The 288,358-nt window shown below is 41.6% G+C and overlaps 4 protein-coding genes across 5 annotated transcripts; 2 read left to right on the top strand and 2 right to left on the bottom strand.

Moving 5' to 3' along the window:
* Positions 1 to 14,370: 14,370 nt before the first annotated feature.
* On the bottom strand, positions 14,371 to 78,916 carry ACVRL1 (activin A receptor like type 1). Its single transcript, XM_075265532.1, has 10 exons — positions 78,671 to 78,916; positions 58,337 to 58,442; positions 55,583 to 55,816; positions 51,849 to 52,045; positions 50,501 to 50,594; positions 47,603 to 47,749; positions 41,330 to 41,605; positions 39,838 to 40,035; positions 30,203 to 30,333; positions 14,371 to 21,050 (listed from the first exon to the last, which is right to left on the bottom strand). Exons 2-10 carry the CDS (start codon positions 58,389 to 58,391, stop codon positions 20,916 to 20,918), a joined length of 1,467 nt encoding a protein of 488 aa, XP_075121633.1. The 5' UTR covers positions 58,392 to 58,442; positions 78,671 to 78,916; the 3' UTR covers positions 14,371 to 20,915.
* Positions 78,917 to 98,761: 19,845 nt separating this feature from the next.
* RCBTB2 (RCC1 and BTB domain containing protein 2) lies at positions 98,762 to 131,341 on the top strand. Of its 2 annotated transcripts, none has more exons than XM_075265524.1 (13): positions 98,762 to 98,870; positions 103,152 to 103,232; positions 104,579 to 104,734; positions 107,308 to 107,458; positions 108,118 to 108,284; positions 110,011 to 110,169; positions 114,762 to 114,869; positions 115,747 to 115,889; positions 119,516 to 119,706; positions 120,141 to 120,267; positions 120,356 to 120,495; positions 123,419 to 123,490; positions 128,575 to 131,341. In XM_075265524.1, exons 3-13 carry the CDS (start codon positions 104,612 to 104,614, stop codon positions 128,646 to 128,648), a joined length of 1,455 nt encoding a protein of 484 aa, XP_075121625.1. In that variant the 5' UTR covers positions 98,762 to 98,870; positions 103,152 to 103,232; positions 104,579 to 104,611; the 3' UTR covers positions 128,649 to 131,341. The 2 variants fall into 2 exon arrangements, with proteins under 2 accessions (XP_075121625.1, XP_075121624.1); XM_075265523.1 differs by having other exon boundaries at positions 123,419 to 123,549.
* Positions 131,342 to 135,264: 3,923 nt separating this feature from the next.
* On the bottom strand, positions 135,265 to 280,951 carry RB1 (RB transcriptional corepressor 1). The gene is made up of 27 exons (XM_075265521.1): positions 280,826 to 280,951; positions 277,052 to 277,169; positions 274,369 to 274,481; positions 271,691 to 271,825; positions 268,513 to 268,551; positions 267,513 to 267,580; positions 264,916 to 265,026; positions 263,607 to 263,755; positions 262,384 to 262,461; positions 255,936 to 256,045; positions 255,187 to 255,261; positions 254,514 to 254,601; positions 251,389 to 251,505; positions 250,915 to 250,971; positions 249,069 to 249,100; positions 245,527 to 245,603; positions 243,449 to 243,648; positions 155,347 to 155,462; positions 150,193 to 150,329; positions 149,683 to 149,828; positions 147,475 to 147,579; positions 145,321 to 145,434; positions 144,545 to 144,711; positions 141,902 to 141,932; positions 139,829 to 139,962; positions 139,063 to 139,112; positions 135,265 to 135,535 (listed from the first exon to the last, which is right to left on the bottom strand). Exons 1-27 carry the CDS (start codon positions 280,894 to 280,896, stop codon positions 135,450 to 135,452), a joined length of 2,724 nt encoding a protein of 907 aa, XP_075121622.1. The 5' UTR covers positions 280,897 to 280,951; the 3' UTR covers positions 135,265 to 135,449.
* On the top strand, positions 213,490 to 215,751 carry LPAR6 (lysophosphatidic acid receptor 6). Its single transcript, XM_075265534.1, has one exon. It carries the CDS (start codon positions 214,009 to 214,011, stop codon positions 215,050 to 215,052), a length of 1,044 nt encoding a protein of 347 aa, XP_075121635.1. The 5' UTR covers positions 213,490 to 214,008; the 3' UTR covers positions 215,053 to 215,751.
* Positions 280,952 to 288,358: the final 7,407 nt, after the last annotated feature.

Below are 288,358 nucleotides of genomic sequence, written 5' to 3'. Positions count from 1 at the left end.
TCTGCTCTGGACCTTCTGTGAAAACTCCTCTATACTACTCCTCTGCCTCTCAAATAGTCTGTTTCTTATAGCCCCCTTATCACATATATTCCTCTTCCTCCTGGACTTCCTTTTCCAGCATATCCACAGAGGCGCAATCCGGATTGAGATTGTGGAATTTGGATACCATATCTACACCTTGGCTCTTTTTCATCTTCCTCGAACTAATTCTGAAAAGATATTGGAATGTGTCAGGTTGCTGCAACAAATGTTTCAGTTGGTGATGTAACATACAAATAAATGCCAGAACCAAAGTCTCTTAATATTGTCTGGAGCACACATGTCCAAAATCTGGCCCGGGAGAAAATTGCGGCCCCTATTCACATTTCCACCAGCCTACAGCCTCTGTCATAAAATCAATAATATGCCGCCTGCCAGCAATTTTGACAACAGTTGGCTCACTGGGGTACTGGTGAATACCCTGGTGGGCCCTGTATGTATGGTTGTTTTGCCAGACCCCCACTGCTTTTTTTTTTTTTTTTTTTTTAACTGTAATTTTTATTGAAAGGATTTTTGTAAAATACAATACAACACAAGAGGTGAAAACATAAAAAACATGAACGTGAAGCAATGTGTATAACGTCAAATAGACTGGGAATGTATATACATCACAAAAACCTGAGAGTGGAAATGGGGGAAGGAGTCAGAGACCATTCAAAATACAGTATGCGTCCCAAGATGACCATATAGCCTGGAACGCCTCAACAATATGGTTAAGTGTGGCTGTCAAGTTCTCCATGCTACGGACATCCTTAACTCGGGCTATAAGATCAGAGCCAGAGGGAGGAGAGGCACTCTTCCATCGGAGAGCGATGAGAGTTTTGGCTGCGGTACAGAGATAAAGAAACAATTTAGAGGTGTGCTTACCCAGATGAGTAGGGGGGAGATTGAGGAGATAGATGAGGGGGTCTAAAGGGACACCTTGAATAAATAGAACGACTGTAAGGGACTTGACCTCCAGCCAAAAAGGACGGATACCTGGACAGTCCCAAAAAATATGATAGAGAGTACCCACTCCTGCCCGGCAACGCCAACACTGGGAAGAGATGTTAGGATTAAGGGAGTGGAGCAAGGCTGGGGTATGATACCAGTGCATAAGTAGCTTGTACTGGGTCTCCCGGAACGTAACACACCCCACTGCTTTTTAATGGCCGCTATTAACTTATCTACCCTGCTCCTGCTTGCGTTCTCTTCCCTCTTTAGCCTCTGGGAGGCCTCCGTGGCTGCACATTACATCATCGTGCCCTTATGTCACTCAGGGCCCATTGAAGGCTGAAGAAAGAGGGGTCCATGAGCTGGAGCGAATTTAGCCAGGTCCACCCCAATTCTTCTGATCAGGTTGTTAAAATTGAATCTGCAGAACCAGGGAGAAGTGGCTCCAACCCAATTCTGCAGGCTTCCTACTCTACCACTCCCTGACTTGTAGGCCACTGGCTCATCAATACATTTTAGTACCAATACTTATCTTTATGTTCTCCGGCGCCTCCCGTTCCTTCCTGCTCTGGGCGCGCATTATGTCACAACATTGCACCCAGAGCAGAGACAAAGAGGGAATGGGGAGCAGACAGGAAAGTAATGACCTAATACTGCTATGGGGGGGAGGCAAGTGAAAAGGCCACTGTACCCCTTGACTTCCTCCTCATAGTGGCCATTTCACTGGTTTAGTGGACATGGCTCAGCATGGGACCCCTTTCCTATATCTTCCATAACAGTACAGCAGGTATTGGGTATTTAAATGTGAAGTGTGCATGAAAGCTGAGCAGGTGCCATAGCTGTGGATGTCCCCTCTGTTTTATACATCAGAGACCTGGTGGCAATATAGTAGTGATCGTACTAACCTGCAGAATATAGGTAACACCATAGAATATAGTCACAGCATGACGGAAGCTGTAAGAAAATGGAAGAATAGTATTTTTTTCCAGTTCTACCTTATTCTGATTTTTTTTCCAGCTTCCCAGTACATTCTACACAATTTAATATGGCTAAATGGTGATAATGTACAATTTGCCCTGGAAAAATATAACCATTATAGATTTTGGAAGTTGGGAAGTAAAGTACAAAAACTAAAAATGGCTGTTAAGTGTAAGGGCGAGTTCACACCTGTGCCTGGGCACTTTAGGCAATCCAGCTGGGTTTCCGGTTTTTTTTAACCGGACACAAAGTCGGACATGCAGGACTTTGTGTCCGGTTAAAAAAAAAACTTTCGCCGTGGACAGGTACAAAACGTTCATGGGCGCTCACTTTTCAAACCTATTCAATTGAACGGGTTTGAAAACTGACTGCCGTGTTTCCATCCCCTGTCCAGTTTCTCGGGGCAGAAAACAGAAACCCAGCTGGATTGCCTAAAGCGGAGACCGGGTGCAGGTGTGAACCCGCCCTAAGATGTCATTTCAAGTTATAAGTATATATAAGTTGAAGTGACTTTAAAGAGGACCTTTCATGGGTTTGGGCACAGGCAGTTTTATATACTGCTGGAAAGAGCTATCGGTCCCTGTACCATTGCTCTTTACAGTCAGAAGGGCGTTCCTGACAGTCTGTCAGGAACGTCCTTCTCCACAGCAGAACCTATAGCACTGTACAGTGTGAGCGGGGAGGAACGCCCCCCCCCTCTGATAATACTTGTCTATGGACGAGCACTGTGAGCAGAGGGAGGGGGCGTTCCTCCCCGCTCACACTGTACAGCGCCATAGGTGCTGCTGTGGAGAAGGAAGTACCTGACAGACTGTCAGGAACACCCTTCTGACTGTAAAGAGCTACATCACCGGGATGGATAGCTGTTTACCCGGGGCACAGATCTGGAAAGCCGATAGTGCGCTGAATTCAGCGCACTGTCGGCTTTCCGGCAGTATATAGAACTGCCTGTGCCCGAACCTGTGAAAGGTCCTCTTTAGAGATGAGCGAACAGTGTTCTATCGAACACATGTTCGATCGGATATCAGGGTGTTCGCTATGTTCGAATCGAATCGAACACCGCGTGGTAAAGTGCGCCAAAATTCGATTCCCCTCCCACCTTCCCTGGCGCCTTTTTTGCACCAATAACAGTGCAGGGGAGGTGGGACAGGAACTACGACACCGGGGGCATTGAAAAAAATTGGAAAAAGTCATTGGCTGCCGAAATCAGGTGACCTCCATTTTAGACGAATAGTGGATTTCAAATCCGGGTCATATGAGAATGTGAACTTTGTGACTATGAGACAGGGATAGCTGTACAGGCAGGGATAGCTAGGGATAACCTTTATTTAGGGGGGAATGTTATTAAAAATAACTTTTTGGGGCTCTATCGGGTGTGTAATTGTGATTTTTGTGAGATAAACTTTTTCCCATAGGGATGCATTGGCCAGCGCTGATTGGCCAGAGTACGGAACTCGACCAATCAGCGCTGGCTCTGCTGGAGGAGGCGGAGTCTAAGATCGCTCCACACCAGTCTCCATTCAGGTCCGACCTTAGACTCCGCCTCCTCCAGCAGAGCCAGCGCTGATTGGCCGAATTCCGTACTCTGGCCAATCAGCACTGGCTAATGCATTGTATTGGCGTGATGAAGCAGTGCTGAATGTGTGTGCTTAGCACACACATTCAGCTCTACTTCATCGGGCTAATAGAATGCATTGGCCAATCAGCGCTGGCCAATGCATTCTATTAGCTTGATGAAGCAGAGTGTGCACAAGGGTTCAAGCGCACCCTCGGCTCTGATGTAGCAGAGCCGAGGCTGCACAAGGGTTCAAGCGCACCCTCGGCTCTGATGTAGCAGAGCCGAGGGTGCACTTGAACCCTTGTGCAGCCTCGGCTCTGCTACATCAGAGCCGAGGGTGCGCTTGAACCCTTGTGCACCCTCGGCTCTGCTACATCAGAGCCGAGGGTGCGCTTGAACCCTTGTGCACACTCTGCTTCATCAAGCTAATAGAATGCATTGGCCAGCGCTGATTGGCCAATGCATTCTATTAGCCCGATGAAGTAGAGCTGAATGTGTGTGCTAAGCACACACATTCAGCACTGCTTCATCACGCCAATACAATGCATTAGCCAGTGCTGATTGGCCAGAGTACGGAATTCGGCCAATCAGCGCTGGCTCTGCTGGAGGAGGCGGAGTCTAAGGTCGGACCTGAATGGAGACTGGTGTGGAGCGATCTTAGACTCCGCCTCCTCCAGCAGAGCCAGCGCTGATTGGTCGAGTTCCGTACTCTGGCCAATCAGCGCTGGCCAATGCATTCTATTAGCCCGATGAAGTAGAGCTGAATGTGTGTGCTTAGCACACACATTCAGCTCTACTTCATCGGGCTAATAGAATGCATTGGCCAATCAGCGCTGGCCAATGCATTCTATTAGCGTGAACTGAGTTTGCACAGGGGTTCTAGTGCACCCTCGGCTCTGCTACATCAGATTGCTACATCTGATGTAGCAGTGCCGAGTGTGCATCAGATGTGTAGTTGAGCAAAACTGACTCAGCACTGCTAAGTCTCTGCATTCGCATAGGAATGCATTGGCCAGCCTTCGGCCAATCAGCGCTGGCTCTGCCGGAGGAGGCGGAGTCTAAGGTCGGACCTGAATGGAGACTGGTGTGGAGCGATCTTAGACTCCACCTCCTCCAGCAGAGCCAGCGCTGATTGGTCGAGTTCCGTACTCTGGCCAATCAGCACTGGCCAATGCATTTCTATGGGGAAAAGTTAGCTTGCGAAAATCGCAAACTGACAGGGATTTCCATGAAATAAAGTGACTTTTATGCCCCCAGACATGCTTCCCCTGCTGTCCCAGTGTCATTCCAGGGTGTTGGTATCATTTCCTGGGGTGTCATAGTGGACTTGGTGACCCTCCAGACACGAATTTGGGTTTCCCCCTTAACGAGTATATGTTCCCCATAGACTATAATGGGGTTCGAAACCCATTCGAACACTCGAACAGTGAGCGGCTGTTCGAATCGAATTTCGAACCTCGAACATTTTAGTGTTCGCTCATCTCTAGTCCTCTTTAAACATTTTGTAATATATTTTATTAGGGAATTGTACCAACTTTTATATAAATATAGGCTTTGATATTTTTCCTTAGAAATCCTAAATGTGCATTGCTAAGGAAAATCCGTCTATAACCATATAATATATATACAGTCCTATGAAAAAGTTTGGGCACCCCTATTAATCTTAATCATTTTTAGTTCTAAATATTTTGGTATTTGCAACAGCCATTTCAGTTTGATATATCTAATAACTGATGGACACAGTAATATTTCAGGATTGAAATGAGGTTTATTGTACTAACAGAAAATGCGCAATATGCATTAAACCAAAATTTGACCGGTGCAAAAGTATGGGCACCTCAACAGAAAAGTGACATTAATATTTAGTACATCCTCCTTTTGCAAAGATAACAGCCTCTAGTCGCTTCCTGTAGCTTTTAATCAGTTCCTGGATCCTGGATAAAGGTATTTTGGACAAACAATTCAAGTTCAGTTAAGTTAGATGGTCGCCGAGCATGGACAGCCCGCTTCAAATCATCCCACAGATGTTCAATGATATTCAGGTCTGGGGACTGGGATGGCCATTCCAGAACATTGTAATTGTTCCTCTGCATGAATGCCTGAGGATTTGGAGCGGTGTTTTGGATCATTGTCTTGCTGAAATATCCATCCCCGGCGTAACTTCAACTTCGTCACTGATTCTTGAACATTATTCTCAAGAATCTGCAGATACTGAGTGGAATCCATGCGACCCTCAACTTTAACAAGATTCCCGATGCCGGCATTGGCCACACAGCCCCAAAGCATGATGGAACCTCCACCAAATTTTACAGTGGGTAGCATGTGTTTTTCTTGGAATGCTGTTTCTTTTTGGACGCCATGCATAACGCCTTTTTTTATAACCAAACAACTCAATTTTTGTTTCCAAAATGAAGCTGCCTTGTCCAAATGTGCTTTTTCATACCTCAGGCAACTCTATTTGTGGCGTACGTGCAGAAACGGCTTCTTTCTCATCACTCTCCCATACAGCTTCTATTTGTGCAAAGTGCGCTGTATAGTTGACCGATGCACAGTGACACCATCTGCAGCAAGATGATGCTGCAGCTCTTTGGAGGTGGTCTGTGGATTGTCCTTGACTGTTCTCACCATTCTTCTTCTCTGCCTTTCTGATATTTTTCTTGGCCTGCCACTTCTGGGCTTAACAAGAACTGTCCCTGTGGTCTTCCATTTCCTTACTATGTTCCTCACAGTGGAAACTGACAGGTTAAATCTCTGAGACAACGTTTTGTATCCTTCCCCTGAACAACTATGTTGAACAATCTTTGTTTTCAGATCATTTGAGAGCGGGCTGTCCATGTTCGGCGACCATCAAACTTAACTGAACTTGAATTGTTTTGTAGAAAGAAATGGTCCAAAATACCTTCATCCAGGATCCAGGAACTGATTAAAAGCTACAGGAAGCGACTAGAGGCTGTTATCTTTGCAAAAGGAGGATGTACTAAATATTAATGTCACTTTTCTGTTGAGGTGCCCATATTTTTGCACCGGTCAAATTTTGGTTTAATGCATATTGCGCATTTTCTGTTAGTACAATAAACCTCATTTCAATCCTGAAATATTACTGTGTCCATCAGTTATTAGATATATCAAACTGAAATGGCTGTTGCAAACACCAAAATATTTAGAACTAAAAATGATTAAGATTAATAGGGGTGCCCAAACTTTTTCATAGGACTGTATATATATATATATATATATATATATATATATATATATATATATATATATGTAACTATTTCTATGACTTTATAGGGCCCTCTTCTGTAAATGTAATGTTTCTTCCTATCTTTCTCACTTTTACAGTAACTGTCAGTACTGCTGAAAACCAGATCTTCGCTGACAGTCAGTGTCTGGGTTCTGCTGCCGGCAGAATCAATACCTTTCATCCGATGGTAGCCTACATACCTAAGTAAGTCCTCTCTTACCACTTTGTAAGACACTTTACTGCATACTGGGAACACTCCACAAGACTCGCTATTTTGGAGATACACCGACCTATACTTGAATCATTACAATTTGGCCTTTGTGAGTTTTTCTCATGGAATGCTGTTTGAAGGTATATTGAAATTGGTACATGTCCGAATGCACAACTCATCTTTTCTTAGCAATAATGGGGTATAACAATAGAGGAACAATTTGAGTTCCATTGCTGTCTAAGGGAAACCAAAAGGCAAGGCTCCAGTGCACCATGATGAATGGAGAGTCAGAATTTGGCTGCAGAATGAATCGATGAACCCTTCCTCTCAGATGGCAACAGGCTGGTAGTGGTGGAGTAATGGTGTATGGTTCAATGTTTTCTGACACCTATGGATTATATATCTCTAATAAAGTGTCCATTTAGTGTATGTTGCACGTACAGGCAATGTAACTCACATTGACTAAAAGATAATGAAATCCTAAGGTGTCTGGGTAATAACTATACATCACATTTTTTCCTATACAGGTGAAAGGTCAGCCGCTGAAAACAAGCCTTTGTCCCATGATGTCAGTGTCATAACTCCTGTTCTCCACCAGCTGGGAGCCCTTCTTTTAAGAACCCTCATGCCTAGCAGCAGATGAGACTCATTATACAGCACCAACCATAGACTGAAAATGGAGTGGAGTCTTTACTTTCCACTTCAGCAATCCGGTCATAATAAAGACAGCCTGACTATATAGTGGAATGGTGGAAAAAATCTAACTATTGTCTTTAGAATTGTGGTAATAAGGTTAATGCAACAATTTTAGACATTAATGAATTTACTGGCAGTAAAGATTAAGGTCTGCTCAGTGTTAGTAAATGGTCTGGACTGTAGATTAACATGGACATTTGGAAAGGGTTACTTTGCAGGTCAGTTCTTAGTTCCTATTGCATCTTTATTGAATGTTTTCTTATTCTGTAGGCCAGTGTTAACAAACTGCAGGGACTCAAATTCTATGAGCTCTTCCTGGTAAGAGGCGGTAGCATCGTAGGTCACACAGCACCTTCTCTGTCTTAGCAGCCTCTTTCTCTCCCCTTCCCACATCACCCCTTTCACAAAGCCATGTACATAAACGGAGCCTCGGTCTCACCTGTAAGACTGTTATTGTATTGTATGGAGTGAGATTTGGAGTGATCATCCGGGGGCCTAATTCATAAAGGGGTCATCTGTGTTGAGGCTACCCCTTTAATGGAAATTTATTAAACATGAGCATATACGGTAAAACTACAAGTATTGGATGATCGAGGGTGAAGTGGATTACATTGTCAGTATTGTGTACATTGCACAGCGGTGACTTATCACAGGAGTGAGCCATCCCTCTAAATATTTTAAGTAGCTACATTCTTTATCTGTCACTATGCAATGACATAAACAGTAAAGTGTCATCCACCTTTTTACAATTTCAGACCCCTTACCTCTTTATGACCACAGACCGCTGTGAACATCTCATGACTGCTGATGCAAAGTGTTTTCTATAGATATTGCTAGTACTCTTAAATTTTCAATGACATTTTGACACACTAAAGTGAAAGTTAATGGTCCACAGTAAATATTTAGCTCACTGTAAGGGCCTTCTAGCCGTGCAGGCTACAGTTGGCAATTCTAAAAGTTGTGCTCATAAAGAGAGCTGCAAATATTGTTCCCAGGTCTGTGTTAATGTTTCTGGAGGTTCTCAAAGATAGAGACACTAAATAAATTAGTGATCATCATGTGGGGAAATGTGTTTCTGCACTTCCTGTAAGTAATTCCTTTGAAAAAAAAAAACACTTTAGCCATAACGTGTCACTTAAAGGGGTTTTAAAGTCCCCAGGTAGTTTTTTATGCTGCTGATCTGTTCACAGGATAGGTCATTATTAACTAGCTGGGGAGCCAGAAGCAGCTCTGCTCTTATTCCATTATTCATATAAATTTTATTCACACCATGTTATGTTTATGTGCATTGTGGGCTCATTTATACAGATTTGAAGCAAATCCAATTGTATTTGCCTTAAAAATCTGATTTTTCTCTTTTAATTAAAGGGGTTGTCTTTTAAGGACATTTCCTTTTGCAAATGAGACCAGCCTGACAATCAGCTGATCACCACAAATCTGTTTCAGAGATATCAGTCAATTGGTATTGTCAAAGGAAGCTGCGACCAGCCACTTATTTCCATGCAACAACTGCTAGAGGAGAAATGTAGTATTTCATGAGATGGGTCATACATGGATGGCCCACGTCCCCCAGAGTGAGAGTTATCTTTGCTAGTGGCTCTTAGCTGTGGTTCATAGAGAAGATCCCTGCTCTATGACATCTGTAGGTCTTATGGAATGAGGTTGTCTTGTGACAACCCCTTTCAAATAAAATGGACTGGGATAAGGTATGTTTCCAAAAGTGTTTTCTTTAGCTGTATGCTTTGGAACCTAGTGGACCATTTAGAGTATCTAGCAGTATGGATTGAGTTGCCTAGGGCTCACCGGTGTAATCCATTCAGCGGGCCTACTGCTATATGCAGTGCTGGATGGGGATGTCCAGGCTCCAATAGTGGAATTGTTTCTAGGGGCCCTGCCTACTGCTACTGGCATACAAGCCCTTAAAAAAGTCATGCCACTTTTCTGGTCTCATCAGATTTATTATTACTAAATGATGGCAGAATTCTACACCAGCAATTGTGGAGTTCTATTTAGGCACACAGACCCTGGGGAACGTGCCTAATTCCTCAGGATGCTTGCACTTCCTTCTAAATTGGGTGTAAACTCTGGCAGTTGGAAAACATTGTTCTTGTTAAACCTTATATTTTCTATATTGCTCGTAGGTAAATGAGACAGACTGTATCGACTGAAGAATCTGATGGGTAAAATGGCTGATATTGTTGTCTTTCCATTACAGCAGGCATTTCATTAGCATAATGATACAGTGGATGGAAAGTATAAAACTACAACTCTCAACAGGTCCTGAGGATCTGGGGGTTGTAAATTCTCAGAGTGTCAGGAAAAACTAATGGCCTGTTAAGACAATGGAAAATGAAGAGGAATTGAGGTGAACTTCTGCAAAAGATTCCTCTTCATTTTCCGGCTCCATCTCCTTGTAGCAGAAAGCCAAAGCAGTGGATCAGCCCTTTATTGGCCCTCACATGATATAACGCACCTTTTATAAGTCCACACACGGCATAACACTCCCTTTCCTGGCCCTCACACAGTATAAAACCCTCTTTCCTGGTCCCCACAAGGTATAAATCCACTGACGCTAATATGGTATAATTCTCCCATTACTTGTCCCCACATCGTATAATGCCACTTCTTCCTGATCCCCCACACAGTGTAACACATACTCATCTGTTCCTTGCATTCCACTGTCTGCCACCAGTGACCTATTAGTGACCTCAGTAGCCTCTGGTAAGGCACTGGTGATGTATATGAGTGATGTCACTAGTCCCTCTCCAGCAACCCCTGAGGCTGTTGACTGCTCTCAGTGGTCATATAGGTCGCAGAACTAGCAGCAATGAAGAGTCGTCAGGAGACTAGTAATGACCTATCAAAAAAGCAGTGGTGGGCCCAGGGGTGAACCTACCCCTTTCGCCGCCCGAGGTGAACTACAGGGGGAGGGGAGTGGGCGGAGCGTAGGGGCGTGGCAGAGTGAAGGGGGTGTGGTGGAGCGAGGGGTGGGGCTTAGTACTGTTCGCAGGCAGAGAGCAGGCACGGAGAAGACCTGCTCTCTGCCTGAGCGTGAGGGGAGGCTGCTGGAGCAGCGTTGCTTCAGTGGCCTCCCCAAACCACCGCTCGGTGCTAAGCCAGTCCAGGACAGCTTGTCCTGGACTGGCTTAGATAATCAAAAATGCTGCCCTCCCTGAGGTCCTGACATAGCGCCGCCTGAAGCGCTCGCTTCAGGTCGCCTCATGGGAGGTGCAGCGCTGGGTGGGCCAGTAGGGCCCCCTAAGTTCACCAATTCCCCTGTGGGTTAGTCCAAGCCTGGCTAGTTGTAAATAATTTTTTTCTGTAGTAGCCGGCTGCTTATTCCATGCCTTGGACTGTTTCTGTCCCAGGGGCACTGACAATAGCCTGCTGACTGGCACTTGTTTTGAACTAGGGACCTATTAGCTGTGACTTAAGAATACATACTCAGATAGCAGCAGGCATCAGGACGCAGCCAGGTAATGGGAGCTCCCTCAGTAGTGTTGAGGTCTGCCTCTGCCTTAGATGACATGTGTTTATATAATAATAAACTAGGGTGTCTGTGAAATAATCTACTTATTATATGGATGCATAGGCTAGTTGAGATGTTCTGTGCTATGTAGTACAGTGAATATTTAGTATTTATAGTGAGTGGTGACCGGGGGCCACTGGGAATTCATCTACTCCCCTAAATGGCAAACAAAACCTGGTATCTAAGGTACCATACATATGTCCTTATTTTAATAGGTTAGTCTTAGTGATAGAGTCTCTTTATGGAATCCTTCTTCAGGACACCATGCCAAAACTAGTATGATCATAATTTAAGAATTTATATTGTGTAATATCTGATGAAACTTCCTGAATATTCACTCAGAGACTATATTTCTGCTCAGTAATTTCCTATATGCCAGTAAATTGTATTCATAAAGTAAAATTACAGTCAGTAAAAAGTTACTTAACTTTGGTATGTATACCTTGGCACAAATTGTAAAATAAAAGGAATCTAAGTGCAGGTTATTGTCAGGATGCTGAACAGAGATATAGCAATAGTTTCATTTGACTTAATCTTACAAAACAAGGAATCCCTCCCTGCTACATTACTGTGGTGGTAGAATCCTGTACATTACACAAACTCAGTCTAACAATCCAACATATAGGCTGTAGATCATAAAATAGTTGTCAATATAGTTCTATGGAAAAAGAGCTAACAGTGAACTTTTGTTGTAGGAATGGCTGACTTGTACAATTTAAGAGCCGGTCTAATGTCTCAGAGTCACTTTAGCACAATCCTCAAAGGTACTATCAATATAACGTCTGAAGGTCTGATAAAGGGAAATTGAAAAAATAACCTTAAAATAAGAACAAGATTTGAAGACTGAAGAAATATCAGGTAAATAGTAGTAAATTAAAAGGTAAGGGCTGTGCCAAAGGGTTTGGGGGTTTTATTTTTAGATATTTTTTTTTTTAATTAATCAATTTCAAATAAAAATGATTTTTTTTTTAAAGTCACATGGGTTATAGATATTTAATTTTATAGTAAGCCAGAAAGTTTTTGCTATCTGAAAGAAAAAGCAGAATGGCAATGACCATTTCAGATGAGAGACTAGATTTCTTAAATTTGATAGCTGCCAATCCATTCCAACAAAATATAGGTTCAAAGAAAGTAGAAACTTTTTGGATTACAGAATAAACATGTCATGAGAATATGTAATTTAGATATATAACCTAGACATTAGAATTTTTTAGTGTCTGCACAGTTAAGCAGGTACCATGTTTATTCTTAACTATAAGAGCAGTGAGACTATGAAACTCACTGCAATAAAATATAATGGTCTCATGGATTTATTGTACAAGTCCAGGTGGGGCCTGGATGCCTAATGTTATGGTAGGAATGTTGATCCAAGGATTTATTCTCATTGCCATATTTTAAGTCAGGAAAGAATTTTCCCCTTATATGGGCTAATTGGTGTCCACTTCATAGGGGTTTTTGCCTGTATCAGGATTAGGCTGTATGACGTAAATACAATGTGGAAATAAACAAAGAAAATGACTAGATGGAAAAAGTGCAGGAGTAAAGTATATAAAAGAGAAATTGATAAAGAAAATGGAGTAAGTACTACAGTAATTCACTCTAATGTTAAGTTTTTACATTGTTTCAATTTGAATGTTTTTCATATGTTTATGATGTGATCACAATAATAGTAATGGAAAAAGTGTGTTCCAATTGGAGACCAAAATCAGAACAATGTAACCTGTGTATAGCAGTTCATGGAAGTATTACTGGCTGATTGCAATGAGTCACCGTCCCTGTACTGATAACTAGATTCTATGTGGAACACATTTTATTACCATATAAGTACACATAGATTATTACACAGACCCCCAAATATGTGTATCTATAGTTTCTTCATACTGAGAGTGTACTGCAGGTCATTGCTTACCAAACTTTGGGATGAACCTCATGAGTGTGGTCTCCCCTAGTGTTTAGGGAGGCACAGCTGGAGAGGATGTTTTGTATAAAGGTCATATAATACACAGACCTTCTATTCTATCTGCCATATACTTACCTGTCTACTTTCTCTCCAGTAGCTTCCTGTATGTGTTTGTTTACTGATAACTGCCAAATATTGGCAGAGTCCAACTAAGACCAGTGATTGACTACAGTGGTCAAATGACGTCATCACCACTACAGCCAGGCTATGACTGGCCCAAAGGTGAATCCACCGATGGGCCCCTGAGCCAGATGAAACCCCAGCTTACCCTGGCATGGCACGGTATACTCATTATGCTTCATATAGATAATCATTGCACAGCATCTGAACCAAGCCATGCGGCTGAGATGACATCTAGGTGCAGATTCAGGTAAACCATTTTCCTTTCTCCCTGGGCCCCAAATTCTCAATCACTTTAGGGGCACCATTGATCAATCGTCTTGCAGCATTTTGGTGCTGTCTGAGGTTTGCTACTATGTGAATACATATTTCAGGGTGACAGAGCTAAGAGGGTCCTAATTCAAGGCAAGAGGCAGCAAACAGACTGGTGACAGGACCCCAGGAAAGAAACAATCATAGGCAAGTGCCATAGCGAGCAAGTTACTACCAGAAAAGACCTATATGGTGGTGGCATTTTAGGTATTTGCGATGAGCGCCAGGTAATATTTGCATGCAGCCGTATAGTGGGCCGTTACAGTGAATTTTACTAGTGGGCCCTAGGCACCCCAGTCCAATGCTGACTATAGGTAAACAAACAGTGGCAGTGAGCTACAGCGAAGGATCAGTGGACAATTGAACAAGAATCTTTAATTGTATTATACAGTTTCGCTTAGTCTAGATTTTTTAAACTGGACATCCCCTTTAATATTTGAGTATGACTATACACATGCATGAAATATAATCATTAAAGTAATATGGTCCTATAAGTGTAGAAATTATTTAATATTAACAATATGTTAATTATGTCTTTCCTATTTTTTATTTGAGACCGTGTGATTTTTTTTTTAATGGAATGATATATTAAAAGTTAAATTTTAGACTTTTTGTTCGCTGATGCTGGAAGTCTTTTATCTGAGAATTCGGAACTACGTCTTATTCCAAAATCTATTTGTTCAGTACTTGGCATGATGTGATATTTCTATGCACAAAAAAATCAAACACTCAAAGTTGTATAGGTATATATGTAAATTTAATTTTAAAGATGTACAAACAATAGCAACAAAAATGATATAACAATCCTGATATATAAATAAGTTAAGCAATATTATTAACATAGTAAACAATGATTATATCTAGCCTATGTACAACCCATTAATACAAATATACAATCCATTATTTAAAATACAGCATCACAAGCATAAGGGTTGTTGTCAAAGCAGAGAAATTACCATGCCGTTGGTTTTATGCCCAAGTGATAGTATATGACCGTACATATCATGGTTAACATAGATGTGATCCATCAGGTCTAGGGACAAGGAATCAGGTAATGCAACTTACATATTCAGGTCACTAGTGGTAATCTGTCAACTACATCTCAACATAAGTAATGTTCAATATAGCACACAACTGGATGCTGCAGAGTGAGGCCAAAAAACATGAGTTCTGCCTTAGGACTCCTGCACATAACCTTATTATGGTTCTGAATAACTTCTAATTTCAGAGCAAATTGGAAACCCAATTTTTTTTCCAGATTTGTATTTAAAAAAGTGACTGCTAAATCAAATGCAATATTATGGAGGTATTTGTTCCAAGAAATATTGGGGCAGATTTTTTATGACATTGTTTCATACACTATTCTTAATAAAGGGCCAGACAAGCGCAAGCCACTCCTGATTTACCAATATTTCCTGCATAGCTTATACCTGCAAACTGGACTGAGTTATAATAAATATGTTCAGCTGAGGCATCCCCAACCCTGTCCCTACCCAAATTTGTGGATTACAGAGAGCGAGGTGCAGAACAGGGAATGTGTCACATATGTGTGGCCTTGCACTAAATTTGCACCACAATATCAAACATCTATGCCAGAAAATTAGTGTGGACATGTTGATAAATTCCCTCCATTATGTTCAATGTACAATATCCCCATAATACATAGCAGTACTGAGCCCAATATACTACTACATGGGGTACCTCAGTAGAGCAGGGTGACAATTGGGTTCTAGGAGCTAAGCTGCAGGTTTGCACTGTTTTTGGAAGACAGCAGCCATATTTCTGTGACCCTGGACAAAATCTTCAATTCCAGAGATTGTATGACATATTGCAGACTTACGGTCTAATATACCATTTCATGAAATGAATGCAAGAGCTTAGATAAGGACAAGGAGCAGTCAGTGTGTATGTGTGAGGGGAGCAGTGCTGACAGGTGTTGGGTGGGGAATCTTTATATTCGCATGATATTATTCAGCCTCTTGGAGACTCCATTTTTCCTACTACCTAGGATGCCAGAGCATGTTGTCCCCTCTTCACCATGGAGTGCCGAACATGCATTATATGTGACTGAGCTTACACAGAACATAGCACAGTATGCTTCATTGGTGATTTAGGTGAATAATTATTCCTTTATAGAATGCTCATAACCTTTTCAGGCTAATTTCTTTTTAATCAGTCTAGCTGATTACTAGAAAGACAAAGTAATAATGTTCCAACAGGGGAGTAAATGAGGTTTTCATAATACCTGCAAACTGCTGAGAAAAAGAGTCTCAGCTAGTGAAAAAATGCTAACTGGGAGAATTATACGACGACGGAGGCATGGTGGAATAAATCTCATTGGGATGTAACATATGGACAATAAATTCCCACTCCTGAGAGTCAGATTTTTAGTAGAACGAAAACAGCTATGAGCAAAATTCTCAGAAGACTGAATTGTGCAATAAGTATAAGCTGTACTCATAGTGAATGCTTCTAATAGTGGGCTGAAATGTCACAAAGTGGGATTCACAGCAAAACTGATATTTGCAAAAAGTGACATTTACCCACAATCTTAGATTTCTCAGATGTTTCAGTTAAAGGAGTAGCCCCGTCTTTTAATGTTATGGTATATTGCTAGAATATGCTGTACCATTATGATCATGGAGGTACAACCTAATCCCAAGAATTAAAGGGGTTGTCCAGCCAGTTAAAATGTGTTTGAAATGCAGATTACTAAAACTCTAATATACTATCACAATGAATAAGGAATTGAATGTGAGCAAAAACAGTAGCATGTGTCTTACCCCCAATTTTGTTTCTGGACAACACTTCCAATCCATAAATTTGATAATATATGGGTGCCCAATGTATCTCCGAGTCCACCCCTTCCATACTGAAAGCAATGCAGTCACTGGATCCTTAACATGCTACAGAACATTCAGTGAATGGTGTGCAGTGTGTGCTGGTGTAACAGGATCCTAGCCATAACAGTGTTTGTACTGAGCTGGTTGAACCAGAGAATAGGGTCTTTCACTTCCATTAAAGATTTTTTCCACTGATACTTATCCCCCAATCCTAAGAATAAGGAATAAAGTCCTGTTGGACCCCCAATGATCACAAGAACAGGGGACCGTGAATGATCCATGTGATTGAAGTGCAAATGTTTGGCCAGCACTACATTAACTTCGTTGGGACTTCCATGATGGAAATCTCATTGCATACCATAGAAGTGGATGGAGCACTGACTGTACATTTATATTTACTGCTATGTTCCTATGGAGCACTCAGAGGCCGTTAGAGATTAGACATTTATTGCCTATTCTGTGGACAGGAGATAAATGTCATTAGTAGGAAATGCCCCAGAAAGATGTTTTCATGTTCAGATTTCTATGCAGTTTTTGAAGCCAAAACCAAGTGTTGAAGGCAGAACTGTTATTGAGGACAGATGGTACTTCTCTTTATTTTAAAGGGTTTATGAAACAAAAAATATTTACCCCTGGCTATGGATAAAGGATGAATTGCTGATTGGTTGGAATCTGACTGCTGAGACCCCCATAGGTCCCAAGAATTGGGTGTGTTTTATCCCTATTGTGAATGTACACTATGTGATCAAAAGTATCCAGACACCCCCCAAAACATACGTTTTTCATATTAGGTGCATTGTGCTGCCACCTACTGGCAGGTACTCCATATCAGAGACCTCAGTAGACATTAGACATCGTGAGAGAGCAGAATGGGGCACTCTGCGGAACTCACGGACTTCGAACGTGGTCAGGTGATTGCGTGCCACACATCACGCAGGTCAATGCCAAACGACGCCTCGCTTGGTGTAAGGAACGTAAACATTGGATGATTGAACAGTGGAAAAACGTTGTGTGGAGTGACGAATCACAATACACAATGTGGCGATCCGATGGCAGGGAGTGGGTATGGCAGATGCCTGGTGAACGTCATCTGCCAGCGTGTATAGTGCCAACAGTAAAATTCGGAGGCGGTGGTGTTATGGTGTGGTAGTGTTTCTCATGGAGGGGGCTTGCACCCCTTGTTGTTTTGCGTGGCACTATCACAGCACAGGCCTACATTGATGTTTTAAACACCTTCTTGCTTCCCACTGTTGAAGAGCAATTCGGGGATGGCGATTGCATCTTACAACACGATCGAGCACCTGTTCATACTGCACGGTCTGTGGCTGAGTGGTTACACGACAATAACATCTCTGTAATGGACTGGCCTGCACAGAATCCTGACTGGACCCCTATAGAACACCTTTGGGATGTTTTGGAACGCCAACTTCGTGCCAGGCCTCACCGACCTACATCGATACCTCTCCTCAGTGCAGCACTCCGTGAAGAATGGGCTGCCATTCCCCAAGAAACCTTCCAGCACCTGATTGAACGTATGCCTGCGAGAGTGGAAGCTGTCATCAAGGCTAAGGGTGGGCCAACACCATATTGAATTCCAGCATTACCAATGGAGGGCGCCACGAACTTGTAAGTCATTTTCAGCCAGGTGTCCGGATACTTTTGATCACATAGTGTATCTGTGCACACAGAATGCTTGTACCCACTCCACTTACTTTAATGAGAGGGCTGGAAATAGTGGAAGTCCAGAACTTGGCTAGAAAGAGTGTATTCATTCTGTGGCCATCGCTGCATTCACAATGAGGGTAAAACACCCCTGTTCTCAGGATTAGAGGGGGGTCTGACCACTGAGCTGGATAGAGGATAAATACATTTTGCAGTATAACCCCTTTAATTCACATCTGGTTTTGGCTTCAAAAACTGTATTAAAAACCCGCACGTGTAAACCCAGCCTAAGGCTTGTATCTCTTTTCTTTTATTGAAACGAGGTTGAGAAAATATCAAGAACAATCCATAGCTGTACAAACACTATATGAATCAGAAGCCTTTTTGGTATCTCTTGGTAGAAATTCCAAAACAACATGGACTACAATAAAAGAGCAAACCGTTAAGGAGCTGAAATATTCTATTAAAACAACAGAACATTGATACATCAATAAATTAAGATATACATATATTTGGAGTATAAATAAAGCACATAAAAATATATTTGCACACAATACTGATAAAGCAGCTAATATTGTATTTCAGTGGCGCTGCCCCATGAGACAAGCCAGATGCTCGAGTGAACAGGAATCTTAGACAAGTGACTAGATATGTGTTTTTGTGGCAGCTTCTGTAAGGACAAAATGTAAATGTAAAAAATGTTGAGTTATAATTGATTTATCTATCCATTTTATTCTTGTTTGCCTGGAGCTAGTTTATTTATCTGTCTGCGTTTTAGTTGCCAAAATCAAATTTGATATACTTTTGAAGTGGGATCGATTGTGCCTACGGGATTAATGTGCGCCCCCAGACACAATGTCAACTTCATTGTAAAATGTGATTAACATGAACAATGTACAGGCCAGTCGTAGTAGAGAAAATCACTTCTATGTACTAAGATGGCAGAATTAATGATGACCATGTATCATCTTATTAAGGGACATTGTCCGTTTTAGATGTAAACCCTCCTCTCTTTGCTCAACATTTATCTTGACTAAACTGACAAATAAATAATAAATGCAAGTCATTGTAATAGAATTTCACTTTTAAATGAATATTTATGAAGAAGTCACTGGAATTGGCTTTAAGAGTAACACATTGTACATTTTATTAAACAAGTTGCTTTGATTTTCTGCACTATAGAAATGACATCATTTTGTTTGATTGTTGTTGTTTTGCATAGGCATGCAGAGCTTGCTTTTACTGTATTTGGGCTGCAAGTCATAGAAAGGGTATTCCCATCTTGCCACCACTTTAGAATGGTCCCACTACTAATGCATGGAATAAACATAGCCCCTTTATTGTTTTTTCATGCACAGTAGCATTTCAGGACACCCACAGGGAACTGCGCCCGGTCCTATGAGCAACAGATCCTAAAGTATAATAATCTATTCTGAAGGATCATAACAGATCCCATTGCTTATACTGCAATTGTCCTGTGCTCAGCTATCTCTCATGATATCCCCACATACATGCACACTGGACAGAGCAGAGCATGCATGTGTTCTAAATGGGGAAAGTGAGACAAACTCTTCCAGACAGCTATGGTGGTGACGTTTCCTGAGAACAAAGGGATTTACCGCATTGAAATCCAACAACTTGATCCTTCTTTCCTTGAATATCTTCTGTTAGGGGACAGTTTGGAGTCCCTTATTCATATCAGTCAGCTGGTCCTACTGAAATCAGCAGCTTTGACTGATATAAATCCTTCAGGGCAAATGAAAACATGATGGAACAGAACCTAAATGCCAGTGTGAACAGAGCATAATACAGTTCTAGGAAAGTAGTATACTTACCAATAAAGATATTTTATAATGCAAATAGCATTTTCCTAATCTATCTAAGCAAACAATGCCTTTATGTAAGTATTATCTCAGTATTTACCAGTGGTTACTGGACACTGCTTCTCTTCTAGGAAATCACTCTCAAGACTACTTTAAATAACTACAAGTAAAAATTAAATTATCCAACTTGTTGGGAATTTTCCCCGTGAGATTACAGCAAATATTTCTGAAGACCAGATGTCCAGATTAATCCGCCTCCCCCGGCTCCCATACACAAGCCCAGTTCTTGTTAGCTCACGTTCTCAAAGTGCTTGAATCGGGCTGTGTATGGCATTAGTTGGTAATGTATAGGAACAACATGACTGGCATAACCAACTATATCAATGGTTTGTAAGAAACTAAGAAGTACAAGCTGAACAAGATGCCCTACCTCCCTCGATATATTCTTATTGTATACATTCTTATTTATACTTGTCTTTAGGTAATACTTAACCTCCTCTCTAAACAGGTAAAACCTGGTGAAGCCTTCACGTATCTGCCATGCTTTGTGATTCCAGACTAGTGGTAGCCTGTATGTGAGGTACATAAGAACAGACCATGCTTTTTGTGAAGGAATATAGACTAGGCTTATTTTTTTTAAAAAGCGTCAATTAAGGGAATTTCTCCGATATTTCCCTCTGTGGATGATGCTCAGTAGTATACATACATTGGACATATAAAGAGTTTAATATATTTTCAGTATTGCTGAATATTTATACCCTACTATATATAGGAAGTATGGCTTACTAGTAGCCGGTAAAGGTGCTTGCTCTTGTGTTCTAGCATAGCTATGTATGCCAGGAGTAATGCTGGTGAAAGGCTGGTGCATTGCTTGGAATCCATATTATATGGTGCTGTGCTTTGGAACATATCACAGACTATATGGTCACGAAACACATTTTCTGCTTTGGTTTTGCTTTTCTCTTTAGATTTTACAATGTGCAAATCACAAAGTTGTTCCCTTTTCTTTAGCAGTCTTGTTTCCTTTGTTCCAGGGAATTCTTCAGCTTGTTTAAGGTTTTCTTGATCCTTAGAGCAGTAAGCCTCGCTGATGGACCCTGGTACCAACATTCTTTCATGATCTTCATAAGCGTTGATAATATCTAGTGGGTAGATGGGAAAGATGTTATGTTTTCTATACATCAATTATGTTTTCATTTCAGGAAAATATTTTAGATGTTTCCAGATAACAGCTTTAGTTCACACTAGCAGATATCAGTTTCTGACAGGTTTGTAAGAAAGAAAACTGCTTTCTGTGCTTTGGGCAAAACTGAAAACAGTCAAAACAAACAGCTTATAATATTCTATTGCTTCTCATGTACCTGTCACAGCGGAAATTAAAGTGGTGCTTGAAAACTACTCTGATAATAGAAAGATATTACTTTCCAAATATGACATGCATTTCTGCCTATATCTGATAATTAGTTTTAGTTCCATATATATATATTGGGGGAAATATCATAAAGAGAATGTTTAAAGTAAGTTCGGGTGAGACTTCATCGCAATGTCCGCCTGAAATTGGTGGACAAAAAAGTCCTGCATGAGTGGTTTTTTCGTCCACCAGTTTCAGTTTTAAAACATTGGACACCCGACAGACCATTATAGTTAATGGGGTTAGTTTGGCTCTGTGTGTAACTGCTATTTTAGTGTCTGTATATCCATTGTTCTGATCCTCTGAAGGGCCAGAACAACAGATAATCAACACTAATGTGAACTTAGCATCAGTAATACTTTTGCCATGAAATACTACTCCATTTCTAAGCCCACCCAACACTGAAAGTTAGATTGTGACATTTTTTGTCACCAGCCCAGGCAATACCCAAATTCTAAATAAAGATCATATAAGAATTCCTCATGAAAAAGGAAATGAATTATACCAAAACATCGAAAAATAGTACACAGTAAACCATAAACAATCGGCGCGCCCCCTTTCCCTCCACAGGACTACCCCCGGGAACTCCACACCAACATGCGCATACACTCATACCCATCCAAACAGGATCGCGGCAAGCACATGGACCCCATCATAGTCTATGGGGATCCATGTGCTTTCACTGCACGCCGCTTGCAAATACGTTCGGTAGTCCGTTCGGGGGGTCCCCATGTGGACTCCCCGAACGAATTACCAACGCAGATGTGAACGAGACCTGAGACGGTATGTGGGGAAGCTACCCATTTGTCCCAGGCACCGTGGAATTTAGACTCCTTATCCCTATGATTAAATATCCATTTTTTTTAAGAGGCAAAGAGACAATCACAGATCTGATCCTGTCACGCAGCACGGCGGGCCACAGTCTTATGAGCACAATACAGAGATTTATAAAGAAACATTCTCTCTGCAGTAGGACAGAAATGCTCTGGATCCACATAGAGGAGGCATAGTTTGGGGTCATCTGGGACAGATACCCCCATCTGGTCGTGCAAGAACTTTCTGACTTGCTCCCAGAAACCCTGTACTACAGGGCAGGACCAAAGAAGATGATAGAATGTACCTGGGGACTCCTCATACCTGGGGCAAAGGTCGCAAAAACCAGGCCGGAACCTGCTGACCCGAGCATTGCTCATATAAGCACGGTGCAGAATGTGAGATCCACCACCCAGAACCCACACAGACAAGAAGAAACAGCCAAGACAAAATTGTCAACAAGAGTGGGAGACAACTGCTGAACATGTGCCGAAGCCTAGGACTGTACATAATAAACGGACGTACCACAGGCGATCCCAGAGGACGCTTCACACTAAACTCTCAAGTGGGCAACAGCGTGGTGGACTATGCCATTACAGACGCAGACCTGTCAGACATTGAAGACTTCACAATCGCACCTGACTCCCATCTATCAGACCACAACCAGATCCTACTATACATGAGAACCAGGAACAAAACACCCACACATGAGCCCCAACAGTCCGGCCTCTACAACCTACCAAGACATTTCAAATGGGCCAACCACCAGGCCATAGAATATACCAACGCAACCAACCGACCCGAAATCAAGACACTGCTCACAAACTTCCATACAAACACCTATCAGCCAGACCAACAGGGAGTCACCAGAGCTGTGAAGGATCTCAAGTACATCCTACAGACCACAGCAGAACTAGCAGGCCTGAAACAAACCAAACCAATAAGACAAACCAACAAACAGTCCCACAAATGGTTCGACAGCGACTGCAGAGCACTACGCCATACCCTAAGAACAGCCTCCAACCAAAAACACAGGGACCCCAACAACAAGGAGGTGAGGGAAGCCTACAACAATCTATGCAAGCAATACAAGGGCACCCTCAGAGAGAAGAAACAGAGATACCTCTCCCACAAAATAGAACAACTAGAGGACTCCCTCCAGGACAGCTCATTCTGGGAGACCTGGCACCACATGGGCACAAAGCCCAAGAAAAACTCTCTCCACATCCAAAATGGCAATATCTGGCTCAACTACTTCAGAGGTCTCTACAAAAACATCCCAGAAGAAGACCTAACTCCAGAACAGCAACAGATAATCACCAAACTGAGGGACATGGAGAAAGTCATCAAAGACTTCCAGAACCCTCTGGACTCGCCAATCACCATAAAAGATATACAGGAAAGAATTGCCCTGCTGAAAGGCAAAAAGGCCAGTGGCCCTGACGGCATCCTACCAGAGATGATCAAATACAGCCCTCCAGCAATACACGCGGCACTGGCAAAGCTATTCACCCTCGTGCTCAATGCTGGACACTTCCCCGAAGACTGGAACAAAGGGCTCATAACCCCCATCTACAAGAATGGGGACCAATATGACCCCAACAACTACAGAGGGATCTGCGTCAGCAGCACGCTGGGGAAACTGTTCAACAGCATCATCAATAACAGAATCCTCACCTTCCTCACACAACACGGGGTCCTCAGCAAGAGCCAAGCAGGGTTCATGCCAAACCACCGCACCACAGACCATATCTACACCCTGCAAAGCCTCATCAAGACGCACGTCCAAAACACCAGAAGAGGCAAGATATTCGCCTGCTTCGTGGACTTTAAGAAGGCGTTTGATTCAGTATGGCACCCAGGCCTACTTCTAAAACTCCTAGAGAGTGGAATAGGAGGAAGAACGTACGACGTCATCAAGAGCTCCTACACCGGAAACCAGTGCAGTGTGAAGGTGAATGGGAAAAGGACCACATACTTCCAACAGGCCCGAGGGGTCAGACAAGGCTGTAGCCTGAGCCCAACGCTCTTCAACATCTATATCAATGAACTGGCTACAGCCCTGGAGGCCTCATCAACCCCAGGCCTCACCCTGAACAATCGAGAGGTGAAGGTCCTGCTATACGCCGATGACCTCCTACTCCTGGCCCCCACCGAGAAGGATCTCCAAGAAAGCCTGTCCGTGCTGGAAAAATTCAGCACCACATGGGCCCTACCCATCAACCAGAAGAAGACCAAAATCATAGTATTTCAGAAGAAGGGCCAAAACAAAGCCTCCACCACCCCACAATTCACACTGAATGGCTCCACACTGGAGAAAACCAACAGCTACACCTACCTGGGGCTGGAGCTCAGCCAATCAGGAAGCTTCAAAGCAGCAATAGAAACCCTGAAAGCAAAAGCCTGCAGAACCTTCTACGCCATCAGAAGACAACTGTACCACCTCAAACCACCGGTGAGGGTCTGGCTGAAGATATTTGACGAAGTCATCTCCCCGATCCTTCTCTATGGCAGTGAGGTCTGGGGCCCAGCCACCTACCCAGACCAGTTAAAGTGGGATTCCAGCCCAACAGAGAATTTCCACCTGGAGTTCTGCAAATACCTGCTCCATGTCCATCGCAACACCACCAACATAGCCTGCAGGGCAGAGCTAGGCAGACTCCCCCTATGTCTCACCATACAGAAGAGGGCGCTAGCTTTCCAGGCACACATCCAGGTGAGCAAGTCCGACTCCTACCACCACCAAGCATGGCTAAGCCACCTGAGCAAACCAGACATTCAACAACCAAACAACAGCCAACCACCAAACCAAAAACACCAACAGATGATAACCAAGGCCGAAATAAAGGCGACCACAGAGGCAAACAGAGAGCGGTACATTGAAGAATGGAGAAACGAAATAAATAACTCCAAGAAACTCACCGTGTACCAATCCCTACAAAGGGACTACACCATGGCCACCTACCTGGAGAGAATACGCCACCCCAAGCACAGACAGACCCTGAGCCGGTACAGACTGAGCGCCCACAACCTAGAGATAGAGACGGGGTGATACAGGCAGACGTACAAGCCACGGGAGAAGAGACTGTGCCAGCACTGTGACCAGGGGGCCCTAGAAGACGAGACCCACTTCCTGCTACACTGCACCAAATACTCAGCTGTGAGGGCCGTCTACTACCAAAGACTCTCTGCCCACATCCCAGACTTCATATCTGCAGACGAGAAGAGGAAACTCTACATCCTACTGGGAGAAGAAGAGGCCACTGTGGAGATCGCTGCCCAATACGTGTCCAGCTGTCACCAAACAAGAGGAAGATGAGACTCCACGGACTGTTATATTTATCCCAAAACACCCACCCCACCCCACCCCCACCCCCCCATATAGCAGTCACCAATGAAGAGGAACACGAGACTCCACGGACTGTTATACCCCAAACCAACTGCCCCGCCCCACCCCACCTCCAACCCCCCCCCCCATATAGCAGCCACCAACGAAGAGGAAGATGAGACTCCATGGACTGTTATAACCCAAACCCCCCCCCATACCCACCACCCACCCAACCCAACGCCCCCCACCCCCCACCCCCCCCCGCCCACTTTACTAGCTTTGGCAATGCCAAATAACTATTCGGACGTGCCAATAAAGCATTTTTGATTTGATTTGATATACTGTATATCTGGGACATCCAGTCCCCCAGGTTAGGAGATACGAGCTTTGGAGTCTCAACCACTAACTCCCACTCCTCGTTAGTTAAACGACTCACATCCCTCTCCCAGCAAGACCTAGACGGAATGGGAGACCCTCTTAAAGCTTGCGGACAAACTTATCGTGAAACCCAGTACAAAATTCTTCTACATTGGTACCACACCCCAGCCCTCCTCTATGTTAAACCCCAATATTCCCTCTAATTGCTGGAGATGCCTTTTGGGTCCAGGTGCTCTTTTTCATATTTGTTGGGACTGCCCTCTGATCCGTCTTTTTTGGCTGGAGGTGAAGTCCATGATGGATACAATCTTCCCTCACGCTGTCCCCCTGGACTCTCTGGTTTATCTCCTTAACTTACCTCCCAGGCCCCTGGGTAAACACCCTTCCTTGCTGTTTTTATATATTTGTACTGCAGCTAAGTCTCTTATAGCTCGCCACTGGAAAAGTACCCAACCCCCTTCGGCCCCCTTTCTACTTGCTTGTATCAAAGATGTTAAGTCCCTGGAGTTTCTTACTGCCACTCTAAATAATACAGTGGAGAAATTTCGGACCATCTGGGCACCTTGGGACGCGTACTGTTCTATACGTGGTTTCTGATCCCTCCCATCCCCCCCTCCCTTTCCTCCTTGTCTCCTGTCTCTAGTCCTGTGTCTCCCTGTCTCTCTCCGTTGCTTCTGTCAATTATTTTTGACCTTTTGCCCTACTGTAGCAGTGGTTTAATTGCATTATTGCTTATTTCGACTGTTTTTTGTTATTCTAGTGGTTGATTCTAGTATATGGTTATTTGTTCTCTTTTTTGAAAAAATTTAATAAAAATCACAATTGGAAAAAAAAATTCTGATATGTCACTAGGATATACCATAATATTCTGTCTGCTGAGGTGCAGCACAACTTGAATGGGCGCTTATCCTGACAGCAGTTTTCTGGCGTAGTGACATTCCCTGCTACGTCATATTCAGAGAATTGAAATACAACTCCTTTCCCTGCAATATTAAATCAATTCTTATGGTGGTAAAACACCTGCATGGCATGACTATATGTATACCATTTGTATAATTCTCTGTAAGTTCAATATATTGGGATGCACAAATTTTGGGTATCTGGAAAGTAAAGGAATAAAATGTCTTTCTGTTTTTAGCACTGGTACAGTTTCAAGATATGCTTCCTAAGCTGAGACATAATAACATACCGTATTTTGTAGCAATGTTCTCATATTCATTTGCACATTATTCCAGGATGTGTTGTTATCCTGATGTGCCTTTAGGAGGAGATGGTTTCTTTCCAACATGGGAAGTCACACCTTACAATTAGTTCCCATTTCCTCATACTGGACCACACCAAAGTTTTAATAACATGTCTTTAAAAATGCAAAACATTTAGCACCAGGCATTGGCCGTGTCTTATGGAATATTATTAGAATCAGGTTAATAAATAATGGAAAAATGAAAATATTATGACAACCTGTACCAGAAATACAAGCAAGATTGTTGTCAGATTATGGTGTACCTGCATTTTAGGCCAAATGCCGGAGCAGCAGTGTTGGGTATCAAGGCTTTATACACATAATAGAAGATTAGCCTATTCATTACCTTGCACAGTATAACACACAACGCCTCATCAATACATCAGTAGGTTTACAAAAACAGATGTCAGATGGATCCACATGGCAGCCCTCTGGTAAAATGTTACCCCTTATCAACCCAGGCCAATTTAGTTGCTTTGAAGTGAGAATGAAACAATAAGCGCTAGTTCACACGTAGTTATTTGGTCCAGATTTTGACACGGAATCCATGTCAAAATCCAGGTCAAAAAACCGCCTCCCATTGAATTCAATGGGAGCCAGTCATTTCCTTTCTTGACACCGCGTAAACCGCTGCAGTGTCTGCAGCAAGACAATCCCTCCGGACTAGGCCCATTCATTTGGGCCTAGTCCAGAGCGGAAAGCCGTGAGTGTCGGAAGCCGCAACAGTCGCAGCTAGCTGCGACAGGCACATTTTGGTCCAGATTCTGACGCGGCTTCCTGCATCAAAATCTGGACCAAATAACTAAGTGTGACCTAGCCCTAAGGTAGATTTATCAAGATAATATATGCTGGTTACTGTTTTATTCTTACTGGAAAGCAACTAAATTAACCCGGTTTGACAAGGGGTAACATTTTACCAGAGAGCCTCCATGTGTCATCTGTTTTTGTAAATCAATTGAGGTATTGATGGGACATTGTGTGTTATACTGTGCAAGGTAATGAATAGGCTAATCTTCTATTATGTGTATAATTATGTGTATACATCTCATGGTGTAATTCCACTGGAAAAATAATATTTAAGAGCACTGCCATGTCCATTTACTTCCTAGCCACTTTTCTGACACCTACTGTATTTTTAATATTGGCCTATAACTTTTACAGCAAGGTCTGTGTGATTAGTTTATCACATTTCAGGTTAGAAAGTTGTTGATGCAAGCTAGTGTAATCCTGTCTCGACCCTTATGCCGGACATACAGTACGTGTAAGATAATGACTGGCTGCAAAGTGTCAGGTTAGTCGTCCATGGGATAGTTGTGATCCAAATAGCACAAAGTGGCAAAAGTCTGGCTAAATTCATTTAATCATGACATGGCATGACATACACAAGTTGATGGTTGTTCAATATAGCCAAAATCAGACATTTGGACTGACTTCTCTCCCAGGTATAGGCTTTAGATGCCCAGATAGATGTATTTCTTGTTGGGGAATACACACAAGACTACTGTATTATTATATACTGGTGTACTGTTTGGAAATATGCCAGTATTACTCATTGTGCCCCAGAGCGTCACATCTGTGGTAGCTGTTAAAATTACAGGTTTTTCAAGAATGCATAATGGCCTGAAAATGGGTGTGTATATGGTTGACTATTAGTATGTTGTGAATGAGATGTGAGCAACTTCACCTATAAAACATGATTAATCTAAATCCTATTGGGAGTTAATGTAATAAATTTCATATATTATTTATTTTTAGGTTTACTGTTCATTTCATGGTGCTGACCATTTGAGGGTATACAATATAACATATAATATATAAAATACATAAAACAAGTACAATACGAACAGTGACCAACTGGCGCAGTGGTATAGAGGGTCCTGCCTGCAAGTGCTAACAATCTATGAGGGAAAGAGGATAGAGACAGAAGGATAGAAGATTTTCAGATGGTGCGGTGCGGTGTTTGATATGGAGGATGCACAGGATAAGTTTTGTAGACAGTTGTGTGATGAGCAGATAAGTGCAGAGTGCAGTAGGAGGTCTTGAGAGGATTGGAGGCTACATGTGGGTAAGTAAGGGGAGATTAGGTCAGAGATGTATGGAGGGGACAGGTTGGGGATGTCTCTGTATGTCAGCATTAACATATTAAACTTTATTCGCTGAGCGTTCGGGTTTCTGTTTGGGGAGTCCACTTGGGAATCCCCGAACAGAAACCTCATCCGCCTAAAAAAGTGGTTACCTTTGGAAACCCGTGGACCCTATAGACTATGATGGGTCCGCTGGGTTTCATCCTGAAAAGGGCACTTGCAGGACTTTTCTCTCTACATTTTTAAAGCGGAATGGGGAATGGATTTCCCAGGCAGAAACCGGGCACAGGTGTGAACCTAGCCTAAAATAGTAGTGATATTGGAAGTCCACTGGTATTAGTTTCTTAGGACATGTAGACTTCCACTGGAAAACCTTTATGGCTGACATGGGTATTTTCCCAATTAATGACTGGACATAGCTTAGAACTTACTACTGCTTTATTTATTTGATTACAAGTTCACTTCTTATGACCAGGCTCTGTTTTTTTCCCATATGTATGGATTTTAGTACTGTTACTGGGAGTATATGCGACTGTAAGATCAACAAGGCTAACCCATGAAGCAGAATTGTTTGCTACCATATTTTGTACACAGCTCTTATGGGATGCCTTTGCCTTCTCTCTGGAGTCTTCAGCTGTTGCTGACACCTGGGTCTCTTCCCTTGTGTCTGATCTTTCTTGTGCAGCCGCTAATTCTTTAGTGCCAAGACCAGATGTGAAAAGTTGTTGGCCAAAGTGAATAAAGAAGCAGGATGCATTTCTGATGGGTGATGGCGGACAGCTCTGACTATGCACATCTCAATCCAAATAAAAGCTAACAGATTACTGAACATGGAACAGATGACAGAATGTGCATGTTATGGCTCTATTTTCATTTTTCCATTTGCTTTTTTTTATGTTATTTGTGGTTTTTCTACTAAGTTATAAATGGATTAATTGGATCCAATGAAAAAGACCTGTGTTTTTTGTATGTAATGAAACCATTATGATACTATGTTAATCTATATACAACATGAAATGTGACATTGCTTGACTTACTTTATCTGAACTCCAAGTGTTAGGAATATTTGGCCTTTGTTGGTCAACACAAACAACTTTCTTCATGTCCTCGAAACTTGGATCATGTGGAACCATGTCATAGAATGGAGGCCTGTAGTCTTCAACCATACCTAAACCAGCCACAATCCAGGAACAAAGTGAAGAAACATTTATTATATATATGTTCTATAATGGGAATATTAGCAGGTACAGAACTACTGTTACTGTACTATCTGGTAAATGTGCCTAATAAATACACATTTGTCTGCACCATTTGCTAAGTGACGATATTGGGGTTGCTGTACGTACCCTATGGTCAACAACATTGGGTGCCATACTGAAAGGAAGTAAGATTAAATAAATTAATACATTAGGGTTGCAGCTAGAAATGGATTGGCCCCATAGCAAATGTTTAAAGGAGCCCTTCCCTAGCGGTCATGAAAACCAATCTGTTCACATTGATCAGATAGCAGGCACTGATGTGATACCTAAATGCTACAGTCATGACTGGTCATCTACATGAGCTTGTACTAGAATGGTAAACCCATTTCTAAAAGCAGCTTAATTCAGAGTGACAGAAACTGCTGATACGTGGACATAATAGCACAAAGAAAAGGTCACCTAATAGAGGGGGGTAACAAGGTGACGAGATAATTTTTTTTTTAACTACAACAGTTCTACTGCACCATCTTACTTCATTACTTTCAACAATATGATTTTACTTGCTATTTAGACATGTTACTATCTTCATCTACCGTATATACTCGAGTATAAGCCGAATTTTTCAGCACAGTTTTTGTGCTGAAAAAGCCCCCTTCGGCTTATACTCGAGTCAAGCAAAAAAAAAAAAATAAATAAATTGTTTTTTTTGAGGGGGGAGGGGGGGGGGGGTCTACGACCAGCCGCAATAGTAATGTATAGAATCTCCCATAAAATAGTGAAAAAAAAGCTTTAAAAAAAATATATAATAAAAAAATAAAGTAAATAAAAGTTCTAAAGCACTCCTTTCCCTAGAATACATACAAAAGTAGAAAATGACTGTGAAACACATACACATTAGGTATCCCTGTGTCTGAAAGTGCCCGGTCTACTGAATATAGGGTATCTGCAGTGCTCCTGTGCCGTCAAGAAGGGGTTAATAGGAGCACTGCAGATACCCTATATTCAGCCAGGCTGAATTCCAAGTGGGGAAAAAAAAAACAGTCCTCAAGCTCAGGGAAGGAGCAGACAGACAACCAAAACACCCCCTCCCCTTCCCCAGCACCCAGCAACTACTGCACCCAAAAACTCCGACCATTTTAATTTTAGAAATTTTCCAGTAGCTGCTGCATTTCCCCCCCCTCGGCTTATACTAGAGTCAATAAGTTTTCCCAGGTTTTTGTGGTAAAATTAGGGGCCTCAGCTTATATTCGGGTCGGCTTATACTCGAGTATATACTGTATTAATTTCAGGTAGCATTCAGGTAGGGTAAAGCACCATGGAATTAATGGTGCTATATAAATCCTACTAATAATATTATAAATGTGAAAGTTTGTGTGTTTGGATGTTTGTTCCTCAATCACGCAAAAATGGCTGAAATAGATAGGAACCCCGATTAAAACATAGGGTATTTTTATCCCGGTAAATGACGTCACTACACGATCGCAGTGATGGAATTTAGGTTCACACAACACTAAAGGACCTGTAATGATGTCATCACAGGTCCTTGAGCCATTCTCAGATAGTATCATGCTAGGTAGTGGGCGGAGCTACACACTATTTTGTGGGCGGAGCTATATAGGATGAAGCTGGACAGTGTGAAAGCTGAACAAAATGGAGTTTCAGGAGACTACAGAAAATGCAGGCTGTGTGTGGGCAAGAGGAATATATCGGGTGTAGAGTTTCAGTGAGTACTACCGGGAATGTGTTGTTCTGCCTCTGATTGGGGAGGGGGGAGAACTTTGGCACATTTCAGCAACATCCGTTCAGCCCTTTGTAACACAGAAGCTGCTCAGACAGTCACATAACCAAACCCCTGAAATCACAATTGCCCGATGTAGCAGAGTTTAGGCAGTGCTGTAGCACACCTCTATAGTCTCTCCATATGTAAACATGTACATACAGCTGGGTATCCTATGCATATGCAGCGATGTAGCAGAGGTGAGATGCGGGAGCAGGCTGATCGAACTGTGGCAAATTTCTGCAACATCTGTTCAGCTGTTTCCAAAACAGAAGCTGGTATGACACTGACATAAGAACACCCCTCTAATCCAAATGGCCAGATGTAGCAGAGCTTAAGATGCGTTGTAGCACAGCTCAGTACGCTCTCCATATGCAGAGATGTACATACAACTGAGTATACTGCGCATATGCAGCAATGTAGCAGAGCCGAGACGCGGGAGCAGGCTGATCATCCACAACAGCAATTGTCTAAATGTAAGCAGCTCAGCGCCAACACCAACCCGCAGACGAAGTCGCGGGCAGATGCTAGTTAACAATAATAATAATAGGGTTTCAGAAGAGTGCCATCTGTTGGTGATCTGTTGTTTCACAAGCAGTCTGAGGGCCCCTTCACACGGAGTAAACGTGCGTGTATTTTGGCAAGATACACGTGTAAAAATACACGTGTAAAAATAAGACTCCCATTGACTTCAATGACATTTTACACGTGTATTTTGATGTGTTATTTTTACACGTGTATTTTGCCAAAATACACGCGCATTTACTCCATGTGAAGGGGCCCTTTAAGTCTTTTTGATCATGTTATTTTATGCAGCTTTATTTTTCAATACCAGTTTCTATATCATTGTATATTTTAATGACAAACATACAATGAGAAACATATTTATTATCTTATCTATCCATTGTACTAAAACATTTATTTGTATTGAATATATCATCATTGGGAAGGCTCGGCAGAAGCAATCTCACTTCTGTATGGAAAAATTTACTGTTGTGAATTATTTACCTGCTAGACTTACCAGCAGAATGCCAGAATACCACTCCCCCATCTGAATGTAGGAAAGAGAGATGACACCATGAAGTGCCTTCAGAGTGCAGTGTGAATTAGTTTTGTATCTATTATGGGGTGCTCTGTTACCCCAGTAAGTGTGGTGGCTGTAGGGCCCTCCTATAGTACCGTAACTTAAATGAAATTATTTATTTTTTAATCAAGTTTTATTTTAAACATATTTTTAAAGGATTTTTGGTGATGTTTTTCAAATTTTTCATTTTATTATCTACATTAAAAAAATAAAAAAAAAGTCCTAAAAGTCATGCAGTTCTGACTCTGGCCACATAGCCAAATAATATACCGAGACTTCCTGTTTTCTGTAGGAGATTTCTTTGCAGCACAGCTATCATGTGTATGTTGATAAGACAAAATCCATCAGTTGGAATAAGTGATTTCACAGCTTATCTACTCCCCTCTGTGCAATGATCTGTGCAGAGGTCATCCAGCATGCATAGATAACACTACTATAGAAGTGAATAGGGTCTATTATAGACTAGAGATGAGCGAGTACTGTTCGGATCAGCCGATCCGAACAGCACGCTCGCATAGAAATGAATGGACGTAGCCGGCACGCGGGGGGTTAAGTGGCCGGCCGATTTCAAAGGGGAAGTACCAGGTGCATCCATTCATTTCTATGGAGCGTGCTCGCTCATCTCTATTATAGACCATTGTGTCTGTGGCCCATAGTCCATTTCAAGGAGACAGGAAGCCACAAACTATTTTAGGCTTAATGGCAAGAGCTGAAATTTAAAGAGTTTTAGGATTTTTTTTTAAAAAAATATAGGTAACGCTACAAAATTAAAAACAACATCACTTTAAATTCTTAAAAAATATGTTTCATTTAAAAATATGATTTAAACAATGGATGATTTCCTGACCACACTTTCCCTGTGTACCATAATGATGCCATCTGCTGGCTACTACAAGAGTTGTGCTCCAAGTCTCTACTCTACAATACCTATTTACAATGTGCTGAGAAGGTGAGCTGTATCTGTCACCTTTAGTGAGTGGTGTGATCATTTGTTATCTACAACCCTGATTCCAAACGAGTTGGCTCTCTGTGTAGAAGGTAAAGAAAACAAGAATGCAATGGTCTGAAAATCTGATATAACTGTGTGTTATACACAATAGAACACAGAACACGTATCACAAGTTGAGAGTTAGATGCTTTTCCATATCATTTGAAGAAATTGATATGACAAATTAATGGCAGCAACAAGTCTCAAAAATGTTGGGAAAGGGTCACATGATGGGTCACTGTGTATAAAAAGAGCATGTTAGAGAGGCAGAGTTTCTCAGAAGCAAATATGGTCACAGGGTCACCGATCTGTGAAATTCTGTGTCTAAAAATTAGGGAAAAATTTCAGAAAAATGTTTTTCAATGTAAAACTGCAAAGACTTTGATTGTTCCACCATCTAATATACAAAATAACATCAAAAGATTCAGAGAATCAGGAGATATCCATGTGCACAAAGGACAGCACCGATTGACTATTTGATGCTTATGATCTATGGGCCGGTGTACGGGAGGAACACGGATGACATTCGTGTATATCCTGTGCACCGATCGTGCGCAACCGGCTTTACTCTGTAATGTATCTTTTTGTCTGTACTTGAACCCTACAATTTGTAAAGCGCTGCGGAATATGTTGGCGCTATAGAAATAAAATATACTATTATTACTATAATTCCCATCTTGCAAGTTGTGATGCATTTGCTACTCACAAGCATCCACATGCACTCACTTCATTTGTTTGTTTTTTTATTATTATCATTATTCATCTCACTTTTTTTCTTCCTGCTATTAACACCCACCAGACATTCTAGCTTCATTATTGCTGGAGGAATTCTGTGGGTGAATGTCAGACTCTGTATCACTGTTGTGACTGAACTGCAAAGCTGGAATGTGTCAAATATGATCCCCTAGCAGGGTCTATTTTCCACATCACAACATGCACTCTCTACCGTGGTGCCACTCTTTTCTGGTGGAAATTGCCGTGCATTCAGATTTATGGCAAGAGGCTGCAGGAAGCATGGCAGCGCTCCAAGCTCCTGTGATGCTGCTAGTTTCCTAATCAGTGTTGAATAAACAGAGTGCTGATTGAATGTAATGGCTGCTTTAATCACGGACCCGGGCGCTGACACCAGATTACACTGTTTATAATTTACAGCTAATCCTTTGTGGAAAACGCAACCAGCCGAAATCAAAGGGCTGATTAGCAGGCCCGCCGTGTCCGTTTTGTTCCAATGGACGCCTCAAGTTCTGCTTTGTCGCATCTTTTTTTTAGCTGCGCAATTAATTGTCATGTGTAATGAGAAATAGTTCACTCGTGTGGAAGTGTAAAAGATATACAGGTCTGTGCAAGCTGCCACATATTTATAGCAGAGGATTAGTGGCACTGCTATGAATGTTTTACAAGATGTAGCAGATTTACGCCTAATACCCTATTAACACATTACAATTACAGATGAGCGAACTGATTCGGAATCTGGATTAGAGCAAAGTTTGCTGATTTGCACAATCCAGCCTGATCCACTAGCCAAATAATGCTAATCATCTGTATGATTGTTTCCAGTTTAATTAATAAATTACTGTCTACGGGGGATGGGGGGGCAGTACACAAAAGTAGGGGATTTACATATGGACTAGTTTACATATGGCCTAATATTGTCTGATAGTTGACTGCCTTAAGGCCCGGGTGATAGAATTGCAGTGGAGAAAAACGCGGCAATTTACAGTCCCTGCAAAGTGGATGGGATTCTAGTGAATCCCATCCACATATTGCGGAAAAATATGCACAGCGTATACACTGTGATCTCCAAAACCGAGGCAGTTTGGGAAATCGCAGCATGTCTGTTATACCTACGGAAACGCCGGCAGCTTTCCTAAAGGTATAATGGTAGCAGAAAGTCTGTGAAAATCACTACGGGAAAAACCATGATGTGTTCCCACCACAGTTTTTCTCGCAGCACTTTTTTTCTGTGGACTGCTACATGGGGTCTTAGCCTCAAGGCGTTTTCCAATGAATATAGCAATATTGAAATTTGTAGACAATTAAAAGTTATACATTTTTACAAACATATTTTTTTTTTCTTAAAAGTTTGCAGTCATGATAGGTTGCTAATAGATATTACTATGAATGCAGGAACTTTCTTAGGTCTGGCAGATATCAGAAACCCAGTCATGATTTCCTAAGGCTCCGTTCTCACAGAGTAACGCGCCACTCACGTGTCAGAGCGAGGCGCTTCAAATCAGATCCCATTGACTTCAATGGGTGCTGGCTTACTCGTGCTACACATTGAATTCAACGGGAGGCTTTATAACCCATTGATTTCAATGTGTAGCATACGTAGGCCGGCACCCATTGAAGTCAATGGGATCTGTTTTGAAGCGCCTCACTCTGACACGTGTTTACGTGTCTAAATGAGCGGCGCGTTACTCCGTGAGAATGGAGCCTTATTGTGACTGGGATATCAGGCATGGACACTACATGGACATGAAGATAACCCGGCCACAATAAGGAAATCATGACTGGGTTTCTGACAAGCCCGAGACCATAGAAAGTTCCTGCATTCATGGTTGTATCCATTGGCAATTGATCAAGACAACAGCCTTGTCATCACTAAGATAGTTAGAGAAAATCTTAAAAACTCTGTAAAAGCTTTTTTTATATTTGCAAAAACTTTGTCTACAAATTTAAATCTGGTTATGTTCATGGGAAAATCCTTTGTAAACATTTATCCCAGTGGCTGAGGCTGGATGATACATCTATAGATTGTCTTGCCAAAGTTTTTTAGGCCGGGGCCCCAACAAAGTAAAAACACTGCAATTCTGATGTGACATAAACGCCGCAGCAAACACTGCTGCATATTACAATAGCTGTAAAGTGGATGGGATTCTTGCTAATCCCATCCATACATTGCAGAAAAATATCAACAACGGACATAAGCGATTTAAAAAACCATCACATTATTGTAAATCGCAGCATGTCAATTATACCTACAGAAAAGCTGGCGTTTCCCATATAGGTATAATCGAAGCAGAAAATCCGCAGAGTAAATTCTGCAGACTTTCAAAAAAAGCTGCGTTTCCGTAACATTAGGCCTCATCCTAAAACAGCATATATACTGTATTGTGTAAAGTATATACCCCAATTTTTTAGTGCAAATTGTGCCACGGTTCTGTTGCATTTTCATTAGTAAATATGTGGCACTGTTTTCTAAGTGTATTGCAATTGTGATACTTTACCACATGCACAAGTTGCATGGCAACTATATCCTTCCTAATCAAATAAAGAAGTGAACATTATTAGCCCTGAGGAAGAGCTATAATACCAGACATAGCATAAGGTAAGCCTGCATTGGGTAAAAAGAGCATTCATGGCTTCATTTAAAAAAACTGCACTTAGTGTGGTCAGAAACAATATTTTAACAGTTTCCCATGCAATGTAACATTCGGCCCCCTAGTGGAATTAACTATAAATACAATTTGATGTTTTTCTATATACTACAAGTAAAGTAAAAAAAAATATATATTAAAATACATTTGAAACATATTGAGATGCAATTCTCACAGAGGTACTGGATCCTAGTCTTAGCTCTGAGCATAATGTAACAAACACTGCACTTCCTTAGGGTACATTCACACTGAGTATACGCTCAGCTCATTCTGAACGTAAAACACGTTCAGAATGAGCGCGTACAAAGCAGATCCCATTCATTTCTATGGGTGCCGGCATACGCACGTATCACATTGAAAGCAATAGGGAAAAAAGCAGCCCATTCATTTCAATGGGGAGCGCACGTATGCCGATTCCCATAGAAATGAATGGGATCTGCTTTGTACGCGCTCATTCTGAATGTGTTTTACGTTCAGAATGAGCTGAGCGTATACTCAGTGTGAATGCACCCTTACAGAGCTTACAGGTCCGCTCACATTTATAATCTGCACTGAAAAAGTTGTTTGTGATTGAGAAGATTTTCTTTAAAGGGATCCTATCATTAAGACTAAATGTTTTGTGACTAACACGTAGGAATAGCCTTAAGAAAGGCTATTCTTCTACCTACCTTTAGATGTCTTCTCTACACCGCCATTCGGTATAAATCCCGTTTTTTGTCGGTATGCAGCAACCATTTTCTTGTGGCCAGTGGGCATGTGCAGTCGGCTTTGCCCTGGGCCCAAGGCCTAGAAGCTTGAAGCCAACACCGGAAGAAGACACGTGAAGAGGAAGTTCCTGAAGAAGATGGAGGCGGCGCTGGAGAGTTCTCTCACAGCATTGGGGACGCCCCCAGTGTTGTTTGGGCACTGAGGCCCGTCCCCAGTGCTGCGAGAGAACTAATTTGCATACCGGTAAAAACCGGGATCTCTACCGAACGGTGACACGGAGAAGACATCTAAAGGTAGGTAGAAGAATAGCCTTTCTTAAGGCTATTCCTACGTGTTAGTCACAAAAAATTGAGTTTTAATGATAGGATCCCTTTAAGAAACAATCCTATTTTTATTGCAAAGGGTCGCAGTACATCTCATCTATAATGGGGTTTACCCTCTACTTCGATATAGATCTAAATTCATACAAGGACACATTGAGTTTTTTTGTCAGATGTCTTATGAATCCAACAGAAAAAAAATTGTCATTCTGCAGTGTTTCCATATGTTCTGTACATATGGCACATAATACAGCATTTTATGGCCTCTTGCAAATGTTTTACAGTATTTTACTTATCTGTGTCTTTCACAATTTGATATATGATTATTTTTAACATTCTGCATTTTTGCTCTCATCAGGTTACATCCCTCTTACCACCACCAAAGTCTGTTTTCCCTTATATTGTGAAGCAGGGCCATAACCTTAGGTAGTGCAGAGATTGTAGCTACTCCTGGGTCATGCTATCACTATGTGCATAATACTACAGGGGATCTGAAGGACAGAAACCCGAGCACTAGTGTGAACCTAACGGTAGCCATGTATTATGATGCTATGTCTATAGTCCTGGTATTAGGGTATCATTTATATTATTCTTATAGTGTGACATGGCAGAATGCAATAAGCCTCTCCTATGACTGTATTTACTATCCATGAGACATCTGTGTTACTTAGTGCGTTATTGTAGAACTGTGGCATTATTACTATTAGAATTATTACTGTGGCAGCATTATTTGTGTTACTTTATATTTGTCAGTAACCATGTATTTTGGCTTCAGTGGTTGATTATTAAAGAGTTTGTCCAAGCAAACCTTTTCTATTTTAAATAGGCCGGGGGGGGGGGGGGGGGTAATACTACCATTTGCTCTTCCTCTTCTACTCTGGATTTCAGTGAATGTGCAGGTGACTGAGTGAACTACAGTATCTGTATCCTTCTCTATACACTGTGTTCTCTGTCCCATCATTATTATTTTGGTACTGTATGAATTTTTTACTATCTGTTGCTATTTGTTCTGTTGAAGTCAATGAAGCCCATAGAGGTGTATGGATGTGGTTAAGCATTCTCAGAACGCTGCATGGTACTGGATGTGCTGGTACAATACATACAAGTACTGGAAGTAGGACTACTTCTCCTTAACCAAAGGTATTTCCTATTGATGCTAGAATCAAAGATGGTAGAATAACCATTAATAGGAGAGGAATAGATATACAGAACTCACCATTTATAATTGTTCTCCTGCATATTTCCCACAATACCAATCCATATGCCCACACATCTGTCCGTTTGTAAGACTCAAATGAATCTGTGCAGATTGTTTCATCCAGGACTTCTGGTGCCATGTATCGTTTTGTTCCAACCCTTGGATTGCTACCAATATCAAGGTAGTCACCATTCTGAGTGTGTATCACTGCAAGGCCTGAAAACAAGTTACAGTTTTTTATCTCATTGCTTTACATTTTAAGCTGTGTTCATATGGACTATATATGGACATATATGTGGACTAGGTGGAAAACAAGTGGATCTCATTATTATCTATGTAATGTGATTTGTCAGAAATGGCAAATAATGCTGGCTACAACCAGTGTTAAAGAGGATGTCCAGTTTCCACAAATAAATGTTATTGTTTGTAAATTGAAAAGTTATATGGTTTTCCACTACACTTTCTGTTTCAATTTCTCACAGTTTTCTTTTACATCTAATGGATAAAAATCATGCCAGGGTAACGTGATATACAGTCATGGTCATGTGATGGTCACACAGGTACACAACTTGTCACAAGACAGATGTCTGGTTACTGAGTGTGACTGTAACAAGCTCTGCCATTGCATGACCATGGACTGTACATCACATGACCATGGACTGTATATCACATGACCATGGACTGTATATCACATGACCATGGACTATATCACATGACCATGGACTATATCACATGACCATGGACTGTATATCACATGACCATGGACTGTATATCACATGATTATGGACTGTATATCACATGACTATAGACTGTATATCACATGACCATGGAATGATTTTATCCCCAGGAAGTAAACAAAGAATGACAGCAAGGAGAGATCTAGATACCGTGATGAACTGATACAGAAAGTACATTGAAAAATTGTATAACTTTTCATTATACAAAGATTAGCATTAATTTGTTGAAATTGAATAACCCCTAAGGCTAAGGCCCCATGGGACATCCCACAGCAATAAAGCGCTGCATGAAAAAAACGCGGTGGCAACGCATTGTCGTTCTTCCCGTAGCGCTTTAGACAAAAAGTTTGCGGATATTTCATCTGCGGACTTTCTGTTACAATTATATCTATGGGGAAATCGCCGGCGTTTCCATAGGTATAACAGACATTCTGCCATTTCCAAAACTGTGTTGGTTTTGGAAATCGCAGTGTGTCCGCACTGTAGTTTTTACTGCAAAGTGCGCATGGGATTCGCTACAATCCCATCCACTTTGCCATTACTGTACAATGTGGCGTTTCTGTCCTGTGGGGCTCCAGCCTAAAGACAATATTTTCTCTACAACATATCAGTGCTTTAGAGTTAAAAAAGAGCAGAAAAATGTAAAAAAAACTCCATGTTTTGTTATATATAAACACAATGTTGCTATAAAACTTATTTGGATATCTAAATAAAATGATGAGATGCAATGAGTCCCAATGGGATTATGGACTGCTATTACTGCTAGTTCATACCTAGATCTGCAATGCAACATTGTTTATTGGATTTCACCAGGATATTTCTGCTTTTCAGGTCTCTATGCGCAATAGCAGGCTTTCCTTGGGTGCCAAATATCTCCACGTGCAGGTGCACCAATCCATAGATAATAGATAATGCAAGCTGTAAGCAACCTTCTGGATCAACAGTTGTCCTCTGGAGATAGTCGTATAAAGATCCATTGTCATGATAATGAGTAATAAGCCACAGCTGAGTGCTGGAGTTCCGAGAAGTCATGTCAGATGCAATAAAGCCTACAAAAGGCAGAAGGAGATGCTAAACATGTTATCCAGCTTCACAAAATTACTTTTCATAATTATTTTTATCCTGTTTAGCAGTGTTAATGCTGGTCTACCTACCAATTATATATTGAGGGGGACGTCAGAAACTGGACTTCATTGATGTAGCTAAAAATGGTCTGTATTTAGGGAGGTCACTAACTGGGTTGTCTGACCTCAAATATAATATACAAAAATGGCAACGATAAGCAAATAATCTAGGTTAGAGTTTACTGGAAAGTCTTCAGATCCTTTTTATTTTTCACTTTTGTTATTTTATGGCCTTGTACGAAGATAAAAAAAAGATCCAAGTCCCCCCCCATCAATCTGCACTCAATACCACATGATGAGAATGTGAAAAAAATGGCCAAAAATAAAAAAAAGTAAAACTATGACACTAGATTTTTAGAACTGAGGCCTCCCATTTCTCTTGATTGGCTAAGAGTAAGTTCACACAGGTTTTTTTGGTATGGAACCTGAGGCGGAGGCCGCCAATCCAAAAACCGGGTATCTGACTGAAAACTGGTGCACTGCACCGGAATCCAGCCGCACACTCTGCTCCGGATTAGGCCCAATGAATGGGCCTAGTCCAGAGGAGGGTGTGTCTTCAGGCCAAATCGCGAGGCGACTAGGCCTGAAGAATAAGCATCTCGCTTCTTTTACCGGGAGCTGGAAGAAATGGCTCCCGGAGAAAAAGGCCTGAGCGGCTCCCATTGATTTCAATGGGAGCCATCTTTTTGGTCAGGGTTTTGAGGCGGATATGGCCTCCAAACCCTGACCAAAAAACTCAGTGTGAACTTACCCTTAGAGTTTCTTGACCTTGATTTGGCAAAACACCCCCATCTGTATGAAGTCTCACAGCTGACTATCAGAACAAAAACCAAGCCATGGGGAAGAAAGGACTGCCTATAGAGAGACAGGATTGTGTGTAGGAATAGATCTAGAGAAGGATGCAAAAAAATTCTGCTGCGTTGAACATTCCCAAGAGAACAGTAGCCGTCATAATTCTTAAATGGATGTATGGAACAACCAGGACCTTTCCTAGATCAGGCTGCTCTGCCAAACTGAAAAACCAGTGGTTGGGCTCCAAATATCCTGTGTGCAGATGGAATAAACGTCCCAACTCAACCATCACTGTGGCACTCCAAGCTGGGCTTCTTAGCAGAGTGGCAAGAAAGAAGTCTCCACAACAAAAGACATACGAGAACCTGCTTGGAGTTTTAAAAACAAACAAACACCTAAAGGACTCCAAGACGGTGAGAAACAAGATTTTCTGGTCTGACAAAACCAAGAACTTTTTGGCCTCAATTCTAAGTATCATGTGTAAATAACACCAGGTTCTGCTCATTGCCTACTGCTCAATACCAACAATACAGTGAGGCATGGTGGTGGCAGCATCGTATTTTGTTTGTTTTTTTAGCAGATGGGACAAGTTGACTGGTAAGAGTTGAGAGAAAGTTGAATGGAGCAAAGTGCAGATACTTTCGTGATAAAAACCTGATCTAGAGAGCTCTGTACTGGGCAGAAAGCCAAATGCAGTGACCCTAAGCACATAGTCAACACAACATAGAAGTGGCTTAGGGACAACTCTGTGAATGCCCTTGAGCGGCCCAGCCAGAGCACTTACTTAAACCCAATCAAATATTTTTGGAGAGATCTAAAAATGGCTATCCTCTGACCCCATCCTACCTAACAGAGCTTGAGAGGATCTTGAGAGAAAAGTGGTAGAAAATCCCGAAATACAGGTGCACAATCCTTGCATCATCAAACCCACTGGAGGCTGCCAAAGCTGCTCCAACTAAGTACTGAGTAAAGAGATTGCTTACTTATGTAAGGCAATGTTTTAGCTTTCCAGTTCAATAAATTAGCAAAGATTTTAATTTGTCAGTATGGGGTATTGAGTGCAGAATGGTGAGGGAAAACTTTTTTTCCCAAAAAAACATAACAAATTGTGAAAAAAATGAAAGGGTCTGAAGACTTTCCAGATGCATTGTATATGGCACCACCTGGTGTTTGAAGTGTATAGCAATGCGCTTGGTCCATGTAGTGAGCTGAGTGCTAAGTGCATAATGAAACTTATCTACTGCAGAGAAACTGACAGAAATAGTTCTCTGCCCTGCTTGTCAGCAATGATGGACTATAGTGTCAGCTGCCAGAGGGAAGAGGAGACCAATTCTGTTCCATGCCACCCTCCACAGCACAACGGGGACAAATAGAAACAAAAAATTATTTTAAAAAATGCATTTTGTACGCCATAAAAACTCTAAATTTCTTCAAAACACTCTTGGATGAAATCTAGTTCTGTATAGTTTTTTTTTCTTTAAGATGAGATAACAATAACATGTTGCATAATCCAAAGTCATGGTAGAACAGGTACCTGCTACTCCATTCCAGACATCCCCCACGTGCAGGCAGGGCCGGCGTCAGCGCACGGCATAGTCGGGCAAGTGCCGGGGCCCCAGAGCCTCTGGGGGCCCCCCGGCACTTGCCTGTCACGATTCCAGCTCATCGGCGTCCGTCCGCAGATGAGCTGGAATACATACGCGATTAAAACAGGAGCTGTGAAGCTTTAAAGCTCCGGCCCGGCTTGCGTGTGTAGGCGCGATGACGTCATCACGCATACACACGCAAGCCGGGCCGCAGCTAAGCAGGAGCTGAACTCACAGCTCCTGCTTTAATCGCGTATGTGACTGGAGAGAGGAGCGTCGGGGAATCGATGGAAGGTGAGTGATGGAAGGTGAGTGTTTGTTTCGTATTAAATATAAAGGTGGAACATAATGAAGGGGGCCCATGAAACTGGGGGGCAAATGAAGGGGAGGGGGGGGGAACGGCATGACACTGGAGAACATGAAGGTGGTGGGGAGAGAACGGCATGAAACTGGGGACAAAGATGGAGGGGGCCCAATGAAACTGGGGGGCAAATGAAGGGGAGGGGGGAACGGCATGACACTGGGGCAGATGAAGGGGGTGGGGAGAGAACAGCATGACACTGGGGCAGAGACGGGGGACATGAAACTGTGGGCAGATGAAGGGGGAGAACGTGATGAAACTGGGGACAGAGATGGAGGGGGGACATGAAACTGGGGGCAAAGGAAGGGTGTATATGAAACTGGGGGAGAGATGGAGGGGGGGCATATAATTTACGGGTGACTGTAGGAGGATTGTACTGTGTGGGAGCACATGCTAAATGAATGAGAATGGGTGGAATCAACAAAAGTGGGTGGAGCCAAACTTGCCGCGGCGCACAGAGCGCGCCACACATTTTGCTCCTCTTTCTTCTCTTTAAAAATTGGGAGGTATGGCGTTGGTGACGCCACACTCCTGCATGACGTCATTTGCTTCATCTGCGACGCACAGTGTCTCGACTCCCCCGCCTCCTTTACAAGGGGGCCCACTGAGGCTCTGTCGCCCAAGGGCCCATAAAAACCTGGAGCCGGCCCTGCGTGCAGGCACATATCTCCGGAGGAGAGCGATGCCCCCAGGATCCACAGACTGCTCGGACCTTGCCATTTACACCAGTATGAGGCCAAGAGCTAAAGAGATCTCTAATAGGGCACCCATTACAATGGTGAATTCCCCTTTAGTACCCTCACTTGTTACCACATTGTAGATTGAAAGCACACCCTAATGTTGGTCTGTATAGGCTGGTATAAGTGTGGTGATAAATCCCAGGGGTTAAAGAAAAGTCGCACCCTGCTGCCCTTGTTAAAGTGACGATTCCGCTCAATCCATCCTTCAAACATAAAAGAAATGATCAAGGAACAGTTTAAAAAGAGGGAGATGAGGATGAAGCCAATCTCCAGCTATCGATTTGTAATGTAATAATCTGCTGGCCTCGGTCTACAAGATGTCCCACAGGGGATTATCAGGTATGAAATTAGTGAGATGAGTCGGGGTAAACAGTCAAATACAATCCCAACGTTTCTGGATAATAGGACATGACCATAACAAATGATATGTTAGCTTTTGGGGCTTGGCATATAAAACAGGTTGAAGTGAGATAAAGGCCCATCTTATGGCTCTTGAGGAGGTAAGTTCTGTATAGTTAGATGGTCGCTGCTAACAATAATTTCCTTTGGTAGTTTTAGGCGAAGGCCCCACGTAGCAAGCCACAACCAAAAAGCACTGTGAGAAAAATTGTGGAGGAAATGCAATGTGGTTTATCTCGCAACGTTTTCACAAATTCCGCAGAGTTTTCCTCTGCGGACTTTCTGATTCCATTATACCTATATGGAAACCGCCATCGTCTCCATAGGTATAATTGACATGCTGTGATTTGCAAAAATGAGTGTTTTTCAAATTACAGCATTTCTTCTGCAGATTATTTTCTGCAATGTGTGGATGGGATTAGCCAGAATCCCGTCCACTTTGCATTTAATGGAAAACGCTAAAATTGCGGTGTTTCCGCTACGTGGAGCCCCAGCTTTAAAGTCTGTTAAGTTCAATGATAAAACTCCATGTGCCTTATATAAGGCTTCCAATATTCCATGTTACATGATTGCAGTCGCTTTCCTGTGTTATGTCCTGTTCTGCTCTAAACGATTTCCTCCTGTCTGCACCTAAGTCTAGTCCTCGAACAAACCTGTAGTGACATGGTCATAAACAACAATTCAGACTGAAGTCTTGTAGAAAACAAGGCAGGGAAGCTGCACCTATAATACTTGGAACAGTTGGCAGATAACTTTGCCACCGGGGCCCAGCATATCACAGATAAATAGGTTAGGGTCACTCTCTGAATCAAACAACGTTTTCCCCTTGTGAAGCGTTGGCTCCATTGCAGAGATATTGTTGTTTTTGTTAATATGCAAATGAGCTCTTTGGAGCAATGAGGGCTTTGTCATCGCTCCTTACTTATATGTATACTGACAAAAATGGTGATATCTTGGAAATGGAAGGAATGATTCACAAGGGGAAAACACTGTTTGATTCAGGGTGTGACCCTAACCTATTTATCTGGGTTGACATGCTAAGTTCCAGTGACAAACTCCCTTAAATCTTGCCATTTGGGCAACAGCTATCTCCCCCATATTTCCCATACACATGTAGGCTCAGCCCAGCCAACATCTGCTGTATCATTGTTGTGAAGGGCCATCTTAAGTCATGAGGATGCACAGTAGAACTGATGGATGCAATGACGATAAGTCAAAAATGCAAAGAGCTGGGCATTTGTTACATAAAGCAAACATACAAAATCAGCAAGAGATCAAATAATTATTTCCTTTGCTGTACATTTGTGTGCATGAAGCCTAACAGTAACTGTATGGGTGAAATGAGACTTTAGGGTGCCATGATTAAGGTCCAATGTATATGATCGACTTCTTTCTACAATACAAAAATCACAAATCCATCTTCTACAAAAAAACATGTCTGCATTGCATCCATATGTTATTCATAATCACAGATCCGAAAAAAGGTCTTGTATGATCCCACTTATATGGGTGAGTCTGTGCTGCAGATATGGGGAGGAATACGACCTGCTTCATATTTTGCAGATGCTTTCTAAGGTTCAGACACTAATGCATAAATACTATGGTTATGTGTAGGAGGCCATAGAAGTGAATGTATCTATATACCATCCACAATTAAGGGTAATATACTGAAAACAACTATGGTCGTGTGCATTCAGTCTAATGCAGATTATGAATCATGTGCTACATCCAGGTACATGCAGAAATCCTAGTCTATAAATGTACAGTATGTTAGAAATGTTCAGACTCCCTGTGGTGCAAGGCATGGCCCTCTGGTGAGTCTAGACTACAGTCTAGAGTTAAGAGTGTGGTTTTATCAATACTAGTGAATGGCAGCCCTCAAAGTAATTTCATCCATCCATTATCACAGCGTGTGTATAATTAATGAGACGCTAACCGGAATGGATTATAGAAAATGTTCAGGGATTATGTGATAAATGGAATATATTGTAGGAAGATTTTGATTTAACTAATCATATCAATGACTATGATAACTATATCTTACCCAAAATATTTTCATGACGTAACAAAACTGTGTTGTAAATCTCCGTCTCTCTAAACCAAGATTGTTCATCGCGGGAAGAAAAGATCTTAACAGCTACATCTTCCCCCTGCCACAAACCTCTCCATACTTCTCCATATCGCCCTTTACCTGAATATACAAAAACAATCAGGTTATGGTGGCATGCAAAAAAACCAACGATTGTACAATGTATTATAATGTACATAAAGAAGAGTCTTACAAAACAACATTCATATGGTGTGGACAATCTTCTGCACAGATTGGAGGGCATTTTACAATTGTCAGTCTACATTCTTGTGGATTCTTGATTTGCCATGGATTTTCCCATTGCAATGCTAATTTGCGGGTAAAATTCCATTGCAGAATTTCTACTAGACATGAATTTTGATTAATTTCTAGTGCATTTAGCATGAACTTACTGTCCCTTTACATGTATGCATGTATACCAGTATTAACGTGTATTCACCCATGGGAGGTAAGCATATCATACATCAAAGGAATAGACATGATTTTGGCTGTGGTCATTTTCTGCAAAAAATCTGCCATTTGAGAACATAAAGCTAGATTTGCATGGCCATAATATGTTAGTATTGTACGGACCATATTACAACTACAAATCCTGGCCACGAGTCTTGTGAGCTGACCTAGTAGCATAATAGAGAATAATGGAGACATTTTTGCAACAACCTATACTAAAATGTAACAGATAATTCTCACCAGTGGTCAAACTGTATGTAAAGAAATTGAAGATGTTTGGTTGCATATCTGCACATTTTAGGAAGAATTCAATAAAAATACTAATCATATATGTACAGGCAGTGTGCAGCCAGAAGATGATTCAGGTGGAGAACCAGGGCAGGTGCTGTTCCAAGTCACGAGAATGTCAAGGAATGAAGTAGAATGGACCAGCCTAATCCAATGATTCAGCAAGAAGGAACAGCGCTCACCCAGGGATAAATACCAAAACTTCTTTATCATAACAGGAAAACACACCTTCTTTACTGTAACAGGGAAACTCACAAGTGTGTTTTCCTGTTACAATAAAGAGGTTTTTGTATTCATCCCTAGGTGAGCGCTGTTCCTTCTTGCCGAATCATTGGATTAGGCTGGTCCATTCTACTTCATTTGCTTTGTGCATTGTCTGACTGTCAAGCAAAGTCATTCAGGAACAGAAAAGAGTGTTTCCCAAGCTGTTCCCATAAAATGTGAAGAATACAATTATGGTATGATGACACAACTAAGGGGCCTAGGCTAACTCCTTAAAATCAACCCCACTGTGTTAGCCCTCCTCCTTTATAGTTGGCACAATATAGTCTTACAGGTAATGCTCTCCTAGCATTCACCAAGTCTATACTTGTCTATCAGACTGCAAAATAAAGCAGTGTGATTTGTCACTTCAATTTAACACCAATAGTCCAGTGGTGACTTCGCCAGGGACTTTGCCATGAAAACCGAAGTCCTTGGCAAATACTAGTCCATCTCAATAACTTAGAATATCATCAAACAGTACTGGACTGTTGCTCAGTGGTCAAAGGTGTTTTCAGATTAAAGTAAATTTTGCATTTCTTTTGGAAATCGCGGTCCCAGAGTCTGGAAGAAGAGTGGAGAGGCCGTACACAATCCAAGCTGCTTGAGGTCTAGTGTGAAGTCTCCACAATCAGTGAGGGTTTGGGGAGCCATGTCATCTGATGGTGTAGGTCCACTGTGTTTTATCAAGACCAAAGTCAACGCAGAGCACTTCATGCTTCTCTCTGCCCACAAGCTTTTTGGAGATGACATTTTCATTTTCCAACAGGACTCGGCACCTGTCCACACTGCTAAAAGTACCAATACCTGGCTTAATAACCACAGTATCACTGTGCTTGATTGACCAGCAAACTCACCTGACCTTAACCCCATAGAGAATCTGTGGGGTATTGTCAAGAGGAAGATGAGAGACCCCAGACCCAACAATGCAGACGAGCTGAAGGCTACTATCATACACCCTGGGCTTCCATAACACCTCTGCAGTGCCACAGGCTGATCTCTCCATGCCACATTGCCGCATTGATGCCGTCATTCATGTAAAAAGAGCCCCCACCAAGTAGTGAGGGTATTTACTGGACAGACTTTTCATTTGGCCAAAATTTCTGTGTTAAATCATTTTTTTACAGTTGGTCTTATATAATATTCTAATTTTCTGAGATAATGACTTTTGGGTTTTTCTTGACTGTAAGCCATAATCATCAACATTAAGAGGAATAAACACTTGAAAAAGTTCACTGTTTGTAATAACTCAATATAATGTACAGGGTTCACTTTTTCAACTGAATTACTAAAAAAAAAATAACTTTTTGATGATATTCTAATTTATTGAGATGCACTAGTAGGTTTTGTGCTGATATTAATGCCAGGGGAAGGTTTGGAGCTCTGTAATGATTTAGCCAGCAGAGCATTAGTAACTTATATGTATTATGTAACTCAACCTTCTGCAATCCTCTGTAACCTTACATGGTCAGCTACTTTAGGGGTGAGTTGCTGGGATTCCTAAATGCTTCCCCTTTTCAATATTATGGCTCACTTTTGTGAAACTAGATGAAATTTGCAAGAAATTTCACAAACTGACTTGTGAGAATGGTGGCATCTTATCACTGTACCACACTGAAATTGGGTGAGCTCTTTAGAAGGACCCAATCTTTCAGAAATATTTGTAATGGCAAACTGCTTGGCTTGGTGCAGGACTTTATATACTATAGACCATATGAAACACCGGAACTAATTGATTAAGAGATTTGTCCCAATACCTTCTAACTGGTAAGTGGGCTGAAACCAAAGAAACGTCTCTATTTCTATCCCTCCTGGGATCAGTCTTGCCAGGTATTGCTGTATCTTGGCTCTTACCTACACATTCCATAAGTGTAACTTGACGAGCCACAGTTCTTTGTACCAGGAATGGAAGTCCTGAACCGCTACCAGTTGTACAGTCTAAAAGGTCCTGTAAAAATAAAGGCACATCTAGTTATTTTGTGCACAGTGAAGATCATAGACACCAAGAAGAACATTACCATGCATGGGTATAAGCTATTAAAGGAAACCTAACAACATGAAAAATCATTCTAATCTTCCGACAGCACGTTATAGTCCAGGATATGATGAGCAGATTGATGTATTTTTTGTGGAAAAATATTAAGCATATTTTGTAATTTACATCTTTGCACTTGCTTAGCTTAGAAACATGGCCACAGTTATGGCAATGGCCTTTTCAGTGATTGACTGGCCTCCATGAATGACTATACTTATAGCTATCACGGACTGTTAGGACTGTAACTAGGTGACTGTTTCTAAATTTACCTGCATTTTCATGATAACAGGTTTACCAACATACAGTCACAAGTGCTGTGTAACTCTTGCCCACCACCCGTTTAGGTATGGTTGACTGTTTTAGCCGTCACCTGGCATCATGAATTACTGTAGGCAAGTCCATCTGGTGCACTTGCAGACTGATTGTGTATCAATAGAAAGGATGATTATCTCTACTTGTGGTTTCTGCTTCTATTAAACATCCCTACACTGCTCTATTATTGGTTTGGGTAGCATTTTGGACTTGACAGACACCCTATAACTGTAGTTATGAAACTATGGCACATGTGCCAGAGGGGGCACTCAGAGCCACCTATGTTGGCACGCGCATCGCTGCCCCATCCAGGCTTCCTGATCACTCACTAATGGGGAATGTGGAACAGGATTATATTAAGGTTAAATTGCTGTGTTGGCACTTTGCAATAACTTAGTGGGTTTTGGATTGCACTCGGTCTCCTAAAGATTCGCAGTCACTGCCCTATAACAATAAAATTCCTTGTATCTGGGATCCATGAGGCCATAGTTTAAACATAAGTGTATCTTGTCTAAAGTGGAGCACTGATCTTGGCAGCAATTACTGTGTGTGGGCACAGTTGACAACTTTGAGATATAACATATGACTGTGTACAGGCACAGATACATTATATCTGTAATCCAATGTCTGTATATTGTGCTCAGAGGAATTTTCTATGACTCAGAGAAGCACTTTGTACATAAAACAAATAAATATTTAGTGAAATTTCCCTGTCTAAGAAGAAGAGATGAATGTGGATATTTCCATGTTAAATGGTGGCACTTAAAATAAAGAACTGGATACACTGCTTTAAGAATGATAAAAACCAAAATACTTCAACATAGCAATATCTTTACCATCCTTCAAATGACTCACCCCTAAAGTGCTGTCGCCAACTATTGATGCATTTACAATGTCTGTATGACCAAAGTCAATGAGTGTTGGCAAGGACTTCTTCCGGTTGTTTTGCTTCAATTTCCAGAATAAGAATGCAAAAAGCATCAGAAAGATCACAAAGAGAACTATGGGGAGGACAGTCACTAGAAGGAGGCTTGTCACTTGGGGTTCCTCAACTTATGTAGAAAAGAAACATATGTTACACATTTGCATCCCATCAGATTGTGAACAAGTTAGAATAAAAACAGGTTTTACAGCTCCTCAAATAATTGAATAACAACATAGAAGTAAAAGGGACTAAAGAAAACCCGAATAATGATCAACTTGTGAGACAACTACTCTCCGTACATGGTAATTTCCTATTATATCATTGCTCCCAGAGGTGTAACTTACTGTAACACTACTGGGCTTCAATGCAAAATCTGTAACTGGTCCTCCCCCTACTATGTGTCATTCATAATACTAATGTCTTGTAATGTGGCAATGCTAGCCTTTGGCCCCCCTTGGCAACAGGGACTAATATGACTGTTACCTCTGCACCCCCTACTACTACACCAATTGATCACCTACTTATAAGGATAGGTTCACATCTGCGCTTGTACAATGGACTTTTCTCTCTGCCAATATATAAAAGTGGCAGGCACCCGATGGACACCCCATGGACTCCATTATAGTTTATGGGGTGCTGTTTTAGCGGTCCGGCTATCCATCGGGACAGAGACCCGTGCACAGATGTGTACCTAGCCTAACAGTAAGGAACAGTTGCTTTTTAATCTTAAGTCTCTGCTGTACCTCAGCTATCTGTATAGCGATTCCACAGAGGTGAATGGAAGCTCCAAACACCACCAGCACCCCACTTTCTGCTTGGCTGCGCTTAGGTTGATTTTGTAAATAAATTTTTATTGTTTTTTCAATATAACAACATACAGCCATGAACAAGGATGATCATACAAATCCGGCATTTATACATCAATCATGAAACAGTCAGTAAGACATACAAAGAGTAATGAACCATAACATGAGGTAATTAGATCATGAAATGAAAAAGGAAGATAAGCACTTCAGGATGGCGAAGGGTGGCCATCTGGGGGTTCCCACAGGAGAGCGCAGGTAGCATCCTTGGTAAAAGAGTACCACGGCTCCCATATAGAATGGAATTTTGGGTAGGTACGGAGTTCCAAATGGGAGAGCTCCTCCAAATGGACTATCTGTGACATTTTCCTGAGGAAGTGTGAGATCGGGGGAGGGGAATCTGCTGCCCAATAAAGGGGTATTAGGATTTTGGAGGCAGACACTAGATGGAGCCAAAGCCATTTAGGAGATCTAGGAGCAAAGGTAGGCCACAGGTTCAGACATATTCCTACATGGACAGAGGAATAGAGACACCGCAGACTTGGTCAAGAATCTACTGCACCCCAGACCAGTATGGGGTTAAGTCCTCACTTTCCAATTAGATATGGGGGTAAGAGCCTATTGTTTTATGGCAGCGCCTAAGGGAAAACATGTGTAGTACCGCCAGAGTTTTGTACCATCTAGTCAACAATTTATAGCTAGACTCTTGTAGTTGGAGACATCGGGAGGGCCCCAGAGAGTGACACTTCAGCAGGGGAGAGGGACAACTGAAGTTCCGTCTCCCAGGCCTTGACCTAGGAGGGGGTGATCCTTTTCCTGTTCCCCTAGGAGGCTGGAGTAAAGAAGCAAGAGAGGTCTTTTCGAGGGCTATTTCCATAGGAGCAGTTTCTCTAACCAAGAAACGTCTCTAGGAGATGGCATTAACCGCAGTGCTCCTCGGTATGCCGCCCTAAGGGATAGGTTAGTGAGAAAATGTGCCTGGATGGAGAGGAGCGGATCTGCAAACTCAGTGAAGAAAGGAAAGGCCCCATCAACAAGAAGAGAGTAGTAAGGGAGATGGCGTATACGTTGTCCTATAAATATACTGTACTGCCTTCTACCTGTATTACACATATTGTACTGCTCTCTAGCTGTACTTCATGTACTGTAATTTTCTGTTCTACTCTCTAATTTTACTATATGTATTGCACTGCTCTGAAACTGTTCTAGCTGTTTTGTAATACTCTTTACCAGAGCTACATAAACTGTACTGCTCTCTTCAGAGTTTATGACACTGCTATCTGCTGCACTATATGTACTATACTGCTCCTGCTCCTTTCATTTCAATGAGAGTTCTGGAGATAGCTGAAATTTGGCTATTTCTGGCAATCCCATTGAAATGAATGTACTGGGGGTACACAGAGGTGCTTAGAATTGTTGGGGTCCCAGCCATCAGAACCCCCCTGATCAGCAGTCATTTTTGTGGTCTAAACCCCTTAAGACACATAATGAGCAAACTTAGCAAACCAGGGAAAGTTTGGTAACTTGAGAGAAATGGGCCCTCATGTTCAGTGGCGGATCCAGGCTTTGCGGGGCCCTGGGCAATTGACTGTGGTGGGGCCCTACTTACAAAAACCCGACATGTAGGTTTTTTCTGTCCGCTTGAAAAGTCGGACATCTTTAGGACAGGCACGGAGTGTAAAACAATGCACCTGATGTCCATTTAAAGGGGCTCTATCAGCAAAATTATGCTAATAGAGCCCCACATATGCGTGAATAGCCTATTTAAAAATGGAACTGGGATTTAATATAACATTTACGGTGTCTGAATAGCCTTTTTGTGGGGCTCTATTAGCATAATTTTGCTGATAGAGCCCCTTTACATGCATGCAGAATGTCCCGGGCACAGCTAGTGTCCGCTGCTAATGTCCCTGCAAGATTTTGAACAACATTAGCAGCGGACACTGACGGTAGTGTGAACGCCCCCTAAGATACTCCATGGGCCTCATATTAATAGCAATTAACCCTATCATGTCCTTCACATTAACCCCCTGTGTGCCTCACATAAGAGTTACTGATATGTGAGAGACATGGAGGTAATAATAAAGTATCTTCATGACTATTACCCCATATATCTCACACATCAGTAACCCTTATGGTGAGGCACACAGGGGTTAATGTGAAGGACATGATGGGGTTAGTTTCTATTAATATGAGGCACATGGAGTTACCAAAACTAAATGAATAACTCCAACTGCCTGACATTAATAGGCAGAGTAACCCCCCCTCCCCCCTCCAGCCTGTACCTGGTTGTTCTGTCTTTACTTTCACTTTGCTGAACTTCTCCCTCTCGTGTGTAAGATGCAGGACGGCAGGGATCCTCTGTAGAGCGATAAGCTCCGCCTCCTCGGCTCTCCTCACCCTCTCATTGGTTGCCAGAGGGCAGCCAGTGAGGAGGGAGCGTCCTCTATCCATAGCTGCAGCTCCCTGGCTGGCTGCTGTCTATTAGCCGATGCTGCAGGTACACAGTGTGCTTCCGACATATACTTCCTAATATGGAAAGTATATGTGTGAAGCACACTGTGTGCAGGGAGCTGCAGCTATTGATAGAGGACCGACAGGGGGCCCCTGCAAGTGCTGGGGCCCTCGGCAATTGCCCTGCCGACTGACCCGGCTCGCCCGGCCCTGGATCCGCCCCTGCTCATGTTCTGACAATGGTGCTGGATCATTGTATAACTTGCAAGTACAATGTAGTCCATGATTTCTAAAGTATATGTTGCATAGTTTTTTGTATCTTTAAGTAATGTATCTGTCCTCATGGTATCACTTTTGAAACTGTATTTGAGTTTCATGCAGTAAGAGACATATGAGAGCTACTGTACCAGGTTTGAAGATGGTGACATTTTCATTACAGAATTCTGATGTACAACACTGAACTTTTGTAACTTTCGTATTGCCATGGCAGTTCTCATTTATGTTGGTATTGAAACAGCCTCGAACTCTGTAGATTTCTCTAGAGTCACTCTGTTTTTCCTCTGTCACAAAGCATGTCCTTCCAACACAGGTCTTTTCTAAGCAATGTACCCCTTGACAGGTACAGTTGTAATAGCTTATATCTGCAGTGAAAATAATAATTAAAAAAAAATCTTCAGATTATCATTGATAGCCAAAATGCACAATTTCTGCCCAATTATATAACATTTTAGCTTGTGCAATAATTTCAGTTCATGCAACCTGAAGACCTTACATACACAGCTTTTTTTTTTTTTTTTTTAACATTAACAAGCATAATATATATATAATATACATAGTAGCGTAGTAGTATACACATTATTACTTATAAACAGTTTGTCAAATTGATGACTTACCCTTAGGCTAGGTCACTGATATTACACTAGATTTACACCTGAGTCAGGGTTTCCATACTTTAGGTCCACTTGGGGGCTTGAAGAATGGAAACCTAATCCACTTAAAATGCTGTTACCCATGAAAACCTGCAGACCCCATAGACTATAATGGGGTTTCTGCCCTAAAAATGGGGAAAAATCTCTCCGCATTTTTAAGTGAAACCCTGAACGGAGCACAGGTGCAGGTGTGAACCTAGTTTTAGATCTGTGGGGTCTGACACATGGGACCCTTGCAGATCTCTGGTACCAAGGCAGCCTCACTCTTGTTGTGTTGCTCACTCGCCATACATACTGTAGCAGCAAATGTAGGTACTGCAACACTGTCCCACTGAAGTGTAAGGGACAGCAATGCAGCACTTACATTCGCTGCTACAGCTGGTACTGTGAGTGAGCAACAAGGCAAGAGCCATGCTGCCTCTGTACTGGATATCTGCAGGGGTCCTAAGGATAGGACATCAATTTGAGAAAATGATGAGGGTAAGTTCATACAAAGTTTTTTTAAATCAATGGGAGCCACTCAGGAGCTTTTTCCCGGAGCCGGCTTGTGCCGGCTCCTGGAAGAAGTGAGGTGCTCATTCTTCAGGTTGTTTCGCCTTGCGATTCGGCCTGAAGACACTCCCTCCTCCCAACTAGGCCCATTCATTGGGCCTAATCCGGAGCGGAGTGCGCGGCTGGATGTCGGTGCAGCCCTATGAAAGAATTCATACTTTGTATTTTATTATGCATAGTGATGCACTGATGGAAATATCCACTGACCACGTGTGTGAATGTAATATTACTGACTGTAAATATAGCTTCAGAGATACAAGACATTGTGGAATGAAGTCTCCACTTTTGAAACCCCTAGAACTATCTGTACTTGATTTTGGCTTTGACCTTTGGCTTTGTCTTACTGTTTATTCCAGTGTTGCTTGACATAGGATATATTTGCCAGCTTCAGATGTTAACTGGACTTTGTCAACTCAGTATGCCAACAGTATCTGTCACCACATGGGTTACTGCAGATACAATCCTGCTGTCAATGATAACATAAAAGCCCACTGTTCCGGCTAAGATCCAAGACTCTGAAGAAAGTGATGTTCTGTGTCTGAAGTAGTCACCAGAAAGGAGGGAAAAATTGAAGATCTCTGCCATTAAAGATCTGAAGCTTTGTAGCTAAGACATTTTTACTACATTATGTAACCCCATAACAGACACAATGAAAGTGGGGTAACATCTTTAGACAGGAGTATTAGACATAGAAAGGTCTAACAAAATGATTAAACATCGTTGCTTCATTGTTGTAACATTTGCTGTAATTTAGCGCAGATTATGGCGGCAAAGACTCCAGCAATTCTGATTATAAAAATCTCCCTCAGTGTCCTTTATGGCAGCCCTAATGCTTCTATGATAACCACAAGATCTCCTGTGACAGCCATAACAGCTACATGTTTCCACAAAACTCTTGTGCCATCCACTAAACCCGCTAGCCACAATACCTTCCACGCGGCAGAAACACCGCATTAAAAAACGCAGCGTTTTACAGTCCCAGAAAAGTGGATGGGCTTCTAGCGAAACCCATCCCCACTTTGCAGTAAAATACACACAGCAGACACGAAACCATTGCAGTTTTGGTAATTGCAGTATGTCAATTGTACCTACGAAAACGCCGTCAGTTTCTCTATAGGTATAATTAAGGCCGAAAGTCACACAGAGGAAACCTCTACAAACTTTTTTTTTATTTTTTTGTAGATTGTGAGCCCCACATAGGACTCAGAATGTCCATTTTTCCCTATCAGTATGTCTCTTTGGAATATGGGATGGAAATCCACGAGAACATACAAACTCCTTGCAGATGTTTTTTTTTTTTTCCCTTGGCAGGATTCAAACCGAGGACACCAGTGCTGCAAGGCTGCAGTGCTAACCACTGAGCCACCGTGTGGCCCCTCCCTCTACGAACTTTCTGTGAAAAGCGCTGCTACATTAGAGTCAATGGGAATGGACGTAGATGTAAGGGGCTCTGTCTGCATCAGGCTCTCTATTGCCGTTAATGTCCGTTGCTTCCATCCTATGAGTAATGGATGTTCGTAACGATAGTGGAACGTCTCCTAAGCCTTCCACAAGCCTCAGAACGCCTTTCCCAGAAGCTCTCCTGAGCTGACATTTCTAACCCTGTCTTAGAAAAGTGAGCTTAAGAGGATGGTGTATCAACATGAAAGCTGGAATATTTTAGGATTTTATTTTACTTACCTTTTGCAGATGTGACAATTGCCAGTGAAAGCACCCAAATATCTCTTTGTAGCATTTTGTCAAGCTTATATTTGAACTTGCTCAGCCGTGGTCAAGAGAGCTTATCCTGCAGGAAAAATAGATATTTCTCATTATTCATCCTAATGGCCTAAATATAATCAGCATATTCCAATAGTTTGCTTAAGCATTAAGTAATTGATAGCCGAACTGGAAAAGAAAGATTTCATGATGGATGAGAAATCCTGCCAAGTTTCATTTACCTAATTATTTAGTAAAATCACTGGATTCGCATAGAGACACTTATTTGTTTAATTGCACCCTTAATGAAAATTTTAATTTGTGTTTTTCATCAGAAAGGAAGTCATTAAAAAATACAGATTCATAATTGTGCCTTCTGTTCCCTGCTGCTAAACAACTGTTGTCTGCTGCCCTGGTTCCTGGCACACTGTACAGTCCTTAACCCACTCATTTTGGGCTTGGTCCACTACACAAGGAACACAACGCTCAGCAGGTGTGCAGTATCTGTCACTATTGCTTGTCAGTGTAATTGAGCTATACAACCCAATCTCTTATCAATAGATTGTACAATTTATGACATTTAGCAGTGACAGATTCCATATGGGGCATATTTCACGGTCCAATAATCCTGCATTTGTTTTACAGCGTCTTCTCACTGATGTTTTGTGCTATGGAGGGAACTGGTTCTCCCAGCATCAAACTTTCAACCTGATTTTCTTTATTATCCATCTTATGTCAAGTCTCACACTGACTGTAACAAAGTTAGACTCTGTGCTGCTGAGCAAGTAGACGGCTTTATTGGCTAATGCACTTACAATACGCCATATGAGTCACAAGTAATGAACTGTGGCTATATACAGGCAGCTCACTCACCAACACCTACGTGTAGTACGGCATCTGGCTAGCTTTCTATTCCATAAGACACAAAAACAATATCATTTGGCCAACAAAGTAATAATTTCCCTGCTAAAATGATTTGTATTTGCTACAACCATTCACCATTTGTTGCTTGGTTCCAGTTAACCCCTTCCTACTGCAAGTCATTTTTACATTTTTGTTTTTACTCCCTGCCTTTCAAGAGCCATATTTTTTTTTAATTCACATTGCCATATTAGGGCTTATTTTTTGTGGGACAAATTAGAGTTTCTAGCAGCACGGTTTAATATTCTATACAATGTACTTGTATGCTGGAAACAAAACTGCAACTCTTATAGAGCGGAACGCCATGCAGTAATCAATAAACCAATATCTGGGGGGTCATATGAGGGCTATATTTGACTGTCTGTCCTTCTGACTGTTGTCTGTCATCCTTGCCACTGGAGTCTAATATACGACTTTTGTTTATGGTACACGAATCAAGTTATGTTATTTTCACACTAGCGTGCAGTTTTCTGTTCTTCAGGTCTGCTTGGGGACCCAAAAAACAAAGCTTAAAGGCCCCACGGGACGTTCCGCAGCAAGAAAGTGCTGTGGGAAAAAACACGTGGCAACGCAACGCAGTTCTTCCCGCAGCACTTTAGACAAAAAGTTTGCAGATTTTTCCTCCGCAAACTTTCTGTTACAATTATACTTATAGGGAAACCAAGTGTTTCCATAGGTATAATTGACATGCTGCGATTTCTAAAAACGTGCCGGTTATGGAAATTGTGGCGTGTCCATACCGCAGTTTTTGCCGCAAACTGGGCATGGGATTCGGTAGAATCCCATCCACTTTGCCTTCACAGTAAAACAATGCGATTTTTTTCAAATCACAAATCGCGGCATTTCTCTCCCGTGAAGCCCCGGCTTAAAAAGAGGTCACTCGTGGAAACCCACAGACCACATGGACTATAATGGGGTCCGCCCAGTTTCCACCCAGGACTTTTCTCTCTGCTTTTTTTAAGCAGGTTTGGGGACAAAACCCCCAAATGTAGTTCAATCACTGGTGTGAACCTAGACTTAGTCTGGCCTGTTTTGAATCTAAGGCTTGGTTCACATATGCTGATGTGTTCTGTCCGTAAGAGTCTGCATGAGGACCACTACGGATGGAACACAAGCGCAACTGCAAGTGCTGTGCAGTTCAAGTGCAAGGGCCCCATAGACTGTAATTGGGGTCCGTGTGTTTGCCGCGCACTGCCCGCACAAACGATTCGTGCGGGCAGTGGGCAGCAAGCACACGCACCCCATTATAGTCTATGGGGCCCATGCACTTGAACTGCGCAGAGCTTGCAGTTGCGCTTGTGTTCCATCCATAGGGGTCCTCATGCGGAACCTTACAGACGGAACACATCAGCATGTATTTGTATGTATTTGTAAATTGTAAATCTGCCTCTAGTAACTATTTCATATAGGAATATCTGCATTTGACATCAGATTTTTGCACTATTAACTATTTTTCTGTGTAAATTTGAGATCTAATTTTTTTATATTTATTACTCTGATCATAGGTGACCATATTTTCAGTATACTGAGCATTTTGTTGATGTATTCCCTGAAAAGCCTCACATTCTGGAGGCAAAATGTGAATGTGGGGATAAACCATTTTTACTTAATGGTCACGTGAGCACTTTTTTTATACAGGCCTATAGTTTTTTGCTGCAGGCAGGGTCTTAAAGGGTATAGTTATTGTTGGTTATGTTCTGGTTGGGGTCCCAGTCATTTAGGGCTGAGGACCTGAAATTATGAAATTGAGGGTCTTGTAGGTTTTGGATAGGGTAACATCAGGGACATTAACTGTCTCCTATCTATGTGCTCCATAATAATCTTCATGTTCCTGAACAAACAAGTTCCTCAATAAAAACACTCCGGTATCTCAGCATCTCTGTATGAATCTGACGGCAGATGATGGCAAAGACTAAAAGCTTTACCGCTGCTGAACAGATGTTTCAGGTAGCAGGAGGTCTGCATGAATGAGCATGCCATCTTGCCACATGTAGCATCTCTTTACATTCTGGTTGCTCTGTTCTACGAACTATATTACGGACATTGTGTGAATCCATGAAGCCTACTACAAGACGACAGATAATGCGTAACATATTTTATGGCTACACAAGAATGTTTTCTAATGAAAATTATCCATATCTAGAGCATGTTGATAAATACTTTGTCCTGTTATTTTTGTGTATTAAAAAAATGGACCAACCATCCACTATGGACAAAAACACCAACACTGACAAGTTCAGAAGGTGAACCACTGCAGATGTAAAACTCAGATGACATATCACTGACAATGAGTGGTAAAAAAGATTGGAGATGTGGCATGAAGCTCACTGGCCAAATAACACGAGTGTGACCGGGGAGCAGCCATGAACAGCACGATTCTTGCTATTAATGGACACCATTGAAAGTGACCCCTGAGCTGCAGCTCAATTGACTCCTCAAGTGACTCCTTAGAGCTGCAGCACAATTGACATAACTTTGTCTTTTCATCAATACTGTAGTCACTGCAGCATAAAGCCCATAGGCTAGTTCAGTGATGGAGAACCTTTTAGAGACCAAGTGCCTAAACTGCAATCCAAAACTCACTAAATTATCGCAAAGTTCCAACATGGCATGTTAACCTTAATACTCTGCTGATCCACAATTGTGGACAGTTACGGATAATACAGTCGTGTAAATGGAGCTTTACTGAGCTTTCAATAATACAAACATCTTTGTACTGAAAAATAATAACTTGCATTTGGTACTTATGAACAATTAATGTTCACTATTTACATCACACAGGATCTGTTTTATAGTGACCATGCAATGTTATTACAGCCTGTACTAATATCACGCTATCACTGCTATAAAACAGAAACTGTGTTACATAAATAGTGAAGGGGCCCCCAGACAGTACGATGTGCTCCATAGTGGCCTCCAGACAGTACTATGCACTCAACAGTGACCCCCAGACTGTACAATGCGTCCCCAGATAGTATTATATACTACAGAGTGGCTTCCAGACAGTATCATATGCTCCAGAGTGGCCCCCACACAGTATTATATGCTTCACAGTGAGCCCCCACACAGTATTATATGCTCCACTATGGGATCCCCCACAGTCTACACTGACAGTACAATGCACTCCACAGTGGCCCCCAGACAGTATTATATGCTTCAGAGTGGCCCCCACAAATTATTATATGTTGCACAGTGGGCCCCACACAGTAGTCTATGTACCACAATCCCCCCCACCACCACCACCATGGCCTACTGACAGTTTTCAGCTGTATGTGCATTTGAAATTGCTCACTAACGGGGAGTCTTGTAATAGATTTCCCGTTAGTGAGTAATCAGAGCGACAGCGCACATTTCAACAGAGAGGGCTCTGAATACCCCCATTGGCACGTGTGCCATAGGTTCGCCAACACGGAGCTACTGTAATATATAAATCTATTCACATAGCCTCCAATCTAACCAATATAGCTTTGCCACTAAATATACTGAAATATATCCCTGTCTTAGGGTCCATACTCACGGAGTAAGAAATACGCGTGTAAAGAATACACGTGTAAAAATAAGACTCCGGGCCCGTGCACACAGCGATAAGGCGAATACGCGACGTGTATTTTGACTCGTTTTTTACACATGTAGAAAATTTCATTGAAGTAAATGGGAGTGTTATTTTTACACGTGTATTCTTTACACGTGTATTTTGCCAAAATTGCACACATTTACTCCATGTGAATGGACCCTTGTATATAAAAGGAATTACAGTCAATCAGTAAGCACATTATTTGTTCTACATATTTAATATGGCACTTACATGGCAGTACAATTTATCAGCCGTACAAAAGGCCTCATGCACAAAAACGTATTTTTAACTGCAACTGCAGATAAAAGTACGGAATCACATAGTTCAATGGGTCCACACACATATTAGTAGTTTTTGCGGCTGTGTGTCCCGACCGAACGGAGTGTCCCGACTGTATTTGTGCTGCTGTCAATTCATTTGAATGTATGGGTCAGTGAGAACCACAGAAGACACAAGGAAACCAATCCGTGTGTCATCCGTGCCGTTTTTTCTGATCTGCAGACTGCATCCTGTTGTGTGTGTGATGCCTAAGGGTCCATTCACACGGAGGAAAATGGCGCTTTCTTTGGCACTGAATTTTCAGCGCTGAAAAAAAAGCCTCCCATTGATTTCAATGGATGCCACTAGCTTCCGCTAGTGGAAAAAAAGCTAGCAGAACCCATTGAAATCAATGGGAGGCTTTTTTTCAGTGTGGAAAATTCTGCTGCTCATGGAAAAAAGAAGAGTCCTGCCATTTCTTCAGGCGGATTCCGCAACCTCCGGCCCATTCATTTGAGCCAACTTCGGGGGGGAAGCCGCAACCGCAACAGTCGTGGCAGGCTGGTTTTGACAAACAGGCTCACCGCGCCACTCTCGGTGCCAAAACCCGCTATACCGCCCCCCCCCCCCCCCCCGTGTGAACTAGCCCTTATTGTGTATGAAAGCTGTTTGTGATTTTTCTGTACAGTGTTGTGTTATTTAAAATACCAAAAAGATAATGACAAAAACTATGCCGTTAGTAATAGCAACACTAGAAGAAAGGCTTCTCTCTATTTTTCTGGAGTTATTTCTGTACAAGACAATGAGGCTCCATGTGGGCAGAGTACTGAATAATTTGGAGGAAGTCAAACTTCCCTTTTTTATGAAACATACGGGGATTAGCTTTCACTTCCAGTGTTCTTTTCTTAAAACTGAGGACAAAACCTTTACTGGTGCCAGCAAGCATTGACAGACATTGCAACAAAAACTGAAAAGTTATAAGAACAAACTATAGTAATCTAAACTAATGTAAGAGACAGGAGATATACATGTCCTCTAGAAATATAAAAGTGATCCATAATACCTTCTGGGCCTGCTGGGAAGTGCACATTGACTGCACAGCTCCTATCTCTATATTTCTTAGGTTAAGTTCACACAGTGTTTTTAGGTTAGGATTTTGAGGCCGTATCTGCCTCAAAATCCTGACCAAAAAGACGGCTCCCATTGAAATCAATGGGAGCTGGTAAATTCTTTTTTTCCGGCAGCCGTTTGTTCTGGCTGCCGGAACTAAGAAGCGAGATGCTCATTCTTTCAGGCGTATTCGCCTTGCGACAGCCACCTGAAGACATCCCCTCTTCCGGACTAGGACCATTCATTTGGGCCTAATACGGAGCGGAGTGAGCGACTGGATGCCAGTGCACTGCACCTTCATCCAGTCGCAGCTACTTGTATTTTGGTCCAGAACCTGAGGCGGCTTCTCACCCTCACTACTATTACGGCGCATGTCGGGAAGGGGTTAAAGTGGCCCTGGCTTTAATGAATGGGGCCGTGGAAACATAGTCAGTGTATGAGTGGCACAAAGATTACATCCGTGTGCTGTCTATACGATCAGTTATGGCCGATGACTCGTACACGGTGGTGTGTAGGAGCCCTTAGGCTGTGCTTTGTTCAGTGGGAATACCGACATATGTATTATATGCAACAAGGTTAGATGAAGTGCGCTCCTTATTTGTATGTGATGTATCTAAAGCAATATTTCTTAGATGAGAATATATAAATATACATATGAGGAGCCACAACTATGTGATGTTGTCATTAGCTGGCGTCACAGTCTGTCAGATGTGTTGCTTACATGCTTAGTCTCCTAGACTTTCTTATCACCTCCATCTACAGACATACATAACAGCTCCAGTCTGCCTAGAAGAAGCTGAAAATACGTATTGTAGTATGTGTTCATTGCAAACCCCAGTACAAGAATGTCAATGTAGACAGACCCACCCTAGTTTGATCAAAACAGCTTGCTAGAATATAAGAATGGCCCTACCAAAGTATTCGCAAATGAAAAAATTCTAAGTATTGTTTAAAACATATGAAAAAAGTCTAGATGTACAAGGCTTCCTGGCATTGAATTGAGGCACCCGGCTGTCTCTCGGGAAGCAAGTTCAGGAATCAAGATTGTTTAGATTTTGGCAGTGATGGAGAACTGCAGTCACGCACTCTGAACTGCTCTGAAATGGAGCAGAAGCAGGAAGATATGGTTAACTCTGTACGTTCAGGCTTTACAAGTATTTAAAGGCACACGTACCGCACAATTATCGCCCCAGCTGATGACAAGCGAGCAACCATCATGAGTATTAATTCATGACACTCCATTGAAGCTAATAGGGCATCAGTAACATAATACGACCAGGCAGAGCTAGCACACGTAGTTGACAGCATGATGTATTGATCCGTCTAACCCGATCAGCTGTTTCCCATGCATTCAAGTCAATGTAATCACAACCTTCAAAAATATCTGATGAAAACCAGAGATAGAGAGCGATGACTTCAGTCATATTGTATTATTCCCACAATCCCGGCTGTGTTTAGAATATCACTGCTGCTCAGACTGCTCTTGTAACAAGCTGTGTTATTGCTAGTTATTGGCTCCAGTCCCATCCACATCATATCTCCCATGTAATGAATTAAATATGGCATGTCTGTCGTATGGAAAGGATCACAGAGCTCTAGCATACCAAAAAGGCAGATAGGTCATTAAGCAAGTCTGGCCCCATATTTAGGCTCCTGAGCGATTAGGCTTCAATCGCTTCAGTGTTGTCGCTACATTGCTTACAGGACATCTGTAAGATGTTTAGTTAAAATTCCAAAATCTGTGTTCATTTTAAATGATATTTATCATAATCTGTTGCATATTTAGTTCCAAACCATCCAGACTTTTCTTGTACCTTATGAGACATAAAAATGCAATGACAAGGATACAGAGAATTATATATAAGAGTGCTGGTGGTGGGAAAGGTATACTTGTGACATACTGTATACTGTACATACAAAGCAGTCACTTTATTTCTTTTAATTGGGGCACATGTAAAATTGTTATAAGACCCTTAGGCTGAGTTCACACTACCATTGAATTCCGTTATGAAGGTGTCAGTAAACAAAAAAACGGACACCTATCATAACAGACAATAATGGACACTAACTGATGTTAATGTGTCCATCTTTTTAACTTATCCATTTAATGGATCAATTAAAAAAAACAGACACATTAGCATCATTAGTGTCAATTAGTATTCGTTTTTTTATACTGTCTGTTTTTTTTGTTTCTGCTTTCTGAGCACGTGCAGAAAAAAACGGACACAAAATAATGGACAGTAATTGATGACTATCAGTTACTGTCCGTTATAAGTCCGTTGCCCACAGACTTCAATGTTAAAAAAAATAACGGACACTTACCATCTGATTTTTCTAGCAGACACAGACATTCTGCTTGTAGGATTTTTTGTCTGTTGGAAAAAAACGGACTTCTGATGGATTGTGTATAAATGGACACAATATAAAATCCCATTGAAATGAATGGAAATTTTAACAGATTTCTGACGGTTCAACTAGTGTCCATGGCTAAAATCTTGTAACGGACAATAGCTACAGACACTGTTGACGGTCACGAACGGTTGTGTGAACGCCCCCTTAAACTGAATCTGTCAGGTGACCTGTTTGCCCTAACTCAAGGCAAGATATGATAAAAGGAAAAAAGTCAATCCCTGTGATATATAGGTTTATATGATTTTGAGTAGGATTTCAGAGTAAAAAATCCTGCCAGGACTCCTTAGAGAGTCAGTGAGTGTCCTGAGCTTCCCATCTGTTCACAGTGATTGACAGTTTTCCTATTATCTGTGTGTACACCGTGCTGTCTATCACTCTGTGTGGGTGCAGTATGTAGGACTCTTATTGTCTCATCTATGAGTCCTGTAATCATTTTTTTATGCTTTTATCTCAGTATTTCTGCAGAAATATCATATAAACCTGTACATATAAACCTGTACATATACACATAAACCTGTTTGTCATAGAGTTCAGTTTCTATCCTGCTCTTAGTTAGTATAGCAGAAAACATCTTACAGGTTCACTTTAGTGGTCATTGTGTGACATATAAAAACATTTTATGAGATTTAATGTTCACATGATGTGAACTCTTGTGTGATCTACCCTGAAGGACACAATATCTAGATATGATGTGGGAAGGCAACTCTTCCTGTCCCAAAAACTGAAGGTCACATTTCCATCTGAAAAGCTTTCCTAGGCAGTTGCAAATGTTTTTTTTTTTTTTTTGCCTACTGTATTTATAGAACCCTCATATAGTAAAACTTCAGTCCGGAATTACAATTGGTCACACCTAGGTGTACAATTAAAGTTATAGGAATTATGTCTGTATGTTATTTTTTGTGACATGGGATAATGTCATGATGTTGAAATGCCAGCAGAAATTATCACTTTCCACAAGGGGGGATTTTAGGCATTTATTAGCATTGTACCATACTGTCTGTCATTTCTTACATTTATGGATCATGCACATGGCCGAGCCCTACACACTAAGCCTTAAGCTGGCCATACTCTTTAGACAGCTTTCCGCCAAACATGTGTTTTCTCACAGCTACAGTATAATTCCAGACTTTCCTATACACATGGATGCTTGGTCAACTTTGCATATGTCTGAATGGAGCAAGTGGATAAAACTGCTGCTAGAGCCCTCTGCCTTAGCTTGTCATCCCCTGAAGGGATCAGGCATGTTGAAATCCAACTAACAGGTCCCTCTTTCCTTTGACATCTGCTATCACGGGAGAAGTGCAAGGTACCCATAAAAAGCAATGTTAGTCTTCATTAGGCTAATGTGTATAGCCTGCTTTAATGGCTTAAAAACCTTTCACCACCTACACCAATTTATGTTCATAGCTTCTGCTAATAGGCGCTGCTCCACTAATTCCAGCACAGTTGGAATTTTCTCTCTAGCCCTCACCGTTTCCAAGCAACAATCACAGTTAGTTTTGGTGCTTAATATGCTGCTTAAGCTCAGTAATGTTAGGTGGGCAGTGTTAGGCAGGGGGTGTGACTCAGAGCACCAATCAGAGGCAGCCAGTATCAGAGCTTGTCTGCTCCTGCCTGACACCACCCTCCTGACAGTACAGAGCCTAAATATTATATCAGGCAACAAAACTAACAGCATTGATTGGTCAGGAATGGTGGTGGCTAAGGAAAAAAGCCATTTGTGCCAGAATCAGTAGAGCAGCAACTATTAATTGATGCAAATACTTGGACCTATTGGAGGTGGTGAAACGTCCTCTTTAAAGGGAGTCTTTCACCACCAAAATCCCTTCTAAACCACCTATATGCTGTTGCAGGTGCACTTAGCAGAACTGGGATCATACCTTTTTGTATGTGCAGTGTTGCTGCTGATAAAATATTTTTTTGATATGTATTGCAAATTAGTTGTTTGTGGCACCCAGAAAGTGACTATCTGTTGGAATACTTTTTTCTATTGTGGTCTGTTTACTGAATATACCAACAACTCATTTGCATATGGCTTAGAAGATCATTTTATTAACAGCAAGGTTTTACTTTGACACAAAAAAGGTGTATTCACTGTGTCAATAACTATCCCTAACAACATCATATCAGTGAATTAGAAGCAACTAGCAGTTACCCGCGACTTCGTCTACGGGTTGGCGGTGGCGGTGAACTGCTTATATTTCTTGTTCCCCCATCTCTGCCCTCAGTTTGTTGTCCCCTCCTACCTGCGACTTCCTCCGCAGCCCCGTTGACCCTGGCACGAACCACCTGCAGCGCGACCCGTGGCCCCCCACGTCCCTTTCCTTGCTGCTGCGGCGGGCCCCTCCTACAGGATGGTGGGTCGGGAGGCAACGGCCTTGCTGCTGCGCCTCGGCCCCCCCTCTTTCCCGCTACCTGCGTCCCCGCCCTGCCCAAAATACTCTGTGTGAATGCATTAGTTCCTTAACAAAAATAACATGTTAAAACAACCCCTTTATTACTAGTTCTATGCAAATGTAAATTCTAACACCTTTAATAATACAGTAAATCTTCAATTCCTTGTTGATGTTTTTACTTCATTTTATTTTTTCTGTACAATTTGCAGCGTAGAAAAAATCTGTTGCTATCTGTGAATTACCGTAGATAAGTAGACTTAGCTGAAATTTACAGATCTAATTATGACTTTGATAATATCCTAATTATTATGTTTGTATTGCACATGAACTGCACATAATCTGATTCACACGAATACCTAATACTTGCATTTGATATTCAGGTGTTACAGTGTATATTAGGCTAAAATCACACTTGCTATGTTTTTTCTCTCTCCCCTTCCCCCACCAGTCTCTAGAATTTCCACTCCATGCAAAACTCTGCTGGTTGTCAGGCACATCCCTTAGGCCGGGGCACCACATGGTGTAATCGCCATGGTGGAAACACTTCGGTAAAAAAGTGCAGCATTTTACAGTCGCTGCAAAGTGGATGGGATTAGAGCAAATCCCATCCACACATTGTGGAAAAATACGTGCAGCGGACACACTGCCATTTTCAAAACCGTTGCAGTTTTGGAAATCGCAGCATGTCAATTATACCTATGAAAAACCTGGCAGTTTCCCTATAGGTATAATGGAAGAAGAAAATCCACAGGGGAAATCTCTATGAACTTTCTGTGAAAAGCGCTGCAGGAAAAACTGTGATGCGTTGCTGTCGCAGTTCTTCCTACAGCACTTTTATGCTGCAGCCCTCTATGTGAGGCCTTACTCTTAAGGTGTCTAAATGAATATGGAAATAAGTCCTACTTGGTGGAAAAAGGAGAACTTGATCTAGCGCCTCCTTTTGGAAGGAGGCTCCCTACAAGCAATATGCAAATAAAGGGGCCGATCATATCACATTTTGATCATCAATTTAACCAGTATTGGGGATAAAAAAAAATAATTGATCCTAAAATCTGTTGAAAGCAGATGGAAACTGATGACCATTTGTCTGCACTGAATTCATGTTAAATAAAAACTGATCAGTTTGGGAATGGGCGAACCTCCCATTTGTTCAATGGGTTACAAAGCTTCCCATTGATTTCAATGTGTAGCATGCATAAGCCGGCATCCATTGAAATCAATGGGATCTGTTTTGAAGCGCCGCACTCTGACACGTGTATATGTGTCTAAATGAGCGGCGCGTTACTCCGTGAGAACGGAGTCTAATATAACAGGAGGGTTACAGGGTAGTGTACAGGCAGAGTATAAAATCTATAGCTTACAAAATGCAGCTATTACTCTTTGCAAACAGAGCGAACAAGAAATGTTGACGCTTTTAACCTGTGAATCCTGCAGAGTGTTGAATGTAGCCCTGTATTATAGTTCTTTCATTTGGTAAAGAACAGGATCACCCATTTTATCAAATCCATTCACATATTTTGGTTCAGGTCATGTAACACAAATGGTCACTATGCTTCAGTTTATCTACTCCAACCTGAACCTGCAGCAGCAGTCTGTATAATTCCTAAGACCTACCTTCCTTTACAAGAGAGATGGTACTTTCATCTATGACTATATACACAATGGAGGACCTTACTGTTTAGGGTCCCATTTAGTGTGCCCGAAGACATACAATTTGTGAATTTTCTTGTGTAGTGTGAGGTTTATTTTTTATATTCTCTATACCTTTGGCCCCATGGAGAAGAAGGGCCCCGGCTTGGTTTGACCCCATTTTCATCCCCCAATTAGTGAAGAGAGGAAGAGTCCAGACAAGTTCTGCTTCTCTTATGTTCAAGGGATAAGAAAGGAGTGTGGGCAGGCAACAACTACTTTATGCTGCAGAAGCAATCATACTATGGGGCTCTCTGTACTCATACACTGTCTATGCACGATCTGAGTGTACCGATGATCAGACATCTTTGCATTTTTCATTCTAACACATGAACACACGAAACATTGCAATATATCTATGTGAGATCTTTCTCCATCTTGTTATATATAGCCTGTAAGTACATATTTGCCTAAAAAAGGCTGATAAGGGGCAGACAGACCGTTGTATAGCTGACTATAGACAAGTCTTGAAAATCAGGTTCACCCGATACACTTTCAGGCTGACATAAGTTGTTTCATAGGTTTGTGGCTGCAGCAGTATGTTTCTGCTTCTATTAATGGACCCTATAGGTCATTATAATTTGGTTTGGGAGACATTTTAGACCTAACAGACACCCTTGTGCTTACTTCTGCATTTGATCCTTGAAAATGTTTGCTCATTATTTGATTTCTGATATAGGATTGTTTGGGGATTTCCAAACCATTGACTGATGGGCGATAGACATTTACTGTACTGTGCATTACCAAAATGCTCTTTGTGTTTTCTATTATATCAAATTATGTTTTATCATAAGAAGTTATATATAGTTTGTGTTATTCCTCTTTGTTTGGAATTGTTTTGAAATGTTTCCAGAACATTTAGAAAATGCGGAAATGCTATCACGCTTCTATGGACGCTTCTACCTGTTTACAGATGTAAATGATAGAAAATAATGAGAATGTTACCCAAATATGGAGCTTTATTAAGGCTATGTATATGTGATAAGAGTATAGACACATGATGCGGCAACCACATTTGGACAACACCTTGCCACCCATTAATGTAAATACGTGTACCTTGGCATGTAATTGCCAGCCATGGCTTTAAGGCTAGCTGCACACAACCTCAGCCCGTGTGTTAGCCAGCTTTATCTTCATGTTGGGAGCGGGACTCCTAGCATCCTAGTTATCTTTCATGGCAGGAGTTCTGCTCCCAGCATGAAGTTTAAGCCAGTAACTGTAGCCAACACACAAACGGAGTTTCATGGGTGAATCTCAGTCGTGTACAGCTAGCCTTACAGTCTAGATATGGAGAAGGGAATGCCTCACTGGTGGACAAGCTGAGGGTCATGGTGTAAAAACTGAAACCTTGAGGCTCTAATGATCTTACTTAGATCCCTGTAAAACTGTACAAACCCATGCCCACAATACACAAGCCGTCAACAGGTCTGTCAGGTCTACCCCATACACAATTACAGTAGGTAGATGGCCGAAAAATCCAACGTAACCGATTTTAGTTGTGACCAACTTTACTTGATGGGCAGCTGTATGGGATGAAAGTGTGTAGGTTTATGTGCAAACACTCAATATCTGCCATTTCTAGTGTATATGGCCCGCTTACGTTACAGGGATGCAGCATGATATGGACTTTGACATGTGCCCATCTTACAGCTATGTGATTATGGCCTTATACGACTTTTTTACTGTATAACTTGATGCTTACAGCAGGTCCAATTTGGACAATTCCTTTATTTATTTTAAAGGACTACTTAAAGAGGACCTTTCATCAGATCGGGCACATGCAGTTCTATATACTGCTGGAAAGCTGACAGTGCGCTGAATTCAGCGCACTGTCAGCTTTCCCGATCCGTGCCCGGTGTAAAGCGCTATCGGTCCCGGGACCGTAGCGCTTTAGTGTCAGAAGGGCGTTTCTGACTGTTAGCCAGGAACGTCCTTCTGCCTCGCGGCGCCTATCGTGCTGTGCTCTAAGACTGGGGAGGAACGCCCCCTCCCGCTCCTTATAATACTCGTCTATGGACGAGCTGTGTGAGCAGAGGGAGGGGGCGTTCTTCCCCAGTCTTAGAGCACAGCACGATAGGCGCCGCGAGGCAGAAGGACGTTCCTGGCTAACAGTCAGAAACGCCCTTCTGACACTAAAGCGCTACGGTCCCGGGACTGATAGCGCTTTACACCGGGCACGGATCGGGAAAGCCGACAGTGCGCTGAATTCAGCGCACTGTCAGCTTTCCAGCAGTATATAAAACTGCATGTGCCCGATTTGATGAAAGGTCCTCTTTAAGCTACACAAGCTGTACAGTCTATGTGGATCAGAGAGGAAGAATTTCATTTTACAATCCTAAACCATTAAAGAAAACCAAAGAAAGTATGACTACACACATGCAAAAAGCATATACAACGTGGGACATTAAGTACATTTCATAGTTATTAATCACACATATTGATGTTAATAAAAATATACCTGTATAAGGTGGACAAGGAGAAAAAAAGGGAAGTACTAATGAAAGGAAGCTATATTTGCCCTCATAGTAGCAATCATAATCGATATGAGCAAGCACAATGTGCAAAAAACACTTATGTATGTCCTATGTGGGGAAAAAGAAAGCCCCAACAATATATGAAGAAACCCCCAGTACAAACCCACCAAGATGGAGGACGCCCCGATGCACATTTCGCCTATACCAAGTGCTAGACTGGCACGCACATTTAGGCTTTATTCACATGCCAGTGTTTTGCAACAGTCAAAACTAGGACCGAGTTGAAAATACAAAATGGGTGCAAATCTTTCCATTATACTTTACCTCGGTGTAGTCTTCTCTCCTTATTTTGTTTTACCATCACTGAGGCCTAATAAGTGTTTCTCGCGTGTGTCCTTTTATATACAGGGTGGGGGGAATTTATTAATAGTGGCGTTGTGTACACCATTTGTAATCCTTTACCCTGCTGGTGCTAATAGTGCCTGAATTATTAAGAAGCTCCAGGCCCCAAATATTTCTGTGAGCCAGAGCTGAAGTCTACACCAGGCTGGACTGCAAGCGCCGTACACCAAATATGTGTCACATTTATGTCAATCTACGTCAGAAAACTGATATACGCGGGTTAGTAAATTCCCCTTGAATCTGCTGAACATTTATGGGTAGATGCTATAATTTCTCAATCTGGAATGAACAATAGTGGTTTTACAGCAGAAAACTGAGAGTTTTGGCAGCGTCATCCAGTAGATCAGCAATAGAGTCTAGAATTAAAATGTAAAACATGTGAAAGCTATTACACTGCCAGCAATGTACTATGTTCACTGTAGGGAGCAGAACTTGTGGACAATACATTCCCTAAAATATTTACAGCCTGAAATGGTTTACATGTGAGCAATGGGTGTATTACTGGCCTGCTTTACTGACTAATCTACAACAATTCCCATATGTGTCTGTCTTACGCAAGTCTGCTGTTGATAGCCATCTTCTAGAATTATTTCTTCCCAGATGACAGTATAACTTTTACGAAAGCAAAAATCCCATATGCACATGGTCATGGTAGAGTGTTCTAAATAAGATCTTCCAGTACTCCCCTACCCCCACCCCGTACATAATACATGCTCTGTGCAATAAGTTAGGAGGATCCCTGCATAAAGTTGAAAGACAAATAGCTTTTGGTCACAATTGATATAACAGGAATTGCTTTTTCATACCCCCGTAATTTGACCTAATATCTATTTTTGGAGGATACTTTGTTGATTCTGCCCTCTGGGTCGTGTGATCTGAACCAGTATTCTCACCCTCAGGTTGCTCTGCCCCTTTCCTTCTACCTGGTCTCACAGCTAATTAATTACCTATGCTATGGGGTCTGGGTAACTATAGCAAAGCTAGTTCCCATAGCACAGTAATTACATGTGAGACCTTGGGGGCCAGATCATGTGACCCAGGGGTCGGAACCAGGTCTAAATAATCAGGAGTCTGCTGGATCAGATAAACTAATCTGAACTCCCTTTAATAGGAATTTAATGAAACATGGACCAGAATGGACATGTCGACCCACATATAAATGATGGCATTGAAAATCAATAGGACTGTGTGCTGCCTATAGTGAACATGGACAGCAGACACCCATGAATTCAAAGCATGTAAATAAGGCTTAAAGAGGACCTTTCACCATATCTGGGCACATGCAGTGTTATATACTGCTGGAAAGCTGACAGTGCGCTGAGTTCAGCGCACTGTCGGCTTTCCCGATCCGTGCCCGGTGTAAAGCGCTATCGGTCCCGGGACCGTAGGGCTTTACAGTCAGAAGGGCGTTTCTGACCATTAGCCAGAGACGTCCTTCTGCCTCGCGGCGCCAATCGCGCTGTGCTGTGGAGCGGGGAGGAACGCCCCCTCCCTCTCCTGATAATACTCGTCTATGGACGAGCTGTGTGAGCAGAGGGAGGGGGCGTTCCTCCTGGCTCCACAGCACAGCGCGATTGGCGCCGCGAGGCAGAAGGACGTCTCTGGCTAATGGTCAGAAACGCCCTTCTGACTGTAAAGCCCTACGGTCCCGGGACCGATAGCGCTTTACACCGGGCATGGATCGGGAAAGCCGACAGTGCGCTGAACTCAGCGCACTGTCAGCTTTCCAGCAGTATATAACACTGCATGTGCCCAAAAGTGATGAAAGGTTCTCTTTAAAACCCATAGTACAGGTTTTTATTACATTAAGATTTGTAGACATTTCGTCCATTATTCTGTGACTATATATAGCAGTGGCTTATCTACTGCAGATATTATTCCCCAACAATCTTGGAAGAAGCTTCTTCCTAAGTGAAGTGGTTAAGTAGTTAAGCCCATCTGATCGATGATGGGATCTATCAACACTAACAAGTAAACTGTCTGATGGGGGTAAAAAAAAAGCTGTAAGTCTAAGTCTGTGCAAATTGGCTGAAGATTGGCCAAGACTAGTTGATTATCCCTTAAGATATTTTTGGGCAAACACTGTCTGAAAATATCAAGCACGGATGTATACCATATTTTTAAGGCGGATCGTCGGACAAAATCAGCCATTTTGGCTGCCGATAGCTGATTGTATAGGGGCAGCATTGGGTAATGAACGACAGAATAGACAATTATATTTTTGGTTTAGCAACTGTTTAGTATATTCTTGCTATAGAATCCAGTATTTGTTATTCAACACCTATTTTTCCACAATATATCAAAAGGCTAAAGGTAGCCATAAGCATGATATAACTGTTGGCTGATGATTTATCTCATCCCATTTGGCTGAGCCTTCATGATTAATACATACCGTATAGAAGAACAGAGTGGGATGAGACCAGACATCTCTTGTACCTCTAATGGGGACAGAGAAGAGAGCATGCTGGAATGCAACATACCCAATCCTTCTTTTCCCCAATATCTGCCTGTGGAGAAGATTCAGGAGCTCCATATAGACGGGCAGATACACTAACACTGTCTAAAGTTAAGGTCCCACGTTATGGAAACACAACTTTTTTGTTGCTGATTTTGATGCAGTTTTTGGAGCCAAAGCCAAGAATGGCTACAAAAGGAATGGGAAATATATAAGAATTGCTTATACTTCTGCTCAATAAATTCCTGGCTTTGGCTAAGTAAAAAAAAAAACGCAAAACCTACAACAAAAAAAGATAAAAAGCTAATAGTTTGGTGGTGCACTTGGACTAAACAGTGTTAAACCACAACAGATTTATCACAGTGGTTGAAGCTGGATGATAAATCTGTTACATCTTTAGGTGAGGTGTAGTCTATGTTTACGAGGGGGACCCAAAATTTTCCAGAATGAGGCTGCTGCGCGCGTAGTTTTCGTAGTACGCGATTCTGCAGCTAATTATTTGTTCAACCACGCCTTCTCAGTCAGTGTGCCAAGCGGCATTGATGCGGAAGGTTTCGTCTACCCGCAGTGAATTTTCTTGCAAGAGCTGTTTTGTCCAGCCGTCGTTTTTCTACATGGAGAAGTTTTATGAGCAGCGCACGGCTGTTTTGCTTTCTGCTCGGGAAAAAAAGCATCGGAAACCGGTCAAATGTTGAAGACCGCTTACAAGGATGACGCTATGTGTCAAGCTCAAGTTTATTCGTGGTTCACCCGCTTTAAAAATGGTAAAATGTCAATTGATGATCAACCGCGTTCTGGACGTCCGTCAACTTCCCGAACGGACGAAAGTGTCCAAAAAATCAACGAGCTTGTGCGTGAAGATCGACGACGAACCATTGAGGAACTCGAAGAGTTGTCTGGAGTAAGTTTTATCGGAGGATTTGGGCATGTCACGGGTCGCTGCAGAGTTTGTGCCGCGGCTCTTGACTAATTGACAGAAAGAGCATTGAAGGAATTTTGTACAAAAAAAATAAATACACGCTTCTAAAACAACTTTTCTGGACACATTTGGGTACCCCCTGGTATATCACCTACTTTTTCTTTGAGACACAAAAAGTCCTGAAATTTATGGCAAATTTTTTGGGCACCCTGTTGCATCTTAAAACACCTCTTGTCAGATGAGCAGCAAAAAGTCTCTAAAATTAGTAAGAAATGGAGAGTACAGCATATATACCATTACCAAATATTACTTGTTATACCATTGGGTTCTGAAATTAGCGCCCTTGGTGTTTTGTCTACAATGTAGGGACCATAAAATACACATTATCATATAGCTGCACGGTGGCTAAGTGGTTAGCACTGCAGCACTGGAGTCCCAGGTTCGAATCCTGCCAAGGACAACATCTGCAAGGAGTTTGTATGTTCTCCCCGTGTTTTGCGTGGGTTTCCTCCGGGTACTCCGGTTTCCTCCCACACACCAAAGATATACGGATAGGGAATTTAGATTGTGAGCCCTATATGGGACAGTGACTGTCAATGTCTGTAAAGCGCTGCGGAATAGGATGGTGCTATATAAGTAAGCATAATAAATAATAGATGTTTTATATTATGAGCCAGAGTCAGGGCAGAATACTAGAAAACGTATAATATTCAAGTTAAGAAGTGATGATAAAACAAAAGTTTCTATGATGTGGGAATTATCGATGATTTAACTATTTCATGTGCAAATTATCTGCCCACTCACTAAAGCATTCAGCCCATGTCTGTTAGGCAGCACCAAAATACTGCGAAAATATGCCCAATGTGTTTTATTACATAACTAGTAAAGACACAATATACTAAACCTGTGGCAGTCGATACTGTGTTCGCTGTGATTTTTCTATATTTAATGGCAACAAATTGCATTACATGTGATTGTAAGCCCTTGCGGGCAGGGCCCTCTACTCCACTGTGCCAGTCGGTCATTGTTAGTATTATATCTACCTGTATATTTTGTGTACTGTATGTAACCCCCAAATGTAAAGCACCATGGAATTAATGGTTCTATATAAATAAACAATAATAATAATAATAATAGAGGTATAGCTTTGTAGGAACAGGTCTGGTAATATATCTTTTGTAGTGGTGTAATTTCTCTACACTACAGACTCCTTATATGTGTGATCGTGGCCTGTGAGAAGAATATCATCAGGGATTCTTATCCTTTCCGCTTAATAAGAACAAACTTCTTGAAAAGCGTACGGCACATTATGACACAGTTATACATTATGGACAAAATCGTACCCCGTCCTGTAAAAACAGGAATCCGTCCCCAAATATGCTTTTATTCAGCCTTGTGTGTGGGCCGAGGGGAGAACATATCGTAATAAAAAGTTTAAGAAGGAAAGCAACTATCCATACACATTTCATATATATCAACGTCTCTCTATATATAGATGTATCACTACACAAGGCATATGATAATGATATCTGTATATATACTGAGAGGCTGCCAGCAGATAGATACGGGCAGTGTGTTATCATGTCCGTCACACTACAATGAAGAAGGAAAGATTGTAAGAAGAGGGCAGCTGTCCAGTCTACAAGTCAGAGCCGAGACATTAGAGATATGGGGTCTGAGGAAAAGACAACTTTAGTGTACGTTACCTGCCCAAGGCTTGAGGAGCGACAAGAGCAGCTGGAACTGGGAGGTAGATCATTAAAAAGCCTTATTCATCCATTTAGGTTTTGTTCCTCAGCTTTCGTCTGTGATTCCTTCTTCCAGCTGGAAGTTTCTTTCAGTGCCTGCTCATGGTTTTCATTATAACTATGCACACCCGCGTCATGGCTTTTTAATGTCTTTAGTTTCCTCTCTCTAAAAACAGTCCTTTTTTCTGGCTACCAATCCCAGCACTTCCTGTTGGTCTTTTTTTTGTTAAATACAGGATGCAACACATGACACAGTTCCCTTTTCAGAGTCCAGCCACCGATGTGAAAGCTCAAATGAAATGGATTAATGAGAAGTGACTAAGAGGTCCTGGAGCTGCCATCTATCCACATGATAAACTGATCTGCTTTCTATGTGGCGGTGTATGCCTCTAGCTCTTATGTGTACTTTTACATTTTAAGGCAATTGTCCAATGTGTATATGGAATGGTAACATTTTGCTATTATTAGGATGATAAAATATGACGTCACCCTTACAGAACCTTTACAATTATACAAGAGACATTTTTTCCTGTTAATATTAAAATTGTTCCTTATATGTAAACTGGAGGACCTGTCTGCAGCTTCACCACATATATGTATGTAACTACGTGAAGAGCAAGAGCAATATCTTACCTATCTACATTGTACTCTCAAAGCTTATACCCTGTTTAAGTGCAGTTCAGCAAACTGCTTACAGTCTTCTAGAGGGTGGAGTATAAGACACACATTTAGTGGAATTAGGCCAGGGCCCCATGGGCTGGAAACACAGCGATTTGGCCGCAGTGGAAACGCTGCAAGAGAAATCGAGGTGTTTTACAGTAACTGCATAGTACATGGGATTCATGTGAATATTTGCATGTAAAACCGCAGTGCGGACACACTGCGGTTTCCCATAGATATAATTGTAACAGAAAGTCTGCAGAGGAAAACTCTGTGAACTTTCTGTTCAAAGCGCTGCGGGATGAACCGGGATGCGTTCCCACTGCGGTTTTTCTTGCAGCGCTTTAGCACTGTGTATCATCCTGTCGGTCTTAGCCTAAGGCTGTATTCACACCTGTGCTTGTTGCCTGTTTGGGCATTCCGTCATTCTGCAAGCAGGACTTTTCTCTCTGCATTTTTCGGGCGGAAACCCAGCGGACCCTATTATAGTCTATGGGGTCCATAGGTTTCTGCAGGTAAACACTTTTTTAAGCGGATTAGGTTTCCGTTCAGAGGGGTGTCCCTAAATGGACCCCATAAATGGAAACTTGAATGCCAGTGTGAACTATTATGCAGTCAGCACTTACTAACTCTGTAGCATGCCTCTCTATGGCTATGTTGCTGTGGCTCTTAACTTCCACTTTTCAGCAACACCACTCACATCTGATTGTGGATTGTCTACGAGGAAAGAAATTTATACAAATTTGTAATGGTGACATCTTACTACAGTTTACGCTGGAATTCAGTGAGCTCTTTAGAACGACCCATTCTTCCACAAACGTTTGTGACTGTATGTAGGTGTAAGGGCTGGATTTTCTTTACTTTTGGCAATGGGACTGAATTAATTACCTGAATTCAGTGAGTACATGGTGTGTCATGATACTTTTGTCCGTATAGTCAGGGGTGGTGTGTCACAGTGGGGATGGTGTGTTCATGGGGATGAGCAGTGTTACTTTTCTGCTACACATAGCACTTTGCATTTAGGCCAAAAAGTTCAACTTTGGTCTCATATGACCAGAGCACCTTCTTCCATATGTTTGCTGCTTCCCCTATATGACTTGTTGCAAACTGCAAATGGCACTTCTCATGTTTTTCTTTCAACAATGGTTTTCATCGTGCCACTCTACCATATAGGCCAGATTTGTGGAGGGCACAACTTCTAGTTGTCCTGTGGACAGATTCTCTGACCTGAGATGTGGATTTCTGCTGCTCCTCCAGAGTGACCATGGGCCTCTAGCCAGCTTCTCTGACCGGTTCTCTCCTTGCTTGATGTGTCAATTTAGGTGGACAGCCATGTCTTGGTAGGTTTGCAGTTGTAATACTTTTTCTATTTTTGGATGATGTATTGAACAGTGCTCCTTGATATGTTCAAAGCTTGGGATATGTTTTTATAACCTAAACCTGCTTTAAACGTCTCCACAACTTTATCACTGACCTGTTTGGTGAGTTCCTTGGTCTTCATGATGCTGTTTGTTCACTGGTGTTCTCTAACAGACCACTAAGGCCTGGTTTACATCTGAGTTCGGTAATCTGTCCGGGGAGTCCACATAGACTCTATATGGGGACCCCCCGAATGGAATACCGAATGCATTGGCAAGTGGTGAGCAGTGAAAGCATATGGACCCCATAGACTATAAGGAGGTCTGTATGCTTTCCATGCCCTGTCCACATGAGTCATGCGGACATGAAAGTAGATCGTGAAGTACTTTTCTGTCTGCATGTTCCGTGCGGACAACACGCAGAAAGCACATGGACCCCGTTATAATCTATGGGGTCTGTGTGCTTTAGTTCTCTGCTTGTCAATGCGTTTGGTATTCAGTGGGGGGGTCCGCATGCGGACTCCCTGAACAGATTACTGAATGCAGATGTGAACCAGGCCTAAGGCCTTCACAGAATTGGCGTATGTATACTGAGACTAAATTACACACAGTTAGACTCTGTTAACTAAAGAAGTGACTTCTGAAGGCAATTATGCGCACTGGATTTTATTTAGCGGCATCAGAGGACAGGGGGCTGAATACTTTTGCATGTCTCATTTTTCAGATTTTTGTTTGATTAAAATTTTCAAAACCATGTACTATTTTCATTCCACTTCACAATTATCTTTTACTTTGTTTTGGCCTATGACTTAAATCTCAATAAAATACATTTAGGTTTGAGGTTGTAAGGTGACAAATTTTGTGAAAAAGTTCAAGGGGTATGAATACTTTTGCAAGCCACTGTACATGGCAGGATGAAAAAATGCTAGACAGTGCTAAAATAGTGCAAAAAATGCTAAAGTCAATGCATTTTTACTGCGTTTTTATCTGCCTCATTTTCACTCTCTTTTCGGCAGCATTTTTATCTATCTTTGCAATTTTTTTTTCAGAGCGTTTTTTTTTTTTTTAGCTACATATGCCTATATATTTTTGATCTGAGTTCTGTTTTTATTCAAGTGTGCTACATGAGTTTGTCAGACCTTGCTTTTTTAATAATGCATTTCCATGCAGATTCTTTCCTGACCCATTTTTTCAGCATATGTTTTAGCTCTAAAAACAAACAAAAAAATTGTCTTGTATGTTTTTGGTTTTTATTTAACTCCTCAAGTAGATTTAACGTATATACTCAAGTATAAGCCGAATTTTTCAGCACAGTTTTTGTGCTGAAAAAGCCCCCCTCGGCTTATACTCGAGTCAAGCAAAATATACATATATATATATATTTTTTTTTTTGGGAGGGGTTGTCTATGACCATCCGCAATAGTAATATATAGAATCTCCCATAAAATAGTGGGAAAAAAAAGCTTTAAAAAAATATAATAAAGTAAATAAAAGTTCTAAATCACTCAATCCTAAATACCCTATATTCAGCCAGGCTGAATTCCAAGTGGGGGAAAAAACCCAGGGAAGGGGCAGACAGACAACCAAAACACCCCCTCCCCTTCTCCAGCAACTACTGCACCCAAAAACTCCGACCATTTTCATTTTTGAAATTTTCCAGCAGCTGCTGCATTTCCCCCCATCGGCTTATACTCGAGTCAATAAGTTTTCCCAGTTTTTTGTGGTAAAATTAGGGGCCTCGGCTTATATTCGGGTCGGCTTATACTCGAGTATATACGGTATACCTCCCTATCCTCATGGTATAAGATCACAAAGGAGGAAAAAAACTCCATTGTAGCACTTTTCGGTAGTTAATTGATATGGAGGAACCAAAGTCTGGTGGGTTATTTGTTGTGGATATATAGATGAGCTGATTTTTATCCTGGGAGTATATGAGTTTTCTGAGAGTATAATAAAGTGTTTGCGGTTTTAATTGCTTGTGTAGTGTCACACTATGTGCAGCTTCTTCAGTCTTTTTTGTCCAGCATTAACTAGATTTTATTAATGATTGAAAGGAGATTTGGACCAGAATACTTTGGAGAAGGTCAGAGTGACCAGTCGGGCGTGTTGGACATATTGAAAAAGGTCAGACAGGAGGATCATAGTGTAAAAAATGTGACATTGAAATTTTTTACTTTCTTTGTAATCTTTTTTTCATGAGATTTGGGATTTACGAATCTACTTGAAGAATTTTAAAGACTAAAAACTCTTTGATATAACACTTGACCAGCAGAACATTTTTTTTATAGCTTCAGGTGTGTGTATATACATTGCTTTCCTGGGAACAAACTTATCCATTTATTTTATTGTAATACTTTAGCGTTAGTCCCTAACCTCAATTTGGTTCTTGTTGTACCTCTCTGGTAATTGACCCTGGTTTTGTTCCTGGCTTTGACCTACATGTAATGTTTTTTGCTGACTACTATTAACAGCTAGCGAGATCCTGACCACACTTTGCTACACCAACTGAAGACTACTACAGGGATCCCCACCCAGTAGATTTCCTGTAGTAAAATCCACATCCCTATACCAGGGGAAATACCAAGGAATACCTTAGACAATACACTTCGGTTTAACCAGCGCCAGTGAGACTGTGGCTTAGAAGATCCACTGCCAACAGTACAACAGTATCACCAGGCCTTTTGTGCCTATGCCTATTAATAGAGATCAACTGGTCAACCACGTAACCCAAGTATCCAGGACTTCAAAGAACTACTCAGGCATTTCCTGCTCCTTTTTTGTCTCAAGAGAATCAGAAAGTCTCTCATGTATGCCCCCAGCTTGACATTTCTATTTGGATTTGGACCCTAAGACTTGTTCATGGTTTATTAACCATTGCAATGAGCATTTTCTATTATTATGTTTGTAAGTTTTGCTCCCACAGGATGAGCATGGTCTACATATCTTCCATTTAATCTCGTGATGACTTAGTCCGAGCAGCAACCTTATGATAGCCATACCCGGGTGCTAAAGCTTGCGATCGGTACCCACACTGATCGCAGGCATTGACTCCTCGGGTGCCTCGGTCAAAGTTGACTGAGGCACCATTTTAGCATCGGCGCCTGGGCGCTGCTATTTTGCTGGGGATTGCCAGCACCCAGTGCAAGCTCCAGAGCCGACATTCTGTTGCTATGGCAGCCAGGAACCTTGTGAAGGCTCCCAGGCCTGTCATTGAATAGTCTCTATTGTAGGCTACTCAATGTACTCTGCAATAGAACTGCTGTTTTTTTTGCAATAAATGCAAAAAAATTTTTAAAAAGTAAAAAAAAAAAGAAAAAGAAAAAATATTAAATGTTCAAATCACGCCCCCTTTCCCAAGAACACATATAAAAGTACTTAAATACTGTGAAACACATACACATTAGGTAATCCTGTTCCCAAAAATGCCCGGTCTACAAATCTATAAGAATATTTTATGGTAAATACTCTAGCGGGAAAAGGAAATCAAATGTGCCAAACCGCCGTTTTTCACTGTTTTGCCTAGTATTATAATTTGAATAAAAAGTGATCAAAGCAATAGCCATTCCCTAAAATGGTATAACTAAAAAGTACACCTGGTCCCATAAAAAAGACGTCCTATACATTCCCATATACCGAAGTGTAAAAAAGTTACGGGAGTCAGAATATGGTGACTTTTAGTAAAAAAACATTTTTTGCCACAGCTTTGGATTTTTGATAAGGGGTTAAAATGTAAATAAAACCATATAAATTTGGTATCCTTGGAATCAGACCAAAGCATAAAATACAGATGACAAGTCATTTTGACTGCACCGTGAACGCCGTAAAAATTAAGCCCGTAAGAAAGTCGCACTAATGCACTTTTTCTTTAGATCCACCCCATTCTGAATTTTTTCCAGCTTCCCAGTACATTGTACAGAATAATTAATAGTAGCATCATGAAGAAAAATTTGTCCTGCAAACATTAAAACCTCATATGGCCCTGATAGCAGAAATTTAAAAAAATTATGGAGTATGGAAAGGGGGGTTTGAAAAGTTAAAAACGAAAATGGAAAAATGCCTGTGGCGGGAAGGGGTTAAACTTTTATATTTTGTGGAGTTTTTTTATATACCGTATATACTCGAGTATAAGATGACTTTTTCAGGACAGTTGTAATGCTGAAAAAGCTCCCCTCGGCGTATACTCGAGTCAGGGTCCTGAGCCCCAACTATTAATCCTCATTTTGTTAATACAAGTGCATTGTAATTATTAAAATTAGGGGCCTCGGCTTATATTCGGGTCGGCTTATACTCGAGTATACTTTCAGGATCAGATCCTAGGAACCTTGAACTCTAGGGGTCTGATCGCTCATACTACTCACTGCCTCTGGCAGCGTGTAATAGAGTCAACCTAATGACAAACATGGGATCCTTCAATAGCTCTCTCCATACACCTCTTCACACCCAATGATGTATGTGTATGTGATTTTGCAAAGCTAAGTAAATAAAAATTCTGCAGAATTGTAAAGATTTTCTCTGATCATTTTAGTGGTGACCGTCTTATTTTTGTGATCAGTTGCCAATGAGTAGTAGACTATGAATGCAGGAGCTCTTTATGGTCTAGCACTTGTCAGAAAACTTGGCATGATTTCTTTTTTGTGGGCAAATTATCAGGCAAAGACATTGCATGCATGAGAAGATAACTTCACCACTATCAGAAAATCATTGTGGTTATCTTCTCATGCATGCAAATGTCCTTGCTTGATAATCTGACCAAAATAAAGAAATCATGGCTGGGTCTTCTGAAGAGTCCACAACATAAAAACGTTTCTGCATTCAAGGTCATATCCGTTTGTTGGTAACTGATCAGGACAAACTGCAGTCCTGGGGAAAAATTAACAATGCCGCCCCAAATGCTGATATACAGTCCTATGAAAAAGTTTGGGCACCCCTATTAATCTTAATCATTTTTAGTTCTAAATATTTTGGTATTTGCAACAGCCATTTCAGTTTGATATATCTAATAACTGATGGACACAGTAATATTTCAGGATTGAAATGAGGTTTATTGTACTAACAGAAAATGCGCAATATGCATTAAACCAAAATTTGACAGGTGCAAAAGTATGGGCACCTCAACAGAAAAGTGACATTAATATTTAGTAGATCCTCCTTTTGCAAAGATAACAGCCTCTAGTCGCTTCCTGTAGCTTTTAATCAGTTCCTGGATCCTGGATAAAGGTATTTTGGACAAACAATTCAAGTTCAGTTAAGTTAGATGGTCGCCGAGCATGGACAGCCCGCTTCAAATCATCCCACAGATGTTCAATGATATTCAGGTCTGGGGACTAGGATGGCCATTCCAGAACATTGTAATTGTTCCTCTGCATGAATGCCTGAGTTGATTTGGAGCAGTGTTTTGGATCATTGTCTTGCTGAAATATCCATCCCCGGCGTAACTTCAACTTCGTCACTGATTCTTGAACATTATTCTCAAGAATCTGCTGATACTGAGTGGAATCCATGCGACTCTCAACTTTAACAAGATTCCCGGTGCCGGCATTGGCCACACAGCCCCAAAGCATGATGGAACCTCCACCAAATTTTACAGTGGGTAGCAAGTGTTTTTCTTGGAATGCTGTTTCTTTTTGGACGCCATGCATAACGCCTTTTTTTTTATAACCAAACAACTCAATCTTTGTTTCCAAAATGAAGTTGGCTTCTCCAAATGTGCTTTTGCATACCTCAGGCAACTCTATTTGTGGCGTACGTGCAGAAACGGCTTCTTTCTCATCACTCTCCCATACAGCTTCTCTTTGTGCAAAGTGCGCTGTATTGCTGACTGATGTACAGTGACACCATCTGCAGCAAGATGATGCTGCAGCTCTTTGGAGGTGGTCTGTGGATTGTCCTTGGCTGTTCTCACCATTCTTCTTCTCTGCCTTTCTGATATTTTTCTTGGCCTGCCACTTCTGGGCTTATCAAGAACTGTCCCTGTGGTCTTCCATTTCCTTACTATGTTCCTCACAGTGGAAACTGACAGGTTAAATCTCTGAGACAACGTTTTGTATCCTTCCCCTGAACAACTATGTTGAACAATCTTTGTTTTCAGATCATTTGAGAGCGGGCTGTCCATGTTCGGCGACCATCTAACTTAACTGAACTTGAATTGTTTTGTAGAAAGAAATGGTCCAAAATCCCTTCATCCAGGATCCAGGAACTGATTAAAAGCTACAGGAAGCGACTAGAGGCTGTTATCTTTGCAAAAGGAGGAGCTACTAAATATTAATGTCACTTTTCTGTTGAGGTGCCCATATTTTTGCACCGGTCAAATTTTGGTTTAATGCATATTGCGCATTTTCTGTTAGTACAATAAACCTCATTTCAATCCTGAAATATTACTGTGTCCATCAGTTATCAGATATATCAAACTGAAATGGCTGTTGCAAACACCAAAATATTTAGAACTAAAAATGATTAAGATTAATAGGGGTGCGCAAACTTTTTCATAGGACTGTAGCACCAGTGCCAACATATTCAGTGAACATAGAAGTTAGGTGCAGCACTTCCAGTGGCAGCCCCTTTATTAAAGGGGTATTCCCACGTCGCATACTCACCACTCTTCGCTGCTGTAAATTCTTCTTTCTTCCTGCTTTGTTGTGTCATTGGTGGGCGGGGTTACATATGCAAAGCCAGCGGCGAGATGCCGCTGGTCCTGCGTGCGCGCTCATAGATGGTGAGACCAGTCAGTTCTCCAGCCTTCACAATGCAATACAGACCTGGCATCCGCTGTAATAGAGAGGCGAATGCCGGGGAGTGTTAGACGCCGACACGGGTGCCTGCGACATTGCTACGCTCCTGCCCTGCATGAAGCCAGCAGCGGCAGGAGCAATGCTGCTATTCCGGAGGGGGGGGGGGCAGAGGAGCGGAATAGCAGCATTGCTCCTGCCTCTGCTGGCTTCATGCCAGGAGCGTAGCGATGTCGCAGGCACCCGTGTCGGCGTCTAACACTCCCCGGCATCCGCCTCTCTATTACAGCGGATGCCGGGTCTGTATTGGCGGCCCCTTCCCCCAAAGTACAAACTACCCCACCCCCCCCCCCTCCAGGCTCGCTCCCGTGCACTTAGCCCCTCCTCCCTCAGAGCAGCAGATACATCACTTGACTTATGACCAGATAAGTCAAGGGATGTGTCAACAGAGAAATGAATAAAGTAAGATAGTGGACAAACAAAGCAGTTTTGCTGAAGCAGTGTATTTAGGAAAAGTCTTACATTCACATTAACAAGCAGTATAGATAGGATCCTTGTGATAAGACAACCCCTTTAATGCCCCCATTTCTTCCCCAAAACAATAACTAAGAACTACCCCCCATTTGCCCACACACAATTCAAAAGACCACCTAATCAGTTTCTGCACCCCTTCATTGGTTATTATAAGTCTTCCTTATAAATAATAAGAAAGAATAAAGAGATGGTAGAATAGTGATAATTCAATATATTTGCTACATATCTTTCTTTTCATTGATACATTATCTTAATATGGTGCACTTAGGCCCAGTTCCCTTCAGCATTTGGGTTTCCGTTCGGGGGAGTCCCAAACAAACGACAATGCATGTTGTTTTTGTGTGGACTGTCACACTGCCGTTTTCGGAACACATTTGGGTAAATTTATTGAGACTGGCGATTTCTATTGTAAATTGGTGGACCGGGTCATCTTTGCCCTGGCTCACCTAGATTACTCCACCCGCTGTCTACAAAACTAGCAGGCAGGGGTGCATTTTTGGCCACTTTCGAAGAGCTGTAGCCTTAGTAAGTGTAGTAAGTGTGGGCTATTGATTTCAATATGTGTACTTGCATGACCGTTTTTTTTTACTGTCCCTTTTCACGGATCCCCAATACAATGAAGTCTAAAAGGAATCAGTGAAAACAGATGCCCCACAGAAGCAAAACAGCTGTGAAAAAAATGGAGCACTTCCCTATTTTTCATGGTCATGTGAATGTAGCCTATGTATGTTTATCCAGTGCATTGGGAACACTGCTGAAAGTTTTTATGCACCACATAGAGACAGAAAGTCTCCAGTCAGCCTTGCTTTGCAGAAACATATTCTTCTCTTTGACACTGTAAAGGTTGCCCAAACTACTGAAAGTATTGACATATAACTATATTATCAAAATCATCAACTTTTATAAAAAAAATAACCCATATGCTATAAAAAATGATGAGATATGTTTTAAATTGCACTGTACAGAGATCTTTGGTTATAACCTACAACCCCATCTTGTGGTGATTTTAATCCTTGCTGCAAAATCACTACAGTGGATACCATAGAACTGTACGACACTTGGTGAATCTGCACTAGGATATCCTTACCTGGTGCAGATCTGCATTAAGCAAATTTCTTTCATTGTAAGTGTGCATTCAGTGTTCATTATTCCACACACATTTTTTTTTCTGGAGCGTGTAAACGGGCATGACAAAATTCCTATACATTGACAAGAGAATGCTAGCAAATTTGTATGCTGTTTCCCATGATATATGTCAATTGCTATGGCCTCTCCCGAGAACTCCTCCTACCAGTGGTGTCAGGTTGCTATGGCACCTGGCAATAACTGATGATGTCACTAACAGTTTTTTAAATTATTATTATTTATTTATATAGCATCATTAATTCCATGGTGCTTTACATTTGGGGGTTACATACAATACACAAAATATACAGGTAGATATAATACTAACAGTGACCGACTGGCACAGTGGGGTAGAGGGCCCTGCCCGCGAGGGCTTACAATCTATGGGATCTGGTGCTGTCTCCCTGAAATGCTAACTAGTTTTAGGGTAAATTCACACAATTTTTTTGCAGGCAGATTGGAGATGGAGGCACCTTCCATCTGTCCCATTTATTCAAATGAGTCAAGAGCAGATTTTTTCCTCTGCTTTTTTTTTCTGCTAGAGAAACAAGACCTATCTTCAGGTGGATTCCGCCTTGTAAACCCCATTTAAAGGGATTCTACCATTAAAAAACTTTTTTTTCTAGGTAACACGTCGGAATAGCCTTTAGAAAGGCTATTCGTCTCCTACCTTTGGAAGTGATCTCCGCCGCGCCGTTCGTTCGAAATACCGGTTTGTACCGGTATGCTAATTAGTTCTCTTGCAGCGATGGGGGCGTCCCCCAGCGCAGAAAATGTGATGGGGGCGTCCCCATTGCTGCTCGAAAACCGACTCCAGTGCCGCCTCTGTCTTCTTCCGCCTCTGTCTCTGTCTTCCGCCCCATCCTTCTTCGGCTTGACGTTGGACGTCTGCGCAGTACGCTCTGTTCAGCGAACTTCACCGAACGTACTGCGCATGCCCGCGGCCATAGTGCCGACACCGCAATTTCGCGCATGCGCAGTATGTTCGGCGAAGTTCGCCGAACTGAGCGTACTGCATAGGCGTCCGACGTCAAGTCGAAGAAGGAAGGGGCGAATGCATTAAGAAGACAGAGGCGGCACTGGAGTCGGTTTTCGAGCAGCAATGGGGACGCCCCCATCGCATTTCCTGTGCTGGGGCCCGCCCCCATCGCTGCGAGAGAAATAATTAGCATACCGGTATTTCGAACGAACGGCGCTTCCAAAGGTAGGAGACGAATAGCCTTTCTAAAGGCTATTCTGACGTGTTACCTAGAAAAAAAAGTTTTTTAATGGTAGAATCCCTTTAAATGAATGGGAGGCAGAAGAAAACTGCTAGCTGTATTTTGCAATGTTTTTTGAGCATTTTTTTTTGCCTCCCTTTCATTTTGATGTTGTCTGCAAGGTGAAATCCATCTGAAGATAGGACATTATGCTTTATTTATCACCTCAGGGTCCATTCACACAGAGTTTTTTGGCAAGGATTTTGGCGCTGAATCCGTGGCAGAATCCACGTGGAAAAAACACCTCCCCATAGAGTTCTTTGGGCTCTGCTAGCATTTTTTTTTCCGCTAGCGGATTTTTTCTACTAGTGGGAAAAAGCTTCCTTCATGCAGGTTCTGCCTGCAAAAACCAACACAGTCAATGGGAGGCAGAAAATCCAAGTGGAATTGGCAAAAACTGAGTGGAAAAACTGATAGTGTTTTTTTCAAGGTCCATACACTGTGGAGGAAAAAAACATTTCCTAATTCCTTAAGTGGATTTTTTCCTTGCGAAAAAACTCAGTGTGAATGGATCCTTAAGGACAGGGCCATTTTTGTTTTTGCATTTTTGTTTTTCCTTCCCCACATTCCAAGAGCCATAACGTTTTCATCTTTCAGTTCACAGACTCACACAATGGCTTATTGTTTGCAAAACAAATTGCACTTCGTAATGGCATCATTCAATATGCTGTGTAATGTACTGAGAAGCTGGAAAAAAATTCTAAATGAGGGGCAATTTGAAAAAAAATGCATCTGCACCAATTTTATATGGGTTTAACTTTTATGGCGTTCACTGTGTGGTAAAAATGACATATTACTTGTATTCTGTGGGTCAGTACGATCATGGCGATACCAAATTTATATAGTATTTGTAATATTTTGATACCTTTTAAAAAATGAAAAACTTTGCAAAATAGAATTTTTTTTGCGTCGCCATATTGTGACACCTGTACCCTTTTTATATTTATATGCATGGAGCTGGGTAAGGCTTGATCACTTTTTATTACATTTTTTTATAGGAGGCAAAGTGTTAAAACCCCCCGCTATTTGGCTATTTTGATTTTTTTAGCCGCTATGCCATTCACTGTATGGGAAACTAGGAAATGGGCTAATACCAAGACAATGACACAGTAGTGGAACAAGAATCGATATACTGGAAATACAAAGCAAGTCCACTAAAAAATCTAAAAATCTCATGTTTATTAATTACAAAAATTTCAATACAAAAAGAGCAAATATGGGGAAAGGAGTCACGACTCAAGAAACTAAGCCATGTGCATCTGTTGGGTAAGTGTAGGGGTACATTGCTTCACATTATGTTTATTCTTGTAATTTCATGAGTGTGCACATGGCTTTGTTTGTAGTAGCCTGCTTTGCTGTTATACACTATGCTAGTTATTTTTTGGGTTGATTTCCTTATATAACCATTTTGCAACCATGTGCTTGCATTTTTTACATTGTTAAGCAGTGTCCCCCTCATTTCACCACCTGATCAAATTCACACATGGGAGTTTCTTGGAACATGTGACTTCTTTCTCCATATTTACTATTTTTGTATTGAATTTTTGCAATCAATAAACATGATTTTTATATTATTTTTTGGTACACTCGTTCACCATATGGGATAAATATTTCAATAGTTCAGACATTTTGGACCAGGACTTTGATGGTGGCTTTGGCTCTAAAAAAAAACGCAGCAAAATTTGCACAAAAAAAAAAAAAAAGTGTGTTTTGGCAACGTGGGGCATCAGCTATAGGGTGACATTACATGTGCTGTTTTTACTTGTGTAAACAATGAATGAAAATGACTAACACTGAGCAAAAATTTAAAAACACCTGTGTGACTTCATAAAATGTATGTACAAACATATGTAATAGTGCCCTAATAATACAGGATTATTGAAAAAGGATGGTGAAGATTATAGCATAGGTATTTATAATAAATACAATATTACACACATTTATTAATATTATCTAGATACTACAAATTAGACTTACCATATATACTCGCGTATAAGCCGAATTTTTTGTGCTGAAAAAGCCCCCCTCGGCTTATACTCGAGTCAAGCAAAAAAATTATTATTATTTTTTTTTTTTTGGGAGGGGAGGGGGGGGGGCAAGACCTGCCGCAATAGTAATGTATAGAATCTCCCATAAAATAGTAAAAAAAAAAAAAAAAAAAGCTTTAAAAAAATATATAATAAAAAATAAAGTAAATAAACGTTCTAAATCCCTCCTTTCCCTAGAATACATATAAAAGTAGAAAATGACTGTGAAACACATATACATTAGGTATCCCTGTGTCTGAAAGTGCCCGGTCTACTGAATATAGGGTATCTGCAGTGCTCCTGTTCCGTCGGGAAGGGGTTACTAGGAGCACTGCAGATACCCTATATTCAGCCAGGCTGAGGTGAAAGGAAAAAAAACCCAGTCCTCAAGCTCAGGGAAGGGGCAGACAGACAACCAAAACACCTCCTCCCCTTCCCCAGCAACTACTGCACCCAAAAACTCCGACCATTTTCATTTTTGAAATTTTCCAGTAGCTGCTGCATTCCCCCCCCCCCCAGGCTTATACTTGAGTCAATAAATTTTCCCAGTATTTTGTGGTAAAATTAGGGGCCTCAGCTTATATTCGGGCCGGCTTATACTCGAGTATATACGGTACATTAAATTAATCCATCAACAGGAAAGTGCAATTCCACATATCCACTTGGATATTCAATACACGAATGAAACTGTATAAGAAAGTTGAATTGGTTGAGCCAGAACCAATGGTATGTTTGTCCACACGATCAACTTCTTTCTGTGAGGCTACATCCAAGTGTATGTGTCCCCCAAACACAGGATCTGAAGGACTTGTGATGATGCATGAGAGAAACAGTGGAGTCCATATCCAAAAATCTTCTGACAGAACTAGACTTCCAAATAGACATCTGCTTAATCTGATTAACCAATGGCATCCAGAAGGACTAGCCGCTGCTCTGCAATCTACAACCACTTCTTAAGCGACCTTCAATCTCAGGACCAGGGCAATAATATTTAATGTCATTTATTGTAAAATGATAATGATTAAATTGACAATAATCTGTGCAGGCTTTTCTTGCTTTGAATAATTCATAGATGCAACATCTGACTTGCACAAATGAAACCTACTCTGAGGACACTCAGTCTTCTGTATAGCGATTGATACCTTCTGTATGGACACTTTTCCTCTCCTACCGCTATCAGCAAATCGAAAGGTAAGTGGGCAGATTATTTTAGCATATATCTGTACAATTACCATATCTCTGCGCTGAGTTTGGATATGCCACTGTATCCATTATCAAACTTGGTTCACATATTCTGTATCTGGTATCCAAAACACCAAACATTATTGGGACCAATACTTTGTCCTTTTTGATGTTGACATCTCCAGAATTTCTGGCTGCCCCCGGAATCTATAGTGTTTACAGTCCGTCTGCTATACAAAGACCAATCAGCATTGGTCAAAATAGAGAGCTTGTGATCATGTGATCGATCTCACAAGCTCTTACACACTAACAAATATTCTATTGCAGCACCCCTGTCAGTGGAGGCTTCCCCACAAACAGCCCCAGCCTCTTTGCAAATGTGTCCATATTTTTTTTTACTCAGCTCCTCTTCAGAGAAAAAAAAATAGTTTCTAAGAAATGTAAGGGTGCAGCTGAGCTACACGGAGATCGTGTCCACTCAGACAGGGACTGTCTCTGAGGGCGATTGTTAGACACCCATATTCCTTGTTTTGGGTTTTAGAAAAGTGCATATATAGGGGTCTTTCACAACATTAATGTGGACCCTACCGCTGACAAGTTGGTTTGTTTGAGTCACCAATGGTCACTAGCTACATCTTCAAGCCCTTTTGGTCCAATTTCCTGAAGTTCCCCAAAGAGAGTGACTGGGATAATGCTATAGACCAGGCCCTGAACATGTCCAAGTTAAAGTATCTCATGCCATTGGTCCATTATTCATACATGTTCATGCTGACCAAAGTGGAGCAGAAGGGTCAGGTGTCTTAACCTCACAGTATGAAAGGCTTGTCATTGAAACTAGCACTGCTTAAAAGCAGTCTATCACCACTAAAAAAAATAATTTTTAAACCACTTAAATGCTGTCATAAGTCCGGTTAGTGATATAGTGAAAATACTTTTCTTGAGTCACAGTGCATTCTTGCTTCTGAAAAATTCTACTTTTATAACATAAGTAAATGTTCTGGTGTTTCATCCAGACATTAGAGTCCTGTCAGGTCATAAGGACAGATTTCTTCAGCTATTCAGAAATACTACATCTTTGGTAAGAAAGTTGGTTCTTCTGTCACTAAATCTTCTTTGGGTATTCCCTAGAAATGACAGCCTTCACAATATGCTTTGCCCAGGTCCTAGCAAGATGAGAGGTTTCCCTGAGGGAATTAGCGCCTTTGATCAGGAAGCTGGTTGCTACACAATCGGTCTTCAGTTCTCCTACAGCCAGTGTCGCCAAGTACAATTTTGGCTGAACATTCTTATTCATCAAGGCTGATGGAATGCAGTTACCTATTACATCCAGTGGTATAAAAAGAGATCAGTGAAGTAATATTGATGTCAGAAATCTCAGTATAGTTACTGTTACTGTGTCGACCTGGAAAGCTTTTGCAATGTTCAGAGTTCTCCTAAACTTATCCAATAGTAACTGAGGAGGCATATTTACACCCTCTTCCTCCTCAGCTGGTGTCTTGTTTAGTTGTACCTAGTTTGGCTGTTATATCCTCATGTGTGCTGAACTGCTCTAAATTGACCGTTGGCTTATTACAAAAAATTTGCCTGGCTCTGATGTTACCTCTCGGAACTGACCTTTAATGTGTTACTAGAAATCTGCTTGTCATCTGATTCAGGCTGTGTTGGACTGATCCTTGGCTTGAACGTTCAGTCTCATGATTTATCCTCCTGTTTCTGATCTGCCTTGTAAAGTACAGTATTGTGGCTTCTGGTTTGACTTCCCTTTGTGGCGCATTTATTTCCTGTACCAGTGTCTGTGGTGATAACTTGGGCCCGAAATTCAGCACAAGTCCACCTGGCTTTGTGGCTGGCTCTGGTAAAAACGTTTGGTTGTCTAGGATCTACCTCTCAGCACCGTATAAGATTTAAACAGTTAGTTCTACTGCTCTCTGTTGTCAGTCAGTCCCTGCAATATCTGATATTTGCTTCAGAAACTCTATCATTACAACTGATAAAAACTCCTCAGCCTTGTCCCATCTGGATGAATCCTCCAGACAAAATAGTGATAGGGAGCTTTTTACAATATCTCTGCAGGAAAGGCTTACCTCAGTACAGAAAATATGATCAACTAGCATCTGTCCGCAAAATTGTCTGTGGGTTGGAGTTGGCGCTGAGCCGCTGATATTTCGGCATTCGCCGTTGGTTATGATCCGCCGTGTACCGCCACGTCCACTCCTGCATGCCCCTGTCCCATTTGCTCCTCGCCTGTCCCAGCGGGCTTTTTACCTACCGTCTGCCCCTGGCTCCCTGCAGCCACCCTCATTCCCTGCGCTCATGCCCCTTCACCCCTCTGTCTCCCATGGCCCCAGCCACACCCTCTCCACGCCCCCCTCTCCCTCCCACGGCACCCCAGGTCGACCTCCCCACCCCCCCTTTTTCTGCAGACCCCCCCCTCCTATCCCCCCACCTGTCGGGCACCCCCTTAAAACCCCCTGTTTAGCCCCCTCGGCAAAATCCCCTAACTCTCCTGCCGGCACATGCACTGTCCCGCTGCCGAATGACACAACGTACTCACCATAGCGAAGCTGGAGGGTTGGGAAGGCGCAAGACCAGTAAGCAGAGTGCGGCGTTGGAGACTGTCGCAGGCTGCCGAGGACTTCCGGCGCTGCGGCCTAGGCAACAGCCGCAAAGTGGTGGCATCCCGGAAGATGTTATGTACGTCGGCAACGTGCGCATGCACCTGCAAATACAGTGTAGTTGCTGTGGCAGGCCGGGCGGTGTCACGGATCCCGATTGCGCTGGTGTTTGGAAAAGATGCTGGGTCCGGAGCGTGGAAGAGGTAGGCCACTGGAGTAACCTTAACGTGAGTGGGGAAGTGTGAAAGCATATGTAAATGTTATTGCCTGGGGTTAGGGGCTAGCCCGGAGGCGGCAATAGGGAGTTTGTGGCTTGCTATGCTAAGAAGTGTGTGGGATTGCAGACCTGCTGCTATGAGTTCAGTTTTTCGGCGGCTCCTGCCAAGAACGTATGTCTGTAATCGGTTTTTGCGTGACTGAGGAACAAACATCCAAACACACAAACTTTCACCTTTATAATATTAGTAGGATTATAATATTAGTAGGATTGCAGGATCCAGACTTCATATTACTTTTGCTAAAGTTAAGAGCAGTAAAATTGCGGTTATGGAGGTTGATTTCCCAGTTGAGCCTTCACCATTTGTTCCCTATCCATATGGACAACATAACTGCAGTGACCTACATAAACAAGGTTGCAGGGCACCAAATCCAAGACTCTCTGCAGAGAGGCTCTGGATTAGTAAAATTGGGCAATAGGTTGCAACCTAGATTTGAGAGGTCAGTATATTCCAGGTCACTGGTAGATTCAATCTTGTGAAACGAGAAGTCTCTTTTGACATTGTCATTGAAATCCTGCCTTTTGCAAAAGACTTGAATACTAATGATACGTCACTCCGTTATTCTTGGTAATGGTGCTCAGAAAGGCATCGCATTAATTTGTGAATGAGACTATTCACATAAATATTTTTTTCAGACCTTCAAAAAGTAGGTCAAATCCTATTACTGGCCATTTTCATGGATCCCTCAATAGAAAAACGTCCCTTTTTCATGGCTGTTTTGTCCATTGGTTGTGTGAGTAGCTTAAAGGGGTATACCCAACTTGTTTGTTCACCACCATGTAGGGTGTGTGCTCTGTTCACTTTCTGGTTTCCTCGGTGAATTGGTGGGTGGGGTTTCACTTGCTATCTCCCAGACAAAGGCAGCTCTGCTTAGCTCTCTTCATAGCAGTACATTTTTGCAGTCAGTAATGAGGGATGGTTGTAAATAAATTTGCACAGTATCACTGGAAGATGCACGAAGCTGAATATGAAGCTGATGTAGCAGAGCTGGATATGATAGGTGATGAGAATCCCAAACTTACATGCTACAGGACCAAGAGTTAGCTTGCAATAAACTCAGTTTTAGGTCTGTGTTACATACAGAGGTAACAGTGTCCCTGTCTCAGCCCTTATCAGCAAAATTCAATTACAGTAGCAGACTGATAACTGGAAAAGCAGGAGGTCAACGGCTCAGAAATACAAGCTGCTCCAATCATTCAGCTCCCCCTCCCTCCTGAGAGCAGGGAGCTACGTCATTTGTCCTGGGTGGAGAGATAAGCTCATCCCCAGGTCAGTGGTTATGGAAACACAGTGTAAACAATGAAGTGAATAATATCAGATAGCAGCCAAACAAAGCAGTTTTGATGAAGCAATGTATTTAAGAAAAGTCTTAAATCCACATAAGCTAATAGTATAGATAGGATCCTTGAGATGGGACAAGCTTTTAAAGCTTAACGATCCAAAAACTTGTAGGAGGCTCCTGTACAAAAGCGGTGAACTCCTGGCATCTTGGAAGAGTCAACAAATCTCCTGTGCCCATTGAAAAGCACCTACATCTGCTGGGTTCCTCCTAGTCAAATTATACATGACATGGGCAATTTATGTGCTGGTCACATCACATAAATGAACATACTCTACATATTTCATGCTCATGTTACAAAAAAATGGGTGTGCCACAAACTAACAAGTGGGCATATCACACTCCCAAGTGGGCTGGGACTTTAGAAAAATGAATGTGCCAATATTAGAATTTTCAAAACAACCTTCGTGCACCATTTTCCTCAGGAACAAACTAATAGAAGTTGGCAAGTTCAAGTTAAGTAGCCTTACCACATCAGGAGCTTATGCTCTGTTGAATATTTGCTCTGCAGCAAGCATTGTAAGCCCAAGGCCCCATGTTCTGCAAAAGCTGCTTTTTTTGTTGCAGATATTGCTGCAGTTTTTAATCCAAACCCAGGAGGGCGCAACAGAGTTGAATTCAATAGTGAAGCAGGGAGCTATCTACTAATAATAATGGTAATGACCCCCCCCCCATGTGCTATCTGTAATATTGGTGTTATTCTTATGCAGCCTTTGCACCCATGAGGCTCCAGTAGTGATTGCTAGGTACACTGCACCCTCTATTCTAGCCTATTCCCCCATCCTCCTCCCTAGCGGCCGCCGCTCACCCTAGTCCTCAGCTCCAGCTCACAGAACTGTGAGAGCTCCGCCCCCTAATCTGCGACCAACGAAACGAAAGCGTGACGTCACTCTCAGCAGCCGTCAGTTCTCCTCTCTGCCTGTTGTGACGTTCCTGAAGCGGGGGCGGGGCCAGCGTCTCTCTGCGTCACTGCTGCCGGCTGTAGTGGGGACCTTTGGAGATTGTCATAGTAACAGCTGCTGTAGGACCCCGGTGTCGATGACTACGGAACACCAGGTGGGCAGTGTGTGTCAGTCTGCTGTGTCCGCGGTCAGGTAGCTGTGCACTGTGCGAGCACTAGGGCATTGTTCACACACAGTGGTGGGTAACATGGAGTAGGCGCGCTGTTATTATTGTTTGTGCTGAGCTGCAGCTGACAGACTGGTCACTTACACACGGGTGACATTGTCCCTCCTTTATGTATTTATCGTACGGACTGACCTTTGTTGATCTGTATGTGTGTTTTTCATGTGCAGATGTCATAAGACCTCTTCTTTATGACGTCATTATGTACTATGGGTGATTTCATAGTGCATGAAGTAGCAGATGATGTAAGAACTGGAGAGGTGCTGTGTGTCTGGAGCCTGTAAGGGGGCACCGAGTCCCTGCAGCTCTGTACTATGGAGAGTAGGAGAGGCATGTGCTGTATGGTGCAGGTGCAAGGCATGTAGGGGGAGACTGTCTCCATAGGAGTCTATTCACACAACCAACACCTTCAGCTATCCTTGAAATGGAAAATATAGAGAACTGTATGCATTTTTTATTTTTTACAAGTCAGGTTTTTGGGTCTGTATCCATTAAACACATTTCTATGTTGTGGCTTGTGTGAATAGAGTGTTACAGTATGACATAGCAGCATCTTACACAGCCACAAACCTTCTGTATGTATCCATAGGTAATTGTGGGCATGCAGCGGTATGTATGGCAGGATCCTATGGAATTCTACATTGCACCATCTTATACAGCCACAAACCTTCTGTATGTATCTTATATGTAACTTATATAGGTCACTTTTTGAATCCATCCACTTATGTTAGTGACGGAGTCACAGGGCAGCAGGACAATCTTTGGTCACAGACGGCCATAGTGGAGGTATAGCCCAAGCCTTAATGTATAAGGAGTGGTGAAGTGAAATAGATAGTATGTCTAGCAAAATAAAATGTATACGGCAAGCTCTATACTGATCGCTTCACGCTCGAGAGTCTCATCATGTGAATGTGCCCCAGTCAGAGTATGGACATGGCTACAAAAAGAAGTGATAGCTTCTAAGTGTATCAGTAATAGGACTGACCCAGAATAATGTGTCACATGTCTCTCCATCAGACTTGTTATGTAGGAGGAAAGTCTTCCATAGTAGAATATTATTTATTAATGTGGTATCAAATATTAGTATTTAGACTGTGCATACATTGAGTCAGTGCACTGATATACAGTATATGCTTGGAACAGCTCCTGGTGTATACATTATTTTTTTCATAAGCATCCATTTACTAGACAGAGGCTTACACAGTTTCCTTTTGGCCTCCATCTATCTGGAGTGTGCCAATTCCTGTATAGAGGGCCATTGCTAAAACACTCAGACTGTGCACTGTATGCTGTTTTTTTTTTTTTTTACATTTGCAATTTATGAGTGATAGATGCTACTGTATCCCATGCCTTTGTATCCTGAACAATACTCCCTGAGGACAGCCTGAAACCCTGTGTATACAGAGCCTAACATCGCATGTCTGAAGTGTGTTGCTATTTTCAGGTGCTATTTGCAAGCACATCTTTGAACTTTAGAAACCAGGCTCCACTCGGACGTCTTCCTGTGTGTAGTCTAACTTGTCATTTCAGGAAGGAAGACAAAATTCTAGAAGGTGGTTTCACTGAAGATGTGATTTGCTGATGAGTTATATGTAGGATATCCTGTGTCAGAGGAAATGTGCTTAAATATTGTTTATCTATACAGTAGAAAACACCTTGACTTGGTATCGACCTATCTTTAGGATAGGTCATTGATATCAGATTGGTGGGGGTCCACCATTCAACTGTTCCCAGAACTAACACAGGGGGGCTGAGTAGGAAGTACAGTGTTGGCCAAAAGTATTGGCACCCGTGCAATTCTGTCAGATAATACTCATTTTGTTCCAGAAAATGATTGCAATCACAAATTCTTTGGTATTATTATCTTCATTTAATTTGTCTTCAATGGAAAACCACAAAAAGAATTGTCAAAAAGCCAAATTGGATATAATTCCACACAAAACATAAAAAGGGGGTGGACAAAAGTATTGGCACTGTGAAAAATCATGTGATGCTTCTCTAATTTGTGTAATTAACAGCACCTGTTACTTACCTGAGGCACCTAACAGGTGGTGGCAATAACTAAATCACACTTGCAGCCAGTTGAAATGGATTCAAGTTGACTCAACCTCTGTCCTGTGTCCTTGTGTGTACCACATTGAGCATGGAGAAAAGAAAGAAGACCAAAGAACTGTCTGAGGACTTGAGAAGCAAAATTGTGAGGAAGCATGAGCAATCTCAAGGCTACAAGTCCATCTCCAAAGACCTGAATGTTCCTGTGTCTAATGTGCGCAGTGTCAACAAGAAGTTTAAAGCCCATGGCACTGTGGCTAACCTCCCTAGATGTGGACGGAAAAGAAAAATTGACGAGAGATTTCAACGCAAGATTGTGTGGATGGTGGATAAAGAACCTTGACTAACAACCAAACAAGTTCAAGCTGCCCTGCAGTCCGAGGGTACAACAGTGTCAACCCATATTATCCATCAGCGTCTGAATGAAAAGGGACTGTATGGTAGGAGACCCAGGAAGACCCCACTTCTTACCCAGAGACATAAAAAAGCCAGGCTGGAGTTTGCAAAAACTTACCTGAGAAAGCCAAAAACGTTTTGGAAGAATGTTCTCTGGTCAGATGAGACAAAAATAGGAAAAGGCATCAACAAAGAGTTTACAGGTAAAAAAAAAAAAGGCCTTCAAAGAAAAGAACACGGTCCCTACAGTCAAACATGGTGGAGGTTCCCTGATGTTTTGGACTTGTTTTGCTGCCTCTGGCACTGGACTGCTTGACCGTGTGCATGGCATTATGAAGTTTGAAGACTACCAACACATTGTGCAGCATAATGTAGGGCCCAGTGTGAGAAAGCTGGGTCTCCCTCAGAGGTCATGGGTCTTCCAGCAGGACAATGACCCAAAACACACTTCAGGTCAGCACTAGAAAATGGTTTGAGAGAAAGCACTGGAGACTAAAGTGGCCAGCAATGAGTCCAGCCCTGAATCCCATAGAACACCTGTGGAGAGATCTCTTGATGGCAGTTTGGAGAAGGCCCCCTTCACATCTCAGGGACCTGGAGCAGTTTGCCAAAGAAGAATGGTCTAAAATTCCAGCAGAGCATTGTAAGAACCTCATTGCTGGTTACCGGAAGCGGTTGTTCACAGTTATTGTGTCTAAAGGTTGTGCTACCAAGTATTAGGCTGAGTGTGCCAATACTTTTGTCCGGCCCATTTTTGGAGTTTTGTGTAAAATGATCAATGATTTGACTTTTTTTCATTCTCTTTTGTGTTTTTTCATTGCAAGCAAAATAAATGGAGATATTAATACCAAAGAGTTTGTGCTTGCAATCATTTTCTGGAAGAAACTGAGTATTATCTGACAGAATTGCAGGGGTGCCAATACTTTTGGCCAACACTGTACTGCTCAATTTTCTGTTACATCTTGGCCTCTGTTAAGTGAATGGGAACTAAGCGACACAGCTGTTCAGGCACTGCTCAAAGAACAGGGCTGTGTAAGGCTAGGTTCACACCTGCATGGGCCTCTCCATCATTCACTGTGGGGACCCGAACGATGGAGAGCTGGACCGCTAAAACAGCGGTTACCCACGGACCCCATAGACTATAATGCAGGACTTTTCTCTCCACCGATTTTCAGCACTGTGTTAGATTTAGTATTAGGAACTGCTGTGAATGACTGTCCTAAAAATTGGTCATTGATATCCTCAACCTGAAAAACCCCATTAAGTGGAGTTGATGCCTTCCTGAAATCTGTACTAATGTGTATACACAACTATGGCAAATGTGTCCTCAGTATCTGAAAATAGACAAAAGTTGAATTACAAAATCTCAACTATAACCACTGAGGCTTTTTACTCCAAAGAATGTGGAGGTTATACAATGTTTCAGATAATGTGTATTTTACCGTGTCTGTCATGATATCAGAAGTTTCCAAGAAACCCAGCTGACACCAAAACGTTTTTTTTTTTATTTTTTTTTACTTGCAATTGGTTCTGCTTTTTATGTTAATTTGCAAAAAAAAGTAAGGCTGTGACTGAAGTGTTTTTTTTCAAGACCCGCTTGCTCACTGCAGATTCCTGAGTACAAGCTACATGACTGGAGAACTCTGACTACAAGTGAAGTGTTAGTATACAGAATCATGGATGAGGAATACCTTACAGATGCCTTCAACATAATAAAAGAAACATTGTATAAATTGTTTCTAACTTTTCTCCTTGTCTTTCTAGGGGCCTGTGGCGGCGATAACTGATACTCTGCTATCAATGCTTCTTATATCAAAGCTGCAGTACATATGACCTTCAATGAAGGTACGAAACCCATAATACCACTAGAGTCATGTTACAAAGCATGTGAGCTGCTCTCTTACTACAGTTATAAGGTGCCAGGAACTGGAACCTTAAAGAGGTTGTCCAGGGCTTCACTATTGATGACCTATCTATAAGATAGATCATCAATAACAGATTGTTGGGGTTCCAACTTCCAGAATCCCTCACGATCAGCTGTCTGCTGGAGCTGCAGTGTACTGAAACTATACAGCTCTGACCCATTCACTTAGAATCCCACACAGGATCTTTTATGACATCCCATTCTAAATTCATAGGCATTAAAGCAATTTTCTGGGCTAAAAATGTAGGTGACTAATATCAGATTGGTGGGGTCTGACAATTGTCTTCCACATCAGTTAGCTGTTTTCAGCAGCTGATACACAGGAAGTGGAGCAGGAGTAGACAGCTCTGTTCTCTTGTAGTGGTGGAACTAAGTCACTGCAGTTTAGCTCCCGCTCAGATGAGATTAGATGAGAGATTATCTACAGTACTAGGTCTGGCAGTTACACAGAAAACGGCGCTATCTGCTTCCTACACCATTCTCTGCTGAGAACAGCTCATCAGTGGGGGTGTCAGACCCCACCAATCTGCAGAACTTTGGCAAACTTTATGTATTGTGTGTGTGAGCATTTGGCAATCCAGCATTGTAACTTTACATGACGTGCCACTTTGTATCTCTGGTTTCTAAATACTTATTTTTTTTCTAATAAAACACTTACATGAGTGGAATATCTAGGAGGAAAGAAAGTGGTGACATCTTATTAAAGTACCACTCCAGAATGAATTGCGTATTTAGATATGGCTTCTGCTCAAAAGCTGAGCAGCCACCATAGCTGCTGGGTCTGCGTTGTATTATAGTTACGGGGTCAGAATATGGATATCAAAAAAAATTTTTTGCATAGTTTTGGATTTTTTAAGGGGTTAAAACAGGGGATAAAAACTATATAACTTTGGTATCCCCGGAATCCTACCAAGCCATAGAATACAGGTGACTTGTCATTTTGGCTACACAATGAAAGCCGTAAAAACATAACCTGTAAGAAAGTCCCACAAGCACTGGTTTTCTCCAGTTCCACTCCATTCTGGATTTTTTTTACAGCTTTCCAGTACATTGTACAGAATAATATTTGGTACCATTATGAAGTATAATTTGTCCCACAAACATTAAGCCCTCATATGGCTGTGAATGGAAGAAATAAAAAAAAAGTTACGGGGTTTGGAAGGTGTGTAGTCAAAAACTGAAAAATGTCTGCTGCGGGAAGGGGTTAAAGAGTACTCTCCATCATGGTGAATACAAAGTAATTGTTATGCTTTCTATTTTTTTCCAGATAGTGCGGTTCTAATTTCAACGCACGTTGACCATGGTAGATGTTGGAAAATGGCCGATATTTGCACTTTGCCCTCAAGAAGAACTAAAGTTTATCAGAAAGGCTTGTGTGTTTGGTTCTGGAAATGAAGTGTTGTATATCACAAAAAACGATGAGGTAATGTAGACAAGGAATTGATTTACAGGTCATTGGTAAAACTACTCTTTATAACTGAATACATTTATTGTACTGGTGGAATTGCCTTACTCAGGTTTAATGAGAATCATTATTTCTTATTCTACCAGCTTCATATTTTAGCCTTGTACTTAGATTTTTCAAGGTTTTATACATAGTCTGACAGATGAATGGAGAGCTGCGAGACCTTGTCATGGTGATGTAGTAGTTGGGGTTTCTCAGGTCCTGATGTTATATATTGCATCATAGAATACGCTTAAAAAGCTGCACTATCTAATATATTCATGCTGTGTAACTCGTAGACATTTATACCAGGCTTTGTAACTATCCCCTACTCCACATTAGGGATATAAGGTTTTGGCCATAGCACACATTTAGATTCCATCCTTAACTTTTACAAACTCATTCTGTCATCCCAAAAAGTGTTTATGTATCTGAAGTCCCATATATGTCACATACTGGTAGCTATCCCATAAAGGCTATATTACACAGCCAGATCTCCCTGAAAAGCTAATTGATGAGAAACAGATTCATCACCACCTGTTTACATTAACCTTACTCAGGCTGATGTAAACTGAATGGGGAGGACGATCTCTATTGCAGTATTAGGTTGCATGTGTCATCGGCAGCACTGCCCTTATTACACAGGTGATGCACTGCCGATAAGCTGTATCTTTTATCCTGCATAGAAGATGCGATCATCTGTCCAGAAACATTATTAGATAGGGCTTTTATGGTCACCAAGCAGTTGGTGCTGATATTAGCCATGAATATTGTCCTGTCTGATAGGGCCTTAAGTCAGCACATCAGCTCAGGAGTCTTAGGGTACATTCACACTACTGATACGCTGCCTGATTCTGAACGTTAAAACACGCGTGTACGGCTAGCTCAGCTCATTCAGAGCCGTACTCGTGAGCACTTCCCATTCACTTCAATGGGAGCGCTCGTAGTGAAAAAAGCAGCCCATTCATTTCAATGGGGAGCGCTCGTATGCCGGCTCCCATTGAAATGAATGGGATCTGCTTTATACGCGCTGATTTTGAACGTGTTTTAACGTTCAGAATCAGGCAGCGTATCAGTAGTGTGAATGCACCCTTAAAGAGGTTTTCCCATGAACAGTACTTACCCTGTATCCACATAATAGATGTCTGATTGCTGGAACCTCCACTGATCATAATGGTGGTCTGTCATTCACAAAGGAATATGCATATAAGACCTCCTTGGTGGAGACGAGCAGTGCTCTTGCTCCACCTTTTGGAAAGCAGCTCCCTATAGATGAGTGCCTTGTTATCCTAAAACCTAATAGCAGTTAGTGTCTCTTTAATGACAAATAGCATCCCTTCTGCCCCATAAGAAACAAAGACAGTTTTTCTTTTAGACATGATAATGGTCACACAAAAATAGTCACACATGCCCCACTGCTCCATTCACACACAGGACTTGGGAACTCCCATTCTTTTCACCATGGTGGGTCTGTGGTGGTAGATAGGGAAAATTTGTTTGTGTGAAAACCTCTTTAGGCTAAGGGCCCACGTTGCAGAAACAGCTTTTTTTTTTTGAGCCAAAGCCAGGAGTGGATTGAGCAGACGGGAGAAATATAAGAAGTTCATATATTTTCCATTCCTTTTGTAGCCATTCTTAACTTTAGCTCAAAAAAAAAAAAAAAAAATCGCAACAAAAACTGCAACAAAAAAAGTTGCATTTCCACAACGTGGGGGCCTCAGCCTAAACAGGACCTTTTACCGCCACCAGCAAGTCCAGTTCTTTACATCAATTAGTAGGTGCTGCTCCCCTGATTCCGGAACAGGTGGATTTTTTTTCTCTAGCCCCCATCCTTCATTCCTAAGCAATATATTCTGTTAGTTTTGGTTCCTGATGTACTATATAGGCTCTGTACTGTCAGCAGGGCAGTGTCAGGCAGGAGTAGGCAAGGGGTGTGATTCTGAGCTTTGACATTGGCTGTCTCTGATTGGAGCTCTGAGTCACACCCCCTTGTCTGCTCCTGCCTGACACTGCCCTTGTGACATTAGAGGCTAAATAGCACATCAGGCACCAAAACTACCTGTGCTTTTTGCTCTGGAAAAAAAACCTCCAACTGTCCTGGAATCAGCGGAGTGGCATCTATTCACACATGCTAAGAACTAGAGGTGGTGAAAGGTCCACTTTAAGCTGAGGCCACATGTTATGTAAAAGCTGCATTTTTTGTTGTTGCAGTTTTTGCTGTGAATAGGAAATATAAAGTTTGTTAATATGTTTGTCAATCACCTGGTAGATGGTTTACAGAGCAGTGTCCATATTTATATTATAATGTTGGGTTATAGGTTGGACTTGATGGACCCATGTCTTCATCCAACCTCATCAAGTATGTTACTAGGTATGCAACAAAAATACACAGCTTTTCTGTAGCACGTGGCCTCAGCCTCAAGCTGGATACGTTTTTTTGGCTGTTCTTCATGAACAGTATAGTTAAAACCTGATGTGATCCTAGCCTAAGATGCTTTTTCAAGTGAACATTACCTAAACTCTTCCATCTGTTTTTTGTATTTCTTTTCCAGGTTTTTGTGATGGGTACAAACAGCAGTGGCTGTTTAGGAACAGGAGATGCACAAAGTATTATTGAACCTAGGTGTCTTAATGTTCTCTCAGGGAAGAAGATAGTTAGTCTGAGCTGCGGAAGTGGTCCCCATGTTGTAATTGTTACTGCAGGTAGGGTTAAAAAGAATATAAGTCATGAAAACTTGACTAACTTTCTGCATGTCTTTGTATATTCTTACTTCTGTTTGATGCTATGGTTTAGGTCAGCAGTGATAGTGGAAGGCTTTGTACTACATTGCATTTTGGGAGAGTGTTCAGTGTCGTCATGAAGACCTTGTATCGCTTCAGATCGATGTAGTAAAAACCATTATTATTAACTGTACTCAAAGGGGTTGTCCATCTCGGGGCTATTGCACTAATTTTGAAAGGGCCATGAAGCTATTTCCAGTTTGGTGGCCACTTTACTCTTTACATCACATGCTGTTTGTTTCCTAGCGACATATGATATAGTTCCAGCCTTGTCCCACTCACTTCTATGACATTGCATGACTCCTATGAAACAAATGCTGTGCGATGCAAACCGTGAAGAGGTCCCTTTGCTCGTGCTAGTGCCTCTGGATCTTCAAAGAACTTTTAAGCGGGTTCGCAGCTGTCAGTCCTCTACTGATCTTATTGAGGACCTATTCTGATGAGTGGCCATGAAGAAAATGAGTTGGACAACTCCATTAAATAACTAAATGCATTGACCAGGACATAACCAGTATTAGTGTCGGGTAGAACATAATAGCCATACAGATAATATAAGAACAGCATGATTTCTGTATTTGCAGATGGAGAAGTCTATAGCTGGGGTCACAATGCCTACAGCCAGTTGGGTAATGGCTCTACTAATCAAGCTTTAATTCCATGTCAAGTGTCCACCAACCTGGTAAACAAGAAGGTTGTGAGTGTAGCTTGTGGATCACATCATTCTATGGTGTCTACATCTGATGGAGAGGTAAGAATGTTTTCGTGCACAACATCCTCCAGATGTTTATTTTTGTATGACGCAGGGGGCTAATCCCTTATCGGTACATATGGCTATGGACACACAGCTGATTAACCTCCTTGAACTTGCCACCAGCTTATCCGTTGTGTTCTACAGTAGCAGAAAAGTGGATGACGTTTCCAGTGTATAAATCTCATCTACACATTCTTTGTATGCAGTGTGGTACCTGATAAATTCCATGACAAAAGTCACTCCATTCTGGACGATTGTTACTGTGGCAAAATTTGAGTAATTCCAGTTCTGCTTCCCCGCTACAGGAAATCAACAGTGGTCAAATCCTGTGTTTAAATTTCGTTTTTTTAATGTGACTTTTACAGTATTGTTAACTTTAGAGATTTTGTATTTTGAAATATTGCTAAAATATAGTATAGCAAATACACAGATGAGCCATAACATCATTATGTAGGGTATAGCCACATTCTGTGCTGGGGCTGCCGGCTAGTGCTTTGCTTCTAAATTAGTGAAGCACTTATTAAAAGGGTTTATCCACTTTTCTACTGTTGATAGCCTATCCTGAGGATAGGCCAATCAGTTATGGACCTGTCGGGGTCCGACAGCCAGTACCCCATAGTTGTTCCTGAATGTGTTTACATGCTGGGAGCTGCACTGCTTGTCAGTGGATTTACCGTAAGTATACCGCTGTAGCCATATTCGGTACACGAGATGGCAAAACCATCACATAGGTAAATATGAATAGAAGATAATAAAGCTTAACATTTATTAAATAGATTAAAACATGGCCACAATGTTAACACACAAACAGAAATACATGAGACCCCACCAGTTACGTCTGACATGGGAAAGTCTTAGACATAAATAAATATTGGACAGATATCCAATTATCAAGATGAGATTGACTGATTCCTCAAGCCCTACACAGTAGTGGCAACAGTGGTGATCCACACAGTTAACGGGCTTCACCATGTCTGTGGGAGTCACCAAACTATAGAGGTCCTAACCAAATGACCCTATTGGGCCCTAGAATCTGCCTCAAGATCAGCTCCAAATAACGACCCCCTTGAATCCTCACCCTGTGTGCCCCAAATAACTCCTACCCTGTCAGGAGCAACTTGTTTGTTCTATAGGATATTATAGGATATTCAGTTGGGTACCAACAGGCAGTGGTACAGGTTAGGTTAACCTTCTTTTATCTCATACAGGGTGTGGGCCCTACAATAGTGCTATAGAGTCCTAGAGTTTGAAGGTCCCCTGATGAGTACTGGTGTATTACTAGATGATTTATGTATTGGGACTGGATTTTATAGGACATTGGTGTAAAGGAGAGCCTGGGATAGCATTGGGATAGGTCATCAATATCAGATCAGTGGGTGTCCGACACTTGAGTCCCCACCAGGTAGCAGAGACTGTAGCATTCAGGTGAGTGTGGTGGCCTCTTTACTGAATAGCAAGCCATACGTTTCATAGGAACTGTGCTCAGTATTGCAGCTCAGCTCTATGGACATGAATGGGACTGATCTGCAAACTAGCCAAACAATGAATAAACGTGGCATCAGTGACCTGTGACGTGGCGCTTCGAGCAGCTGATCTGGGGGTCCCAGGGTCATACACCCACCAACCCCTTAACAGAAAAACCCGTTTAAGTTTTATGCATTGTATTGTAACTAACCAATGTTTTCCAAACTGTTTAAGAGAACACTTATCTCTATTCCAATAGGTGTATGCATGGGGATATAATAATTCTGGGCAAGTTGGATCTGGCTCCACAGCAAACCAGCCAATCCCTAGAAGAGTAACTAGCTGTCTGCAGAACAAGATTGTTGTTGGCATTGCTTGTGGTCAGATGAGCTCCATGGCTATAGTGGACAATGGAGAGGTAAGACAAGATGGTAGTGTTCTTATTTGCCACTGTCCACTTTTTATGTTTAATCAGTATTTAATAAAGTTTTTAAAAGTAAACAAAGGCAGACCAATTGGCCTGTGGAAAAGGGAGCAACCAAGGCAATAGAAGCAAATGATAGCAAGCATCAATGAGCGGAACTGAAAAGATCCCTTGTATTGTGCCTCCCGAGCAGAAAAAAAACATTCAATGCATAACTGGTGTAATGCTTGAAAGAAACACATCCCTCAGCTCAACAACAGGTGGCGGTATGGAACCTAGATCATAGCTGCATCAAACATACTATGAGAGGTAATACAAGAAAAGCCAGAGAGGGAGCGGAAAAGACAAATAAAAACAGGACAAGATGAGGGGAGAAGGATGGGAAACAGGCGGGAAGAGGGAATGGGACAGGGCTTCAGAAAAAGGCAAACTGAACGATAGGTATGAGCAAGGCTAGGAGGTCAAGAGAACAAATTGGAGAACTCTGCAGAATCCTGAAACGCCACCCACATCCTCCAGAGGGCATTGAATTTGGAAGAATTGACAGAATCCTCTGCCACCAGAGACTCCATTCAGCAAATACGAAGGAACTTATGAAGCTATTCCATTAATGTAGGGGCTATCATCTGCTCTTTTAGCACAGCAAAGTAGTTTTTTAAATTGATTTTATTTATTTATTTATTTATTTATTTTGCATCCAACCTTAGTTTCTATAATATGTAGGCAATTGGTGTGTCCTCCAGCAGTGTCTGAAGTAGAATCGTGGATAGCATAGATTGGACAGGTTTATTAATCCTGTTTAAGAGGAATACATTTGCACATTTTAGGCAACTTTCCTTTTCAGTAAGCTCCACTCATTTCCTGTTTAATCTCTTGTCTGTAACATAAGTTTGGTGTAAGGCATTCACTTTCATTTGTGGGGTAAATTATAACTATGATGCATATTGAGTATTAGTGATGTTTTACCTGCTAGCTGAGTGATTGTGATTTAAAGGGGTTATTCATTTTTACAATATTTTGTTAGCGTCTCTTTCACATCAGGAAATAGTTCTATCACCTCTACTGACCTGTCTGTTTTTAGAACATACTTGACTTCCATATAAAATAGCCTTCTAAAAAAAAAAAAAAAAAAAAACCGCTCCAGAATTATGTTGCTGTTTACCTAAAAATTTATGGAAAACTCTTAGATTAAGGACCCTTTCACATATACCTATTCAAGCCAAGAAATACAGGTCTTATGTTGCCTGCATTTCTCAGTTTGGCTGCAATGCAAAGCACCATGGAATTAATAGTGCTATAGAAATAAACAATAATAAGCTTCTGTGAACTGAATGGCTTCTGTTTCAGAACAAGCTGTTGTGTGTATTCTATATTGTGTAGCAGTTCTGGCCTCTGCAGGGTCTATCAGAGCTGGTAGATGGTGCTGCCATACAGTGAGTACAGGAGAATCTGCTTCAAGTCGTCTTTCTCACTAAGTAGCCACCCAGGACAATAGAGTTATGCATCAGAAATCAGTATATTGCTGCAAGCTCAGTTCACAGGAGTCACAGTTGGGTTTGGAAATACGGTTGATATTTTTTTGGTTTAAATACAGTTATGTGAAAGGGCCAATGTGGCACCAGTTGCAAACCCCCACTGCCATCAACAGGGGAACACGTAATAATAAATGATTAACCATCTGAAGTGAAGACACCGGCGGCCTGGCCTGGTGTTTAGGATTGTGTCTCTTCATCCTGAGTGATCCTTGTCATAACACTGTCATCTGAGAGCTGTGCCCCTTAACTGCCCACGGGTGCTCCCACACAGTACTATATACTGAATTCAGCGCACTGTTAGCTTTGCCAGACTGATGAAAGAGTACCATCAGGGGTAGCGTTCCTTACTGCCCAGCGATGGCGGCACTGAGCTGTAAGGTCCACCTTTCTGACAGTAGACGGATACCTGTGCCAAAAGTAACAGCATCAATATCTTTGGAACCAGGGCACATAATGACAAAGATGACAGTGCCCTGAATTTAGCTTTCTAGCCGACTGTAATACCGCCAATCTTCAAGGACATGAAAGGTTCTCTTTTAAGTAAAACACTTATTGATTATGAACCTTTTCTTGCTACTGGCTGTGCGGTAACTAGTAGTAAGAAAAAGTCCACAAATAATTTGTATTTCACTTACTCTGTATCAAACCAGTTACAGCACATTGTTGTGATATTGTTCTGATCACCAGTATACCTCGAGAGGATATATGGTCAGGAGGATCAGGACATGTATCACTGAAAGATCATCTGTAACTTCTTAAGTAACCAGTTTTTACTTGTTTGCCCCACATCCTTTTCACAGTGACACATAAGTGGAGAGCGCTATCCTGAATCTTTGTGACTGTTGGCGTATCTGATAAGATTCTGTAAGATGGCTGCATGTAAACGGCCACTTAACCACTACAGTTTGTTTGATAAGAGCCACATCCCTCTACCTCTACTCTCTGATATTTCCCAATAATCACCTCATCATACCAAGAAATGACAAAGCTTATAAACAGAAGACAGAATAGTATCTAGATCTCCACAGGTCACACTTGTGCTTATTCCAACTGAAATCCACAAATATGGGGAAGATTACAAATTCATAAACCGAAAATAAACTTCTGCTTATTTGATACTAACTAAAGAAGACTAGATACCCTATTCACTACAGAGAAGGAGCTTATGGTGGGAGGAGAGTCTACATGGAATGTATTACATTTTGGGGCTAACTTTGATTTTCACTGTTCAGATAAAAATCATATCATATATTGGAAAAGTGAAATGACTTCAGCGATCCTCCTCGATTTTCGGACTTGCTGCATAGTGTTTCCTCCACCCCATAAGCTTCACTGATCTACTTCACATGCTAAGAAGGGGCCAGTTTCACAACTACTTGCTGAACAAGGCTGGGGAATGTGACACGCTACTGAACAGATTTCAGTGTCATGTAATAAAAAAGAGAATGCCCACCATGACCTTACAGGATCGCTCACATCTGTTTTATGTAGTAAATTGCTGTCAAGTAGTAATTTTGTAATGTTTATCATAGAAGTCGGGCAACTCTCGGTATGCTATTATAACAAGGTTAAAAGGATTTTTAGCCAGTCAGTGGGCTTGGTGGTCACATCAGTGATTTTGTCACCACTGAGGCATTTTCTGTTGCTGACACCTTTTGATATCTCTCATCCATATTTCATTGTTTGTCAGGATCTACTTGACACTTTTCGCACAATTTTCAGTTTTGCAAATTATTGCATTCCAGTACACATCTGACAAAGAGCTCTAAATACAGAAATGAGGGAAAGAGTGAAAAAATGCAGGATTTCACCGAAAGCAGCCAAAATCTGTTAATAAAGTACATTACTAACTATATTAATGACACAAATACTGCCAGAAAATCAAAAGTTGACAAAGTTTAGTTCTGCTTTAAGTGACATCCAAGCAGTCTATTGCAGCGGTAACATACAGAGTGTTGCTGTGCGCTGTCTTCCTGTCAGGAGCAGTCTCTGACCACATCGGTGATGTCGCTGACAGCATCCAGCTCTATGTGCAGCTTCTGGCACTTGCTTATAGAATTGCAGGAAGCAAAACATATCATTTGTTGGTGTCTAAATAGTTGCCTGAATGTCACTGCTATGATAGAAGCCCTCAGAGATCTCTTGTGCTTATTCCTGACACAGAAGGCTGAGTTAATATTTGGCAGCCTTGTATGGTAACTCCCTGTAGTGCCGCTGTAGCCGGCTTTTATGGGATATTGTCAGCCACACTTTTATGGGGGATGTGTGGCTGGCTTTTTAGCTTTTGCCAGTTTGGAAGCCAGGTGACTGTCTGGACAAATGGTAACGGTGTGTGTGTATATGTGTGTGTGTGTATATATATATTTATGGGGTAAGTTTTATATAGACTGCTGTTCCTGCTGAAGTAAAATGCTTTGTTTTAAAGTCGCACACCTCTTATTAAATTTGGTGTACAGAATACCTGTAGGGGTGGCGGTGAGCAGACCTACATTTCTGCTGTCTTTTTTTTTTTTTTTCTTATAATTTTGTGGCCTAAAACATAATAATGTGAGTCAATTCCATGTTACACTTATACTGGTTGTATAAAAGGTTAGGTCAAAGAGACAAAGCACAAATTTTAGTTCAGTTCTGGTCATCAATATGGACTATTTATGTTAGACAACTGTACCTTGTTCTATTCCAAAGAGCTTATAATGCCATTTCGGCATTTGGTATTGTATTATATATGCATTGCTAAGAACCAGGATGGATCTGGGTAAGGGCGTCCAGGACCCAAAAATACTCAGTAGTTTACTGACGGTGGTCTGTCTATTGTCTACAGTATTTTGTCCATTCCTGATCTTTATATACAGGAGACAGTACACAGAAGACAAATCTTTGGTCTGTATGAAGTGCACAAGCATTTTCACAATCTCCTAGAATTGGATTATAAAAGTGGTAAATTGTAATCTGCTCTTGTGCGGATCTATAACAAACCAATAAAATAGTGCCGGATGCTTTAGTCATGGCTCTACCTGGAATCACAGCTATTTATCTGTCTACTCTTCTTAGGTTTATGCGTGGGGCTACAACGGAAACGGCCAGCTGGGGTTGGGCAGCAGTGGAAACCAGCCAACGCCGTGCAGAATAGCAGCTCTTCAAGGTATTCGCGTGGAACAGGTGTGTTTACTTTGAGTTTTACCGTAATCTACGCGATGATGATGATATATCACTGCTGTTCTGCAGAATAAATACCTGATTTTATCTCCTGTGCAGGAACATCAGGGGGAGGCAGTATATAAAATAAATAATACTGTCTGTAGGCCAGATCAGAGCACCGTCTCATGGCCCATTAACATCACTCATTGGTCTGTTCCTGCAAAATGATATACTGTAGTTGAAAACTGCTGTAGAGGGATTATATATTGTAACGGTGCAAATAAAATGAAGTTCTGGTGATAAAAATTTTGGAACGTGGTTGCTATAAAACTGTTACCGCTCTGAGCTCTCATGGACAGGTGGTGGTTGGGGGGGGGGGGAGGGTTGGACAGTGAGAGACATGCATGCATATTAAGCTGCTCTAGGCAGCAAAATAAAGATTTCATTCTATACCTATACCACAGTAGGGCTTGTAAAACATCCATGCGTTGCAGAAACAAGCTGCATTGAATTTGGGGCTTGTTACAGATTCTTATTTTTATATCTTGCTATTTTTGATGCAGATATCATTATAATTGATATCTGCTCCAAAATATGCATGTAACGTGGATTTACTGCATATTTTTGGTTTAAGTAGAAGACTACTGTAATGTATGGACTTGGCCTCAAAGTCATTGTTGACAACGCTGTCCTCGCAGCTACATAGTTAGCTCAGTCCGTTCTTTCTCTTCCATCCCATGTTCCATAAAATCCACACTGAGCAATAGCAATATACTGCAGCATGTGAGCAGTGAAGATATGGTCACTCTTTAGCTTATATTATTATTGCTGAGGTCCTCTGAATCCCACCTAAACTTACTGTTTCTATTCTGCTGCTGCTACCCATTGTCTCTTGCAGATTGTCTGCGGCTATGCCCATACCCTGGCACTGACAGATGAAGGTGTACTGTATGCTTGGGGAGCCAACTCCTATGGCCAGTTAGGGACGGGAAATAAAAGTAACCAGTCCTACCCTGTTCAAGTATGTGTGGATAAAGAAAGGTAAGTTTATGTAGCCCTATAATAGGAAATTGATTTCATTCCTGGCAGATTTCTTATTGGATAAGTGTCAGAATTCTTGAGCGATTTGCCCCTCAAAAATTTGTCTTATGTGCTTTATGGAACATTTATTAACTGCTGTAGACAATTTTTGTGCCATATATGACAAGTGGATGGGACATGTGGATGGGACTTACCAAGAGGGTTGGGGCTTGTCTGGAAATGGGGTGAAGCTTATGATATGACTCCTGGATACAATTTTCACTAAACCAACTCATAGTTGTTGGAAAGTTAGACTAGACATGACCAAACTGATATGTTTGATCTTCCAGCCAAGCATGATATGTTGAGTCGGAATAAAAGTTACATTGGGCCGTAAAAGACCACTGCATGGTGAAAATATTCTATCCTAAGGCCGTTGTAACGCAAGGGACCACCACAGTGCCCCTGTACTGATAGCAGAACTAGGCCGCACAGGAAAAACCTCAACAAAGCAACGTGATTTATAGTGTGTTGTGCCTACTTTGATAAAGTCATCACATCAGGCCCTGGAAAGCAGAGAATTCATTAGAGAAAAATAAGGGAATATGGCGATATTATATTCATTGTGAAATTTCCTCTCCAACTTGGCAGATGTAGTGTAAGATCTGGGAGACTCCTTATGGCTTCATCTGCCTGAAGGGATTGCTTTTTGTGGTTCTTGCCCTTATGTCTTTCAAACTAACACAGTTCATTCAGGAGACAAATTTATTGTGCTGTGTAATATGTGAATACACGCATATACAGAACTTTTTTCCTTATCCATAGAATATCATGTATTTTTAATCCTACAGTTAACTGGGACTATTTCTGGAGGCAGCTTTTTGTTTGAAGAAACCGCTAGGCTCTGTTCACACCAGCATTGGCTCTCTGTACGGGGATTTCATTCCTCTTTGCACTTGAAAAATGTGGAGAGAAAAGCGCTGCAAGCAGTACCTTTCTCTCCACATTTTTGCCCTTTTTGGGCGGATACCAAGCGGAAACCACGCGGACCCCATGCGGATTTCCACAGACCACACGCTGGTTTCTGTGGATAACCGCTTTTTTAAGCGCCTTAGGTTTCCATTTGGAGGGGGTGCCAAAGCGGACTCCCCGAACATAAACCCAAACGTAGATGTGAATCTAGCCTCACATGATAACAATTGATGACCAGTTGAGTGCCTGGTCCACAGTGACGGACTGAATATCACTTTGTCTCAAAGCATTACATTTTAAATGCACCTAAACTTTTCATTCTCTGCCAGTGTTTGTGACATTAATCCATTTTGTAATGTACTTTAATAGGTTAAAATCCTGCGCTGAAATCCACTTACTTTACCTTATTTATTTCAGTGGATTTCAGCAAAGTATTCCAGAGAATGGAGCCAGAATCTATTAAGAAAGTACATTAGAAAGTGGATTAATGTCACCAAAACCAAAATGTAAGCCTGATAAGGGGTGGCTTCTATTTCAGCTACAATATACACCAGTTTACTGACACTTTTACGAAAGAATCCTGGCACACTTAGTAGTAAATCTGCCCCATTGTTTCTTTCTTTCTATATGAACCTAGCAGCAGGACACTTCATTACTTTCACCCTTGCTCAGACCTGATAGACGTTGGCCTTGCTCCTTTGTACTGCCTGATAACAGGTGACAATGACATTGAGGCAGCAGTGCAGACGGTGCTGGATTACCTTAATAGTTATTTATTGTCAGACAGTCAGAGTACAAGGCTGATGTCAGATGGTTCTGTTCTGTTACTACCTGTTACCCCATTGACACGACCGTCTGTTATAGACATGGCTTGAAATATATCTGGATCCAGATATTTTGAGCATCTGGACGTTTCCATCACTACAGTTATTGCAGAGGAAATTTCTCATCCTTGTCATTGCTGCCTAGTGAAAGCCCCCAACTGTTTATTGGCACCACTTATCACCATAAAGGAAAGGAGGTGCTGCTAGTATGCCAAAAAAAAGCTGGTGAGAGTCATGTGCTATGTAGTCGTACGTGGCACAAATCACTCTTTTATTATGATGTGTTTGGGGCTAAAAATAATGGAATAAACTTTTGGACCATTGGCTTTTACAGCTTTCAGATATTACCAGCAAATATGTCATACGGACTCTCCGACAGCTCTGCGTCTCCACCTCCCCCGCTCTCCTGAACCATCTTTTAAGTGAATATATGACCAAATCAAAGTACAACGTTTGCCATGTATTGTAACGGTCGACAATTTTTAAATAAAAACCTGTTACAAATTTCTTTACCTGCAATTAATAAGAGATATTGAACATTTGATATGTGTATTTGCTAGTTATGGTATATGTTGTAACATATATTATCTAGGATGAAATATTATTACACTTAACTAGATCCTATTAATATTATAAATGTGAAAGTTTGTGAGTTTGTGTGTTTGGATGTTTGGATGTCCGGATGTTTGTTCCTCAATCACGCAAAACCCGCTCGACCGATTTGGTTGAAAGTTTCCACAAACATAGTTAATACACCCGATTGCGCAATAGGCTACTTTTCGTCACAATAGCGCACATACGTTTTTCCCAGGACCCCCACAAAACACAAACTCACATCACCATCTCTGCAATCTCACACACTTTGGACCATAGCAAGCCCCAAAATTCATATTGCCCTCTTCAGTCTCGCCCCTAACCCCACACAATCACATATACATATACTTTACCACTTTGCCCCTCACCTTAACGATACTCTAGGAGGCTCCCTTTAACGCTCCGGAGCAGCCATGTTTGCCGACCCCCACCGCTCTGACAATCCGCGACACCACCCACCCATGTCAATACCCCTAGGAGGTCTAATAAATGCAAAAAAAAAATAATACAAAATAAAAAGTATTACAAATTCAAATCCCCCCCCCTTTCCCTAGAACACATATAAAAGTAGTTAAATACTGTGAAACAAACATACTGAAAAGTCCAAAACCGCTGTTTTTTCACTATTTTCATTATCATACAAATATCAATCATAAGTGATCAAACCAATAGCATTTCCCGAAAATGCAACAACTAAAAACTACACCCAGCCCCGCAAAAAAAAGACATCCCCCGACACAGACAAATAAAAAAGTGACTGCTGTCAGAATATGGCAACTAAAAAAAAAAGGTCAACACACTACTGGCAGAAAATAACAAAGCATACAATGTCGTATATCGAGGTATATTCACTTCAAATACCTCTGTCCCAAAGTTACTATGTACAGTTTCGCAGAACACCGTATAGCAGCTCAAATACAAATTACATTCAACACAAAAGTCTCACGTATTCTCAGAAGTACAGCAAAAACAAGATACACAGTTACATTTCATATCCCATCCCTTATACACAGTACGAAAACCTTACCCGCGCCTGTATTTACCCACTTCTACAATCACCGCAGACGAAGTCGCGGGTACCAGCTAGTCAGGAAATAATGATCAAAATACTCTGCTGATTTTTAAAAAATGTTTTTTTGTTTTTTTTTTATATGTGGGCCAATATAGTTCACTAATGGTATGTTTGTATATTTCTGTATGTCCATCTACATATGATGTATCAGTACTGCATCTCTGACAATGCGTATTTCTCTTCAGAATAGTGGAAATTGCGGCATGCCACTCATCCCATACGTCTGCTGCTAAATCTCAGAATGGTCAGGTATTTATGTGGGGACAATGTCGAGGACAAGCCGTCATCTCTCCGCATCTCACCCACTTCTCTTGCACCGATGATGTGTTTGCCTGCTTCTCTACCCCTGCTATAATGTGGCGCCTCCTTTCTGTAGGTGAGAAACTGTCAAATCATTAGCTGGTTTTATATTTTATTGGAATCTGGACAATGAGGATTATTTATTAAAAGGCTGAACCTGAAAAGGTCGCTTGGTTGAAAACCAGGTCAATGGCACCTAACACTATGGCGAGAGCCAAACCCTCCAGGTTCTGTTCACCTCTGTGCTGTTTCCAGTTTTCTATTCTAGGAATATCAGTCAGACCTCACAGGATTATTATAAGTTCACTACATCATGGTGTCTTATATTTTACATGCTGCCCTATCTTACTGATGTGAACATGTCTTTATTAGCCTTTCTACTTTTCCTATTTAGTGCTTCAGCCCTATCTGTGCTGTACCTTTACTGCATACTCTTCTAGAAAATGTCCAGTATATTAAGATACTTGGTGGAAACTATAATAAGAATGTCATCTTTTATTCCTTCTGAAGAGCCAGATGAGCACTTGACAGTAGCAGAGTCTTTGAGGAAGGAATTTGACAACCCAGAAACCTCAGACTTGAAGTTCTTAGTGGATGAAAAATACATTCATGTGCACAAAGTCCTTCTTCAGATTAGGTAAGAGTTAGATGTCATGTTGTCGGACACATATGGGAGGATATTATGTGGGGTTCTGAATATTGAGCTTTTGTCTTCTCTCCTTCAGATGTGAACATTTTCGTTCATTCTTACACGATAGTAATGAAGATGTAATTGAAATGAACCAGTTTTCTTATCCAGTATTTCGCGCCTTCCTAGAGTATCTGTACACTGATAATATCAGCATTTCCCCTGAAGATGCCATTGGTAAGTATTCATACGTTGCCACAAATCGCATATAAATGCTATAGACAAATGTGACTGATAAGCCGGTGTTCCTGAAGGCTATGGATAACTTTGTAACCTAGAGACAGTAGAACAGGTGGAAATCTGGAGGTTGCAGGATCAGTCCACACAGGGTCTATCATAGATGGGCAAAAAAGCTTTATAAATAATGGTAAGAGAATCTTAACCCCTGCATTGCTCCATGCATGTACGGGACTGGCAATATGCTTCATTAATAATTGTAGACTTGTCCTGGTATACAGATCTGTATCTGTTCACTTGTGAAAGGCTGTGCTGCCATACCAGGCATGGTTTTCTCATCTCATACAGCCCTTTTAAGCAGAACAATGTTTGTGATATGTCACTTGACTGTAGGTTAAATGAGTTTTTGGGGACTTTGATATTAGTCATCAGTAACAGATTGATTTATTATATAATTATGATCTAATAAAGCATTTTGTGTGGGGTGGGAAAAGGCTTTCTTTCCTCAGCTGCCATGGAAAAGTGACTGAATTGCAGGGGCTCAATCCAATCCAATATAGAGGTGTGGGCACAGTTCCCATGCCTGCATCATCCCTGCACTTTACATGCATGGCATTTGGTATAAACTACATAGTATCAGTAAAATTAATGTCTGGCACCAAGCTTCCAAACCTTACTGGATTTTATGCAGACTTCAAATAAACCCTGTGTAGACTGATCCTGCAGTCCTACAAACTTCCAACTTGCCCCTCGTCTTCTGGTTCTAGTTAGCAACAATGTACAGTACTGTGCAAAAGTTTTGGTGTGACCTTCCTTTGCTTAAAAACAGCATCAGTTCTTCTAGGTACACTTGCACACAGCTGTTGAAGAAACTCGGCAGGCAGGTCATTCCAAACATCTTGGAGGACTATCCACTGATCTTCTCAGATTGTAGGCATGTTCATGTAGTCCCAGACAGACTCCATGTGTTGAGGTCAGGCCTCTGTAATGGCCATTTTATCACTTCCAGGATTCCTTGTTCCTCTTTATGCTGAAGACTGTTAATGACCTTGTCTGTGTTGGGGTTATTGTCCTGTTACAGAATAAATTTGGAGCCAATCCTGACCAACTCCATTTGTTGAAATCTAGCCCCAAACTTACAAGGAGCCTCCACCATGTTTCTCTGCTGCTTACAGACGCTCACTATTGTACCGCTCTCTATCCCTTTGGTGAACAAACTGTTACAGCCAAATATTTCACATTTTTTAGCAGTCCAGAGCACCTGCTGCCATGTCTCTGCACCCCAATTCCTATGTTTTCGTTCTTAGTTGAGTCGCTTTGCCTTGTTTCCAGGATGAAGGTAAAGGTTATTGATTGCAATTCTTCCATGAACACCACTTCTGGCCAGACTTCTCCAAACTATAGATGGGTATAAGTGGTTCTCACTGGGTTCTGCCAGTTCTGGGCTGATGGCACTTTTTGTTCATCTTCTGATATTGAAGCATGATGTTTCTTTCATTTGCTGCATGAAGTTTCCTTGGCCGACCACTGCATCTACAGTCCTCTGTGTTACCTGTTTCTTGGTTCCTCTTAAGAAGAGCTTGCACAGGATCTTGAAACCCCAGTCTGCTCTGAATTCTTTGCCTGGGAGAGACCTTTTTACCTACTAATACGGTGTAACTTTTGGACCATGCAAAGTTAGACTAGACTGTCTTAAACTGCAGCAGATTTGCCAGTGTGTCTTAGGCTGTTAGAACATCTGGTGCACTTTTAGGCTGTCTAGACTAACTTTATACTATTTATTACTTGGCTTATTTTCCAACAAAATGTTGGCGCATTGTCTGGTGCAGTTTTGCATATTACGCCCCCACACACACACCAGAATTCTGGTGCATTTTCTAGTTTACCTGCCCCATTATGTCTTGCTTATGTGCTCAGCCTTGTCATGGTGTATGAACAGGGCTTTTTGGTTGCCCCCACAGTTTCATGTCCCTAAGTACAAAGATTCAAACAAAGAAAAAACCCTACTCGTCTTTCCCTGTTCCCTTCTGTCTCAACTCCTGGGAGCATGAGGCACAATGTAAGTGATGTCACTCCATCACACCTACTGCTCCCAAGACATCGGTAGCTGAGGCGGGCCAGAGGACACAGATGGGCTGGCATTGGGGCATATCAGGGAGTTCCAGACTCACTGCCTGGAACAGTAGGATATCAATCTAAATGCAGGACTGTCTCACGGGGGCCCCCGCTACCCTGACAAGTGTACCTAGAAGAATTCATACTGTTGTGAAGGCAAAGGGTGGCAATACCAAATATTGATGTTTTCGATGTATTTTTTGTTAATTCACTTTGCATTTTGTTCATTCACGAGATTAAACTATCCTAAACACTACTAATAATAGCCTCCACATTTTAAGACAGATTCTACTATGTTATCACTTCTGCAAATATTAATTTTCATATTAATTATTTAAAGAGGACCTTTCAGCACCTCCAAGTCCAGTTCCACTGATTCTGGCACAGTTGGAATTTTTCTCTAGCCCCCATCATTCCAGAGCAATAACGTGCAGTTATCATTGGTACCCGATATACTATTTAGGCTCTGTACTGTCAGGAGGGCGGTGTCAGGCAGGAGCAGACAAGGGGTGTGATTCTGAGCTCTGACACTGACTGCCTCTGATTGGAGCTCTGACTCACACCCTCTGCCTGACACCGCCCGCCTGACATTACAGAGCTTACACAGTAAGTCAGGCACCAAAACTACCTGTGCCAGAACCCTGAAGCAGAACCTATTAACATGCCAAGAACATGAATTGGTGGAAGTGGTAAAAGGTTCTCTGTAAATACAAATTTGTGTTTGGTTACACAGAATGGTGTAATCTTTACCAGATATCACCATGATGGGCAGAGACTGAATTTACCACCTGGATTTTATTTTATGCAGGACTTTTGGAACTAGCTACATTGTATAGAGAAAATAGACTGAAGCAGTTATGCCAGCAGACCATAAAACAAGGTATCTGTGAGGAGAATGCGGTGGTTCTTCTGTCAGCTGCCGTTAAGTATGATGCTCAGGTACAAGGAAATCTCTTTACATGTTGCATAGAATAAATTATCATCTGTTTCATTTCACTTCATATAGAAACTACAAAGGAGTGAAGTGACAAATGATTAAAGGGGTATTGTAGATCAGCAATAGAGGATGTGCCATCAATGCAGGCCCAAGCACTGGCCTAGAACAAGATGTTATGGTCCCTTCTGTATCTCATATTTAGTAAATAGGATGGGAACTCCATAGTGTGGGATTACAGCTAAAAGTGGTAATGGGCTTTACCTAGAACTGTGGCACCTTCATTCTTGGGATTGTCACGTTACTAGAGATGAGCGAACACTGTTCGGATCAGCCAATCCGAACAGCACGCTCCCATAGAAATGAATGGAAGCACCTGTGACGCTGACTTTGCCGGCGTCCGGCGTCACAGGTGCTTCTATTCATTTCTATGGGAGCGTGCTGTTCGGATCGGCTGATCCGAACAGTGTTCGCTCATCTCTACATGTTACGTAAGTTGTAACCTAGTAATTGGACATTGATGGTATATCCTATTGGGGCAACGTTCAGCTATATAGTATATAAACTTTATGATAAAATCTTATTGTATACCAGTTTGGCAACATTGTAGCCTACAACACTGAAGAAATAGATTCAAAGTAAAACTGATATATGGGCTCTGAGGGGCACTTTTGTCTTGGTTACAAACCAGCAGTTGACCGATATGTCCGTATGTCCAGACTTTGCTAAAACTTCTGAATATTGTGATTAACCCGTTTATGCCTAGAGGTTCATTATTGGAATTCAAAAATATATAACCTCTGGCATAAATGGGATAAGAAGAAGAACCCACCATAAGAACAAGCCTGATATAATAAAAACAGGATTTTTGTACTTGCTGTACAATCCTTTTCTCGTTGTATTCTTTGGAGGACACAGCACCATGGGTATGGACCCGGCCACATGGATGGAACAATAACATCAATGTAAGATTGAAAGACCTGAGTAAGGTCGTGTCTGCCTCCTATGGACACTAGGTTCAAACTGACTACACACAGTGTCTGTGAGAAAGGTATAGCCCAGAGGTAGAGCAAACAACTTTATTCTGCTAGTGTCCGCCTCCTAGTGGCCAGGTCTATACTCATGGTGCTGTGTCCCCCAGTGGTATAAGCGAGAAATACATCAGGCTCATGTGTTATGGCTGGAAGAAAACCATTCCAAAGTTCTAGAGACGTCTGTTTTTGCATTTGGACGTAGTACTGGGTAAATATGCCAGGAACAGGTGTAATATAATAATAATAATTATACTAAAGATTTCTTAAAAGCAACGATAGCCGACTCTATGTAATGGGTTCAGTGGGTACAGAAGGGGGAATAGAGCAGGATTGAAGCTGATGGTTCACGTAATGATACAACCAGTAACAACAAATATTCATGTTATCACTTATGACCTAATGTAACCACAACTGCAATATATCGACATTAATGAAACGTAACTTTGTATGAGAAACAAATAGCTGAAGCTGTATCCTCTTTATGGATCTGTGAAAGTGTCATAGTTTTTTTTTAGGGGGCGTTCACGCTACCGTTGGCGACCTTCAGCAGTGTCTGTGGCTATTGTCTTACAAGATTTTAGCAACGGACACTAGCGGAATCGTCAGAAATTTCCATTCATTCCAATGGGATTTTATCTTGTGTCCGTTTACACCCAAGTCCTGTTTTATTTTCCAGCGGACAAAAAAAAAATTCGACATGCAAGTCTCTTCTGTGTGTTAGAGAAAAAATGGTCAGCAAGTGTATGTTATTTTTTTTAAACATTGAAGTCTATGGGCAATGGACTTCTAACAGACAGTAAATTATAGTCATCAGTTAATGTCTGCTATGATAGGTGTATGTTTTTTGTTTGTTTTTTTGAATGGACACCTTCATAATTCAGCAGTAGTGTGAACCCTGTCTTACTAGTCGGAAACCAAAACCAATTCTCTGTCTTCAGAAAATGTTGTCATTTGACGTTTTGTCACCATTGATTCCGACCACTCAGAACATTATTTTAGGTAGTGCCAGCAGCAGTTCTACCACAGGGTGGCAGTATTTATTGTAGCTTTATAATGATAGAGCAGCTCAGTCATTTACATTAGCTGAATGTTCTTGAGTCTCTTTATGTCACCTACTTGTTTCTTAATGATTACCTATGTCCTCTAATTCTTACATAGATACTTAGATGATTTGTGTAACATTCATTACTAAGAAATTAAAGTATCATCACTTAAAATTTTACCCCTTCTTGACTTCTGTTGACAGAAGGTTGTCATGGCAGCTCAGGCCAGGGATTTGTAGGTTTGTACACACAAATAGGCTCAATAATTGATTACATATCCTTAGGATAGGTGATCAACTGAAGATTCGTGGGTTTCCACAATCAAGACCTCTGCTGATCAGCTGTTTGAAGTGTTCTATTGTGCAGTGCACCCTCTTCACTACATGCCAAGCACAGCGCCATACATTTGTATGATGGCTGTATGTGATATTGTAGTTCAACATTGCATGGCCTATGAAACGGAGCTTGAGGAGCGATGTTGCTGCTTCAAATAACTGATCAGTAGGTGTCTGCAGTGGCGTAACTAGGAATGGCGGGGCCCCTTGGCGAACTTTTGACATGGGCCCCGACCCCCTCCTACGCATTTCTGCGCATTCTATTATGCCCCATAGTGGCCCCTTAACACAGTATTATCCCCCATAGTGGCTCCTGCACACAGTATTATCCCCCATAGTGGCCCCTGCACACAGTATTATTCCCCCATAGTGGCCCCTGCACACAGTATTATGCCCCATAGTGGCCCCTGCACACAGTATTATGCCCCATAGTGGCCCCTTAACACAGTATTATCCCCCATAGTGGCCCCTGCACACAGTATTCTCCCCCATAGTGGCCCCTGCACACAGTATTATCCCCCATAGTGGCCCCTGCACACAGTATTATCCTCCATAGTGTCTCCTGCACACAGTATTATGCCCCATAGTGGCCCCTGCAAACAGTATTATGTCCCTTACTGGCCCCTGCACACAGTATTATCCCCCATAGTGGCCCCTGCACACAGTATTATCCCCCATAGTGGCCCCTGCACACAGTATTATCCCCCATAGTGGATCCTGCACACAGTATTATGCTCCATAGTGTCTCCTGCACACAGTATTATCCCCCATAGTGGCCCCTACACACAGTATTATCCCCCATAGTGGCCCCTGCACACAGTATTATCCCCCATAGTGGCCCCTGCACACAGTATTATCCCCCATAGTGGCCCCTGCACACAGTATTATCCCCCATAGTGGCTCCTGCACACAGTATTATCCCCCATAGTGGCCCCTGCACACAGTATTATCCCCCATAGTGGCCCCTGTACACAGTATTATCCCCCATAGTGGCCCCTGCACACAGTATTATCCCCCATAGTGGATCCTGCACACAGTATTATGCTCCATAGTGTCTCCTGCACACAGTATTATCCCCCATAGTGGCCCCTACACACAGTATTATCCCCCATAGTGGCCCCTGCACACAGTATTATCCCCCATAGTGGCCCCTGCACACAGTATTATCCCCCATAGTGGCCCCTGCACACAGTATTATCCCCCATAGTGGCTCCTGCACACAGTATTATCCCCCATAGTGGCCCCTGCACACAGTATTATCCCCCATAGTGGCCCCTGCACACAGTATTATGCCCCATAGTGGCCCCTGCACACAGTATTATGCCCCATAGTGGCCACTGCACACAGTATTATCCCCCATAGTGGCCCCTGTACACAGTATTATCCCCCATAGTGGCCCCTGCACACAGTATTATGTCCCACTGTGGACACCCATAAACAATTATTATACTCTGGGGTCTTTTCAGACCCCAGAGTATAATAATCGGAGACCCGGGAGAATGAAAACATTAAAAAACTACTGTTACTTACCTGTCCCCCGGCTCCTACGCGGTCTGCTGCCTTCTCCACTGCTGTCGATGTTCAATGACGTCAGGCCGGGTTCATGTGACGTCAGAGACGTCAGGAAGGAGGCCTGGCAGGATCGTGGAGAGGTAAGTAACAGTGTTTTATATGTTCCTTACCTCTCCTGGTCCTGCGATCATTATACTCGGGGGTCCGAAAAGAACCCCGACTATAATGATAGCAGCAGTAGCAGCTGTCACCGGGCCCCTAATGTCCCGGGCCCTGTGGCAGCTGCCTCCGCTGCTATGGCAGTAGTTACGCCACTGGGTGTCTGCTCCTGACTCTTAAGAATAGGTAATCAATTAATAAGTCCTGGTAACATATATCTTATTAAAGAATAAAGTTTCCTCCTCCTTCCCTTCGGACTGTTCTCTATAGAATACAGTAAGTCTCCATACTCTCCTCACACAAAGATGTCTATGAAGAGAGGAGAGTGAGGCTGCTTCCAAGTTAATACGTTTAGGGTTAGATCATATCAAGAAGAACTTTTCTCTCCACATTTTTTGAGCGGAAACCCAGCGGACCCTATTATATTCTATGGGGTTCGTGGGTAAGTGCTATTAAGTTGGATTGGGTTTCCGTTTTTCCTTTCCCTAAGTGGATGCAAAGAATGGAAATCCCAAGCGTAGATGTGAACCTAACGTAATTCATTTAGTGATTTTTGTTGCAGTGCCCTCTTGCAGTGTTTGTGTGTCTTATGTAGAAAGTAACAGTAACCTAGCTTGATGAGAAAACATTTCTTTAATAGGATTTCATTTTCTTATATTCACTTGAACTATTCATATAGGAAAAGTTGCTTTATAAGACACTGCAATACAGAAGTATTTCAGTGCATTGTATTAATGGATCAGTCAAAACCCTCAAATGGTAGTGCCAAGAGAAATATAAAATACTGGCTCTCAGAAGATGTTGGATATTCTCCTAAACATATTCAAAGCCATACTTTAGGACCATTTATAGCACAGCTCCTGTAATTCAGTTCTATCACCCTAAGATATAGGATCATATCAATCTGATCTTGTGTTCTCTATGATAAACACGACCTTTGTTTCTAGGACCTGGAAGACTTCTGCTTCAGATTCTGCATAAACCATATGACTATGGTTACCCAGACGGACGCCTTTGCTAATATGGACAATGATCTTCTAAAGATCTTTATCAATAAGGCAAGTAAAGCTGGAGCCTTTAAGAACTGACTGGCATCCTGCAAGACAATGGTGCTTACTTTGTAGCTGAACCTGAATTACAAGGAATTGGTGTATTTATCAGATGACCATATATTGAGAATTAAAATTCTTAGAAATTAAATATAATCTGGTAATTTCAGAGAATTTTATAACCTCCAGGCGATTGTGACACCGCTTCCTCCTTGGAAAATTAGAAAGAGTCTGTTTTAATAATTGTAAGTAATGTACATGATTTTATTCTTTTACCATGTTGGAAAGTTGACAAACCCCCCCCCCCCCCCCCCATTTTAGTACCTACGTAATTGGAGGCGCCCCATGTCAAATTTATGGCCGAGACTTATTCAGATGAGCTTTACATAAGCATCTGAGACTTTTGGTTCCCTTGAACAACTACACGATACAATGTACTCTGCTCTACAAACCATCCATCGGGGTGGTCACATTATGGTGGGCTCCTTTTATTTGCTTTGGTGAATCCTAAGACCTCATACACCTAAGCTTGCAGATTTCTGTTTCACAGATTGGGGTTTGCTGTAAAGTACTAAATTTGGTGCTTCTAGGAGAAAATATAGTATAATATATGGCATGGTATGAAATTAATTTTTATGTAATTTTTAAAATAAGGTAAAACCAGGTCCAATAAACCAGTCAAGAACAGAGAATAGAACAGGAGTGCAAGAATATTTGGACTGGTACACAGGGGCATAACAAAGCCAGACAAGAAGGGGAATAAGAGGCATCCAAATAGGGAGAAAAGCAAAGTGAGCAATTTATAATGAAGCCACTCTGTTCCAGTGAGATTCAAGGTAGAGGTGAGTTAGTCAAAGGGGTGGATCTCCGAAGTCAAGGGGGCAATCAGGTTAGCTAAATGGAATAGGATATATATGAAGGCTGTGCAAGAGGCATTTCGGGAGGCAAGGGGAAACAATTTATTGCAGGTTGTCCAAACTGATTTGGTGAAGCGACTAGGACTTGGAGGAGGGGTCCACAGTAAAGCATTTGGTGCATGGGAGCAAGCCATAGCTTTTCAGTCTCTACACATTTTATACATGTCTGCGGTGCAGCCCAGAACGAATACATCTCAGATGGGTAGCTCAGTAATAGTGGAGAATATGTGGGACCACCAAAGCCCCATCCCCCCTCCCTGCTAAGTGGCCTATCAAGGGATTCGATGGCGCCTAGCATTCCAAATAAAGTGAAAAATTACTCTCTGCAGATTACACAATTCAGAGCACAGGATAGACACAGGGAGGGTCTCAAAATAGTATAATAGTTTAGGAAGGAGGATCATCTTTACCACTAAGATATGGCTGAGCAGAGAGATGTGTAGCCGACGCCTTTATCAAGTAATGCCTTAAGGTCATGAAATTGCCCTGGATAATTATACTATTGTGTGGCATATGAGGGGGAGAGCTGGATCCCCAAATAGCGGATTGAATGGTCCTGCCCATGAAAGATGAAGTTACATTGCAACAGTTCCACAGGCTCTTGAGGCATATTCAGGGATAGGGCTTCCATCTTTGAAAAGTTTACCTAATATCCCGATAATTGTCCATATTCATGTAGGGTGTGCATAATATAGCCATTTTTTAGTGTTTATCACCCTTTTGTAATACATGGCACCATGTAAATAAACTGCTGTACTCAGGCTACCTAATACATGTGTGTGTATGAGGCCTTAGGTTTGAAGGCAACGACTAGACCCGGCACTAATCCAACACTTTATACAATGCTCAGCAATCAAAAGTTACCTCCAGTGGTGCGGCACATGCAGAGTATAACGTTTTAGTATATGACCAATGTCCATATGACCAATTTGGGATTAACCACATCTATGAATAGGTGAATATTATAGAACAAAATCACCTTGTCTATCACATCAAAGGCATCTATGCATAGTCTGGTTTTTGAAGCATTACACAACTATATTGAGATCTGGCTGTCTATGAAGAATTTGTGTATGTCTGACAACTTACACATTTCATATGGATCAGATGTCTGCTGTGTTGGTGGCTCACAGGGAGGGTCTTGTTTTTACGGATGGCTAGATTACATGGGCTCTATGTGTATAGGTTTCTGCTGCCTATGTCTTAGGAAACAAACTCCTTCCACAATAGTGTTTGCTGGTGGTGGGGACTCGGATGGGGGTGGATAAATGACTTGCACTTTGCACCTACAGAGCCTGCCTGGCATTGGAAGTCGTACTGAGCAGTAAATACACCATTGGTTCTTCATGTTTGCACTAGTGTAGTATACAGTGATAGTCACACACTCTCATGGGACAGTGGACATACCTTGAATACAACATTTCATCTTCAGCCTAGTTTAGGGTCTTATGTAGCAGTTTAATACATTTACCCTTCCCACCTAATAGACTTGTATCTGTCTACAACATGTGAATTTATCAAGGGAGCCGAGATCCTCGCTCCGGTGATCCCACTAAACGGATTAAAGCATAGATGTTTTACTTCAACACTAAACATATCTAGAACTGGAAACCAGGTGAGCCTGCATTGTATGCTCTGTATGTTAATATTTCTCAAAAATTTGAGCAAACCTGTTGTATGATTTTTTTTTGTGGCCCTTTTAGATGACATTTGTTTTCTATGTTAATAAAGCTTTGTTTTGAAAATCACGTTTTGTGTGAAATATTTTTTTTTTTGTATAGTAGAAGCTAAAGTGAAGACGTCTTGACTTCCGTTTAAAGCAATAAATGAGGCAGAAGAAAGCGTGTGACTTGTATTTATCATTACAGTGAATGAAGATGGATGTAATAGGAGGAGGGGGCTTCATCTGCAACCGATCAGAACAATGGAATTGAGTAACACCAGTGTGAATGAGCCCTAAGTCGCAAAGGAAATGAAGTTGACGTGCACTTCAGTATGTTGTATGGTGATATATACAGCAGACTATCATTCACAATACATCTATATTGCAGTCTCAGCAAACTTAAAAAAAAAAAAAGTGAGCAGTCACCTCAGAGATTGGGTACAAATAGGTCATGATCACACGTGGAAAGGATTCCTTGTGGATTTTAATTCTAGATTTTACATTGAAAATCCACAAGAAAAGCTCTAACAATGTAAGCAAATGTCATTAACATTTCATCCATATGCTGCATAAAAAGGCTCATATACAGGAGCACAATGGCCATTCAGGGTAACATTCCCTGCACCTGCTTATGGAGGAAGTTACTGCTGTACTTTGGTCTCATAAACCTATAGTATGTTATCTTTCATCACAACATAAAACTGTCTTTGCGCTTAGCAGACATTCTTGCATCAGTTACTTAAAGGCATATTGCACATCTTTCAATATTAGAATCAAAGACTTTAGTAACATTAAATATTCTGTTTTCAGTCATTTATCAGAGCTCAGACAGATATTATGTCACAAGGTAACACGATATTATTAGTACAGACTTGTATTAGGGTCGATGCCTTGAAAAGTCTTAAAGGGAATCTATCACAGTGAAAATGCCATCCTATCTGTAGACAGTGTGTTATAGAGTGTGTGTGTGTGGGGAAGCTTCCATATAACTTTCCATTTATTTATACCGCTGCTCATTCTTCCTAGTCAGTGACTGCCATCCTATGCACACAGATGGGAGTCCAGGGCTCCTCCTGCTCTGTAACATACTGCCTGTACAGCAGATTACATTTATAATGTGACGAGTTCCCTTTGAAACCATCACTGGTTTTCTTCCATTATTTCTCCAAGTGACATCACAGGAAAAACCAAAGGACGTTGGAAAGCTGTATTAACTTGTAGACAAGGATCTGTCATTTTTTGCATCAAAGATAGGGCAAAGGACCCAGACACTTTTAGTGAGGTTGATATCTTTTTCAGATAAGGTGTCTGGAGCTATTGTATGTATGAACTCCTAGAATTCTTGTTCCTTCAGAGTATGGCATGAATAGACCCTGATATATGGGCACATGAGGGCATTTCCTACACATTATGTTACAAGTCTTTGAGCCTTCTCTGTAAGCTAATGTCCCATTGTTGAAATTTGGCTTCCCCTATTCAAGCTGTGCACTCACACTTTCAACCATCAGATAAACACAAGAAGCTTTAGAATTTTATTTTTAAAAGAAATAAAACCAAATCTTAACACATATTTGCCATATATTGTCCAGTTGTCGAGCTTCTCTATGCATTCCAAAGAAAAGGATTCAATGTCCAAAACAATTAAAATATTGCTTAGCTAAGAACCCACCGCACACAGAGGAGCCCATACACCAAGACTTGGCACCAAAGCCATCACCACAACAGCACTGTCACTTATAGATGATAATGGGTATTAGTTACAATACATGGCTGCTCCTCTGTATCACAGTGGTATGTCAATTATTTTTTTTTTTTAGTATAGACATCTCCGTTTTTGTCCCAGGGAAACTGCACCAAACACTTTTGTAAGTGAATCTTAAGACATGGCTAAAACACAGCTTAATCATTCAAAAATAACAATAAAAAAACCCAAAAAACCCACACGAGTTTAGAAACTTAGAGGACTGTCCGTTCTCCTACTACTACGGTGTAGTGAAGAGGACACGTCATGTCTTAAGTGAATATTGTATCGTTCTGAAACTAATCGTGTGCACTTTTTCTTTAAAGGTTTTTTTCTTCTCATAACTATTATTATAATTATTGAACTCCATTTCCTCCTATCAATTTATAACATCACTTCCATTGGCCACATGAACATGTTGCAGCTCGGTTCCATTAAGATGAATGAGGATGAGCTGCAATACCAAGCACAGTACAGCTCATTGTACAGTCGCTGTGCTTGATAATGCTCTGTCTTATGTGCAGGATTTTTTTTTTTCTCCGCCAATTTTTGGCCGTCTCTGCTATGGAGTCTCCAATGGACACATGTGATGCCAGCCTGAATGTGTTTTTTTTTCTGAAGCATTTGCAAGCTCTGTTCACATGGATGACCCAGTACATGACAGATTTGTTACAAATATGTATGTGACTAAGTGTACATAGAGTCTTTCATAACCAGACGGCTTTAGGCTACATGAAAAGGAAGGGCTACTAAGGTCCTATGCACACCACTGTGTGATTTGTCAGTGTGCTAGCCATGTTTTTCTCTTAGCTCCTATTCAACTGAATGAGAGCTGATCTGCAGTATCCTGGTCTGGCCACTACACAGAGAACAGAGCTGTCTGTGCTAATCTCTGTGTATCAGCTGCTGAGAACAGCTGATCAGTAAGGGTGCTGGGCATTGGATCTCCACGTCTGCAAAACCCCTTTAAAGGAGTTGTGCCACTACAAGTAGGGATTAAGTGTCAGACTGTTGGCGGTCCAATTGTTAGAACCCCCTTGTAATCAGGAGAATGGGGTACAGGGAATAAAAGTCCCCCTGACTCCTCTCACTTGTGTGGCCAGTGCTCCATTCACCTCTATGGATCTGACAGAGATTGCTTTCCCAGCACACAAGCTTACTAGTGCTTCATTCACTAGGAGGACTCGGGGCTTTTGTTTCACATTCTCCTGAATGCTGCAGGTCCCATTATTTCTGTAATGGCACATCTCCTTTAAGCTTCACCTTCACTATAAATCTTTCTTGGTGTTGTGCATACACCAAAAATGCAAATTTGAGTCTATAACTGCCAGAATTCACAACCTCCCGTGTACTAGAATATAATTCTATAATATGTTGTGCTTATAAACATAAATACACAGATCCCCCATATGGACATAAATTAGATCCCAGCATTTGGCGAATGTCAGTTTTGTTCTAAAGACAACCCCCACTAATGCTACTGTTACGTTAAGTTCCAGTTTCCTTATTTTTGACATTTAAACTAAAGGTGAAGTGCAATGTCCTATAAAGAACCTGACAATATGGAGTGGCAGTCATACAGTGAAGCTGTGGGGTTCACCTAGGATATTAATAGGAAGCCGTTGTACTCAGTAGTAATTGTCAGCAAGTGGCCATTGGGCCCCAGTAAAAATGTGCACAACAGTTAAATAAAATTCAAGTAAGATGCAATAAAAATAAATAGTGCACTGTAAGATCAGCGGCGCCTTCCACACGTCACCTCACACATTTATAAAAAAAAAAAAAAAAAAAAAAAACTTTTGATGCATCGTAGTAACATGTCAAGTTTTGTTTGGTGGAGCTCTGGATGCTAAAACGCCACCCATTGCTAAAATGAAGGGGCAGAAGTACCCACTGAATGCTGTGCCCCTTGTTTGTGCATTGCTTCACACTCCAAGGACAGCCAAGCTGTGTACGGGCTCCTAAAAGGTCTATGAATCCATACACCACACGCCATGTTTCTGTTCGGCGCTGTAATGCTTTCCTTATAGAGGAGCACAGTACCAGAGGTGTAACCTGAAGCGCCTGGGCACCAAAGCGAAGTTACTTACTATGTGCCATCTTTAATACTGGTGTCTTATGTTGTACAGAGTGTCCAGGGCCCGGCAGTGGTTGCTACCTCTGCAATGTCTATAGCTATGGCCCAGACCCCATAGATCAAAACTTCAGACATGTCACTATGGCATGGCATTTTTTTTTTTTTTTAAACAATAGCTATTCTTTAAAGGTTTTTTTTTGTGAGTCGCTGAACATTACCATCAATTTACTGTTGATAACTGTAAAAGTCAAGTACTGGTTTCTAGAAGTGGTATAGCATGAATAATGACACCTCTGTAAAGGAAAAGAAAAGCCAATGAACGTCTGGAGAGTAGGATTACATTAGTGTAAGTGTGGTGGATTTGGAGATTTTCTACTAGTCGTCTTTCTTCATGGCGTCTTCTGTCATGGAGTCTGGTAACTCCTCAGACTTTTGTCTCTGTATTCTTGTCCTTGTAGATTCTGTTAAAAAAAATATAGCTTTTATGATGTATATACTAGAGCAATATGCAAAGAAAAAAAAGAGATTGCATTTTTTTTATACATGACTCCAATCTGTCAGCGGAAATTCTCCAGTATTTATACCAGTAGTGTGAAGGAATGTGGGGATGAAATGGGCCATATTTAAAGAGGACCTTTCATCAGATCGGGCACATGCAGTGTTATATACTGCTGGAGAGCTGACAGTGCGCTGAGTTCAGCGTACTATCGGCTTTCCCGATCTGTGCCCGGTGTAAAGCGCTATCGGTCCCGGTACCGTAGGGCTTTACAGTCAGAAGGGCGTTTCTGACACTTAGCCAGGAACGTCCTTCTGCACAGCAGCGCCTATCGCGCTGTGCTCTAAGACAGGGGAGGAACGCCCCCTCCCCTCCTGATAACACTCATCTATGGACGAGCTATATGAGCAGACGGAGGGGGCGTTCCTCCCCGCTCACACAGTACAGCGCGATAGGCGCTGCTGGGCAGAAGAGCGTCCCTGGCTAAGTGTCAGAAAGGCCCTTCTGACACTAAAGCGCTACGGTACCGGGACCAATAGCGCTTTACCCGGGGCACAGATCGGGAAAGCCGATAGTGCGCTGAATTCAGCTTTCCAGCAGTATATAGAACTGCATGTGCCCGATCTGATGAAAGGTCCTCTTTAACAGAAATAGCCAGCAGAAGAACTGGTCTTATTGCCATAGCAGCTGATCATAGTCATTGCATTTTTCCAGAGTGGGTTAGGAATAGATTGACTGCTATGGACAACAAGGAGAGATTTTCTGATGGACAATTTGATACATGAAGCTCAATATAGTCCAACGAAAGCTATTGGGTGACATGTACTTCCCAAAATGTAGCATCCTACAGTAATGAATAGAATGATGACTTCTAGAATCTGACTTGTGGTCACGCTTAAAAAGGTCTTCCCATGTAAGCAAGTTATCCCTTATCTATGTGCAATAGTCCATTCACTTCCAGGGATTGTGAGATAGATGAAATACAGCATTTTGCTATCTGCATAGTGTCCCCTGAAGTGAATGCAGAGGTGTGCATGCTGCTCGACCACTGCTCCATTCAGAATGAGGGGAAAAAAAGCCCCACTGATCTGCACATTATAACTGGCTTTGATAGGATAACCCCTTTAATAACACATTTTACAGATGACATCTATTGCTGTTAGAGGATATTCACATTGCATTTGCATTGTATATTGGAGGCATGTGGGGAGAATTTTCCAACGTATGCCTCAGTTATATACTACTACATAGCTATTCAGTGGCATGTAAAGAGGAATACGTCACAGAAAACATTTTTATATGAAAAGCATCAGACCGTACCTTTCCATAGTAGAAAACAAAAGGACACTGCTTTGCCCTCCCTCGGGTGAGTGTGGGCCCATGTATAACATGGGATGTAGGAGTGAGGGAACAAGAACCAAATGGACATTGCAAACACCTTCATTTACTCTTAAAGGGAATCTTCACCACTAAACTAACAGCACTGTCGGATTGGGTATGACATGTCTTTTATAGCTTTCTCTCGGTTATGTAAAAAAAACAAAACAAAAAAAACCCAAAAACCACCACCCGTTTACCTATAAAAATCACCTGAGAAGTCAGTACCTAGAGTATCTGGAGAAGACTCACTTTGGACTGTTTTCTGAGGAGTTGGGTCAAGCTGAAGGAGAAGCTGGAGATGATAACTTCAGATGCCAACATGTTGGGCTCTGTCACACCTAGAAGCACGATTCTGGTGTTGTTGGAAAGCTGATAATGTCAGTCTTAAAATCCCAGCCAGCAAGCAGCTCTATGTGCTACAGAAGAGGCGCTATCGGCATCTCAAGCTCTCCACTCCCATTCCAGGGTCTTAAACCGCCAGTATCTTCTGTAGACACAATAGCCTGGGGCACTTTTATTTCATACCCAGCTGACCGTACTGTGGGTTTAGTGGTGAAAATCCTGGTGATAGCCATGTCCTGACATCACTCCAGTTATTACATCAGCCTATCTACAATTTAGCAGTTTGCCTTTGTAATGCTTTCTTGTCCATTAATGTTATTCGTGTTTGCTCATGTTGTAACAAGTCATAAAAAAAAGTATTGTTTATCTAGTCTAGTTTGCGGCTATCCTTGTGAACTCAAGGTATGTCTACTATATGCTGGACTGCACTCGTGAGGTACACCATGGTGGTTACATATGTATAGCGGCACTGTATACCTCACTAACATGCTCACAATAACATAGTAAGATTTAGCATATATCTTCACATCCAATGAAGTTTTATTGAAAACATACTTAGACTATGAAAACAGAATTTATTGTGGAAGCAAACTTCAACTTTAAAATATAAAGTATATTAATATGTGTATTTGGCCTCTATTGCTATGAAGTATATCACTAATATCTTTAGGTCCAGCCTAAAGACAAGAGACTAGTTCACAAGATAAGATAGTAGGCGGCAGACTGTTCCGACATGAGTATTCCTTCTTAGGCAATTAATATGCAGCCATGACATACAGGAAACAATAATAAAAAAAATCTCTGAGAAATTGTTCTGACTTTGATGATTTCTTTCTACAGTCTCCTTTCACTTCTTGTTATTTTATACTTTAACAGCCGACTTCCTGACCAATGACTCATGAGCAGTCCAAGAAAAGTTCTCTTATTTCTACAGTACAAACACAGTAAAGTAAAAGCCCTGACCATTGTAGAGTGTTGTAGTAATGTGTTATGTTCTATGGCCTTAAGCCAAGTACAAGACAGCATAGAGGCCCATAGCTACATCTCAGGAAAATGAAGATTACTTACATTGTTTATTTACAGCCATATAAAGAGCTTTCAAAATGGAATTGGCTTTGCCATCAGAAGAGTTTTAAGAATTTATCCCATGACAAATATTTATCACCAATCCACATGGGAAGTGATAAAGGAATTACAGGAAACCCCCAACCATCACAAGAACAGGGGTCCTGAGCCCCCATTTCCTCCTCACTGGATAACTGAATATGAATGGACTGGTCATCATGGAGACACACTACCGCTCCGTCCAATATCTATAAGACTGATGGAAACAGCTCAGTACTATATACTTTGTGGCCGTGTGCTTGAATGACCACAGTTCCATTCCAGCTCCAATACAACACAGGTTTGATACTGCTGGGCTAGTGATCTGCAGGGGTCCCAGCGACCATACATTCATCACCTATTCTCCAGAAATAGTAATACATTATGTCATGGGGTAACCCCTTTAATGTGTAAATGTTGTTCTTGTCGGCTTTGAATAGACCAAACCATGTATCCGGCAGTCAGTAGAATACAGATATATAATTCTACTTTCTAATGCAAATATCTAAACACATCCGGACTGGAGAAAGCTCTCTTACTGCCCAAGTCTGGCACTTCATCACAGATTATGCCCACCAATACTTCGGACCCCTCCCTTAATGGCATCCTGGGAGACCAATGACTCTGAATGACATTACTTACTGATATAACATAGAAAATACTTACTCATTTCTTCAAGCTTCTGTTGGAATTTTGATTCTGAAGAAAGTGGTTTGCTGAAAGAAATATCAGGGAAAAGGTCTAAGATTTACCACCAAATAAAAGGAAGTGGAAAAAAAAATCTAACTATGTTAACACAGGACATAGCCATTTATAGTAAGAGTGACATAGGTGTGTTTTTTACTTACAGAAGCGTCATATCCCTTTAAGTATATGGAAGGTTATACTGAACTCTACTACAATAACTTTATTATTAACTATTCAGATACAGTGACTGTCCCAGCTTGTCGTCTTACAGGAGGAGGAATTAAGTCAGTGAATGAGCACTGATATCTATTGCTTACAATTTGTATAGCTTCACATAGAACCAACTGGTTACTGAACAAAATATTTCATACAAGAGATATGATGTACTATAGTATTTTCTGTACATTTTATGATATATATTCAACAGCAATGCAGATTACTAGAGACAGTTTTCCTGGCAAAATGAATTTGCCTCTGGGAAACTGGTTATGTACAAAGGCAAACAGAAGGCTCATCCTCCACAATGGACCAGTTACGGTTTTAAATAGTACTTCACTCCCTGCTTTTGCTCTGGGCATTTTTCTAATTTCTCATCTGTTCCTTTATGTATTAGTATTTTACAATTTGTATCATTTTTCTATTGATGCTACAGCTGATCTCAGTATATACGTCAGTATGGTACAAAATGAAAACAGATCTCTTATGTGACGTTATGTGTAGTCTTTCAAGTGACGATTCCTTATACCTTCCGTCGGCTTCATCATGACCATCAAAACGAAGTTTCTTCAGTGGTTTTGGGGCCGTGCCATCGGCATGTCTCTTTAAGGGCCGTTCTGTGCTGCTTACCATCTGATTGATTTTCTGAAATTTCTCTGATGTCTGAAACAGGACAAAAATAATAAGTATATTACTAATATGTGAACCACTGGTTCCCAACAAGTGGCTTTTTATCTATGGCAGAGGTGGGCAACCTTTGGCACTCAAGCCCTTGTGGAACTCCCTGCATCCTTATTTGCCTGTGCTCTTCTTGATACTCCCATAAAAGTGAATGGAGAATGATGGGAGTGTGTAATTTCATAGTCATAGCAGCTGGAGTGACAAAGGTTACTCATCCCTGAGCTATGGCATAAATACATGATAGGAATTGTAGTTTTGTACATCTCTCAAAGCTGTGATGTTTTAGATTCCTTAAAACACTGAATAAAAATTGCATCAGGGTAACAAGCAGCAACATAAACAATATTTATACATTCATTGAATAAAAAAAAATGCACCAAGGAAGAGTTGTTGAGTTATATGTGAATGTAATGATGATATGTGTACGTGACTACAATATCAAAGGATACGTTTATTGGGGAAAACTGTACCCTGTTGGACTGCCTTTAGCCTGGATACAGGATGAGATGCAGTTGGGCATTGACTTATACAGATACTGTATGATATGTTGAGGCACATTTGCTCACAGATATTGAAACGGGCATATAGATTCTGCACGCATGTAGTTTGCAGAAGTAGGCATCCCAAAAAATGATGCCAAAAAATGGATTTTTGTACTCACTGTAAAATCATTTTCTCGTTGTATCTATTGCTGGACACAGCACCATGGGTATAGACCTGGCCAGTACGAAGCTGACACTAGGAATAACAAAAGAGGTCGGCTCCACCTCCAAGCTATCCCGTCTCCTGACACCGTGCTAGCCAGTCTGTACTGCAGCAGTAGGAAATAGAGCTCAAATATACAAGAAAAAACAATGCAGAACACAAAACCAACAGCCAGCAACATGTCCTGAACCCGAAAATGAGCCAAAACAGCCCGGGGTAGGAACAAGAAAAACAGGGTGAGATCTGCCTTTCAGCCTATAGGCCTCCCCAATAGCAGACCAAATCTACCTGGAGATGGAAGCAATGGAAGCAGCCAGGCCCTTGTGAGATCCCTCAGGGAGAACAAACAGTCTGAACGATGACTGACAGACTGGACCACATCCATGCAGTGAAGGGAGAGTTCACATGACTACTTGGGGTCCAAGCAGAAAAGCGGTAAGAAGATGTCCTCATTGATGTAGAAAGAAGAAACCACCTTAGGCAGGAAAGACAGTAGCAGGCAGGAAGATGATAAGGTGTGCCAACCTGTGCTAATAAAGGCCAACGGTGGCTTTTGTCAATAGCTGGATATGTAATATGCACTGTAAGATCAAATTTCCTTTTGGAAATGGTTAGAGACATGGGTGTGTAATGAAGGAGTCGCCTGTGTCTGAATGGATGGACAAGGAAACTGCCAGCAGATCAAACATCCGAAGCTCATTCACGAAGTGTTTGCTCCCTTATGTGACCGATAGCCCTAACAACGCCTAACAGGTCAGAACAGACTAAATGGCGGAAAATTTGTCAAAACAACCATCCTGTTTCTCTTCGTTCAATGACTGAGGACGCTGTACAAGCATGTCTAGCAATCAACAATTTCTCACCAAAAAGCATGCTACCCAAAAGTAGCCTCTGAAAGCCTTTTTATAGAGAAATGGAGAAGTATTTTTACGCTGTCTTGTGGCAGTAGCCATTGTCAGACCACACCAGTGATCAGTTTCAGATTTGACATAACTACATGCTGAGCTTTGCATCAATCTGGCATTTCTCTCTGCGTGAATTATTTTTTGGTCAATGAGTGTTGTAAAGCAATCCCAAAATCAATTGTACTTCCAATAGTAGCCAAGCCAAACTGTTCTTATCAAAGAATTATTATGCAATAGTGACATTACTGGGCATCATGCTTCTGTCTCCGGAAACTATAACAAAGAAGTAATAGAGCAAACTGATGACTTACCCCAAATGACTCACCAATGGATACCAAGATTCTAGAAATAAAAAAAGATAGAAACTTATTAACATAGGCAGTTATTTATTTTTTAAATACTACAAGTGGGATAATCCCTCTATTATGGTGGATTTCTTGAATAAAAATTATCTGATTTATTTACAAAAAGCAGCCTCTATTATCAGTTGTTGTTTTTTTTTAATTTGTTTTACTAAACAGAAAATTGCAGCATTTTATGCTGTTCTAAGTATTAAAAAAACAATAGAAACATGGTGAACATGGCCTACACTACATAAGGTTAAGACAAACAAATCAACAATAAATAAAATATCTCACTATTTAGTGGCAGTGCTCATATGCTTGAAAGAAGTGGTCCTCAATAGTTAGGAGCTGTGAGGCTATTGTGTCACCAAGTGTTGCAGACTGCATTGTGCATAGAGAATAAGCTAGCTCACAGGCAGAGGATGGGGCTAGCCCCCCAGCTCCTACTAGCTAGATATGAGCAGCACTATTAATTAAGTGTAAATAGAAATAGGCCCGGGCAAATCACTATTAATTGGACATTTACCTCAATTATGATTAATGCTGATTATTTACGTCACATCACTTTTAAACCATGCTACCTTTACAGTATGACTTGTGTTGGGTGAACCTCGCAGAAACAGTGTTATTCACCTCTCCTGGGCTCTGGCATGACTCTCGCTTATCTTTGGCTCTTTCGACTACTGTCAGGGACCTCTGAGGTCTGTGATTGGGCCTCAGCAGTAAAATAGCGTTGTGATGCTTACATCTATGTGTCACTACGCCATGTGACCTTGCTGAGGCCCAGTCACAAGCTGCAGTGGTTCCTGTCAGAAGCACCGTAGACAGCAGGGAGTCACACCGGAGTCCAGGAGAGGTAACAAAGTTGTGATGTTTGATCACCTTCACCTCCCATGGGCCTCCACTTACTCTACTCTGGAGTCTGAAGAGACGCAAGACTATAATAATAGCAGTTCCAATTTGGACATGTTTGGTCCAAACAAAACTGCGAAGAGAACTGAATATAAAAGTTGCACAGCTATCGGAAGTAGACTGCTCTATGTTAACAAATATTTGTTGCTGACAAAGAACATGTATGGGGGTGGAACGATGGCAGTAATCAATGTAAAAAACTTATTAAGATGTTTTAAGACCCTTTTAGGCTAGGGCTACAAGGCGACATGTATCGAACAACTGAAACAATTATGCTACCTATTGCTGATTGTTATGATCACTTGGACACAAGCACAACATGCCAATAACTGACCAGTGTAAACAGGTCTTTAGATTTCAGATAGGAATGCAATTACATCAATGCAAAGTAACAAAGTACTCCCCAGAGCTATGCCGTTGCGATTACGCTTGCCAGATTTCAGTAGCCCAGTAGATAATACTTAAAACAGAAACAGGTTAGATGTCTGCTGCCTGCCATAGGTACCTACATATATGGTTATCACAGTATGTCTTCTGCAGATTTACCTGCATCCTGAGCTGTACACTTAACCTTCTCCTATCAAGAGCCGAATCTTATATATACATACAGTAAAATTATCCTAAAGGCCACCTCCTTAACCAGACCACATTTTGTGTGGACACTTTAAACGGACTGAGATTTCCAACAATAAATTAATTGAAATCTGCGCTTACCAGAGGTGTTCTTGGGAATGATCCGTTAATGAAACAACGTCCAAAAAGTTCACAACGAGGGATCTATATGGGACGGACTAATAGTTTAGATCCCTTATATAGGGTATGTGATAACTTTCTCTTCCTACTATACACCTGATGAAGGGAAGTGCCTATCCCGAAACGCGTTGTGAACTGTTTGGGCGTTGTTTCATTAAAAAATCATTCCCAAGAATACCTCTGGTAAGCGCAGATTTCACTTGATTTATTACTGGAAATCTCAGTCCGTTTAAAGTGTCAACACTTTACATCCTGGTGATGGTTTGGCAGTCCTGCGAATACCTATTATAGGAGGTTTTCACTTTCTGGTTTCTATATGCTTTGAAGAGTGTTGTAATCCTTCACAACCTCTTAAGGTGAGCACATACTTGTGGTTATCCAAAGTGCATAAGTTGGTAATGCACTAGGTACCTGCGCGGTGCGGTTTTCTTTTTTGTCTTATCACATTTCGTGTGGTGGATTTTCAGTTTAACATTAGTAATTTTTTTTGAGAAGATCACCTCTCTAGAAGACCACTTTTTCATACAATTATATTCTCTGACCCTTCATGGCTCTTCATGCTGCTAAAATATTTTGTGAAAATGACCTCTGGGTTAACAGGGTTAAAAACAAACAAACAAACAAACAAAAAAACACATTGAAATGTGAAGAAAATCTGACTTGATTTCAGAGAATATTGAATACCTGCTCTAGGTGAAATCCAATGCAAATCCACATCCATACATTTGGATTTCCACATTGTGTAAAATCACCCATTACAAGTGAATTTATTACGGGCATATATAGCAGTCTTATGTGAGATGCTGATCATGGATAAATTATGCCCAGGGGAAACCAGAAATCCCACAAAAAAAAGGCAACAATACCTTTGATCTACCCCTTACTCATGAGCATAAATTAGCTGGTCGACAAATTCTATGGTTTATGTATATGCACATGACAAACCTTGTTCTCGGAGTAAGCTTGCTTGGTGAAAGCAATCCATCTGATGACTTGTATGGACTTCTTAAAGGGGAAACATAGATGTTATTTCCCCCAGGAATTTTTAAAGGAGAATTTTGAAATCTGTAGGGACTCCGTGGGATTTGTGGAATTGGAGATAACGTTGGGGGCTGAAAGGTAAACAAAAACAAAGTTTTTATATGTTATGGCACGTGAAAAAAATAGAAAAGAAAAATAGGGCATTCACCAGTCAACGGATCTAAAAACAGCAAAATTTTATTTCATCCTTAAAATACAAGGTCAGCCATTTCGACCATCAGGACAGAGAAGATGGAATGATACAAAAAAGAAAAAAGTGACGATCGTTTCGTGTGTCTAGCACTTCATCACGCTTTTTTCTTTTTTGTATCATTCCATCTTCTCTGTCTTGATGGTCGAAATGGCTGACCTTGTATTTTAAGGATGAAATAAAATTTTGCTGTTTTTAGATCCGTTGACTGGTGAATGCCCTATTTATCTTTTCTATTTTTTTCACGTGCCAAATGTTGATGTATTTATAATAGTGAGCACCACCAGGGATCTTTTTTCTGAGCCCATATGCAGTTTTTGCCTTAACCTGCTTATAAAGCAGTTCTGCCTCAGCTGCAGTAGTGCCACTTTTTTGCTTTTACATTTTTATATGTTATAATTATCAGGCGTCAATATGACAAAATTATTGTCATCAGCAAATCCTTGTGTAGTGACTTGTGTGTTTGAATGATAACACATAATGATCTCACCCTCGGTGATGCATACTGCAAGATATTACTTTTCAGCTTCTGCATGAAGACCAGATTATAAAAGACTATGATAGAGTCATGCTGTCCTTCACGGATCAGCACATGCTTGAATGTCTGTAAAACAAAGCAAAACGTTAATTAAACAAATGCAATTTTGTGTGTACAGAAGGTAAAAATAAAAGATTTTAGAAACTAGTAAATATAAATGAATGTGGCAGATGACTATCCACTCCAGAATCTGCAAATAATGGATCTTTAAAATAAGAAGGAAGTGACTGAATGATATTCTTGTTGTGGTCTGGGTTATCTACTTTTGATAAAAGTTGTCCAGGCTAAAATTTTAGGAGGTGAAAAAAACAAAAACAAAAACCATACTCACCTGTCCCTAGTCAGATGTCCTCCAAGTACACTCCGGTCCTGCTGCTCGACTGTCTTCCTTTGCGGAAGTCTTTGCAGGCTGTAATGTGGGTGCCATTCACGGAGACTGCTGACTGGCCTCAGTGGCCTAAGGAAGGGACCCGGGAACGCCACAGGTAGTGACATCCTGTACCCTTTGCGGAGTCTGCTGATTGGACTCAGCGTACAAGTGCGACAGGAAGAAGACAACAGAGCTGCAGGACAAGACAGTGCTGGGAGGCATCAGGAACAGACAGGTATGGGGCCTAATTAAAAAAAAATAAAGGGGTTGTCCAGGCTAAAAATTTTAATTCCTCTTTCTTTTGCTATGTATTCCTCTATTCCAACTACCTATAATGTAATCAGTACAAGGAACACTACTCTACCAAGGTGTAAAAAATTAATAATGCACTGAGAAGTCGTGTTCTCAAACCAAGACTGCGTGAATGTTTCTGTATAAATGTGTGTTATTTTCTTCATGGTTTAAAATCATTCATTAAGGGTGAAGGTTTCCAGTTTATCAAAATTGATTTCCTATCTATAGATCAATAGGGATCTGACTATGGGATCATCCATTTCCTTATAACGGCTTGAGCTGTAGTGGTCACTCGCCGTATTTTTATTAGTGGCCATAAGCGAAGTATAAACTCAGACTTGAAGCACAACTAACCCAGCGTAAGAAGCAAGATTTATTTCATCAAGTACAAAGAGGAGAAAAGAAAAGCCATTTTCATATAAGAAAACTGGGCTCTGTGTGAGGAACCCAAATGACAATTTTCCTTTGTTTCAGTGGGTTTAGCTTTGCAACAGTTTTTTCAACCTTCCATGGAATTTTGTAAGGTTGTACAAGGTATTGTTTAGTAGAATGTGCCTAACTTGCCACCAGACGTGAGCTTTGCCATAATCACCAATAATATTATGATATGGAGCGTGTACTTGGCTGTCTAATGACAAAATGTCTAATGCCAAGCGCCTGTTGTAATGTCAGTGATCCTTGAGCTGTAGCTGCAACCATACATACTTATGTACTTCAATTCGAAAAACAAGGCAAAGAATACAAAAGCAACAGGCGTGGTTTTCTGTGCAGGAGCTAAAATCTGTTCACAAAATATACTAAATTTCTTTTATTATTACTATTATGGTCACAAATGTTGCCAGAAAATCAAACGATGTTCTAAAGTTTAGGTACACTTTTAGCATGATGAATTCCAAAACCTCCTCCAAAATCTGCTATTAGGGTAGTGAGGAGGCCGCCATACACAAAAATCGCAGGTTCAGTTGACAACATTTAAATGTGTATGGCCTGACAACAGCCTGTGTCACAGTATCAAAGATCATAATGAATTAGTCAATAGATGCAGAATAATACATTAGGAAATAATGATTTTTTTTTTTTATAGTAACTCCTTAGTGACAATGAGAAAAAAATGTAAAAATGTATTACAAAAATTTAATGAAGTGCGGAAAAACACAATGTAATATGAAATAATTTTGTGTATGTACTAGATAAACACAAGAAACCTATAGTTGTTTTGTACAGTATCTACACAGTCTATCATTTTCTGTAAAAATAATGGAAATAATTTGGCAACATGTAAACATGTCCATGGAAATAAAACTTATTGCTGCTGAACTGCAGAGAGACAATTATCTGCTCAATAAGCTCCAAACACTGGATCACTAAAGGGTTAAAAGTAAAAGGCATGGATCATAGTCACCAATAATCTCTTTATCCACAGTTGTATCTGCTTCACTTACCTCTTGGTTAGTATTTGTTAGCTGTTTGTACGCTGTCACAATTGTCTTAAACCTGAGATCAATGTTTTTAGCTTTACAAATGCCGTACATTGAACACATCATAATCTAAAAAGAAAAATATATATAATGATTATCACAAAATAATCTCCGTACACAAGTGATTTCAGACAAATCGTATGGCAAACAAATTGCGGTCAACAGCTGTCTGTATAGGTTGTATGATCACTACATACCACGTCAATAAAGAGCGGACAATGCACAGACCCATCACTGTCTTGTCAGAGTAGTTAGTACATGCCCGCTGGTGCCAGCCTATGCTTTGTCAATGACTTCTCTTCTGACAACTGCTCCCAGCAGCAGCAGCATCGCTCTTGAGGCTTTCTGTCATGACAAGGGGCTAATAGCTGGCAGCAAATGTTCCGAAATGTACTTTTTTTTTTTTTTTTTTCTTAGACACCTTACAATGTGTATTACATCAAGTAAATATTACATTTAAAACAATTCAGCTGGCCAAAAAAAGAATGATACAAGGCACTGTCACCCCACCAATCCCCTGCCACATCTATTTTGATGCTGCCAAGTTGCCTACTTGTCTACTCCCTGCTCTACCAATGTGTGTGGGGGATAGGTGGATGTTATGCAGAGTACCATCACAACTTTAGATAGTCCAATGGATAGATTTCCTCAAGAGCAATGGGGCACTCAACAACCCCCCCTAAGGCACTGTATTCAGGTCTGAAACGCTGAGGCTCTGGTACGTCCCCCCCACCCTCACACACTGCACATGAGCCTTACATGAATATTTATGATGGTGCTCAGTATAACGTCCCCCTATAATTTTCCGTGGCTGGTTTCAAATCGAGATTCCTGGTCATACACGCCCTTTAACCCTTTCAAGATCAAGGCCTTCAGAGAACTTAATGTTTACAGCAATTTCACCTTTTGGAATGATATAATCTATGGGGTGATTTTTTTTTTTTAAATCTCATAAATAGGTCAAATATATATATTTTCTTTTGGCCTTTAATGCGGTACTAAAACAGAAACAATATAGAATTTTTTTGCTATTATAAAGGGTAAAATGGGGAAATTTGGAGAGAAAAAAAAGACCCCTTTCCCTAAGTAAGTAAGTGAATGTCATTTCTGTACCCACTTCCAAGTTTTCCCCACTAACATATTTACTATAACATCTGACAACAAAAAGTCTCCATTTCTTTCTAATTCATCTACTACCCTTATTTTGGATATGGGATCTTTAAAGAGAAATTTTTGTTGTAGGCATAAAAGCAAACGGGAAGGGTTAGGGGGACAATGTGATGGATGATATACTGTGTGGATCTGATAAAACTTGAAAAAGAGTTTATATAGTGGCATATTTACAGAGTAAATAAGGTTCAAAGCACAGGTCCATCAAGTTTAACCTATAATCCTACAGCATTGATCCAGAGGAAGTCCCTACAAGGCGGCTGCCAATTATGCCATATTAGGGATAAAATATATTAGGCACAAAAATTCCTTCCTATTTGCAAATTTTGCTATAAAAATAGATCATTGGATCAACCTGCCATCTCCTAAAATCTACTTTGTATAATTTATAATTAGCTTAACTATAACGTCCGGTTTTAGTTATTAGATGACCATGCATTATTACCGTATATTTTACACACAAAATCTGCAGCTGGGACATATAGTTTAGTAATAACAATTGTGGTCATCCATGTGTTAAAGGGATTTTCTTCCCATCAAAGCAAGTTACACCCCATTTGATAATTTGTCGTGGGTCCAAATGCTCAGGAACACACTGATCACACGTTCTAAATTGAGTGGTGGTTGGGCAGTAGGTGCATGGATCCATTCATTTCAATGGGAGTTCCCAATCACTGCTCCTGATCAGTGGGGGTGTGAGTGGTCAGATCCCAACCCATCTGCAATTTACCCCCTATTTATTGAACACCAATGAAGGAATACAAAATATATGTGCAGTATTATTAGTCTTACCATAGGTGTTATATAACAGGATGCTTCTTAGACTGTATCTGCCATGACCTGCATAATCTATCTGTACAGTTTATTAGAATTTACAAGTATAAGTGGTTTACATTATATATAGTGTTTGACAACTCCTCAAAATAGTTTTCTCTTTTGATTTATTGAGGGTCTCTCATACCCCTAAAGAATATTTTTTCCTTCCAAGGCAAGATACAATACCTGGTCTAGGTGTCTGTCCTTCATCAGTTCATATTCATGTTGTAAAGTATGTTGGAAGAGTGTCCAGATGATTTGTTCAAGTTCTGGATGGTCTGACAGGAGACTGTTGCATAGGCTCTGTAGTCTGAGGTAGGCCAGGCGGTACACTGACAGTACAAACACAGAAGTAAACAGCAGTTATGTATCAGATTTATAAGCCTGGATTCATCTAAAGGCTTAAATGTCATTAAGTCATGTCACATCATATGCAAAATTACCAATCCTGAGCAGTCACACATGAAATACATATATACACTGAGCTGTGGATTTGCAGTCCTCTGCTTTTCTCATACAATAAGGTAAAGTTTTCTGGGCTGATGGAGGCCATTTAACCAGTAGATGAGCATTAGCTTTTATATAGATCCTGGTAATGGTCCTTTATACAGGTGAAGTCACTACATGCACTATACCAGTAATAAAGAAATGGTAGTCTATAAGTGTGTTGTTGTTCAGTATGGGATACTTTATTACCTTTTTTGTAAAAAACAGAAAGTGAGGTAGATCTCTGCTGAGGCTGGGAAACATGCGGGCCCTGGCCATTTGTACTGGATGTTATGTGCACAGTAGGAGCAGCACACTTGTGCAGATTTCTTGAAGGTGAAAGGTAACTGAAAGAAGGAAAGACAGGTGTTAGAACCAGTATAAGGTATGTTTTGGGTAGTGCAATCTGGGTGACATTGACATAAAGGTCAAAAGAATGCATAGTACCTAGCAATGGGGTAATGACAATTGATAGCTTGCCAGCCCCAAATCAAATTGTCATACTGGTGATCGAAAGGACAGACCCCCACACAGAGGATGAGCTATTTGAATAAGCGAGGCCCAATCCACAGAGTAGTGGTGGTTCTGGTGAACTGCAGAGCCGCTTCTAGTACTTGTATAGAAGTGGTGCTGTACTTGCTGGCTTTCCGCTAGCAGCTTCTGATACCTGGATGATGCTAGAACACATGATCTGTGAGGGGTCCAGGTGTTGGACCCCGTCAGATCACATACCGATGAGTGATGACCTTTCCTGTAGATAGTTCATCAGCATGAGAATAAGATTTAGAACTGGAAAACCTCTTTTAATGAAATCTGGACTGTTGACTAAATAATTGTATATAATGTAAAGAAATGTTGCTGCACACCGTAATTAGGTGAAAGGATGAAACAAAATATTTATTTTGAGTACATAAACTTCAGGTACATTAATGCCACGAATTGATTTTGACAAGCATAAGAAGAGTACTAGATCAATAAATCAGCATAACGTTTCGGTCATGGTCGACCTTCATCAGATCAGACGTCAACGTCCACCCCGAACGAGACCAAGACAAGATACCCGCGGAGGAGGCGCACCAGAAGGGGCAGAAGCAAGAAACAACAGGATCCAGACCCGGTCCCAGGTGAGCCCCGTTTGGTCATCAATATTTCCAGTATCACATTGACTCCCCCTCAGATGTCGGTCCTAAGCAAAGGCCTTTCCTTTTGTCCAAGTAAGCCATTGGACACATTTACGTTGGAAGATGACCTCTTCCGTTTCTTCAGACAACTCCGTCTTAAAGCACATTTTCATAATGTCCCTGCCTCTGACCCTAGTGGTATTTCTCCGATACCCATTTTTTCTATATCCAACCTTGGTCTGAGGAACAAGAGTCCTTATTTACCACCTAAGGACAAGCACCCTATTGAGACGTATATTTCACTTGTTGAAAGAGACACCCGTAATCTTCTACACGATGTCAATCTCGGGAAATTTAGACAGCGGTCTAATATCTCGCAAGAGGAGCGTTCAGCCCTCCGCGAGCTACAAAATGACATTGATATTATTATCAAACCCGCGGACAAGGGGGGCGCCCTAGTGGTCATGAATAGGTCAGATTACCTGGAGGAAGTTAGACGACAGTTAGCCGACACTAACACGTATCGTCCACTGTCACATAACCCTACTTCACAAGTCTCTGCCTTGATACATACACAGTTGGAACATTATCTACAGTTAGGGATCATTGACAGTAAAACCATGGAGTACCTGACTAATCACCATCCTATTACTCCTGTCTTCTACATACTTCCAAAGGTACATAAGAATCTACATAAACCACCTGGGCGTCCCATCGTGGCGAGTACTGACTCCATTCTCTCTCCACTCTCCAAACTACTGGACAGAATCTTTACTCCGCTGGTTCGTAACACCACTTCCTTTTTATTGGACACCTCCCATTTCATGGATACAATTACCGCTATTTCTCCCTGCCCGAGCCATACCATCCTGGTTTCCTGGGATGTCACTAGTCTCTATACGTCCATTCAACACGACAAGGGTCTTTCAGCCACTAAACGATTTCTTTTGGCTAACAACATCTCTGGTGAGGAACTTAATTTCTGTCTTGACCTTCTCCACATAATTCTACATAACAACTTCTTTATGTTTACTGACGACATGTTTCTGCAAATCCGTGGCACCGCAATGGGGTCAAACGTAGCGCCCCCATATGCTAACATATACATGCACATGTTTGAGACTGATCACGTTTATCCCCACACTTTATTCAAAGAGCACGCCATATACTGGCGTCGCTATATCGATGATATCTTCTGTGTCTGGAATGGATCTCTTACATCTCTGCTTTCTTTTCATAATATACTCAACAACATTCATCCTGAACTCCAATTCACTATTCATCACGATCCGTCTAAATTAAATTTCCTGGATACTTGGGTGTTGAAAGACGAACAGGGACTGATCAGCTTCGATTTATACACTAAACCTACGGATAGAAATAGCCTGTTGGCCTATTCTAGCAATCACCCACCCAACACTAGGAATTCACTACCCATTTCACAATATAAGAGAGTACGACGGATCGTTACTGATCCTGTTATCCAGAAGACACGTCTTGATGATATGACACTACGATTCAGGGAGAGGGGATACCCCAGCCCTGTCCTCCGCAAAGCCCTTACACACGAGTCCCATAGGCCAATGCGCAATTCTGGATCATCAAGACCTAAACAAATTCCGTTTGTCCAAAAATATCACCCGTTGTCCAATAAAATCAATGGTATAGTACGGAAACATTGGTCCATTCTACATAGGGCCTTTCCCTCTATAGAAGAATTCTCACATCCCCCTCTTATGAGTTACAAGAGGGAGAAAAATCTGAGAGACACTTTGGTCAAGGCGGACTTTGGGAGCATCAACAAATTATCCAGACAATCTTTTCTGGCTACTCCCAAACGGGGCACTTTTCCATGTCTGCACTGCATCCAGTGCTCTGCTGTCATCCGTGGAGATCATTTTTTTCATCCCCACACAGGACATCGCTTCCCTATCCACGATTTCTTTACCTGTGATTCATCATTTGTGGTGTATTTACTTAAATGCCCTTACGGACTATTATATGTGGGGGAAACCACCCAACATATTCGAGATCGTTTCTCCAAACACAAATCAACAATACGAAATCATGTTGACGCCCTACCAGTCCCATCGCACTTCAGCAAAGCTAGACACAACGTGTCACAACTTAGATTTCAAGTAATCGAACATGTTCCTGAGTTAAGAAGGGGAGGTAATCGTATAGCTAAATTGAAGCAAAGAGAATCCTTCTGGATTCACACTTTGAATACCATTGAACCCCTGGGGCTCAATCGGGCCTATGATAGGACATATTCGTTCTAACACGGATGACACTACTCCGCTACAGCCTGTTGAACTACTATCAGGACTAATGGACATTTGTATACTAACGTCTCAAGAAGATTGTAATGCTCTTTATTTGTTATTTTTTATTTTACAATTTTTTATTTCTCAATTTTTTATTTTTCAATTGTTATTGTTCTCTCTTATATTTGGCTTTCATCACATCATTTTTCTTTTTTAGGTTCCTCACCTGCTGATGTATCTTTAGTATGTTTTCATGGTTACGTTTCTCTAATGCATATTTTCTCCATTTCCTTACAGATGAAATGAATGCCCACAAGTCACCTTTGGTATAGTATAGATATACAGTAGCATAAGTTAGTCGTTTCCCCTGGCATCTCATTGTACCTTACTTTTTACTCTCCCCCCTTCTCCTCCTTTCCTCCACCCTCCTCCCCTTGTTTCTTTTCTTTTTTCTTTTTTTATTGTCCCGATCTTTGGGATACCTTTGACTATTTTCCAGTACCACTTCTTCCCCCCCCCCCTTTTTTTGCTCTTCCCCTTCCCCCCTTTTTTACATTCATCCTCTTTTTTATATTCACCCTCTTTATGACTTTCATTTCCCTTGCTCCATGTACATTTCCTTCTACTCATGATTTGTACCCATATCTTTATTTTTTCTCCTTTTCTTCTTTTCATTTAGAACACCTCTCTTCTTCTGATCTTTTAGTTCCTCTTATCCTCTCATGCTTTATTTCTCCTCATTCTTCACTTCTTTCTTCTTCTTGCAGCTTTCCCTTACCTTGCTTACATCGTTACGCGCACGGTCGTGGCGCGCATGCGCGTCGCCGGTGGAACGCATCGGTGACACGCATGGGCATTTCCGGTCGCGTCACTTCCGGTTCCGCGGCACTAGCGCGCCGACGGGCCGGAGGGCGGCGCGGCCTTCTTAGCGCCGCTCTGACTGGCTCCGCTCGCCATCCTGACTTATTTAAACCCCTTTGGCTCCACTCTACAGCACGCCATGACCCCGCTGCGTACTCTGCTTTACTGATATTAGGTATGTGGTTCCTTCCTGTGTCCTCTCCTGTTACCAGGTTCCAGCTTCATCTTATTCCTGGTAGGATCTACCATTCCATTTGCCATCCTATATTACTGCATTCTTCTCCTTGCATCTCTATTGGGACAGCTGTACTAGTTCTTTTCTTTCCACCTTCCCTTTATAATTTGGCTGTTTTAGTCGTTTGATACATTGCTCCTTTTTATTCACTTTACTCTGGCCTTCTTATTTCCCAATCTTTCTCTTTCTTATTCTCTTCCTTTTTTCCTTCAACTTTGTTATTACGCCCAGTTACATGCCATATTGTGTACTGCATTTCTTTACTGATATCTTCGTCATTTCTTTTCCTAGATCTGATCTGATGAAGGTCGACCATGACCGAAACGTTATGCTGATTTATTGATCTAGTACTCTTCTTATGCTTGTCAAAATCAATTCGTGGCATTAATGTACCTGAAGTTTATGTACTCAAAATAAATATTTTGTTTCATCCTTTCACCTAATTACGGTGTGCAGCAACATTTCTTTACATTATGTATGAGTCGCAGGACTCTCTTGTTTGCTAGCACCCATATCCTTATATCTAAGTGTGCGGTTCCTCTGATATCTATATATAAATAATTGTATATAGACTGACTGCTGAAACTAGGGTCAGACGTGATCTATATTAGAGGTCTGAAACACGTGGCTGTCATGCAGCCTGTGGCCTTCTCGTTGTGCTGAATCCTGACCCGATTCTAAAGCTTTCCGTCTTTGACAGCCTACAAGCTTGAGGTAGCTTGGGTGTAGATACTTATCTCTCCACTACCTATCAACTCATGAACCCTTCATCACAGGAACTCTCTGACCTGATGGTTATCACAATAGCCGTTCTAATTTCTTACTTCCAAAGTCACAGTTCGGGGGAAATCTAATGTAATGCTCATTATTCTGTACTTACAGATCTGCTGCAGTAGGATTGTGCTGTGATGGCTGCTGTAATGTGCTTGGTGTTTCTGGGTGGTCCGCTCCATCTCTCTCTCGAGTTTGTTTGATCAGATCAAATAGAGAAGAAGTCTAACAAATATGAAAGAAAAATATATTAATGTCCCTATAGAACAGTCTTTCTCAAAGTGGGCGATAACGCCCCCTTGTGGGCGCTGGAGGCCTATAGGGGGGCAGTAAAGGGCACAGAGAAGATTGGGGGGCGTTGAAGCGGTTTAGGGGGGTGATGTCTAATTTAAAGGGGTGGTATCATAACAATGATTCTATCTATACTGCTTGTTAATGTGGATTTAAGACTTTTCCTAAATACACTGCTTCAGCAAAACTGCTTTGTTTGTCCACTATCTTACTTTATTCACTTCATTATGGACACTAGCACCTGGCCCCCTGCTCATTGCTGAGGGAGCCACATGGCGTAGCTCCCTGCTGTGTGGGGGGAGAGAGGGGGGGGGGCTGAGTGTACGGAGTCAACCTGTGTCTGCACCACACATACACATCACATACACATCACCTAGCTCCCTGCTGTGAGATAGAGAGGGGGGGTGGAATAAGTGCTGCTTTCTTATATAAAGCAGTCTAAATCCTACTGGGCTAAAGGACCTGGTCTCTCTGTTCACTACAAAAGGCAATCCCGCAATTGTACCCTGGATTGTGGTCCATCGTTCAACGATTTTTGATAGCATTCCCATCATCGTATTTGTGTGAACGTGGATTTAGTGCTGTGGCAACGTTGCTAACTAAAAAGAGAAATCGGTTGCAGATTACCGAACACGGTGACTTACGGCTGTTTTTGAGTAAATTTGAGCCTGATATTAACAAACTTGTTAAAAATCATCAAATTCATCCTTCACATTAGATTAGTTTTAAAATTAAAATTGAAATGTTTGTTTTAATAACATGAATAAAAGTTTTCTACTAAAATTGACACCATCAGAGACAGCCTCACCCTACTCCCCCCGACAACCCCTCTACCCAACTACTCGCTGCTCCCCATCCCTGACCTGTTTCTCCTCCATAACTGACGAAAAACTCTCCTCCCTAATCTCCAAATCCCACCTCACCTCCTGCGTGCTCGACCCGATCCAGTCACATCTCATCCCCAAACTCGCTGAAGTCATTACTCCGGCCCTAACTCATCTCTTCAATCTATCCCTAACCAATGGATCCTTCCCCTCAGCCTTCAAACACGCCACTGTCACTCCTATACTTAAGAAACCGTCCCTCGACCCGTCCTCTCCTGCCAACTATCGTCCCATCTCTCTGCTCCTGTACGCCTCAAAACTTCTTGAGCAGCATGTCCACTCCGAACTCTCCTCCTATTTCTCATCCAACCTGCTCTTTGACAGACTTCAGTCAGGCTTCAGACCCTGGCACTCCACTGAAACTGCCCTAACAAAAGTCACTAATGACCTGCTAACCGCCAAAGCCAAGCGCCATTACTCTGTCCTCCTCCTCCTCGACCTCTCCTCTGCCTTTGACACAGTTGACCACTCCCTCCTGTTAGAAATTCTCTCATCCCTTGGTATCTCAGACCTGGCCCATTCCTGGATCTCCTCATACCTCACCGACTGCACATTCAGCGTCTCCCACTCGCACACCACCTCCTCACCTCACCTACTCTCTGTAGGTGTTCCCCAGGGCTCCGTCCTAGGACCCCTCCTGTTCTCCATCTACACCCTTGGCCTGGGCCAACTCATAAAATCTCATGGCTTCCAGTACCACTGCTATGCCGATGACACCCAAATCTACATCTCTGGACCAGACATGACCTCCCTGCTGGCCAGAATTCCAGATTGTTTAGCGGCCGTAGCCTCCTTCCTCTCCTCCCGCTTTCTCAAACTCAACATGGAGAAAACAGAGTTTATCATCTTCAGCTCATCCTGTATGGCCCCTCCACCTGACCCATCTATCAAAGTAAATGGACCCCCACTTACCCCTGTCCCACAGGCCCGATGCCTTGGGGTAACCTTGGACTCTGACCTATCCTTCAAGCCACATATTGAAGCCCTCAACACTTCCTGCCGCCTCCAGCTCAAGACCATCCACCAAATTCGCCCCTTCCTCACCCAGGAAACTACCAAGATGCTCGTCCAGGCCCTCATAATCTCCCGCCTAGACTACTGCAACACCCTTCTCCATGGACTCCCAGCAAACACCCTCGCCCCCCTCCAGTCCACCTTAAACTGTGCTGCTCGCTTAATCCACCACCCACCCCCATCTTCATCGGCTGCTCCCCTCTGCCAGTCCCTCCACTGGCTACCTATAGCCCAGCGAATTGAGTTCAAGCTACTAACGCTAATATACAAAGCCATCCACAACCTGTCCCCTCCATATATCTCTGACCTCATCTCCCGCTACCTGCCCACACGTAACCTCAGATCCTCCAATGACCTCCTGCTCCGCTCTGCTCTCATCTGCTCCTCACACAACCGTCTCCAAGATTTCTCCCGTGTATCCCCCATACTCTGGAACTCCTTACCACCACACATAAGACTGACCCCCACAATCACAGGCTTCAAGAAGGCCCTGAAGTCTCACCTATTCAGGAAGGCCTACAACCTCCAATAACACTATCACCGCACCGCCATCTGTACAGTCTCCCCCTCTCCTTCTGTCTCTACCCCCTTCCCTCATAGATTGTAAGCCCTCGCGGGCAGGGCCCTCTGCCTCACTGTGCCAGTCAGTCATTGTTAGTATTATATCTACCTGTATATTCTGTGTATTGTATGTAACCCCCAAATTATGCAACCCCCAAATGTAAAGCACCATGGAATTAATGGTACTATATAAATAAATAAATAATTAATAATAATAATAATAAAAAAGTCTTCCTAATATTACAAAATGGTGTTTTACATTACCCTCATCAGAAAGTCTTATTTTCACATGACACACATAATTTAATTATCAACATAATGACTGCGATTGTGATACTTAAGATGTAGTAAAGTAAAAAAAATTTGGGTGGGCGCTAGAAAATAATTAATTCTCGAAGTGGGCGGTAGACAAAATAAGTTTGAGAACCTCTGCTATAGAATATTAGTACATATTACTATGTGATAATACATTTTCTAAATATTGTAAATTCTTTCAGTAAATATTTCATCAAACTCTGTATAAATCAATAGTACAAGGTGTGTACATGAAGGGTAGCACTATATCTGGCCATTATGTGACTTACATTTTGCATGTTTTATCTGTAGTTTGCATTCGTGACTGAGCTGGTGAGTGGAAACTATCTGACATACTCTGCACATAGAGGGCAAGATCTACCAACATGGTTAGACACTACCAACTTAGACTATACAGTCTTGATTTATCAAAGTGTCTGATTCTTACACTATCTAAATTTATTAGTTACATTAGGGTATGTTCACACATATCTTTTCCACCGTGTCAATTCAACGCGCGGCTAGCCGCGATGGGATGCCGATGCAGTGCATTGCATTACGACATTCCGCTCCTGATTAGGCCTGGACGAATGTGCCTAATCGGGAGTGAGTCTCGCGCTGCGGAATCCGCGGGAAGATAGGGCATGTCACTTCTTTTTCCCACTAGCTGAAAAAAAATCTCTACCAAGGAAAAAAAAAAAGCAAGCGGCTACTGTTGAGGTGAATGGGAGCCTTTTTTGCAGTCGGATTCTGCGTCAAAATCCGCCTGCAAAAAATCCTGTGTGAGCAGACCCTTAGACTACTCCAGAAAAAAGCACCAAAACTTTGGCGCATTTCTGCACTGGGGTATCACAAATTAGGCCACATCACTTTTCTTGCAAAGCTATGCCGCACTATTTTACAAGTTGTAAAAAATATGTCTAAAACACTTCATAAAACATATTCGACAGTTTTTTTTTACCACAAATTATTCCAGAATAGTGGCACTTTCTGCTTGAGAACTGCCTTTCTCTCTCATTTACTCAGAAATAGCCCCAAGACCATGCAGAACATATATAAAGAAATACTGACTTGTACTCACATTAGTTAAAGGGATCCTATCTTTTAAAAACTATTTTTTCTCCCTAACATGTTGGAATAGCCTTAAGAAAGGCTATTCGTCTCCTGCCTTTCCTTTTCTTCTCCGCGCCGCTGTTCGCCTGCAATCCCGGTTTTCTCTGTATGCAAATGAGCTCTCTCGCAGCACTGGGGGCGGGCCACAGCGCTCAAACAGCAAGCCTACTGCACATGCCCACGGCCACAAGAAAAATGGCTGCTTCCACAGTATTGTAAGCGGCCATTTTCTCGTGGCCGGCGGGCATGCGCAGTAGGCTTGCCCTAGGCCCGAGGCCTAGAAGTAAGAAGACGCCGCCGGAAGAAGACGCAGTGAAGACCTCATCGCAGAAAAAGATGGAGGCGGCGCTGGAGAGCTCTCTGGCAGTGTTGTTTGAGCACTGTGGCCCGCCCCCAGTGCTGCGAGAGAGTTCATTCTCATACAGAGAAAAAAACGAGATTGCAGGCGAATGGCGGCACGGAGACGAAACGGAAAGGTAGGAGACGAATAGCCTTTCTTAAAGGGGTATTCCCATGTACATAATCATATCTACATTTGTAGATAATTAAAAGTTAAACATTTTTGCAAATATAAGTAGTTAAAAATTCTGCAAAGTTTTAACGATTTTCTCTAACTTTCTTAGTGGTGACAGTCTGTTATCTTGATCAGTTGCCAATGGTTACGACCACTAATCCAGAAACTTTCTATAGTCTGGGACATGTCGGGAACCCAGCCATGGTTTTCTTATTGTAGCTGAGTCATCAGCCAAGGACATGTATCAGGAGATATCCCGGTCACAATAAAGAAATCATGGCTGATTTTCTGACCTTAGAAAGTTCCTGCAGTCATGGTCGTATCCACTGGCACCCGATCAAGACAACAGACTGTGACCACAAGATATTTAGAGAAAATCTTTAAAACTCTGCAAAATGTTTCATTACTTATAGTTGCAAAAATGTTTAACTTTTAATTATCTACGAATTTAAAAATAATTATGTACATGGGAATATCCCTTTAAGGCTATTCCGACATGTTAGGTAGAAAAAACTGTGTTTAAAAGATAGGATCCCTTTAAGTACTTTGGTGTGATACAAAGCTCCTACTTACAACCAGCAGACTAAAGCTACGTGCACGCGACTGTGGACATGTGTCTGTTCCATTGGGAAAGATCACAGACAGAACATGGATGACATCGATTTAGGATCTGTCTGGAATTTTGCCCCAGGCAAAACAGGCTTGTAATAATACATGGATGCATGTGAATGGGGCCATAGAGATAAATGGCTATATATGCTAGCTGTGAAAAACATGGCTAGCACATGGTTGTGTGCATAAAGCCTAAACCTGTCTTTTTTCTCTGATCTGCTATACTTCCCCCTACACTCTCCATAGACACATATAACCAGAGTCATAAAACCTGCAATTTGTCTCAAGGTGGATACAGCAGCGGATTTTCAGAATGAAAGTAATGTTGGCTGAGGAAAAAGGAACAGGGAAACAGCCTGATAAGAGCAGAAAGAAACATTTCTCTCCAATAAGATACCGTATATTACACGGTTGTTTGTTATAATTGCCTGTTCCGCTCATTTATGCAAAGTTTGTGGAAACATTAGTGAATATTTAAAGCATTTTTGTTTTCCATAATTTAAAGAAACCAGAATAGTAGTATAGAGCAGGAGGAGCTAAAACAGTAATATATATCATTTTTTGCACTAATTGAAATGTCTGCTTTGTCTAGGCTTTGTAACCCAGTAAGCGGTCTCACTCAGTGACTGGCAGCCTTCCCTATATGAGTGTGCATACACAGCCAGCTGTCAATCACTGAGTAGGACCGCCCACTGGACTCCAAATCCTTGAAGGAACAGAGATTTATATAAATAAATGGGAAGTTATACTGAATCTCGTATATATCAATCTGTTCAGCTCTTACTGTTCTATAACATGCTCCCGGCACATCAGACTGCAATATGACAAACCAATACCCCCCTCAATCAACCATAAACAATACATTTACAGTGCAAGAAAGTTTAAAAATTAAATAAATTATATATATATATATATATATATATATATATATATATATATATATATATATATATATGCAAAAAAGTTCAAAAGCAGCGGCACCGTTCTGTGAGTGTGAACATACACCAAATCACTGGATCTCAAACTAGATGATCTGGCATTCAGGTGGTGCTCACTGTTAAACAAATAGTCCAATATAGTGCAAAAAAAAATAGAAAAAAAATCAGGGCACTCACCAGCCAGTAGTAAAATTCACCAAACTTTAATAATCTTCCATAAAAATAGGCACTTAAACAGCATTTACAGACGGGGGTAGGGTAGATGGAATGTAGAAGAAATGAAGCGACGACCGTTTCGTGCTAAATGCACTTCATCAGGCTTCCCAAAATTCAGGTGTCACCAGCCGACATATATACCAGCCGTGGGGCACACCCATATCACCACAAAAATAAATACAATTTAAATACCACAAAAAGCATTTAAAACATGTTAAAACAACTTCACAATACATTACATCATTATACATTAACATTTTTTACTGATTGCTAACTTTATTTCAAACTTTGAAACTTTTTAAACTTTATTAAGCTTTTCATAACCTCTAACAGGCTAAAAGAACCTTTTGCTCTGCTCCTTATAATAGGCGGACTTAAAGGAGAACCGCACTTCTAACACAGACACACAAATGAACACACTACTATGTTCATTCAAAAAACCCGCCAGCATAGTCCATTGAAAACATACTGACTTGACAGCTAATCAAAAAGGGAGCTACTTATTCCCATTATAGGTATAGGCATCCAACCAACATCCATATAAATCGCGGACCAGAATGAGAACTGTATCCAACTATGAAACTCCACCCCTAACCTGTTTAAACCGATGGCCAACAGAGCTCAAAGAGTTACTTTGACCATTATAAAACCCTAGCTAATCACAAACCAACCACCAAAGGAGCCATTTTACCTACTGTCCAAATATAGATATTATTATATAGACTTATTCCGGCGAACGAGAAAAAGTCCCCACCCATACTAATGTGAGCCAATCACGAAGTAAGCTACAATAACAAAATTCTTAGCATGAGGAATATAGTGTGTACGTACATGCGCTACCTCCTTTGCCACTGAATCGTAATTCGAAGGAATTACCGCTTAAGATCTTACTAATAAATGGCAATAGACAAATACAAAACTGGCTACATTTACAGAAATACGCTCATGTCCATACGATCATTCAATCCAAGCGGCCCCATAGCTCCTGTACGTAGTATAATTCTACCTTCTTCTTGTAGAAGTTTTTTACCTCTGTCTCCTCCTCTTGGTAATGGAGCTACATATTTCAGACCGCAAAACAACAAACAGTTTGGGTTACCATTATGTGATTCTCTGACATGTTTAATAAATCTGGGTGATCCCTTACCACTGTCTACAGATCTAAAATGCTCTCTTATTCTATGGAAAAGGGGTCTAATTGTCTTCCCTATATAGAATCTTTTACAGGGACATTGGATACAATACACAACATACGTAGTCTGACATGTAAAGAACTGTTTAATCTTAAACTCAATCCCTCCTAGGTTAAGATATTTAGCTCGACTATTAAACTTGCAAAATGAACAGTGTCCACACTGGTGATTACCCTCTGGTTTGACTACATCTAACCATGTGCTCTTCTGAGTCACATAATTACTCCGTACTATCTGATCCTTTATAGTACCACATTTCTTAAATGTAATTAAGGGCCGATTATTTGCCTTTTTTGCCAAAAGAGGATCATTTTCTAATAAATGCCAATTATTGTACAGAGCGCTCCTAATACGACTTGCCAATGGGCTATACCTAAAAGAGAACACAAACCTATTTTGTTCTTTAACTCTATTATTCTGAAATAAGCTATCCCTTTCTACAGTACTAGCTCTTTTATATGCCTTTTCCACAATCGCCCTAGGGTAGCCTCTTTCCTTTAAACGATCTTTCAATTCTTTTGATTGTCTTTCATATTGATCACTCCGATTATTGATTCTTTTTAATCTAACAAACTGACTATATGGCAGTGCCTCCTTTACGTGGCTAGGGTGGAAACTATCAAAGTGTAGCAAAGAATTAGTCGCTGTATTTTTTCGATACACTTGAGTATTAAGTTCACCATTTACTACGTTCAATTGTACGTCCAGAAATTCTAAAGATGTTCCCCCAATTTTATACGTGAAATTCATATTGAACTCATTTTCGTTCAAATACTCAACAAATCGAACAAACTCATCATCAGATGACGTCCAAATGATGAAAATATCATCGATGTATCTCAAATACAATTTTATAGAACTGGCAAAAGAATTTCTAGATGTGAAAATTTTTTCTGACTCAAACATCCCTAAAAAAATATTTGCATAAGTGCAAGAAACAGGGGTCCCCATGGCTGTACCTGTCTGCTGACTGTACCATACATTATCAAAAATGAAACAATTATTATTGAGAACTAGTTTCAAACCGTCTCGGATGAATTCAGTTCTTTTCTTATCTTCACCCGCTAATTCTAATAGATTCACCACTGCATCAATACCTTTTTGGTGAGGGATGCGAGAGTATAAACTCTCTACATCAATTGACATAAGTTTATACTTTGATACCCAATCGATAGAATTAATTATATTCAAAAAATCTTTTGTATCCTGGATAAATGCAGGAATGTTCTTCAAAGTCGGGCGTAACATCCAATCAATAAATTGTGATAATGGCTCAGTGACTGACCCGGTACTAGCCACTATGGGGCGCCCTGGGGGGTTGGTCAACGACTTGTGTATCTTGGGCAAAAAATACCAACACGGTTTTACTGGTTGGTCGATTAACAATTTTTCACCCGTTTTCCTGGAGATAACTCCCTCTTTCACATATGTACGCAAAAAACTAATTACTTTATTTTTAATTTTTTCTGTTGGATTCCCCTGTAATCTAGAATATGTCTTTGAATCTGACAACTGTCTTGCAGCTTCACTCAAATAATAATTCTTGCTCATAACTACAGTGTTCCCACCTTTATCGGCCTTTTTATATATCAAATGATCTTGATTTTTTAACCATGTTAAAGCTTTTTTTTCTTTTATAGTCAAATTCGGGCAGGGTTTGTTATAAATCAAAGCTTTGACTTCCTTCATGACTGAAGCAAAGATAAAAGAAAAAAAAGCTTTAACATGGTTAAAAAATCAAGATCATTTGATATATAAAAAGGCCGATAAAGGTGGGAACACTGTAGTTATGAGCAAGAATTATTATTTGAGTGAAGCTGCAAGACAGTTGTCAGATTCAAAGACATATTCTAGATTACAGGGGAATCCAACAGAAAAAATTAAAAATAAAGTAATTAGTTTTTTGCGTACATATGTGAAAGAGGGAGTTATCTCCAGGAAAACGGGTGAAAAATTGTTAATCGACCAACCAGTAAAACCGTGTTGGTATTTTTTGCCCAAGATACACAAGTCGTTGACCAACCCCCCAGGGCGCCCCATAGTGGCTAGTACCGGGTCAGTCACTGAGCCATTATCACAATTTATTGATTGGATGTTACGCCCGACTTTGAAGAACATTCCTGCATTTATCCAGGATACAAAAGATTTTTTGAATATAATTAATTCTATCGATTGGGTATCAAAGTATAAATTTATGTCAATTGATGTAGAGAGTTTATACTCTCGCATCCCTCACCAAAAAGGTATTGATGCAGTGGTGAATCTATTAGAATTAGCGGGTGAAGATAAGAAAAGAACTGAATTCATCCGAGACGGTTTGAAACTAGTTCTCAATAATAATTGTTTCATTTTTGATAATGTATGGTACAGTCAGCAGACAGGTACAGCCATGGGGACCCCTGTTTCTTGCACTTATGCAAATATTTTTTTTAGGGATGTTTGAGTCAGAAAAAATTTTCACATCTAGAAATTCTTTTGCCAGTTCTATAAAATTGTATTTGAGATACATCGATGATATTTTCATCATTTGGACGTCATCTGATGACGAGTTTGTTCGATTTGTTGAGTATTTGAACGAAAATGAGTTCAATATGAATTTCACGTATAAAATTGGGGGAACATCTTTAGAATTTCTGGACGTACAATTGAACGTAGTAAATGGTGAACTTAATACTCAAGTGTATCGAAAAAATACAGCGACTAATTCTTTGCTACACTTTGATAGTTTCCACCCTAGCCACGTAAAGGAGGCACTGCCATATAGTCAGTTTGTTAGATTAAAAAGAATCAATAATCGGAGTGATCAATATGAAAGACAATCAAAAGAATTGAAAGATCGTTTAAAGGAAAGAGGCTACCCTAGGGCGATTGTGGAAAAGGCATATAAAAGAGCTAGTACTGTAGAAAGGGATAGCTTATTTCAGAATAATAGAGTTAAAGAACAAAATAGGTTTGTGTTCTCTTTTAGGTATAGCCCATTGGCAAGTCGTATTAGGAGCGCTCTGTACAATAATTGGCATTTATTAGAAAATGATCCTCTTTTGGCAAAAAAGGCAAATAATCGGCCCTTAATTACATTTAAGAAATGTGGTACTATAAAGGATCAGATAGTACGGAGTAATTATGTGACTCAGAAGAGCACATGGTTAGATGTAGTCAAACCAGAGGGTAATCACCAGTGTGGACACTGTTCATTTTGCAAGTTTAATAGTCGAGCTAAATATCTTAACCTAGGAGGGATTGAGTTTAAGATTAAACAGTTCTTTACATGTCAGACTACGTATGTTGTGTATTGTATCCAATGTCCCTGTAAAAGATTCTATATAGGGAAGACAATTAGACCCCTTTTCCATAGAATAAGAGAGCATTTTAGATCTGTAGACAGTGGTAAGGGATCACCCAGATTTATTAAACATGTCAGAGAATCACATAATGGTAACCCAAACTGTTTGTTGTTTTGCGGTCTGAAATATGTAGCTCCATTACCAAGAGGAGGAGACAGAGGTAAAAAACTTCTACAAGAAGAAGGTAGAATTATACTACGTACAGGAGCTATGGGGCCGCTTGGATTGAATGATCGTATGGACATGAGCGTATTTCTGTAAATGTAGCCAGTTTTGTATTTGTCTATTGCCATTTATTAGTAAGATCTTAAGCGGTAATTCCTTCGAATTACGATTCAGTGGCAAAGGAGGTAGCGCATGTATGTACACACTATATTCCTCATGCTAAGAATTTTGTTATTGTAGCTTACTTCGTGATTGGCTCACATTAGTATGGGTGGGGACTTTTTCTCGTTCGCCGGAATAAGTCTATATAATAATATCTATATTTGGACAGTAGGTAAAATGGCTCCTTTGGTGGTTGGTTTGTGATTAGCTAGGGTTTTATAATGGTCAAAGTAACTCTTTGAGCTCTGTTGGCCATCGGTTTAAACAGGTTAGGGGTGGAGTTTCATAGTTGGATACAGTTCTCATTCTGGTCCGCGATTTATATGGATGTTGGTTGGATGCCTATACCTATAATGGGAATAAGTAGCTCCCTTTTTGATTAGCTGTCAAGTCAGTATGTTTTCAATGGACTATGCTGGCGGGTTTTTTGAATGAACATAGTAGTGTGTTCATTTGTGTGTCTGTGTTAGAAGTGCGGTTCTCCTTTAAGTCCGCCTATTATAAGGAGCAGAGCAAAAGGTTCTTTTAGCCTGTTAGAGGTTATGAAAAGCTTAATAAAGTTTAAAAAGTTTCAAAGTTTGAAATAAAGTTAGCAATCAGTAAAAAATGTTAATGTATAATGATGTAATGTATTGTGAAGTTGTTTTAACATGTTTTAAATGCTTTTTGTGGTATTTAAATTGTATTTATTTTTGTGGTGATATGGGTGTGCCCCACGGCTGGTATATATGTCGGCTGGTGACAACTGAATTTTGGGAAGCCTGATGAAGTGCATTTAGCACGAAACGGTCGTCGCTTCATTTCTTCTACATTCCATCTACCCTACCCCCGTCTGTAAATGCTGTTTAAGTGCCTATTTTTATGGAAGATTATTAAAGTTTGGTATGTATATATATATATATATATATATATATATATATATCTCCATAAAGAAGAAAAAGTAATTATATTAATTTAAAAAAGACTTTGTACTAGTATGAAAACCAGAGCTAGTTCCCGAATAGGATACATAGCAGTAGCAGCATACGGTGGAGTCCCGCACACATACTGCATCCAATGATCATAGGATTTCACTGTATAACTATGTGAACATTGGTGGCGGCATGCTGGCAGGGTATAAGCCACGTGCAGCTAACACTATATGAGCATGTACTTGAAGTCTTTTAAATTGCGGCATCAGTTGTAAATGTGCCAAAAAGCCTTTCAGTTTAGAAATATTATCATCTGATTTTATGACAGTCATAGCATACTGTGATGACCATCTGACCGAATAAGGAAAATGCAGAGGTGACTCATTTCCGATTCTCGTTTAGGTATAAAGTACATGAAAGAAAACTGATAAGAGCTGTTCTTACAAGGAAATACATTTTCATTTACCGAAAGAAACCCCATGTTATAGGAAAGTTATGATGGAATTGTTCAGAGGAGTTCAAAGAAGAGGAAACCAGATTCAAACAAGAACATCTTAGACCTGACCTGTTGGCAGAACCACAATTCTGGTGGGATCTGGAGACAGCCAAATATGTATGTTTGGGCACATTCACCCACGAAGGTGTCTGCTCACCAGGTTTGTAATGAACGCCGGTGATCCATATCAAAAGGATTGGGCAGACGTGACTTGCTACATTAAATTCTGTTAACAGTGCAATTAACGCTTTAATCTGTATTAATAGAAGTGCTTAAAGCATTAACTGAGTTGGCCCCCACAGATACATATATAAATATATACACAGACAGTGTATAATAAATATTTACAGGGACATAAGTAGCAAAGACTGGGCCCCATAGCATACTTTTGACTTGGACCCCTATGGCATAGAACTCCCTTTCCTGGTCCACACATGGTATAATACCCCATAATGTCCCACAGTGGCCCCTTCATACAGTATAATGTCCCACAGTGGCCTCCACCCAGTATAATGTCCCATAGCAGCCCCTTCACAAGGCATAATGTCCCATAGCGGCTCTTCCACACAGGATAAAGTCACATAGCGGCCCCTCCATACACTATAATGTCTCTTAGTGGTCCCTAGGATGGTCCATGCAAATATTGGAAAAATTTTGGGTTCAGTAGAACCCAAAATTGTTGAGATTCATGACTCACAAACTATTATTATAGTCAAGGGTCTATTCAGACAGGATAAAGTTCCATAGCAACCCCTTCACAAGGTATAATGTCCTACAGTAGCCCCTCCACACCATATTATGTCCCATAGTGGCCCCTTCACACAGTATAATGTCCCATAGAGGCCCCTCCACACGGCATAATGTCCCATAGCGACCCCTTCACAAGGTATTATGTCCTACAGTGGCTCCTCCACGTAGTATTATGTCCCATGCTGGTTCAGCAGAACCTTAAATTTTTGGGGTTCACGACCCCCAAACTATTATTATACTCAAAAGGTCTTTTCAGATCCCCGAGTATAATGATTGAAGGTCCAGAGGAGGTGACGCTTCCTGCTCAGTCTTCAGCCCTCTTAAATGGCATCAGAGACATGGGTTACGCTGGCGTCATTATGCGTCGCAACGCCAGCCTTACTCACATGAGGTCATTGAAGAGGGTTGAAGATAGTACGGAGTCTCACTGGAGCGCATGAGAGGTGAATAAAACTGTTTGTTATGTTCGCTCACCTCCCCTGGGTCTGAAGAGTCCCAGAAATACGACAACAACACTTAAGATTTGATTGAACCAACCCGGCTGTCGATCCACACCTTACTTACTCATCCCCTGGAGTAACTCCAGCAGGTAATGGCCTATTTAATTTTAAAAAAAAAAAACAGCCGCAGTTAGCAGCTGAGTGGGCCCTCATCACTTGCCTGGGTAAACCGGGTGTTGACGCTGGCCCTGAGTGCACTAAAAATACACTAAAAATGTTGTTGCATTTTCAGGTGTACACTTAGCCAACTAATAACAGGTGTACAGTTAGGAAGATTTTTTTGGAGTTAAACCAAAACAGTTGCTGATCGCGCTCACTCAGAAAGGACAAATAACTTCGTATAACCAATATGACGTTTAACCAATATGCATATATATGTATTAATGTAAATTATAATTTTTTGTTTTTAAAAATTATATCAAAAATATAGTTTTTAGTGAATATGGTTTTTTGTATATACTTTTAGATCTGAAGAAGTGGTGGAATAATTGTTTGATTCCGATACCCCGAAACGCGTCATTTTCTGAATAAATACTCACCTTATACGAAGTTATTTGTCCTTTCTGAGTGAGCGCGATCAGCACCTGTTTTGGTTTAACTCCAAAAAAATCTTCCTGTATATCTCACCGACGTTCGGTCGGAGTAGCTGATACGCTGCCAAGGTACTCAGCATACAGATTGGAGTGCATATACTCTTATGACGAAAACATCATCATCGGACTCCTATAAAGATCTATAAGAAGCGCGGTTCGTCTTGAATATATTTTTTCTATTTAGGTGTACAGTTAGATGAGACAGCCTATACTATAGAATACTATAGAATTAGCAAACAGCATTATACATTTTGATACATCTGGTGCAGAGCTACAGGCACTGAGTTATATAGGAGTAGTAGCAGATAAATATAACATTTTGTTAGAAAAGATTCAGTATAATCCGTCACATATTACTTTGTTCTTTCTAAGTTTAGAATCCAGTGGGCGGCCATATCAGTGACTAACAGTAATCTCTGTATGCACAGTCATATAGAGGGGAGGCTGCGGATCACAGACAGAACCGTCCCCTGGACTGAAATACATCAACTAAGCATTGATACCATAGAGGAATAAATGACAAGTTATGCTGGAACCTTTCCCACAATTTACACATCAATCTGCTCAGCTCCTTCTGCTCTACACCATGCTACCCTCAGACACAGCATTTTCATGGTGACAGGTTCCCTTTAAGACTTTCTAGATTAAGACTGCACTGTCTTAAAGAGGACCTTTCACGTCCTCAGGGCACATGGGGTGTAATACTCCACTAGAAAGCCGACAGTGCGCTAACAAGGCCAGTGTTAAATAAACCAAACTGTATCCAACAAACTGATCATGCTCTTCAAACCTCTTGCAGTTTACATACAGCTTGCTCATATGCTTAAGATGTACAGAACTCATTTATTGGTACATATACATTTATCAACTGAAATATTCTTTACTACGGCATCATGTGACCACATCCGACAAGCTATTTTCTTTTTCCCACACTATGGATCTAGAGTCTTGAACAGACAAGCTTAAAAATAATATATTGCATGCCAGTAAAAAGGAACATATACTGTTGCATAACTTTAAGCTTCCTTGTTTTATACAGAAGTAGTTTATAGGCTCTCACATTGTAATGTATCATTATTCTTGTACTAAAAGGAGACATAAAACGTTATTATATCATGTATACATCAGTGGTTAGTCACAAGTTCTTCTGTCTGGTGGAAGGAGCACATCAGTGGCTTACAACTGTAAAACCAAATAACATCATTTCTCATAACCCTCTTGAGTTGTTCCTCTTACACATTTATAAATATATTTTCAGCTAGACAGACAGATACTAATCCCCATGTCAAAGATCTGGTCAGACTGCGTACAGTCATGACTCCTACTCCTGCAACTCAATTGTCAATTTATTCATAAACGTCTAGGAGGTATAACAGAGGAACAGGACAAAATAGAAGTCTAAGAAACAATGCTCCAGAATTGACATTTTATAAGTAATGCAGCTGTTCCTCAAATTACAATGGCCTCATGGTGCACTATATGTAACGTACAATGGTCTTTTCTGGATTCCAGGAACTTGACTCAACATACAATGCCTGGCTTGAGGCCCCAATACATTAGCATGGCCTTTTCACTGGTAAAAAAAACAGTATAGTGCGGCACTGCATGTTCTGTACTCATCTTTACCTGGATGAGCTGCTCCTTTGGACATTGGGTTAGTAATCTCATGATATTTTTTGGTTTGCTTACAATGATGGTTCCAGAATCAATTAATATTATAACTTGACAGTGACGAGCGGACTGTCTACTTTAATAGGCTCTCTTATAGTGCAATACAGAGAAAAGCGGACGCAAGGATGATGTCTACAGTGACCATTTTCCATGTGTCTGCTATCTCAGGCTACATTCACATCTCTTCCTAGGGGACGCCATCGCAGTGTAACGCTTGAAATAAACGGACAAAAAAGTGCTGCAAACATGGCTTGTTCATCTGTCACTCCCCACTTAAAAAAAACATCAGACACCCAAAGGACCCCGTTATAATCAATGGGGTAACCAATATTTTAGTGGTCCACCTGTCCATTGTTCTGCTCCTCTGATGGAGATGTATAGGCCCAGATCTGAATTTAGCCTCAGATGGTGGAATATATTTTAGTACTGTCTGTTTTACTTGTTTATAATCTGTGTTCATTTTTCTCATTATCTGATGTTTTCTTATTTTGGGTGAACATTTTGGCAACTTCAGAGCAAACTACAATTAGAATTTTTGATTTACAAAATACAATTTGTTCTAAAGCAACACTGAAAAGTGATAAGCCACTTGAAAGTGAGGAAGGGGGGGGGATAATATATTTATTTATCTTGCTTATGTAGCGCTAACATAAGACTGTATTACACAGCCAGGTATTGGCCCCTGAAGTACCAATCAATGAGAAATGCGTTGATCAGAACTCGTTTCAACTGGTCTAATTACGTAGGTCAATGCAAACTGAATGGGGGAGGGATGAGGTCCGCGGCAATTATTTCTCCCCCATACAGTTACATGGATTATATAGCACTGCCCTTATTACACAGGTGATGTACTGCCCATAATCTGCATATATTATCCTGACCAGTGAGCGTTCACTTGTTGGTCAGCTGTTGGACAGCGCTATTACACAGGACTCCTAGGAGCTCCTGTTGCTGACAATTGCTATGCATATCGAGTGGTCTAATAGGACCTATATTCCACAGTACTTTATAGACATTGCTGTCAGTTTCCTAAATAGGGCTCACAATATAAAATTCCCTACCAATATGTCTTTGGACTGTGGAAGGAAACCATAGTATCCATAAAAAAACCACAAAAATAGGGGGAGAACCAAGACTCCTGATGATGTCCTTGGTCAGATTCAGATCCAGGATTTCAGGGCTGCAAGGCCACTGTGCTAACCACTGAGCCACCCTGATATGCACTACTATGGCTCTATGTATGGTTGTCAAGTCTTCAAATCAAAAATAACAAAACTAGACTATGAAATTCTTCCTTACAAATGCTGATCCTTCACAAAAGTAGTAAGTATGGAGTCTGCTTGATTTTGCACTGGTAACTAAGGGCTCATTCACATCTGCACCCGGTCTCCGTTGTGCAGGTTTCCGTTTCCTGCACAAAACAGAGGCAGGAGACAGAAACCTGCAGAACTCTTTCATACCCATTCATTTGAATGGGTGAGAAAGCTGTCCGGCCGTGAGCGGTGGTGAGCGTTTTATGCTCTCCGTTGCAAAACCTGGTTTTTAAATCCGGACACAGAGTCGGACATGCAGTACTCTGTGTCTGGATTTTTTTAAAAACGGTTTCGCGGTGGAGGGCATAAAACGCTCACCGCCGCTCACGGCCGGACCCGGTCTATGGTTTCCGTCTTCTTGCATGCAGAAGACGGAAACCGCAGAAGACGGAAACCACAGAACGGAGACCCGAACGCAGGTGTGAACCTAGCGTAAAGTATCACTGTGAACCTTAGCACTGGGAAGGTATACCACAGGTAAGGACTATGGAAACCCTGTAGATTTAACCAGCAAAAATTCTTTGTGTATTTTCATGTTAGAGCAAGCCCAGTACCACATGCTGCAAAATCCAAAAAGAAATTTAGGACAGGGGCAGACAAAATGAATGGAAGTGAATGTCAGCCTAGTGACATAAATAATATACAACACAAGAATGCAAAAATACTCAGAAGTGTACCATGAAAACCCTCCCTATATGTATTGCAAGTACAGAGATAAAGGAAAGGTTATATGCTTACTGAAGAACAACTGTTGTTCATGGTGTTTCAGCTAAACCACAAAAACAGATCTGTATATGAGACATCTTGGTTTATCTGAACTACATGTCATTGTGAAATTGCAAAAAAAAGACGGCTAAATACGGAAAATTATCTGAAGTGTTTGGAACAGATAACTTGCCCACTTATCTGTACTGTATATAAATAAAAAATACCTAGTCCATAGGTCATGAGGAAGTGATCCAAGTCTCTATTGGTAAGAGGCAAGCTGTTTTATGTCACACTGTATCTGCCTCAGCTCCCTGTCAGCAGTAAACTTTCCATTACAGGAATAAAGTGAATAAGGCTCTGTTCACATTACCATGGTTTTGGTGCGTGTTTTCCTGAGCATAACAGATGGCACATTTGATGCATTTTAACTTTCAATCTGGCAATGTATGAAGCAGATGCAAAAATTAATTGAATGAACTTTCAAGCTTAGACCTATATAACAGTGTCTGGAGTAGGATCCTTCTTGGGTGCCTACATAAGGGAATGCCATACATTCCTAGTAAAGAATCTAAATTACAGCTAACAAGAAGTTCTGCACTTCCCCCCTGAAGTAAAAAACAAACAAACAAAAAACCACAACACAGATGTACGTACATTTCCTAAGGCTGTTTCTTAAAAAAACCCAAAAAACTGCTGAAATTGCACAATGTCCGCGTCATTATTCAGAATTTGTTGCTGTTTCCTGGTGTGATAGTCGCACATTTCTTAACCACACTACATTTGCTTTTAAGACGTGTAAAAAAATAAAAAGTCTACAAATGAAAGGACTTTACTGCATACGTAAATGTTGAGCGCTTTATCGTCTATGTGGTTTACATGATGGTGGATATGCCTTATCAGATAGATAGATGAATACAGAAACACGACAGGAAACATGGTCCATTGAAACGGCAAAATACATGCAGATGGGTATAAAAGGTAACCCATAGCTTGTTAGCAGGAAAAAAAATAAACACAACAATCCTAAATGACAAATTTTAGACAGATAACAGTTGTATGAAAGTGAAAAAAGGTTTTCGAGATAGCGGCAATCTTCTCCACTGCAGTACCAAACACTGTCAATGCAAAAAAGTGGCATCCTTTCTAAGGAGAGCGGGTATTATTTCATCTTTATAGTATCTAAAGACAGCGCGTGCGTTTTGTTTCCTTCCATCTTGCTAATCCCAGAGGACTCGGCTGAAGGAGCATGCCTTGTCATACATCAGGAGCATCCTCTGGCAAGCGGATGATAAATCAGTAATACTGCACACAGCATGCCCTCGACACACTGCTTGTAAAATAGCAAGAGTGGGGTAAAAAAATCACTTGCGAAAATTTTTGTTGCAAGTGGTATTTATAACGTCACACACCTGGGGTTTACGACTTTTTTATGCCACAAACAGGTGGTTTATGAGATTAATAAATCTCCCCCTTTGTGTTGACAAATACACACTAGTAGAAATTCATTAAACGTAGAGAAAACTTTGGATTTTCAGGCAGTATTTGTGCCACTAATACAATTTCTATTGTGTTTTATTAACAAATTTTGGTTCCTTTCTGTGAAATCTTGCGCTTCCTCATTTTCTCTCTTGATTCAGTATTGAGAGCGGTACCCTGCTTTCACTAGGTGTATAGGTGTTCACACTCATGTAATACAAGGAGCTGAGGGGAAAGTCAATACAGACAGACATAGTTTGGGCACTATAAAACATAAAAAAAATAAATAAACTTCTAACCAGTGATTCTCATCTTTCATATGACACCATGACCTCACTACTACCTGTAAAATGTCCAGATATGTTACCAGCTGAAAATATAGTTGGAATCTGCATATTTATATGCTGCAACTCCCAATCCCATCTGTGTTTTTAACTGCTGAAATCTTTGGAAATAACAAGTAAAAGTAGAACTACCTGTGAAATGTGTGAAAGCGCAGAATCTCATCTTTCAAACAACACCAAGAACACCATTTGATAATGGCCGAGCTATAGCTGTTTGAAATGATCCCCCTCCAGCCTCAGCTACTTTATACAAGAGGCCGCCCCTCCCATCAAGTAATAGCAGTATACAGATCTAGGCTCGCTATAGAGAAATATGGGAAAGAATAAAGATGCACAAGATTCAATAAGATTTGAACAGGATACTGAGAAAATAAGTGTCCTGCTCGATTTTGTCATGGATTCCACGGCTCAAGAATCCCCCTTTTAAGTCCATTACTCTGGGCCAGAAAGCTGCAGCAAAATGCCAAAACTCTGCTGTGGCACTCCACCATGGCTCAGAAAATAAAGAGAAGACTAAAATTCCCCTACATTTTCCGAAATATAAATTTGCCCTAAGAGCAGAGGCGTAACTAGCAATGGCTGGGCCTCAAGACGAACATTTGACATAGGCCCACCTTCCCCTGCACAAGCCACATTCCTGCACACACTATTATGCCCCATAGTGGCCCCTACAACACCCTATTATGTGCCATAATGGGCCCCTGCACACACTATTATGCCCCATAATGGCCCCTACAACACCCTTTTATGTGCCATAGTGGCCCCTACAACACCCTATTATGTGCCATAATGGGCCCCTGCACACACTATTATGCCCCATAGTGGCCCCTTCACAAAGTATGTCCCCCATTGTGGCCCACCCATGAACAATTATCATACACTGGGGTCTTTTCAGACCCCAGAATATAATGATTGGAGACTCAAGGGAGGATACAAACATAAAAAAACTATTTTACTTACCTCTTCATGGCTCTGGCGTATTCCTCGCTGATTTCGCCCCTCTTCTGAAAAGACCCCAGAGTATAATCATAGCAGTGGGGTTCGCAGCCTTACTTACTAAATTCCACTCCTGATCACAGCCACCTCCACAGAAGGGGAAGTGCAGGCAGCTGTGAGCAGGAGCGGGGATCAATTAGTAAATAGGGCCCGTTACTCCAGCAGGTAACACATAAAAACACATCAGGGGCCCACTGGACCCCCTAATTTCCCGCGCTCTGTTGCAGCCGTTACCCCAGTAGTTACGTCACTGCCTAAGAGTTCACACTAAACTATCCTGCAGGTTATTTGTACATATCCTTTGCATGTGTTTTCAGCAATTGATTTGCAGGACGCTGCACTATATTATTTACTACATATATTTGAGTCAGAACACAAGAAATAAACATTAACCAATTTTATACAAAATATTAATTGTGTATAAAATAAAGTGCAATATCCATATATGTAAATTAAAACATGCTTAACCTAGAAATGTAACTGCATCAAACAGCTAATGTGGTTTTTATCTGCACGTCAACCACAACGTCTGAATACACCCTTTAACTCTATGGGATTCTTGTAAGGGTGGGGAGAGGAATAATTTGTAAATTTTATACAGAAAATGATCATTAAAACCAAAACTTGTGATGAGGAATAAAAATCATGACTTGCCCTTTGCGGCTTTCCCACAAGATCAAGTGACTCACAAAGAAATGTTTCCATAAACAAGCAATCATAAACTGTCTCCCGTGTTATCAACCTCAGCTTGAAATTTTAGCAACAACACAGTCCTTGAGGTTTCTTCACCAATCTCTGCAGCAAAAAGCAGATCTACAGCCTTGCACAATAAGATTAAAATAAGCTTCAGATTTAAGAACACAAGGGAGAGAATATTATACTGCAGATGTGGTGATCAAATTCTGCCTTTATTATTCCCTGGATAGGTAGATGACAGTCACGCCTGACATTACATGATGAACAGTATGCTGGTGTTATTTGTGCAGAATTCATTAGGAGTCACACCTCCAACCCAACATGTGGCAGAAAGTGAAATGGACGCAAGGCTGCAGCTCGCATAGAGATGAATTATAATTTACTCCCCGTTTCTTGCATAAATTAATTGCCCTTAATTTAATTGGATTGTCCAGGATTAAAGTTATTATGGCCTAACCTCACAAAAGGGCATCGATACCGGATAGTGGGTGGCCACAGCTGGCCCCAACTGGTTAGCTGCATAGCAATGCTCTACAATACTGGGTCAGAAGCAGGAAGAGGCTGGGGGCCTTCACTGTAGCTCAGCTCCCATTGAAGTCAGTCCAAGATAGAGTATAAAGGTTTTGAAAAACATCCAAAATCCAACATTCACTTATTCTTTTTCACAAAAGGACTTCCATTTTTCGCTATTTAGAAATGAGAACATTACAGTACGGATGAGGTCCTATAATAATGCCAGTGTCCTATGCAGGCACCACTACCTATGTGAAGAACCCTATGCTGATTAGGAAGATCATAGACAGTATATGTGCGCCCTATTTGGCAAGACACACTCATGGGGAGTATACAATGGATAAAAGGGTGTAGGTGCCATTTCACACATGTAAGTTAATAACAAGGATTTCTTTATTAAAACAATGTAAAACCAGAAAAGCTATTACTATAGTGTGCTCTGTCAAACATAGATGTAACCTTCCAGTGAATCAACACATCATACTTATGGTAACACAAATAGCTGAAAACGATTGACAGGAAAGTCATCTCACTAAGCAATGATTAATATTCTTGCTACTTTATAGTAATCCTGCTGCGCCCAAAACAGGGTAACGTTAGGATGAACTCATCACCAAAATGACTTTATATACTGTAGAAGCAGATCAATTCAGCCATCCATTCATGACTGGAAATATTTTGAGTCTTGACCAGAGTCACTGGTCTACAATGTCTACTTGGTAACTGGACCCTTCCTGGGAAGCAACAAACGCTAGGTTCACACTAGCGTTCGGCAGTCCGTTCTGTAGTTTCCGTCTTCTGCATGCCGTGAGCGGTGGTGAGCGTTTTATGCTCTCCGCCGCGAAACCATTTTTTTAAAATTGGACACAGAGTACTGCATGTCCGACTCTGTGTCCGGTTTTAAAAAATACGATTTTGCGGCGAAGCGCATAAAACACTCACCAGCTCACACAGCCAGACATCTTTCAAACCCATTCAAATGAATGGGTATGAAAGAGTCCTGCAGCTTTCCGTCTCCTGCCTCTGTTTTGTGCAGGAAACGGAAACCTACAGAACGGAGACCGGGCTCAGATGTGAACGAGCCCTAATTGGTACTGGGGCCATAAGACTACAGTATAATGTATGTGAATGTCGTTCTAAAAATGACATATTTTAGGCCTCTGTCACAAGGATGGGACCCTAGGAATACAGAAGGCGTATATTCAAGCCCTCCTATACCATACACACTATGCCTTATCCGTACACAGTGCAATAGGACCTCTAAATCTTACAGGAAAAGGGCACCTTTCACTTTAGCTGTGTGTACATGAGCTATTGTGCTATATCTGACTCTTATTTGGCTTTTATGGTCACTGCTGGTTTATTGCTCTGAACAATGAACTTTAAAGGGATTCTACCACTAGTTTTAGTACTAGAATCCCTTTAATATATGGACTATATAATAGCAAAATAGGTCAAGTTACTTTCTAGTAAACCTTGGTTTGTACTCCAGATTCATTTTTAACGTTATCGCTCTTTTTTTTAAAATTAAATGATGTTATACTGTAAATATGCTTTACTAACGTGCTATATAATTATAATATGACCTGTATCCTGCCTTAATCTTCAGTTTCTCACCCTCTGCACACCATTCAGATAGGAAACATGGACCTGTTATTGTGATCAGTTGGTGTTTTAGCAGTTGTACCCCCCAGGATTGAGCTCAGAATCAGAAACTATTCAAGGCATTTGGTAAAACATATTAAAAGATGTCTTTATAGTCATTTGTATTACGTAGCACGTAACACAAGACCAGACTTTTTCTTCTCAATGTGCACACCGGACTTGCAAATCCATTGGAAATGAAATGCAGGTAAGTGTGTTACAGCGTGTTCTGTTTTTCTTTACAACTTTGTGAAGCTTTTGGCCTTTGCAACCGAAAGGCCAAAAAGCAAAAAAGGAAGTTTGCTGTAGCCTGTAAACTACTATGAATGAAGCCTTGGATTGAAAAATGCTCCACCCTATTTCCTAGCACTATATGAATAAGCCCTTAGATAAAAGTGTTACCTTGACTTTTTTTTTTTTTTGAGTCATAGGAAAGTTAGACACACGTTTCCAGGCTATACTTGGTGCAGCCTCAACCAACCACTAAACCTCTAAACTGAATTAATAAAGATTTCTCGTATGATTTTAGTAAAGAAGGTCTTACAGTTCAGAAATACCCCTAGAAGCAATGACTGAACCGCGATACTTGAAAAAGGTGTGAGTTTCTAAAACAAATTTAGTGCCTCTATTCTTAGGTTAAAGTCACACCGCACTGTATGCCATTTTTGTGGTGGTTTTGCTACGAACATGGCTCTATTAAAGATCATGTGCTGTAGACTTGATTTTTACAAGTTGGGTGTTTTTCCCCACCAAAGTGAACACTGTAACGATGAGAAAACTGTCAGCAAGTAGCAGGCTATGGAACAAAATATAGTCGCCCCTGCTACCTCTTGTGTCACCCCCTCTACCTCATAGATTGTAAGCTCTTGCGAGCAGGGCCCTCAGTCCCAGTGTATGAAATGACTTTCTTTGTAATGTATCTTTCTGTCTGTATTTGAACCCTACAAATTGTACAGTGCTGCGGAATATGTTAGCGCTATATAAATAAAATGTATTATTATTATAGTAATCCATTAAAAGATGAAAAAAACACAGTTCTGTTATTTATGATTGGTTTGGGTTCCAAATACTCTTCAATCCTTAGAGGCTGACACTAGGTTCACACTAGTGTCAGTATTTTTTTTCTGAGGACTAGCCCAACAAATAGGTGGTCTGCTAAAACAGCGGTCACATACTGAGCCCGATGGACCCCATTAACCTAAGTGAGGTGTCCGTTCTTAAAAACTGAAACCACCGGACAAAAAAAAGTCACATGCAGAAGTTTTTGTCTGCCGATTTTGGACGCACACTGCAAGGCAGACATAACATAAATTCTACAAATGAAGACTTTTTTGCATATTTTATTTTTATAGTTTTTTTCCATGAAAAAAAAAATTACTAAAAAATAAATATAAAACTTAGAATGAAAAGTATTTTTACCGTACGGAGCTTGACTACACATTTATGGGGATAATATCGCTCCTTAAGGAGAGATCACCTTCACAGGCGTATGGAGTCTTACAAAAGCCTTTTTTGCTCCACTGGGGGATTTATGGTCATACTAGAAATACATTTTTTTTTTGCAGATGACGTCATCATATGTCTGACCTCACCAGAAGAATCTTTAGGCCAGGTAGCAAATATTCTAATTGAATTTAGCAAAGAGAGTTCTTATAAAATGAATGTGACAACATCACTAATTCTTGTATGGGGTTCCACCCACACAATAAAGGATAAACAAGTAAATGAGTTCCCTTGTCAATGGACATATAAATACTAAATCATTAATTATACAGTAAAACAGAAGCTCGAAATACATATAAAATATTTTTAATAATAGCACTGTATACCACATTGAAACAGGCAACCTTGTTAGCCATAGCACAGAGGAGGCCTGTGGAGTAAGAAACATAGTCTCGGCAAGTTTTGGGTGGAGTTGGGGGAAAAAAAAAAGGTACAGACTTTGGCTTCAGAATAAAATATTATATATTATACAATTATTGACATTGTATAACTCAATGCATCATTTGTTATATATCGGTATTTGCTTTATAGGAATTCAATCACTATTGTAAGAAAGTGACAGGAAAAGTCCTGGAAGGACGCTATATCTCCCCCAGAGTCCTCTCATATGTCTGGTGAGTGAGGGCTTCAATAGCTGTAGCAAGGCATCTGTCAGTATTAACCTCTTCTCATCCTACTGCAGGAAGGAGCTTGCGTGTACAGGTGGGAACAGTTAGGCCTAATCACAGGCCTATAAAGCCTCTCAAAACTTCAGTCCTGGGCAGTTCCTGAGGGAGAGTGGTGGAGCCAGGTCCTGTCCATCCAAACTGAAAACTGGTGAGACCAGTGGGTGCTCCACAGCTTGTATTTCTTATTGATTGGTTTTGTCTGTGTGGTTGAAGCAAGCCACACGTATAGACAGAGTGCATCTGTGTAGTTAGTCGCCTAGCCGGGCAGGTATTTGTGTTTCTGTTTTTGCCTGAAGTAAAGGCCTGTTTTTTTTTTCCAATACCTTTTTGCAAAATAAACACACAGGGTTAAAACCCTGTTTAAACTGATTTTGGTGTCTGTCTCTGACTGTCTGGGTCCGCTTCTGCTACTGCTGAGCCTACCTCCCCCACATTTGGTGGAGGATGCGGGCAAGCCCAGTTTAAAACAGCTCTTAAAGAGACAGATACCTTTTTTTTTTTCTCCTCGCTCTATCACCTGATGTCCTGGGTGAAGGCGGTGGGAGAACAAAGAACAAACGCAGCCGCCATGGAAGACCTGGTTAAGTTGCTTGGACAGGCCCAGGTGGATGCTGAAAGGCGACAACAGCGTGCAATGGAGGCCTCTGAAAAATGGCAGCAAGAGATGAATGTGATGTTCATGAAATAGTTGGCTGCGTTAAGTGAGACCTTGGCTGCTCAAAAACCGGAGAGAGAGTCTGCGGCTGAGACCCACTGCTCGAGCTGCTGTACAGAGTTCGTTACAAAAGATGACATCCACAGACGATGTGGAAGCGTATTTACATGTCTTTGAGCGGGTTGCAGAACGAGAAAAGCTGCCAAGAGAACAGTGGGCAGATGTCGTGGCGCCTTTTTTAACCGGGGAGCCACAAAAGGCGTATTATGATCTTTGTGAGACAGAAGCCAGGGACTATACCAAGCTGAGGGGAGAAATCCTAGCCCGACTTGGAGTAAACATGCATGTACGAGCCGGAAGGGTACATCAATGGACTTTTTCTGAAAGCCTCCAGCCCAGGTCTCAAATGCATGATCTGGTCTACCTGGTGAAGAAGTGGCTTCAGCCAGAAGAAGCCTCCCCCGCCAAGATGGTGGAACGGGTAGTGCTGGACAAGTACACCTGCTCCCTTCCTCCTAAAATCCAACGCTGGGTTGGCCAAGCAGGTCCCACGACGGCAGAGGAACTGGTTTGCCTGGTGGAGAGATATCGGGCCACTGAGGAACTCCTCCAGACACCCTCCCGACCAACCTCCCCGAAATCTGGCAAGATAATACCCACCAGTAGGGGTGTGAGGAGGATTGGACTGGAAGGTTGTATACCCGGGGAGCAGGCAGCCGGAACCGTGTTCCCTAGATTCAAAATGCAAAATGGCGACCAATCCCATTTATGGTGCTGGCGGTGCCATGAGATGGGACATGTGGCGGCACGTTGCCCTCTGACCAGTGAGCCAATGGACTGTAGCAGTGCCCGGCGAGTCTCGCTGTTTTCTCAACCTGCCTGTTTAGCCGAACTGCCGACGGATGAGGATCCCCAAATGTGTGTGGTAACTGTGGGAGGACAGTCTGTGTCTGCTCTCATGGACTCTGGTAGTGTGGTGACCCTGGTACGTGCGACTCTGGTGGACCCTGCCCAATACAATGGGCGTACGGTGGGGGTCTTGTGCATCCATGGTGACATCAGAAAGCACCCAATAGCCGAAGTCCCCATCAAGACTACCTGTGGTGTAGTCTGTCACCAGGTCGGTGTAGTGCAGAGCCTGTTCCACAGTGTCATTCTTGGAAGAGATTTTCCTGGGTTCTGGAGCCTGTGGAAAAACCAAGATAAAGAGCAGGATGGGTGTGAAAGGTTGCCGAAAATGGATCCTGAACCTTTCGACCCGGACTGTGGTGGGCCAGTAATAGCCGCTGTCCCAGAAGAAACTAGCTTGCCTCTTACTGTGTTAGCTGGTGACACTGAAGGTCAGCAGGAGGTGTCTGACCTACCAGAACTTGAGGTGTCCCATGACAATTTTGGTACTGCCCAACTCAGGGACCCACACTTGTCTCGGGCACGAGAAAATGTAAAGGTGATAAATGGTCAGTCCCAATATCCAGGGGCTGATCAAGAATTTCCTTATTTTGCTATGAACCAGGATTTACTGTATAGGGTAAGCAAAATAAGAGATAATGTTATTGAGCAATTGTTGGTACCCCAACCCTTCCAAAAAGTGGTTCTAGACTTAGCCCATAAGCATGCACTGGGAGGACATTTGGGGTATGAGAAAACTAAAGAACGTATATTACAACGTTTCTATTGGCCGGGGGTGGACAGACATGTACGAGACTACTGTAGCTCCTGCCCCGTGTGCCAATTGACTGCACCAGTCTCACACTTCAGGAGTCCATTAGTACCCCTCCCAATTATAGAGGTGCCCTTTGAGCGCATAGCTATGGATTTGGTGGGACCCCTGGTGAAATCGGCTAGGGGACATCAGTACATATTGGTCGTAGTAGATTATGCTACCCGATACCCTGAGGCCGTGCCCCTCAGACATACCTCGGCAAAACTGATCGCAAAGGAGTTGTTTTATATGTTTTCCCGGACTGGTATCCCTAAAGAGATCCTGACGGATCAAGGTACCCCCTTTATGTCCAAAATTACAAAGGAAATGTGTAAGCTCCTGGGTATTAAGCACTTGAGAACCTCTGTCTACCACCCCCAGACCGATGGCCTAGTTGAGAGGTTTAATAAGACCCTTAAAGGAATGTTGAAAAGGGTGGTTAGCAAGGATGGTAAGGACTGGGATTGTTTGCTGCCATATTTAATGTTTGCCATCTGAGAGGTACCCCAGTCCTCCACCGGATTCTCTCCCTTCGAGCTAGTGTATAGTAGACATCCAAGGGGTCTATTGGATATTGCTAGGGAAACTTGGGAACAGGAACCCACTCCCTACCGTAGCGTTATAGAACACATAACCCAAATGCAAGACCGAATTACCGCAGTAATGCCCATCGTAAAGGAGCACATGGAGCATGCTCAGTTGGCACAAAGCCGTGTTTATAACAGAAAGGCTCAGCTCAGATCCTTTAACCCAGGTGACCGGGTGTTAGTGCTCGTGCCCACCGTAGAGAGTAAATTCCTAGCCAAGTGGCAAGGTCCATATGAGATAATTGAAAAAGTGGGAAATGTAAACTACAAGGTCTTCCAACCAGGCAGGAGGAAACCTGAACAGATCTACCATGTGAATCTGTTAAAACCCTGGAAAGAGAGGGAATCCTTGTCGGCTCTAAGTACCCCTAGAGAGATTGCCACTAAAGGCAGAGGTGCAATTGGTAATCATTGTCCTGATGTACAGACAGCTGTGACTTTGTCTAAGGTACAGGCACAAGAGACAAAGGAACTAGTACAGAGAAACACTGATGTATTTTCAGAGATCCCTGGGCGTACTAATCTAATAGCGCATGATATTGTAACCGAGCCGCAGGTACGAATCAATTTGAAGCCCTACCGTGTACCTGAAGCTCGTAGACAGGCCATAACAAAAGAGGTTAACAATATGTTAGCTCTTGGGGTCATTGAAGAGTCAAAAAGTGCGTGGTGAAATCCTATTGTCCTGATTAAATTAAATGAAAATTCAAAGTTTGGTGCCTACCCAATGCCCAGAGTAGACGAGCTGATCGAGAGGTTAGGGACTTCCAGGTACTTCTCGACTCTCGATTTAACAAAAGGGTATTGGCAGGTGCCGCTTACAGAAAGTGCTAAAGAGAAAACTGCATTTGCCACCCCAGATGGTCTCTTCCAGTACGTAACTATGCCTTTCGGATTACATGGTGCTCCCGCCACCTTTCAACGGTTGATGGACAAAATCCTCAAGCCACATCGCAGGTATGCTTCAGCCTACCTTGACGATATTGTCATCTTCAGCCCTGATTGGGGGAGTCACTTGCCGAAGGTCCAAGCGGTACTAGATTCGCTTCGGCCGGCCGGACTAACTGCTAACCCCAAAAAGTGTGCTTTGAGCCTTGAGGAAGCCCGGTATTTAGGGTACACAATAGGAAGAGGAGTAATCAAACCCCAGGTGAATAAAGTAGAGGCTATCCAGAATTGGCCCCGTCCCGTAAGTAAAAAGCAGGTGAGGGCTTTCCTGGGAATTGTGGGGTACTATAGGAGGTTCATACCCAATTTTGCCTCCATTGCAGCTCCCCTGACTGACCTGACCAAGGGAGGGAGAACTGGCCTCATCAAATGGAGTGAAGGGGCTGAGGGGGCATTCCAAAAGTTGAAATCGGTCCTTTGTATACAACCGGTCTTGGTCACTCCCAATTATGCTAAAGAGTTTGTGGTACAGACTGATGCCTCAGATGTAGGGTTAGGGGCAGTCCTCTCACAGCTGATTGAAGGGGAGGAACATCCAGTCACGTACTTAAGTCGAAAGCTCACTCCTGCAGAGAAAAATTACAGTATTGTAGAAAGGGAGTGTTTGGCCATCAAATGGGCTCTGGAGTCCCTACGATATTATTTGCTGGGCCGACAGTTTCGGTTGATTACTGACCACTCCCCTCTCACATGGATGTCTCAGGCTAAAGAAAGAAATGCCCGGGTTACGAGATGGTTCCTTACCTTACAAAATTTTAAATTTAAGGTCGAACACCGATCCGGGAAATTACAGGGGAATGCAGATGCTTTGTCCAGGACACATTGTATGGTGGCGAAAGGTGTTCGCCCCTATAGGTTCGAACAAAGGGGGAGGGTATGTAAGAAAGTGACAGGAAAAGTCCTGGAAGGACGCTATATCTCCCCCAGAGTCCTCTCATATGTGTGGTGAGTGAGGGCTTCAATAGCTGTAGCAAGGCATCTGTCAGTATTAACCTCTTCTCATCCTACTGCAGGAAGGAGCTTGCGTGTACAGGTGGGAACAGTTAGGCCTAATCACAGGCCTATAAAGCCTCTCAAAACTTCAGTCCTGGGCAGTTCCTGGGGGGAGAGTGGTGGAGCCAGGTCCTGTCCATTTAAACTGAAAACTGGTGAGACCAGTGGGTGCTCCACAGCTTGTATTTCTTATTGATTTGGTTTTGTCCGTGTGGTTGAAGCAAGCCACAGGTATAGACAGAGTGCATCTGTGTAGTTAGTCGCCTAGCCGGGCAGGTATTTGTGTTTCTGTTTTTGCCTGAAGTAAAGGCCTGTTTTTGTTTGCCAATACCTTTTTGCAAAATAAACACACAGGGTTAAAACCCTGTTTAAACTGATTTTGGTGTCTGTCTCTGACTGTCTGGGTCCGCTGCTGCTACCGCTGAGCCTACCTCCCCCACACTATATATATCCTGAGTTAGAGCAGACGTGCAGCTTCTGTCTGAGGCCTGGTTCACATCTGCATTCGGTATTCTGTTCAGGGAGTTTGCATGGAGACCCCTTCCCCGAACGGAATACCGAACGCATTGGCAAGCGGTGAGCTTATGAAAGAACTTGGACTCCATAGACTATAATGGGTCCATGTGTTTTCCGCACGGTCTCTGCACGAGTCATGCGGAGAGAAAAGTAGTTCATGAATACCAAACACACATGTGAACCAGACCTGACCATGGCAGTTAGCCATTTATGAAGGAGACTGAGTAAGAGTTGGGTTGTGGAAGATTACAGGAGTAAGAGATTTGACCTAGCAACTCCACAGCCCTGGCAGAGAGTAATAGGTAATATTTGGTTCCAGATGAATTGATGTCTGTACCTTCGCAGGGATAAGAGTCATTTCATAATTGATCCTGTACAGATCAGCGGAACCTACGGGCATCTTGCTTTTAAAAAGGGGAAGACGTAATGTGGAAATACATATATAGTACTCATAGTGAAATTAATATATGTCTAAGCAGCTTTCAGACAGTCATAATACAAAAGCACTTCGAGTCTTTATTACGGACAGAATACAGAGTCTTCCTTTGATTCTATTGAAACAGACTTAGATCAACATAGAACCCCACAGTGATCCAAGTCTGGTTCAGCAGAACAATGGGAGGTCCGCCTGAAAGTTGTTAGTGTCATATCAGTTAGCAGGTTATAAGTTTTCAACTCAGATAAAAGGAGCAAAAGAGAGAAAAACAAAGCAGTGGCGTGTGGATAGTAACGCATGCTCCAACACAGATATATCTGGCTGTATGGAGTGAATGGCTGTATGCGCCAATACAGCTTTCCATCAGGCATTACTGTCTGCAGGGATATTTTATTGTATGTATATGGAGAGCTTCCTTTACAGAATCGGAACCAGCAATCTCGGCTTGGGAGCTGAATACTTAGAGGTAACTTCCAAATTTTTTATTCCTCATGAAGTACAGGAAAAGAGGATCTGCCCATATGACTTGAGTTGGAAAACACAGGCATGCTCAAAAATTAAAAATGAAATTAAATAAATCACTTACTAAAAGTTATTTCTAAAATAACTGCAAGCCAAAGAAGGATTTTTTTATCGAGCATTGCTAAGAACAAATATTTAATGCCAGTTATCAAATAGACTCAACAAGTATTTACAAGTGATAGCTGGTTATACAAGCTAAAAGGACTAAAATATTCTTCAAAGCCATCACTTTCGACAAGAGGGTTATTGCCAGAAAGAGACAAAATAGGTTAACTTGCAATTGTATGGACTATAGAATGCATTAACAAATGCATTAACAGAATGGCGATAAATGAGGGAATGAGGTGATACCATCACGTAAAACATAGCGACGTCCATAACTCGGCTACACAGAAAACCAGAAACTTCATCAACTAGAACAAAGCAGTTATTTTGTTCACAAAAAACTATGGGTCTGTACAAGTGAATCCATCATATAGTTCTGTTCCTATAATTCTAGATACCTCTATAGCTTACCCTCCGAGGTCAATAACTAATAAATACATCCACAAAGGACCAATAAAAATGTGTCGCAGATGTGCAGTGGAATTTGATATTAAATCTGCAAAATCTACATGTTCTACAGGTGGACTTGCCACAGATTTCACTCTATCAATTGGCTAAAAATGAAACCCTCTGGTGAAAATCTTCAATGTAAATGGACATCATGCAGATGTAAAATCATCAATTTCCATATCGATCCTTTCAGTAACTTGTGGATGAGATCTATTGAAGTCTCATCCAGTTGTTGCTACTGGAAGGCTGAGGCCTCATGTTGTGGAAGCGTAGCGGCTATTTTTCTGCAATGTGTGGACTGGGACCATCCACTTGCAGGGACTGTAAAAACACTGCAGCGTTTCCGTGGGGCCCCAGCCTGAAAGAGGATTTGCAGCCCACAAATCCAGATGGAAATTCTGTAATGTATAAGCCACATGTGAACATAGCGCAGGCAAATTTAATGAGGAACTGAAATGCCTGGGGCTGGTTTGGAGTGTGAATTCCTGCTTACAAGTTCCTTATAAAATTGTACTGTATAGCCATGACCTTTGTCTCGGAATACTCCTTTAATACAGATCTAATGTGCAGACATAAGTAGCGTTTTCTGCGTGTCAGCAAGTGGTAGAATGAAATATTTCTATGATGAAGGGGAATGTATAGTGCACAGCAGAGGAAACTTACAGCAAGGTCCAGGGTCTTTTACAATTGATGGTTTGGGCAGACGTCAGTGTTGACACAGCTTTATCACACAGCTGGAGGAAAGCTTTCTCCTAGATTTAGTAGCAAGTATCCTTGCTCCTAAATATTCTAATGGGAACCAACATTCCAGAGAGGATACGTGTATACCATTTACCTACAGTACATATAGCAAGGAGGAAATATAGTATGCCTGCCAACCACTGGTATCCAGGCCATGAAACCCATAAAAGTATTGTTTAGATATAATTCAGATTAATGGGGTTAAGTGAGAATTTATTGCTACTAATGTTCTACAGTGGTCACTTACATTGGCAAATGTAGCATTCAGCAAATTTTGTACATGGAAAGTGTATTCTATGAGAGGAGGATAAAATGTTAAAGGGATTCTATCACATTTTTTCTCAATTACACGTAGGAATAGTCTTAAGAATGGCTATTCTTCTCCTACCTTTAGATGTCTTCTCTGCGCTGCCGTTCAGTAGAAATCTCGGTTTTCGTCGGTATGCAAATGAGTTCTCTCACAGCACTGGAGGTGGCCCCAGCGCTCAAACAGCACTGGGGGTGGCCCCAATTCTGCGAGAGAAATCTCCAGCGCCGCCTCCATCTTCTTCAGAAACGGCCCTGTGTCTTCTTCTGTCCTGGGTTTCCATCTTCTAGGCATGCGCAGATGGCTCTGCCATCAGGCCTTGAGCAGAGCCGACAGTGCATGCTCATTAGCCACAAGAAAATGGCCGCTTACACAGTAAGCTGGTATAAGCGGCCATTTTCTTGTGGCTGCCGGGCATGCGCAGTCGGCTCAAGGCCAGATGGCAGAGTCAACTGCGCATGCCTAGAAGATGGAAACCCAGGACGGAAGAAGACGCAGGGAGAGGCCGTTCCTGAAGAAGATGGAGACGGCACTGAAGATTTCTCTCGCAGCATTGGGGGCACCCCCAGTGCTACGAGAGAACTCATTTGCATACAGACAAAAAACGGGATTTCTACTGACCGGTGGCGCAGAGAAGAGGTAAGATCTAAAGGTAGGAGAAGAATAACCTTTCTTAAGGCTATTCCTACGTTAGTCAGAAAAAATTTAATTTTAATGATAGAATCCCTTTAAACGTTGGGTATGTCCACATGGCAAAATCTGCCAATGAGGGCAGATTCCACCCAGATTCTGCCTCCAGGGCAAAGATTGGAGCAGGACGCTGAATAAATAAGTGATCTTTCTGATCCTTCGACCCATTTATCTGGGCCTAGTCAGATACTAGGCAGAACTAGACAGAGACAGACAGAACTAGACAGAGACAGACTAAACTAGACAGAAATTGAGAAAAGCACAGGGCACTACTCAAAAAGACTACACAAACAGAGAAACTTACTTCATATTTTATGTGGACATTTGAGTCTAAAAATGCAGGCTGGTTTACATAGAGCGAGCTGATAACATTCATAAAAGTAAACTTTCTGGAGTTTATCAAAAATGTAAGTATTTGAGACAAGACTGTGGTTGTTAGGGAGTGATTTGCTAAACGCATTACACTTCATGTAAGAAATCTGGATGAAGAATATTTCATCTTCAGAACAGAAGTGTAGACTCATTTATACACATAAGTGAAATACAATTAGTACTGCCTAATGTACATGGGGGTAGGAGGACAGGAGAAAAAAAATCAGGTAACTATGGCTATAATAAATACTATAAAAATAAAACCGCTAGGGCTTATTTTTAGGCTCGGTATTATTTTTTAGGCACCAGAGTGAATCAGAATCTTTTCTGATTCGCTCCAGATGAATTATGTACAATGGAACACTAACAACCCTAGCTTACATTGACAATAGATGGTGCGGTGTCAGTGGGCCTCTCTCTAGACACCTTATGTGGCAGTGTCACTGAGCCCTCTCTATTTCCTATCCTTTATGCTAAGGGAGAGGTGCTGTAGTGGAATGGCTGCATCTGTGGGAAAATGAACCAGTAAAATAGGTAGTGACAGCTTATAGTTAGAACCAGCTTTAGATAAGGGATATTTGTGGCATTTGAGGAATTTTGATAGCTTAAATGTTTAACTGTGAACAAATACACTAGATTACTAGGCACAGGGGAGGACATGCAGACTTACCGTACATTACTACCAAACTTATATTGTAGTGAACAGTCTCACCGCCAGCCATACATTGACATGTCTCATTCCTAGAATGCCTTTGTTTTGCCAGGTGCATAGCTTAGGTCCTTTGCTTCCCCTTCAGGCTACTACAATTTGCCATATATCTGATCTAGGTTGTACTGACCCATAAATAGGGCAATCAATGGGCCTGCTACATACATATGCCTCCACTTTGAAGTAGAGGTTCTTTATTCTCAAGAATTCATACAGAATCCACAAAAAGATTTTTTTTTGTCATTGTAGATGATTGTAGATTTAAGTTCAGCACATGAAACACCTTATGGGTGAGGCCTCACTTTGCGGAAATGCAGCTTCTTTTGTTGCAGATTTTGTTGCGTTTTTTTGAGCCAAAGCTAGGATTGGATTGAGCAGAAGGGAGAAGTATAAGAACTTCCTACAGCACAGACCAAAAGTTTGGACACACTTTCTCATTCAAAGAATTTTCTGTATTTTCATTACTATGAAAATTGTAGATTCACACTGAAGGCATCAAAACTATGAATTAAGACATGTGGAATTATATACTTAACCAAAAAAGTGTGAAACAACTGAAAATCTGTCTTATATTCTAGGTTCTTTAACGTAGTCACCTTTTGCTTTGATTCCTGCTTTGCACACTCTTGGCATTCTCTTGATGAGCTTCAAGAGGTAGTCATCGGAAATGGTTTTCACTTCACAGGTGTGCCCTGTCAGGTTTAATAGGTGGGATTTCTTGCCTTATAAATGGGGTTGGGACCATCAGTTGTTTTGTGCAGAAGTCAGGTGGATACACAGCTGATAATCCTACTGAATAGACTGTTAGAATTTGTATTATGGCAAGAAAAAAGCAGCTAAGTAAAGAAAACGAGTGGCCATCATTACTTTAAGAAATGAAGGTCAGTCAGTCCGAAAAATTGGGAAAACTTTGAAAGCTTTAAAGGCTGAGATCTTGCCAGTCCAGTGTGTAACAAAACTAACTGACAGGTACAGTAAAAGTGAGCTCTACAATCTGCCTGGGCACAGGTCTAGATCTAAACAGGACGTTTTTCCATGGACACCTTGTGATGCAGAGAATTACTAGTCCAACAGAAACTAAATGTTTATCAGTAGCCAAGGGAAAATATCTGTTTCTCATAACCGTATTTTGCAAATGACCCTTCAGAATACTCAATTTACTATTGCATGCCAATGTATACTAGCCCTCTGAGTGAGGTTTTAAGTTGAGAACTCCTTTCTTTTTTTTCTGGTACAAAATGATGCCTGAACCACTGGGAATAGCGACCAAAGTTAAGAAGAACCCTTGTAAGTGCACAGGGATGGCAATACAGGTAAGACCTGAGTGTTGGATTGCTTAATCTGTTCAGGAGAAAACCACAGCACACACAGGTATTGGGTGAAATGACGAGATACAGTTTATTGGCTCCACAGAGCTTTGTACGACATCCACCAGTGAAGTAATCACGGATATGGATAGAAATTAGATCAAATTGGCAAATTGATCAAGGATAGATATTTTTCAAGCTAAATCTGATAATAAGCTAATGTAGAAAAGGGATATAATCCCTAAATAATGGTGTCGCTGGGTTGGAAACTTCATTGTTTACTTCACTAGTGGATGTCTTGCATTCTGTGCCATGATGAAGAGCAATCAGTGCCGATACCGTAGCTCTTCACTGTCAGAAGGGAGTTTCTGACAGTCATTCAGGAACGCCCTTCCTCACAGTAGCGTCTATTGCGCTGTACTATGAGAGGGGGCATTCCTTACCGCTCAGCAATGACGGTGATGTTGAGGAACGCCCACTCCCCTACTCCTGATAGTACAGAGCAATAGACGCTACCGTCAGGAAGGGCGTTCCTGTCCGACTGTCAGAAATGCCCTTCTGATGGTGAAGAGCTACGGTACCAGCACCGATAGCTCTTCATCGGGGGCACAGAATGTGAAAGCCTGTCGGCTTTCTAGCGGTGTATTACACCGCATGTGCCCCAGGAGGTGAAAGGTCCTCTTTAACCCCTTAAGGACCAGGCCATTTTTTGGTTTCGCATTTTCGTTTTTCCCTCCTCACATTTCAAGAGCCATAACTTTTTCATTTTTCAGTTCACAGAGTCACATGATGGCTTATTGTTTGCGGGACAAATTGTACTTTGTAATGGCACCATTCAATATGCTGTGCAATGTACTGGGAAGCTGGAAAAAAATTCAGAATGAGGTGCAATTGGAGAAAAAATGCATTTGTGCCATTTTCTTATGGGTTTAATTTTTACAGCGTTCACTGTTTGGTACAAATGACATGTTACCTGTGTTCTACGTGTCAGTACGAACGCGATGATACCAAATTTATATAGTATTTGAAATGTTTTGATACTTTTAAAAAAATGATAAACTTTGCAAAATAGAAAAAAAAATTGTGTCATCATGTTCTAACACCTGTAACTTTTTCATATTTCCATGTATGGAGCTGGTTGTGGTGTCTTTTTATGCGGGACAAGATGACGCTTCTATTGATACCATTTGGGGAAAGATCTGATGGTTTGATCACTTTTTATTCAATTTTTTATAGGAGGCAAAGTGTTGAAAAAAACGCTTTTTGGCTGTTTTTATTTTTTTTTGCCGCTACGCCGTTCGCAGTACGGGATAAATGTTTTAATATTCTAATAGTTCGGGCATTTTGTAGCGCGGGGATACCTAATATGTTTGTTTAAGGTTCTTTAATTACTTTTATAGCTGATCTAGGGAAAGGGGGGTGATTTGAACTTTTATATTTTTTTTATTTTTTTAATACTTTTAAAAACTTTTTTTTTTCTTCTGTTACATTTATGATCAGACCCCTTAGGTACCTTGAAACCTAGGGGGTCTGATCGCTCATACTATTCACTGCAATACTACAGTATTGCAGTGAATAGGAAAATCGCAGCACTTCTATTAGACGATGCCTCTGGCATCGTCTAATAGATCTCGGGCAGAGACGAGCCTGGAAGCCTTCAATAGGCTTCCGGCTGTCATAGCAACCGATCACCGCCCTCATGTGACGTTCAGGAGGGCGGCGATCGGGGAAACATGGCGGCGCCCATGCCGCCGGCGCCGTTTACACACTGCGGTCACGTTTGACCGCAGTGTGTAAAGGGTTAACAGCAGTGATCGGCTCGGGCACCGACCGCTGCTGTTATTGGCAGGTCCTGGCTTTATGATACAGCCGCCATCTGCCGTGTATGGAGCGAGCTCAGCGTGTGAGCTCGCTCCATACATCCCCATGCGACCCATGACGTACAGTTACATCAAGGGTCGCTAAGGGGTTAAACTCTGTTGAACCAATACACTGTATTTCATAACTGCACCCAATATGTGTGTGTAATGTGGTTTTCTAATGTATATTGATTGGGTTGGGAAACCCTACCATGTAGCACCATTATCTGTGTGTGGCACCATTGTATCTCTATTTATTGCTTTATTTGGTCATGCCTGATTCTTTAGTTTAACATGATCTTTTTGGTTTTAATCAGTCCCATTTACATTTATAAAAGCAGAATTATTTTTGGTTATTAATTTTTCACTTGAAATCACATTAAAGTCTGTGGCTTTGGAATGTTTGATGAAGCATCACCGTTCCCCATCTTTTTGGATTGTTATCCATATAGAACTGTAATTTTAACTCAGTTTGATTGACTAGTACAAGAAAAAGAATGCCATGGAAGCATGGAAAGTAGATTCTAGAAATAAGAAATAAAAGAAATTGTGACAACTATTTACTACAAATGAGAGGGGCAGTCTGCTTATTGCTATAGAAATTTAATCTAAAAAAAAAACACAAAAAACACACATAGGAATACACAGACACAGAGGTTGCATCACTGCACCTTGAGTGTTAGACACATGTGTAATAAAGCTTTGGCTATAACAGGAAATGATGTTAGTAAGTGACGACTTCACTTCTCATGTCACCCTCAGGCTTGAGTCTTGCTCACAGCTCCAGAACAGACTTTTTCCCCCCAAGTAGTGTAATGTGATAAGGTGCGTGCAGTATAGTTGATTTCATACAAGAGTGAGCTGAACAGATGACTAGATATGAGACATCTATACTCACAATACAGGCTGTCAGAGTTGTGTGTAGATTAATGACAGCTAAGAGAGACACCCTGTGTAAATCTGCCAGTTCTGGGAATTCCCTGTAGACAGCTGAATCACTGTCTCCCTACTGACTGCTCCTGTTTCTGGAGTTACCTTCCACAAAAACAAACCTTTACACGTCAAGATATTTACCCATCTATAATACAGAGAATAGATATTACTTATTTTATATAGTATGTGATTTTTACACCGATTTTATAAATGCATAATAAATCATAACACGGTATCTATAAAAAGTAAATTATATATGAGGAAATTACTAGAGATGAGCGAACACTAAAATGTTCGAGGTTCGAAATTCGAATCGAACAGCCGCTCACTGTTCGTGTGTTCGAACGGGTTTCGAACCCCATTATAGTCTATGGGGAACATATACTCGTTAAGGGGGAAACCCAAATTCCGAGTAGGAAAACACCTTGAAACATGTGTATTTGGCACTTGCAGTGAGGAGAGCTTGTCACCAGCAGTGAATTTGGCCCTTGTAGTAAGTTGAGGTTGGCACCAACATTTGTTTTGAAAATCAGGGTGGATTGAGCCTCTAACCAGCAGAGTTTGGGCAAATTCATGGTGGAGGGAGCCTCTAAAAACCCCAGTTTGGACCAATTCATGGTGGAGGGAGCCTCTAAAAACCCCAGTTTGGACCAATTCATGGTGGAGGGAGCCTCTAAAAAACCCAGTTTGGACCAATTCATGGTGGAGGGAGCCTCTAAACAGCCCAGTTTGGACCAATTCATGGTGGAGGGAGCCTCTAAACAGCCCAGTTTGGGCAAATTCATGGTGGAGGGAGCCTCTAACCAGCCCAGTTTGGGCAAATTCATGGTGGAGGGAGCCTCTAACCAGCCCAGTTTGGACCAATTCATGGTGGAGGGAGCCTCTAACCAGCCCAGTTTGGGCAAATTCATGGTGGAGGGAGCCTCTAAAAACCCCAGTTTGGACCAATTCATGGTGGAGGGAGCCTCTAAACAGCCCAGTTTGGACCAATTCATGGTGGAGGGAGCCTCTAAAAACCCCAATTTGGACCAATTCATGGTGGAGGGAGCCTCTAACCAGCCCAGTTTGGACCAATTCATGGTGGAGGGAGCCTCTAACCAGCCCAGTTTTGGCAAATTCATGGTGGAGGGAGCCTCTAAAAACCCCAGTTTGGACCAATTCATGGTGGAGGGAGCCTCTAACCAGCCCAATTTGGACCAATTCATGGTGGAGGGAGCCTCTAAACAGCCCAGTTTTGGCAAATTCATGGTGGAGGGAGCCTCTAAAAACCCCAGTTTGGACCAATTCATGGTGGAGGGAGCCTCTAACCAGCCCAGTTTGGGCAAATTCATGGTGGAGGGAGCCTCTAACCAGCAGAGTTGTGGGAAAGCAGGGTGGAGGGAGCCTCTAACCAGCAGAGTTGGTGGAAATCAGGGTGGAGGGAGCCTCTAACCAGCAGAGTTGGGGGAAATCATGTTGGAGGGAGCCTAGTATTAGCAGAATTGTGCAACGCTTATGGTGGATGAGTATGAGGATGCGGAGGAATTGGAGAGGTTGAGTACAGACATGGAGTTTCATGTTGGGGTGCTTTACACAGGTGGGCACAAAAATGAAGGCTCTATCCAGTGGTGGTTCATTTTTATCAAAGTGAGCCGGTCGGCACTCTCAGCTGACAGACGGGTGCGCTTGTCAGTGATGATGCCACCGGCTGCACTGAACACCCTCTCAGATAGGACGCTGGCGGCAGGACAGGACAGCACCTCCAAGGCATATAGGGCAAGTTCAAGCCACAGGTCCAACTTCGACACCCAATACGTGTAGGGCGCAGAGGGGTCGGAGAGGACAGGGCTGTGGTCGGAAAGGTATTCCCGCAACATGCGCCTATACTTCTCACGCCTGGTGACACTAGGACCCTCTGTGGCGGCACTTTGGCGAGGGGGTGCCATCAAGGTGTCCCAGACCTTAGACAGTGTGCCCCTCGTTTGTGTGGACCGGTGAGAACTTGGTCGCCTACTGGAGGAACTGTCCTCCCTGCCGCCAACGTCACATGCTGGAAACATCTCCATCATATTCTGCACCAATTGCCTGTGGCAAGCATTGATGCGATTGGCCCTCCCCTCTACCGGAATAAAAGACGAGATGTTGTTTTTATACCGGGGGTCAAGGATAGCAAAGATCCAGTACTGGTTGTCCTCCATGATTTTGACAATACGCTTGTCGGTTGTAAAGCACCCCAACATGAACTCAGCCATGTCTGCCACAGTGTTAGTTGGCATGACTCCTCTGGCCCCACCGGAAAGTTCAATCTCCATTTCCTCCTCATCCTCCATGTCTACCCATCCGCGCTGCAACAATGGGACGATTCGAAGTTGCCCGGAAGCCTCCTGTATCACCATCACATCATCGGACAACTCTTCTTCCTCCTCCTCCTCCTCCTCCATTAAACGCGATGAAGCGGACAGATGTGTGGACCTACTCTCCAGCTGTGACGGATCGGATGCTATCCCTGACTCCTCTGTGTGATCTGAGTTATCCCTGATGTCAATCAGGGATTCTCTCAGAACACACAAGAGCGGGATTGTAAGGCTCACCATCGCATCCTCAGAGCTCACCCTCCTTGTGGACTCCTCAAACACCCGTAGGATGTCACAAAGGTCTCTCATCCATGGCCACTCATGGATGAGAAACTGAGGCAGCTGACTTTGTGGCACCCTAGGGTTTTGTAGCTGGTATTCCATCAAAGGTCTCTGCTGCTCAACCACTCTATTCAACATCTGAAACGTTGAGTTCCAGCGTGTGGGGACGTCGCACAAAAGCCGGTGTTGTGGCACATGCAGGCGTTGCTGGAGAGATTTTAAGCTAGCAGCGGCTACTGTCGACTTGCGAAAGTGGGCGCACATGCGCCGCACTTTCACCAGTAGCTCTGGAACATTGGGGTAGCTCTTTAGGAAACGTTGCACCACTAGGTTGAAGACGTGGGCCAGGCATGGAACATGTTGGAGTCCGGCAAGCTCCAGAGCTGCTACCAGGTTCCGGCCGTTATCACAAACGACCATGCCTGGGCCCAGGTGCAGAGGCTCAAACCATATTGCCGTCTCATCGAGGAGGGCATCCCTCACCTCGGAGGCAGTGTGCTGTCTGTCCCCCAAGCTGATCAGCTTCAGCACAGCCTGCTGACGTCTACCAACGCCAGTGCTGCAACGTTTCCAACTCGTAGCTGGGGTCAATCTAACAGCGGAGGAGGAGGCGGTGGCGGAGGAGGAGGCGGTGGAGGAGGCGGTAGAGGAGGAGGAGGAGGGGGGTGTTCTTCTCGTGTCCCTGCCAGGAATGTTAGGCGGGGAGACGAGGTACACCGGGCCAGTTTGGGAAGCAGTCCCAGCCTCAACTACATTCACCCAGTGTGCCGTCAGTGAAATGTAGCGTCCCTGTCCGCATGCACTTGTCCACGCGTCGGTGGTCAAGTGGACCTTTGTGCAAAGCGCGGAACTAAGGGCCCGCCTGATGTTGAGTGACACGTGCTGGTGCAAGGCGGGGACGGCACACCGGGAGAAGTAGTGACGGCTAGGGACGGCATAGCGAGGTGCCGCAGTTGCCATCAGGTCCAGGAAGGCGGGAGTTTCAACAAGCCGGAACGCCAACATCTCCTGGGCCAGCAGTTTAGCGATGTTGGCGTTCAAGGCTTGCGCGTGTGGGTGGTTAGCAGTGTATTTCTGCCGCCGCTCCAATGTCTGAGAGATGGTGGGTTGTTGTAAAGAAGCGCCTGATGGTGCCTTTGATGGTGCAGGAGAAGGAGATAAGACAGGAACAGGGGAGGATGAGGGAGAAGTCAACAAAGTGGCGGAGGCAGATGAAGTGGTGTCCTGGCTTGTCCTCTGGAGTGCATCGCCAGCACAGTCAGCAGTGGCAGTGGCAGAGGCAGTGGCAGAGGCAGTGGCAGTGGCGTGAACGGCAGGCGGCCTTTGTCCTGCCGTTGCTGCCTGCCACTGATTCCAGTGCTTGGATTCCAAATGACGGCGCATTGAAGTGGTGGACAGGTTGCTCTTCTCAGAGCCCCTAATCAATTTCGAGAGGCAAATTGTGCAGACAACACTATATCTGTCCTCGGCGCATTCCTTGAAAAAACTCCACACCTTCGAGAAACGTGCCCTCGAGGTGGGAGTTTTTCGGGGCTGGGTACGAACTGGAACATCTTGGGAGATTCCGGGTGTGGCCTGGCTTCGCCTAAGCTGCTGACCTCTGCCTCTGCCTCTAGCTACCCTTTTTGGTGCTGCACTTGCCTCAACATCCACACTACTTTCCCCGCTTGACATCCCCCCTGTCCAGGTCGGGTCAGTGTCCTCATCATCCACCACTTCCTCTTCCAACTCCTGTCTCATCTCCTCCTCCCGCACAATGCGCCGGTCAACTGGATGCCCTGACGGCAACTGCGTCACATCATCGTCGATGAGGGTGGGTTGCTGGTCATCCACCACCAAATCGAACGGAGATGGAGGAGACTCTAGTGTTTGAGCATCTGGACACAGATGCTCCTCTGTTAGGTTCGTGGAATCGTGACGTGGAGAGGCAGGTTGAGGGACAATGAAAGGAGCGGAGAACAGCTCTGGGGAGCAGGGACAGTTGGGGTTATTGTTCTGTGAAGCTTGGGAATTTTGGGAGGAAGGAGGACAAGACTGTTGGGTAATAGGAGGAGAGGAGGCAGAGTCTGACTGGCTGCTGGACAATGTGCTGTAAGCGTTCTCTGACAGCCATTGCAAGACCTGTTCCTGGTTCTCGGGCCTACTAAGGTTTGTACCCTGCAGTTTAGTTAATGTGGCAAGCAACCCTGGCACTGTGGAGTGGCGCAATGCTTGCTGCCCCACAGGAGTAGGCACGGGACGCCCTGTGGCTTCACTGCTACCTTGCTCCCCAGAACCATTCCCCCGACCTCGCCCACGGCCTCGTCCACGTCCCTTTCCGGGAGCCTTGCGCATTTTGAATTCCCAGTTAGAAATTGGCACTATATACCAGTAGCAAAAATTGTGGGTGCACATAACCCCAATATATTCTTTGAATTCCCAGTCAGACAATGGCACTATATACCAGTAGCAAGAAATGAGGGTATTTATAACCCCAATATATTCTTTGAATTACCAGTCAGAAACTGGCACTATATGGCAGTAGCAAGAAATGAGGGTATTTGTAACCCCAATATATTCTTTGAATTCCCAGTCAGAAACTGGCACTGTATACCAGTAGTAAAAATTGTGGGTGCACGTAACCCCAATATATTATTTGAATTCCCAGTCAGACAATGGCACTATATACCAGTAGCAAGAAATGAGGGTATTTATAACCCCAATATATTCTTTGAATTACCAGTCAGAAACTGGCACTATATGGCAGTAGCAAGAAATGAGGGTATTTGTAACCCCAATATATTCTTTGAATTCCCAGTCAGAAACTGGCACTGTATACCAGTAGTAAAAATTGTGGGTGCACGTAACCCCAATATATTCTTTGAATTCCCAGTCAGACAATGGCACTATATACCAGTAGCAAGAAATGAGGGTATTTATAACCCCAATATATTCTTTGAATTACCAGTCAGAAACTGGCACTATATGGCAGTAGCAAGAAATGAGGGTATTTATAACCCCAATATATTCTTTGAATTCCCAGTCAGACAATGGCACTGTATACCAGTAGTAAAAATTGTGGGTGCACGTAACCCCAATATATTCTTTGAATTACCAGTCAGAAACTGGCACTATATGGCAGTAGCAAGAAATGAGGGTATTTGTAACCCCAATATATTCTTTGAATTACCAGTCAGAAACTGGCACTATATGGCAGTAGCAAGAAATGAGGGTATTTGTAACCCCAATATATTCTTTGAATTCCCAGTCAGAAACTGGCACTGTATACCAGTAGTAAAAATTGTGGGTGCACGTAACCCCAATATATTCTTTGAATTCCCAGTCAGACAATGGCACTATATACCAGTAGCAAGAAATGAGGGTATTTGTAACCCCAATATATTCTTTGAATTCCCAGTCAGAAACTGGCACTGTATACCAGTAGTAAAAATTGTGGGTGCACGTAACCCCAATATATTCTTTGAATTCCCAGTCAGACAATGGCACTATATACCAGTAGCAAGAAATGAGGGTATTTATAACCCCAATATATTCTTTGAATTCCCAGTCAGACAATGGCACTGTATACCAGTAGTAAAAATTGTGGGTGCACGTAACCCCAATATATTCTTTGAATTCCCAGTCAGAAACTGGCACTATATGGCAGTAGCAAGAAATGAGGGTATTTATAACCCCAATATATTCTTTGAATTCCCAGTCAGACAATGGCACTGTATACCAGTAGTAAAAATTGTGGGTGCACGTAACCCCAATATATTCTTTGAATTCCCAGTCAGAAACTGGCACTATATGGCAGTAGCAAGAAATGAGGGTATTTGTAACCCCAATATATTCTTTGAATTACCAGTCAGAAACTGGCACTATATGGCAGTAGCAAGAAATGAGGGTATTTGTAACCCCAATATATTCTTTGAATTCCCAGTCAGAAACTGGCACTGTATACCAGTAGTAAAAATTGTGGGTGCACGTAACCCCAATATATTCTTTGAATTCCCAGTCAGACAATGGCACTATATACCAGTAGCAAGAAATGAGGGTATTTGTAACCCCAATATATTCTTTGAATTCCCAGTCAGAAACTGGCACTGTATACCAGTAGTAAAAATTGTGGGTGCACGTAACCCCAATATATTCTTTGAATTCCCAGTCAGACAATGGCACTATATACCAGTAGCAAGAAATGAGGGTATTTATAACCCCAATATATTCTTTGAATTCCCAGTCAGACAATGGCACTGTATACCAGTAGTAAAAATTGTGGGTGCACGTAACCCCAATATATTCTTTGAATTCCCAGTCAGAAACTGGCACTATATGGCAGTAGCAAGAAATGAGGGTATTTATAACCCCAATATATTCTTTGAATTCCCAGTCAGACAATGGCACTGTATACCAGTAGTAAAAATTGTGGGTGCACGTAACCCCAATATATTCTTTGAATTACCAGTCAGAAACTGGCACTATATGGCAGTAGCAAGAAATGAGGGTATTTGTAACCCCAATATATTCTTTGAATTCCCAGTCAGAAACTGGCACTGTATACCAGTAGTAAAAATTGTGGGTGCACGTAACCCCAATATATTCTTTGAATTCCCAGTCAGACAATGGCACTATATACCAGTAGCAAGAAATGAGGGTATTTATAACCCCAATATATTCTTTGAATTACCAGTCAGAAACTGGCACTATATGGCAGTAGCAAGAAATGAGGGTATTTGTAACCCCAATATATTCTTTGAATTCCCAGTCAGAAACTGGCACTGTATACCAGTAGTAAAAATTGTGGGTGCACGTAACCCCAATATATTCTTTGAATTACCAGTCAGAAACTGGCACTATATGGCAGTAGCAAGAAATGAGGGTATTTGTAACCCCAATATATTCTTTGAATTCCCAGTCAGAAACTGGCACTGTATACCAGTAGTAAAAATTGTGGGTGCACGTAACCCCAATATATTCTTTGAATTCCCAGTCAGACAATGGCACTATATACCAGTAGCAAGAAATGAGGGTATGTATAACCCCAATATATTCTTTGAATTACCAGTCAGAAACTGGCACTATATGGCAGTAGCAAGAAATGAGGGTATTTGTAACCCCAATATATTCTTTGAATTCCCAGTCAGAAACTGGCACTGTATACCAGTAGTAAAAATTGTGGGTGCACGTAACCCCAATATATTCTTTGAATTACCAGTCAGAAACTGGCACTATATGGCAGTAGCAAGAAATGAGGGTATTTGTAACCCCAATATATTCTTTGAATTCCCAGTCAGAAACTGGCACTGTATACCAGTAGTAAAAATTGTGGGTGCACGTAACCCCAATATATTCTTTGAATTCCCAGTCAGACAATGGCACTATATACCAGTAGCAAGAAATGAAGGTATTTATAACCCCAATATATTCTTTGAATTCCCAGTCAGAAACTGGCACTGTATACCAGTAGTAAAAATTGTGGGTGCACGTAACCCCAATATATTCTTTGAATTCCCAGTCAGAAACTGGCACTATATGGCAGTAGCAAGAAATGAGGGTATTTATAACCCCAATATATTCTTTGAATTCCCAGTCAGACAATGGCACTGTATACCAGTAGTAAAAATTGTGGGTGCACGTAACCCCAATATATTCTTTGAATTACCAGTCAGAAACTGGCACTATATGGCAGTAGCAAGAAATGAGGGTATTTGTAACCCCAATATATTCTTTGAATTCCCAGTCAGAAACTGGCACTGTATACCAGTAGTAAAAATTGTGGGTGCACGTAACCCCAATATATTCTTTGAATTACCAGTCAGAAACTGGCACTATATGGCAGTAGCAAGAAATGAGGATATTTGTAACCCCAATATATTCTTTGAATTCCCAGTCAGAAACTGGCACTGTATACCATAGTAAAAATTGTGGGTGCACGTAACCCCAATATATTCTTTGAATTCCCAGTCAGACAATGGCACTATATACCAGTAGCAAGAAATGAGGGTATTTATAACCCCAATATATTCTTTGAATTACCAGTCAGAAACTGGCACTATATGGCAGTAGCAAGAAATGAGGGTATTTATAACCCCAATATATTCTTTGAATTCCCAGTCAGAAACTGGCACTGTATACCAGTAGTAAAAATTGTGGGTGCACGTAACCCCAATATATTCTTTGAATTCCCAGTCAGACAATGGCACTATATGGCAGTAGCAAAAATAGTGGGTGTATATAGCCCCAATTCTATTGCTAGGGGACTTGCAGGGTATTTCTGGGGTGAAGGTGGGGGGCACACCGTTGGAACGGGTATCGGGGGTATATATCGGGTATACGGGAATACACTGACAGTTTATTCCATTCAGGATCCTGGGAAAGCTGGGTTGCGGCGATTGAGCCCGTCAGTGCCACGTTACACTGACAAGCTTCTCCCTGGAATTTAGCTCTTACAAGAGCTGTTGGTTGTCTTCTCCTTCCTATCCTAGCCTGTCCCTGCCTACCCAGAATCTAAGCCCTAGCTAGCTGGACGGAAACCTCCGTCCTCGGTGAATTGCAAGCTCAGAATGACGCGAACCTGGGCGGCGCTGTTCTTTTAAATTAGAGGTCACATGTTTTCGGCAGCCAATGGGTTTTGCCTACTTTTCTCAACGTCACCGGTGTCGTAGTTCCTGTCCCACCTACCCTGCGCTGTTATTGGAGCAAAAAAGGCGCCAGGGAAGGTGGGAGGGGAATCGAGTAATGGCGCACTTTACCACGCGGTGTTCGATTCGATTCGAACATGCCGAACAGCCTAATATCCGATCGAACATGAGTTCGATAGAACACTGTTCGCTCATCTCTAGAAATTACATTTATACACAACATGAAATAATTACTGTAAAATATATGTATACACATTTGGTATAGTCCTGTCCCCCTCAGCCTGCACAATGCAGAGAAAAGTTCCAATAAAAAATAAAAATAAGAAGCCAGAAATAATGATTTCTAGTAATTAGAGATGAGCGAACAGTGTTCTATCGAACACATGTTCGATCGGATATCAGGGTGTTCGCCATGTTCGAATCGAATCGAACACCGCGTGGTAAAGTGCGCCAAAATTCGATTCCCCTCCCACCTTCCCTGGCGCCTTTTTTGCACCAATAACAGCGCAGGGGAGGTGGGACAGGAACTACGACACCGGGGGCATTGAAAAAAATTGGAAAAAGTCATTGGCTGCCGAAATCAGGTGACCTTCATTTTAGACGAATAGTGGATTTCAAATCCGGGTCATATGAGAATGTGAACTTTGTGACTATGAGACAGGGATAGCTGTACAGGCAGGGATAGCTAGGGATAACCTTTATTTAGGGGGGAATGTTATTAAAAATAACTTTTTGGGGCTCTATCGGGTGTGTAATTGTGATTTTTGTGAGATAAACTTTTTCCCATAGGGATGCATTGGCCAGCGCTGATTGGCCGAATTCCGTACTCTGGCCAATCAGTGCTGGCCAATGCATTCTATTAGCTTGATGAAGCAGAGTGTGCACAAGGGTTCAAGCGCACCCTCGGCTCTGATGTAGCAGAGCCGAGGCTGCACAAGGGTTCAAGCGCACCCTCGGCTCTGCTACATCAGAGCCGAGGGTGCGCTTGAACCCTTGTGCACACTCTGCTTCATCAAGCTAATAGAATGCATTGGCCAGCGCTGATTGCCCAATGCATTCTATTAGCCCGATGAAGTAGAGCTGAATGTGTGTGCTAAGCACACACATTCAGCACTGCTTCATCACGCCAATACAATGCATTAGCCAGTGCTGATTGGCCAGAGTACGGAATTCGGCCAATCAGCGCTGGCTCTGCTGGAGGAGGCGGAGTCTAAGGTCGGACCTGAATCTTAGACTCCGCCTCCTCCAGCAGAGCCAGCGCTGATTGGCCGAATTCCGTACTCTGGCCAATCAGCACTGGCTAATGCATTGTATTGGCGTGATGAAGCAGTGCTGAATGAGTGTGCTTAGCACACACATTCAGCTCTACTTCATCGGGCTAATAGAATGCATTGGCCAATCAGCGCTGGCCAATGCATTCTATTAGCGTGAACTGAGTTTGCACAGGGGTTCTAGTGCACCCTCGGCTCTGCTACATCAGATTGCTACATCTGATGTAGCAGTGCCGAGTGTGCATCAGATGTGTAGTTGAGCAAAACTGACTCAGCACTGCTAAGTCTCTGCATTCGCATAGGAATGCATTGGCCAGCCTTCGGCCAATCAGCGCTGGCTCTGCCGGAGGAGGCGGAGTCTAAGGTCGGACCTGAATGGAGACTGGTGTGGAGCGATCTTAGACTCCGCCTCCTCCAGCAGAGCCAGCGCTGATTGGTCGAGTTCCGTACTCTGGCCAATCAGCACTGGCCAATGCATTTCTATGGGGAAAAGTTAGCTTGCGAAAATCGCAAACTGACAGGGATTTCCATTAAATAAAGTGACTTTTATGCCCCCAGACATGCTTCCCCTGCTGTCCCAGTGTCATTCCAGGGTGTTGGTATCATTTCCTGGGGTGTCATAGTGGACTTGGTGACCCTCCAGACACGAATTTGGGTTTCCCCCTTAACGAGTTTATGTTCCCCATAGACTATAATGGGGTTCGAAACCCATTCGAACACACGAACAGTGAGCGGCTGTTCGAATCGAATTTCGAACCTCGAACATTTTAGTGTTCGCTCATCTCTACTAGTAATCTCACCTAAGACGGAATAGAAAGCTATCAAAAATGGTTGAAATGGTACTGATAAAGTACAGCCCATCCTGCAAAGAGGGGTGTAGTTTCTAAAAGGGGTCAAATCTTCAGAGTTTTTTGGGGGGGTTTATTTCACCTCACAGCCCCCTAATGTGATGCTCTTACACTTCTGAGCCCTGTCATATTTCTAGGCAAAAGATTAGGAGGGGCTTCTAAAATCAGGAATCAGAACATAATAACTAGAGAGCTGACTTCTCACAGTGGCACAAGCTGGGTATGAAATATTCGGCACTGAAATACATACATCTGGAAAAATGTAAATTTTCATTTTGCACCATCCGCTGTACATTTATTTCTCGAAAGCATCTCTAGGATGAAATGATCACTTTTTCCCCCTTTATAAACTTGAGGGGCACAGTTTTCAAAATAAGGTCAGATCTTGGTTGTATCCACTGCACTGGCACCGTCATAGGGGTACTACAAATAAGTGAGAAAAAAACCAATAGTTCTCTTCTCCATCTCCACCCTGCTGCCTGCCCAGCCAGAAGTTTTCATCCACATATGTGGCATTTCCATACTTAGGAGAATTATGGGGTGCATTTTCTACTACTACTTTTTGTGAAAATGAAACATGTCACCAATGCAATGTTTTATTGCAAAACATTTCTGAAATTCTGTGAAACACCAGTGGGATGAAAATGCTCACTAAACCACATAATTGCATAATACATTTCTTGAAGGTTGTAGTTTTCAAAATACCCTGCCGTGTGCCCAAAGACCAGTTTAGGCAGGTCATTTCTATATGAGGCATTGAAAAAAAAAAATGGAAATGGAAATTTCACCTTCATTTTGTTTTCATTCCTGTGTGAGCTTAAAATAAGGACCTCCAAAGTTGTTTTGAATGGCTTCAGGTTTCTAAAATGGGGTCACTTGGAGGGAAGGGGGGGGTTTGCTAAAATATAGGCCTTTAAAAGTCCCTTCAGAACTGAAATAGTCCCTAAAAATGGTTTTATGGAATTTTCTTTAAAAACTGCTGATAGACTTGTAATCCTTCTAAGATCCTTAAACAGACATTAAAAGACATTTGAAATGATTGAGACATAAAGCAGTGCTATGGCAAATGGATTAACCGAATCTGGTAGTATAGCTAGATGTCTGAAAAATGGAGCATTTAAATTTTTGAAAATCATACATACAGTACATTTTGGAAATTTCCACTAAATTATCACATTTTTCCAGTAATAAGTGCAAAAATTATTAACCAAAGTTTACCATGAACATGAAGTAAAACTTGTCACATAAAAAAAAAAAAATCTCTTAAAATCACTTGGTTAAGCTAAAGCATTCCAAATGTATTACCACATAAAGTGACAAGTGGAAAAATAGGAAATGTAAAAACTGTCACAGTCTTTAGCCTTAATATGAAAAACTGCCACTTCCCTAAAGTCTAAATAACCCTATTAAAAACTTCCACAATATCTGAATAATGGGCTATTTACTGTGACAATCTCTGTACAAAAAAATAAATAAAAATACAAGGGTCTTGGACAGTGGTGTAACCAGTGTATTGTGGGCTTGGGTGAAAACTTTTGTCCATGCCAGCAGTGCCCCCCCCCCCCCCCCCCCCACACACACACACCCCACAGTATTACATGCCCAGCAGTGGGGTTTTTTCCCATTTTCCTCCTCTAAAACCATAGTGCATCTTATGGTCCGAAAAATACTCAGACCCCAGAGTATAATAATCAGAGGCCCAAGGAAGGTGAATAAAAATAACAAACACTGATACTCGCCTTGCCTCACCTTTCCTGGGCATCCTGGCTCCGGCTGTGTGCAGCATCTTCAGCCATCTTTCCGACGTCTCTGTAGTGGCCTGTGAAAATACTCTTGTTCCGACACGCTTTCTCTTAAATGCAACGAACACTACTATACATTCTCACCTCATCTAGTTCAACTTTACAATAAACATGAACGTGTCAATGGGGAAAAGGAGACAAGTAGACAACAGGCATTTTCGGCAACAGTTTATCTCCCAAGAGAATAAATGATTGGACGTGTTGAAATCAAACATCTTTGATGCAAGTTACTATTTAGTTCCTCCCTCCCATGCTAAATAGTACATTGGTGGATGTGCCAACATTAAAGGGAAAGCAAAGGAAAAAAAGGAAAAATGGCTCCAAAACAATTAACATAGTATTCCTAATCTGTTAGATGAAAGGATGTCAATATGGTTTACTTGACTACAGCAATGACGGGTACCACATATCAGAGGCCAGACACACGTGGACACACGTGTTGATGTGATATCAGTTCTGCCGAGTAAGCAAAGCCTAGCAGGGAAAATCGGAGTGGCACTGATGTCTAATAAGTAAGTAATCCTGCTTATGTTATTTTATAACGTCTCACCATTTCTTATGTTCTTTAAGGAAATTGAACAACCCAATACAATGTTACTGAATATTTGTGACTGCGACCCACACACATTCTAGGTAAAACCGATTATCATGAAGCAGATTAAAGTTCTTTCAGACAAGCCTGTTATTGTATATGCATTCACAATCTAAGTCATTTGTCTGTTTTCCCCACATTCGCTTCTGGTTTCTTGCGGGTTAATGTTTTCTATCTTACTGCCATATAAAAGCTATTAAGCCTTGGTAGAAAATGACTGCCAACTGTGTAATGTTTATTCTTCATCCACTCAGTACCTGCACGATTAATCTGTAATAAAACTCTCTTATCAAAGACTCTGCTCAATGGTTTTTTTCACGCCATCCACTGCCACTCTGGAACATATGACAGTTCAGAGCTGGGAGGTTTTGTTATTGAAATGGCATGCAGCCATTAGCTCTTCAATATATTTAATGGGATCCTGCCACATTGAAAATGCAGTCCAATGAGCTGGCAGCCAGTTATAGAGCAGGAGGAGCTGATAACAGTAATAAATATTTATGGGAAAAAGAAGGAATCTGCTCATTTTGGGCTTTGGAGCCAAGTGCACAGTCCTACTCAGTGTTACCAGCTATACTTGAACAATCATACAGGGACTGACAGACAACAAATACATAGAGAGAAAGTCCGAATATGCCCTCGGAATTGATAATTTTAGGTATCAGAACATAATAAAGACTTTTAGAAGGTTTTAACTAAATTAAAGCGGACCTTTCACTTCCTGGGGCACATGCGGTGTAATATACCGCTAGAAAGCAGACAGTTTTCCCGTTCTGTGGCCCAGGTGAAGAGCTATCGGTGCTGATACCGTAGCTCTTCACTGTCAGAAGGGCGTATCTGACAGTCAGTCAGGAACGCCCTTCCTCACAGCAGCGTCTATTGCGGTGTACTGTGAGAGGGAGCGTTCCTTACTGCCCAGCCATGACGCTGAGTGGTGAGGAACACCCCCCCCCTTCCCTCCCTAGTACTTGTCTATGGTGTTCCTCACTGCTCTCACAGTACAGCGCTATAGACGCTGCTGTGCGGAAGGGCGTTCCTGACTGACTGTCAGAAATGCCCTTCTGACAGTGAAGAGCTAAGGTATCGGGACCAATAGCTCTTCACTGGGGGCACAGAACGTGAAAGCCAAATTCAGCACACTGTCGGCTTTCTAGCAGTATATAAAACTGCATGTGCCCCAGAAGGTGAAAGGTCACCTCCACTAAAAGGAAGAAATTTTGGCGGTTTGATAGTCTGGTGAAGTCGAGTATGTGTTAACACAATGCCAAGGAGGAAAAACCTCAGCAATGATCTTATAGAAGCAATTTTTGATGTTCATCAGTCTGGGACATTTGTAACCCCCTAACAGGAGTTACTAATGGTTATTTGGCAATAGGAGTGCCTTACATGTTATGATAGTTTGTATATGTTGTCATGTTCATACTGTATTAATTTATGACATGTTCTCAAGCTGTTGTTCTCTGGTGTCACTTGTCCTGGTGAGTTGTGGTCTCCATAGCAACACACACTATAGTGGGTGGATCCGTAGCTGGAAGAGGAAATAGCCATAGCAGAGAGAGGAAGGAGTATTCTGTAAGCAGCCAGGGAAGAAGAAGAAAGTAGTAGTGTGGCAGTTACCATTTTGTGTTTCAGACACTGTGTGCTGTGAGGAGAGTTGCCACCGCAGCAGGGGAGAGAAGCTGTGACAGCGCCCCCATCACTATCAGTAAGAGGACAGGATTATATCAGGCTAAGCAGAGCTACAACCCTGGCAGCCTGCACCTACCTCTACAAGGTAAATGAGCCCCTGCAGTAAACTAGAATCTGGATCTGCAGACATCTTAGACTCTATGATAATACATGGGAAGGTGTCAGCCAGCTACAAGCCACTGTGCCACAGCTCACTGCTACAGGACAAGTGCACCAGCAGATGCCTGTTACAATAAAGCAGTGAGTACTTCAACTGATCCTGGCCTGGACATTGCCTTCCTTGCAGCTAAGAGCTGGGCACAACTTCCTAGTTGGAGGGGAGCACTGACACCAACCCACCATTTCAGCCCAGGGACCTGAAGGTGTCGCATTATTTCAACTGGCATCACATCTAACCTACTCTACCTATTACCCTGTGCACCTTTCTTGGGAGTTCTGGTGCCTATAAGGTGACAGTGACAGTCCAGCTTCCTGCACAGTTCTCCTGGGGTGGTCGCACATTTCCAACTGAAATTCATCATTCAACTGTGAAAATAATTATTCACATTGTCATACTTTTGAATGTTTCATAGTCAATGAATCATGAAAAAAAAAACATATCTGTATGTGCACAATAAAAGGAGAGAGAGAGAGAGAGAGAGAGAGAGAATTCTGTCCAAAAAATAAAAATATGGCACCTTGTATTGGCCCCTCTGCTGCCTGAGGCGGATGATCAAAAGACCGGGGGAAGGGGGGTCAGGGTTATGGGGGGGTGCGCGGCCCGATTAGATTTTTCTCTTGATCGTCCGCATCAGGTAGCGTGGGAAGGTGTGTGTCCTAGCGGTAACAGTGAATACAGTGCAGTAATATTTTGTTACTTACAGGAGACGTCTTCCCACATTTCCCGTCTCTTCCCTTCGGACCGCCATGACTACTTCTTCCAGCTGTGACTTGACTCTAAAGTTTGCAACACAGAGATCTTTGATTCCTTATTTCTCCACGCACCCAACCCCTATATTTATTATGTCCCACAGCGGACCCCTGCAACCACTATTATGCCCTACAGCGGCTGTGGAGCATAATATAAGTTGAAGGGGGGCCACTGTGGGGCATAATAGAGGTTGCGGGGGGGGGGGGGGAGAGGGGCATTAAACTGGGGCAGCTGTAGGCGGACATGTCCAACTCCAGCTACCCCCCATGGTTTAATATCCTCCTCCAGTTGACCCCAATTTAATGTCACCCCTATATCTGTCTTCAGTTAAACTTCCCTACATCTTCCCCCAGTTCCCTCCTCTTGCTCACACAAGCTGTCTCTTCTTACCTTCTTATCTTCCTTCAGGCTCCATTCCCGGCAGCTTGCTCTGTCTGTGTTACAATGCACAGTCCCGTGTGGCTCCGCCCACTGATGTGAGTCAGCTGATAGCCTAGTGAACTATAGAACCTGTGCTGATGTCACCACAGGTCCTTTAACTGATTTGCAATTCAGCATCTAAGTCCTAGATAGATGCCGAATTGCAAGTCTTTTAAGGACCCTTAATGACATCATCACAGGTCCTTTAACTTTAATAATGTTTAAGAAAAAAAAAAAAAAAAAAGTCCCGTGGCTGCCGCCCCCTCCAAAAATGCCGCCTGAAGCAGCTGCCCCACCTCGCCTCAGAGGTTGCGGCCCTGATTGGCTGTACAAGGTGCCTATGACTGAGCAGCACAGAGTCATAGAGACAACTATACAGGCTCTTTCTTTTTTACCACACCCTCCCAGCAAAGATAGTTTTAATTAAACTTCGGGATATTACAAGTTCTAGAATCGTAATCATCTATTAGGTCCTTCCATATCTACAAAACGTTTATTACATTTGCTTATCACAAGGATCCATGGATGCCTTTGTCGTTCTAATACTTTTTTAATATGCATCCAGAACATTACTGGATACCTTCAATCTTGATGGTATTACAAACATAAAAGGAAACAGAAATGAATAAGGTGATCCAACATAAATTTGTCATTAACCATATACTTACAAGTAACATCAATGACAGAAGCTTTATGTTTTCGAAACACAAGCAAACTACAAAGAATAAAGGAACCTCTATAAAAGACTTGTGGACTGTTTACATAGTGTGTAAAATGATGAGGCTGGAATCCGAAATAATGGCTTAACACATGTTTACCCTCTTTCTCTGTCCCAGCTGCTTTCTGACCTGGTGATAAGTGGAAGGGCAGCTCAGGAAGGGCAAAGAGGTCAGCATGGATCTTATCTTGTCAAGGTGAAATCTTTTCTTAGCTACAAATTAACTAAAGTAAAAGGAAAAAAAAAAAATCTGGGATCCAAAAATCTAATAAATTTCATATATATAGCCAATTTAGTTTCAGAGTCAGAACAACACAGGCATAGCACCGACATGCTCGAATTGTCTGCTAAATAAAACAGAAAAAGGAGAATTTAACTGTACCACAATATTAAAATGTAGATGATGCATCCATTTACATTTCCAATACGTAGTTCAACAGAAAAAGGTCACAATTCTTCCCTTGCACACTTTCACCACATATGGCACCTCGTAACGATTATTTTACGAAAACGCCAAATGGTCACCAAGGACTAAAGTGCTAATCTATTTTTCAGAACTACAAAACATGGAAAATTGACAGAATATTACCAATGACAAGACCCAAACACATACATGATAGAGTATAGTATGTTTCTGCTGGCAGAATACAGTAAAGAGTGTTAAGGGTTAACAGATTAGTATCTCGGGCTGGTCATCTGCAAGCCCCTCAGGTATATTCCCAAAAGACACTATCAGACTGAAAGCTCAGCAAGCAAACAAACTGGGCAGAGTCTAGGCTTTGTTTAGGGCCAGCCTCTTCCTGTGTTATTCAGGCTTTTTGTGTGTAAGGTTTCAAAGGAGCAGACGCCTTCTCAGGCATTACACATCGGTACACTGGATTCTGCTGCAAAAACTTTACCCCATTCATCAAACCAACACATTTTCACAGGAATCCACAGAAACCAATGGAAGAGGTACTCATGAATACCTGGATTTTCCTTACAGAGACAAGCCATTGAAATGCACTGCGCTTTTACAACATCTGCACTCGCACGGCTTCTGAAACACTCTGTCTGCTACATCTGCCTCACCTTGTACTACTAGCTGCCGGGCAGTCATACAGAGGAAGCAATAAATAGAAGTGCGGGAGATGTTTATGACAATATACACACAAGTGCATTATACGGCTTTCTTTGAAAAGGACAAAAAGGGACAAAGTTCCCAGTGATGCCCAAAGCTTCTTCAAGAAGAAACGCTGCAGTTCCTCTGACTTCTGCTGAACAGTGTGAAGATACGCCTGTGGCACATGTAGTCTGCCAAGGATTTGGGATTACAAAAATTTCATCTGAAAGCTCAAGGATATTCCTAGGACTGTAGGACTGCCAAATATGATGGTAAGCAATAACACCACAGACGCAAACTGTACCGCTGATGACAACTTTAAGTACACCTTGTATGGATGTGTATTTAGTATGGTGTTTGTTCTTGGCCTCATTGCAAATTGTGTTGCCTTGTACATTTTCACTTGTTCCTTAAAAGTGCGGAATGAAACCACGACATATATGATCAATCTGGCTATTTCTGACCTTTTGTTTGTGTTTACGCTCCCTTTTCGGATTTTCTACTTTGCAGCCCGCCACTGGCCTTTTGGAGATATACTGTGCAAAATATCCGTCACACTGTTCTATACCAACATGTATGGCAGCATACTGTTCCTTACCTGTATCAGTGTGGATCGCTTTTTGGCTATAGTACACCCTTTTCGGTCAAAAACTATCAGGACTAAAAGGAATGCCAAAATTGTCTGCCTGGCCGTGTGGTTTACGGTTCTTATGGGTAGCGCCCCTTCAAGCTTTTTCCAATCAACTAATAGAAATAACAAAAATAACTCTACACAGGCATGCTTTGAGAACTTTTCAGAGGATACATGGAAAACGTATCTGTCAAAGATTGTGATATTCATTGAAATAGTGGGATTCTTTATACCGCTCATCCTTAATGTTTTCTGCTCTACCATGGTCTTGAAGACATTAAAGAGACCGGTTACTTTAAGCAGAAGCAAGCTCAACAAGACAAAGGTGCTAAAAATGATCGTTGTACACCTGGCCATCTTTTGTTTCTGCTTCATACCATACAATGTCAACTTGGTGCTTTACTCCCTCATGAGGACACAGGTTTTTAGCAACTGCTCTGTGAAGGCTGCCGTCAGGATTATGTACCCCATTACCTTGTGTATCGCTGTCTCAAACTGCTGTTTCGATCCCATCATTTACTACTTTACATCTGAGACGATTCAAAACTCCATAAAAAAGAGAAACCGGCCCATGAGGAAAGATTCTCACTTTTCTGAATCGCTAGCTGCGGAAAATTTTATTCAGCATGGCTTACAAAGTCTTAAAGCGAAAATATTTGAAAATGAATCCACGATATGACATCCAGACAGCTTGGAGTAAAACAGAGCAAACGCTGCCGAACACCTGGATCAATACAGCAGTGAAAATGGTTACAGGATCTAACATGTTAACGTTCTACCTAATCTATGGTAACCAGCTACTTATTAGCTGTATTGTGAAGTATAGGGTGTTGTATTACGTAGTACGCAATAGGTCTGGTAACATCAGGGACCACAGGAAGAGAACTCGGGTCTGGTATCTGACACAACCTATAACAAAGTGGAAGTATTATATATAAAGAACACGCTGCTGTTGACTTGTGCCACCTCATTCGCCTTAAGCTCCTCAATAGCAATGAGGTAGTGGCTGCCAAAGTCTTCCTATGTTTATAACTGTATAACTGTGTACATATGTGGTTGCGCTGGCTTCACCTCAAAGTGCTTAAAAGAAACCCAATGTCAAGGAACCTTCCTGGCAAAGTTGATCTACTGTTTTATGTCTAAGGCAGGGAGGGCGGAGCATGACACAAACATTTTCTATTTGGTAGTTTATTAATCCGTCCCCCCCTTGCCCTGCACTAAGAATAACACAATGCCCCACATTGACTAATAGGCAGATTAACCGCACTGACTGATGCTGGATGAGAAATCTGGCGGATATTTAGAATGTCTAGTCTATGTTTATACCACCTTTACGTTGGCTTAAATGGAGCCAGAATTTTGAGACATCATTTTGGCGCATCTGGGTGCATTTGAAGCCACACCCATTTTCTGATAAGACACGCCCATCTAGCGAGTCAAAAAAACGTAGCCCAAATTGTGCCATATTGACGCCAGTGTCTTGTTATAACCACAATAGTGAGTCTGGACCAATGGATCAGTTTTGCCTGAAGGGTTCTTTCAACATCATAATGGCTGCTACTTGCTTATGGTATATGGACTCGAACATCTTTATTCCCGAATGATCTGCATTCATTTTGTTCTTGTATATTGGTTCTGGGAGTAAAGGGGTTAAACGGTGACTATATCCTTCTTACAGAAGGCAATTCCATTTAGTATATTACTGAACATGAAAATAGTATTTGACTTGGCTCATGCTCTATATGAACACTGTATATGTAAATCTCCTCCACTCCATAGAGTTGTGAATGTATTTAATGCTGGCACTTTAACCAGGACAAACTGCTCATCTGATACTTGGTTCAATTAAACTTTCTTCCGATCTAACATGTTGACAAATGAGTTTGTTTTTTTGTTAATCTGACTTGTCCATGTATAGATTATTTTTTGCACAGTACATCGTATAGACCATTAAAAAACCTGAAGATTAAGGACAAAATTGTGGATACAAATGTTGTATGGATTATCTATAAATCACTGGTGAATGCTGGAAGGGAATCAAACCATTTTTATCCACAAATAAAACTGTATGGTTAATCTGATGGTCATGAAAAAACAGGCATGGCGTGAAATCTGGGCATATGATTAATTGCTTCTTGAAGGAGTTCACTCAGGAAAGGTCTGCTGTGTTAAGACATGCCAAAGATGTATTATTACTAAGTTCAAGCAACTCCTTTTCCTGAGGGCAAATGGAAGAAGGTGCTGTGCACATGCAGGTCACTTCTCCCAGCTGAATTCCCTTCCCATCCACCCACGTGCTTCCACTATTCACTGCAATGTCCTGGTCTTAAGGCGCTCGCTCAGAGGCTCAGAACAAAGGGCTCTCTGCTCCGGGGTGTTAGTCCTGCTCTACACAAAGCTTTCAGGATATCTACAGCTCTTACTCATTTGGTTTCACTTTATTGAACTGTACAAAAAAAACAAACTTAACGCGTGTGTATTTTTGCAAAATACACGTGTGAAAATAAGACTCCCATTGACTTCAATGACATTTTACAGGCATATTTTTACACGTGTAAAAAATATAATTGAAGTCAATGGCAGTCTTATTTTTAAACGTGTACTTTGCAAAAATACACACGCGTTTATTCCGTGTGAAGGGGCCCTTATTATGTAAATGAGGGAAAGAAATACAACACTTTGTATAGTAGTATTATAGTTGTGTAGAGATAAGTATGCTGAATCTACAGTACCTGAGACTTCAAGGAACATAACCAAAAATAAACATCTGCACTTTAATAACACAAGTAAACCAATTTGGTTAGACTCCAAAACATGACAAATCTGGTAATGTTAAGCAAGCTATATAAACCACAAAACCTCAAGAGCATGACATCATATTTACTATATAACCCTATGGTAAGTGCTGAATAACATACAAGTGTGAATAGCTAGGATATACATACAAGTATAAGAATGGTTATCAAAATACTAGGGCTCAGAATGAAGGCAAAACCTGGTACCAAAGTACTGACCCTGAAGGGTACAGATAACTTCTTTATCAAATCTAATACCGTATAATGATTGATGGTCACTTTACAGTTTAGTGGGGGGAAAATTGGTGCATGCATGAACAGCTCAGTTGTGCTGTGAGGATTATAGACTTGTTCAGACTGGTATTTTCAGTCATTTCAAACATAGTTTCCTGTATACAATGGGCTGTTAGAAAATCAGCTTATTGTCAGAAACTGCCATCCCAGCATAAACCATAAACTATAGGGTATGTGCAGATATAGGAGAGGAGATCCACTGTGGATGACGACACAAATCAATGCTGTTTTCTCATTAACACAAACTGCATTTGTTAAACATGCAGATTTTGCAGTAGATCCCACTACCATACGCCAATAGTGAAGAGAGTGAGCTTGCTTGTTTTTCTGACCAATGTGGATACATTTGTAAAAAAAATCCTTCTACATCTGCTGTACTGTAACTTGGCAATCTGTGACACATCCATCACTACTGAATGCGACCTTATACACCAAAGAAATCTAAGCAGAACATGGGAAATAGGTCACGAATCCACTACTACCCAAGAAGGATGCCCTGCAATATCAGAGGTAACTGATCAGTACTCCCTTTGTGTGACAGTCTGGTCCAAATGGTGCATATGTAGAGAAAATTGTATTACTAACAACTGGATTCATATCAGTACTGTACCTTAACCTCGGATATTTAGTGCTGTACTGAGAAGAAGCAGAGCCATCATTTACAGCGCACTTATCCAAACATACTGCCAGATACAGTACATAATTCTGAGAGATATCCCTAAGTGGTGTTGGAGTAACAGTACTAGAGATAAGGACACTGGGAATATAGGAGCTAGCAGCTTGACAGTGAGACTGAGAGCTTACAGATGAACTGAAAAAAAATAAGAGACAACCGCTCCTTAATGTATATACTGGAGACGACATGCGCCAAACTGTTGTCAGACTCCTGAACGTCAACACTCTGCACAGTACTGCAGAATAACTTGGAGCCTTACACATTGTATATCACAAGTTTAAGGGTTTGTCCAAGAATTAACTGTATAAAAATGTTAAATGATAAAGAAAACATACATTACCTGCCTGTAAAATCCTCTAGTACCCGGAAGGACGCCTTGGGTGCAGTTTATTTAGCAGTCACATGGATCAAAGTAAAGTGTAACTGGTGAAGGCTACCAGAGTACTGGTGCTGGAGCAGCAAAGAATTTTATGTGGTATTGCCATAAACATAACCATTTCAGAAATTTGTAGACAATTAAAAGTTTAACATTTTGGCAAATATAAATAATTTGATTTTACAGAGTTTTTAAAATTTCCTGCAATCATCTTAGTGGAGACAGTCCGTTGTCTTGTTCTGTACATAATCAGATTTAGGTTTGTCAACAGTTAAAAGCTAAACATTTTTACAAAGATAAATAAATCATTCAAAACTTTGCAAAGTTTTATAGACATACTTTAACCATCTTAGTGGTGACAGCTTGTCGTCTTTGTAAGTTAGCAATGGATACGACCATGAATGAAGTGCTAGGCCATAGCAAGTTCCTACATTCATGGTCGTATGCATTGGCAACCGATCAAGACAACAAACTGTCAACGCTAAGATGGTTAGAGAAAACCTTTAAAACTCTGCAAAGTTTTTAATTATTTACGTTCAAAAAAAATGTTTAAACCTAAATATGGTTATGTTCACAGGAAAATCCCTTTAAAAAGTGAGCAATGTTGTGGGTTTTTTTTCTATCGTATTTTGTGCAGGTGGTTTTAGTTCATATCGGGCAGCTGCTTCTCTGAAACTGCACTAGTGAAACTAATACTGCAACACAAACTGCAGATTATTTATGACATTGCATATTTATTGGATACCTGTAGATGGCTGCACCACATTGTAGATTCCCTTTAACCACATGAGGACCGCCGTACGTAAATTTACGGCCTCATGTGCTGGTACCTAAAGACCGGACTATTGCCGAAATACGTCCGGCCTTTAGGTACCTTTCTGGCGGGGGGAGGGGTGCGGGGGGGACAGGGGTTAGGTGTTACTAACACCTAACCCCTTCCTCCATAACGTCCAGTCGGAACTGAGTCCGACTGGACGTGTTAACCCTTTCGATCGCGCCGTCAAACATCACGGCGCGATCGAAAGGGATCCGCCGACAAGTTAACCCGATCGGCACCCCCCGCGGCGAGATCGGGGGGTGCCGATGTCAGTAGAAGGTAGTCTGGGGTCTGGCCAGTGACCCCAGACTACCGGAGCCCCCACATACCTGGTGATCCTGCCAGGCGGTGGAGGAAGTGAGCGATGTGTCTCACTTCCTCTGCAGCTTGCAGGACACGAGCAGGCTCATGTCCTGCTCGTGTCCTGTCAGCTACTGTGTAGAATCAGCTGATGCTTTCATCAAAGCATCAACTGATTCAAGTGTCCTAAAGGGACACATGAAAAAGTAAAAAAAAAGTTAAAAAAAAAAAAAAAAAAAAAAGTGTATGAAAAAAGTAATAAAGTTCTAAAGTCCAAAAATCCCTTTTTTCTATACAAAATGAATTATATAAAAAAAAAGCACTAACAATTAAAAAAAGCAATGCATATTTGGTATCGCCGCGTCCGTAACAACCTGTACAATAAAACTGAAATAATATTTAATGTACACGGTGAACGTCGGAAAAAAAAAACGGAAAAAACTCGCCGGAAATAATGATTTTTTGCCATCTCATCCTACAAAATATGCTATAAAAAGTGATCAAAAAGTCATATTCACCCCACAACAGTGCCAATAAAAAGCGCACATTTTCCCGCAAAAAATAAGCCCTCAACCAACACTGTCAACCGAAAAATAAAAATGTTACGTCTCTCAGAAGATGGCGATGCAAAAAACATCGATTTATGTCCCCATATGTGTTTTTGTTCTGCAGACTTAGTATCGCATAAAAAAATAACATAAATGAGGTATCGCCGTAACCGTACCGACCCGCAGAATAAAGGACACATGTCACTTATACTGTACGCTGCATGGCGAAAAATTTAAAATGTAAAACTCAATGCAGGATTGATATTTTTTTTTTTTTAATCCAGCAAGAAAGAGTTAATAAAATGTAATCAGTAAGTTGTAGGCACCCAAAGATGGTGTCATTACAAAATGCATCTCATCCTGCAAACAACAAGCCCTTATATGGCCACGTCACCAGAAAAATAAAGAAAATATAGCATCTAGTAATGTGAAGACAAAAAAAAAAACAAATCGCCAAATTATTAGAACACAACTGGCTGCGGCAGATAGGGAATATATAAGCTGTATGAGCGAATATCAGGGGACACCCCAGATTTACAGCTTATGAGCGAAAAAACACCAGAAGTGACCCCCAAAGTGACCCCCAGAGTGACTCCCCCAATCATAGGAGCTACTGGGACATAGTAGGGAATTTGGTGTCTGCAATGTTCTCCGCACAGCTTATATATTCCCTCTTCGCCATCCGCTGTGCAGTCACGTCTGGGATACTAATACTCACTACACCCCCTGATAAATTCTTTGAGGGGTGCAGTTTTCAAAATGGGGTCACTCCTTTGGGGAATCCACTTTTCTGGTACCTTACAGGCTCTACAAACATGACATGGCGTCCAGATACCAAACATCAAAATCTGTACTCCAAAAGCCGCATCGCGCTCCATCGCTTCTGCGCCCTGCTGTGCGCCCAAACTGCAGTTTATGACACATGTATGCCACATGTATGACACTGGTGTACCCTGGATAACGGACGTAATGTCATATGTGGGTATAAACTGATATTAGGGCACAGCTGGACGCAAAAGGGAAGAAGGATTATTGGGTTTTTGGAGCACAGACGGTTTGGTTTTTGGATGCCATGACACTTTTGTAGATCTGAAATGCCAGTAAAGTGGAATCCCCTGATATGTGACCTTATTTTGGAAACTACACCCCTGAAGGATTTCTCCAGGGGTACAGAGAGCATTTTTAACCCCCAAGTGTTGCTATAACTTATTATCCATAAATGAATACGAAGCTGATTGTGAGAGGTGAAAATGACAATTTTTCCAGGAATCCGTCATTTCAGTGCGTAATATGTTGTGCCCGCCTTGTATCAGAGATGAACGCTCTAAAAGCTGTTGTGCCCGGGATACCCGCTTACCAGTTTTTGGAGTGTCTCTGCTGACATAAGTTGGGCACAACATATCGGGCACTAAAATGGCGAATCTCTGGAAATTTTTCATTTTTAACTTCTCATTATCAGCTGTGATTTCATTTCTGGAAACTAAATAAATGCAACACTCAAGGGTGAAAAATGCTTGCCACTTGATAAATCCCATGAGTGGGCTAGTGTCCAAAATGGGGTGACATGTCTGCGGATTCCACTTTATTGGCAATTCAGGGGCTTTGCAAAAGTGGCATGGTGTCCTAAAACCAAACTGTGCTCCAAAAACCAAAATAGCGCTCCTTCCCTTCTGTGCCCGGCTGTGCCCAAACAGCCATTTATACCCACATATGGCATTAAGTCCGTTATCCGGGGTACACCAGTGTCATACATGTGGGCATACACCGCTATTTGGGTACCCAGCAGGGCGCAGATGTGAAGGAGCGATATGTGCTTTTGGAGTGCAGATTTATATTCTTTGTTTTTGGACACCACGTCACATTTGCAGAGGCCCTAAAATTGTCCCTACAAAATGGGGTCACTTGGTGAATTCCAGTTTACTGTCACCTGTGTAGTTTCTAAAATGGGGTCACAATGGGGGGTTTCCATTGTATTGATACTTTAGGGGCTCAGCTAATGCGACATGACACCTGAGACAACTATTCCAGCCACATCTGCTTTCTAAAAGCCAAATAGCGCTCTTTCCATTCTGAGCCCCACCGTATACCCATACAGCAGATTATGGCCACATATGGGGTATTGCCGTGTTAAGAAGAAATTGTGTAACAAACTCTGGGGGGCTTTTAATTCTTCAGTTACTTGCAAAATTAAAAATATGGAGCTAAATGGACGATTAATTGGAAAAAAAAAAGTAATTTTTCATTTTTACGTCCCAAAATGCTCACCAAACCCCTAGATAAATTCTATGAGGGGTGTAGTTTCCAAAATGGGGTCACTTTTAGGGGGTTTCCACTTTATTGGTACACTAGGGGCTCTGCAAATGCGACATGGCACCTGAAAAATATTCCAGCAAAATCTGCCCTTCAAAAGCCAAATAGCGCTCTTTCCATTCTGAGCCCCACCATGTTCCCATACAGTAGATTATGACCACATATGGGGCATTTCTGTGTTCAGGAGAAATTGTGTAATGAACTTTAGGGAGCTTTTTTTCCTTTATCCTCTTGTGAAAATGAAAAATTTGGGGCTAAATTGACAGTTTGTTGGAAAAAAAGTAAATTTTCATTTTCATGTCCCAATGTTAATAAAATCTGTGAAACAGCTGTAGGGTCAAAATGCTCACTCTACCCTTTCATATGTTTTGTGGGGGGTGTAGTTTCCAAAATGGGGTCACTTTTAGGGGGTTTCCACTGTATTGGTTCTCTAGGGGCTCTGCAAATGCGACATGGCACCTAAAATTATTCCAGCAAAATCTGCCATCCAAAAGCCAAATAGCGCTCCTTCCATTCTGAGCCCCGCCATGTTCCCATACAGCAGAATATGGCCACATATGGGGTATTGCCGTGTTCAGGATAAATTGTTTAACAAACTTTGGGGGGCTTTTACTCCTTTAACCCCTTGTGAAAATGAAAACTTTGGGGATAAAGTGACATTTTAGTAATTTTTCTTTTACACATTCCAATGTTAGTAAAATCTGTGGAACAACTGTAGGGTCAAAATGCTGACTATACCCCTTGATGAATTCTGTGAGGGGTGTAGATTCTAAAATGGGGTCACTTTTGGGGGGTTTCCATTGTTTTGGTACGCTAAGGGCTCTGCAAATGTGACATGGTGCCTGAAAATTATTCCAGCAAAATATGCTGTTCAAACACCCAGTGTCACTCCTTCCCTTTCGTGCACTGCCGTGTGCCCAAAAATCAGTTTACACCCACATGTGGGGTATTTCTGTGCACGGGAGAAATTGCATAACAAAATGTGAGATGCATTTTCTCCTTTAACCCTTTGTGAATGTGTTAATTTTAGGTCTAAATGAATGTATTAGTGAAAAAAATGAAATGTCTAAATTTGACCTCCATATTATTTTTATTCTTATGAAATGCTTAAAGGGTTAACAAACATCCCAAATGCTGTTTTGAATAATTTGAGGGGTGTAGTTTTGAAAATGGGGTGATTTATGGGGGTTTCTATTATATAGGCCTTTATAATTCCTTTCAGAACTGAAGTGTTCCCTAAAAAATTAGTTTGAGGAATTTTCTTGTAAATCTGGAAAATCGCTGTTACACTTGTAAGCCTTGTAACGTCCAAAATGAATTAAAAGACGATCAAAAGATGATGCCGATATAAAGCAGAGATATGGGAGATAATATTTATTCATGTATTTGGATGGTATGACTATCTGCCTGAAAAGCAGAGAATTTCACATTTTGAAAATTGCAATTTTTTCCAAATTTCCATCAAATTTGCTCGTTTTTTTATAAATAAATACAAAAATATTGATTAGTGTTTACCACTAACATGAAGTATAATGTGTTACGAAAAAACAATTTCAAAATCACTTGTGTAAGTTAAAGCGTCTCAAAGTTATTGCCATTTAAAGTGACACATGTCAGTTTTGAAAAAAGAGGCCTGGTCCTTAATGTACTTCTGGGCCTGGTCCTTAACCGGTTAATATTACATTATAGGAACAATGTATCAAACAATGTTCAATTTCTACATATGATGCAGACCAATGACAAGGAGGAAATCTATACTGTACTAAAAAAAATTACCTTGCAAAATCCACTTCCTAACTTCTGAATAAGCACAAGTGACTTGAACACCCTCTTTATTAATGCTGTAATAAAAATAATAATACTAATAATAGTCATGGTAATGCAGGTGTTCAGATTCTCTGTGTCTTTGGGATTGTGCCACAATGGACTTGCTTGTGCTTGTAGAGGAAAACATTGGGAGGGTCACACCCCTACTAGCTGGGTTTAACCTGGATGATTCAGTGCTGGAATAAAATACATAAATGCACACATTGAATACATAGGAGAAGATATTATACCAGTTACTTCACAGTTCTGGGTTCTCACTGGGTGGGTCAGTGCGTCAGATCCTAGTGAAGAGAGTGTATATAACTTGTCACACCATGCTTATGGAGATGTACCGTGTACTGAACTAAACAAGACGCTCAGTGACAAAACATCATTTGACTTCTGGAACATGTTCATACACAATGGCCTCTTCTGCATTTGTCACTTACATCACACCCCATCTATGTGACCATGGAGTTTAGTTTCAACTTGTGGTCACCGACAACAATGCAGGTAGTGGTCTGGGACAGACAAGACGTGTAACTTGCAGTCCTGTGTCAAAGGCATTTTCCAAAGCTAAAAAAAACTGTATGGTAAGTAAAGGGCCTAAATTATTATTATTATTATTAATAATAATTTAAAAAAAAAAGAAAAACCTGTATTGACGCCAAATCACCCCATCACTGCCCAGTATTTCTGCTCAAGGCTTATCAAGGGCCACAGATGTCACATGTCCATGCACAGTACAGGATTGCTGAGGCCACTGACTTGCTCTAGTGGCATGTAAGTAATGCGATTAGTTCCAGTTCAGCAAGGCCCAGAAACTGTGAGACAGGTAGGGCGCCGCTCAATATTTCAGAAGGGAACATCTTTTTCTTTTTCATTATAAGTATTTTTGTACCCTCACCTATTATTTTACAAATCCCCAAAAAAAACATTTCAAATTGGAAGGAGGCATACATGAACTTAGGGAAAGAATACTGATAAGAAATCTGAATTAGATCCATAGAAAGGTCTTTGGGTTTCATCCATATATAGTCTAAAGAGGTTTCTAAAAAGGTTTTCAGGACAGAACCTCTTAGGCAGACAAACATGGCGACTTCGAGTTAGTAATCCTACTGAATCCCAAATCAAAAAATGGCTGGGTTTATTACAACAATAACCTGCATTACACTTCATAGCAAGCAGACATAACGAAAACTTATATATGTATTTTGGAATCATTTCAATGGTTTCCCCACTTAATTGTTTTTCCAAAAGGGAAGGAGTCACCGGGTTTGGGCTCCCTAAACCAGCAACATGACTTTATGCAGCAATTGTGCATGCATCGGATGTTCCCAGAGAACAGTCACAACTAATCTCCGGCAAATAAAATGTCATTTCTGTGTACCTCAGAACTGAAAGACCTTAAACCCCAGCGGCATAAGGATGTGGTGCTGGTTTAGGGGTCCTACACGTGATAACAGGTTCCCTTTAAGATACCAAGGTTATGAAGTTAATAAAGAGAACGTTTTCTATCAATGATGAATGCCAGTCTCTAGGTATACAAAGTCAAAGTCACACTTGTGCCAATGGTCATCGTAAAACATTAAACAGACATACACCACCCTTAGGGAGGCCAAAAAGACACCTTGCCTGAGGAGGGGGACTATAGCTTTCCCACCATATTCTGAACTTGTTCACCAAACCCTATTGAAAATAGCATAGATCAGTGAATTCAGCTGCTGATAGCCTGGATTTGCCTGTCAGCAGTACCAGGGTAAACGGAGTTAGGAGGGTTCAGATTTAGAAATAGGTTTATCTCCCAGAAGTGGGACATTCATCTACCAAACATTTATAGCATGCCTTGTGCCATAAGTGTCTATCGTGGTAAAACCCCTTTAAGGTCACCTAGGCCAACAATGACTCAAAACACATACAAATGTTTGCACTTATAGCCCTTTAAAATTGGTTTTGTGTCAATTCATGTAAAGTATAAGGTCTCATGCACAAGGCAGTGTGTATGTGGCGAGTCTGTGGTGGTCAGGAATAGAATGATAATACACAGGTATGTACATGGGGCTACAGAGTATAATGCTTTAGTGTGCAGGCCATGAAAAGTACAGCTAGCACACTGACAATGCACAGGGTAGTTTGTATGAGGCCTAAATTCAATTTATGGCAAGAAGCAAAATTTATAGACTAAAGCATTGCTGTATCCCAGATATCACCCCCTCCTCCAAAAAGAAAACACAGAGGTCCAATGATGTCATACTATACATTAGAATTACCGACCTCATTACCTTATTAGAACTGAAGTATGGCATACAAATGATTCACATGCTGCACAACACGTTGCAATGCAATGTGCAGAGTTCACACATCATCTACATTTCCATATAATGACCAATATTGTACACCCAGAAGGGTGCGGTAGGAGAGATTACACTATACCTATTACCTTAAACAAGGCTTGTTCTCTTGTGTTAATCTTCATAGAATCACACAGATATATCAGAGTTTAAGGAATATCAACATTTCTACAAATATGTTTGTTGTGTTTAGTACAGAATTATATCATTGTATACCCCATCATGTTTAAACCCAATATAATAACAATCTGCTCCTGTATGATTTTATTTTAGTGGCCAACAAGGAAGAAATTCTACAGACATTACCAGGAAATTACCATAAAGGTTGAAGAATACCTAAACTTTACAATAACTTTTGTTTTCTGAAAGTATTTGTGACATCAATAATTGTTTAATATACTTTATACACAGACTCTCCTTCTGCTTTCTTTCCCTTTAAGCACCAGACTTTTGCAGCCCTGATCATTATATGAAGTACAAAGTAGCAGCAGTAGCAAATCCAACCACAAAGTCATTACATGTAACCTTTACCCTGCTACTCAGCAACAGGAAAGAAAAACAAAGACTGAAGAATTGCCATTTGTATGACACAATTCCCCTCTAGATCCCAAAATATTAGTCAACACTAAGGCTGGGTTCACATCTGCAACGGAGTCTCTGCTTGGAGACCCCAGAAAATCGAGAAGTGCTGCAAATCTGACTTTTTCATCCATTGGTTTCAGGTTAAAAGTGCAGACACTTGATGGATCCCACTATAGTTAGTGATCCGTAGGGCACCATTGGTGTTTTCCGTTTTAGCGATCCATGTGTCCGTTGTTCTGGTCCTCCAACAGACCAGAATAACAGATACTGCGACACCAACTCAGACTCCTGTTCCCACTCAGACTCCTTCATAAATGTTCCTGAAATTTCCCCACTGTGGGACTATTAAAGGATTATCTTATCTTATAAATGGTTGACAGCAGTGGTCAGAAGCAGTAACAATCCTTGAATTCATTAAAAAGCTAGTGATTGAATTCCTATGAAAGTAAATATGCAACAAAGGCTGGGTTCACACCACCGCCGCTGTCCGCCCAGGGGTTTCCGTTGTAAATCCCGGGAAACTGGACAGGGGATGGCTTGACGTCGGTCAGCTTTAAAACCCATTCAGTTGAATGGGTTTTTAAAGGTGACCGCTGGTGTCCATATGTGGCCTCTCCGTTTTTTTGGGGGGGTTGGGGTTTTTTGTACGGACAAAAAAAAAAAAGAAAAAGTCCTACATGCAGGATTTTGTGTCTGAGCAAAAAAAATAAAACGGTTTCCAGGTGGAGAGGCTGCGTACGGACACTGAATGGGGTTTAAAGCTGACCACCCTCAAGCTGTCCTCTATCCAGTTTCCCCAGGGTTTAGGACAGTCACCCCAGAGCGGAGAGCGGCGGTAGTGTGAACTCAGCCAGACAGAGTCGGCAACTTCTTCCCCACTCCACAGTCCTGCAACCAATAATATCTAAACTACCTGACTAATACTGTTTGCCTGACCACTGAAATATTGGATATAATAACCTGTGAAGGTGTTCCAGGGTGTCTGGCACAAAGAATTTTGTACCAGGTCCTTTAGGTCCTGTAAGTTGTGAGTTGGGGGCTCCAATAATTGGTTATGTTTTTCCAGAATACCCGACAGATGCTTAATATGTCTGAGATCTGGAAATGTGGATTTTTTTTATCATGTCCCTTAATACATTGAAGAATATTTTTTTCATTATGAACAATACCTGAAAGAGGCCGCAGCTGTTAGGATACAGAGTTCTGCTTAGGCTACCACAATGTTTAGGTGGGTGATGTATTTAAAGTAACACTTAAAGGGATGCCAAGGTTCTCAGCAAAACATTAACCTGATAATTGCATTGCCTGGGTCATATTGTCTTCTTTCCTTGGGCAAAATAATTTGCCCAAGGAAAACTAGAAAATAGTTTGTGTTTCTCCAGCAATGGATACAGGGTGTTTGTTCTATGATGTTTTTCAATTCACATGTCAATGCCTGTCCGCAAGGTTCACCCAGTGGTTTTTGTTTGGACCTCAGTGGTCACATGGGTCATGCAGGGTTGTAACACCATGTGCCCAGATGAGGCCCAACCATAGGCCTCAGATGTCCCTGAAGATGGTCAGGAGCATCTAAGACAGCAGGGAGTCACGCTAGAGCCCAGGAGAGGTAAGTAACACAGTTTTTTTTTTAATGTCTGATAATCTACCCAGGACCTCCGCCTATTATACTCTGGGCCTGAAGGACGTCCAAACGAACTGTAGGTAGAACCTTGGAAATACTGTAATAACCAAATCAAAATAACCAACATGAATTTGTTTATGTTCAGTTTTGGTTATTTTTTGATCAATCACCAAGTCCTAGGAGGTGGTCATAACAATGTGACTCAATTGTGCATTATATAATGGGGGATTCAGCCTCTAAATATAATGCATATTCTTGAGCGAAGATCACAATACGAGGGAAAACTCGAAAATCCCTTTACTGAAAATTTATGGCATAATGTCTGTGGTGGAAAGGCGTAAGACACTATGCCACTATGGAATGATTATTGTGCTCCACATTTGTGCTGATCAGGATCAAAAGGATGCTTTCAGCATTATTGTAACCTTTATAACACTTTGCAACAGAAAAGAAAAGCAATATTCATCCTGAACGATGAATGATTTAAAAAAAATATATACATATATAAGAAAAGAAGGATTTTCTTTTTGGGTCACTTTGCCTCAAAAAGTTGTATGCATTATTTGCTAGAAAAATACTTTTACTATACATGACCTGTAAAATAAAGGTGATGTCAGGTATGCTACACGATGAACAGCAGAAAATTTATGGAGAAAAAAAAAAAAAACAATGCTGGCAATTATAACCGAAATTATTTTTCATGGTTAAGCCAACATATTTCCACAGTTCATTGCGCAGTCAAAAAGTAAAAGGTCTGCTGTTCTTGGCTTCATCAGTACAATGTGCATGTTGTTGGAGCTACCAGAGAGGAGTCCAGAAAGAGTTAACAACATTTAGTCAAGTTACAGGAACCTCAAAATAGTACCATTTAAATATTACACTCATCCAGAAAAAACAAGCCCTCAAACAGCTACATCGATGTAAAATAGTTCTGGCTTTTAAAGACAAGATAATGGAAAGAAACAAAAATAAACTGCCCTAGATTGGCTGCATCCTTAGTAAATGGGAGTAACAATCTCTCATTACCTTCCTATCAATTTGGTTAGACATCAGATTTTGATGGAAGGACAACCAGTATCTCTCCACTTAATGTTTTCTATTACATAAATAAATTATATATCCTACTAATATTATAAATGTTAAAGTTTCTGTGTTTGGATGTTTGTTCCTCAATCACGCAAAAATGGCTGAACGGATTTGAATGAAATTTGGCACATAGATTGTAACCTCGATTAACACATAGGCTACTTTTTATCCCAGTAAATGACATGGCTTCACGACTGTTATGAATTTATGTTCACATACTATATTACACTGCTCCTGCAGCAGCTTATCTCAGATCCCAGGTCTCTTATCTCTCTGTGTAAACACACACTAACCCTCAGTGAATTCTGTACACACATTTGCATATTATCTGATCTGTTCCAGGCAATGCTCACACACTAGATGGGAAAACACCTTTAATCCAAATTGTCAGTTTGCTACTTTTAAACATGCCGGGAAAAAGAAAAACTAATTTGTTGCAAAATTCTAAGGCAACGACAGCTATGAAGGAGCCAGAGGTCAACAGAGTTTTCCTCAAGTGGAGCTGATGGGCATCATCAGCGCCAACAACACGTTCATTATATGGTGTCCCAGCGAGCTGCTGAGATGCCGGAACAATCACGGGCACAACGCGAGGAATACATTGAGTGGCAGGCCAGCTTAACAGCTGCCAAGACGCCCGAGCAGGTGGATCATCAACGCCAACAAGACACTCATTATATGGCGTCCCAGAAAGCTGCTAAGATGCCGGAACAATCACTGCATTGAGTTGGCAGGCCAGCTTAACAGCTGCCGAAACACCCGAGCAGGTGGATCACCAACGCCAACAACACACTCATTATATGGTGTCCCATCGAGCTGCTGAGATGCCAGAACAATCACAGGCATAGCACAATGAACGAGTTTGGCGTCAGGCCAGGTTGACAGCTGCAAAAACACTGGAGCTGGCGGATTATGAAAGCCAAGAACACGCTCATTATATGGCTTCCCAGCAAGCTGCTGAGATGCCGAAACATTCACGGGCACAGTGCGAGGAAAGAGTTCAGCGGCAGGCCAGCTTGATGGCTTCCGAAACGCCGGAGCAGGCTGATCATCAACGCCAACAACACTCTCATTATATAGTGTCTCAGCGAGCTGCTGAGATACCTGAACAATCACAGGCACGGTGTGAGGAACAAGTTCAGCAGCAGGACAGCTTAAGAGCTGCCGAAAAGCCGGAGCAGGCAAACCATCGACGCCAGCAATTTTCTGAATATAGGCAAATCATCGATGTCAACAACATGCAGATGAAGTCGCGGGCAGAGACACACACACACACACACACAAAAGACATACAAATACACGGGTGCAAAACTGGGCAATTCTTATAGGGCCACTACACAAACAAAAAATGAAATATACCCGTGCGAAGCCGGGTCCTCCTGCTAGTATGTGTGTATATATATATATATATATATATATATATATATATATATATATATAGTCCTATGAAAAAGTTTGGGCACCCCTATTAATCTTAGTCATTTTTAGTTCTAAATATTTTGGTGTTTATAACAGCCATTTCAGTTTGATATATCTAATAACTGATGGACACAGTAATATTTCAGGATTGAAATGAGGTTTATTGTACTAACAGAAAATGTGCAATATGCATTAAACCAAAATTTGACCGGTGCAAAAGTATGGGCACCTCAACAGAAAAGTGACATTAATATTTAGTAGATCCTCCTTTTGCAAAGATAACAGCCTCTAGTCGCTTCCTGTAGATTTTAATCAGTTCCTGGATCCTGGATAAAGGTATTTTGGACAAACAATTCAAGTTCAGTTAAGTTAGATGGTCGCCGAGCATGGACAGCTCGCTTCAAATCATCCCACAGATGTTCAATGATATTCAGGTCTGGGGACTGGGATGGCCATTCCAGAACATTGTAATTGTTCCTCTGCATGAATGCCTGAGGATTTGGAGCGGTGTTTTGGATCATTGTCTTGCTGAAATATCCATCCCCGGCGTAACTTCAACTTCGTCACTGATTCTTGAACATTATTCTCAAGAATCTGCTGATACTGAGTGGAATCCATGCGACTCTCAACTTTAACAAGATTCCCGATGCCGGCATTGGCCACACAGCCCCAAAGCATGATGGAACCTCCACCAAATTTTACAGTGGGTAGCATGTGTTTTTCTTGGAATGCTGTTTCTTTTTGGACGCCATGCATAACGCCTTTTTTTATAACCAAACAACTCAATTTTTGTTTCCAAAATGAAGCTGCCTTGTCCAAATGTGCTTTTTCATACCTCAGGCAACTCTATTTGTGGCGTACGTGCAGAAACGGCTTCTTTCTCATCACTCTCCCATACAGCTTCTATTTGTGCAAAGTGCGCTGTATAGTTGACCGATGCACAGTGACACCATCTGCAGCAAGATGATGCTGCAGCTCTTTGGAGGTGGTCTGTGGATTGTCCTTGACTGTTCTCACCATTCTTCTTCTCTGCCTTTCTGATATTTTTCTTGGCCTGCCACTTCTGGGCTTAACAAGAACTGTCCCTGTGGTCTTCCATTTCCTTACTATGTTCCTCACAGTGGAAACTGACAGGTTAAATCTCTGAGACAACTTTTTGTATGCTTCCCCTGAACAACTATGTTGAACAATCTTTGTTTTCAGATCATTTGAGAGTTGTTTTGAGTAGCCCATGATGCCACTCTTCAGAGGAGATTCAAATAGGAGAACAACTTGCAATTGGCCACCTTAAATACCTTTTCTTATGATTGGATACATCTGGTTATGAAGGTCAAAGCTCACTGAGGTTACAAAACCAATTTTGTGCTTCAGTAAGTCAGTAAAAAGTAGTTAGGGGAATTCAAATCAATAAAATGATAAGGGTGCCCATACTTTCGCACCGGTCAAATTTTGGTTTAATGCATATTGCACATTTTCTGTTAGTACAATAAACCTCATTTCAATCCTGAAATATTACTATGTCCATCAGTTATTAGATATATCAAACTGAAATGGCTGTTGCAAACACCAAAATATTTAGAACAAAAAATGATTAAGATTAATAGGGGTGCCCAAACTTTTTCATAGGACTGTATATATATATATTAAAAATGAAACAATTGCATTTACTTAAAAACCAAAAATCATTTAAAAACTAAAAAGCGTAGAATGTTTCAAGCAATACAGTTCCTCACTTGTCAGGAAGCGAAACAGAACATCTTAAGCAAGCTTTCCTTTCAAAATCACTAGAGCCTGCAGGAAGTCAATACAATGGTGGGGATAGGCCATTACTTTAAAACGATGTCTGTTGTTTATGTCAAGCAAGCTACGGATTTAACCTTATGCTTTTTAAAAATGAAAAGGTTACCAAGAACACATAAGACTGTCCCCCAACCACCCATCCCCCCACAATCATAAGCTTAAAAAAAAAACCTTGAAGACTTACACTAGGATCATGTCTGTATTTGAGCACCCCCGAATGAAAACCTAATCCGTGCAAAAAAAAACAAAAAAAACAGTTACCCGCAGACCCTATAGCCTAGGGGGGGAGGTGAGACCAAATTGAGGGTAATGCTTAAGCAAACAGGACCACCTGTTGCATCAACTATCTAGTGGAGCGAAGACGTCAGAAGAGGTCCTTATCAGGAAGTGAGTGATCTGCCTGCCCATAGAGAACTCTGAAAATATTTCTGGAAACGGAACGTCACCAATACTGCCCCACCCTATCATACTTACATGTCTTCCTGTCCAGACTTCCCTTCTACGGGACAGCTCCTCTTGTTCTTTGACTCTGCCAGCACATATGCGATAGTCACGGCCTTTAACTGTAGCCAGGGACTCCATCTCTTCTGCGAAGGTGTCAGAGGCACCTCTGGCCTGCGCACATGCCGGGAGAGTCAAAGAAAAAAGAGCTGTCCCTGCAGAAGGGGAGGCTGGACAAGAGGACAGGTAAGTATGATGGGGTGGGCTGAGTTAGTAAGTTAGTTATTTGGAAAGGGCTAGTAGTGGGCGGGATAAGAATGGAGTGTGAGGGAGGGAGAGAGGGAGGGAGAGATGAAGGGGAGGGAGGGAGAGATGAAGGGGAGGGACTGAGACGGAGGTAGTGTGAGTCAGTGTACAACTACCATTATGTATTATATAAGATACTAGGAAGCAACAACACGTAAACAAATGCAGAAGATGCCAGGAGCTCCCAGAGAAACCCAGAAATCACTCAAAACACTGCTAAAAGGTATTTGGGTGCCCTTATTAACCCATTAATAGCATTAAACAGATTTAAAAAAAAAAAAAATTTACCTGGAAAACCCCTTTAACCCTTAAAACCACATATTGGTGGCGTATAGTGGAGGGCTAAGAAAGCTACATTACATTATGTCAACACTGTATGGAAGGATTATTTCAGCATTACGGGGATGCTATTTTGAAGTATTAGGCTCTATTAGAATATGTATTTAGTTTCTTTATTTAAAGGGAAAAAAAACCCCACAAACATATCCCATAAAAGAACAATGGGGAATCCTTTAGAATGGCTCCACCCCTTTGGTGAAGGCTATCCTATTTTCCTTAGGTGTCATCTTTTCCCATGCATGAGATAAAAGAAGTGAAAAGGCTATGTTAAAATTGATGTATCCTTACTCAGAAAACCTATGCCTAGGATTGTGATTTAGCATTTACTTCCACCATAAAAACTTCTTAATCATCCAGAACAGTTAGGCTGGGTTCAGACAGGGTTTTCCGGACTGTATTTTGACGCAGAATCTGCGTCAAAATCCTGCTCCAAAAAACGCCTCTCATTCACTTCAATGGGAGACAGTCATTTCCTTTTTCCACGAGCGTTTCCTCCAACTCACAGAAAAAAGAAGCGACATGCCCTTTCTTCAGGTGGATTCTGCAGCTGATTCAGCCGCAGATGTCCGCCTTGCGACATTCATTTGGGTCTAATCCGGAGTGAAATACTGCGACTGGATGCCGGTGCACTGTATGCATTGCACCGGCATCCAGTTGCAGCTAGTTGTTTTTTTGGACCAGATTCTGAGGCAGCCTCTGCCTCAAAATCCAGTCCAATGTACCCGGTCTGAACCCGGCCTTAGTTGTTCAGTCAAATGAATGTTAAAACACAACTACATCACAATACAAAAAGAGTCATGTGATAGTGGACTATTTTTCCCCAGCAGTACCATTATCTATTTTGCAACCTATAGTCTACTTATGAGTCAGGGAGCCTTGCTATTTTGTTTCACAAGCAAAAACAATCATGTGACTAAACAGGATGCTGTGGTGTAGATTACAACACAAAACAGGTAACATACAAGAAACCTGCAAATACTCAGTCATAAAATTACTGCCGCACAAAACAATGAGAACTTCCAATGTCTCATATCTCTAAAAACTTCCCATTTTTTCGTAGTTAGAAAACCTCACATTTACCTGTTTGAGGTGGAGACCTCACGATGCATAAACAGCACAGCAAAAACCATGGTGGTGTACAGTCCCTGCAGAAACACATTGCAGAAAAATACATGCAGTGGAAATGCTGCGATTTCCAGAACAGTCGTGTTTCTTGGAAGTCGCAGCATGTCAATTATATCTACAAAAATACCAGCAGTTTCCCTATAGGTATCATTGAAGCAGAAAGTCTGCAGAGGAAAACTCTGTGGACTTTCTGTGGAAAACGCTGCAATGTGTTTGCCCTTGCTTTTTCTCTCAGCGCTTTTACGCTGCGACCCGCTACATGTGGCGATATCCTGACTGACAAAATTGTGACATGCATCAGTTTTTTAAAAAAAAAGGTATATTATAAATAGGATTCCACAAATACGTTCTTTTATTTTGTGGTTCCATTATTAAAAAGAGTAGCACCATAAAACTTGATAGCACCCTTTCCACAAACATTTCTCTCGTAGAAGGTTATCGTATTATATAGTATTTTCACTATATACTGCCAACTGGACAAGCATGATAAGAAAGCCCATTACATCCTACAATATGTCAAATACGGGAAGATCTTCATATCGTGGAAAAACTCTACTCTAAGGCTGGTCTTACACGGCCATAATGTAAGTCCGCAAATGGTCCGCAATTGAGGGTTTTCAATTGTGAACCATTTGCAGACACATTATATTCAATGCGGCCTCTTACACTAGCGGATATTTTATCCGTGGTGTGCCGGGCCGCAACCGTGGTCTGCAATTTATAGGACATGTCCGTAATGGCCATGAATTGCGGCACTGCACGGACTCGCCCATAGAACTCTATGGGCGAATGCAGCAAGACACGGACGTTTGTGAAGTGTATGTTGCTGATCAGCAACCAGTGTTGCTGATCAACAACTTGCGGACCGTACATTCAATACTGTCGTGTAAGACCAGCCTTAGCAAAAAAAAAAAAAAACAGAACAGTTTTTTGTAACCCTATTAACCCCTAAAGGAAACCTGCTCATGACCTGAAATCCACCTACACTGCCCCCATAAAGTTATGCAGAATAGTCTTGTAAAGATGTCACTTTTTAAAAGGTCAGATTCGTCTTAAAGAGGACCTTTCACCATATCTGGGCACAGGCAGTGTTATATACTGCCAGAAAGCTGAATTCAGCGCACTGTCGGCTTTCCCGATCCGTGCCCGGTGTAAAGCGCTATCGGTCCCGGTACCGTAGCGCTTTACAGTCAGAAGGGCGTTTCTGACCATTAGCCTCGCGGCGCCTATCGCGCTGTGCTGTGGAGCCGGGAGGAACGCCCCCTCCCTCTCCTGATAATGCTCGTCTACGGACAAGCTGTGTGAGCAGAGGGAGGGGGCGTTCCTCCCGGCTCCACAGCACAGCGCGATAGGCGCCGTGAGGCAGAAGGACGTCTCTGGCTAATGGTCAGAAACACCCTTCTGACCATAGAAGAGCTACAGTACCGGACCGTAAGCTCTTCACACCGGGCACAGATCGGAAAAGCCGACAGTGCGCTGAATTCAGCGCACTGTCAGCTTTCTGGCAGTATATAGAACTGCATGTGCCCGGATATGGTGAAAGGTCCTCTTTAAAGAAAAAAATATGTTTAGATCTTTAAGTAAACAGTAAAAAAGTATTCAAGGATGAAATCAAGGGGTTATCCACTTTCTACTACTGGTGGCCTATGCTTAGGCCATAAATAAGAATGAAATACAAATAGAGATGAATGCAAATATGGCTAAGTTTTTGGAAAGAGGGTCTAGAACATAATTGATGTGGCCATAGTCAGAAAGGATGGATGTTGTAAACAAGCAGAGGGTAAAATTGTAGATGGCAGGTATCTGCCACTGAGGTGGCTAATGTCAATGGGGTAGGTGACTGGAGTGTAGGACTGGGATTTGGGTGTTGCTGCAGGTCCACTCCTATACTCCAGTCCTGGTGTTGCTAATGTGAACCTGGGGTACAGCCATTAAGCAGGTAAAGCTGCCAGAGAACAGAGTGAGGTGGAACACAACTAGGCCGTCTTTGGATACAGATCCTGTTCAGCTTCTAGACACACTGCAAAGGGTGAGGAGATCTTTAGAATTGTTTATGTGCCCCTGCCATTGAGGATGGTTTATGTTACCTGTTTTGTTCATTGCTGCTGAAGTAAGCTGTTTTATGTTGGACTGTCAGAACTGTTTCCAACAAAACTTCACGTGTGAACTGTAACCTATGCTTCTGTGGGCCTGACTTACATGGTAACAAGCCCATCTTGAAGGTCCAGTGTTTACAATGGTTTATATTAGAAGTGAAAAGTTACATTAGGATGAACCTGTGTACATAAATGTAAGTGACCTATGCATGCCAATATAAGGAACTCAATGTCTCATACTGAACTAGAATTTAAATACCACGAAAAAGTGTCAGCGCTGCATATAGCATGTTAATAGCTCGTATTTTCATTAACATTACATCACATACTATAAAACTGTATGATCTTGGCCACAACCTTATAATGTAAATTCCAGTCCGTCACATCCTTAGGTGCTTATCCACTGGTTCCAGCGGCGTTAGAATTATTTCTCTAGCCTTCATCATTCCGAAGCACTAAGAACAGTTAGCTTTGGTGTCTGACATACTAACTAGACACTGTAATGTCAGGTGAGTGGTAACAAGCAGGAGCAGGGAAGAGGTGCCACTCTCTGCTCTAAAAGTCTGAGGGAGCATTCACACAGGGTAACACGGCGCCGATTCTTGCACAATAACTCGCGGCAGGCTTTTTTATCCATTGATTTTAATGTGTTACGCGCGCTAAACCGAACCCATTGAAGTCAATGGGATTCTGTTTTGCAGCACTGAATCTTAAGCGAGTTATCGTGCCAGAATCAGCGCCGCATTACATCGTGTGAATGCCCCCTAACTGCAGCTCCTGAGTTCTGAGGTGTCACTCCCACTTGACATTATAGCAGGTGACAAAACCACAATGCTTAGGAAAGGTGGGGGCTAGAGAAAACATTCTGTGCTGGAATCAGTGGGGAGGAGCCCATTAAAAAATGAAAAGCAATCAAGTTGGTGGATGCCTTGAAAGGTCCTCTTTAAATAATGGGCATGTGATGTTACAATTTCACATATGATATGTTATGGACCATATCTTCCTGCTGCAATAACAGCTAAACTTCAGAGGTTAGAGAAATTGAACCCGAAATAACCAGTTAATTGCTGGGGTGAGATTTGTACAAGAGTCAATGGTACAGTGGGTGGTATAAGGGGGTAGGTAAGGTTGCTCCTAAGTGTGGGCAGAGATATTTTTTGTGTGTGGTCATAAAAACTTAATACATTTGTAATAAAAAAAAATCTGATTATAAAGAAAATACATAAGTAACATTAGTACAGCATATTACAGGCCTCTATATGAAATTACAGGCATAAAAGGTTACAATGGAGACCATAGTCCTATGTAATATTAATGCAATGCAATATTAGGCTTCTGTACAAGTCAAAGGTCATATAATCTAGTATATGGTCATAACCATGAGCCTTTACACTTTAATTGCCCAAGATCCAATCCTAATTATATACTGTGTATTCTAATAACACAAGCACATATGCAGTAACTGTGCAGGGTTTGCTCTATGGGAGCAAGCAGGAGAACGTTTACATCTGCTATTTCCTACTGTACAAATATATCCATGCAGCTTTAAATTCAGACTAAGAGACTCTGATCACTGTTAAGCCACATGAAAGTAAAACCCTTTTTTGCTCTTTGTATGAAAACATGTTAGCCATAAACCAGTCTGCACTTTGCAGGCACTGGCACTAGCTATGTTGAGCTGGATACTTTCAATTTTACAATTTTTCAGTTTCTTTTTCCCCAAGAGAGACACAACAAGTAACTTATCTGATTTATTATCAGTTGGAACTTTTTTACTGGAAACCTGCAGGTGTTTTCCTTACAGATAAATTAAACCAATAAACCTTCAGAAACCAATGTATGTTAAGAGTCTGACCTAATATGAGAAATAGAGCAAAGGCTGAAACACTGAAATAAATAATAAAACAACTCACCTGATAAGTTCCTTGTCCCAGTGCTGGATGCCTGAGCCCCATCATATCCAATCCTTGCTACACCAGAAGTGATGACATCCCATACATTATCACCTGACTATGGCAGCCAATCACTGGCCTCAGTGGTACAGCATAAACAAATGGCACATGACATCACAAGATGATGAACAAGACATCACCACTGCTGCCGACACTGGAAAAGGAGAGGTCTATATTTTTTGCTTTTAATTGGACTACTTCTGTAATGGAGTTTTCAAGGAACAAAATACTGACAAACTATCCCTAGGATAGGTACTCACTAGCACATCAATGGAGGTCCTGCAGCCAATCCCCCCCCCTTCACCAGCTGTTCAATGCAGCAGTGCCAGGCAGAAATGGGGCAATACCAGGCACAATCACTATATAGTATACAGCTCTGTGCTTGGTAAACTGTAAAGAGTCTGGAGTGCTCAGGTGTCGGAAACCCCAACTATATGATATACTGATAGCTCATCAATGTCATAATCCTGGAAACCCCTTTAAGTATAATTCACATATTGAGTTACATTTGCATTTATTGTTTAGTCTTTCTGAAAAGTGAAAAGTGAATTATTTATCCCATTTCTATTGCATTTCTTTTATTGCAAACCCAGGAACGTTACCCAAGCCTCAGACATAACACCTGCACCTGCTCATTGTTGCCAATCTACATTCCTAGGTATTCACAAAGCAGAAAAAAAAGCTGAGTAGCTGTGAATAAAATAATTAAAAAAAAAACAAAAAAAAACAAAACCTAATTCTTAGTGAAAGCTAATTTAACTGCTTATATTCACTACATATTCAGTATTAAACAATGAACAGAGAAAATGCAATAAAAAATAAAATCTCAACATAGAATGTTTTGGGACACTAAAACACCAGCATTTCCTTAAGGGTCAGTTCACATGTGAACCGTCCGCGCGGGTTTTGACACAGAGAGACGTCTCTCTCTGGTCAAAACCCGCCTGCCGCGACCATCGCGGTTGCGGCTTTCTCCTCCTATGTCAGCTCAAATGAATGAGCCAACACAGGAGGGTGCTGCCGCTAGGGTGCTGAAGAAAGGGCATGACGCTTCTTTTCTCCGCTAGCAGCAGCCCGCCGCTAGCGGAAAAAAGAAGCCCGGCGGTCTGCATAGACCACCATTGTAAAGGGGCGGATTTTGAAGCGAAATCCGCTGTCAAAATCCGCCCCTTTGCCCACGTGTGAACTAGCCCTAAGGACTGTGGTCTAGTGTCGCAAACTTTCCTTTGGAGAAGTCTGTCCTAGGTGTGTAATAAAACCAATCCTGAGGTAGAGAGGCTTACCCCCGGTGGTTTAATCTGCTTTTCATGTATCATATCACAGTTCAAAGCAGGTTGTCCAAAACTTTATACTGATAACCTATTCTTAGGATAAGACTGTGGAATGGGTGAAGAACATAGTCACTCCTGTCCATGTGTGGAATTAATTCATGTTGACTCCATATTGGTCTGTAACTATATGTTTCTTGGCAAGTAAACTGAGCCTTTTCAACTGTTACCCTGTCTCCTTTGCCTTTATTAACACCTATCAAAGGCACCCCAAATTGCCATCACATGGGAGACCAGTAGCAAGGAGTACCATGTGGGACCCAACACATTACTTCAGTGTGACCCCTCATCACTAAGCTAGCATAGTGCCTATAAGAGGATTTGGCACAAAAAGGCCACAGTAACTAAGGGGGCGTTCACACTACCGTCGGTGTCCGACAGGTAGTGTCCGCTCAAAATCTGGCACTGACATTAGGAGCGGACACTAGCTGTGTCCGTGACACCTGTCATTTATTTAAATGGCGATCGGGTGCGTTCTTTTGCACTCCGTGCCCTTCCTTCCCTGTCCGCATGTAAAGATGTCCGACTTCTCAAGCGGACAGAAGAACCCTACATGTTGGCGCCATCTTTTTTGTGTGTTTGGGTAGGGAGCACCTCTGGTCTGACGTACAAGTGTTTTTAAGCATTTGACAAATAAAGATTTTCAATTTTATACACGGGGATGCTGGATTCTTCACAATTTTTTTTTATCTTGAGCCTACTCCTGATTACACCGTATCCACGCTGCTGGGTCTCTGCACATCCCATACATTTCTTTTAATTCAATGTTACCAATGTACCAATTGTTTATATCATTAAGAATGCAAATCTATTATGTGACCTACTTGGCTCCCTTGCATTTATGAACTGGGGTATATTGCTGTATAAGGCAATGGTTGATTATAATAAAATTAATAAGACAAATTGCAAATAAAATAGGTACTAATGTACTGTATATGGACACAATAAAATTGTATTCTAGTGTGTCATCTGTCAGGAAACAGATACAAATATAGACATTGCCTTTTGCTGGCCATATGATTTTTTTTGCATACTGTCAGTGGTTTAAAGACTGCAGCTAGAACTTCCCACATACTTAGAAACATTCACGCTCAATAGCTAACCTAATAATATCTAGTACTTTACAGCACTTTACACCGGATTCAGAGTCTTCCTGTAAGGTCTACATAAATGTCAAGAACAAGCTAAATATTAACACCCATGTAATTGCTATTTACCTGCGCTCTTCTATAGACACGCTCCAGGAAAGGGCGTGAAAAGATATTCATCACGTTTAATAGCGTATGCTGTCCAAAGGTAGTATAATATAATATATATATATATTTATATATATATATATATATATATATTATATATAATACTGATATATATATATATATATATATATATATATATATGTTCTCACAACATACTTGTGGCATATGTTCATAGTGAATTCTGATACAAAATTGCTGTACAAGCAAAGGCCACGATAATGCCTGCAAAGGCTCCTGTACACTTTGAAGTCAGTCTTATGTGTTTTACTAGGAAACGAAAAGGGAACACAAAAAATGAAAAAACCTGCTGCAGGTTCTTGGAGCTTTATTCTCAGGACATTTAGGGTAACCATTTTATCCTGAACTGATAAATCAGCTGCCCACACGACACAACACGTCTTCATGCAAAAGGTATAAGTATCAATAATAGTTTAGCAAGCAAACACTGGTATGCCATATGCACCACACAAACACATAGGACAGTGTGTACAAAGTCTGCAGGTGCTACTGATAGGCTGAAAAGATACGGTGAAAAGAAAAGTACGGTAACCAAAGCAGAGATAATCCACACGTAGTCTATATGGACTGATAACATCATGGACTCTACCCACATTAATGTTCAGACACTTTTTACCTACTTATTTTTCCTTGTTCTACATTTATCAACAGTAAAAATGAGTGTGCCAGAAGTAAAATGTGACTGCACCTCCAAAGAACTGCCTGAACGGGCAGAAATAAATGGAAGTCAATAACATTGTAGTGGAAAATCGCATGTAATGCAGATAAACTGTACTGAGGAGACAACGGGATTACATTATTGTAGCAGGAGAATGCTCAGGTTTCTTACCATGGTATACCTTCTATAAAATAGACTAAGCAAGGGTGGTCAAATTTCTTAATAGCAGGGGATGAAAACATGACATACTGTAGTAATGTGAACACAATGAAAGAACCAAGCAGGCTGGAAGTAAATCATGGTCTCCAATGTCTTACCCTGACTTTTACATTGAGATGTATGCATCCTAGAATTATTAGAATGGTACGTTTTAAAGAAGCAGTCCAGCAAAAACAACTTTTTCCCATTTCTAAATGTATATTACCCTGCTATTCCAATAGATCACCATCTCTGCTTGTGATCAGATACAATCAAGACACCTTCCCTTCCCATGACACTTCAGCACAGTATACAGTGGCAGCTAGAGACAGTACCATCTTTCTGCCGGGAAACAGTAGTCATACCCTTCTTTATATATTCTCCTGAAGAAAATCGAAAATAACCTAAACCTGTCTAATTATCAGCCATAGGAGTTTATACCCCACTCCAACATTTTCTACACTGAAGCTGAATTCTTCCAGTACTGTAGCAAACATATCTATCTATATTGGCAATAACATATGTTTCTATAGAATTACACATGCACATAAAAAACCTTCTTTGTATAGTAACTTACTGATTGCCAGGCCAAGCACTCCATGATCATGTGTTCACAGCGCTCAAGGTGTTTGATCATTTCTTTTGTTAGACTTGGTTCTGCTTTAATAAAGCTCTCTATCACTTTGAAAAAATCAAATGCTTTCTGCTCAAAGACGCTGAGAATCCACGGGAAAGATATGGTAGTTTCTGAATTTGACAGGCTTTGAAAAAGATTTCCTGGTATAAAAAAAATAGATGAAGAAAAAAAAAGAAGAGATAAGAAGAGCATTAGAAAGAAATTTATAGATGAGATTTATGAGCACTAGCCAATTAAATAAGTCTCTTATAATACACACCAAAACAGAAGAAACACAAAGTTCCAGAAAAGGCATTATAGGCTTCAATATTGTATCCCAGTTGTTATGCAATGGACTGTGTGTAAAGGGAGTCTACCGCCACCAAAACCACTTCGAGACCATTTTCTGACTAGAAGACTCAATTTATAGCAAGAAAAAGTACTGATACCTGTGTCTTATAGCCTGCAGCCAAAAAGGTCTGGCAGTGGCAGACCACCTTGATTTTTAATGATTGAGAAAAGCGGTGACAACATTTTTTGCCCAATTACTGAAAAAGAAATAGAAGTGTGATGGAACACCTCACTTCCTTCCTACCTGGCCATGACCTGTCAGAGCAGCACAGGGTAGGATGAGAGAGGAGAAGAGGCTGAAAGATTGTATCAGCATGGAAAAAAAACACAGCCCTCTCTATGCAGCAGGTCCTCAAAGGTCCCCCAGGTTCAGAAGTAGCATAAATTAATTAAAAAAAAAATCCTAGTGTAGAACCTCTAGCTATGTTACAAACAAGTAACCAGTCACATGTATTTCAGGAGTCTAGACTCACTGCCAGAAGTCCAGTTGAAATAAAAAGTATTTTCACTGGTCCACAATCTATACTGTGCGCAGTAATTAAAGAGATCTTTGTGTCCTCTCACATTAGCAGAGTTACACACCGCTGGAAAGTTGACAGTGAACTGAATTCAGCGCACTTTCAGCTTTGTTCGTATGTTCTACAGTTGCAGAGATATCTGTACCATTCATTTCAACCCCAATAGCCCTGCACTGTCAGACCTCTGCCTTAGCATCCATTTTCACTTGTGGTCTCTGCGTAATAAAAACTGCCAATTTTAGGAGGGCAGCGCTGGGTATCAACTACAGATGATTAAGTCAGGCATGCCCACACAATGGGTGCAACAAACTGCTAATTTGCATAGAGATTAAAGAGAATCTGTCACGTGGATGAAGCATATTAACCCAAAAACACGGTTAGATACAGTAGATCAGGCTATGCGCTTCTGTTGCCAAGACAATAATTTATTACAGGATATGTAGATAAGCAGTCTGGAGCACTGACCGTGGCTCCAATTCTCCTCGGTCCTGCCACTCAATGAAGGAAGAAGGGAAGGGTTCTTCCCTATTAGAGCAATGTGGAACATAGCCGAATGGAACAACGGAGCTGCCGTTGGTACTTCAGACTGTTCATTTACATATTGAAAAATAAATATCTGGGCAAAAGAGGTATACTGTTTCGCCCTAGTGACAGAAGTCTTTTAAAATGTTGATTACTTTGGCAGCAAGACTGCAATTTAACACAGACTAGAGATGAGCGAGTACTATTTGAAACGGCCGTTTGGAATAGAACGCACCCATAGGAATGAATGGAAGCGGCTGGCACGCCGGACTTTGCCGGCAGCTGGGCGCTTACCCCCCTGTGTGCCGGCTGCGTCCATTCATTCCTATGGGTGCGTGCTATTCGAAACGGGAGTTTCGAATAGTACTCACTCATCTCTAACACAGAGACAAAAAAAAAAAAAAAAAAGTGTTCGCTATGCCACTTAACTGCCCCTAAAACAGCATACAAGTGACTTATCAGCAATTCTGGTAATGTTTGACTCCCTTTAAAAGGTTATTCCCATTACACAGTTTTGTATTGTACCTAGAATAGACTATTACTTGTAGTCTTAGTGCTGTGCATTATTTAATTTTTTTTTTTTAAATACAAGTATATAAAAAAAAAAAAAAATCAAAAGAGAAAATCATAGCAAAGACTTTGACTTACTTCCATAAGTAGCCACGACCACTTCAACAGCACAAGCCAAAAGACAACTATGAAATGTATCATTATTTAACAAGCGGCTAGAATAAAAGAAAGAAAAAAGTATGAGAAGCAAAGGGACTGAATTGACACTTCTAAACAGAACAATATACAGTACTGTATAGGAGGGACTGATCTTTTTGGGAACACCTGGTACAAAAACAGGTAGTCAGCGAAAAAGTTAACTCATAAAATGTTTATCTGCATATTAAATAACCACAAAAATTAAAAAAAATAAAATAAAAAAAATTTACCTGTCTGGATAAACTTCTGGACTTAATACTACATTCTGCCTAACGCAGAGTTCCAGTGGGAGAATGACACTGAATGACAATGAGTAAGTATAACATAGTGCTCCACTCTGCCCAAGTGTCTCTTAGAAGGAGTATTATTGGGTTTGTTCTCTCTGGGACCTGCATCAATAAGGCATTCATGAAATATTCTATGGATATACTATAAAGTTTTAAGAAAAGAAGGTCCATTTATGCCAGGTTTGTATGAAGTTACATAATACTAAAATTTTAGGACTTTTTAATGCATTTAACATTATTGCTTTTTTCAAGGTCTAATACTAAAGGAATCTGTCACTTTCACTACCTCAAACTATTCAACACATAATGAAACTCAGAACTTAGTTTTGCTACTGCTCTCCACTTCCTGAAGTAAGGATGGGTTCACGTCTGGTTCACAGTCTCCATAGGAGACTCTATCGAAGGGACCGCCTGCATGGAGAACTTTTTATTTCCATTGCTTTCAGTTTTGAAATGGCGGGCATTGACTATAATGGGGTCTGTCGGTCTCTTGGTTTAATCACTGTTGTAGAGGTCGGCTCTACATCGCTCAGGTCCTCTGGTGAACACTTACGATAGAAAGCCTAGAGCTAGTGTGAATCTAGCACAAGTCAGCATCCAGTCCAGGTTCTGTGTGTTAGTGAAGCATGAGTGGGCCCGCTATACCATTTCTCTGAGTTTACATGTCCAGATAGATGTTAAAACGCAGAGAAGGAACCATTTACAGAGATACTGTGAGGGAGAGAGCTAGATTGAGAGATGCCCATTATATTTGTCAAGTCTTTGTCTCTTTAGCCATCCATGCATTTTAGTAGCAGTGGGTAAGTGGGCTTTTATGATGAGATATTTTGTTTTCACCTGTTGGTGTTTCACAAGTTTTCTACGTTAAAATATAACCAACCTGACATTAATACACTTTCAGCCTATGACGTGTTTGGAATCCATTCACATAACATTAACTATAAGCAAGCCTGGGGACTTGGTCTGCTGGCAGGGGTGTTGCTGGACCATTGGGTCGCTCCCCCTGTGGGTGCTGCATTGCAATGGTGGCGGTCCCTGTGCAGCACCACTCCCAGTAGAGAAGGGACACCCTATATAGAGGTCGCCGTGAAGTGGCTAGTGGGCTTATGCACCTTGATCAATATGCATACTAAGAACCTCGTGTTTATTTTTGCAGATTTTGCTGAGAAGCACAAGATCAATGTACAGTCCTATGAAAAAGTTTGGGCACCCCTATTAATCTTAATCATTTTTCGTTCTAAATATTTTGGTGTTTGCAGCAGCCATTTCAGTTTGATATATCTAATAACTGATGGACACAGTAATATTTCAGGATTGAAATGAGGTTTATTGTACTAACAGAAAATGCGCAATATGCATTAAACCAATATTTGACCGGTGCAAAAGCATGGGCACCTCAACAGAAAAGTGACATTAATATTTAGTAGATCCTCCTTTTGCAAAGATAACAGCCTCTAGTCGCTTCCTGTAGCTTTTAATCAGTTCCTGGATCCTGGATGAAGGTATTTTGGACCATTTCTTTCTACAAAACAATTCAAGTTCAGTTAAGTTTGATGGTCACCGAACATGGACAACCCGCTCTCAAATGATCTGAAAACAAAGATTGTTCAACATAGTTGTTCAGGGGAAGGATACAAAACGTTGTCTCAGAGATTTAACCTGTCAGTTTCCACTGTGAGGAACATAGTAAGGAAATGGAAGACCACAGGGACAGTTCTTGTTAAGCCCAGAAGTGGCAGGCCAAGAAAAATATCAGAGAGGCAGAGAAGAAGAATGGTGAGAACAGTCAAGGACAATCCACAGACCACCTCCAAAGAGCTGCAGCATCATCTTGCTGCAGATGGTGTCACTGTGCATCGGTCAACTATACAGTGCACTTTGCACAAATAGAAGCTGTATGGGAGAGTGATGAGAAAGAAGCCGTTTCTGCACGTACGCCACAAATAGAGTTGCCTGAGGTATGAAAAAGCACATTTGGACAAGGCAGCTTCATTTTGGAAACAAAAATTGAGTTGTTTGGTTATAAAAAAAGGCGTTATGCATGGCGTCCAAAAAGAAACAGCATTCCAAGAAAAACACATGCTACCCACTGTAAAATTTGGTGGAGGTTCCATCATGCTTTGGGGCTGTGTGGCCAATGCCGGCACCGGGAATCTTGTTAAAGTTGAGAGTCGCATGGATTCCACTCAGTATCAGCAGATTCTTGAGAATAATGTTCAAGAATCAGTGACGAAGTTGAAGTTACGCCGGGGATGGATATTTCAGCAAGACAATGATCCAAAACACCGCTCCAAATCCTCAGGCATTCATGCAGAGGAACAATTACAATGTTCTGGAATGGCCATCCCAGTCCCCAGACCTGAATATCACTGAACATCTGTGGGATGATTTGAAGCGGGCTGTCCATGCTCGGCGACCATCTAACTTAACTGAACTTGAATTGTTTGTCCAAAATACCTTTATCCAGGAACTGATTAAAAGCTACAGGAAGCGACTAGAGGCTGTTATCTTTGCAAAAGGAGGATCTACTAAATATTAATGTCACTTTTCTGTTGAGGTGCCCATACTTTTGCACCGGTCAAATTTTGGTTTAATGCATATTGCACATTTTCTGTTAGTACAATAAACCTCATTTCAATCCTGAAATATTACTGTGTCCATCAGTTATTAGATATATCAAACTGAAATGGCTGTTGCAAATACCAAAATATTTAGAACTAAAAATGATTAAGATTAATAGGGGTGCCCAAACTTTTTCATAGGACTGTATAAGATTGGGATGTGCGGTCCATGTCTTTTTTTTCTCCATTGTATTAAATATAAACACCGATAAAATTCTGAGGGCTGACACTGTTTAAAGATGCGCATTAAATGAAGGACAATGTCTCACACCAAAAACTAAGCAGAATTCCAGAAGATCTATCTGGAAAATTCTCCAACACGGAGCGATTGTTAATCCTCCATTGTACTTCTGGGCAAGAAAACATTTTTGAGTGCAGTCTTTTTACTACTTTGTAGCTTACTGTAATACAACAGGAAAACAGCAGGGAAAGTAGTGTTGACAGATACAGGGGGCAGGAAGCAGGCGGCTCATTATCAGAATGAAAGAACATTCTCTTAAGAGTTGGGACCACATCTATGATTTCCTTGCAACCTAAAAATACTTGGCTGGAATTAGTTCTTTGAAGAACAAACCTGAAGTTTTGTACAGACAAGCGATCTTCTTCCTGAAAAGCAAAGACATAACATAGTAAACGGCATGAACTTTATAGAAAAAATAAGACTTGTGCACTGACGGAAATTGTTCAAAGCATAACTTACTGTATTATTAAACAGAAAACAGGAAATAAACCCCATCAGATAGGTCAACTATCATTTGTTAGAAAGAATTTCCTTTGTGAGCTCATTCCTAACATTGTATATGACACTCTTTTGGTTAGGGTCATGCATGCTAACACATGTGCCATCTTATTGGACTGGAAAGTTATATGACAGACTATATACGTGTATATAACCCCCAGCGACCAGGCTGCAGACTACAGGAAGTGGCATAGACACGATGCAGGATTACTATCCCACACTGAAAAAGAAGGATCAGCAGTATTTCCTCTGGTTGTGTGTCTGGATGCATATGTCCAGGTGCCAAAATTTCTTACCACCAATAGTATGCAGCTACAAAAAAAAAAAAAAAAAAGTGTGCACCAATCTAGGCAATATCTGTCACAGTATCTCTAGTGTCTATAAAAGACAAAACGTTCTAGGTTTCTGAAACTGCTAATTTGCTTCTATTTTTTCATTATTAATCGACACTTATATTGGTTGCATTTTACCTCTTAAAGTGTAACTACCATTTTATTTTTTAGCTATTGTGTATGGGGGGGGGAGGTGGAGAACATTTTTTTAATACACTTTGTTTTCTATTAAAAGGAAAATTTGATAGATTTACTGTTCTAACTAAGCATTGCCAGGAGACTGTCCATACGCCTGTATTCAATGCAACATGCAGAGCTGAAGCATTTACCAGAAGGGAGGGTCGCTTAAAATGTCTGTATCTCCTGTTTTATAACACCTAGAAAGATAGTATCATGAGGAAGTTAAAATTCTCAGATTTAAGTAGCAGCTGTAACAGAAATGGAGATATCACTAGATAAAAAAAAAAAAACAGTTGAGAATGTGATTTTATATGCAGCATGAAATGCATATTTTTACTAGGTAGTATAAAACCAAAGATGCAGCTATTTTAAGAGACCATCCCATTTGGTAAATGCTTCAGCTCAGCATATTCACAATACAACTATGTATGGACTTTCCTTAGTAACAGCTCAGTTAGAGGCTCGCTAGGGAGAATGTTACAGCTTGTATTATAATAAAAAGTTAGATAGCTTAATAAAGTATATTACAAAAATGGTCAAACACCCCCAACACAATAGCGGGATAAAAAACAATTGGAGGTACACTGTATACATTATACAAATCCCTAAAACCTCCCATCTTTCATTAGTGTACAAAATGACTATTACTGTAACAAGTGCACCTGGTTATAAGGAACAATAAAAGGTCTTAAACATATTTGAGATTGAAATTCACTGATGTGGTTATCCAGCTGAGAAAATAATGCAGCAAAACTAAAGCCGATATGTTAACGTTACTGACGTAGATATCCCTATTTTATACATATCAATAACAGATGAGAAAACGAAATTGAAGAAAATTCCTATTCACACATGGTGCATGACCTAATCCCTATTTAAGCCAATTCCAACTATGCTAATCACTAGAGATGAGCGAATACTATTCGAAACTGCCGTTTCGAATAGCATGCTCCCATAGGAATGAATGGACGCTGCCAGAATGCAGCCGGGGCCGGCGTCAGGCTGCTTAACCCCCTGCGCTCTGGCCGCTCCCATTCAAGCCAATGGGAGTGTGCTATTCGAAACGGCAGTTTCGAATAGTATCCACTCATCTCTACTAATCACTCAAATAAGACACTCAAAATGTAATAGAGACCTAAGAAATGCAATTATTTCTCTTTAACACCTACCGATTTCAACATAGATTCCATGACCCGATAATGCAAACGCACCCCAAGTTTGTATCTCTATATAGGAAGTAATAAAAAAAACAAACACATTTTAAAGTCACATTACGATTGCATCTATATTATCGATTTATTTGCTTTCTTTAAAAAACCAAAATGTTAAAACAAATAGAAAAGTAAAAAAAAAAAAGAAAAGAAAAGTTGAAAAGCATGAAAGAGCTCCTAATTGTTCTGTAAGTATAGCGCTAAAGAATTATGGTTTACTTTACATAATACATTTCAATTAGCATAAACACTGATATATACACACACGCCTTATTCACTATTTTTATCCGCATAACAATCCATGATTTATCAATTACAGTATCATTATTTTCTATCAGATGCTGAATGGAGATGCTACAATAACAGACTACAGCGACATCAGACTTGAAAACCAGAATTCAGTTGTTCAGTACTAAACCAATGTATTATTACCTGGTAACCAATTTCAGCAAAGGCTTGTCCAACTGCAGTTGCAAATCTTTCTCTAAACACTAGACCCAAGCGCTCAACTCTCTTGGTAATGATGGGCTTTGGATTCTGTGTACAGTTCTGCAATAAATAAACTACATTATTACAGGCTAGAATTGGACTTGTATGATCCTTTTATATTGTGGTGGTTATGTTACCATAACCAAGGTGGTGCCTTGGAGCTGATGTCACAGGAGGCGGATACCCTGACCCACCAAACAAACTCATGATAGAGCTTGCTGTTGTTTACTTCCTGTATTTGGATATAAAAAACCTGCACATGTGTAATAAAGGTCTCTTTTTGTGCACTGCTCTGCTGAAGCTAAGAGAAGAGCTTATACCAACTCTTGTGTGGTGTGAAATCTTCATTGCTAGCACTTAGTCTTTGAAATTGGCCAGCCATAGTCACTCACAGTTACTGGACAGGTGACCACAAAGGCCCCTGTTTCTGACATTAGTTATGCTATATTCACACTGCAAGGAATATCGGCCTTGTGATGGGCATTTTTTCACGTTGGAAAAAGTTACATGAAAAAAAAAAAAAGTGTACATTAATTTTTTACTCCATCCAGATTTTTTGCTACAATTCAATACTAGATAAAAATAATAATTTTAACTGAGATCCGCAAAATATTTTATAATTAAATATGACATATGTGCATGTCTTCCTTTTTTCTTGACCTTTGCCCTTTAGGATTGAGGTTCACTTGAACATTTATTCTTTTAGCCCTAATAACTCTGTAACTACACTTGTGATCCACAAGTCCTACTGTACAAAACATCACAGACATGAGGTTATAGTTTGCTCACCAGAATTACAATTGTATTTAAAGTTGCTCCTAATGTTTGATCTTTTGTTTAGGCTGTTAAAAAGTTGTGTGTATGAACACTGGTAGGAACATTCACCAGGCGTTTGCTTGGTTTTGGCTAATCACAACTTGTATCCAGCCTCAATAAACAATTGTTTATAGTGGTGCATCTTCCATATAAACATACTACTGCAAACCAAAGACTGCAAGAATGATCAGAAGTTATGAAGGTTTTGCTGACCTCCCATCCCTAACAATTGCCCAGGTTAAAGAGGTTATTTAACACGCGCAGATAAACTTGTACGGTCAATTGACATTCGTTCACATGGTAGAAATGGAAGAGGAATTTGAGGTGGATTTGTGCATCAAACTTCTCTCCACTTTCCAACCCTCAAGCTTTCTGCTGCGGCTTCTGCTTGTTGAGTAGCATCACATAAATAGATCTAGCTAGTGGAGTGTCTCACGCCATGGGTTCTGCAGCTCCTACTTGCAGCAACCAAGCGATGCAGTGCAGCAGAGTTGTATCCATACTCAGGATAGGTGTTACAGGGGTGCAGATGTAACAATCACTACTGGGCCCTGCGGACTCAGGGGGCCCAAGACAAAAATGCATCAGTATCATAGATAGCACATGGTAAAGGCGAGCCCTGTTACATATTTTGGGCCCCAGGAGCTTGAAGTTATTGTCTTTGTATACTGTGTATATTTCCTATGTTATACTGGTCTCACACTGTCTTTAAGGTCAAGGTTTGGTCTTTTTGCAGGATTTCCTAATGAAAAATTTGTGGTATATGTTTGGGTAAGGGTGTGGTCTACTTATAGAGAAGTAGCTTCCGTAATTGGAGAATAATCGGTCATTGAAAAAGGAGTCTTCTGAAAGGAGTGGTCTTTTGGAGAGGTTTCACTGTATATATATAACATATGCAATTAGTAAACATATTGAATATTATAATCAATGGAAAAATCCAATTATTACAACATACAGTACTTATGACTTTTCTTATAATGAAGTTAAAAAGGTAATGCTTACTGAACCAACTACCGTATATACTCGAGTATAAGCCGACCCGAATATAAGCCGACCCCCCCTAATTTTACCACAAAAAACTGGGAAAACTTATTGACTCGAGTATAAGCCTAGGGGGGAAATGCAGCAGCTGCTGGAAAATTTAAAAAATTAAAATGGCCGAGTTCTTGGGTGCAGTAGATACTGGGGAAGGGGAGGGGGTGTTTTGGTTGTCTGTCTGCCCCTTCCCTGAGCTTGAGGACTGGGTTTTTTACCCCCAGTTGGAATTCAGCCTGGCTGAATATAGGGTATCTGCAGTGCTCCTATTAACCCCTTCCCGACGGAATAGGGGGGCACTGCAGATCCCCTATATTTAGTAGACCGGGCACTTTCAGACACAGGGATATCTAATGTGTATGTGTGTCACAGTCATTTTCTACTTTGAGGGCAGGTTCACACTAGCGCCCAATCTCCGTTATGCATAACGGTTTCGCCATGGGCAGCAGAAGACGCTCACCAACAGACACTGAATGTCGGTTTCTGTCCTCTCCCGACAGAAAACGGAAACCTGCATAACTGAGATCAGGTGCTGGTGTGAACCCGCCTTTATATGAATTATAGGGAAAGGAGTGATTTAGAACTTTTATTTATTAAATTTTTTATTATATATATTTTTTTAAAACTTTTTTTTTTTTTTTACAATTTTTTTAGCCCCCCCTGGGGGATTTGAACCTGCAGTCATTTGATTGCAAGTCCCATAGACGGCAATACAAGTGTATTGCCGTCTATGGGAGATTCTCAACATCTCTGTTGTAAGCATTACAGCGGAGGTGCCGGTTTCTATGGCGACCGCTCTGCAGAGCAGCGCCATTACACTTACGGTACATATCCGGCATCCGGACCCGGCATCCAGACGGGGCGGGTGCCGGGGCCCAAAGCATCGCCACGCTCCTGCTAGGAGCGCGGCGATGCTGTACATTAAGAGCTGCAGAAGTACTTACGGTACTTCTGCTAGCAGGGCAGGAAGCAGCCACACGCCGGGTGCGGGCCTGAGCTTACGTGGCTACGTCACCCGGCGTGTGATGGAACGGTGGGGGGGCGGAGTCTGCTATCCTGGCCTGCTAGCAGAAAATTACCATAATGACCCGAATATAAGCCGAGGAGCACTTTTTCAGCACAAAAACTGTGCTGAAAAACTCGGCTTATACTCGAGTATATACGGTATATAAAAATGCATTTACTCTGCATTTATTATTATTGCCATGGTGGTTTACCTCAAAGTAAGAGTTAAGAACTTCTGAAGGTTCATCACTGGATGAATGTAAAATATTCATCAACTGGTTGATAGTGGTCATTGCAGATCTATTAAAAAGCAAAATAAACACATAAAATAGTCACACATTGCCATTACAGAATACAAGTAACTTGATGCATACAAATTGATATTAGTAATTCCTTTGACAGTGTACAACAGAGCTTAATTTCAAGTTAAAACTGAAATTTTGAGAAAAAGGACCTCCAAGTAAAACAAAAATTTTGTTAAACCAATCATTTATACTCTGTGCACTCTATTCATGACTTATTTTTGATCAAACAATAGTGAAAGCTCCCGGCATAAATGCCCATGGGCCTCAATTTATCCAATAGAGATCCACTTGGCCTCTGCCAGAGAGGAATGGAACAGCATACCTTGTTTTAAAATTGTACAGGAGAGTGCCTCAGACCGAGTTATCCTATAGAAGATCGCCACCAGAAAATGTATACCAAAAGTATTTCTTTTAGTTTTGCAAAAAAAACAAAACAATGTGATACTATGGGTGACACATACCACCGTATATCTATATGTATCCGTCTACTGGAGCCTTTCATCAGAGGTATATAATGTGAACTCTTCATGACGTATGCCACAGACAAAAGGTTCAGTTTAGTCCTAATGGATAAGCTCACCTGACTGGCGTCTGTGGAGGAATGAGAGGAGCTTCTTCTAAATTATTCTTTCGAGGTGTCCTTTCCTGCTCCAAACTAATACAAGAATTTCAAAAATAGATATATAAAATCAATGTTTGACAATATAGACTGAATATGTAAATGAGTAGAATTAGATTATCAACTAACAAAGTGTACATACATTAAGCTAAAATGATTTTAGATTTTTGGATTGAAATGAAAACTGTATAAGACTTTATAAACTTATGTACACATCATATAAAAAATATTACTTTAACATTGTTATCTACCATTTGTATCTCCAAGTGAAGCAGATTGAACTCCATTAATGTGAAGATTTTTTTCATTCATGCATACAAGAATACTGTGCCTGGCTTCTACAGGGCAATAACCAAAAGGGCCCCAGGACCAGCCCCTGTAATGTCCTGTCTGCCAAACCCATTGGCCAAACCTCCTGGATTAGTAGAACTGCCATAATCTTAGTCAGAGCCTGGCAATGGCTATTAAAGAGAGTGGAATCTGTGAAGAATACTGCACTACTTCAGAAATAAATTGTAGGGACAGGGCATGAGAAGTATCTTTATTTTTAAAGAGTGATTTCACACATTAAATAGGTTGTGTGGTGATACAGAGCATTATATTTTATACATAAGTGTATTACAGATGTATAACATATTTTAAAATAGCAAAAAATATGTCTTTATTTTCCCAAGGATCCTACCAAAGAAGAAAAAATTACTTTAATTTACCTTTCACGGAAATCGGTTTTCAAAGTATTATCATTTTCTAAAAACAGCCGCTCATCTATGTCTTTATTTCTCTGATAAAGCTCTTCATACTGTTGTGAAATTACATCAACCTGAAGCACAAAGTTATTATTATACAAAACATGCCATGAACATTTTTTGGAATTTAACAGCAAACAACATTTAATTTGCAAGACAAAAAGGGTTAATTTTCATCTTGTTGCTAAGATATACAATAATTTTATGAACGGTGGGGCTCTGGAATCTGGGACCATTCAAACTAAAAAGAAAACAGGGTGCAGCACTGGTGCAATGCCACATACTTTTTTAAAGTTTCCCAGGATAGCGGTCTGGCAGCCTTTGTATTCAAGGATTTGCAGTGCAACCCTATTCACTTGGACAGAGCTGTTATGCAGTTCCCTGAATGGTGGGTGTCAGGGGCATCAAGGTGCATTAAAAAATTGGTAAGAGACACAGTATTATACCAGTGCTTATACCACCTCTAGTGATCATACAAAAGGGACAAATTCACTGAGTCCTTGACGCAATCTGGGCCCATGGTAGTGGGAAAAAGCCCAGGGGTCACTGACATCTGAATGTATATTAGACCACAGGCCAGTGTACTGGCTCATAGATATACGCTGTTATATTATACTTAATACTAATAAAAAAAATCTTTCTAAGGGCTCGTTCACATCTGCACCCGGGAGTCCATTCTGCAGGTTTCCGTTTCCTGCACAAAACTGCGCAGGAGATGGAAACCTGCCAGCATCTTTCAAACCCATTCATTTGAATATGTTCGAAAAGTGTCCGGCCGTGAGCGCCAGTGAGCGTTTTATGCTCTCCATGGCAAAAGCATTTTTTTTAAACCGGACACAGAGTCGGACATGCAGTACTCTGTGTCCGGTTTTAAAAAAAAAACGGTTTCACCGCGGACAGCATAAAACGCTCACTGGCGCTCACGGCTAGACTCGGCATGACAGGTTTCCTGAGAACGGAGTGCCGAACACTGGTGTGAACCCAGTGTAACAGAATGAAAAAATGTTCAAATTAATTTTAAAAGATGCATGTTTAAGAACAAAATATGTGAAAAGTGAGTGGATTGGAGAGAAAAAAAACACATATGTTTGTATCCTGTTGGGTCACTGATAAATTGTTCAAAACGGTAGCTCCGTCCAACCCTCCAAGTTATACTGGAAGATAGCCGTCATCCCAAATCTGGGGAGTCCACAGTCCAATGAAGAGATGTATTGGTCTGAAAGGAGGGTGGCAAACACCCCTGGTGAACCGACTGGAAAACTGAGGCCGTGGGTAGTCGCTGGTGCAGAGCTGAAGAGTACACTGGGGCAAAGTGATGAAAAAAAGGGGTGGCGCTCTCCTCAATAGCACAAACACAGTTGAAGGATGCAAGACACTTTATTGGATCCAATCAAGTGTCTTGCATCCTTCATCTGTGTTTGTGCCATTGAGGAGAGCGCTACCCCGTTTTTTTCATCACTGTGCCCCAGTGTATTCTTCAGCTCAAAATATGTGAAAAATCATACAGGCAGAGGACATTGTCCAGAGAAGGTTTAGATAAGCTATGAAATAGCCTATTGTGACTAAGTAGACTATATATACATGGTATGTTAAGTGAGATGGCTGCTATTGCAAAAAAGTTATCTACAGAACAGTAAGTATGTCTTACTGGCTATTGTAGATAAAGTATAAAGTAAAATATTTTGTGCATAGAAACCCCAGATACAGTTAGTAGTATAGTTCAGCTACATGATATGTAAAGTTTTTTCACACCTGTATTCTCCTTGTTTAGTTTACTGAACACCTCATTAAGTAACAGCCTAAAATCATGGGAAGTCTGCTAGTCTAGCAGCTAGTACAGGCAAGTCTATTCCGTTCTGACAAGTTGCTAATAACATATTTCCCCACCCTGGTTTCCTCCCTTTCCATTATCCCAATGCATAGAGGGCGATAAGACCAATCCTGACCTAAAAACAGTTCTCAGACAACTAGAAAGAAGCGCCCTTGTCTATAAGTTACAGGAACTAGGTAATGTTCTAAACAATTATAGCCTACTACCCTACATCCAAAGTGTTAAAAAATTATGTGTGTGTGTGTGAGACAGATTGGAAACTATCTGGAAAAATTGTCTTCTTTGACAACAAAATTTGTCCTCACCCCCTAACAGTGACCATAAAACTTAAAATTTTGAATTGATGGCATGTACATTTTAACACTTTATTGATCTAATGCATTTTAATAGGCCTCTAAATTTTAATGTTTATGGTGTTTATCATATAGAATAAATAATGGATTCATTTTATTTTAGGGGATGTTATGGATGTGGAGACACCAGTTGTGTGTTTTTTATTTCGATGAAGTTCATTATTATATTATATATATATGTATATAATATTATTATAAGCCAATGTGAACTCAAGACCAAAGGGCCAGACAAGATTTCAGCATAACTCCCTGGCCCTCTCACTCCAAGACAAGAATGGGGGAGGAGAGCGTATTAGAGCAGTTGGGAGCAACAAAGCTTATAGCCTGACCTCTGTATGATGCTGATTTAATAGACTTCCACTGGTGACAGGCTCCCTCTAACATTTGTAGCCGTCCCTGCCAATGTGCTACATAGCAATGAGGAAGCCACCTTATCTAGCGTATGTGATACATCCAGGGCAGCTCGTAAACATGTCATCCTTCCTGTATTATATACACATTACTCACTGAGCATTGTTTATATGACAATGGAAGAGGCAGCTTTTGCCTCGTTTGGGTGTCCTGGGGTCCTTTCACACAGAGATTTTTTTTTTTTTTTTTTTAGAAATTCTTTATTTTTGAAAGAAAAACAAAACAACTCATCGCAACATAAACAAATCAAATAATAATAACACAGGTCTCGGAGAATCGAGTCCACCAAAGTCACATAAGGCAAATCCCATCCCAGCAAGAGTATCAGAAAGCAATTCGGGAGGAAAGGGGGGGGGGGGGAGAAAGAAACGAGTAAAAAAAAAAAAAAAGGGGGGGGGGTTGGGGGTGTTGGGAGGGAAAGGGGAAAGACAAAGGCACCCCAGCCCCCAGAGACAGGGCAGGGCTGATGCCACCAGTTCAACCCATCGGGTCTCTGTAAGCTTGGGAGCCCTGAAAAAGAATCCAAGGGGTCCAGACAGCCATGAATGCGTCCCAGGAGTCCCTAAGGGAGACTATGAGATCCTCCATGCTTTGAATCTCCTCCACTTTCCGGATCCAATGAAGAAGAGAAGGGGGACGTGGCGACTTCCAGAATGCCAGGATGCAGGCCTTGGCGGCATTAACAAAATGCCTCAGCATAGACTTGCGGTAGGTACGGCTTCAAAACTCCGAAAGGTGGAGAAGATAGAAAGTTGGCTTGAAAGGAAGCGAGATCTTTAATATCTGGCCAAGTGACTTGTGAACACCATTCCAGAAGCCTCTCAGCACCAGGCAGCTCCAAAAGATATGTATAAGAGCGTCCCCTCCTCCAGACCACAGCGCCAACAAGTAGGAGAAGAAGTCGGGAAAAACTTATGTAATTTAGATGGAACATGATACCACCTAGTCAACTACTTATAGCCCGCCTCTTATTTATTATGCTTACTTATATAGCGCCATCATATTCCGCAGTGCTTTACAGACATTGACAGTCACTGTCCCATATAGGGCTCACAATCTAAATTCCCTATCAGTATGTCTTTGGTGTGTGGGAGGAAACCGGAGTACCCGGAGGAAACCCACGCAAACACGGGGAGAACATACAAACTCCTTGCAGATGTTGTCCTTGGCAGGATTCGAACCTGGGACTTCAGTACTGCAAGGCTACGGTGCTAACCACTGAGCCACCTCTTGGTACTTACTGGCTACAGAACTCTTGTGAGCCAACTCCAGGATTTTGGTGCACTGTGGGTCCGTGAAGGATATAGCCAGGTCCACTTCCCACTTGGCAAGAAAGGGGGGTCTATGACCCAGAGGAGGGGAGACCAAGAGAAAATAAAATTCGGACAGAGAGTGCCTGACCAGTCCAGAGCCAGTACAAGCCCTCTCAAAGGACGTAAGAGGTCTGTCATATCTCGTGGAGCCCGGGAGCGATGAGAGAAATTGAGAGTTGAAGAACACAACATGGGCCCAGAGAAGGGAGGTCCGGGTCCGAGAGGAGCTCACTGTGGGAGCACCATCTGCCTCCATTACGAAAGTGCATGGCCCTCTGTCTGCCAGCCGCAAGCCAGTGATGGAATGGGCCAGGGGATAGACCGGGTGAGAAGGCCGGGTTACCTAGAACCGGGTACAAAGGAGACAGGAAAGAGGAAACCCGCTCCTTACAAAAGAGTAGTTTGCAAACCTTGAGCGTTGGGCCGATGGTAGGGTGGGATTCAGGGTTGCAGGGGGAACACAGTCCATCCAGGGGAGCAGATGAAGAGGAGAACCGGAGAAGGCTTGTTCCAGAGAGATCCACAGTTTGAAGGGCGAGTGGCAGCACCAATTGAGGATTCTTTGAAGCAAAGAAGCCTCGTAGTACTTGTGGGAATCGGGAAGGCCCAGACCTCCCCACTATTTCGGAAGAGTGAGGACCGAGCGGGACAACCTAGCGCGTTTACCCTGCCAGACAAAGTGTAGAAGGTCACTGTACAAGCTGGGGGGGGATCTGAATCGGGAGAGTCTGAAACAGGTACAGAAGGCGAGGCATCACATTCATTTTATAGATGGCGCATCGGCCAAAACCAGCATCGGTAAAGAGTAGACATAAAGAGAGGGTACGAGAGTGAGCAAAGTGGATGGCGTTGATCACCTTCACGGTTTTGTCCCTGGCTTTGTCCCTGGCTTTTCTAGGTATAAACCCAACTTGGTCGGCATGCACCAGAGCAGGGAGGAAGGAGGCCAGTTGTGTTGCCAGCACTTTTGAGAACAGTTTTAAGTCAACATTAAGGAGAGATATGGGCCTATAAATTGTGCAAAGCGCCGGGTCCTTCCCCTCCTTATGGATTACAGCTATGTGGGCCCTAGTAAGGTCCGCTGGGAGGTCCGTACCTGTCGACAGGGAGTTCAAGGCGTGCACCAGGGGGCCCAAGAAAAGGGGAGAGTATTTCTTATAGTAGGAGGCCGTCAGGCCGTGCGGGACTGGGGCCTTACTGGGTTGCATCGACTTAAGCTCCAACCCAATCTCCTCCTCCGTAATGGGAAGGTCAAGAGCAGACTTAGCACTGGCAGGGAGCCTGGGCATTTCACACAGAGATTTTATGTCTGTGATGAGCAACAATCAATGATATAGCAAGACAAGCAGGGCTTGGATACTGCCATTTACATACAGTAATCATTGTACTGCATGAGGGTGATCATTGCTTCAATTTTTTTTGTCCTCAATTGGTTTATATTTGTTGGTATCACAAGCCCCTGTTGACTATAAAGGATGCACTTCCAACAAACAATGATTTTTATGCTTTTAGACGAGGGATAATAAATGTTCACAGGAACAGTCATTCATCTCATCATATATCTGTGTATAAGGACCTCTGTTCACATCACGTTCAGAGCCTAAGTTAGCAGTATAAGTTTGGATATGTTACTAACCTTCACTTCTGATAGAAGGTTGCAACACATCCTACTGTATAGACATGAAGTGGAGTGTCATTAATAGGCTCCCATTGCTTACCAAAATACATTCGTCGAACAAAAGCTAAAGGTCACAATTTTGGCAACCTTTGGGTAAACTGCACCCTATGAATATGTTTGATGCATAAACCAGATTTAGACTCTGAACATGATACGAAGAATCTGATCTGCAAATGCAAAATTACACCTGCAGATGTTTTGGTGCTCTGTTAATAACAGTACAGTAGGTTAGATTCGATGAGAAGAGATATTGGGCATTTGTTAAAGGGATGTTATTTATAAAAAAAAATAAAAAAAATTAAAAAAAATAATTTAACTAAAATCACATAGGAATAGCCTTTAAAAAAAGCTATTCATCTCTTACTTTTATTTTTCAGGTTCTACCCTCTCTGCTTTCAAATTATTCATCTTGTATTCTTTATGTCTATTATGCTCAGAGAGAACAGGGAACATTGCCCCTATGCTCAGAGCACAGCGTCGTCATCGATCCCAGCACTGCCTCAGGGTCATCTGAATTAAGCAGTGTTTCCATCTTGTGTATCAGTGCCTCTACTGCCAAGATATCGCTGTTTTTGTGAATATGCATATTTGCCCCAAGAAGCCCAACTGATTCTGGTAACCCTAACCTATATGTGGGGCTGGGTTTATATGTAGGGTTCTGATGACAGGCTCTCTTTAAGGTGTTTAAGTCTTCAGCACTACAAACCTAAGGAGTCCTCCATCTCATCAAAGTAGGAAAGGAAGGCGGCAGCTTACCATCACTTACCATAAACAGCAACAATGAACAAATAACAGAACACTAAAGACAAAACAGTTATTAACATACCTGTGGGAGTCCTTCAATACAAGAAATCCCAGCAGAGTCCAGAAAGTCAACAAAGCTGGAGGCATAGACATTTTTAACCTAAGGAAATGATGAAATGTGGAATAATATAAATACAGTACTACACTGTGTTATTAAACAGTATAACTGCATATAGAAAGAGAATGGATTGCATGATTAAGGAATAAGGAAAAAGTCACAAATTATTTTTCTTAAAGTATCCTACAAATGCACTAGTTTTGAATTATCTTTTCCATATTTTAGTACAGCTAACAGAGAACACTCAGTTAGCTATAAGATTAAATAAACAAAAGAATAAAATGTTTTACAAAGTATCACAAGCTGTATAAGCATAGTGACAGAAGCATATTATTCTCATTGTTAGAATTTCCTGAAAAATTCAGGCAAAATACCCAAACAGCCACAAAAGTGCCAACTAAGGGCTCGTTCACATCTGCGCCCGGTCTCCGTTCATACGGGTTTCTGTTTCCTGCACAAAACAGAGCAGGAGACGGAAAGCTGCAGGACTCTTTCATACCCATTCATTTGAATGGGTTTGAAAGATGTCCGGCCGTGAGCGCCGGTGAGCGTTTTATGCTCTCCGCCCCCAAACCGTTTTTTTTTTTCAAACCGGACACAGAGTCAGACATGCAGTACTCTGTGTCCGGTTTTAAAAAAACGGTTTCGCGGCGGAGAGCATAAAACGCTCACCGGCGCTCACGGCCGGACCCAGTCTGACAGCTTTCCGTCTTCTGCATGCAGAAGATGGAAACCTGAAAATGGAGTCCAGGCACTAGTGTGAACCTAGCGTATGGGGTTGAAAAGAAAGTCTGACATTGTTGTGAGAATTTTAATAATGCATCATGTGATTCTTCATCCTCAGTTTGGTGAACGCAGTTACAGAAACTAGTCACACATGAAAACACATGAAAACATCAGGACACAGATGATCTGGCTTATTAGATGTAAAAATTAGAAAATAATGTACTGTAAAAAAAATGTACAGCGAGCTGCAATTTTTTTATTTATTTTTTTGCTCAAAAGGTTACACAGAAATTTCTCAAGGAGATTTGCAATTCTGAAGACAGCAAACAAAAGTAGATGTAATGGAGAAATTTCTACTGATGTAATGCAATACTCTGCCGGCCACTACCTATTTATATTCAAGGTGAAAACTGTTTATACTTCCTCAACCAAAAGCAAACTAAAAACAGGAAAATGATTACCTCATCCACAGGACATTCATTCTCCCTACAAAGAGCTTCTATAACTCTGGTGTCTGTCTGAGACTGTTGTGACGTCCATGTATTCCTGTTCTGACCACGTCGGGAGGCACGAGTTGGTCCACTGACAGATACCCCATTCACTGCATTCTCTACAATCAAGTGACAGGAGGATTAGTATATACTGACCTCCAGATAAAAAAATGGTAAAGGGCTCATTACAAATAAAAAGTGCCAACAACATCAACGTCATTAAAGAGTGTATTAAAGTTTGTTAAATGACACACAAAAAAAAATAAAATCATTCTTAAAATGCACTCGTCAGAATTAAAATAAAGGGCTCTACCAAAATAAAAGTTCCCAATTTATGACCTACAAATACATAGTTGATAAGGTTGGATAAAGACCAAAGTCCATCAACTCCAACCTATAAACCTACCATGATGATAGCAGGCAGACACCAATTCCCCAATATTAGGGGGGAAAAAAATTCAAAAATATAGTAATCGCAATACGTTCTAGGATCAATAAATGCTAAATCAAATCTAACAAGAATTCGAAACCCTGGTATCAGAGCCAAATAATATATTTTTTTTATTGAAAAGCTAATGATGGGTCAGTTGAGTAAACAACTGCTACAGATGATTTTGCAGCAAATCTGACCAATATTCCTTATCCAAATCTAAACTGAATTGGCCAGATTGTGCTGCAGATTTGCCTCTGCATGTTCAACTTATCTAAAAAAAAACAAAAAAAACAGCATACTTATCGAACTAATCCCTTGATGCTCCTTCATCAACGCTTCCCTGGTCACCCCCTAGTCTCTTTTCAACCAGCTTCAACACACCATTGTTGGAGTCTAGGCAACAGAGACTAGCAGGGGATCAGGGAGGCACAGGGGAATAGGAGGAGATTAGTAAAAATCGACGACACTACATTTTTTTTGTGGATTTGTTGCAGATTTTTACATCTCATTTGACAACAACTGGGAAAAACTGCAAAACAATCATGCTAAAAATTGAGTAACCAGATTGTAAAGTCTTCGCTAAAGGTGAATTTCTGTACAACAATTTTCACAGCATATGAATGAGATTTGTCTGCTACAGTTATTTTTCTGCGTCGATAAAATCCTCAGGTAAATATGCAGATTTAAAAAAAAAAAAAAAAAAAAAAAAAAAAAGAGAACAAAAAAAAACACAGCTCCTATTACCAATCCCTTATAATCCTTTGCCAACGCTACCCTGGTCACCCATAATTTTTTCACAAACTATATAAATAAATACAATATTACAGTATATAGGAGGTAACATACTATATGGCTCCTTGAGGATATCTGAAGGGGACCGCTTGATAAAGTAATCCAGGACGCACAGCAGCAACTGAAAGGAGATTACTAGGTCATCGTCCATCTGCAAAACTTTCCCTAATGAAAAAAAACAAACAATTTTTTAATGAAAATTATAAATGCATAACTTAAATCTAGAGAGGGCAAATCATTTGTGGACTTTCAAAGGCTTAGTAATAATCTACTGCATCTCCATACTTTTTCAGCAATCATAAGCAAAAATTTGCCAAATTTATGTATGATGGTTGGAGAATGGATACGGGGTGTAACGCTGTCTGTTTCATGTTGAAAATGCAGAAAGTTTTACATGGCCGGTTTCTCACTCCCCTCCTTATTTTTTTTCTTGTTTGTTTCTAGGCAATTGAATTTCCCGCCACAAATGGAAGGTGGTTGTGCACTTTTTATGAATATGTACGGTAATTCATTGTATACAGAAAAAAACACGGTACTGTAAAATTCTGGAGGAAGTTCCTTCTTCTGTGCCAAATAGGTTTTTCTGCATCTGCAGTGTGTCTTAGGCTCGGTTCACTTCTGCATGCGGACATATCATCATGTATTACAAGAGGAACGAGCAGCGTGCAGTGCTGTTCTATCCACCAATATGATAAACACCAAAACTGAGCCCAGCAGACCCAATTGTAGATCAATAACTAGTCATTTCCACCTTTCTCTACAAAGAGAGGTTCAGAAACAGGTTGAAAACGCAGAACAAGTGTAAATCTTTGACCAAGACATTGACCTGTGAATAAGGCCTAAAGAGGACAGGATGTAAGGAAAGCATCTGTAAGTGGCTTATTTTCAGCATCTCTGTTGGTAGTATGGGGTGAGTTTAGTAGGTACAATGTACTAGGCTCCACCATCTTGGTACTTCTCAGAATAACATGTCTGCCCCCACTGAACATGGCTATTCTCTGGCCTCAGCAGTCACTTCTTCACCGGTTCCTGTGCAGAGATGATGTATCTGAATAACCACATGTAACCTGTAGGGCTGGTGATTGTCTGGGGTAACCAACGAAAACAGCCAATGTACAGAACAAGTAGAAGCTGCAGCTGGGAAGGCCGGGAAAGATTCCATAATTTTCAGTGAAACCAGTGGGGCTTAATTGTGGTCATTACTTAACCCCTTCCCGCCGATGGCATTTTTTGATTTTCGTTTTTCGTTTTTGACTCCCCTCCTTCTAAACCCCATAACTTTTTTATTTCTCCGCTCCCAGAGCCATATGAGGTCTTAATTTTTGCGGGACAAATTTTTCTTGATGATGCCGCTATTAATTATTCTATCTAATGTACTGGGAAGCAGGAAAAAAATTCAGAATGGGGTGGATTTGAAGAGAAAATGCATTTCTGCGATTTTCTTACGGGCTTTGGTTTTACTGCGTTCACTGTGCAGCCAAAATGACATGTCCCCTATATTCTGTGTTTCGGTACGGTTCCAGGGATACCAAATTTATATGGTTTTATTTACATTTTGACCCCTAAAAAAAATTCCAAAACGGTGTTAAAAAAATTTTTTTCTAAAAGTCGCCATATTCCGACGGCCGTAACTTTTTTATACATAGGTGTACGGGGATGTATAGGGCGTCTTTTTTTGCGGGGCCGGGTGTACTTTTTAGTTCTACCATTTTCGGGAAATGTTATTGCTTTGATCACTTTTTATTCAAATTTTTATCAGAATCAAAACAGTGAAAAAACGGCGGTTTGGCACTTTTGACTATTTTTCCTGCTACGGCGTTTACCGAACAGGAAAAATATTTGTATAGATTTGTAGAGCGGGCGATTTCGGACGCGGGGATACCTAACATGTATATGTTTCACAGTTTTTAACTACTTTTATATGTGTTCTAGGGAAAGGGGGGTGATTTGAACTTTTAATACTTTTTATATTTTTTTATATGTTTTTTTACTTTTTTTTTTATTTTTTTTTTGCATTTATTAGACCCCCTAGGGGTGTTGAACCCCAGGGGGTCTGATCACTAATGCAATGCATTACAATGCTAATGCATTGCAATGCATTGCAAAAAATCATCATCTCTTTTGCAGGCTGTATACACCAGCCTGCAAAAGAGAGAATTTGCAGACCGGCTGGGAGCCTTTAACAAGGCTCCCGGCTGTCATGGCAACATGACGTCGGCCCTGGAGCATGCTCCAGGAGCCGGCGATCCCTGCCAAAATGGCAGCGCCCATGCGCCGCCGGGAAAATGGCGCCTCCGGCGCCTTTGACAGCAGCGCCGGAGGGGTTAATGCCTCCGATCGGTCCGGGGACCGATCGGAGGCATTAGATCCGGTTGTCTACTGCTTAAAGCAGTAGACACCCGGCGGCTATGACGGCCGCCCGGCTCCCGGGCGGTCGCCATAGTTACAGACCCGACACGCGCCGTACTATTACGGCGCATGTCGGGAAGGGGTTAATTAGATTGTGGCAGTGAAAATGTGCCAAAACTATAATAAAAATCCTAAATTTTAACATACCCCTTTACTGGTCAGCACATTCATCAGAACTGTCTCTCATATTCCATATGTAAATGACAATAGAAAGGATAAAGATATACGAAAAACATTCTTACCTTTAGCTAAAATGAAGGTAATCCAAGAACATTTCAGAATGTAAGGTTTATTAGACTCTGCAGTGGTCCTGTGTGATAATAAACAATAGTTCATTCATATACTAGATATCTACACATATGCATAAGTATACATCTCCCTCTATTTTTAATCTATTTATCTACATCTATCTTTACACATATACTATATGTGAGGAGGAGACATGGGTACATTTTAGAGGACTTCTCCACATGCATGGATATGGTATATCTTTGCTTAATTTGAAATATTTAAGACAGAATAACTATACTATGTGGGGGAACTAAGGTGGTATTAAACCGTGTGGGACACTAAGAGGGCATTACACTGTATAGGGGGCTTCATCACTGTGTGTTACACAAAGGAGGGCACTACTACTACTATTATATCGGGGCATAACAGGACTGACTGAGATGCGAGTAGGACTTGCACATGTAAAGGTACATATACCCCAATGTTTTTTGCTCTTCGTGTCCCCTGAAAGTTGAGAGATATGCCAGTACAGTTATGGAAGTCCTGTGACAGTCACTGTTATGCGGGCACTATTGCTTGCACTGTCTTATGCCACTGGTAACTAGCCCCTTATGTTCAGGTGTCCACTGACATACGATTAGGTTGGGCACACCCAACCTGATGGTAGATCCAAGTCAATGGACCTTTATTAAAAAGTAGAGGAGTACTCCATGAACTAGGTAAAACTCGCTCAAGCCAAGATATTTGACTTCAGATATGACTAGGTTCACGGTAGTCAAAAAATACTAGATAAAAAAAGTGAAGCATTTTGTGCTATTTTGTCCGGTAAAATGTTAGACTCCTTGACAGAATCCCAAAGGACTCCATTATAATCAATTGGCTCCATCTTGGCCATGAGGCCCTCCTGCAGTTTTTGTTTTTCCATTACAGAAAAGAAATAATAATAATGGCGGAGATGTGAAGCTTGCCTCGCAGCATTATTATGAATAAAGAACACAAAAATATACTTACTGATTATTTGTCTGTTCCATAAATATGTTGTCAAACGTCCTTAACAGAAAATAAATAGCAAATTATTTATCTGTGAAAAATATGAACGTTTTCTTAGTCTTTTTGTTAAAGGGGTAAAGTGAAAAGTTGTTGTGTACATAGTTCAAATTACTGTTCAGGAAATCACTATAAAAGTAAAATATACTTTGATTTGACAATTAAATAAACATATTAAAGGGGTTGTCCAAGAATAAATAAAGTTTTTTTTAGGCCATCGATATCAGATTGGTGGAGATCCAACACCTGGCCCCTATGAAAAGCTGCTGTAGCAGTAAAATCTTTGCGGACAACTCCGTATACTATGGAGCAGCCAGGCCGGCTCAGATCAAATTTATGGAAGCTGCCATAAGGTAGTACAACCATAACAGAGTGTACACAGCTGTCTGCTTCCAGCATCATGCACCATCTAGGATCTGACAGATGCAGCAGCGTCTCAGATGAAATAGAGCTGGACAAGCCATCAATATCAACTATAGGACAACCCACTTAATGCACTCAGGGTAGATTTCTAGTATGTGTATATTTAAGGGTTCTTGCTTTAGTAAAACTTGTATGCCTCATAAAATAACTCCCAAGCACCTTTTCTTATATGTAATGTGTCATTCCTCATGGCAATAAATAGATTGACAACTAGGCGTTACCATTTCCATCGTAAAATGGACATGTCGCTGCAGATGTTGTCTAGTCAGTGCCAATAATATTACAATTTGCAGGGACACATCCTAATGACAAGAGAAATGGCAACTCCCAATTAATTTATCCATGCATTTCAAGGAGGAATAACAGAGGAACAGCTATATACAATTTTACAAAAAGATGTTCTAGAATTGTTATTTCATGGGAAACACAGGTATATGTCTGTGTCCTGCAAACTATTCCTACTGAATTTAGGATCAGCCCTGACACTTTTACTGACACCACAGTTTCTGTTAGAGCTGCTAAAATAGGGTGTGACTGACATATGAACGTTCTCTGCCCATTTCCATTCAGATTGTCCCTCACATTGTTGAGTCCTGCTCACCATATTCCCCAAAAGGCATTCGTTGAGTTGGTGCATAAAGCAAATACTACTCTGCAGTTTCAGTCAGGCATACTCATAAATAGAGGAGCAACCAAGTCTTAGTAGATGTGACTCAGTATACGATTCAAATAATGCAAAAAAGAGGCTAAACATATATAACGTGTGCAAAAAGCACAGTATCAAACATCAGAAAGATCCACACAAATAATAAGAAAACAACGTAATTTTATTAATATCCAAGGTAAAAAAAAAAAAAAAAAAAAAAGGTACATAGATGTGGGCGAAACGGGCGCCGGGTGCTATTGCGGCCGTGTGGGTAGGTCTCTATATGTGGTGATTGATGTTCTTTGACTTTGCTGGTGTCTACTATTTTTAGTGGTAGCATATATAGATAGATAGATAGATAGATAGATAGATAGATAGATAGATAGATAGATAGATAGATAGATATAATATATATATATATATATCTTTATCTATCTATCTATCTATCTATCTATCTATGGTTTTTACATCTTGATCCATTTTGTGGTATTTATATACCTTTATTCATTTTTGTCCATTTATTAAGCATTTATAGCTTTTATTACCCGTATTTTTCGGACTATAAGACACACCTAGGTTTTAGAGGAGGAAAATAGGGGAAAAAAATTTTGAAGCAAAAAATGGTAAAATATTTAATATATGGGAGTTGTAGTTTTTCAACAGCTGCAAGGCCCCATTAACAGGTGACCCTGCAGCTGTACGGGGACGCATAGAGTGTTTTTTTTTGCGGGGCCAGAAGTACTTTTTAGTTATACCATTTTGGGGAATATCTATTGCTTAGATCACCTTGTATTGAAAAAAAACCCGGTGGTTTATGAATGATTTTCTACTTTTATATATATATATTCTAGGGACAGGAGGTGATTTAGAACATTTATTTTATATTTTTATTATATATTTTTAAAGTTTTTTTTTTTTTTTTTTTACTATTTTATTCCCCCCCGGGGGCTTGAACCTGCGGTCGCTTGATTGCAAGTCCCATAGACGGCAATACAACTGTATTGCCGTCTATGGGACATTCTGTCTATTAGTATTACGGCTGGTCATAGAGAGCAGCCGCAATACTAATACAGCAGTGACAGGCCTTGGAGCCTTCATTAGGCTCCCGGCTGTCACCCGAACAGGTAGGCTCCTGCGATATCGCTGCGCAGGAGCCGGCCTGCAACTTTACAGGTACGGGGCCGGTGGGGACCGGCCCCGGGGGAGAAGAGGCCGCTGATACAGACTGCAGACCCGGCATCCGCTGTACTAGAGAGGCGGATGCCGGCACAGGATAGACGCCGGGGCCTGAGACATCGCTGCGCTCCTCTGCCCTGCATGAAGCCAGCGGCGGGGGGACGGAGGAGCGGAATAGCATCGCCCCTGCTGCTGCTGGCTTTATGCAGGGCAGAGGAACGCAGCGATGTCTCAGGCCCCGGCACCTGTGCCGGCGTCTATCCCTTGCCGGCATTCGCCTCTCTATTACGGCGGGTGCCAGGCGCTACATTCAGACTATAAGACGCACCCTTCTTTTCCCCCCAAATTTTGGGGAAAAAAAGTGCGTCTTATAGTCCGAAAAATACGGTACTTCATTTTCTTATTTATGGCATATTTCACACACTGTCCTGGTATTTCTGGTACTTAAACTTCTTTAGTTCCCATTATGTTATTATTTTCTGTCCATTTATGTATCCTTGTATGTTTTTTTTACCTTGGATATTTATAAATTTACATAGTTTTATTATTATTATCTGTGTGGATATTCCAGTATATGATTCACACCCCTCACTGGTTACACTGGACATTTTTCTTTGTGCAATGGGGCCTGATCTTTAGCTTTGCTTGGTCTGTTATACTACAACATCCCAGCCGTCATATGCAGCAAACAATTTAGCAGAATACAGTACACGCCTCGGCCCTTCCCATGTAATTAACTGCTTAGTGACGCTATAATGTGTAGACAATGCCATTTAATAAGAACATTATATGTATAAAAAAAAAAATCTTGCCAACCAAGTATGACATTTAAGATAGCATTAAAAGTTTTATGAAATCAGTTCTTAAAAAAAAAAAAAAGAGAAAGCCACCCTTTACCTCTGAAACTTTTGATACAAGTGGCATGTTGTTTGATATTTCTTCTTAAGCTTTGAGACTGCATTGTCAACTTTGGTGCTCAGATTATCCATGTTTATATCAATTCGATCCAAAAGCCTGAAACAATGGCTGACACTGCCAGAGAAGAAATCAGGGCAAAAAATATAACATCAAAAGTATTAATGTTAAAAATAAAATCATCAGTGAAGATAAGGCACAACCAACAGGAGCTGTACAGGAAGACTCCTATACTGAACAGAGCACGACACTCCTCTAACATTTTCTATCTGTAATAATTCCTTATGGTTCTCACGACTTCGGCTTGCTGTCATACAATGTGAACCTTCAGTGTTTACTTCCTATGGATAAATCTCTATGTGTTAGAGCTGTGCATTCTGATGAAGCGAGCGTCTGTACTTATTGTAAAATACAAACAATGGAGCCGCACACACAAACAATTGTGGATAGTGGTGCAGGCAAAAAGGGTCCTCTGACACAAATGCACAGAAAAAAATAATTTGCTGCACACACTTTTTCAAAGTGCCAAAAAGGGTTTTAATGCATAATTTCCACAAAGTAATAATAGTAGATACTCCATACAAATGCCACGTATAGGGAACAGTTGGTACAAAAAAAAAAAAATAGCATAGTCGATCACTGCAACCAAGGAATGTTTCGGGCGCAAGACCTTCTTCATGCAAGATTTAGTCGGTAGTACTCCACCAACACCATGTGTGTCCGGTTACTCTCATCTGTAGATTTTGCATAAACAAGGTCTTGCGCCCGAAACATTCCTTGGTTACAGTGATCTACCATACGATTTTTTTGTACCAACTGTTCCCTATATATGGCATTTGTATGGAGTATCAACTACTATTACTTTGTGGAAATTATGCATTAAAACCCTTTTTGGCACTTTGAAAAAGTGCCTGCAGCAAATTATTTTATCTGTGTATTTATTGCATGACCAGCATCCAGTGGAGGTTAAGAATAAAAATTTGCATCAAGGAGTCCAAAAGCAGATTGTAAAATTGTATAACTCTCATTATACAAATAATATTTATTCTTGAAGTGTTGTCTCACTACAGACAATTATCCCCTATCCTATGGAAAAGTGTATGAATGCTGGGGGTCCAATCATTGAAGATCTCCATTTTTATAATCGTGGTGGTCCCATATTCCAAATGTTCCATGTGAATGGAGCAGTGGTGTGCATGTACGGCCTCCCTCCGGTGCCCTTTTAAGTTCCTACAATCTTCAGAAACCCCAAAGAACTAAATTGAGTTGTGGTGAAGGTTGCATTCCACTTTTCCACTGGCATGCAGCACCTAAGGCAAGTTGTAGGTCTCCATTTCCTGATTATTTGGTGTCCTAAGGGCTCATTCACATCTGCGCCCAGTCTCCGTTCTGCTGGTTTCTGTTTCCTCCACAAAACAGAGGCAGGAGACGGAAACCTGCAGGACTCTTTCATACCCATTCATTTGAATGGGTTTGAAAGATGTCCGGCCGTGAGCGGCAGTGAGCGTTTTATGCTCTCCGCCCCGAAACCGTTTTTTTTTTTAAATCGGACATGCGGTACTCTGTGTCCGATTTTTAAAAAAAAAAACTGTTTTGCAGCAGAGAGCATAAAACGCTCACCGACGCTCACGGCCAGACCCGCTCTGACAGCTTTCTGTCTTCTGCATGCAGAAGACGGAAAGCTGAGAACGGAGTCCCAAACGGTAGTGTGAACCTAGCGTTAGTGGTCAGACCCCAGCAATCAGATACTCATGCTCTATCCACAGAGTACTGTAACGGTATGTAAAGGTATGAAACCTTTTCCGCCATGTGAACATTCTGCGCCATTCACCGCGACAGAATGCCAATGCAGCACCGGCATTCCATCACGGCATCCCACTCCTGTATAGGCCTGAATGAACGGGCTTACACTGGAGCGTGTCTCGAGCCACGGCTGAATCCACGGAAAGATAGCGCATGTCGTTTCTTTCTTCTGCTACTAGCTAGCGGAAAAAAGAAGCGAGCGGCTCCCATTGTAGACAATGGGAGCCGTTTCTGGCAGCGGATTTTGAGGCGGATTCCGCGTCAAAATCTGCTGCCAAAAAACACCGTGTGAACATACTACTACTACTTAGGTGGTCTCTCTGCCTGCTGTATTTCACGTATTGTTTCTGCACACTTGGCTAATATACCCTAACTGAGTTTATATCGCTGAACAGCTAAACGGATATGTATAAATAAAAGACCAGAATGCCGAAGGTGACACTGCCTATCAAATAAGGTCATTACGGTTGAGACCTACTGACAGGTTCTCTTTCAGAGGCAGAAGTACTCAAGCACCACAGCCTCTTCTCATATCGGTGATGTCACATTCATTAATCACATGGCCATGCAGAAGCTCAGTCCCATTCATTCCTTATGTTTTGCATAAAGTGACCAATCCTTTGTCGGCACACAGGTAATGATCCACCACTGGAGCTGTCCGGCAGGAGCTCATTTGCCTCCCCCCCCCTCCAGGCTAGAATGAGCCTAGAATACATGGGTGGGGATCTGGGAGATACATCAATGGCTGAACAGGTGGCTTGGCCAACAAATATCTCAGTTATATATCAGTATATCACAATACTATAAAGAACAGAAAATAAACAAATCCATGAAGTAAAAAAAAAATAAAAGTTTACCTTATATCTAAGGCCCGAAGAAGTTCAGTAAATGTGAATGTCATGGCATCAGAGTTAATAGAAGCAATAAACAGGCAAAGTCCCATAGCTTCAATCTTCCCTATAGCGTCCAGCTAAAAGCACAAATTATAATATTATAAAGCAACAGCAACTTTTATACCAAATAAAAACAACTTTTAATACATGACCAGTGCAACTGAATATAAAAAAAAAAAACATAATCCTATTATCTCCACTTATCAGGTTTCCAGCACCCAGACAGTTATCACTAATAGAAACCAGATTTACATGAAGTCGGGGTGTGCCTGGGCCTCAGGTCTTCAAACCTGGACACAGTCATGGCATGGTCATAAATATTAGATTGGTAAAAGTCGCTTTCACTTTGTAGGTCCGTGACATCATGTTCATCTGTCTCATAGCCCGCTTGTAACTCAGACCCATTCAAAGGAATGTGGCTAAGCAGCAATACCAAGCCGTGCTCAATAAGCAGTGAAAAGCGCTTACTGCTTGTCCAATTGCTCACAGCTGATCAGTGGAGTGCTGGGTTTCCTACACAAGAGGTACCCAAAGACCTGGCTAGGGTCATTGGTGATCTCAGTAGGTTACTTGGTGTCAGCTGATACTCCTCAGATGACGCTCGGAGTGATATCCAAATGTCATCTGCGATTCATTCACTTCTTTAGGGGCTTCTGATCCGTTCTGTTCCAAAGACACGTGCAGGACAAGACCTGCCCTATAATCATTGGAATAGAGCATCAGATGCCCCCATGGAAAAGCTTGCCTACACATTCTGTTATGTGCATTAGGCCTTATCCTGCTCTACAAAAAAATGAAAGCAGTGCTGTGACTGGTTGCTATAGACAACAAAGACAGTTTTCCTTTTACATAGCTTCATAAATCTGCTCCGATAATTTAAACTTTAATAAACTCTGAACATTATATTTTTAAGACAAAATTTAATTTATCTTCATCTGCACACACAAAAAAGAAAACAAATATATTTATCAGTAGACGACTCTCAGATGGCTCTGTTATTACATCTCTATATAGTTAACTTACCTAAAAACAGAGGACTAGCAAAAAAAAAAAAAAAAAAACGTGTTCCATCTAATCTGCCCTTATATCTCCATTTCATTTTAGAAATTTCAACTTAATTTCAACTTGTCTGGGATAAGCTTATGAGAAAATACCTCAATTGTAAGTAGAAGAGCGCCACTTAGTGGCCAAACTTACATACGTTTCTGATCAGACAATTTCTGCACCAGAGGATGTCAAAAAATCTATTATTTTTAATAGCTAAATTATTAAACTCCAAATAGGACAACTAACACAGTGCAAGAGTCAGTTTCTGTGGCACTGAAAATAAGGGCCTGGCCCTAAACCCTGAAAGAAAGTTCGACACTGTTATCCCTCCTCTGCACAATGCATTTCATTAGGTAATGTTTCCCTGGAATCTACCAAACCCAGGGTGAAACACTGCCTTGCCAGACATGGAGACATAATTCATCACATCACAGAACACATTTACACTGCTCCAGAGGGTGTATAAGCTACTTGGCATTGCAATGGTGAAGCTGCTTACAGATCATAAGAATGTGCCCTGATCCAGGCATTTGAAGGCAGAGGTGATCACGCAATGGGAGGAATTTATTAAGACATGTCCTACATCAGTCTTAATAAAGGCCTTGACTAGTTTGAGGCGCACCTGAATTATTTACAGAATGCAGCCTCTTAAAGGGGCTCTATCACTGGGAAAAGTCATTTTTAACTAATCACATCCTTGCATAGGCTTTAGAAAGTCTATTCCACATGTACCTTTAGTATGTAAATTGCCTCAGTGGTTTTTGAGTAAGTCCATTTTTATTCATATGCTAATTAGAATGGTGCACAATGCATCGTGCACCCTTCTTTGCTATTGTTTCCTATGCGTGTATACAACACACACATAGAAGATAATAGCACAGACGAGTGCTGCTGGGAACTTCCTGTGCTGGCTGGAAGCTCATTAGCATATAAAATAAACGAACTTATTCAAACACTACTGAGGCAATCTACATACTAAAGGTAGGTGTGAAGTAGCATTCCTAAAGCCTATGCAAGTATGTGATTAGTTAAAAATGGCTTTTCCCAATGATAGAGCCCCTTTAACGAATAGCCATGTGCCAGAATGTAAATCTATGCCAGTCAGAAACTGAGCTCAGAATGGGAGATGTAGGGAATCTATGACACAACAAAGGGTTTTGCGTCAAAGATGTGCCACATTAATATCCATCTATGTGGCATCAACTGGCATAGGTGGGTTAATTTATCCCCATTGAATAGAGTGGCAGGATGCACATATGACCACCACTGATGTTCCAGTGACTGGTAGGGTCCAAGCGTCAGACCTCCATCTACCATTTATTTATCACCCTAATGCATTAATGCATATTCCATCACCTCACGACTCCGGAGATCAACTATTCAGCCTTCAGATTTCAATTTTCCAAAGCAACAATCTGATTTGTCATTATAGGCAATAACTTCTTAGATTGCAACATAGCACTTTTCCAAAGGTGGTCTGGTACAGTCATTGCCAGGTAAAGCTGTGTAGCACCTACCAATGTGAAGCACATGTACAAGTCTGACCAGGTGTAGAGCTCGTTCCCATCTTAGATCCGTTTCTAAGTTATCTGACACTTACCAGTATCCTATCTGCCGAGAACATTTTTTCATAAGTCTGCCAGGACCGCAATTGTACAGGGGAAGATACTTTCAGCTTTTCACATAATGCAGCAAAATCTTCATCGCCAATTTTATCCCTAGGATTAAAAAATAAATAAATATGATGAAGAAGAAAGAAGAAAAAGAAGAAGTAAAAAAAAAAAAAAAATTTAAAATCTGCAGCAAGATTGAACAGTACACTTTTTTTTTTTTTTTTTTTTTGCTTCGAAATCTGCCTCCTATTGAAGACAGAACTTGGTGCTGACTCTGAGGCAGAATCCACCTCAAAATCAGTGCCAAATACCAACCTGGGAACATACCCTCATAGTACCATCAAAGGGCATGCAGCCGTATCTGACCTGTAGTGAGAGTTTGGAATCTACAGCATTGACACTGGGTTCTCCCCAAACGGAAACCTAATCCACTTTTTTTAAGTGGTTACCTTCAGAAATTCGCAGACCCCATACACTATAATGGGGCCCGTGTGGTGCTTCTTGCAGGATTTTTCTCTTTGCATTTTTTATGCTGAGAAAGTAATGGAATCCCTGAACGCAGATGTGAACCGGGCCTTAAATTTATGCTACCGAATAGAAAATCTGTGGTAAATTCGCAACATTTCCTGAAAGCACCATTTCCTAGATAAAATAATTTTTATAGATATGCAAATGAGGCTCACATGTAGTGGGAAGTGTCAAAGTCTCCAAGGACTCCAATTCGAAAATCTGAGGCTCTGGTACACTCCATTGCGCTTTACTCCTGAAACCAGGGTTTAATGGAAATGGCGCATGTATTGGACCAAAGATATGATGGTACTTTGTATAATGTCCACTATACCGGTTAGATATCAGGTTTCCTGGTGACAGACTCTCTATAAATAGATTCTGCACAGCAGTCACACAGCTGTCTCTTGCACACACCAGTCTTCTGTCACTTGTCACTCAGATAACAACCACACAGCTGTTAGGACTATATCAGCACCTAATACATCCTCTGCAGCAAAACTCAACTAACAGGATCTCCAATGTACAGACACAAGAGGTGTGAGTATGTACCAGAGGGCAAGAGTCCGACCTCAGCTACTGAGATGTGATATATCAGAGTCTGTACTCACTACTGGCAGGTAGGGGCTAGTCAGTAACAGATTGCAGTCTGGGTTATACATAGGAAAGGGAGCAGCAGGAAGTATTGATGATATATAAGAGACAGGCAGCGACAGTCATTTAGGGTGGGTGGTAAATAGAAGAGAGGTGCAGAAAATGTTAATTTGGGTGAGATATAGGAGGGGGCAGCAAGAAATGGGTGGTATAAAAGAGGGCAGCAGCAGTCCTTACAGATGATGTGTAGGAAAGGGGAAGTATGGGTGATACATAGGAGATGGGCAGCAAGAAGTGGTTGGTATAAAAGAGAAGGGCAAAAGAAAATATAGGTGATATATAGGAGAAGGGCAGTAGTCAGGCATGGGTGATACATAGGAAAGAGGAAACAGGCAGAATGGATGGTAAATGGCAGAGTGAGGGCAGGCTGTGTGTATGACATAGGAAAGATGCTGAGGACGGAGACGGATACTCGGGAATATTGGGGCAGCTGCACTGACCTCAGGCACCAGCCAAGGCATAAACTTTAAGTTTCAGCATTTGATTTCTGCCAAAAATCTTGTGGTTAAATATGTGCAAATGTGAGATGTATGAACAGAGAGACATGCTGGATCCTGGGGGCTCTGAAGGAAAGAATACTGCAACTAGGTAAGATGGAAGACAAGGATGAAGAACCCCAAACACACAGGACCATTAAACATAAAGAGCATCTAACAGAAACAGAGAAGATAGATAATAAACACCAGAGAGACAATAATGGAGATTTAGGAAACTTTCCAATTTTCCAGATAACAATACGAAATGAAAACTGAGCTGTGATTGGTTACTACGGACAACAGAAATCTGCCCAAAATATCAGAGCTAGTGTCTCAATAGTACTACTATAGCGTGTGGTCAGACTACAAGTGACAGTATTCACACATAACAAGGGACAAGGAACTAAGGGACAAGCTGAAAAGTTATACTATTTACTTTCTGTATGTGGACAGTCCGTGGCCAGGTGATGGACAAAGAATGACGAGTGCTCAGGAAATGACCCTGGGGGAAGGAGGGGGGGGGAGGTCTAAAAATAAAAGTAGGGTAAAAAAAAAAAAGTTCAAATCACACCCCTTTCCGTAGATCCCAAATAAAAATAAACAAAATCAAATCATTAGGTAGCCCCATGTCAGAAAATACTCATACTACAATAAAAAAAAAAAAAAAAAAAACTTCCTGTACAGTGAACAGCATAGCGGGAATAGTATCAAAACAGGCAAACTGCTGTTTTTTCACTGATTCGATGCCTCAAAAGATTTTAAACAGGACCCTTCATGTCCTCGGGCACATGTGGGTTTTATATACCACTAGAAAGCTGACTACGCTGAATTTACCGCATTGTCGGCTTATCCAATATGTGCCCTGGGGAAAGAGATATTGGTGCATTTACCAATACCTCTTCACTATTAGGAGGGCGTTCCTGACAGTCTAGCTGGGATCGCCCCTCCTGAGGCCGAGCCCCACGGGACATAAACACCGCGATTTGCCCGCAACGGAGACGCTGCGGGAAAAATCGTGGCGTTGTACAGTGCAGGCAAAGTGGATGGGATTCATGCAAATCCCATCCCCACATTGCGGAAAAGATCGCAGCGCGGACACGCTGCAAAATGCAAAGCCGTTGCGGCTTTGCAAATCGCAGCATGTCAATTATTTCTACGGAAATTCCGGCAGCTTTCTTGTAGATATAATGTTAAGAGAAAGTCCGTAGAGGAAAACTCTGTGAACTTTCTCTTAAAAGCGCTGCGGAAAGAACTGCAATGTGTTCACGCAGCGGTTCTTCCCGCAGCGCTTTAGTGCTGCGGATACGGCCCATGGGGCCTTACCCTGACAGTACTGTCCGTAGCGCTATACTGTCAGAGGGGGCGTTCCTTACCGCCCAACCAAGACACTGAGCGGTGAGGAAACCACCCCCCCCCTCCTGTCAGTACTTGTCCATAGACTAGTACTGGGAGGGGGGCTCGTTCCTCCGAAAAAGGGGAAACAGAACGTCACTGGATAATAAGAAAATGTCCCTGTAGCTGTCACATAAATATATAGATTTAAAAAAAAAAAAAAGTTAGGGACAAGGTGGCTCAGTGGTTAGCACTGCAGCCTTGCAGCGCTGGAGTCCTGGTGTTCAAATCCCGCCAAGGGCAAAAAACCATCTGCAAGGAGTTTGTATGTTCTCCCTGTGTTTGCATGGATTTCCATCCCATATTCCAAAAAGACATACTGATAGGGAAAAGTGTACATTGTGAACAAACCAGTCCCCAACCATCCAGCATGGATGCTCTGGCGGTCTGCTGTCAGTCTATGCTTATAAGCTAGTGTCACTGTGGGTTTAGTACACATATAAGCTGCCAGTGATGACCGGCCATAGCTGCATGTGACTGCTGTAGCCCTCAGTGTCACGGCTAGGTGGTCACACGTCAGTACAACACCTTAGACTGGCCATGGACTACTAGGACATTGGCACTGGATGGGCTGAGGAGAGAAGCAATGGCTAGTGTTCAGGGTTTTCACAACCAGACAAGACCTTTAAGCACCACCTGACACTGCTGTGTGACTGTCACAATGGAAGGCTCTAGCACTGAGCCCATACATGGTCACTCCAGCAGAGTGTTGGGCCGGTGACCTGCACTCACCCCTCACCGCCGGGCTGCTGCTCCTCCTGGGGGCGGCTGGGCGCTCCTCTCCGAGGGCTCTTGGGTGGCATGTCAGCTGTGAGGAAGAGGAGTGAAGATGAGGCGAGGGACAGGACACTGCAGGGCACACTGTGCTGTGTAGACTGTCAGCGGCGAGCTAGACCACTGTTTACACGGTGCAGTTATTCCGCTCTCAGCCGCTTCCTTTTTCCACAGGCACAGTAGTTTACACTGTAACCGCGGGAAAATGAATAAAAAAAATCACTTCCGGCTGCTGTTACCAGGCAACCTCAGCGACTCCACTCTCCTGTGGGCGGAAGTGTAAAGACTGCGGCGGCCATTTTTGAGTCGGGCAGTGGCTTTATCGCCTTGGCCCTTGTTTCTTTTCTTATGAGCGCTGTGAGATGGCCGTAGATATGGACGTAGTATTATTCCACAGAATAGAATATATTAGTGCTTGGAAATGTTTTCTGGGTAACCAAGGCTTAAAGGTGACTTTACCTTAGGTGGCCCCTTTCTCTTGGTCATGGCCCTAGATACAATAGCCAATCCCTGCTCAGTGCTGGACCACCAATGTTATTGTCAGGAACATGGCTTCTATTCTGTAATACCCCTAAGCAGGGGCCAAAAAATAAAGAAATTCTGATGAGAGGAAGTGGTGGAAGAGGTCATGAAAAGAAAAAACCATGATAACATCTAGAAATGTATTAGATTATTATACATGGTATAGCCAGGCTGGCTTCACACATTTCCTAGAAGGGTGGTTTTTTGGGTTGTTTATTTTTAGCGGGCCAAATATTTGTGGTAACTCCAGCCCCAAACCAAAAGCACACTTTACCGTGAGAACAAATCCGTTTGAGACAATACAAAGACACAAAAAATGTTTTTTTAACCCCTTCCCGCCGATGGCATTTTTTGATTTTCGTTTTTCGTTTTTGACTCCCCTCCTTCTAAACCCCATAACTTTTTTATTTCTCCGCTCCCAGAGTCATATGAGGTCTTAATTTTTGCGGGACAAATTTTTCTTCATGATGCCACCATTAATTATTCTATATAATGTACTGGGAAGCAGGAAAAAAAATCAGAATGGGGTGGATTTGAAGAAAAAATGCATTTCTGCGACTTTCTTACAGGCTTTGGTTTTACGGCGTTCACTGTGCAGCCAAAATGACATGTCCCCTATATTCTGTGTTTCGGTACGGTTCCAGGGATACCAAATTTATATGGTTTTATTTACATTTTGACCCCTAAAAAAAATTCCAAAACTGTGTTAAAAAAATTTTTTCTAAAAGTCGCCATATTCCGACGGCCGTAACTTTTTTATACGTAAGTGTACGGGGATGCATAGGGCGTCTTTTTTTGCGGGGCCGGGTGTACTTTTTAGTTCTACCATTTTCGGGAAATGTTATTGCTTTGATCACTTTTTATTCAAATTTTTATCAGAATCAAAACAGTGAAAAAACGGCGGTTTGGCACTTTCGACTATTTTTCCCGCTACGGCGTTTACCGAACAGGAAAAATATTTTTATAGACTTGTAGAGCGGGCGATTTCAGACGTGGGGATACCTAACATGTATGTGTTTCACAGTTTTTAACTACTTTTATATGTGTTCTAGGGAAAGGGGGGTGATTTGAACTTTTAATTCTTTTTAAAAAAAATTATATTTTTTTTAACTTTTTTTTGTATTTTTTTTTTGCATTTATTAGACCCCCCTAGGGGTGTTGAACCCCAGGGGGTCTGATCACTAATGCAATGCATTACAATGCTAATGCATTGCAAAAAAGCATCCTTTCTTTTGCAGGCTGCATAGACCAGCCTGCAAAAGAGAGGATTTGCAGACAAGCCTGGGAGCCTGTACAAGGCTCCCGGTTGTCATGGCAACGGGACGTCAGCCCTGGAGCATGCTCCAGGAGCCGGCGATCCCGGCCAAAATGGCGCCTCCGGCGCCTTTGACCGCGGCGCCGGAGGGGTTAATGCCTCCGATCGGTCCCCGGCATTAGAGCCGATTGTCTACTGCTTAAAGCAGTAAACACCCGGCGGCTATGGCGGCCGCCCGGCTCCCGGGCGGTCGCCATAGTTACAGACCCGACATGCACCGTACTATTACGGCGCATGTCGGGAAGGGGTTAAATTACATAAATGTCAAAATGTTATGACAAACAACAGAGCAAGCAGTGATCTCGAAAAATACTACTGGAAAAAACAGCATTATGCATTCACACTAAGTATACGCTGAGCTGATTCTGAACGTAAAGCACGTTCAGAATCAGCGCGTACAAAGCAGATCCCATTCATTTCAATGGGAACCAACATATGAGCGCTCCCCATTGAAATGAATGGGCTGCTTTTTTCCCTATTGGTTTCAATGTGATACGCGCGTAAGCCAGCATCCATTGAAATCAATGGGATCTGTTTTGAAGCGCCGCGCTCTTACACGTGTATACGTTTCTAAATGAGTGGCGCGTTACTCCGTGAGAACAGAGTCTAAGGCTAAAGCTCCACGCACTGAATCGCTACAAAAAAAATAAAAAAAAATTTTTAATAAAACCTGCAGAAAAGACTGCAGTGGAAATGCTTTTTTTTCCAGCAGCATTTTGCCCGTTATACCTATACGGAAAACACCAGTGTTTCTGTACGTAGAATTGCAGCTGAAAAGCTGCATTTCCAAACACAGGATTTTTTTTTTCTCTGCAGTGTGTGGATGGGATTAGTCATCCTCTTCACAGGTATTGCAAAATGCAGTGATTTTTGCCAGTGTGTTTCCAAAACACTGCACTTTTGCCACGTGGGGACCGGCCTAACGTGACATTTACATTGACCATATTCTTATATGTAAAGCCTGGTTCACATCTGCGTCGGTAGTCTGCATGGGGAGCAGAACCCATTAAAATCAATGGGAGGCTTTTTTTTTTTCAGTGCTGAAAATTCAGCGGCAAATAAAGCGCCATTTACCTCCATGTGAATGGACTCTACGGCTAAGGCCCCATGTTGCGGAAAAGCTGCATTTTTTTTTGGTTTTGAGACTTTTTGAGTCAAAGCCTAGAATGGCTGCAAAAGAATGGAAACTATATATGGAAGCCTTTACACTTCTACCTTCTGCTTATGCACTTCTTGAACACCCATCCAGTATATACGTCCGAAAGTGGCTCTCTTGTTCTGCAAGGATTTACCGATACATCCTAACAGTTTTCAGCGGCAGCAGCTGCAGAAATGGGGAGTCGGCTGTAACTACAGCTGGAGCTTCCCTAAAGAAGACAGGGAAGGTTTATTACTGTCCCTTCCTTCCTGATCGCTATGTACACAGCACTCAACAAGTACTATATACACAGCTATGGGAGACACTATGGTGCTGCTGCCCTCTGTCCCAGTGGTCACATGATCCACCGGAATCAGAGTCCGTAAGAGCTGCTGGGTCAAACAAGACCCAGATCAGCTCTGTATTTATGGGCAGGAATAGCTGTATTCCTCCTGCAACTAGGGCTAAGGTATCAGAGACCCAGTTACAGGGGAAATCCCATTAAAGCAATAGAGTTCAGATGTCCCCAAAAGTCTTATCATGACCTTATGGAAACACAATGTATAATAAGTACCCACCCACAGATTTGCCCCCTTCCCCCTAGTAGTATGCCAACACACAGGTTTGCATTCCCAACCATAGATTTCCATTTATTCAGGAATCTCCATGTTTTTTGATCACCCTGTACATCTGTAAACCTGAACCTGTGAATCCATTCTACTAATGATGCCGATCATGTAATGAATGGCCAAACACTCCTCTATCAGTTTTACATGGCAACTCCTACCCTCATCATGGGTGACTTTAACATCCCTATTGACACCCCTCACTCCCCAGCTGCCTCACAGTTTCTCTCATTAACCACTTCTCTTGGTCTCTCACAATGTTCTTCTTCTGCTACACATGTAGATGGAAACACGATTGATCTTGTCTTCCATCGACTCCTCACAGTTTCTACATTTTCTAACTCTTCTCTGCCGCTCTCTGATCATAACCATATGTCTCTCACCATCAGTGCCCTCTCCCCTTCACAAGATACCCCTACCCATCACACATATAGGAATTTGCGTGCTATTGACACCAAGCACCTCTCAGATACTCTACAGTCCTCTCTGTCCCCCATCTCCTCAATCTCCTGTCCAAATCTGGCCACCAGTCACTATAATGAAACCCTTAAAAATGCATTGGATGAGGTTGCTCCCCACTCCACTCGTAAAGTCCCACGTAGGAGGCAGCAGCCCTGGCACACGCCACAGACACGATTTCTTCAGCGCTGCTCTAGGTGTGCCGAACGTCTCTGGAGAAAATCACGCTCACCTGCAGATTTCCTCCACTTCAAGTTCATGCTTAAAACATATAGTTCTGCCCTTCACCTAGCCAAACAAGACTATTTCACCGCCCTCATCTCTTCTCTCTCCAGCAACCCTAAAAGGCTTTTTGAAACCTTTCACTCCTTACTCACACCCAAGGTACAGACGCCATTCACAGACCTTAGTGCTGACGACCTGGCCATGTATTTCCATGCTAAAATTGATAAGATTCGTCAGGAAATTACTGCCCAAGCCCCAGGTGGCATTGATCCCACCACCTACCATAGCAATGATCCCCTCACCAATTGCACCTCAGACTGTCTATTCTCATCTTTTGAACCTGTTACAGAAGAGGAAGTCTCCCAGCTACTTTCTTCATCTCGCCCTACAACCTGCAGTAGTGACCCCTTCCCCTCACATCTTCTCCAATCTCTGTCGCCTGCTGTCACCACTCACCTTACTAAAATATTTAACCTCTCTCTCTCTTCTGGAATCTTCCCATCCTCCTTCAAGCATGCTGTTATAACTCCGCTATTGAAAAAACACTCTTGGACCCGTCCTGTTCTGCCAATTATCGACCCGTCTCTAACCTCCCCTTCATCTCTAAACTCTTGGAACGCCTGGTCTATTCTCGTTTAATCCGCTATCTCTCTTCTTGACCCCTTACAATCTGGTTTCCGCGCTCTGCACTCTACTGAAACGGCTCTCACAAAAGTCTCCAATGATCTCCTGACGGCTAAATCCAATGGCGATTTCTCTCTTCTTATTCTTCTGGACCTCTCTGCAGCTTTTGACACTGTTGACCATCATCTCCTCCTCACTATGCTCCGCTCAGTCGGCCTCAATGACACTGCGCTCTCCTGGTTCTCCTCTTATCTCTCAGACCGCACTTTCAGCGTATCATTTGCGGGCTCTGTTTCCTCCCCTCTTTCCCTTGCTGTTGGGGTTCCTCAGGGCTCGGTCCTAGGCCCCCTGCTCTTTTCTCTCTGCACAGCCCCCATTGGACAAACCATCGCCAGATTTGGCTTCAGGTACCATCTTTATGCTAACGACACCCAATTATACACATCTTCCCGTGACATCACCCCTGTACTCATACAGAACACCAGTGACTGTCTTTCTGCTGTCTCTAATATCATGTCCTCGCTCTACCTGAAACTAAATCTCTCTAAGACTGAACTACTACTGTTTCCACCATCTAATAGATCTGTCCCTGATATATCCATTGCAGTCTCAGGCCTTACTATAACTCCTAGGCAGCAGGCCCGCTGCCTTGGGGTCATGTTTGACGCAGACCTTTCCTTCACCCCTCATATTGAATCACTCGCACGTTCATGTCACCTCCACCTCAAAAATATCTCCAGAATACGTCCTTTCCTTACCAGAGATACACTTATTGTCTCTCTGATTCATTCTCGCCTTGACTACTGTAACTCCTTACTAATCGGTCTTCCCCTCACTAAACTCTCCCCTCTACAATCTATTCTGAATGCAGCGGCCAGGCTCATCTACCAGGCTAGACGCTACAGCGATGCCTCTGGTCTGTGCCAGTCGCTACATTGGCTGCCTATTCATTATAGAATAAAATATAAAGTTATCACCCTCATCCACAAGGCTCTCCATAATGCCGCACCTCCCTACATTTCCTCCCTCATCTCTGTCTACCGCCCAACCCGTGTTCTCCGCTCACTCAATGACCTAACACTTACATCCTCTATTATCAGAACCTCCCACGCTCGTATACAAGACTTCTCCCGAGCTGCACCACTTCTCTGGAATGCTCTACCCCGGACAATCAGATTAACTCCCAATTTCTACAGTTTCAAACGCAAACTAAAGACGCATTTTTTCAGACAGGCCTATCACAATTCCTAATGCAAACCCTTCTTGATGCCTTTTCAGCCTAACATATTTGTCCATGCTCTATCCACATGTTAAAGGACACTACTAGTGACGGCCCATAAAGCTTTGTTTGTGTAATGGCTGCAACCTCTATTACAAAATTGTCTGACCACTGTATAAGCAGTGCCGCCCCTCCTACCTCTTGTGTCATCCTCTCTACCTCATAGATTGTAAGCTCTTGTGAGCAGGGCCCTCAGTCCCATTGTGTGAAATGACGTTCTTTGTTTTGTATCTGTCTGTATCTGAACCCTACAAATTGTACAGCGCTGCGGAATATGTTGGCGCTATATAAATAAAATTTATTATTATTATTATTATATAACTTTGGTATTGACTCCCACAAACGGGAGTGAATAGAGTCATAATGCGACCCAGTGGATGCTGCCACTGCTAAAGATCGAGCACCCCTGGAATTGTTTTTTTTTTTTGCAAATATAAGTCACAGTACTCTCAAGATCCCCATGCAACTCCATTCACTTACACAAGTGAACGAGTCCAAGTTGATACAGCAATGCTTACTCACACAATGGGCGTTTCTGTCAGATTGTTCCCCAGCCTTAGCACTTAGCACTCCAACAGGCTTTGATGGTTACATTTCCTGAAATGCCTGGGCTCTCACCAATTCATTAGAATGACACTGCTGATCTCTTACGCCATCTGTTCACAGGGGGAGGACTATCCACAACAGACAGCTGTGAGATTGCTAATGACCGGCAGTGCAGAATCCTGTCTATTATACTGCTAGCATGTGTTTATGGCAAACTTATGATATCTTCAGAGCAAATACTAAGCTCAATAATGTAACAGTAGGGGAATGTATGAAAAATGCATGTAATAAAAATCCTCAACCATCAATGCAATAGCATTCACATTGTATGGTTCATTTAATTCACGTTTTTGCAGCTGTTTTGTTGTTTGCTTGTTTTAAGCTAAGACCCACATTGCAGAAACGCTGATTTATTTATTTGTTATTGCAGCTTTTGCTGTGGTTTTTTTGTGCCAAAGCCAGGAGTGGATTGAGCTGAAGGTAGAAGTATAAGAACTCCTTTTATATTTTCCATTCCTTTTGTAGCCATTCTTTGCTTTGGCTCAAGCAGCAAAATCTGCAACAAAAAAGTTGCATTTCTGCAACGTGGGGCCTTTGGCCGGGGCCCCACGGGCAGGAAACACCGCAATTTAGCCGTGGCGGAAACGCCACAGGAAAAATCACGGTGTTTTACAGTACTTGCAAAGTGGATGGGATTCTTGTGAATCCCATGCCCACTTTGCGGAAAAAATTGCAGCGCAGACACGCTGCGATTTCA

The sequence above is a fragment of the Leptodactylus fuscus genome, chromosome 2 (assembly GCF_031893055.1).
Source record: "Leptodactylus fuscus isolate aLepFus1 chromosome 2, aLepFus1.hap2, whole genome shotgun sequence".
Lineage (NCBI taxonomy): Eukaryota > Metazoa > Chordata > Amphibia > Anura > Leptodactylidae > Leptodactylus > Leptodactylus fuscus.
This window is presented reverse-complemented; position numbering and strand designations above follow the sequence as displayed.

Bases quoted from the DNA above. Each gene is read 5' to 3' on its own strand.
- ACVRL1 (XM_075265532.1), bottom strand. From the start codon at position 58,391: ATGCTACAAAGAGATATTTGGGTGCTTTCACTGGCAATTGTCACATCT. The intron at 40,036-41,329 runs GTATGAACTAGC...ACTTGTTTTCAG, and splicing joins ATGTTGCATTGCAGATCTAG to GCCTTGCAGTGATACACACT. The intron at 30,334-39,837 runs GTGAGTTCTGTA...TGGCTGGTTTAG, and splicing joins CAGGAGAACAATTATAAATG to GTATGGTTGAAGACTACAGG.
- RCBTB2 (XM_075265523.1), top strand. From the start codon at position 104,612: ATGGTAGATGTTGGAAAATGGCCGATATTTGCACTTTGCCCTCAAGAA. The intron at 108,285-110,010 runs GTAAGAATGTTT...CTATTCCAATAG, and splicing joins TGTCTACATCTGATGGAGAG to GTGTATGCATGGGGATATAA. The intron at 123,550-128,574 runs GTACAAGGAAAT...CTTTGTTTCTAG, and splicing joins CCGTTAAGTATGATGCTCAG to GACCTGGAAGACTTCTGCTT.
- LPAR6 (XM_075265534.1), top strand. From the start codon at position 214,009: ATGATGGTAAGCAATAACACCACAGACGCAAACTGTACCGCTGATGAC.
- RB1 (XM_075265521.1), bottom strand. From the start codon at position 280,896: ATGCCACCCAAGAGCCCTCGGAGAGGAGCGCCCAGCCGCCCCCAGGAG. The intron at 243,649-245,526 runs GTAAGTCAAAGT...TTTTTATACCAG, and splicing joins GGTCGTGGCTACTTATGGAA to GAAATCTTTTTCAAAGCCTG. The intron at 139,113-139,828 runs GTATAAGGAATC...TATTTCTTTCAG, and splicing joins CATGATGAAGCCGACGGAAG to CAAACCACTTTCTTCAGAAT.